Source organism: Tympanuchus pallidicinctus, unplaced genomic scaffold, assembly GCF_026119805.1.
Source record: "Tympanuchus pallidicinctus isolate F22 unplaced genomic scaffold, pur_lepc_1.0 scaffold3, whole genome shotgun sequence".
NCBI classification, from domain to species: domain Eukaryota; kingdom Metazoa; phylum Chordata; class Aves; order Galliformes; family Phasianidae; genus Tympanuchus; species Tympanuchus pallidicinctus.
In genome coordinates, this window is record NW_026294747.1 from 89,991,939 (window position 1) to 90,280,296 (window position 288,358).

Sequence of the window (288,358 nt, forward strand, 5' to 3'; positions counted from 1 at the left end):
AGGAATGTGTTTATCCTTGTGTCTGAGGTGTGAGCAGCAGTAGAACTGTGTGCATAGTCCTAGACAGGAGCTATCTGTCTTGCAATTTAGCAGTATCTTTCCTTGTCTGACAAAATAAATCTGTCCTTCTATCCTTGGTACCTTTCCTTTTCCACCAGCCCTCTCCATCATGTCATTTTTGTTCTTAATCCTGTATTTATTTTTTATTTTTTTTTCCCTCAAAGACCACTCAAGAACCTTCTCTCCCTCTGACAATTTTTTTGGCAAACACCACTGTTGTCCTGTTGCATATCCAGGCTGGTATTGTGCCAGAAGCTTGCACTAGGTTTTGTATGCCTTACTTATCTATCATGTCACTTGATGTCACATGACACTGTATGTCACTTATCTGTCATCTCCCTAATCTGCCTAGCCCTCTTTTAACATATCTGTAGACTCTGGTCCCTCTTTCCTGGCTCTTGTATTTCCCAGCCAGAATTCTCCTGGTTAAGCTACCTTTGGAATGCTTTTGAATACCTCTGAGATGCAAAGTTTTCCTCTCAGGTGCCTGATGCTGCAGTGCTCATGTGAAAGCATCTCACCTCTGCTGCACATTTCATGAATTGCTGCAAATACTTGTAGAGATCTCAATTCTGTCTTTCATTTGTCTCGTGGCAAGAGCTCAAGGAAAACAGACTTTTGTCCCACCAACTCTCTTTTTCACAAGAGGCTCAACTGGCTCCAGTTTACTCATTCAGAGCGGGAAGATTACAGACTTTGTATGTCGGTAAAGCAGATGTGTGGCCAGAAGTTAGTTGAAAAATAAAGGAGAAAAACCAAAAAGGAATGCCCACCAGCCTGGCACACAACAAGGAATTATCCCAGGAGACAGTGAAGAACGTAAGCAGCCGTTCCTTCTACCATACCAAAACTACTCTTCAATAGAGTTCCTGTGCCAAATTGTCAGAAGATATCTGCTCTATCCCCAAAGTTACAAAGCAAGGGTAGGGTGAAACAGGCAGCACAGATTTGCTCTGGCTGCAGTGACCGTGCATGGGGTGTGCTTGCTGAGTAATGTGACCCATTGTAGCTATACAGCTTTTTTCCACAGCACTGCTAATCCACTCCTGGAAGGCATCGAAACGCACCAAATAAGTAAAGAAGGCTTGCATCTGAAGTCCTTGGGTTGCTTTTGTTTGTATAAACAAGTCCAAACTACAGACTTTGGAGAACCCTGCCTTTACGTATGTGTTTGTGTAGCTGCTGCCTCAGTAAGCATCCATAGATTTGGAAATAGTTGAATTCCAAATAGTAACATTCATCACTAGTACTAAATGTAAATTTCCTGCTGTTGATTTGTCAGTTCCATCCAGCTTCAGGGGAATGAGAGGACCCAGCTGTGAGTCTAGCTCCCAGGCTTACTGCAGTTGAGGGCCAGCTTGTGAATGTCAGCTGGTTACGTGTGATGAATGCGTGAATCTAACACCCAAACCACTGGAGAAGCAGGGAGTGAAGAAATCACTAAGCTTCCACTTCACACAGACAAGGACATGCAACTTTGATATTGACTTGGAAATAGTTAAAGAGAACTCCAAGGTTTTCAAGACAGTGTTTTCCTTTAAGGATAGAAACTAAACAAATTTGCCATTTAAGATTCTGGATTTGACAGTCCAGTACTGGTTTAATACATGCCAGACAGTGTTTTATAACATTTATCTTCCTCCCCCTGATTGCTGACTATTACTCATTATTCCAAGTATTCTTGGATTTCAGTATTTATCTAAAATGCAATCGGATGGAAAAAATGTTGTATTTTTTCCATATTATTTAAGGCAGAAAATACCAAAGTACATGAAAGTTTGCTATTTTCAGCAAGTATATTTGCAGAGACGTGATATGGATCTCTGCAGAATCTAGCACCCAGATGCTATTCAGTTGGAAAAGAAGTCCATAAAGCTATTGAAAAACAATTTCAGTGCAAGCTGGGCTATAGTGTCCTTCCTACTGATGCAAGCTTATTTAGCTCAGGTTGCCAGCAAGTAGGAGAGACGGAAACCTCCTGTGGGGCAGAAGGGATTAGCAGAGAGATCCCAACACTCATTGCCCTTTTCCCTTTATAAGTTTTATGCTATTGCAGAGGGAAGACTTGATGTATTTGTCATTGCAGCCAGAGTTTCTACTTAATTTGCTGGGCTCTGGGTGAGGCCCAGGCACTCCTTGTGTTATTCTTTCTCTTTTAGCTTTTGCACACAGTATTGCACACTTCAAGGCCAGAGCTCGGATTGTCCTCTTTGTTATTCTCCTGTTGAGAATAGGATCCACATTCTCTTTCTACTTTGGTTCCATTCGCTTTTTCCTTTTAATACATATAACAGGGGGAAAAAAATGTCACAACTTCAAGGCCCAGTAATTGCTGATATTGAATACTTTGATTCTTTCAGGACTATGAAGGGCACTGAATATATCTGGAAGGCTGTGGACAGATGCCTATGTATGTCATTTAGAAGGGAAAATAAATGATGTTCAAACCTTGTAAAATGTACCTAGCCAGCTATGTTTCCTGCCAGCATAGGTGACATTTTCCATTGTGTAAACTCCTTGAAGATGCTAACACTTCATTTGAGTGCACATGATATTGGGAAAGGTTCCATTATGGCAGTAACAAGCACAACCCTAAAAACATGTACAAGTCCAGTTACAGACATTAAGCTTGTTAGCAAACAGTTATTGCCTACAGATGGATTGGATGAACAGAGAGACAACGCTCCTCACAGACACTTGAAAGTCAGACTTCTGGCTTCCAGCCAAAGAGCTGCTCCAGAGCCTTTCTCCTCCCATGCTCAGGCAGTCTCCCAGTTGTCAGAACAGGCACTGGTTCCGCCAGCTTGTGCCTATTGATGGTATGCATGCCTGCACCTCAGTAAATGGTTAATGTACCTATCTAATGTGGTAGCTCTTAGATATACGTAGGTAAGAATTTCACTAGAGAGTTGAAAGCATGCCTGTTGCTGGTGTGTGAATTGATTGCATTTTGCATCAGGCGTTTTCTAAACAGAAAAGCTATTCATTCTAGCTGCCAGGTTTCAGTGGGGAAAAGCTAAGCAGATTCAGTTCTGCTGATGTACACAATAGCAATACCTTCTTTTTCTGTATCACAGCCATTAGTGTCAGGGTCTGAATTTTAAAACAATTCAGGTGTGTGCAAATATGGGTTATTTCCCATTTTCCCCGCTGGCAGCAGACCTTATTTGACAGAAAAATACATCTTCACAGACATTGTACACCGGACTCAACACAAAAGCCAGTAAGTTCACACAGGTGGTTTTGTTATGTTTTATCTTGTATTATTTTGTGCCAAAGGCTAGTGCCTCTGCTAACAGGCAGAAGCGATGTCCAGGAAACAAAATCTTCACCTTAATATAGAATAGCTTTATAGTTCCAGGCAGCTGCCTCAGACCAGATGCAGAGCTGTTGAAATCAATGGAAAAAAATCATCCTTTGGGTTTAACAGACTGAGTCAGATGCCTCACCTAATGGCTCAAAATGTTGAGTAGCAGGAATTTCCATTGGATCTCAAGGCATTCATAAGAATGCAGGCAGAAGCTGTGAGGGCAACACCTGCCCCTACTATTTGTCCCAGTGATAACTGAGGCAAGAGAGGCTTCCTAGTCCAGTGCTTGATGCATCATCTCATACATGCTGTTGTTTCCAAAGGTTTGCTGCTAAGGAATAAGTTTCTGTGAATAAAGAAGGTTTGACAACAATAAAGCAATGAAAGCTTTCATTTGAACTCAGAGGTGATTGCTGCAAAGGAGAATGAAAGTATTTATGGCATTATTGTCAATCTGACATGAATGACCAACGAAGTAAAATAGAGGAAAAACAAACCTCCCACACAGTGTGCCATGGGCAAATGCAGATATAGAGGTGACTAGGAAAAGGCAGGGAAGGAAATTTACCAGCCAGCAGCCCAGGTGCAGCCAGTTCATCACTGCCACCTCAGTGCAGCCAGTTGCTGATCATACAGTAGCGGCTCTCCATTAATTCAGTTAACAGTATCCTCAACTCTGACAGGGATAGGCGGCTGACTTCCCACTTTATTGCCTCCAGAAGAGATCTGGGAGAGGGAATGGAACTGTTTATGTACATTCATTGTCACACTAGTTAGTGTAATAGAATGGGAACTCAGAGTTCTGTCTTGGCTGTTAGAAGTTATACAGGCAAAAGACTCCTTGAGACGTGTTTGAAGAAGATGAAGTTAAATCATGTTACCTAATGGGGAGCAGGTGATATAGGAATGTGAGAACTAAAATAAGAAGTAGCTGAATTCAGGAAAACCCACCTCACTGAACGAAAAGCTCACAGTGAATTAAATGGGCTGTTTATCTAATCTCAAAGAGCTGGGGTAATGTGTTATGGTAAACATTTCCTTTGCAAGGAGAAAATGAAAAGAATAATATTTACTCTTCAAAGTGGATCTCATACAGGTTATGGAGTTATAGTTCAGTGTTGGGCTAAAGTATTAAAGGCTCACTTCTTAGGCATTTGGGGGACTGTTCTAGGCTGGAATCAAACAGTCATAATGATAGAGGAAGGAAAGCAAGCAAGCATATAGACCTCCCATGCAGTGGTTTTAGCAAGCCAAAATGAAGTCACTTCCTAGTGGTAGGAAAAGTGTTTGTTTTCTAAGGCATAAAATACTGCAGTGTTAAAATAACGGGAGGATGTGGGGGTGCAATTAATTTAAAGCCTTGAAGCACTGTCAGTAAAATCTTTTTCAGTGAGGCTGCAAAGAAACTTGAGAATCAGAGGTGAAAGGTAAAGTTCTGTCATGAATTAAAAACTAGCCAAGAGAGCCTACAAAGAGACAGAATAAATTACAAGTCCTTAAAATGGAAAAAGGTTAATAGCAGGATGCTCCAAGGACCCCAGCTGGAGCCAGCGTTTGGTATATTATTCAGAGTCTGGGAGAATGAATGGTCTGCTAGTAAAATTTGCTTGTGCTACGCATTGTTTGGGTTTGGAACAGTTTGAGAATTATGATGGATACCAGATGGATCTAATAAAGCTACTATAAATGTTTGGAAGCAATATAACTGTAAAGGAAATGCCAACAGAGAAAGTTTAAGATATTGCTTTTTGGAAGAAAAATAGGCTGCAGCACATGTATGCAGTGGGCTCTGAGTGAATTTTCCAAGGAAAGCTGTAAGGAACAGGCAGCAAGGTTATACCAAAAACACCTGTAAAATTGCCAGTGTGACTGCTGTTATTTTGAAACTATTTGCCAGTGTTAATTGTCTGTGTCAAATTGTTTCCTCCAGAAAAAAAAAAATATATATATATATATATATATATATACATATATATATATATTTGAAGGTCAAATTAAAAAAAAAAAAAAAAAAAAAAAGTGAAACTGTAACTGGAGAATTTGAAATGATGCAGGTGAACCGGTTCACTTTCCTTCCTGGGGAGGGAGGTGCATATTGGAGGGCTTCATTTACTTACAGCAATAAATAAATATGTGGATAGATAGATAGATAGATGGATAGATAGATAGTCTGGCAATTATTCCTAAGATGACTTTACCTGATCCACATGTTTGTTTAGTTGTATGCCAAAAAAAGTTTGATTCCTTTCTGCTATGCAAGAAAATATTTTAGATGAGTGGTTAGGGCTCCCACATCACTGGTGAGTGTTTTCTCACAGAAGAAGCAGGGACAGTAATGTTGGAGGGTTGCAGTATATTTTCTTCTACCTTCCTTCTAAGCAAAGACTATTTGAGGCTCAATGGAATATTTGTGCCAAATGAACCTATGCTTTTAGGATTTTAATTTGGTGAGCAGAAGGTAGGTTTCATTCTTCGTTGGAACCTATTTTTATTTAAATTATCCAGTTTAGCCGTCAAATCGATTTGTGGTGCCCAAGATGCAAATGCATTTGCTGACAGCTCATCCAAGACGTCTGCCAAGTGCTCAGCAGATGTCAAATAATAAGTAAAGCATTAAAATTTGTAACAACAGAATGAAAGGTATTGAAGAAAACAATATGATACCATGCAGTGTTCCTCTGGGGATTCCTCTGTCAGGTCACAAAAGGCTACTATAGAGAAAGTGATTTGCAAAAACATCTCATGCTGCTTTGCTTTGCGGTATTTTGCACTCCCATTCCCTCATTTTATCAGCCTCTTTTCTTCAGTCCTTCACCTGACTCATGTATACCACAAGCACAACCCCAGATATTCCCATTACTATTTTCCCTCTGTTTTTCCCCCCACCTTCTCAGGTTGCCATCCTTCAGTTGTGTATGTATTTCAGATAGAGAAGATCTTAAATTTGAAAAGTACCTTGCTTAGCAGGTACTTGCTAAAATGTGTGCTTGCAATTCTTAATATCTTACAAGAAAAACAAACCAGGCATAGCCAGCTGGCTCTTTCACAAATCATGACTGTCACCATAAAAGTTCCCCTGTTCCAGTGAAAGATGTATATTCAGTGTTCATTCTCCCGAGGAAGAAAAGGATGAAGAGTGACACAGACAGTGTGTGAATGAGGGGGGAGAATGATGTGTGCTTTTGGGATTCTGTGTTCCCAAGTAGTTGAGGGAGGAGATGCCCAGAAAGGTGGCTGTCATTTTTATCCAGCAAATGTAGGCTGAATGGCAATGACATCTTCAAAGTGCCAGCTGAGAAGATCTGAGTCATTCAGGTGAGGTTTCTGAATATAAATGGCAAAAAAAAGTTCAGAGTGAGATACTCCTGGGGGAAAGAGAAGACAGTATTTCATGAGTAGCAGAACTACTGAAGCTTAATCTCTTACAGATTTGTTTCTCTACCTGATTCCTACAAAGCCCCCTTCAATAACCCTACCCTTCCCCTTATCTTTCCATATATCCTACCTTCTCCTACAGTAATCTCACCTCACTCTGAGTGCTATAATTAGCTGGGAAGGGGCCAAATGTGCTGTAGCTGTATTAGATACACCTCTGCACCCGATCAATTAGTAGCACAGACTAATTGGCCAAGCTGCTCTCACCCAAAAGAGCAAAGAATGGCTGATTTTTTCTGCATGATGAAAGAAATAATAGACTCTTTCGATCTAACCACATGTGCTTAGATGATTTGCAGGAACACAGCAAATTTGCCAAATCTGGCTGAAATCAGTGTGCAGGTTCATAGTTATTAGAACCAAATTGATAGATGGGTGAACAAACAAATTGGCTGAGTGGGCATGGTTTCCTTAAGAAAATGAACTAAAAATAGTTTTCTCTTTTGAATGCCCAAAATGTGGGGCTCTTTTCCCAGTGAATAGATGTAAATAATTTTCTGCCATTATAAGAGAAATAAAGCTTAGCTATCTGATCCAGATGAAATAACTCCGTAAATGGAAATTAGCTCCTAGAAAAAAAAAAAGAACAAAGAGGCAAAATAGTCTCTAAGCTGGGTGAAGCAATACGAGCACAGAACAGTATATTTCTGGTAAAATGCTGCCATCCTAGCCACCAGATCAAGTAATTCTCATCTGTTTAAGTTCGTACACAATGCAGGCAAGAGCGTTTTAGTTGCTATTAACCCATCCAAAACCAAAGCAACGGCAATCTCTTCCTGGTTATCCAGGGCAGAAGTAACTGTGAGCATGGTAGCTGTGCTGTCATTGCAGAAACTGCCATGCAGGCTCCATGTGAGCCAGCCTGAATGGGAAGGCAATGTATCTGTGATTTCATGAGATACATTCTAGGCTTTATTGCATTAAGGTCACCTGGGTTTGCAGAACCTTGTACTGCCAAGTTGTTCGCTATATCTGTTTGTGTGAGCTGATGCCAAGTTTTGTAAGTTTCATGGTACTTCTGAAAGCCTAGAGGTTATTATCCTAATTCTTTTCACTTAGTAGTAGCCCACCAGTTTCTTGGAGTATCACAGAAATGTTGTTGCTGTTGCCTTTTGCTTTACAACTTCAGAAAATCTGAAGTCTTATAAAAACATAACATTGAACTATAAAAGGGTGACACAGTTACCTTGATAATAGAAACAGTATGGCAAATGCTATCCCTGGAAGTAGGTAACTGAACTAGATTTAATCTCTGGTTGACACTAACTCCTAATTAAGCATATTGCCAAGTAAAAAATACCTCCATTCACCAAGCAAGTGGGTAAGAACTTCATGGTGAACTGCGAGTGACTCTGACACAAGTGCTGTATGAGCATAGTCTGTTTTCTTGCATGACAGCAGCTCTTTCAAGGCCACAGGCTTGATAAAGACTATTCACATTTGCAGAACACCCACACTAGACAGATCAAAAGCCAAGAACAGGAGAAAGTGTTAAACACCACACTTTTGGTAAGTTTTCTGCTAAAATGGGCTGGCTGTTACTGACTTCTGCTTTTAATTTGCACAGATCACTGCACTAAGAGATCTGCTACTGAGATTCATGCACACACACACGTAGATGCATGCACACACACACTCTTCAGATCTGGGACTCCGCCACTTGCTTACTGCAGCTGTCAGGGAGCTGTTCCCTTGCTAGGAAATGCTATTTTTTGCCAGCCTAAAATCTCAAGTGTCTGTGAAAGATTGTGTCTGCCTCTCAGGTCACTGCTGATGAGGGAACCAATACAAAAAAAAAAAAAAAAAAAAAAAAAGCAACAGCAATTGGGACTAAAGGGAAAAATAACTTACTCCACTGGCAATAAAGCAAATTAAGCCTGATGCCACACAAATATATTTTCATTGTCCTGAGCACTAATCTGTACACATAACCCAACTCTCAGCTGTTTCTTCTAATATTGCCCATATGCTCCCAATCTTTGCCCTAAATCCTTCACCCCTTGAACTCCTCTTACAGTCCTTTCGTCTGTTCATACAACATCCAAAGCTCTACTTATGTTCCCTGCTTACAGCCTGCAGGCTTCTGCCCCCATCCAGTCAGCTGACAGACCTTCACACTTCTGAGATCTCTGCCCAAACATTGCTCTTGGCTGACACTGGCTAACAGATGCACAGCTCTAGAAGACTTCATTTCCTGAATATATGAAAGTGAAAAAAGAACCAAACCGAACAAAAAACAACAAAACAAGCCAAACTACACAAACAAATAAACACCAGAAAGAAAAAAAAAATTAAACACACTGTATTCTCCCTTCTTCTCTAATAGGAATAAACCACTGAGAAGAGCGTGCAAACTTAGCAGCCTTAAACACTGGACAGTGAGAACCTATGGAAGTGAGAACCTGTAGAAGGGTTGGAGGTGCATGGTGCTCCAAATAAAAAAAAAATATATCACCCCAAGTGTAGGGAAAATATTCTCAGGCTCAGCTCTTTTTTTCTTCTTAACAAGGCCATAGTGTCACTTATGCCAAGGGTTTGTCTGAGGCAGAACTGAGTGGGACAGTATTCCTGCTGCCCCCCTGGAACCCAGAGTGTGATGGTGGCTCCTCTGCAGCAACAGCACCACTCCTCAGCAGGAGAGGTGCAGGGTGACATCCAAAGCATTACTCATTCCCTTCTGCCTGCAGATAAGTGATGCCGGCAGTCCTTAATGCACTCCCCGGGCACTGAGTCCAAATGGCCCCTTGTGGCTGAAGCACCATGCAAGTTCTCAGTCTCAATTCTGATTCTTCCCAACCCAGCCTCCCCCAAATTGCAGGTATTGTCTGAAATGTCACAGGCACCTCAACCTTATCACCAATAAACAATTTTAAGCAACTTCTTGTCCTTAGCAGTGTTCTCGTGGTCTCTGCATGAACGGCAGCAATACCAGTGGCTGATGGATTGCTCATTGCAGGGAACTTCAGCAAATAAGTAATCATGTTAACATACTTCATTCAGTAGTAATAATAATAATAATGAGCTTTTTACATAAACACCTGGGTCACTTGTGTGGCTAAATATACAATGGATAGAAATTTCTTTCTTTACAACAATGTCCTAATAATAGTCCTTAATACTTTAGCAGAGTTCTGCACAAATATTTGTGTCCTGCAGATTCCAGGACAGGAGTCATGTAAGTGTGAAACTCAGCTGTCAGCTCCGAAAACCAAGTACTGGTCTCAGTCTCAGCTGTCAGACATATGTCAGGGAATGGAACAGCACACAAAACATCCTTGCTGGAAGAGACTGCTATCCCTACTGCTAACATCATGGAGGAAGAAAGGGCAATAAGGATGATTCTTGCTTATAATAGTTCCCATGTAGGTATGTGAGTACCTTCTAAACATAACCTAAATCAAACAACAACAACAACAAACCACGAAACAACAATTTGTTTCCAATTCAACATCAGAAGCATACAGCATTTTAAATTAGCCTGAGAAACGAGAAAGGACATAGTAAGATGTACTTCTCTCCTTTGATGCTCTATAAGCTGCAAAGTCATGATATTTACATGCTGTATCAAGCAGATTGAAGAGCTGCTGTCAGCCAATAGCAGGAAATAAATGAAAGGGTGCAAGAATATTTTTGGAGAGTCACAAAGAGAAAAGGCTTTGGCAGACTTCTGACTGATAAACATCACAGCAGTTGTGAAGTCTTTCTAAGGATATGCTGGCTGTCATAAAATTCTCAAATAAAGATCAGTACAAATAACTGGATTTAATGTCCTGGTTTCCTTAAGCAGCACCAAACAAGTCAATAAGCTCTTGCTTCAAGACACATTTCTAGCACAGATACTACACTACAAATCTGGATAACAAAGATCTGCTTTTCTCCTTCTAGTGCTAACAAAATTATTACTGGAAAAGATTTTAGGTGCTTGGTTGTTTATTGAGCACTGTCCATGATCTGGAAGATGCCAAAGAAGGCCAACCAATTTACAAGAACTAGAAATCTACTTGTGAGAAACTAATCAGAAGCTGTGCCGTGGGAGGATGGTGATTTCAAGTTAGCGATGACTGGCAGGATGGGAATACAACTTCTAACAGCACCTTGAATTTGGAACTCATATCCCAGATTTTTTAAGGAAATGTAGGCATTTTTGAAGAGACTATTCCAGAATCTAACTGAGGATACGAAACAGCTGTGCTAGTAAGAAGAGGAGAAAATCCAAGGATTTTTTACCATATTTTTCTCTCTTCACTACCCGATGACACAAATTACAAGTCATGAATTGTCAATCTGAGTAATCATACCTCCATGTCACTCGGATCACTCCAATGGGGAAAAGTCTCTTCACTTACCTCCTGTATATATCCACACTCCAGCTGTCACCGAGGCCCTGGTTCTGTTCTGCTGTAAGCCCCTATGAGTTGCAGCCAGAAGTGCAACTGAAGAAACCTCAGTTTCTGAAACTGTTGTTGCCAGTAGAGCTCCACTGAACGGACAGCTTACAAGGATACATTTCTCCTTATTCTATGCATTTTTAATCATTCTATAGCCTGTCACCTAATGTGAGAGTTCAACCTATTGTAGCTCTTGCAAGCTAATGGAGATGAGCCAATTTTTGCCACTCAGAGTCCTGGCTCTGTTTTTGGATTCCTGTCCTCCCACTTGTTCTGTATTGTTCCACAAAAACACCTCATGCTTAGGTTATTTATTTTCAGATGTGAAACTTTTCTAATTACAGTGAGAGAGTAGATGGATGTGACTGTTCTATGTGAAATAATCTAATTTTAACATCATCTGCATTATTTCTGAAAAAGTCATCGACTCTGAATAAAGAAGGCAGTGAACGAAAGAGTGAAGTATTGGCATGTGCAGCAATTTCAAGGCACAAAGTAGTCCTGATAAATCAGGAATGTGAGTCAAATGTTTCAGAAATTTTGAAGATTTGGGCAAATTGTTTTCTGATGCTGCATGGAAAAAAAAATAAAAAGAAAACAAAAACTCCCTCCAGGCTTCTTGCTAATACAGTTTAGCATTATTTGTTTCCTTATGTAGCTTGCAGCCTACAAACTTTGCAAAGAGAGTCAAGAGTTGATGAGAGGGATGAGTCAGTGACTTAGGAAAGGAAAGAGGATTTTAGACACGTGGGGTAGCAGGTGTGATGCAGCAGTCCTTTGCTGTAGGACACTGCAAACATGCAAAACAAAAGAGACTTAGGGTTTGTCTGCAAGGGGTTGCTCGGTAAGTTAAGACAATTCACCTTGCCATGGGAAGCCAAGTGTAGTAGAGCCCCAAATGGATGTTTTCATTAAGGATTAAAGTGGTCCTGATGTGACTAAAGAGGTCCTTAATCCTGAGGGTCTTAGTCCATGGTGAAAGAGTGCCCTAAATTGAACCAAACACATTTTGCAGGATGAAATTTTCAACATACAAGTTTCTCCCTTGTTAAGTTATGCCAGCTGATTTCATGCTTCTGTTTGACTCACCATAGCACTGCTGATTTTCCCCTTGAAACACAGCCTTAATTTAAGTAAAGATCATTTAGAGTGACAGGACAGAAGGAGTCTTGGGCAAATTACAGCCACATGCTGCACTGGAAGTACTGGAGGTCACATAATATCACTCAGAGAACAGGTAAAAGCAGAGCAGAAACACTGACCAAATATGCCCTGAGATAAAAATTCCAAGGCAGAAGCCTAGAGCAGCACACAAACTACTGTTCTTAGGGTAAACCGCCTCTGCTGACATAGGGATCACCCTCTGTTTTAGCTGGGGTGACATTTTCCAGCCAGGGCAGATTTGCCTTCTTTCAAGAAATTGCCCCATGTTCTCTGGGGTGGAAAGTGGGGAATAGAAGGTAGGTAGGATTTTCCAGAGACACTGTATATACACATCCATAGCTCTGGGTTAGTTATAAAGTGGTTATGAATATGGTGCTTTGGGAAGGAAATCAGTGTTATGATCACTTCCCTCTCTCATGATGCAAAATACACTATGGTACTTACAGATGGAGAGAATTACATTTCTCCTGACTTCCCCCCATAAATCCATCTCTGCAAGGCCTAAGAAGATAAACCCCAAAGAAGACAGTACAAACTGATCTCCAGGGCATATCCAGCTTTCAGCCTTCTGCACTTGGCTTCAGGACGGGATGTCAGCATCAGATGCATCAGCAGTGCAGAGCAGTACCCGTCTGCTGGAGCTTAGCCATGGCTGGAGTTCATTTTACATGGCTCCAGCAGCTGTTCCAGGCTACTAGCTTCCTTATGGACAGCCAGAAAATGAAAGTTGACATAAATAAAGGAAGAAAATATCAATCCATTGTGGCTTCCACACTGGCAGCAGGGAGAGTATGGAGATTGCTCCTGACACCTGCTTCACTCTTGTTTTAAACTTCACCATTGATGAAGATACAGAAACTTGTATTTCTAATGAGGAAAGCTGAAACTCAGACTCTTCTAGAAATCATACAGTTTGCATCAGTCTTTGAATATTTTGATATGCTTACCTAGTCTCATAACGTGTACTTACTTGCAGTTTGAGATTGAGTACAGTCTACTTCTGCTATCAGTTGCAGCAAATGTTTTCTCCTTCTGGCTTCTACATGACCTGAAGTGTGTGGGAGATATTTCCATCCCAGCTTCACTCATGCTGAAGAATTAGGCCCCAGGCTCTGCAGATCAGCTGCCTCCTCCAGCAGATACAGGCGTAAGAATTCCAACAGAGTTCTCTTCTGCCTACATAATGGCTCATAAGCGAAGAATGTTCCCATGGCCAGAGCTGGGCTAATGTCAGAGATGAATGTGTGGGGCTTGAGCAGTCAGCTTTCTGTGTGACAGTAAATAAAGGCAGTTTGGAGTGATGGGTCCAACCAGATCTGCTCAGTGCTAGGACAGGAGCAGGTTGGTTACAGGTGGGGGAATGCAGCATCTGCTGATAGTCTCAATGTATAGTGCAGCTTGTCAGACACAAAAGCAGACTGCAGGGGCTATTTTGGATCTTGACTCTCTTTCACGCTGTGGGATGTCAGTGGACAGATCTAAGCATACAGGAAAGGAGAACCTGCTTCCTCTATGCTACAGTGTGCTGGGCAGCAATAAGGCCCAGTACATTGGAAAGGACAGGTAAGAAATTTGTATAAGAATTTGAAATAAGAAACACGCACAATTGTGACTGTAAGAAACAGAGGGGATACAAATCTGATTTTCCCTGCATCAAGATGGATCATGCTGGCCTGACAGCATTGAGACAGGAATGCTTCTTGTTGCACTTCTCTGATCAGGGAAGAGTTTGTTGAAGAGAAGAGCAGACAGCATGACCTTTCACTTTAGCTGTTGAGAAATCAGTTATCTTTCTGCAAAGACAAAGCAAAGTACATCCAGCAGAGAGAAAGCACCTTTGCAGCTAGGTTAAATCCACAGCCTGCAGAACTAAGTGAGATGGTATTAGCATTCAGCCTCTTTAAAGCTTTGTAATCCAGGTGTCATGGAGGAAACAGTCTTACTTGCTCAAGAAGAGGGAGAGGGAGAAGTAAGAATAACAGAAATGAAAATGGAATGTAAGGAAGGACAATGCAGAAAGGACAGGCTGGAGAAAGAACGGTAAGTTTCAGGTATAAACTAAATCCAGTGACATGATGTTGTCTCCTTTCTTTATCTTAGCAGAATTAGGATTAATAGAAGCTCATTACTCAGGAAAAAGTAGATGAGAGCCCTGTTACATTACAGTACATTTCAGGAAAAGGTAAAACTAGGGTAATGCTTGTCCAACTAAATTCTGAGTGCCAACTTGGACTTCTAGCATCAGTACCAAACAGTAAACTCAAAGGGTGCTAGCTAGAATGGTTGATCCCCTCACTGATTTTCTTCAATATTAAGGCCTGATTTTGAATTTTTAGCAGGAGTCAATTTGATATCTTGTTGGATTTGTTTGCCAAACATTATTTTAACATAGGCTGTAGGCAGCATATTCTTTACAGATTAAATTTTGTGGGCTTTTCTGCCCTTAGCTTTTTCTGACTTACATAAAAAAAGATCACAGAGTAAGCAGAGATTGACTTTTGCTGTATGAGACCCCTTGCAGTATAGTCCACAGACAGAACACCAGCTATGTCCTTGTCAAGAGCATCCTGCCCAGAGCGCGGTGCAAAGCTGCCCTAAGGAGGGCTGAATCTTGGTCAGGATCTCGCAACAAACAACAGCAAGAATAAATCATGGCCATTTTCATTTTAGTTGTCCTTTAAGAAGCAAATGTCCAGAACATTTGCATTGTGTTCTTCAAAGGACATTACTGAAGGTTAAGCAGCACTATGTACATTCTGGTCATTGAGTTTAGGAGACACGGGGAAGAAGATATCGCTGTCTTCTCAACTGCCCACTATACCTCTGCGTCTAGGCATTAATTACTGTTGTCTAGATAGAAGTGATTTACCTCAAAATAAATTACATGGTCTGTGATCAGCAAGATACTGTTCAGTTTTAGATTTGATTTTTGAGTTTATTTCTGCACTTCAATACTTGCAGTATCATTACCGTACAGTGCCAAAAAGGATTTCTTGTCATTTGGCTAGAAGAAAGTGAGTGTTCCCGAGGAAACAGCTTCATTACTGCATTTATGGATAGCACATCCAACACGCAGCCCTTGTGTTGTGTAGATCATACCTCATGCATAGTTAGATATACACTATTGCTCATTTAGGCTATTCTTACTTGCCCATAGCTCTAATAAGCTAAGCATTAACAATGATTTATGGAGCTGCACTCAGGATGGAATTTGGCACAATACTCTTTTTCTCTCAGGACAGGCAAAGCCTTGCATAACAAAAAAGATTTTCAGCCATCACTGAGAAGGTTTATATTCTATCTCACCACATTAGGCCTATCTAATCCTGAAAGCTTTCTGAACAACATGTGGAGGTGCAGTGGATCTTCTACCAATGTCCTTCTAATGTAGCTTTTAGGAGAACTTAATGCAGCATGATGACAAGAGTGGAGCAAACTCAATAGCACAGCATTGCAGCACAGACTATGATGCCTACAGAGTTCCCCAGGCATTCCCTGACACACTGCTCTGCCCCAGGCCTGCTCTGCTGCTTCACTTGGAATGAAGGAACAGAGCCCTGCTGTGCTCAGGATGGAGGAAGAACCGAATCAATACCATATTGGTGCTGCAGGGCAGCCACTGCCACCCACCAGCCTGGCCTCTCATGGAGAAGCTTGGTTGAGAAACAAAGGTGTGAAGATCTCCTGATCTCACTGTGAGTGATAAAGTCCTTTAGAGCTGCTGAGGCCACTGTGCATGAATTGCTAATTGGCAGACTTAGCTAGGAACATGCAGGCAAGGGGGCAGGAAGGAAAGAAGAGAATGGAGAAGGGAAGAAAGAAGAAAAAGGAAAGAAGGAAGGAAAAGAAGTGAGGAAGGGAGGAAGCGAGGAGGGGAGGAAGGAAGGGAGGAAGGAAAAGGAAGGAAGGAAAAGGAAGGAACAAAGAAAGGAAGGAAGAGAGGGAAAAGGGGAACGGGGAAAGGAGGGAAGGCAAAGGCAAAAAGGCAAAGGAAAACTTCTTTACTAATTTTGCATGAATCAGAATCTAGAGGACTGTCCTAACCCAGCACACTTTCACCCAGGTCATCAACCTTGACCTTACAAACACAGTCATGCCACAAGAGGCTTATGAAGGTTAGAACAAATGTTACATAGAGTGGTGTTTGCAGACCATCTCCACTAAATACAGCTTAACAACAGCATTGTCTAGTGTAACATGGATATTAAGTGCAAGAGTGACTCACTGAAAACTGCTGACTGTATTCAAACAAACAGTCTAGGGAAGGAAGCACACCATTACCCATTCACTCATGGGGCAATATGCTGGGTAGGCCAAATGTCCTACTCCTGCTATGATTCTTCCTTTCTTCTTTGACTGTTTTATGACTGGGTGAATTTTTTGTTGCCTTTCTCACACTTTTTCAAGAAGTCTGGTCTTTTCAAATTTCATTTACTTTCCCCACTCCCCTTTCCTAAAATCTTCTGCTTTTGTTCTCGATATCCCTTCAGTTCTGTCTCTCAATAGATGTTGTCAGGTCTGCCTCTCAAATTTCTGTATGATCACTTCAACATCTGTTCTTCCCTCTCACTACCTCATCCTTTTCTCCTTTTCTTCCTGAGGAACGGACTCTTGAGGACATGCTTTCTCCATGAAATCTCTTAGCCTTCCCTTCACCACTTTCTTGTTTCCCTTGCTCCTTTCCTCCCTTCAGTTTTCACCCTTTTATTCCAGTGTCTTTGCATTTCTCCATCAAGAAGGCACTGGATAAGCAGCTTACCCATAACCTTCCTGTTGCCTCCACAATTTGTACTGACTCTTCCCCCCATGGTGTATACACATGGTATTGTTTAATGGCCATTATTACTGAAAGCACTGGTAGAAAATCAAATGTGGGTAACAAGGTGAATATTTGAGACACAAACATACATCTTCAGTTTCTGCTGTTAACTGATACAGTACTCTGTCCTCTGACTAGGTCTTGCTGATTTATTGTCGCCACTCCTTTCACTGCAATAGCAGAAGGACAGGCTTGCTCTTATCTTGACTCCCGGCATTATTTATTTTCCTGTTTTCTTCTCATATTTCTTTAAACTTCATCTTTCATCCGTTTTAGTATGGCAGTGACAGTGCTCATCTCCCTTACAGATGAGACCTCTGCCTCTGTTAGGATGTGGTGGCAGCAAGTGACACTTGTGCAACTTCTCTAACTGCCTAGGAAAGGTCTGCTTTCCATCATCTGCTCCAGATCCAGGCATGGCAAAGGAAGCTCCTTGCAGATCTGCAGTGCCTTGGGCACTTCAGCTGCTGAGAGGTACTCCTGGGTTTCAGATCCTCTGGGTTCTCTATGTCACAGTGAGATGTGCTTTGTCTGCGGCCACTCAGCCCCAGGCAGGACACAGGGGCAGCCAATCGGCCCTCCCTCTCCTCTCACAGTCCCTAAAAGCACAGGGAAGGCTTGTGCAGATGGTTATCTTCCCTTTCTGTCTGCAGGTGGCCTATCTGTATGTTTTCTTGTCCAAAGATCTGTTCCCAAAAATGTACAATTGAGGAGAGAGTTGGCAGGGACACCAAACCAGTTACCTCTAGTGCTTCTCTGCAGGATTTGAGTTCCAATTTCTGCACCACTTCAAGCTTAATGGACCTCATGTCTTTGCCACCTCTGCTTCAAAGATGCACTTTATGCAGCCAAATTCTTTCCTCTCTGCTTTTGCATCAGCATACATTTACATTATGCCTTACATTTATGCCTAGTATGTATCACTGTAGAAGATAAGAGAATCAAGTCTTACAACTTGATGTAAGCATGAAGTCCCCACAGATGCAATAGCATTCTTACCCACTTTGATTTTTTTTTCTATAAGTAAAAGGTAATTGGAAAAGCCTAATTGAAATTGATCCTTATTTTCTGAAACATTGAATGATGCTGTCTTCAATAAAAATTGTAGCAATTATTCATGTAACAATCACAAGGCTGAAGAGCAAAAAAATATCAACACAGCTAAGAAATATGATTGCTATTGTTTTGCTGTCTAGAAAACAATAATAGTCTTAGAGAGCAGTGTTATTCAGTTATTTAGTTCAGTAGTATTATTCACTTAGGTGGCTTGCATGGGATCTGTCTCACTGTTCCTGGAAAGGATAATGTCACAAAAGCTGAATCTCATGGTAAAAGCAGCTATGACAACTACTTAGGAGAGGACTCCGCTGTCCAGATGGAAATAAGAAATCTTCACTAAATCCAATCTGTGGTATAAAGATGAGGATAGAGAAGAACCAGAAGGACACAATCCAATCCCATCGTTTCCAAACTGAGCCATCCCTAAGCAAAGCTTATAAAAGCCACAAAGGAAGAAAATTTAGAATCTGTTTTTTTTTTCTACAGTGAAGTAAAAATAAAAGAACAAAAGACAATTTTTTTAGAAAGATGCTGGGCAACAAAATTAGCTTGGAGACTTATGATCTTGGCTGTGGTTTTAATTATATATGAACATCAGTAAATACTAAATGTTCTGGAAAATTCCTTTTTAAAATTCAAAAAAATATGAACGCAATAACAATTCTTCATATTGTTTTAAAGAGCATTGCTGTAGTCTCAAGTGCTTTTAGACCTGCGCCCTAAACGAGCTGTTGGTGCATGTTAGTTTAAATATTCAAAAAGTTGTTGTCATTTAATGAAATACAAGCCAAAGTAGAGCCTGCCTTCCCGTAAATGCTAACTTTTAATGCTGTTAATGAAGTCATGTTCTGCTAATGCATTCAATAATTCTCTTGGAGCAGGAACCATAGCTTTCTGGATTTCAGTCTATAGCTGTGGTGTCATCCTTTTTGATACTCATAGCTGCTCCTAAGTTGCAGAGTAGCCATTAAGCTTAACAGCAAAGACAGGAAAGACAGTAAAGCTGTATGCTGGAGATGATTACGAAAGCCTTTATTACTTGAATGCTTAGAAATGGGGAAGCGCTGCAAGCTCTAAATCCCACAAAAGCTGATTATTTTCCACTTGAGCTTCACATACATTGATAAAATGATGCATATGAAAAGTAAAAATGGAGCTGCAAAAACAGGATTTCTGAAAACATAGTCCTGAGCTGGGTATCTTGATCCAACATCCTATTTATCAGTTCTGATCTACCAGGAGTCATTACTTTAAGTCACTACTTTAAAAATATATATTAAAAAAAATCAGTGCAGCAAGCCTGAAGTTATTATCATAGTAACTTACATCGTGCAGGTTTTTATTCACTAGTACAAACACTGAGGCAGCAATAGAATATAACTGTATTTGAGATAGCAGTCAGTGAGCAAATAGCAGAGCCATACAAAGACAAGATTTCATCCAGAGAAAGTAGACAAACCACTGTTTCAGAAGGAGCTGGAGGAAGAAGTCTGTTACCCATTCACAGTAGACAAGTTCTTTCTGAATTGACTGTTTAATGTTGGATAAAGGAAGGATGAAGCACTGATCTCTCTAGAACAGAAAGCTGGGATTCCAGGTAAAGAATGTCTTTCAACAAAGTTTAGTTATTAAATTAGATTTTCTGGCTATCAGAGACTCAAGACAACAGCAGTGAAATGTTAACTTCTTCGTAAGTATTGCACTACCTCTGCTATGTCTTCCCTAAAACAGAATTCAAACAAGGAATAGAAATATTGATGTCTGAGTGTTTCCAAGGCAAACTTTGAAACTATAAGGAAAATAACCTTGAAAAGGATGTACGAGGAAGTAGCTATAAAAGTTAAAAAACTAAATGCTAAGCCTTCAGGCCTGACATGCATACAGCAGCTTTGCAAGCCCATATTGAGGTGCCCTGATCTACACCCAGCCATGATGCCTGATGCCATGATCTACACCCAGCTTTCCCAGCCAATCCAATGCTTGGGAAGATAGCTCTCATTTTGGTCTTGGTAACAGGGAACTAACACTAACCAAGGTCAACTTGGAGTAAATCTTTACCACTGAAGTGTGAGTATAGCAGCCATGTTTGAGATATGTCTACACGGACACAAAAATTTCCAGTTGGCATCTAACATTTTTTAGGATTTCTTAAGACTGACAAGAAATAAACAGCTGAGAACACAACTTTAACATACTTTGTATAAACTTTGTGAAATTACTGGCATTTGCATTTTCCATGATTAAACATATATTGGCAGGTTCACAGTTTCATATATCCAGTAAAGCATAAGGAAACACACAGTATTTTTTTTTAATTGACCAAAATGCATTAAATACTTACAAATTACTTGTATTACTATGTAGTTGCTGCTAAGCCTGGGAAGATAGAACTCCACCCACTTCCAAATATTAAACAAACACATCATATTTGTCTGCAGTTAGAAAGTTAAAAGTATTTAATTTTACAGTTGAAAGTGGACACCATCCTGGGAGAAATGAAATCTCCTATTTATCAAATGAAATCCCTGCACCTCTTGAAAAGAAAACTTCACAGACTGGCACAAGACTGCACAGACTCAGCCTCATTCCACCTACTGAATAAGTATTACTGGAAAAGATGGGCTGAAGCAACAAAACACCAGGCTTTCCTTTAACAGGTGACTTCACAAAAAGGAAGAATGTTTCCTCCTCTGTGGATGGAAAGTAACTGCACGAACAAGTCATGGGAAACAGAAACTCCCACCATTTGTACTGTGAGCACAGTTATGGAAAAGTGCATTATACAGTGTCAGAGCTCATGAACACTCTTCCCTCTTCCACACTGGTGTGTGTGAGAGAGACAAGGGCCTTGGTTAAATCAAAATAATAATAATAAAAAAAGAACAAGCTGTAGTGTTCATGCAGGAGCTCTGCTAAAAATAGCTTGAAACAAGCATTTGCTAGCTGCTAGCTAGGTTTAGCAATCAGTACAGCAATATATTTGTTTTTCTGTGGACATGTAACTCTCATATTATAGAATTTCACTGTGCTAGAATAAAGCTTTTGCTTAGATTTCTGCATCTGCTTTACTGAAAGTTAGGAAATATGTATTAGAAACCTTTTGATTTTGAAAGCTGTCATAAATCACATGCTTGATATTTGCTACTATTTTCAGTGAACTTATAAGCTCTAGAATGACATGTCCAGAAATGAAGAGAAAGCGAGTCTTTGATATGTGCCAAGAAGCAGAACTTCCGCAGTAAAGTAATAAGAATTTATTACCTAATAATTACCAATAGTTGAAGTCCCTGAGTCACTTTCCAGTAAGATAAATGGGAAGAAATACAAATTCCTTGTCATTATATTATCATATTTTTCTCCCACAATGAAGGGACTGCTGGAGACATGGAGACATTTGTTCTTACAAAAAGACAAAACAAAAAAAATTCACCCAATCTACCATAAAAACCACTCAAATCACTTCTCAAACTTGGATGATGTTACAGAATATAATGAGCCCAATTATTCCAGTAAAACAAACGAGTGATTGGATTGCCCAAGAGAGACCTGGAGAAATCAAAGACTAGGCAGGAGAAATCATTGCTCCAGAGAACGTCCCATATTGCTCTTAAGAGTAACAACCAAAATCTGTAACCTAGAAACCTAAAACTAGATAGAAAGGAAATTGTAATGCAGTAGAAAGAAAATCACGCCAGCAGGAATATCAGTGGAAACTCTCTTCTTCCTTTTGGAAGGAGCCAACGTGCCCAAGAGCTGGTAGAATTCCTGCTCAGCCAAGCAGAAGAGATGCAGTGAGAGGAGACAGAGGGGCAGTGGAGATGCTAATGCTAACGAGCAGTGGGAAGATCAAAATCAAAGATTGCTCTGGGTGGCAAAACATCTCCCAGCATACCAGCCCAAACTGGAAACGCTTCCAGGCATAACCCTCACATCACAATGCACCAATTGGTAACAGCTTCAGCTAAGGTGGTTGTGGCCATTTTTCCTTCTGGGAATACCAAAGTGCTGTACACAGCACTGATTTACACTAAGAAATCCTTTTCTAAGAAGGGCTTTTTAATTCTCCCCCAGCAAGCAATCTACCATACACCCATCTCTTCTCTATTCCTGAACAGACAGAATCAAAATGTTTCTCTCTTCCCCGTTCAGAGGGAAATTGGAGAAGGGAGAAACCATTGTGTCAAGTTATTATGCCTAAGCATGTAAGCTTGGAATGTATCTGCTTGTGTTCTCAGACTCTGAAAAGGAAGAAAGCTTACAAATGCATACCCATCCATCTATTGCTTGGTCTCAGGAGAGCTGGAGAAGATAGAACAAAAAATGCATCCTATTTCTAGGTATCTACTTGTGAAGTATGCATCTTTCCTTCATTTTTCTTTTCCAGAATGATTACAGAGTCTTAATGACAGATATGAACAAAGAGATATTTACAGTCGCTGTGAATTTTGATTGATAGGAGAAAAGTAAAAGCAACTTATTTACTAAGCTAAGAAGTTTCTCAAAATCTTGTAATAAAGAAGTTGGAAATCATTTCCTGAGACCAAAACAGAAATGTGGCTAACCTGATCAACCACAGCTTTGGGATACTTGGTCTAGGAAAAGAAAAATAACTGATTAAGTCAGCTGAGAAGCAGACCTCACTGTAGCCAGTGCAAATTCACTGGGCTTTGTGGCTTTTTAGCTTTGTTTGTTGATTACAGGACTTTGAAGTGATTTCTGTACAGGCACAGAGCAGCTCAGAGAATTAGCTTCCATAAATAACAAGAATTGAAAAAGCCTGCGATGTAAATATAATTTAGGCCATACTCCCCTCCACATCAATGCTTAAAAAAAAAAAAAAAAAAAAATTCTAGCTAAGAAACAGAGGTTTTTTTAGTGCTGATTCTACTGTTTCCAATGTTCTTGAGTCCTTCTTTGTTGCCCTTTTACCTATATTTTGCTAACAATAGCTAGTGCAGATTACTGCCTTGTACTTTTCAGGTAGGATTTGAAACTTGAAGTTACATCATCAACTGCAGTGTAACTCAAGCACGTTGCGTAAGTGGAGACATTGGGCTCCGGTGTTGCAGAAGAAGGATCAGAGCTTGCAGCCCTGCAAAATATCATTTGATACGTGGACTGAGTAAATATCACACCATGCCTCAGCTGGCTGATTTGCTAACGTGGAACATATTACACTAAAATAAGTGACAGCAAAATATAGACTGCTGGAGACAGGTAACCTCATCTGGGTGATTTCACCAGCTGAAGCAAAATTAAATGCAACCAGCCAAAGGAAAATTTACTGAACACAGGGAGTTGCCAAACTTTCAGTTGCAGGTAGGTGAGTTTATTTCTTACTGTTTCTAGGCTTCCACTGCTTCTCCTTTCAGACTGGAGTACCTGGCACTACTAATTAGGCTAAAGCACAGGCACAGTGCTAATCCTGATAAATGCTGAACATGTAATGAGAATATGTAATATCTCATCCTTTACTAACCTTGTTTCATTTCCACTTTGTTTCCCCTTTCTTTCCTTCATTTGTGTCATCTTGATTTCTATCCCATGACCCTGTTCTGTTGTTGAAGATTTCTTCTATCCTTGACAGATTTTCTGATATGGAAGAATCTCTCAACTGCAAAACCCAACCTTTGGATTGTTCTATGAACCTTTGCTTTGTTCTACAGAGAGTTGTTTCAGATGTGTCATCAGCATGCTGGTGTACAAAGATGTGTCATCTTTCTGAGAACTCAGAGTGGCAGCACATACACACACAAACTAAAATTTTAATGTCTGCTCACACGTCTTCTAATAGGCACTGAAATACAAGCTTAGACCTAATACAAGATTTGAACACCCACAAAGGCTCAAGGCCTTGAGTATTGCAAAGCTGCCCTTTTTTTTTTATTATTATTATTATTTTTTTAGAAAATAGCGGGAGATGGGATTCCCAACTAGCACTCATATTCAACATTTTGAATTGTAATCAGTATGATTTGACATGAAAAATAACATGATCTTGAAGCTGCAAGTGCCTTATATTTAGGTATGTGCCAGAAAAGCAACTCAGATGGTTGACCACCCAGCTATGTATGCTAGCTAATTAAGGTTCACACTCAAGATTTGAAGTGTCTGTTTCCCTAGGACCTTAAATTGCAACAATGCCAGTATATACTCATATTATATGACATCTCATGGTTTTCTGAGCAGTTGGAGCCTACCATCAAAAATTATTTATGTATTAAAAACAGGACAAAGCTTATTTTTAACAAAGATTGATGTGTTCCTACCTAAATGCTAGTGAAGAAACTACTAAAATCTGTATATCCATTTCAGGCATGATTCTTTAAAGACAATATCGGGGGGAGCTCCACAGCAGGAACAAAGCCAAAGTATGCATTGGAGGTCCCCACTTTTGATTAAGAATCTCTTAACAGTCAGAAAGTAACATTATCCCTTCTAACTGAAAGAATCTTTTACAATATGAATACGTTGAAATTTAATATAAGCTACCTCGAACTTGAGTTAGCCTGATGAAATATGAAACACGTATCAGGCTTAAGAATTCAGAAGACACTTCCATGCATTCAGCTGTATTAATAATCTCCAGCACTTTTTGCTGAGCACTTCCAGTAAAAGTGCTTTTTGTACAAATGAATGTTGCCTTTCAAACAGTCCAAGGCTCGTTCAAAATTGCTTTCAAGTACCTGTTACTAATTTCTTCTGCTTTTTAGTACATTGGCTCCCTCTTCTGTTCATTTGGTGTAAACAACAAAGTGATCAGTTAGTTACAGATGTCAGCACCTAATGCGATTGCTTTTTGGAAACAAGTTCCAAAAGCTTACAAGAAAAGGCTATTTCCAGGTATCCTAATGAAGGATGCAATCACTCTTCAATACATAAGAACACCTGGATCAAAAAGAGTGATATACACAGAGTAATCAACTAAAATGCAATTGCGTGAAGGGTTGTTAAAAACCAAACCCTCCAATGAATTTAAAAAAAATCATATTTTAAATGATGAAAAAGACAATTAAATTAGCATTTCCAAGTTTAATGATTTTTCAGAAACAGGAAAAAAGTCCACTATAGAATTAAGAGACACTGAAATTAAAGAGTTCATTTGAGCACTGAAGTACCTGCAGTTCAGCCAAAACAGAAGATAATATATCTATATATATATGTATATATATATATAATATATATAAGAATAAATTATAGAATTAGCATGAAATAAGAAAAGACCTAGTAGGTAAACTAACTAATGAATACTTCTAAACGAGAAACAGAATTCAACATTAGTGACTATGGCAAAAGTCTGTAGAATTGAAAATGCGGTACCTTTCCTTTAAAAATAGCACTGGGAAAATCTTCAGGCTTAATATCAATAGAAGGTAAGCTGACAACATAATTGGAATTAAAATGTCAGAGTCCCATAAGGAACATGTTACAGCATGGAGAAGTCTGATTTCCATTTCCTTCTGCTTTCTGAGCAACAAATCAGCAGTAGAATGAAAAACGCAAGAAAAGCTGTCAGGGAAAGGCTGGTTCCAGTCAGCGTAAGCACATGGCTGCAATGTTGAGGTGACAACAATGGTATTTTTTAAATTTACCATAGGTAGTGCATTCTTCTTATTTGTCTGGAAGCACTACGTATCAGGTAAAGTGGACCCAAATTATTGCTCAGCTCTCACGTTGCAGCTCACCTTAAATAAGACCTGACATCTAAAAGCCATGTAAAACTCTACCTGCTTGTTAGCCCTAATGAAAACTGAGAGTTAAAGAAGATCAGCAAAAGTCAATGGAAGAACAACTAAAAACCATCAGACATTAAAAGAAATTGTCATCAGTCACAGCTGACCGAGGACACAAGCGGTAAATTTCTGTAGGGTACCATAAAGATGAAAACATTCTTCTGTTCAACAGCTTTTGGGTGCTTAAGACCCACTGGCAGTATGGCGACTTGAGGGCAGCACAGTCTAACATACAAAAGTATGTTTCAAGACCTGGATGACCAGGAGGAAGGAAACACATCGAGAAAGTGGGTGATTCTGATGGTAAGAGAGCAGGGGTTCACACTGCCTCATCAAACAAACACTGGCCCACAGCAGAAAGCTGCAGCGAAAACTGTTAATGAGATATAGAATGCCTTGAGTATTGATTTCTGATCTCCACTGCCAAGTTTATTTTTATACATGTTTAAAATTAAATGCATAAATAATCTGGAAAGCACATAACTTCTTCGCTGCTCCAAGGTATGTGTTTTGAACACTGTGCTACAGGTAGGTCCCATTACTTGTTTTTTTTTTTCCAGTTCTGCTTTTGCATAAAGACAGCACCAAAAGAAGCAGAGAACATTTTCGTTGTAGCACGTGTTCGCCTTGATGTTTAAAACAGTATTCTAGGAATTCAGGGATGTCAGTTGGCATCCTGTCACCAATACAAACGTGTAATCCAAGTCTCTCACCTCTGGTGAAACCTCTAATCAGAAACTAATTATTTGAAAGGCAACCATTATATTTTCTGTTTCAGAGCAAAATAATTGTGGGAAAAATAATCCATGCAAGTACTTACACGCAAGCAGTGAATCACGAGCAGATGGATGTAGCCATCTCAGTCCCAATTCAGACGTGACTGCTGGAAAAGGACAAGACTGCATACAGGTTCTCTTGCTAGCACTGGGCTGCTCTCCTCTCAGAATAACCTGGTTTTCAGGGTATCAGTTTTAAACTGTTCTACTCATCCTACATGCAGCAACATAAAGAATTTGGTTGGTTTAGGTCCTGGAAGAGTTTTCTGAATGCATTTTAAAGGCAAATGACCCAGCTTAATTGAAGTAAATGTGTGCACTTTAATGACCTTTGATATATATGATAAGACTAGAATATCTGATAATTCCTTTACAAGTTCAATCTCCTTGCCTCCCCATAAGAGAAGCCTAACATATCACATTTGTTTTGGACAACTGATACTATATTTTATAACAAAAATTAAAAAAACCTTCAGCCAAAGTGTCTGTCTACAATGGTGTGAGTTGCTACAAATGCAGATTCCCCAAATGCAGCTGTTTGCAGTGAGATCACGTGAATCTCACTCTAAGATGGAGCTTCTGTATCATTAAATTTACCAGGATGCATAACTAATAACTTCCATGATTTCAAAATTCTCCTGTTTCATTCTGGTTTTGAAAAATAATACTTTGAAAAGGTGTACATTTGATGGCATAGTCCCATTAAAATCCCATCTTTATGGATTGTGCAATGTTTGGTGCCTCGATTCCTTAATTCGTAACTATAATTTACTGAAATTCCACATGTTTTTAGACTGAAAACATTGCACTTGCTGCTTCATAAAACATAAGCTTTCTGTTCAGTAACACTTGAAACCAAAGAACAAAATACTGACTATACAGTCAATTCCTTCCCTACTCCCACTCCCTCCCAAAAACAAAACAAAAAGCCAACCAAGAAACCAACCAAAAAGTACCACCCAGGTACTTGCATTCATACCAGCCTCAATAAGTGACAGTTTTACATTTTTCCACTTCAGTATTCCTACCTTGCTGAGCCCTTGCAGCAATGCTGTGGTAGCACATTTGCCCAATGGTGTCAAGTAGAATGGAAGCTAACTATTTACTACAACAAATCTCGTGAACTGTTGCTATCCAGCACTGTATGCATAGAAAAATGACATTTTAACAGTGAGGTCTTTTCTCCAAAATATAAATAAGGATGTATCACCAAGCTAGATTGAAAAAGTTCAGTTTTCTCCCCTTCCAACAGTATGCATTAGCATGAACTTCACTCCTGTAAAAAGGCTGTAAGATACGGATAAAAGCAACTAAGTGTTCTACTACCTTAGGACAAAGGATCATTCTGCCTTTTCCTGGAGTTTTTTTCTGATGGGACATAATCTCATTTGTGCAGACTTAAATGCCGTCTAACTGCAAAATCCTCCTCAGAATATGTTTCTTCTTCACCCTTAGCAGAAAAGAACAACAGCTTGATAAAATCTAAGTGTTGCAGTTTCATAAAGGTGCCAAAGGAACAGTTCCACAGTTCTCTTTTATAATCCATCTTAAAAAGACTGTAGAGCTGGGTAAGGTTATGTTCTGCATCTAGGGCTGTTCTATCAGGGTTCTGACAACGAAAAACCAACAAGTTCTGCATAGCCATAGAGGTGCAATAAAAACATCACTTCCAAAGACTGTGCAGTGTCTAACAGCTGCAGCTTGAAGGTATATCTGAAGTTCTGTTGGTTTTTTGTTTGTTCAACATGCTTAATATCAAGTCTTCCTTCCTATTTGCATGAAACACTACTTGCACATTCAGTTTGAAAAAAAATTAAGAAAAAAAAAAATCACAAAACATCACAAAGCAGCCACCCAGATTTCTCAGCGGTCTTTCTTCCACTTATTGTGAACAACAGCTCCTTCCAACTGAGTTGCTAAACATTCTGTTCTGACATAACTTGAGAATTCCACCAACTTTACAGCACAGCTTCAAGATATTTTGAGTTTCCAGTTTTATCCAATTAAAGAAGCACAGCAAAGGCAACACTGGAAGAAGAGCCTAGTTTTGCTGGTTCTAGTTCAAAATGCTTTCTAACTGTGCCACATTTCAAGTGCTTTTCACACCAGCATTCCCACCACACTATTAGTGTTTACTTTTTTCAAGCTGAGCTTTTGCTTGTCCTTTAGTGACATAAAGCCTGTACGACCCCACCATTTCCGTTTCAGACACATACAGCAAATAAGACTTTGAATTCTTTTAATTTACAAGATCGATCACTTTTAGTTGTGCCTTACTGTTGATACACAGTAAATACATTCATCTGAACAATTTGCTTAGTCTGAAAAAAAGAAAAAGCAATTAAAACACTAACAAACTACTTAACACTGTTGATGACACAGTCAGGCACAGAAGACCATTTCCTAATAGCTTACCAGTGCATTTATTGCTGTGCGTCTCAATCAGCAGTTGTGTGTAACAGTAGATTTTAGGTTAATGCTACTGCTGAAATAAGATTTATCAACTCTCAGCTCAGCCTTTTGTAGTTACCTTTCCAGAAGAAACGTTTCTTCTTTCATTCACTATAATACAAATATTTCTTCTCTGGAGATCTACTCAACACAGAGTTTCAATAACATTCAAAAAGATGTTAAAAATGACACTGGAGAACTCTATTCTACTGGTGCATGCAACTGTGAAAGTCCAGATAAATCAAGTAACATGTTTCTCCTAGACTGAAGGATCTGGGCACAAGTGTAATTTAACAAGTAGCACTTGAGATGCATTCTTACCCCAAGCTTTAGATAGATTAATATGCACCACAACACCTACAACTGATCAGTTCAGAAAAATATTTTTAAGTCTTTGTTTACTTTTAAATCTTTACAGAAGACTTATGGTGGAAGATGCCACGACCCACTCTGCTTTTTTCTCCTTTTTTTTTTTTTTTTTTTTTTTTAAACCTTGAAGAGTTGGGTTATCAAAGCTATTACACTTTTGACAGTTACTTCTTAGATACTTTTTTTTGTTGTTGTTTTAAACAATGAAGAGGCAGGAATTTTTTTTTTTTTTTTAATTTCATGATTAAGGACAACTGAACATTATACTCATTTAAATCAACCCAGTTACATAGCTTCCATAAGTTAACGGCTGCCAAGTGTGTTCATCAGTAACCCACCATGAGTGACATTATGTGATGGGCAAAACTGATTTTAAGGTTAGACATGGTATACATAAAAATAGAAAGTTTAAAAACCAATCTTGTCACAGACATTTCCATTGCCATCTCCTTTGTGAAATAAATAAGGCAGCAGATAACTTTTATTTTGAAGTGGCATCTTTGAGATATGCTATTAAGTCTACTCTCTCAGACTTCTTCTTGATACCCGCGAAAATCATCTTTGTTCCTGGGATGTACTTCTTTGGATTTTCCAAATACTCCATCAGAGTATCCTCACCCCAAGTGATACCTGGCAAAAAAATGAAAAAATAAGAAAAAACAAGTGACTTGAAAGTGAAATGAACACATTTTTTTTTCCTGGTCATTCACTTTATTTTGCTTTCTGCAGGTTTCAGTACTTCTGACTATCATCAAGAACCACCAGTAGCTCAGGGGAGCTGTTTTACATTTACCTTTGTTCTTATTAGCATCTGTGTAAGAGAAGCCCTGAGCTTGTCCTGTTTTTCGTCCAAACAGGCCATGGAGATTGGGTCCAGTCTTGTGCTTGCCTCCTTTTTCAACTGTATGGCACTGGGAACATTTCTGGACAAAAATCTTCTTGCCCTTCTCAATATCTCCCATTGTCAGTACTAGACCAGGAACACATACAGAGGTCAAAATCACAATATCAAGGTCAACTACTCATCAGAAACATTAAAAAGGTTCACATTGGTTTACAAATCTGCAGCTACAGTCCATCAATCTGGTAACACTCCTGAATGCCTTCCAGCCACAAGTTACAGCTCTGAAGATTTGCATAGAACCATTAGACTATGTAAAAGGTACTAGGGTCATAGACTTTATGCCTGAAGAATAGGAAAAAAAAAAACCAACAAAACCATGCCTCAGCTCCAGTATGCCCCAGAGCATTTAAGAAGCACAGCAGTGACTTTTGAAGTGCAAATTGAGCACAAGTTCTAGGTATAGCTTGAGCATCAACAACCGCGGGCATCTCAGTCACCAACAGCCTCGCGTAAAGGACAGAACCGCTCCCGTTCCCACTCCCGCAGGGCAGCACGCCGCCTCGGAAGCGCCGAGAGCGGCACCACCGCACAGCGCCCAACTGCTGGCCCAGCCCGGGATGACCTTGAGGCGAGAGGCGCGCGCGGAGCGGTCACCTCACGATGGGACGCGGGCCGGCCCAGCAGCTTCGCCCACAGCGAGGCCCCGCGCACCTCCCCGGGCCCCCCAGGATGCGGCGCCCCGCAAGGCGCTAGGCCCGGCCGTGACCTTCCGCTGCCAGCTGAGGCCGCGCCTCCGGGATCCTCGCGAGCCGCCGTCCAGGCAGGCGGCAGAACCGCCCGGCCCCGTCCCTCATCACACCTTTCCCGCCTAACGGTCCCGCCAGGCCGCGTAGTGGCACCAGACTCGGACACCGCCACTTGGAGGTCAGAGCCTGATCGCCCGCAGGCCTCGCCTGACGCCGCCCGCACCTGCCTAGCCTGCCGCTCCGCTTACGCTGCGCCCACGGCGGTGACTACGAGTCCAGCCGTCCCACACCGTCCGACTTCTACGCCCAAGGACACGCCGGACTCCGCTCTATGTAAGCCGGTGTCGCTGCAGCCAAACCGCGCCGACACCCCACCCGCCCACTCTGGCTCGGTAGGCAATCAAATGCAGCCAGCTGGACTTCTGATTGGTTACAGCACCTGTCCTTCAGGGATGACGTCACGACGCTTGCGAGTAGCGGGGTAGGTTGCGACCGCGAGCGCCGAGCTCCCTCTCCTACTACTTCCGGCGGAAAACGACTAGCGGAACTCCTCTACGTAAAGCAGACGCGAAGCGCGGGACGCCTGCAACGCATGCGCAAAACGGAAGGTGAGACAAGTGTTGCGCGGTTCTCCGATCACGCTCTGACCTCAGCTGGTGGTGGCGTGGCCGTGGGTGGGGCCCGGGCCGTTACCGTGACCGTGACGTCAGCCCCTCTCGGCTGCTTTCGGGTGGGGGGAGAGAGTGGGAAGCGAGAGTGTGAGGGGAGAGTTGGGCTTCCGTGAGGACGCCGCACTGTTTTGGGCGAGTTCTGTGTGGTTCCCGAAGGGAGTAAAGGGTGGAGGAAGCTTCACAGTTGGTGAAAGTGATGCTAAGGTATTTCCTCACGTGGTGGACGTGCAGTATCTGCCTGCTGTGAAGCGTTAACGATTAACGCCGTCGCCAACTGTAAAGTTACTAAAATAAAGCTATTTTGCTTATGATATGTTGTTAAATGTATGTCAGTGAGGTCCAAGGGAGCTGACTGAAAGGGTCACCTTGACTTCTGCCGTTGCTGAATTCCAATCTCAAATCAAGATTCCCAGAACTATGACTGGAAGATTAAAAACTAAAGACATTGTGTTTAGTTTGGTGTTTGGTTGTTTTTTTAATAAGGCCTGTGTGTCTGCAATGCTTCTTGGCATTGGGTGTATGTAATGGGATCCTGAGGCTCATGGTAAGCCTTCCATCACAGAGCAGGAGGTGCCTTTTAAGCTGCCTTAAGAACTGACAGGAGTGTAAACTCTTAAGCTTCTTTAAGCACTCAATGAGGGCTGATGCAGGCTGTTTGGAAGACTTGGTGAGCACTGGTGCCTGCTGACATCCACTCAAAAGGTCTGTTCTTCGCTGCAGGCAGACTTGAAGGATGTGTGATTCACCATTTTGATTGGGTTTTGGTGTCTAAATGTGTATACTCTGTACTAAGCATTGTGTCTTGAGCCTTCTTGAGCCTCACAGTTACCGCTTCTGATCCAGGTGGAAGGACACTGTAGCAATGTTCATTCCTTTTCTGAGGGAGTCATAGACCCATCTGAGCTGAAAGGGACTCTTAAAGGCCATCCAGACCAGCTCGAGGGCAGTGAACAGGGACATCTGCAGCTAGGTCAGGTGCTCAAAGCCCTGTCCTACCTGACCATGAATGTCTCCAGGGATAGGGCACCCACCACCTCTCTGGGCATAAAAATATAGTAGTTCAGTAGAATCACAGAGTTGCAAGGTTGGGAAGGACCTACAGGATCATCTTAATCCAGCCTCCGTCCTCTCGTCACCATTACTGCCACAAGCTACTAAACCATATCTTGTAGCTCCTCATCCAGATGCCTCTTGAACACTGCCAGGGACAGCAACTCCATCACCTCCCTGGGCAGGCCATTCCAGTGCCTGGCCACTCTCTGAGAGAAGAAGGTTTTCCTTACATCTAATCTAAATCTCCCCTGGCAAACTTGTGGCCATTTCCTCGGGTCTTGGCTAAACCTCTCCTCATCGCAACCTCCCTTCAGGTAGTTGTAGAATGCAATAAGGTCTCCCCTGAGCCTGAGCCTCCTCTTCTCCAGACTAAGCAATCCCAGCTCCGTCAGCCACTCCTCATAAGGCTTGTGCTCCAGACTCCTCACCAATTTCACTGCCCTTCTCTGGACACACTCCAGGGCCTCAATGTCTTGCTTGTAGTGAGGGGCCAAAAACTGAACATAGTACTTGAGGTGTAGCCTCACCAGAGCTGAGTACCGGGGCAAAGTAGATGTATTTTCACTAGTAAGGACTGGCATGTCAGAGGGGGAGAACCTGATTTGTTTAAGCCTACTTTGCTTTAACTGAGTGTGAGCTTGTGTGTGACAGTGGGAAGAACTAGTGTGCTATGCAGCGGAAGGTGCAAGAAGGGGGTGGTGGTTCAAGGTGCCCAGTGTTTTGTTTTTGGAAACATTCTGCAGTAGAACAGATTAGTAATGAAATGTTACCCTTCTGTGCTAGACAGGATTTGTAGTGTATAATTTGCATGGATCCTGCATAAGTCTTATGACTTCCTCAATAGCACAGAATAGGTGGAATTTCTGGAGGCTGTGCAGAAGGCAAAGTCAGGGCTTTTGTGTCTTTATGTGTTTGCATTGCAGAAGTAAACTGAAATTACTCAACACATTTTCACTGCACTGTTATTTTTCTAGATGTAATAAAATTAATTGGGATATTTACTTTCATGGTTTGCCTGGAACAACTGTGTTTTAAGCTTTCAGTTATTCACAGTGGTTGTACATTAAACAACTTCATCTTTTTATTAACTCAGATTATTTCAAACTGGAATTATTATTTTGCAGCTTATTTATGCTTATTGCAATGTAATTTTGTTCTGAAAGAAGAGAAAATAAAACAAATATATACCAAAGCACAGCTTAGAGGAAACATAAAACATCCAACCAGTTCTCTTCAGAGGTACACTGCAGATGAAAGAGGAAAGATCACCTTCTTGGGACTAGGCTGGAATTCAGGAGATCATGATTTATTTCTCAGTTTTGTGATATATATCTTGTGTTGTCTTGAAAAAATATCCTTTTTCAAATAAAAATGTGTTATTAAAACGAATATCTGGATTGCACTCAATGTATATTTTTCCATTATTGAAAAGATAAAAGCTTTTGTCAAGATAAAAAGGATTATAGAATCATCAATCCTTAGGGTTGGAAGGGACCTTTAAAGGCCATTTTGGTCCCTCACAGTGAGCAGGGACACCACAGCTAGATCAGGTTGCTCAGGTCCTGATCCAGCCTTGTCTTGAAACTCTCCAGGGATGGGGCATCCACCACCTCTCTGGGCACCTTGTGCCAGTGCCTCACTACCCTCAGTATAGAAGACTTTTTCCTTATATATTACTCTAATCTCCCGTTTTTAAGCTTGAAACCATTTCCCCTTGTTCTATCACTACAAACGCTGCTGAAGAGTCTGTCCCCTTCTTCCCTGTAGCTCCTCTTCAGATACTGAAAGGCCACTATCATGTCATCTTGGAGCCTTCTCTTCTGAAGGCTGAACAGCCCCAGCTTTTTCAGCCTGTTCTCATAGGGGAGGTGTTCCATCCCTTGGATCAGTTTTGTGGCCCTTGTCTGGACATGCTCCAACAGATCTATGTTTCTCTTGTACTAAGAGCTCCACATCTGAACACAGTACTCCAGGTGAGGTCTCACCAGCACAGAGCAGACAGATATGATCTCCTCTCTCACCCTGCTGGCCATGCCCATTTGATACAGCCCAGTTGGCCATCTGGGCTGCAAAGTCACATTGCTGGCTCATGTCCAGATGCCATCCACCATTACCCTCAGGTCTTTTTTCGGTAGGCTGCACTCAATCCTTTCATCACCCAGCTTGTATTGGTATTGGTAGCGGGAGTTGCTTTGGCCCAGGTACAAGACCTTGCAGTTGGGTTTGTTGAACATCATGAGGTTCACCTGGGCCCACTGCTCGAGCCTGTCTAGGTCTCTCTGGATGGCATCCTGTCCCTCTGGTGTGTCAGCCACGCCTCACAGTTTGGTGTCATCTGCAAACTTGCCGAGGATGCACTGGACCCCACTGTCATTGTCACTGATGAAGATATTAAAGAGTAAAGATATTAAAAAGAATTGTTGCTGTATTATCATATACCTAAGCTATGAAGATAAATTTTGGGTATGTACGTAAAAGTATTTTATGTACCCAAGGGTACAAAGTAGCTATTGAAGGATTTGATCTCAGCAGATAAAGCAGAACTTAAATCTCTTTTTGTATCTACTCTTCTTATTTTGTGAATTTTGTAGAGCTGTTGATACAGCTGTGAGGCACTAAGGGAGAGAGAAAGGCTATCCTGCTATGAGAAGTTTCAGGTGTACAAAGGACTGAAAGTTTAATCTTAGTCTCATGCTGTTGTGGAGTCTGATACAGTTTACTGGAAAGCTACAGTTAAAAGAAGAATAAAATATCCTTGAGCGTTGTCTGATAATCTGATTCCTTCTGGTAAGCAGGCCCTGTGTCCAGCACAGGAGCCTGCCAATTAGCAGATAAATAGCTATAAGAGCTATACATTTAGTCTAGCATACTGCAATCTGTCATTATCTTGAACCCTTTGACCCTTATTCTGGGCACCAAAATGAAGTGTTGTGATTTAACCCTGGTAGACAGCCAAGCAACACAGCTGCTCATTCACTTTCAGAAAGGCAATAGTGAAAAAACTCATGGGTTGAGACAAATACTATTTAATAGGTCAAACAAAAGCTGCACAAGCAAGCAAAGCAAAATTAATTCACTATTTTCCACCAATAGGCAGATGTTCAGCCATTTCCATGAGAGCAGAACTTCATCACATATAGTGGTTTCTTGGGAAGACACAGCACAAGTCTGAATATACCCCTTTCCTCCTTTTCCCCCAAGCTGTTATTGCTGAACATGATGACACATGGTGTGGAATATTCCCTTGGTCCATTAGGGGTAGCTGTGCTGGCCGTGTCCCCTCCCATCAACTTGCACACTGCCAGCTTGCTCACTTGCAGAAATGTCCTTGATTCTGTCTAAGCACTACACAGAAACAGCTAAAACACTGGCACATTGTCAACACCATTCTCATCACAAATCCAAAGCATAGCACCATACAAGGCACTATGAAGAAAATAAACTCCATGTTTGCCACAAGCAGCACAAAAGAATAGGCAGGTTGTATTGAAGTGCTTCTTTATTTGTTACTATTTTTAAAATACCAATGAATGTGTCAGTTATGGAAATAAAAAGCATTGAAACCATAGAATTCATGTCTCCTTCCCTTATTAATGTTATCTCTGAGGTCTTTTGTCTCTCCGTTGATAGAATCATGAAAACATTTTTGTGCTGCTGTCTTTGAGAAGGAATGCTGCAGCTCCAGCAGCACTGTTTGGTGCTGAGCAACCTCAGAGCCAGGGACCCACTCTGGCAGTGCCACCTCTCCTAGTCTGTCCTCTGGTCTCCATGCAGGCTGACTTGCTTCTTGGTTCCAGAGCTTGTGCAATACAATTTTGCTTTCCTCCCTGTTTCCATCCTGCGGCAAGACCGTCTTACTAAGTGGGTTTGCCCATATTGTATGTTGGTCCAAATGTTTGGGCTTTAAATCTTCACAGGAAAGAGAATGCGCAGACTCTGGAAGGGACTGAAGTTCCGGCCTTCCTGAAAACTGCCCCTGGTACAGTGCTTCCGCTTGCTTTCTATTAATGATTTTCTGAAATCTGCTTATTGGCAGCCCTGCATCCAGATAGTGGTTCTTCTGGTGGGATACCTGAGGTGGTTTGGCCCGCTCGTGGCAGCAGTGCTGTTCCTGCAGAACAGATTCACAGGGATGTCGGCCTTGCAGTAAACGCGCCGTGTGCCCTCCAAGCGGCCTCACTTGTGAGGGACTAGACATGAATGTTTCTTTCTAAGGGAAGAAGGAACAGAATTAACACTGTAATCTGAGCATTTTAGCAGCAATTGGTGCAACTGCTGTCTGTGACTAGCAAAATTATTTCAGTCTGTCTTTCCCGCCCCACACTGTGGGACATACGGGAAGCGTGATGCCTGTAACATGGGGGCTTGCTGTAACATGGGGGCCTGCTGTGAGTGCCACAGCACTCTTGGCCACTTCTTCATTCTGACAGTATGCAAAACACATGCTGGCAAAGGGAAGCAGCCCAAGCATTTGTAACGGCCCTGCTGCTTAGGTGGGTTGGAGTTGGTCTTTTTGCTTTGGAAAAGACAAAATATTCTGCTTTAACACCCCTTAACCCCTTTAACAAAGGGTTATAAAGGTCTTGTGCCTTCATCTCTGTTTCTCTATAAGCAATTGTCTTCCAATTTTTGGTTTTGTAAGTAGTTCCGTAACATGAACAGTGACTTGCAGTAGCACATTTTTAACTTTCTGGGGGAAGTGTTGGTAGTGGGACTGAGGATTGTTGGCTGGCAGGCAGCTTTTTAGCTCTCTCAACCACAGTTTGACCCACTGCTTGAATACTGTTACCGTGTATTCGTCATTTATTGTGTTGAAGCTTCAGACAGTAACGAACTCAAAGCCACATTGTATAACAGAACACCTTTGTGTCATGTTCCCAGGGAGTGGACATCAGCAGTTTCCATGCTGAACATTCTGAGTGTTTGATATTTAGTGTATGCATCTTTGAAATAGGATAATGTTTTTTAGATAAATCAGCATGGCACAAGGTAGGTTTCTACCAATCACACTTTGGAAGACAGAGGGCAATAAAACTGCTCTGTTTTGAATTGATGTACGCTGCGACTTTGGATTTTCATTTCCAGAGATGAGCTATTGAAATGGTTCTTTGAAGTGTTCATAGTCACAAAGCAAAACATTTGTTTCTTCATCATGTTAGAGAAAAAGGCAGACGGTGTTTCCATTTCAGATGCAGTGATTCAGTTATCAACAACTTGTAAATACCCTTTTGAAGAAGATTTCATTTCTTTGATTTAAATATGTATATATATATATATATATATATATATATATATATATAAAATCCAGTAGTAAAAAGCATGACAGTTTGGGGTATTTCTACCCAGGGCCATTTTTGGACTATAAGTAAAAAAAAAAAAAAAAAAAAAAAAAAAAGACTGCATTTGACTTCTTTACTTCTTGTGTAACTGTGCAGTCATATCTGCAGGCATTACAGGCAGAGAAGTCTGAAACTGCAAGTGCTGTAAAACCAGCAATACTGTGAAAGTGTGAGCAGGAACCTGTTCTACCTGTAGACTTGCTTGGTCAGTTCCAATCAATTACACCTGTGTATGTACTGGACATGACAGTGTGCAGGTGTCACTGACAGGTCTTAAGCCATTACAGGTAAGGATGCATTAGCAAGAAGCAGCTCAACTTGATTTACTACTCCTGTGTATCATGTCATGCTTTGTATGCAGTGTCTTTTTACTTTCCCACAGGTCACACTAAATACAAACACTGTTGAAGGTAATAAGGATAGAGTTTTCCAGTTGAGCTTGTATATTCTTTAGAGTAAGTATTTGCATTAAAATGCAATTTGGTAATATTACGGATGCACCATTAGGGAAGAAGGGCAAACCACTCACATAAATGAAGGAGGATGAATCACAGAACCTCTTCCAGACTTAAACTGGTATAATTAACAAGGACACAACAGTCTGCAATGGTAGTAGGTCACTTACCAAATAAAGCAACGGGCAATAAAGTCATTAAGCTGATGAGTTCAGTGCAGCTGTGCTGATTAACACCAGCTTAATGTCTAGCAAGTGTATTTCAGTTTTTGCAAGACCGCACCATTTAGAGAGCTGCCAACTCCTTTTATGTAGGCTGTTACTTGTATTTCCCAGGCAAAAAGCCTTTTGAGTTGGTAGCAACTTTATATGATAAGATAAAAAATAAGCAGATGATCGCAATAACCCGACACCAGCACCCCAAGCCCTGAACAAGTCACTAACCTGTCACAAATGTTCTAACAAGCAGCTATGTCAGGAAGGATTTTGTATACTGAACTTTTGCCTTTCTTTTAGAATGAGTCTTGCCTTGCATTTAAGTGGTGTGAAAGGGAACGCTTTGTTCTTACAGTTGGATCTGGTAATACTCTTGTCAATATTAATAGTGGGGAAAGCATCTGATTCTTAGTAAATGCTGTACTTACAAGTTCCACATCTGTACTGAGTTCTCCAGTTAATCTGCCAACTGCTTTCATGTAGTAATCATCCAGGATAAGGGGATTCATAGGACCTCTTCCTTAATGGAGACATATTTTACTGTCATGCATTTTTTATTAGTTAGGAAAATGAGAATTAGTGCTCAGTCTCTCTGAAAAACATCAGATCATTTACAGTTTATGTGACCTTGGTTGCTAAATTACAAAAAGTGAGTATCTTTGAGAGAACTAGGGGATAACATCTTGTGGCCTTTAATTGCTATCCCGAGTAAATTAGCAACAACAACAAAATGCTTACCTGTGAAGTTTCGATTGTATGTTGTGATCCACTGAGCTCTTTCAATGTTTTGTAGTATATTGGTTGTTCTTGAAGAGACCTTATGTTCTAACTCTCTAAAAGTGGAATTAGGGGCCACAATTTTTGATGGATTTGGATAGTATATTTGATCCTTTTCTTCAGAGAATTTAGGAAGCTAAAGGATAAGAAGAAATAGGTAAGCTATATGCCAAAAGTGTGGATAAAATGTTTTAAAGCTTTAAAGCATCCCACCCGCCCCAACATAATCTGTTTAGAAATTCTAAAGCAAATCTTTTTTCCAGTATTATGACTGAAGTGGGAACATTTAACAGACACATGACTCAGCTGAATTCTGTTCAAAGAACTTGGAATCAACTTCTCTTCAACTCACACGAAGGCAGAACATTGCAAGCTGTATGAGCTTTATTTTGTAGTCACAATAACAGCCTGCCTGAAAATGGACTGCCACTTTGAACTTCCCCTTTTGCATCCCTAAGACTGTGTCTACAAAGACCTTGTCTACAGCTTTCGTTGTTTACCACTACCTTTTCCTACATTCTTCATGACTTTGATCTGTCAACAAACTTCAGGCTACATCCCTCTAGGAAGAGAACCACTGTTTAACTGGGCTGAAGAATAGTAGAATCACAATCATTCACAAAGAATTTCACTCTTCTGTTTCACGGATCAGGATAGTCCCCATCATTATAGCTGAGAAAAGCAAGGTTGGAGTCCATTCAAAAAAAGACGTCTGTTTCCTTCAGGATATGAAAATAGAGTCTGTATAACACCCTGCCAGTATTACAGGACTTTTGTAAAGGTATGGAGGAACAAAAACTACTGCTCAGACCTATTTCTCTTATGGACTGCAAAGTGTAATCTTATTCTCTGATCCAAAGGCTCCCCCCACCTCCTGCAACCCTGAATGCATCATCATCAGCTACTATTAGATCTTGTTCTTATCTCCAAAGCTGTAATGCTAGGTTCTGTAAAGCTAGAACCTAGGAGAATTAGTCAACACTTGAAGGACTTCAGTCACAAGACAACCAGCTAGCTGCTGATCTTTATATGTTGCTGAGGTGGGTGAAAGCCTTGCGCTCTTCCTCATTGTGATGCTCAGTTAATGACCTGAAAGTATTTGGAACAGTGCAGTATCTCCCTATGTAACATTTTTTCCTCCCTGAAGGATATATGGCAATTTGATTTAAAAGGGGAAAAAAAAAAGACATTCTTCTCTTTGCTCTATGAATGACATACTTGCAAGCATGCATGCTGTCTTCTACAGCACAAAGCCTCCTTCAAGGAATCAAAGGGAATGCTGACAACTTCATGCCTGTATGGGTTACCTGCAATGGTAACCATTGGTCAGAATGACAGATGGATCTGCATTTTAATCTGTAGATGTTTGGTCACACTGTAGACAGTTGTGCTGATTGCAGATGTTTTTTCTGGAGCCACCTCTAATGTCTTTTCTACCTTGATAGAGAGACTTCATGGATTTGCAGACAGAACTCATCTTCACTTTTCTGTAGCAGGGTTAGATCAGCTCATGTATTTAATCAGCTGTCTTTCTGGAAGTTATCAAACTCTCACTTGCATTCTGATGTAAGAGAAAGTCATATCAAATGGGGGGAACAGCAAATGAAATTAAAGTGTTTCTTAGGTGCCAGCAGTACCTGTTCCCTTAGCTAGTAATTCTGAACCTACTTAGCTTTTCTGGAAATAGATCTTGGCCTCCAATGATCCTCCTGTTGTGCAAAAATAGACTTTGTTAAGTCCACCCCCACATGTGCAATTAGCATTTCTAAAACTGAACAATGATCAGTGAAAAGTGACTAATGAAAGCCACTCCTGGCATTAATATTCTATGGAGAAATTTTTGATTTGAATAAATAAGCATGGCTCTGCCCCTCTCTCCCCCCCCAACCCCCCCAAAAAAAAGGTATACACAGTAATATATGTAAGTGTACAGTTCTGGGAATGGCAGTTCCCAGTTCAGTTCAGTGTACAGTTCAATGACTGGGAATGGCAACTAATTAATGCAAATTGACCTGTTACTTAACATTATCAGCCTTTACTGTATAGAAAAGCTTCTTATCCATGCCAGTGTGTGCTGCTTCTGTTTCACACAGCTATTGCCAAAACCATTCCGGAGAGCCATAGAACAGAGAGGTGGTGGCTTTCTTCTGTCCCATCTTTCCCCTGAGTCTGTGTGGTCAACAGCTGTCAAGTATTGCTGATTGGTTCATTCAAGCAGTCTGGGAAGTCATCCGAAAGAAAGTACCTGTCAAAGTCCTGATGTAGTAGGCTGCCCCCAGAAAAAAACAAACAAACAAACAAAAAAAACCCCAGCAGAACAAGAGCAAGGTTATCTTTCCCTTTTCATCCAATGTATTATTTAAACCACTTTCAGGACAAAATGCTGGCACAACATGATGGCTTACACTGTGTTCCTTAAAAAAGAAGTTACTTTGGCATTCTAGTCTTCATTGTATCATTTCTGTAGCAATAAAAGATTTTAATCATTTAGTACATTTTATTGTCCTCAGCCAAGATATGGCACAGGCATGGCTTTGCCCAGAAATTGCTAGTTTTTGAAGCCTCTGATAGATTTTTTCCATCTGTTTCCATCTGCTGTTCCCTCAGACCGTGAAGAACTATTTACCTACCAAAAGCCATCAGATATGCTGGATGATACGTCTTGCTTTCATGGAGATTAACATTAATTTTAATGGTTCTGTTAGCTTCTGAGGCTACAAGGTCTTTACATGAAACAGAGGTTAACTCATCACTCTCAGAGCTGAGGTATTCCCCAGCTGAGACTGCATCAGCACACAAGAAGCTCAACTTGACCACCTGTGTTCTCAGATCCTGGCTCCATTAAGCTTCATTAGAAAAGAGTCATGAGACTTAAACAGAATTCTAAATAAGATTCTTGAATATGTGATCAACCGACACAGAACCGTCTTACCTCTGGTACTCCTTAGAACAACCACATCAAAAGCCTTGCAGGAGATATCAGAATGAAAAGGCTGGCAACAGCTTGCATCAGTTCCAGTGTCTCGATCCTCAGGTGATCTGAAGTCCGGGAACACGGCATACCTAGAGATGTGTGTCTGGTAGGGATGAGAGGTGGGAAACGGCAGGCTCAGAGGTCTTGAATTGGTTTCAGTTGGCAGGAGAAGAACAGAAAGAAAGAATTCTTATTTCACATTTCACAGAGTTTTAGCATGAAATATAGCAGCTTGCAAGAACTAGGAGAGAAGTAAAAAAGCAGAGGTGACATCTTTGTTCTCTAATCCCCCCTTGCTTGTACCCTATAATGATTTCACAGCGATCATTCCCTTGCCTTGCTCCTATGTTGTCTGCTGTTATAGAAGAGAGCCATTCAATCTGTTTTTGCAACTTGCCGAACTGGGTACATGGACTACCATCACTCCTCAGCCCAAAGTACAGTTGTCCAATGCTGAAGTGTAGTATCTACTGTTTTCAGCAGTTTCTTTCTGATGCTTAAAGACGGAACCCAGTCAACTGGGATACCTCTGTCAGACCCCAAATGCAAATAAAAATATTTGCTTCTTTCACCATAGCCTTCTTATTAGCTACAGTTATCTACAAATAAATTTCTCAGACATAACAATTCTCGTGAGTCTATCACAAACAATATTGAATATCATAAAATTTGGGAATTTACTTTGGTCTCAATGGGATGCAGGGCAGGACTGCTCTGCAGAGACAGGTGCCCACTAGGAAAATTTTAAATGACTGAAGAACTTGTGAGAATAAAAGGATTTCCTGCAAGCTCCAAAAGGTGAAAGGGTTAAGTAAAGCAAGGTTTTCCAGAGGAGCAGTGTGAAGAGAAGTGGGGGAGTAACAAGTGAAGAACACCCAACACAACAGAAGCAATCTCATCTGCCATTCACAGGTGCAACCTCGACTGAGAAATTTTGACCTTAGAAGGGAACAGGGAAGGATTTCAGATGCAATTGCAGTATGTAAAGCAAACGTTCATGCCACTCGTTCACACAGAGCTGTAAAAGAGGCCAAGATACAAAGCAGAAGAAAGAGAGCACAAAACTCAGTGAATTCAATTCTTTACACTTCCATGCTGTACAGGAGACTATTGTACCTCTAGACATGGTTAACTGTGGGTGTGGTTTCCTGTGGCAGTAACTCTGTTCTCAGTGCTTGGGGTTTTATTCAGCCCTTCATGTGTAATTACTCTAAGTAAACCTGGGGCTCGGTAAAAAAGAGCTCCAGTGGTAGTGCTTTGATACTGGAAGATATCTGTCCTGAAGAAGATGAGAGGGACTGACATAAATTAATATTTACAGAAGGATTTCTTGTTATTAATGGACCAGGTATCCTGGTTGCTATTGATGTAAAACCGGGACACTTTGTTCCATTGCTAGATCTGCAGCTAAGCTCTGTGGCTCTGGTAGCCAACTATTTATTAGCATTAAAAAATCAAATACAAACAGTGGTTCTTGCAAATCTTGCTTTTAATATAGTGTTGCACGAAGAACATTCCCATTAGTCGCTTGAAGAAGGTAGAAATGAGAAGTATCTTTTCTATTGCCTATATCTTTCCTTAGCAAGAAAAGAACCACAGCTTTTGTTTATAATCAGTCATACCAAGTCATATTTACTTTTATGTGGCTTAAGGGAAGGGAATGTGAACTTCTGATTCTCACAGAGCTGAAATTGAAATTAATAGTAACTGAGTTTGTGTGTATGAAGTCAAAATTCATATATAAGCAGGCACTTATTTATGGTAGTAAGAAAGATGAAGCTGAGCTGGAGAGTTTTATGGGATTCTGAGAATCAAGACTTCACAGAGTTCCCATGCTGCTGTGGCTGTTCTTTTCAGCTTTCAGTTTTTCATGATAGACTAGTCAAAAAGTATTTTAAATCCTGAAATAACAGGAATCTTCTGAGGAAAATGAAAGCTGTACTTTATTCCAGTAGGAGAGACTAGTACCCCATTTGGATTCTTCTAAGCCCTACCACAGCTGCATGCAGCAGCTCACTGAGAGCAAATGCCATCTCCCAGTTGCTGCTGAAAGCAAAGACCTGATCTCAGATGGGAGCAAAATTCATTGCCCAGACTATGTATCATGAAGTAACAAATTGTCTTATAAAGTTGAGCTCTTTGTAGGCTTCTCTCTCACGAATTCACTTTATACATACCTTAGACCTTTAAATGTTCGTGGTAGATGCTCTCAAACTCTTTACATCACATCAGGTAAAAAGGCCATGAACAGCACAGCCAAGAAAACCCAATTAGACCATAGGCTAGTCAGCAAGATAGGTATTGTTAGGAGAGTGGGTGTGCCTGGCAAACACAGCTAACCTGCTGAACACATCGCTAAATGCTTCATTTGAAAGGGAGCTTGTTGAGTAGCTTTCCTGCCAAGGGACTTTCACTGCACAATTATGGCAGAAAGGCCTTTTTATTTCATTAAGGAAGAGACAAGGTACAGAATAGCTGAAATATACTTACTTAGCCAAACTGCTTGGTGGCTTACAAAGTCTGTGTAAAAAAAGAAAAATAATGGGTTAGTTGAAATGACTCATGTTCATTTGCACCTTCCACATTTTATCTGGATCTGTGCAAACAATATATATTAAAGACAGAACTATGTGTAAGCAGTGCATACAATATTCTTACTGATATAACTTATTCCATGATGAATGCCTGGTATTGCTGGGAGTTAGAAATGGTGCCTGGAACAAGTGGTCTGAAAAATGTCTTTTTAAAAGAAGTGAGGAAAAAAAACTGCGTAATATATTTACACTCCTGCATAATAAATCCTTTATTAACTAACGACCGAAAGCAGTATCAGTAAAACCAAATCGGTAATGCAAATCAGAAAACTTATCCTTTTATATTTGCAGGGAAGGCACTTATTAATTCCATACTGATAAACTACTTATATTTTACCTTGGAGACTTTATTTTATGCTTCAAATAATTTTTTAAAATCTAATTAAAGGAAAACATTAAATTTTAAGGGCAAGAATTTAATCACTGAGTCTAGCGAGGAGTCTTTTGGTGATTGTACCAAGCCAGAAAAATGGCTAAGATTAAAAAAATAATTAATTTGCTTAATAGTACTGTTTGATATAACACAAACATAGGAAAATGTCTGAAAGAACATTACCTAACAGATCAACTAGTAAAAAATAAAAATGGTTCACCTGAAGCTCAAAAATTGGCCAAACCCCCTCATGTTTCTCAGTGGAGATGTCTTGGACTCATTCCCAAGCAGGAGGTGATAGCTTCATCCCTGATCTAATCTCCATAAAAAGAGATGTTGCACAGGAACAAAGAGGAAACGCACTATTGCCTAAAGATGTTAAATACAGACCCTTGCTCAGTTTTCCCCCTCTCTGTAATGGTTATTGTGAAAATAAACTTCCAAGTGCCGTATCAGTTTTATTCATGTGTTATTCTGATGCAGTGTGCAGCATTCCTGCTGCACTGCAAAATCTGTTCTGGGATTCTGTGGGACTGACCATGATGTATTATGTCTCAGAAATTACCATACCAGCATAACTCACACCTCAGCTAAGTTGAATGAAAGATCTGCTTTCCTTTTCATGTGTGATCAGCACACACAGCAGCACTTTCACAAAGTGTTGGATTTTGAAAACCATTCGTATACTGTTATAATGACCTGTCTTGGTACATGAAAGCCTGCAAAAATAGCCACCCTTACAGAAAAGCAATCCTTAGAGGTTTCCACAAATAATTAGTTTTCCATTTCTACAATTAGAACAAAATTGTTTGGTGCTTTAGGCATGGAGGAAAATTGTTAGCTTTTATTCTCCATTCATGTTATGTTACGGTGTGAATTGTTACGTTCTTCGTTGCATTCACTGTGTAAGGAGAATAAATCTGCTGTGGGCTTCATCATTGCACAAATATTTAAATACCTTTGTAGAACACTTCATTGTAATATCTGAACATAAAGCAGAACAATAAAATAAGGATAGCTGCAATTCCATGTGTACCGTGATGTAGAGAAGCTTTGTTGTAGCATCAAGGAAGGCTTGATGCACATTCAAAGGTGGGAAATATTTTAGAGTGTTCCTTATATTTTTAATTTTTGAACTGGATTATCAGATCTGGAACCACTCATCCTGAATGGTGATATAGAAAGGTGGAGCTCCAACAGGAAAGGAAGAATGTTATAGTAATTCTTCCAGACTTGAGTCTGAGAGGCTTCCACTTGACTTCTAGTAGACCAAAATCCACCGGTGTTGCGCAAGATGTTGTTGTCCCCTAAAGTGTTATCTGTTCCTGTATGTTCAGTCCACAGTCTGTGTGTGTGTGCGTGTGTGTTCCTAAGGTTCTTAGCAATGGCTCAAGGCTGTTTTTCAAGGCCTTTCCGGGCATTTGATGTAAACTTGAGGACTCCGAACACCTTTAGGTGGAAGGAGGCAGCTACTGTTCTTCATTACACTTGTCTGTGAGGACACAGGAGCTAATGCACTCGCAACAAATACATCTATACCAAGTGATTCATTCTAATACAAAACTGTACAAGGATCTGCAGTGTGCGAACTTAAGGCAAAGGCAGAGTTCTCTCATGAAATTGTACAGAGTTACTGCAGATGCCTGGTAATTCATTTCCCACAAAAGACATTAATGGCTCAGAGGAGCCCTCACAGGGCTATAAGGTAAATAAACTGTATATTAACAGCTCCCAGGTAGACCTGCAGAGCAGCACTCAGTGAGCATTTTTCAGGAAACATTCCATATGGCTGTCACTGCTTAATAGTCTCTGACAGTAGAAAGACTGTTTGCTCTGAAAGACCTTGAACTTTGAACATAGTAGAATTGTTTGGCATATGTTTCATTTTTCATTTTAAAGGATGTATTAAGTCTTTAAAAGACAGAGAGAATATAACCTTAAAGGAAAAAAAACTGCTCTAACTAGGGCAAAGTGTAAACTGTAACATATTCTTAGAGATCTGGCATGTTTCAGATGAAGATGTGGGCTCAAAATAGTGGAGAAAGTACATCAGTGCTAATGATCAAATAAGGTTGTATCCAAGGTTATGCACATTCCAGTATGCATGGGGGCAGAGTCTAATGCATGCTTATTTACCAGCTCCTTCCTCATTATGTAGACAGCACGAGGCTGTACAGTCAGAGCAGTCCCTGATTACTTTCTCTGAAGGAAGCAAATGCCCAGAAATGTGCCATGGTCTCTGTCTTAGCCTGAATATGTGGATGATCCACTGTGGTGAGGAACTGGCATGAGGACATCTCTTGCTGTGAAGTGAACAAATTCCTGAGTCCCTGGGCATCATTTACCAACGTGTGCTTCAGACTGGCCAGCCTTGGAAATACTGAAAACACTCCCACCTTACCCAGAGGACAATTTTTAATTGTTCTCTGTAACCTACCAGTGCTTCTGCTGTTTCAGGGACACCAATACAGATGTCACGTAGCAAGACCAGCAGGTCATCATTGGCTCATTGTTTCCTGGTATTATTCCATTGCAGTTGATGGGAGTTTTCTTGGGGACACGTCAGGAAATAAAACCGAAACAACTGCCTGACTATGCAACATAAGAGAAGCAGAAACGTGTGGAAGTGATTGGTGTTAAAGAGTGGGTGATCCTGGTTCAGCATCAATTGTACATCTCAAACTTGAGATGTGTGCACAGCATGTATATGGACTGAGCTCTGCTAACTTTCTACAAAATCAGTTGGTTTCAAAAAAAGCTTTTAAAGTACTCCATTATGTCACAGAAGTGCATTGGCCAGTTCTTGCTATTTGGTTCCTAGGTGACGTGTAGGAAGAAGTGTGCAGGAAAGCTTGCTGCTTCCTTGTGGCTGTAATCAAATTATGCAAAAGCAGCACAGCTGATATAGTTAATGTGCACAGTGCTGGCGAAAGGCCGTAGTCTGTCCCAATAAAAAGCAGTGCACTCCTGTGGTAACCGAGTTCACCTCTTCTTGTCCTGTAATGGGGCAATAAAAAGAGGAGCTTGCAGACAGCAGCGAGCTACAAGGGCAGGGTGGCAGCTTTCCTTGTGTAGCTCTGTGGCCTGTTCACAGTAAGCTCTCCTGCTTTTCTGGAGTGTTTTAAGTCTACACAAAATGGGCAGCAGGTAACTCGTGTGCAGGGAGGCTAAACAGGGTCAAACAATACCCCTCACAGCCTTGGAAAGATAACTGAGAAAAATCATTGCAGAATTATTTTCAGGTTTCTGTTATGCTCACCTACTAACATCGATGTGAGAGGTGTAACATTTTTCATTATCTGCTTTTGATAAGTTTACATTTAATTTTTAAATTAGTTTAATCTAAAATTGCAGTTGTTTGATCAAATTTATATGTTTTGCTGGTGCCATCAAGTGGCAAAATGTTGTATTGCAGAAGTCCAGCTCCATATCTACTATGTGTCTATATATACACACGGCGTCATGGTTACTGCAGTTAATTCAGTTTAATCTGAATTCCAGCTAGCAGAAAGGCTGGTATTTTTGAGTGTTACAGGTTGATAAATATGGCCAACATGTAAAACAAATTCAGAGACCCTTGTTGAAGAGAGCTAAAAAGAAGGGGCCCAATGCTGCCTTCTCAATTTCTGTTCCAGCTGCTCTCCTTGTTACGAGCTAGTCCCTTTTTACAGAATGTGTCCTTTTAGTTTTCATGTCTTACATGTGTATTTCATATCACATGTGTATATCAGCAGAGTGGAATGAATATTCAATTTGCTGTTATGTACACTAAATTCACAAGCTGAGTAGCACAGTTTAAACTTACAGATCATCATTCATACGCACATCACTTTTTTTCAGCAGGGTGACATCATAGTACTGCTCAATAGGAAGGCCTCTGTGAAAAGAGAAAATGTAAATGCAAAATGCTTATTCCCTATATTCTTCTAAATATCCGAAACAACTGATCTGGATTTGTCTAAATTCCTCAGAGAATATCAAAACTCATAGATGCTACCTGTTTAGAAATCCTCTGATGGATTCAAAATCCAAGTACTGCAGGCATAGATTTTGAGTGGTGTTGAGCACCTATGCTTGACTCTGAAGTTCTGAGAATCTGAGTATTTCCAGCTCTGAAAGCTTGGCTCTTACAGCCCCTGACCATGTACCCCAACACTCAGTAGGAGCTGTGGGATCTGGTTTCACACTGATGTATTCTGAACCCCTTGAAGAAGAAGCAAAGATACACTGTGTGTCTATCTCAAAGAGAAACAGAATTTCAGCTGTGAGAGCGTTGAATCATATATTGTATCAAGAAACTGTTCTTCCTTCTAGTTAGAGGCTTTTTAGAGGTCTAGACAGGGTTATCTAGGATACAAGTGGGCTTAAAGATGGTAAGGGACAATGACCCTAACTTACAGTTGGGTTACCAGGTAGTGCTGAAGGCCTGACTCAAGTAAAGACCAGCTGGTTATTTTAAATTTGCTAGCAGGTACACTGGGTTAGTAGGGCCAGAGCTGGGATTGGAATTTGGCTGACAAGGTGATGAATTACATTTGAGGCTGGGCCCCTTGGAGTGCCTGTTTACATTTTTTCCCAGACAGATGCAATAGTCAGCTTATCTGACTTATCAACAGAGATTTCTGGGCTAAGGCTAAGCTGAGGTCAGGAAGAGAGAAAGGAAGAGCTAGACTCAAGTTCCATTTGGGACCAAAGAGACTGTGAGTATGTGTAGGTGTGGTGTCAACAGGGCCCTGTGTCTAAGCTGAAGTGTAGGCAGAAAGCACTGGGTTGGGGTTTGATCTGGTAGGGAAGAGTGGGGTTTATGACTTGGTGTGGAAAGTGCTATTATGTGTTTTCATTTTCTGTCAGCCCTAAGCTAGTAGGCTTTTTATGTGCCAGGTGAAGTCCAAAGTCCAGAAGCCAATGAGTAGTCCAATGAGTCTAGAAGCCACAACCCATAGGTACTACTATAATCTCCACTGAAACCTCTGTGCAAAAATCAGGTTTCCTGTTCTGCCCTTGAGTCAAGGACAGGGCCTGGACAGAGCAAGGCCAGAGGAGGCAGAACTCAGAACTCAGAGGCCCTGAACTCGTCTGATCCTGGGTCATGGCAGCACAGAGGGGATGCTACACTGCTGAATGGGGTCTGACTGCATCATGATGGGTGAATGGCAGCCTTCAGTCTAAGCTGTATCGTTTAGCACCAAAAGAGCAAAGTGTGCTAAGAGTTTGAGAAGGAACCTTGAGTCAGAAAACAAACCCCAGAGCTCAACCCCTCAGCTCTTGTCTAATGAAGACAGATCACTTTCTGAAAAAGCTGTGCATCTACTTGTCATTTTTTATGCCTCTGGGATTTGTGGATGCTGAACTTTAGTGTAAATTAGGCCACTAGACACTTTTAATGTCAGGAAGGATGTCTGGGACAGCAGTCAAGAGTAAATCATTATCAACAGATGGGCAAAACAAAACAAAGGAATTATGGAAATGTGGAATTCTAAGTTTTTCAGCACAATACTCTGCAGAGATAATGTGGGTGCCAGTATATTCACACATCAGTATTTCAGGCTTTGTGAAAAAGGTGAAAATTTAAAACGCTTTTTTTCTGAAATTCTCATATTTTCTCATATGTTTCAGTCTACATTGCTCTCTAAACCGTTAAGTGTCCATTCTTGTTAAAATCCCTTTATTTCAACATTGTGACTGTGAAAAGTATTTGTTGAGCTTACCTTGGGCAAGGGAATACATCACTACCAAAATGACGATGTCCTCTCACAAGTGTGCATGGTGATCTGTGGTCTTTTGGCAATACAGGCAGAACAATTCCTCCATGCTCCCTTTCTGTTCCCCCAGAAAGCTTGCAGTGATGAAGGGATTCCCTGAACTCTTCATATCTGAAGGAAAGAACACCCCAAAATAATCCTTTTACAGAAGCAATGGTGATGGTTGCTCCAACAATAAAAATGTGGCTTTATTTTCTTGGTTCTGAGTTACTCAGTCTTATTTTGGGTGATGAACTGGCACTAGAAGTACAGTGGTGACTGGCAATTGTCAATAAAGGTTGAATCAAGTCTATTATGTTTTGATCAGTAAGAGAAAGAAAGAAGCTGATACATGCAGCATGTACATCTCACAAAACCTTAGCTTCCAGCATGTAGATTCCTACACTGTCCCATGAGTAAGCACTACAGAGTGGCATATGGACAGTGAACATATACAGGGACACAGATGGAAGCTTTAACATCTAATTCCCACTGATTTCAGAACTTGCCGTTTGTGCTTTTGAGAGTCTTACATCTCAGTCCCTAGAGAGGGGTGAGTGAAGCATTTGGATATGGTTGCAGACAGGAAACATTTGTTGCCTGTGGGGTAGCCACTGCTCTGCTACCACAACACAGGACATGGTGAATCAGGATGTGGTGAACCATACAGATATTGCAACTTCCTCCCAGCCAGCTTGAACTTCTCTACCATGTGCTCCAAAGTATGGCACGGATAAAGGTGCATGGGTACAATTTCTGATGGAGCAGGGTATATCAGCTAAAGAAGCAGAGATCTTATTAATCCTTGGGAATATTGATCATTAATTTGGAATCAGATGGGGCGAATGTTTGGATTAAATTATACCTGGGAGAAGCACCACTCTACATGTACTGGCTGGATTCAGGCTTACAGTGTTTTTCAGGTGTTTCTCCTAAGTGTGACTAGTCTTATATTGATTCAAAGGTAGAATAATAACCTCGAGTCTGCATGTTTTAAAATATAAAGAGAAATCGACGCATTATTATGTGGCTGTATTTCAACAAGCTTTACAATCCTGACTTTTGTTGTGAGTTTTGACTTTTAAGAAGGAAAAAAGAAATAGCTACAAAAACAAGCAAACAAACAAACTTGTCCAAGTGCATTTAGATCCCAACATTTTCCTGGCAGAATCCTGTGTATTGAAACAGATCTGAGGTAACTGTAGGGGAAAGATGGTAACATATGAGATATGGACACTGCTGCTGTTGTGTGGTGATTTGTTCTCTGTAATCTGGCAGAGCAGTGCCATCCTGTCATTTGGTTTCATCCTTGGATGTTAGCACCATGCTGCTGCCACCCAGTGCTGCTCCTTTGTGCCAGGGAAGGTTCAGGTTGGACATCAGGAAAAAGTCCTTCTCAGAAAGAGTGGTGATGCATTGGAATAGGCTGCCCAAGGAGGTGGTGGAGTCACTGTCCCTGGAGGTGTTTGAGAACAGTACAGATGTGGCACTGAGGAACATGGTCAGTGGGCATGGTGGGGATGGGTTGGTGTTTGGATTAGATGACTTTAGCGGTCTTTTCCAACCTTAATGATTCTGTGATTCTATGATTCTGCCATTATGCACGGGACAATGCATTTGTGTTGTAGTATGAACCAAAATAAAAAGCTGATGTTCTGAGGATTATCAGAAAGCTTAAATTTCTGAAGGAACTTCAGCATCCATTTCTTACATTGTTCCTAAACCTTCCTTTTCACTTCCTCGGAGTAGTCAGGCAGACGCTGTCCCATCTGCATGGCTGTGGTATTTGTATTCATTAAACCACTCTCATTGGAAACACTAATAAATCATCCCTGTTGGCTGCTATCTCTAGGTTGCTAATTAGCATAACAGCCATTTTATGTAAGCAGTAGGATGAAGCACTGCGCATACAGATCCCCGAGTCTGATGCTCATTCAGCCCAAACAAGGCTCTGTTAAGCTTAAAATGTCTCCAAGTCTCATTCTCATAAAGAAATATTTATAGTTGATATTGATCCAGTGATATTAAAGATTTTGAGGACATAGAGAAACAGTGTTTCTGCCCAGAAAATATCAATTGGAACTTCAGATGGATTGACTTTTATAGAAGATACTGTGAACAAAGTACTGCTCATTCAGCATCTCAGCAATATATCCAATGACTTAATACAGGTTTTCTGTTTCTGAAATCCATGATTCTAGATGTATTCTGAATGCTGCCAGACAACTTACAGCTTTCTAGCTCTTTTGTTCTGGCAGAAGAAAGAAAAAGAAGTTAATGTTCTGGTATCAAAATATCTGTTTGCAGGCACCTTTTTATTTTAGAAAGGTTGCATTTTTGCCTTCAAATTTCTTGTTGTTGTATGAAGCACAAACCAAAGTGTATGAATAAAGTGTTGCGAGCCTGTAAAGCCAGTAACTGATTTGATCAGCACATGAAGCCAACACAACTGAAAGTGTGTTGCCAACAGCTTCCAGATCTGTGGAAAGTATTTTCTTAGAGCAATAGAATTGGACTCAATTCTGTGTGAGCTTACATAGGATCCATTGGCACAGGCCTTTTAATTTGCATCAGGAGTGCACTTCTGACATGATTCTTGTGATGGTCTCTATTTTGCAGTGCCTTGGCTTGGAGACATGAAGTGGGTTCATTCTGGATGAAATTAACTGGAAGATGTGCTACAGGAATGCAGCAGGAGTATAATGCAGAGCTCAGTCCCTGGAATTGTACTAGAGGTAATCTAAACTAAACAGCACCTGAAATTCAATTTTCTCAGAGCATAAAAAATAGTAGAAGTCAGCAGCAATAGTAAAACAGAACTCTGTATGTTACATGAAAACTCAGAACTAAATATTCTAACAACAAAGATAAAATCTCGTGTCAAAGAACACTGACTTGAATCTAACCCTTGAATTTGTTGCCTATCTAAAAAAATAGAAATGCAGATCCCAGAATAATTTTGGCATTAGTACTGAGCACCATGAAGATCCAGATTGCCAGAAATTTAAAAGCTCTGGGCATTCTGCCACATGCTGACCCCCAGCTAACAGTTTAACTAGCCCATAAAATAATATAATAATGCAGTGGTTCCAAAAACTTTCTTATTACATGTTAATAACTACCAAAGCAAACTGCAGGCTTCCTGTCGTTAAATGTTTATCTTAAAGTTTATCTCAGTAATTCTAGGTCAATCTGTAATCTAGAAAAAAAGTTCAAAATAGGACTAGATCAAAGAAGAATACGATAAACGTTGGTGATCCATTTGTGAAATACGCTCCTTATGTATTTTTTTTTCCCAAATTGGAAATACAATATACATGTCATTTTTATTCTTCATGAAAATTATTTCAAGAGATATTTGAGCCTTAAAACCACAACATAATATATTTTCAGTTATAATCACGTTTCCCAGAGAACTGACAGACCATAGCATTAGGCTATAATGGAAAGAAAAGAATATGCCAGAAAAATACAACCCTTAGAAAAATACTTTTTAGTAACAGCAATTGGGTATCAAATACTTCTAATGGAATCATTTTTCTGTGTGAATTTTGTTCTTACCTGTCTTGCAAGACAGTTGGAGGTGAAGGAATTTGAAGTGGAGTCAGTACCTCATTGGACTGAAAGGTTCTCGATAAGATTGTTTTCCCTCCTGTTTCTCTGTGGTAGCGGAGCAGGTCATGCAACATCATCATTTTTCATATCTGATGTTCTAGGGGAGGATAGAGGGATAAAGTACCAAATAATCAGAGGTTTTGCCTGTGCATACAGGTGCTAAATAAGGAACATACATGAGTTCTGCATATTTTGGTTAAGTGTAGACTGGAAGTGACTGTAGCTTTTACTCCAGCTGTTGGTCATTTCCACTCGGTTATAGAACAAACCAAAACTGAGAGGCAGAATTAAAAAATGTGATGCAGTTGCTTTGTGTTATTGGTGAACAGGAGCTAGAAAACACTTTCAAGTAATGGCTGAAGGAAGTTTGGAGTTGCACTCAGGATGTCTCACTTGTGATCATTTGGATTCAGTGTAAAGTTCCAGTACCACTCTGGGAAAGGGGATACTGTTCCTTTAAAATTTCTCATAGGAATTTTTTTCCTAGTTGTCACAATTGTCATTCTACCAGTGTGCTGAGAGGAAGTACTTTAGTGCTCCTGTCACCTGTATTTCAACACTGGTGACAAAGGCACATAATCTAGTGAGCTCTGTGTGAGGAGAGGTAGGTAGTATACCAAGTCAGCATAAGCATGCTGTCAGGTTCAGACAGCATTCTGCTGTCTAGGACCTCATGCAGGTGTTTGTATCTGAACAGGCTGCCTCTGTTCAGAGCTACTCTGGTGTGCAAGAGAAAAGTATTGGGAGAAAAGTATTGAGCTTTTTACTTGTTAAAGCTCTGGTTGACAGCATTGGGAGTCTTCTGTCAAATAACATCAGCAACTTCTTAGATGAAGTGTATGAAGAAGCACTGCTGTTACCTCCTCCTCCAACAGGAGCCAGCAGAACATTCCCTTGTATCTGTGCTTTTTATGGAAGAATTCTACATTTTCCAGATTTTCTCTATGTCAAACCCAGGGCAGGTATATAATAGATTTTAGTAGAAGTTTATAGATACAAAAGGAACTTTGCTCTCCACAAGTGGTGGTAAGGCTCCTTTTGATTAATGACTAATGGCTCGTTGCATTTAGAATGTCGAGATGCCCTTGTTTTATCGCCTCACATTTTGACTTACATCTTTAACTTTCTTCTGTACTGCTTTCGGATACAGAACTTCTAATGGCAAGAGGAGTCTGAGGGTAGTATCAGGAAGAAAGAAACAGTTTATGTTCGTCTCACTGGTACATGTTTGCAATCCTGACTTTGGCAAAGGTTTGACAAGTTTGATATTTTCATTAAACTCTCTTCAGGCATGCGTCAGTGAAATGCAAAGGATTTCACCAAAACAGGAAAATAATTTGTAAATATTTGAAACATTACTATTCTAGGATGTTCAGGCATTTAGGCCAGTTGTATCACAAGAAAAAAAGCTGCTATAATATATTAAAAAAAAAAAAATGAAATGAATTGTGTTTTGTTGGCAGTTTCTAAAGCGTTGTGTGGTCTGCTGTGGTATCTACATGAGCAGTATAGGAATCTCACACAGTTGACTCAAATTCAAGTACTACTGCCTTGCAAAGAGAAAAACGTTCAGAGCTGCTGACTCACAATTGACATTACAATTAAAGAAATAGAAGCCGTATTTACCTTTCAATGTAACTACTGTGGTTCTGCTCTATGATGTAGTTCCTCTCCATCCAGCTTTCCTACTCTTTCTGGGAAATATGTTCCTGGCTGACTGAATTTCAACTGAGCTCTTTTGCTCTTTAATGTTGCGCATATGGGGAAGTGCCTCAGTTCTCATCTTCTTTGGATTGTCCCCCTCTATTCTGCTTTTGTGAAGCCCTGTCTGGAATATTGCATCCAGGCCTGGGGCCCCCAGCTAAGGAAAGATATGGAGCTGTTGCAGTGCGTCCGGAGGAGGGCTGCAAAAATGATTGGAGGGCTGGAGCACCTGCCTTATGAAGAAAGCCTGAGGGAGTTGGACTTATTCAGCCTGGAGAAGAGCAGGCTTCAGGTAGACCTCACTGTACTTGGAAGGAACTTGTAAACAGTAGGGAGACCAACATTTTACACAGTCTGATAGATAAGGGAGAATGATTTTAAGCTAAAAGAAAGGAGATTTAGATTAGGTGGTAGGGAGAAGTCTTTTAGTCAGAGGGTGGTGAGGCCCTGGCACAGCTGCCCAGAGAAACTGTGGATGCCCCATCCCTGGAGGAGTTCAAGACCAGGTTGAATGGGGCTCTGGACAGCCTGAGCTGGTGGGTGGCAGCCCAAGCATGTCTGTCTGTATTCAGAAGAAAAGCTTAGATGGAAATTACATAGAGCAAAAGCACAGGCTAAGCCTACCTTCTTGTTCGGTGTGACACAGTGTGTGTATGCTTTGTCCTGTGTTCTAGTAGTGTTTGACATCACTATGAGAGAATAGTGGGGATCTTCTGGAGTGATGCCTGCAGTAAGGCACCTGGTGATGTTAGCAGCTGGGTGCCTACAGCATGAAGGGATAGGAGATGTCACAGCACACTTGGGAGCATGGGTCTGAGATACAAGTAGCTGATGATAGGTTTTACCTCTCCTGAATGAAGTATAAGTACAGCCACAAACCAAGCCAAAATACATTTCACTAAGAAAATTTGACCATATTGGATATAATTGGGAAGGACTGAATAAAACTGTAGGGATGTTACTAAATTCTTCTAAAACTGGCTGAGCCTAAACATTTCACACGAGGCAAGCAGCATGGCATCACGTCATTTATGAGTTGTGACATATTATTTCCATTCCCAGAGACACCAATATCCTTTGTTTGTGTCTTTTGTGGGATTTTCACATCGTCTTTCAAAATAGGCACCAAAAGGAATATGGATTCTGGTTAGTTGGTTTGCTGGTTGTTTCTGCGTGCCTGTGCTTGACTGACATGGTGATAGATTTTGATCTGTTTTACTTTCTTCTGCTGACCTTTTCTTTTCTCTCAATCTGTTTTTTGTTTGAGTTGAATTACTGTCAAAATAAATGGATGTGTTTGAAGAGAGTGTTTTTGTTCTGTTTCTTTCACCAAGCAGGGTAAAATTAGCTGGAGATCCTACTTTCCATGGAAAAGTGGTGGGAAAAAAAAGTTGGAAGCAAGTCATTTGGCAAGTGATGATACATAAACAGGTTTTCTGAATACCAATTAAATGGACTGTTGTGTTATCAGCCAGTGGAGCTGGTATTGGTTTATTATGGTTTTGGAACACTGGTTTGTTTTTAACGTGGATAGCTTGGCCATCACATTAAAGGGAACTGCACATTAATGTCTTTGCTATATACAAGTGTGATAGCTCTATCAGTAATTCCCAGAGTTCACAAGTTCAATATATTCCAAAAAATAATATTTTTAATGTTTCTTTCTCATGCTTCAACTTAGTCTAGACCAGAATGTATGGAAAGGCTTGGAAGTATCTTTTCCTTCATTAATTTCATAAATTACTCAACTGTTGAAAAAACTCTATTATTTCCTTCCAAATATGTCACGTGAGATTTAGAGTTGTGGTTTTAAGATACCACAGGAATGACATTCATTATTTGTTTTTATGGAGGGTGTGCTGGGGGTAAAATATCTTAGATCATCACTTGTACCCTCTGAATCTTCACACAGAAGACATCTCCCCGCATGTAAACCTGTCACTGCCTGCTGAGAAGTTGGTTCTACCTCTGCTATATAATCATCTCCCACCTGTGTCTGCAAGTTAGTGAGTTTCTTTGGGAAACAACTGCCTGGGAGGACTAAGGTTCATAAGGCCTCTTTTTATTGCCCCTTACTGGGCTACAGGAATTGTTCTGTGCTCATGTGATGAAAGAATTAGAGAAAGATGGATGTCATAAGATCACAGAATCTTATCACAGATCACAAAATGGTTGAGGTTGGCAGGGACCTCTGCTAAGTTCTTTTGCCCAAATCCTGCTCAAGCAGTGTCACCTAGAGCAGGCTGTCCAGGACCATGTCCAGGCATTTGTATCTGCAATAAGAGAAATTCCAGAACCTGTCTAGGCAGCCTATGCCAGCACTCAGTCATACTCACAGTAAGTGTCCTGATGTTCAGAGTCTCCTGTTTTCCAGTTTGTGCCCGTTGCCTTCGGTTCTGCTACTGGGCTCCACTTGAGAAGAGATTCCCTTCAGAGTACTGAATACACTGATGAAATTCCCCATGAATCTTCTCTAGGCTAAGCAGTCCCAGCTCAGCCTTTCCTCTCAGGAGAGATGACTTGCTGTCAGCATTCTTTCTTATGTAGTTCATGTTAGCTATTGGCCTTCTTTGTGTTATGTTCAACAGGAGGTCCATGATGGCCCTCATGCCTTCATCTGCAAAGCTGCTTTCCAGCTGGATAACCCCCAGCAATTAATGATACTTGGGATTTTTCATTCCCAGGTGCAGGACTTCGTCCTTCTTGTTAAACTACTTGAGGTTCCTGCCAACCCATCTTGTGTCCTCAAGAATGTGGAGAATAAATTTGTCACAATCAGATCTATTTCTGAAACACTGTGGAAATCAGAAAGGAAAAGTTGAAATGAGGTGACATTAAGAAATATATGATTGCTTATAATTCTTCTCAGGTTATTCAGGAGACCAAAAAGAAGTAGAGCTCAACCCAATTCTAAAAATGACAGCTACAAGGCTGAGAACTTTACTAAGCTAGACAGTTATGCATAACAAGTATGTTCTATATTAAGTTCCTTTCAGTTCCTTCTGCTTTTATCAGTATGAGGCTCTTTTTGAGGTATTGCCCACATTTTTTGCTTCTTTCACCAGTAGCCAATTGACTGCTTGCTCCCGTTACCCTACAAACTGGCAGAGGTGTCCCCATGTTGGGGGCAGCTTTGGGGAAAGTGTGAACAAAAGCGATCCCTCTTCCTGGAGCAAAGCAAGGAAGGAGCTTTGTAACAGGGCTGTTTATAAACTGGTGGTAGTCTACCTTGTTAAGCAGAGTATTCAGCTCCTAAGGCATAAAGTCACTTACTAGTTCTGACACACAGATAAAATCGCTGTTTGTGTTTTGCATATTCGTGTTCTCAGATCAGAACAGTTTCAAACTTTTCAGTAACTAATACAGAAAGGATGAAGATTTGCAGAGACAGTACCAGTTCCTTTGCACATGGAGTACATGGAATATGATAGGATTGTAGAATCGTCTCAATTAGAAGGGACCCTTAAAGGCCATCTAGTCTAACTCCCCTGTAATGAACAGGGACACCTACAGCTGCGTCAGTGTGCTCAGAGCTCCGTCCAGCTCCCGGCTGCTCGGTCAGGCTCTCACGGCGACCACCAGCAGTCTGTAATGCAATGCGTTTTTCAGTGTTCTTTCTGCCCTCAAGTGGCCACACGGCGGTGCTGCAGATTTGCCACGATGTGATTTTCAAACACTTGCTTTGCACTTCATTAATCCTAATGTCTGGCTTTTACTTTACAAAAGCATGAAGTATTTACTTATGTAATTTAGCTGAGCATTAGACTATCTAAACTGTCAAATTCATTACATACAATTTTCTTAGTTTTATATGATAACACAGAATGCAAAGATGTGACTTGCATGTTAGGAGGAACAGGAGGAGCAGGTAAGAACAATTTCTTTTTAGTCACTAAGGTCATTTCAGTTCAAGGATCTATGCCTCACTTTTGTCTGCATGATACACACTGCATCATTGCATACAGCAGCTCCTTCACTTCTGTGACTCTTCAGTTATAAAAACCCCACTCAAAGTTTCTTTGTTAAATCAGTCAATAAATGAACTGATTCCAGTGAAGTTCCTTTACAAGAACAGAATAGATTATTCAAGTTGTCAAGTTGTCAATGTCAAGTATGTCAAGTTAACACTAACAAGATGAGAGTATTTTGCTGTTATAATAACATATTTATTAGGAAACTATAACAACAACAAAAGCCACTATTTTCTATATTTACTTCAGACTTCCCCGTACCTGCTTTTCCACAGTCAGTCCAAGTTACCATACCCCAATCACTCTGACATCTGGAGAAATTAGAAAAATTCCCTTTGAGGGCTATTGCACCAGCACAGACTGCGCTGCTGTTGTGCCCGTTTCAACATGCACCACCTGCACTTGGCATGAGAGGGAAATAAGACCCAGAAAGCATTTACCAATAGTTGTAAATCTGAGATGGGGGTGGACTCTGCAGTCCTCCAGACAACCCTTGGAGGTTCTAAACTCATGTGCAGTATAAATATGTGCAGGCACGTAAGGAAATGTCTTCCTGGATGGAACTCGGGGAAGCAAGGAGCAGTGGCTGAGCTGGTGTGGGAAGTGGGGGAACCCTACCTGCTCTTTTCACATACAACTGACATTTCTACTTCAAGAGCTATTCAGAACCAGCTGCATTCACGTTTCTCTGTTTCAAGCCATATGTGATCCCAGTATAACAGCACAATAGGTACTCCAGTGTGCATTCCCTGGCATTTAATTTCCTTGTAGGCATCTAGATTAAATTGCTGCCTTCTCCTTCCTGGCTGCCAAAAACATCAGCTGCAGAATCCAAACGTACTATTTTGTTTGAGATGCCTCTTGAAAGGAAACTTGCAGCTTGGTGCTGGTCCATAGAGGCAAGTGGGTTAAACACTCAAAGACGATCTTGGGACCCAGCATATACTTTTATTTTAAACTTGAGCCTCTCTCTTCAACAGCAGGGTTCAGAGAGAGTTTATCCCCATTTTTTTACAAATAAACTTCTCCATATTGGTCCCATAATGTAATTAATTCTCAACACTTTTATTACTTCAAGATACAGATGTTCTTTATGTACTCACAGAGTTGAGCAGCAAAGAGAAGCAGCTGATTTTACAAAGTTCCTCTCTGTTCTCCCTCACAAATCCATGCAAATAGCCCAGCTAATTCCTGCTGGGAGTGAACAGTACATGAGGGTCATCGGAAAATGCTGCCTCTGTTCAGCACCTACCCAAATTGTAAATCTATTTGTTTTCAACTGAAAAAAAAATGGTATAAAAGCCCCTCAGAGATGTAAGATGACCTACTGCACACTTTGATTCTCAGTGATGCGAAGTAATTTAGTATATTCTCTTTGATGTGAGGCAGGATGGATTTAGAGACTAAAGGTCAAAACCCAAGCAGAGTTTTGAATTAGGATATGCCTCTGCTTTTGAACTACTGATCATCTATCACTTAGTACATGTGCAGCTGTGATATTTGCAAATTCAGATGTGATAAGTTAATATACCCTACAATATATGTATTTTGCTGTTAATGCCTGTGCATCTAAGCTATGTTACAGAGTGTGTGGTTTAGATTCTGTTTCTAATATTTAACCATTTCTTCATTCATTATATCTGAGATGTCAAATATATTTGAGGAAAGAGTGAAAGCGTGTTTTACAATAGGTAGAATGTGAAGCTGTAATGGAAAAGATTGAGATGTATCTTGTTTGGTTATTGATTATCTCTAGCAATTTACGTAAGATTGGCCCTCAAGGTTTGTCTGAACTGTAGGTCCTCCTTCTACTATTTTGCAGAACAACTCCTTCTATGTTTTTACACAAGTAGGATCAGCCTTCTGAAGCAATTAGTATCTCCATCTTTCAGTACTTCTCCATCACTTTCTGTAAGGGAGGGTTTTATCAGCTAAACAAGGTAAAACTTCTTACGAGTTTACCCAGACCCCTGCCCAACAGCAGCATGCACTGAAAGTACAGTGTTTAAGCTCAGAGTCCACCAAAGGGTATGACATCAAAACTGGATACATGACTAGTTTGAGTTTCCAACTCAGGCAACAGCTCATTCAGAGATGCTCTTAGCTTGTGTTCAAAACCAGAACTGCCTTAGTGGCAAAGGCAAAGGTTCCTCTGAACCAAGCACCCTGTCTCCAGTAGAAACCTGTGGCACATATTGGGAGTGCACAGCGTTCCTTGGTGATGAAATCCATCATTTGCATATTGTCTGTTAAAGATCTTCTGTTAGGTTAAGCTAAAGCCTCTCATTCAACATGTTTTTCATTCCATCTGTTCTTGTGTTACCAGAAATAAAAACTAATTTTCTGTTCTTCTTCTATGTGTAAGTTATGATTTTCTATCTTCTTATTATTTCCTCTATTGATAATTTCTTTTGCCCTCTGAGAATTATTAGTCTTCATAGATTTTCCTGTAATTCTTTGACCATAGGACTAAACTTCTGGCTTCATAGAATCCACATGCATAGGCCCTCCCCCTCTACTCTATCCTGGTTAGATGCATCTGGAATACAGTTCTGGGCTCCTCAGTTCAAGAAAGACAGGAATCTTCCAGAGAAAATTACAGCAGAGGGCCACGAAGGTGATTAGGGTCCTGGAGCATCTCCTGTATGAGGAAAGGCTGAGAGACCTGGAACTGTTCAGCCTGGGGAAGAGAAGACTGAGAGGGGAATCTTATCAATGCTTATAAATGTCTAAAGAGCAGGCATCAAGTGATAGGGCCACGTTCTTTTCAGTGGCGTGTAGTGATGGGACAAAGGCCAATGGGCATGAATTGGAACGTATGGAAGTTCCATAAAAACATGTGGAAGAACTTCTTTACCGTGAGAGCAACAGAGCACTGGAACAGACTGCCCAGAGGGCGTGTGAGGTCTCCTCTCGAGATATTCAAAGCACACCTAGATACTTTCCTGTGTAATCTGCTGTAAGGAGCCTGCTTTAGCTAGGGGATGGACTAGATGATCTCCAAAGGTCCCTTCCAACCCCCCTGATTTTGTGTGATTCCATGAAAAGAAGAAGAAATATATTGTACACTGTCCATTTGAGATAGAGCACACATAATCCTCCTGCAAGCCTCTTTTCCCCCTTACTGATGGTGAAGATTTTTTTTTTCATATATATTCTGAGGCCCCTTTACTTCTTATGTCCTCAGGTGAGCTGCACAAGTGTGTACTGGATATCTATGGATGTCCAGGCTTCTTTGCTGGACATAATTCAGTGGGTGTCACTAATGAAAACATTTTCAACTCCTGCTAATAGTTACTCTTCAAAAGGAGGCAATTTTTAAAATGTCTTATTGGAAACTTCTAGTGGCTTGTCACTTTGGAAGCACTTGGACCAAGACCATCACACTTACCATCTTTTGCAATTGCAAAAGCATCAGAAGCAAACATAAAATTGAAAAATTGCCTGTGTTAAACTCAATCTTCCTCTTTCCTTTAGATTGTCACTAGTGATTACAGGGCAGTGCAAGCTGAGCCAGTTGAAAACAAAACACTGGGTATTTTGTAGGGTTTTTCCATCCTTACCATTTCCTGATGGCTAATACAGGCACTGGAGATATGGCGGAGTATTACAGTCATAGGGTGGAGAGCAGAAGCACTGATCCTTTTGCCAAGAGCCTGCAGTCAGAGCAGTGCCAACTGACCACGCACCTGCATGCCAGATGCTTAACATAAGGACAGAAATGGTCTCCGTTCCACTGACCAGCTTTGGCTGACTCCCTGGGTCTTTAGAAGTGTGAGAGGCTGATTTCCTGCCCCCGTGAAGGAAAACTGACAGACAAATGGGAATTTTCAAATGCCAGATGCCCAAGCCTTCAGCTCCTTCTAAGGGTAAAACAACACTGTCTCTTTACATTCCACTAAATCTGTCCGAATGATGTATTGTGATCAACCACATGATGAGCCCTCAGACTTTTAAATTAATCAGTAGATTGTCAGCTGTCCTCTCTATGAGCTGAAGTCAGAATCTAAAATAAGCCTGGTTTTGTTTTTGCATGGGGCTTTAATAACAGACATAAATATTACGTGTATGGCAGGGAAGGCTGGGAGCTCCTGAATCCTACTAGAATTTGTGCTGGTGAGCCTTGATAGTCTGTCACTTGATTTACTTTAGTCCTTTCCTTGCTTTTGCTCAATTCATGAATAATATCTATATACAGATAATAAATAATCCAGTGAGTAATAGCTGTAGCAGTCTATGTTGCCCGTTGTGCCCCTTCTCTTCTTGTTGCACTATCCAATGATTGTTTTCTTGGCTCATGTGCTCCCAAACCAAACAGAAAATTTGCACAGCATAGCATAATTCCTCCTTTATGTACTTTTCACCTAGCTCTTCCTCTGCTGAGGGAAAATAAATCAACAGCCATCTCCTGTGTCCGTGCTGTGGAGCTTGCAGTAAGAGGGTAACCTAATTGTACTTGGTGCTGGGCCATTGTTTGGGCTTCTGCTTTCCTCCCCCATCAGCCATCATTAATGCCAGTTGATGTGTACCCCTTCCCAATTGTGAAGCTTGGTGATATGTGTCTTAAAAAAGCAGCTCCTATTGCTGCTCAGAGATTCTCACAAATCTTATTTTCTCTTGGTTCACATGATCTGCAGTGGGGTTTGCAGGACCAGAACACAATTCGAAGTTCAGGGAATTTCCTTCTGCTGTTCATTTGACCATAAATCACTAAAAATTCCACAGTATTCCTGATTACAGAAAGAACAATATCCTGTTCTGGTGACAGGCAACGACAAAACTACTTCATAGGCTGGGATTTGGACTTTCCCCCATACAAACAATGTGTTGACCAATATCCTTCACCATCGTCTTAGCAGCAGTGCTCAAGAGCTGTGTTACCAGCACTTATTAGGTAAAGCGTTTTCTGAAACTCAGAGATAGATAGGTTTGGGACTGTGCTTTCAAAATATTGAGTCCCATCACAATATTTTTTGATGTCCGTTTCTCTTTGGTGTTTCAGTGTGAGTGAGCAGACAGATTGGACATTCTGAGGACTTTAGTTTTACTAATTCAGATTGAATTATGAGGGCTGCTCTGAAAGTAATGCCTCCTATTTTATTATATTGGCCCACAGTTTCAGAGGCAGATTGTGGTATGGCAGTAGAGGTTGATCCTTCCCACCAGTATTCCTTAACGTTGTGTAGCCATGAGACAGTTGGCAGCAGAGGGGCAGTCTGACAGAATGATGTCTGACATGGAAGTGTGTATGAAGCAAAGGAGTGGAACTGAATTCCTCTGTGTGGAAAAAATGGCACCCACTGACATACACTGATGCATGCTGAACATTTATGGAGACCAAATAGTGGGTGTGAGCACAGTGAGGTGGTGGGTGGTGCGTTTCAGCAGTGGTGACAGCAATGTGAAAGACAAGCCATGTTCTGTCGGCCCTGCACAGCTGTCATACCATAGAAAGAAGAGACTCTTGGTCATCTCATCCATGCAAATTGTCAAATTATGATCAGGAAACTGTGTATGGAGCTGAATATTGGCTTCAAAGCATTGAAAATGATAGAGGTAAGGTTGGAATATCACAAAGTTTGCACCAGGTGGGTCCCATGCATGCTCACACAGGAATAGAAAGAGCCCTATATGAGAGTTTGTCAGGTCCTATTGAACCAATACAAGGCTGAAGGTGACAGTTTCCTGGATCATACTGTTACTGGTGATGAGATGTGGTGTCACTACTACAAGACACAAGAGTCAGAACAGCAGTCCATGGAGCAGTGACGTTAATTCCCCACCAAAGAAAAATCAGCCTTCAGTGGGTAAAGAGATTTGCACTGTTTTTTTGGGATAGGAAGAGGATGTTCCTTCTGGATTTCTGGATTCCAGGGAAACTGTTAACTCTGACCATTACATCTCAGCTCTGTCTGAGTGGAAGATTTGTACTGTCAGAGTCAGGCTAGAAAAGATGACAGCCTTTCTCTTGCAGCATCATTACACCAGTCCCCTTCCCAGTTTGAAGGCTGTGGAGCATGTTGCCAGTCTTGGCTGGATTGTCTTACCACACCTGCCATATAATTTGGACTTGGCACGTTCTGTTTGGGCCAATGAAGATGGACTGTGTGGGCAACATTTTCCTAGCAGTGATGTTATTTGTCATAGTAGCTGTGAAATAGTGGGTCACCTGTGCTTTTGCAAACTTTTCTGAGCACGGCATGCAGACTCTTATTCATTGCTTGCAAAAATGCGTAGCTAATGGTGATGCCTATGTTAAAAAATAGTCTTTTGTAGCTGAGAATTTGTTCTATCAAGTAGTATTATTGTACTCTTTACATCCATTGTAATTTGCATAGAAATAAATAGGAGATGTTACTTTCAGAGTGACACATGTAGATTCACCAGACACAGGTTGGTTAATTAGCATTGTCTTTCAGGCAGCCTCATTGACTTTGTAGAGGAATGGCATCTCAGACTCTGTCCCAACTACGAATTTATCTCACAAAAAAAAAAAAAATCAATTTGATTGTGATTTCTTCATTTTTTGAGGTTACTGTAAAGATATGAGTAATGTAGAGATATCAAGTTACTGTTATTCAGCATAAAATACCAAGATACAGGAGAAGTAATAAATTCAACAGTCAGATATCCAACCCCTGAGAAATCGGAGATAACTAGACAGTAACAAAGAGCAGAACTCTCAGATCACTGATTGATAGGGCCATAAAGAACTTAGCGCCTCAGTGAGGCTCAGCCAGAGCTTTGTAACTGACTGTCACAGATCTCATAATAACCATGGGAAAGAGCAAACTTAAGATGGGATATTTGAGAGGGCTTGTGGGATAACATAAAACTTAATATGGGATATTATAAAGGGATGTAGGAAAGTGCTAAACTTATTTGGGGATGTTTAGAGGAAGGCCTAAGACAGTCAAAAGAAGGGATCAAGATAGTTGAGAGTAACAACCATGGGAAAATGAAGAAGACTGGGATTAAAGGAAGTCCATTGCATCCAGATAATCTGCTGATGCTATGTTTGTCTGGTCATGCCTTGTGCCTGTTATCTTGCTCTGTCTTCTTGTTAATTAATAACTCTGTGCTTTCCTATGTGAGTGTGCTCTCTGTTTTGTGTGCTTATCACCCACTGAAAAATTTCAAGCTAAGCTAGCTTGAAGAAGTAAGTAGAGCATTCTGCGTGCCAGCAACTCGAGATGGAAATTGGGTATCAATTGGATCCATGGGTCTGAGAAAAGAATGACTGTCAAGGCACCAGTTAATGGAACAACCCATTTGTCCATGTGTGTGTGTGTGCTCACACAACCTTAATTTGAATTTAAGGCTGGATTAGCTGCTGAGCAGGATAAGAGATGTGGGAGCTGTTCATAGGTCAGGAGGCTGGAGGGAGCAGGGCTGTGTGTCAGCTGCTTAGAGGGACCACAAGTCACAAACAGCTGTTAGAGGGACCTGTTCACATGTGTCTGGGAGGAAAATCTGCTAGCAAGCTCTGCATCTGACTGGCCTATGAGTGAGAAGAGGATCAGGCCATTTTATGCTTGTGTGTGTCCTGTTCGTGCTTATGCTGTTCCTTTAAATGTATTGTTATTGTCTGTTGGCAGTTAGCTGTGGCTGTATAGCGTGTATGTATGTGTTGTGTGTTTTTAGAAATGCCCAGTGCCACCATTGGCTGCATCTGCCATCAGGATAGCGAGACCTCTGGGGACTGGAAAGAATAATCCCATAGATTTGGGTATAGTCCATCACAGCAGGATTCCAGTAAACAGGCAGAAATTCCCCTTTTTTTCAAAACTTACTGGAAATTTACTGACATTTTGGAGGAAGCCTGAACTTACAACATTACATTTAGAAGGGAATGTTTTTAATAAGAAATATGAAATATAAGTATGAGCATACAATGGAATAGCCCCTTCTGCTCGTGTATCCAGTAGCAGTAATGTTCAGATTAACAGAAGAACTAGGACTCCCACAGGGCAAATCTTGTAGGATGTTAGGGAAGACATTATCTCACATATAAAGGAAGATAATTGCACTACAGCATGACTTTGGTTAGATGCTATTCCTCATGGGTGTCCAAGATTTTTTTTCTGAGCAGTGGCCTTTCAGATTTATATCTAACATGACTCATAAACCAGAGGAAAAGTGCTTTCTCTACATTTTACTTGATTTTCTTCACCTACATATGACACAAAGATACCAGTGATTTTGGTTCTACTTCTGTTTGTTAGTCACACAGTAGGCTTCTTTTTATTTGTATCATGCTTCTTTATTTGCACTGTTTCTTTTAAATTTGCTCAAAATGCTTTCAATTCTACAGCTATTGTTTTTAAATTAGTTTTTACAGCCAATAGGGTATCAGTCACACAGAAATCACACAGAAGTAAATAGAATTTGTACTACACCACTACTGAAGTAAACTGGTACAACACTCTCTACAGTTATCATTGCCTTATACGTCAATGGTTTGTACAGAATACACACATTATAACATAATATTAATATAGTACAGGTTTGTATTTCAGTTCTCATATACACTCCCTTCTCAAGATCTTTAGTAGTGAATACACCCTGCATCTTTTCTGAGTCTTTCCATTTCCATCTTCATAACTTGATAACTTGAATGTGATTGAGAGAATTCACATCCCTAAAAAATCAGAAAAATAACACCAAATCTGTTATAGTCAGGTGAGACAGTGAGAAAGGAATAAAAGCAATCCAATTAAATAGGAAGGAACATTGTCTTCTGAAATATCAATAATCTATTCTGTTTGAACTTCCAATTTATGCCTATGTCAGAATTAAGTTGGGGTAGTTGGTTTGAAAGTAAGTAGATGGTTCAGATTTAAAACAGCAGATATGAAAAGAACTGCTATTGAGGAAATGTTATTTAAGAACTATTTTAAATTTTTCTTACAAATGGACAGAAAATATTTTTTCTATCCTAAAAAAAATTTTGTGTCATCAAAAAGATTTCTCATTTGGTACTGGAATAAAAAATCAAAATCTCAATCATTGCCTCAGTCTGGAAAAAATAGGTTTGGATGATGAAAAGAACTATTTTTTTCTGACCATTTCAACATGCTGCAATTAAGTAACTTCTGAATTTTGACATTTCTGCTACACTAATTTGCATACAGTTAGAAAACAAAGTAATTTTTAAATAACTTTATAGCGCTGAAATGGGATATTTGAATGTTTGTTTTACACCAAAGCTTTAAACTTTCTAGAATGAAAACTGATCTAAGATAATGTTGCTAGACCTAACCTTTTCATAAAAGCTTTTTTGGGTTTGATTACTTGACATCTTCTCATCAGCAAAGATTTCATGAAGAGATTCTCCACTAGATCTTGCAGAGGCCTTTTGATTTCATAAACTGCAAACTATGGCAATTTGGCCTCATATAGAAATGCTTAGGGAATATGCCTGAGGAAGACTGACTATGTTTGATCATCTCTATGCTATGATTTAATATACATTTTAATACATGGCTTGAACATTTGCTAAGTGTTACCTGGTTCAGAGTCCTGGATGCCTTGAGATAGACTGATGGGCACTGACTTCCCAAATCTCTGTGGCAGATTTAGAAGGGAATGAATAGAACTTCTAGCAAGTGGAGATCTCCCAAGCCTGTATGATGAATTTGGAGCACGCCTAGATAGGCTCTCTCCAAAAGCTCTTCCAAATCTCAGAGGCAAATAAGCACTCGGCCTAATGCTTCTTTCTTCTGGATTGCTTCTTCCAAACCTGAGAGGTAAATTAGCAACTGAATTTGGCACTTTGTTTACTGTAGGTGTGTTTACTTTAATGAAATTTTTTGATCCCCAGTCTTTCATTTCTTCAAAATTCAGACTCCTCTGCTTTTCCTCCAAGATACTGTCTTTAATCTAAAGGAAAAAAAAAAGAAAAAAAAAAGTCATTCCAGCTACCAATCAGACAAAGTACTTATTTTCATATCTCCTTACAAAGCTGCTAGATAACACATTCTTTTCTATTATCCAATGCTTTTAGCTGTATTTGCTGAACTCCATTCTAGTGTGGATTGATTCATTTGAAGCTGTTGTGCACCTTTTTAGTCCACTGGCCTCAAAACACATCTTCGTATCATCTTCCACAACTATTCAAATGGAGTCAATTGAAAACATTTCTGTTTGTTAGTATTGGTAACTCTGCCCTCAGCTTTGTGTGGACAGGAATAATTATTAGGTCCACGTTTGCTAATATCACTGCTTGAAGTTGTCTGTGGGGAAGATGCTGATTGTAGTTATGACTTGATACCAATAGGAGGATGGACCAAAACATCTGAAAGTGTACCTTGTTTCTTGCTAGGCATTAGGTGGGTGCTTTTGACCCAACATCCTCATGAGCTAACAAAACAAATGGAAAGTATTTGAGTCAATTCCTTGTAAATGCTCTTCTGGCGTTGCAGCCTAGAAGCTGTGCTGAGCTTTAAGTTACTTTGATCCTCCATTAATACAAAAGACACAATGATTGCTTGTGGGCTGTCAGAGCCAAGAAACACAAAATGTAATTTTTGTGGCTATGGTAAGGAGCTGACCTCAGTATGTTACACATTTTATGATGTCAAATGCAGCTGCTACCTGAAAAATCACTATACTAATGTGACCCTTGGCTATTTATTAGTGTTTCTTCCCTGGGTGCATTGAAAATCACTCCTACTAATTAATTTTTTTTTTTTTTTTGTCACAAAAACAGTTTTCTCTTCCTTAGCAGAGAAAATATGATATTTTACTTCAGCTGAAGACATGAATTCTACTAATCCTAATTTCAATTTCCTATCTATGTTTTGTGGCTTCCCCAGCTACTGGGAGAGAAGGAGAATGAACCATTCTAGTTCATATTCTATGATTAAAATGTTAAACAAATGATGTCTCTGATTGCACTTGTGCACCTGAAGTATATCAAAGAGAGATCTAAAGACCAGGAGATTTCACTAAAGTAATTAAAGGTGTATTTTGGCTTGAAGTATCTTTATTACACTAATGATGATGAGACAAAAAGAAAGGTTGGTTCTTATTTCCCAGGGAGTATTTGCAGGATAGACAAGAAAAAATGTGCATAGATGAACTGTGCAAATTTGATCTGGCATGTACTGAGATATAATAAATGTGCAACCCTGTGAAGATATTTTTATAGCCAATTTCCAGAATAGAATTTTAAGTCTATTAACTACACTAGATTTATAATGGTCTCTGTTTATCATTATTCTTTGAATATTACAAGCATGCCTTTATTAATTTTGGATTAATAATGCATTTGTTACATTATGTGCATGAAATACGTGACAGGAATGTTAACTAAGGCCCCACTGTGTAAGTAAGAAACATGTCAGAAGAAGTCTCTCCTATCGCAAGGCTGGATTGCAAGAAAATTGATACATGCATTGATTTACACGGTTTGTGTATGAGAGCAACCAAATTTCCTAAAAATTCTCTCTGCAAGACTTTTTTATACCGCACTGTGTAGTTCCATACTCTGTGAAATGAAGTTAGAGAGCCTTTATCAATAAATTCAGTGCTCAGGATTTGACCCACAGTTCCCCCAAATGCTACCTTAGTAATACAAATCTTACCTCATAATATTTATCATCAGTGTCTTCTCTGCTCTCCAGGCTGGATTTCATTAGCTCATCTAGGCACATAGCATGTGGTGTTAGAAACACCACTGTACCCAAAGTAAGTAGAATAAACTTCGGGGTTGAAATGACTTCCATTTCTCTCTAATGAAGCTTAGTTAGAAAGCTCAGAATCTCTACAGAAAAGTAAGCTGTCATCATTTTATATGATCAGAAAACAAAAAGATGCTGTTTCCTATGACATCAATCTCAAAAGCCTCAGTTCTTAATATTAATTAGGGAAGTAATTTGAATGTGTTTGAAGAATGTTGGGAATTTCTTTTGTGAACCTTTTTAATCAACATAGCTTCTTGTTAGCTGACTTTACAAATATTTTCTTCTAATGAAATGTATCTTAATTAACTAAATTTGAAAGCCACAATACAACAGCCACAATGCATTGCAACTATTGGTATACGAAACCACCGTACTTTTTCTTTTGTATCAATGTTCTCAGATGCACTAAGGAAGCTTCTTCCATGTATGTAAATGCTTTAGTAGTCCTTTTGGATCACACAATGATTTTTTTTGGATGCATGCAACTGAAGACATTTGACCCATTGAAATCAAGTGCTGTGTGTTGCGGTTGCTGATAGGATCATAAGAGGTATTTTTCATCAGTGAGATCTATTGACGTACATAGTGTCTATACTCTAAATGTAAATGTTAATTTGCACTCAGACTGAAACAGGAACATGTTTTTTAAATCCTGCTCATCACTTACATTTTTAGACATTTCAAAAGTTGTGTTAGTTTTTATGTTCTTAAGGCCAAATTTCCAACAGCAATTTTTAAAAAGGCTTCTGCCACTTTGTTGCATGTGATGACAGCACTGTGCTTGCTCTGTCCTGGAAGGTGATTCAGGTTGCATATTAAACATGACCTTTGGGCACACACTGAATTGATTGCTAGGTAGGCCAGTGAGCCAAGCTGCCACATATTGTGGCATATGGCATTTCACAATATGAAAGCGTAGTGTTGTGTTCTGCCACTTGTTATATTTAAATTATGAAAAAGATTGCCTAAATCTCTTATGTTAATACTTAAAATCAGCTGCATAAGGAGAAATCTGCTCGTGGTAGATATTCAGACTGGTAGATTGGACTCTAGACAAGTTAATAGTATTTACTGCACTGCAGGTCTGATGCATTTGTAAATAAACTCATTTTAGAATTAAGATGGCTGCTTGTATGGGTTTAAAGCTGTGTGGCACACGTGGAGTCATTTCTGCTTCAGTTTCTCTGAAATGAAGATCCTGGAGGTTTTAAACTGCTTTGTATTTGAGTTAAAAAATCTCCCTCAGGACTTATGAGTACCACAAGTCACATGCAGGAAACTGCTCTGACAGACTCATAGAGTCATTTGAATTGGAAGAGGCCCTTAAAGATCATCTATTTCAACACCCCTGCAATGAACGGGGACACCTATGGCTGGATCAGATTGCTAAGAGCTCCGTGCAACCTGACCTTGCATGTCTCCAGGGATGGAGCTTCCTCTGCTTCTCTGGGCAACTTGTTCCAGTACCTCACCAACCCCACTGTAAAAAAACTTCTTCCTTATGCCCAATCTAATTTTCCCCTGTTCTAGTTTGAAACCATTTCCCTTTTACCTTGAAACTATTTCCCAGTTCCTGTAACTACATAAGAGGAAACACTAAACATAAGTTTTGTAATTACGTTTTGTAATTACGTTCTAGTGAAGCATTTGGCATGTCACCCTGAAGGAGCAGTAGACTAAACAGGCTGTGTGTCTCATCTTACCTGGTAATTCCTGAGAAGTACTGCTCTTCTAGCCTAGCTTCAGTGCCAGCCCACCTGCTGCTGCTCCTTGCTCTTGTTCCAGATAAATGGTGTAACTGCATCAGAGGGGTGCTGAATGCCTTCCCTTGAGTTCTCTGAATTATGGATTCAAGCTCAGGAATCAGGTGTAATTCTGTCCCTGAGTTAAGGACCACTAGATTTTCAGACACTAAGGCATTCATTTGCTGTGTCATCCATTCCTCCAGCAGGGCTGAGACTGTAGGGTCAAACAGGTAGGAGGCTTGGGAGCACAGCTGGGTGAGGTGAGCCATGTGTGGGGACCTGTCCACGTGTCTTGCTACCAGTATCTAAGGTGAATCTGTCAGATACAGTGTGTAGGGATGCGTTCCCTTTCTCAGACAGAGAAATCCTATTCAGTGCTGGAAGTGGAAAAGTTGTAGTTTCTCTCAGGTGGAGATAGTGAGGAAGATTCTGCACATTTTTTATGTGACAGGAGAGCATCAAAGTGATAAATTATATGAGAATGGTATTAGAGAGCTAATTAGGAGTCCTTGTGAGAAAAGAATACATTTTAATTAGTCACTGCCTTTTGTATGCAGCTTTCCCTTGTTGCTATAGACATTATTTGCATTCATTTTCTCTTTGTTCCTTTGCTGTGTGTTTGCTTTCTGGCCCTGCCTGACAGCAGAAAAGGCTGAGTTCAAAGATCTGAGTCTTCCTTCAGAAAACTGTTGGAAAAAATGAAATGTTATGGGAAAATAAGCACAGTTCTGTACCGAGGCAATGCTTCGGTACCTCTGAGCCTGTTGTACAAGATGTGGTTTTGGAGTGGGATGTGGTGGATGGACAAGGGAAAAGATACTTGAGCAGTAAAGATTGATGACGCATAGTTGTTGGTATTTATTTACATACACAACCTCTTACAGGAAGTAAAAAGGCATCACCTTCCCTCAGAATAGGTGAATTCTTTTGTTTGGAAAATAATAAATATTCTTGGGGTGGAGTGGAGATTTGGCAGTACTAGAAGCCAGGCCAAATTCTTTGGAAAACAAAGGGGTTAAAAGGAGGACCTTAAAAGAAACCTGTGTCCTCTTGGTGCTGAGGCAGGTTGGGGCAGCAGTAGCCTCTTTTCACTGAGGACTGAGTGTGAGTTTCTGACCCTCTGGAGCCTCATGTCATGCGGCTTCCATCTGTGAGAACAGACGGATTTTCCAAATTCCTTTTCTTTATGCTAACAATAAAAACAATAATGAATGCAATTCCTGTGCTAATATCTATGGAACGTGTTTTGATTTTCCTTTAAGTTACTGCTGGATTATGAACTTCTCCTGATCAGTGGCTTTTCAATTAGCTATGTGGAAAGTTTTGACCTCTAATGAAATGGAATTTGCAAGATCGAAAAACTCTCCTGCACTGTTTGGCATAAACACAAATTCTGTTTTCCCTAGACAGAATACAAAAAATTATTGCTATTTTCAAAGGTGTATTAGTTTTTCCTGGCATTCAGTTTGTCTCCTACGTGTATTGATTTTCTAAGACAATGAACAATGAAGTTTTCGGGTATTTTGCATGCCAGGCAGAGTTGTACATACCCTGTACTTTCTCATGAGTTAATTTTCCTCTGATGGCACTATGGCAGGAACTCTTCGGAAATTTCAAGTCAAGCAGTTATAAAGAGTGATCATTATCTTTCCTGTGGTAGGACTCCTCAGACCCAAGAGCTGAAGTACAAGAATGTGACTGCAAATTCTGTTGTGTTTTGACCATCTTCAGTAGTGATACAAGCTGGCCAAGGCAACTCGGAATGTAGGGAGCATCCTGCGGTGACTTATTAAAATGATCTATTGTGGGAGGGAAGACATACTCATTGGTGGCACAGTGCTGGGGAAGAGGGCTACCCATACCTGAACTGCTCCAGCATGATCCTGACAAAGTTCAGATTAAGGTGTATGGGGGCCTTTAAGTACTGTTAAAAACAACTTTAGTGTTCCTAGCCTCTTGTCCCAGACTTGTTTTGTCTTGCTGTCTTACATCACTCATCAGCCAAGCTATACAGAGGACTTGACCATAACTGAACTCATGCTCTGAAAATTCCCCAGACAGTTAAATAGGAATGAGCCCACCCAACTGCATGTGAAGTAAGCTTCACAGAGCCAATTTTAAGAGTTTTCTTGCAAATGTATGTTAGAAACAAAGACAAGGAAGTGCTTGCTTCTTCTCTCCATTTATTGTAGGTAGGCATAGGTAAGAGCATTAATTTTAACTTACTGTACAACAGTGAGGTCGATCTGGTTTGTGATGAGTAACTACAATAACTTGATGTATATCTACTTTAAAATTTTGACCTTAAAATGTAACTAGTAGTAATGGCTGAGTAGCTCAATTTCATAAACAACTCAAGGTACAGTAAATTATTTGATTCCAATTCCAACAAGTTTTAATATAGTTCTTTCTGTTTCTTATAATAATATAGCAATAAACCCTTATCTATTATTAACAACATATTTTGTGAAAATTGCATGTTATATGACTCATGCCACCAATAAGCATCTGCACATTTCCATAATGATAAATCATTCCTAATATATTCATTTTGCCTTTATGTATTATATGACCTATTCTATGTCTCATTTTGAAGTAAGAAGATTTAAAAATGTATAGTTTTTTTCACTGGCAAGCAATTCCATCTGTTTTTCAACCTCTCCTATGGAATGCAATACTGAGCTGCCATTGCTATGTTGTGCTCCAGTTTTGATATGCAATTCAAGATGCATTTGCCTATAATATATATGGATCTGAGCATATTCATACCTTCACTGCAGTCAGTACCCCAACACTGTAAATGTGTGTAGGCCTAGTTTCCCTGTCATACTGAGAATAAATACTTAAGTGATCAGTAGAACCAGTGAAGCTTGGTTTTACCATGATCAAAGAGTAAATGCCAGTGTGGATTCCATGAAGTATGTTACAGACTAGCCTTACTGCAGGATCCTTGCATGAGCAACATGTCTGTCCTCTCTTGCCTTTTTGTTATCAAGACAGAATTTCAGTGACACTTCAACCATGCCAAATTCAACTGAACTTTCCTTGCAGATTTGAAAGTTATAACGGGTCACTGACAGACACACATTTCTGTGCAGAAAAACAGATCTGCCTCATTTCATTAGGAAACCAGTACTAAATCAGGAAAGGCTCTGGTGAAATACCACAGGTATAAAGCCTCAAAATCTGTTCAATTACTGTGGGCATGGTGAGAGTTTCTATCTTTATTAATGAGACATCATATCAGCTTTGGTGATTTTGAAAGGAAATTGGGAAATTTACTCTTCTATGAAGGCACTCTTCTTTCTGTGGGATGGATTGGCAAGGAAAAAAACCCACCACTTGGTGAAACTACTTCCCCTGAATCACACCTTTGCTTTTAAACCAGATGTTCAAGTAGCTCTTGAGCTTTCCTATTAGCTGGGCAGAAGTAGACAAAAGACAAATGCATGCAAACATCAAGGCCTAAATAATCTTATTGTAAAGCTAGCCCTTATGAATCAGTCTGCAGTGTCCAAAGATATTGCTGCCTTCATCAGCTAAATCCAGAATGTATCTATATAACTTCACATTTTAATGCTGTTTCTTTTTTCCCTTGAGTTTTTGGAGCAGCAGAACAGCATGGGAGACAGAAGACAGTAAGAGGCTTAAGTTATTATGGTAACAGTCTGAAAACGACTTAATCTTCCTGTTAAAAAAGATGTGATCAATAATTTAATGTTAGACAGGTTCTTCAATTATACATTCGTGTTTGTAATGAAATAAACATGTTTTCAATAGCATTTGGGATATAAATGCATTCTTCTTTTTTACTAACAGCTCTGTAGAGTTTAATACTGTACTTACCAATCTAATACAGTGTGTAGCAGCTCTAGCCCATTCTCGTAATTAAAAATTAAACCTCTTTACCATACATTATTAAAAGTGCTTTGGTTGGCTGCAAATCAAAAAAGACTTCATAAAGTCTTATAAGAGAAGAAAGAAAAATCTGATTAAATCTACGGTCAACAGGCAGTGATGGAAAGTACACAAGAAAAAAGCAAAAAACCATATTATATTTTTTGTCTTCAAAACTCTTTCACATCTTTAAAATCATCACTAGCATCACTTTAATGCAAGTTAACTGTTAAACGAAGGACTTCTAACAGATTCATTATTCCAAGTTTCCCCTTTTGTTTTTCAGTTCAGAACTTGTATTTGTTGTAGATACTGATGTCTTTTTCCCCGTTCTTCCCTTTTTCAGAATGACTTTTTTTTTTAGAAATATGGTGCTCGTCTAATGGCTTCCCTGCGTCTGCTATAAAAACACTGAAGAGCATGAAGATTGCACAGTTTGTTAGCTGAGTGTGGTTTGCAAGGTCTGATTTTCAATTTAGAATAAAGATGTAGGCAATTTAGAAGAAGAAAAATAAATAAATAAAGGAAAACACCTTGTTTCCAGTAGTTAGAAAGAGTCTGCATGCATTTTACTGACAAAGCTGGAGAAGGAAGAAGGGCCAGCTGTTTTTTGAGGCCAAGCTTCTCTCTCTTTCTTCATGTCACTTGTCAAAGGGAAGTGGAAGAGAAAAATCTGTTCTTTTTATCCTTGCTTTTTCTTTGACAGTGATGTTAGACAGTATCCTGGAACAGGAAATAGGATTTCAGTGGGAAGTACTGAACTTTGCAAGTAATGGTGAAGGAGATGACTGTGTCATCAGTTAACCATGAGCTGAGCATTAGCCATGAGGTTGGCAACATCTCTTTACACTGTGAAAAAATGATGGGGAATGCCACTCTCCTCCAGTACTTTCCCTCTCGATTCTTCTTTCAAATGGTCCAGGCAGACCTGTTCATCTGAGATACGGAGGACAGATCTTTGTGAAGGTCTGATACATTGATCTCTGTATGAACTAAGGTTCACTAAGTTTCTAATAGGAAGACTGCAAGTAATGAGGTTCCGTTGGGCGCTGGAGCTCATGTACTGTCAGTTCTGTAGCATTTCCAAACCATTTCACAAAGTGCCCAAATTTATGAGTAAAAAACATTTATTGATCCTGATTGGAGTCACCAGTAGTGCCCAATATTCCTGTCATAGGCTGAGAATGGTCTGAGGTCACATTTTAATTCTTGATATATTGGCTTGGATCTCAGATAAATACATTCTTAGAGGAAGCACTCTTCCTCAAAATCCTTATCAAATTCCAAGTCAGCTTATCACCACTCAGTTCTCCAAATCTTTCTTAGAGACAGTCTGATCTACCTGTAGATGTCTCTGTTCATTGCAGGGGAGTTGGGCTATATGGCCTTTAAGAGTCCCTTCCAACTCTAATGATTTTATGATTCTCTGAAAATCAGGAAGTTTTAGCTGAGGTAGCAAAGGAGCGATAATGGCAGGTGCTGCATGGTAGGGGAAATGCTTGGAGAGGGGAGAACTGCCTATGATGCCTGTGGATGAATCAGAGCAAGAGGCAGAAGCAGAAAGAACAGGAACTGAACTGTAAACTTGGAGAGCCTGTGCAGGGCATCTATCCAAAAAACAGATTCTCGCTTTATAAAGTGTAAGAACTGAGTAAATTTTGAGTTATATGGCTATAATTCCATTGCTGGATTGTGGTGACTGTATAAGGCCACTTGAGTTTTGCTATTATAGTTTACGACATCACTTCAATCCCTGGGTGGATTTACAGCACTGTAATTTTTTACAGTCATGAGCTGTTTATTTTTCTATTTGCAGCAGTGCATCACTAGAGATACTGATAACACTCACCTAATTCTATCATATAGTTCTCTACATTCTTGCATGGGTTTTTTTTGTTTTTTTGGTTTTTTTTTTTTGCAGAAAAAATTGAAGTCATTCTTTAGGATCAGTGTACTCCTAAAAGGGGGGAAGCTGCATCATCTGCCTCTCTTTGTCTGTGTAAAGACTGTTTAATTTAGCAACTGTTTGTCCAGACACAGGAAGGCATAATGACTTCCAATCTCACACGGCGGTAGGACAAACAGCTGTAAGACTCCCACACTCATGTATTTCTTTTTCTTCCCCCCTGCTGCACATTAATTTCTCAATTAAGGTTCATCTCACTCGCCTCTTGCACAGGATGCCACCATAATAGAAGGCTGAGGGGCGGCCAGCGTGGTGCATTTCATGCAGAAACATGCAGGGCTTGGTCTTGATACCACACTGCTGCAACCCCATGGATTTGGGTTCAGAACAGATGGACTTAACAGTTAATTTGATTAGTTGTGTGTATGGCAGGGAGGTAATCACAGTGAAAGGGGAGGAACACGGTAGGTAGCTAATTTAAGTGTCATGCTCTGTGCTGCTGCAGTGTCACAGCCGTGTTCTGCTCCGCAGGTAATTGTGCCAATTATTTAGTGCAAATAGATAACTTGTGTCTAACAGTGAGCTCAACGGGACATCCACCCATTGTACCTTGAGAGTGGGACAGCACAAACTTGGCAGTGCTGGGCAGCTATTTGGGAGAGTTAAAAAGATTTGAATGGAGAGGTGGGGGATGCCCAGAAGCCATTGATTGTGATGGAAGTAGTTGACCTTGGCATTTAGAAAACTCAGTGTCCCTGCTTACATCTTTCGGTATGACTTGCAATGATATCACTGCAGGTCATAAAGTTTGTCTGCGGCTAAAAGGAGCAGAACCTCTGTCTCCACAGGCAAACTGATTGGTGTGTATTGGACAAGTCTGCAGGACGGTGGTTTTAGATGAACACAAATTATCAGAATGGACTTCTGTTAGGAATACCAAGTTATCTTCAGTTCTACTCCAGAAAATTATCACTGCCGAGGCACAGGATCTGCCACATGTGGGAGATTTTTTTTGTTTCCCTTTGTTTTGAGCAATGAGACACTAAATTTGAACCATGATAATCATTTAGTTTTGTTTTCATTATGGGATGTGAAGAAATACACAAATAAATCCATCTTGATATAGCCCTGCTTTGCAAAGACATCCAACATCAGACTTTTGCTTAGAAAAAACAACCATGCATCCCCATGCTTGAGATTAAATCTACAATCTACTGATTTTGATCATAATTCATATTTTCAGGATGTAGTTTTAATTGAATACCTGTAAGCTAAGATGGCTAGACATTAACAGATGGATTTTAGCTCGTGCCCTTCTAAACACTGTTAAATACAATACATATTGCAGTCTCAAATGAGTCAGTTTTTGTCAGAATTTTGTGTGCTCTATCCTAGGTAAGCTTATGGTAGTACCTAAAACAGCACAGAGTTTTCTAGATTATAGTTATGTACAGACCTTCAATGTTGGTAAAATATCTTAATTATGATATCAAGCAGTAAAGTATCTAAATTAGGATACAATTTGGTTATCATTCTTTTAGTGCACACAGTGCTGTACACTGGAACAACGATAACAAAAAAAAAACAGCTTTAAAGGATTTATTCAGCATTCTCTCTATTTAACCACATGGGGGCATGAGATGTTTATTTAAGAGAACTTTAGACAGAGGATTGGGAGATAAAAATTGGTAGCAAATCATACTGGTAAACATACAAGAATTGTCACTTGCTCATTAGCTTTCTGTTTGCAATTAAAAATAAATAGTAATTGTGGTAAATGTCCTTAAACTAAGATATATCTTAAAAAACCAACCAAATATACAAAATACCAATGTCAATAAGAAAGATTATGAAATCAGGTTTTAAACATTCCCATTAGTTAACTTGGCCTTTAAGTATATTTTTATGATACTATTTTGAATTCTAGTGGCTCTGTAAACAAAATCAGAAATCCTCCATATAACCCTACACATCTGACTTAAATAACCTGGACGTTTAAATTAAATGAAAAGGAGGCTGCTCTGATATATAGTGACCTAGATCTGGAGTAAATCCATTTCATTAATTGGTTAGAAGACAATAATTTTTGTTCACTTGCAAGATTAGTAATATGCTCTATACATTTAGGCCCAGATCCAACGAAGCACATAAAGTCATAGTTAATGATGTTAAATACTTGAGTAGTTTTCCTTGAACATATGTCGTAAGCTGAGTACATCTTGAAGTACATTCCAGCACAAGGAAAGTGACACAATCAAACCTTTAATTAGTTTTAAAATGGAATTCAAAATGCAATGCAATTCTTTGCACTTTACGCTGAAAAAAATGCATGCTATAAGACTCTCTTGGGATAGAGATGACTAAACCTATTTATCCACTTTGGTTTCCAAAAGGAATGAATGCTCATTGTTTTCTGATGTAGTTTTACTCAAATTTATAAAATTATATTGGTCAGACAACTGGTTTATCTAAAGCAGAATATTTACATGAATATTTTCAAGTCTGTTATTTTATGGACTTTTTTATTTATAAGATAATTTGTGCATTTTAGTGGTGTTTAAGAGAACACTGTGGTGTTTACGTCTGCTTCTGTAATGATAAATCAAAGCAAAATGAACAGCATTAACACCATATAAACCAGAGTTCACAGTACCTGAAAGTTTGTTTCTTTTTAAAACAAACCAACCATCAGGATTTTGTACTGCACGTTTCCGATTCTTATATTTAACACCTACTTGCTTCGAAGGAGCCATATGTTTAGGTCTTTTATTTGGAGATACTGTTTGCTTTCCTCACTGCAGTTCTTAGTGTGTGTCTCTGATGTACCGGTCTCCATCAAGCAAGACTGTGTGCAGGTGAATTCTAACAGGGAACGCTGTCCTCCTGTTCCCTGCAGAAAGAGTAACCAGAAAAAAGCTCTTCTGAGTTCAAACCATACATCATCAAAGCTTGGAGTACTTTGGTATAAAATCATCTTTGTTGAAAATATATTTTTGCAAGGAGACAAAATAATGCTTAGATTCACAGCAGGTAGAGACAAAATTATTCCTGAACATAATGTAGCTAGTATAGCACAGTGAAATTGATTCCTGAAATAGCAGACTACAGCTGTTGAATATACTCTCTTAAGCTACAAAACCTTATTTCAATGCCTTGTTTTAGATCCTTCTTGATTGCTTCAACATTTTCTCTTGACACCTTGCATTTTTAAGTGTTCTGTGAAAGCTTACCTGAAAATCCTGCCCAATGAATGCGGAAATAACCAAGACTGTTGTTTGTCTCGCATAAATAAAGAAATGCATGTGTTCCCTGATTGTGTTGTTACTCAGAATTAAAGCAGACACTGAGACAAGCAAGCATAGGATCAGTCCATGTTACAGCCTTACTCTAGCAAAATGCCCACTGACACCAAGAAAGCAGCCTTTGTCCCCAAAGTAAAGTCTTTAGTATGTCTGACTGTGTTTATATTCCCTAATATGCCTGTTCCTTGCTAGCAATGAAGCATTTGCATGTTTCAATCTCTAAAGCTATCAGTTGATCTATAGGCTTTCTGAAATGAATGGGGCAGTGAACATGGTGTCAGATACTCTTTTCCGGTAAGTTTTTCTGATCCACTAATGCATCAAATATATCTGAATTTACTGTTCACATAACATTTTATGGAACATTGTTAAGCCAATTTGGCTGATAACTACTGTAACCTTTTTAGTAAATTACAGCACACGGAGGTCATTATTCATGGATGTGGTTTGCTGTAACATATACTATACAATGATGCCATGACATCCTTCAAACATGAAGGAAGAGAAGGCAGTTTGTTGGTTTGGGGTTTTTTTTTTTTTTTTTTTTTTGTTGGTTGGTTGGTTTCAAAGATTTCTTCTTCATAAGCAGAGAATTAATTAGAGAGAATGATTTAATATTGCTCTGCCTCAAAAGCAATGCAATCTTGGGAAAGGATCAGATTGTCCCCCTAAATTGGCTACCACTGTCCTGACTTCGTATTGTTTTAAAATGAAACATCTGATACATTCTCCAGCTGGGATGTTATTTTGTTTCTCTTGACAAAGTGATTCAAAATTCACTGGAAAATAAGCTGAATGGGAGAGGGATGTTCTTTTTTTCCCCATAGACATGTGGAGCTTTCTTTCAAAGCTGATGTGATCTTTCATCTGGACAAGAAAGGCTTTGATCCAAGCTCTAAGATTCCCCTATCTCCCAGTTAATTGGTGTTAGTGAGGTAGGTTTGACAGTCCCTAACGCAGTCTCTTGAATGCCTTACTCTGTTAAGACCTGCCTTTTGTGGCTCTGTCATCTCAAAGACATCAGCTTTCTCTCACTTGACTTCTGGCCTGGTGGTGATGGTTACAGGTTTTATTTGCTTTCATTATTTTCTCTTGTAAAGCCATTGAATGCCAACAAAGAAAAAACACTTTCTAAACCAAGAAAAACCAGGCTTTGGGTTTCACAAAAAATCATAATAAGAGAGAGGGGAAGGAGGATTGCATTAAAAAAGCAGTTTTTCATGTTTTAAGATCTTGACTGCATTTTAGTGTGGTCATGTCTGCTTTCCTGTAATACATTTATTAAATGAAACAATAAAAGCAAGCTCCTACCACATCACTTATACACTGTGTTGTTACTATTCTCTAAAAAAAAAAAAAACACTCATTTTTTAATCACAATTTTAGTGTGAATTATTTAAACAAGATCTGTGCCCTTTTTACATGATAGGACAAAGGAGAAGAAATGAAATCTTACCTTCCCCCCTGTTTAGCCATCCGTTTTCCAAAGAAACTAATTGCACTTTTTCTCAGGCAATGTAAAAACAGCAATTACTGAGACAAACTTAGTTATTAACAATGTGCATTTATCTCTAAAAACATGTTCCTTTCATTTAGAACTACAGAAAAAAATCTGTGCCTAGAAGGCTATGATTTTTTTTCCTACAATAGTGTCTAATCTTATATATTATGCCTTTGCTTTAATCCTGTCCACTTCTATGCTATTCCAACTACAACAAAGCTACAACTTCATCAGACAGTGCAATTGTTTTGCTTTCCTGTGTATGACTAGGAATCAGCATCTCACATAGGAGAAAAGGTTGCTTAAGTAATTGATCCAATACGATTCCATCAGAAGATACACCATCATGTTTTTGAGCACTGACAATTTGCCAGCTTGTCTTTAAGGTACAAGAAAGAGTATGAACTGGAATGAGTATGAGTACAGAACAACTCTTTCCATTTAGGTACTATACTGAGCTGTTGTATCGCTTTGGTTGCTGGCAGACAGTTCCCCAAACCAACAGCTATTAACCAATTCCATTACAGAAAAGAGTCTTTGTCTCCACATTAACTCAACAGAGCAGAACTACATTTTGGAAAGAGTGTAGCATGTTAGTACCTGTTTATTGTCTGTGAAGCTGGGGGATAAACTTAGTCATGGCCCTGACATCTGATCAAGAGAGAGTATTTGAATTTCAATGTTGAAAATATCAGTGATGAAAGTAGAGATTCCCATCTAGGAGACAAAAAAAGCCCAACAACACAGCAATAGTCATTATTAGCTGGTATGTTTGAACTGTGTGACAGCAATAACTCTGAAGATGTTATTGATCTTAGCAGCTAGTGGTTTCATATTGATTAGAAACTGATATACTTCTGACACACACATATCCATTTTTCTCAGAAAATACCTCATCTTTTTTCTCTAGGTTCATCTCTGTAGCGAAGATGTCTGGAGCAAAGAGTTCAGTGAGATACTATTAGGTTCTGCATCACACAGATTTTTTTTTTAGCATTTCTTCTTCCAAAAAGCTGACGAAAAGTAGTACTTTTGAACTGCAGTAAACATATCTGCAGTGTATTAGGTTTGATTGTATGTAGGAAGTTCAACTTCAGGAGGAAAGAAAGAAAAATCAAATGAGGCTGTAAAAATAGTTTTCCAAGATTGAAAAATAAAATACTGTAAACAATAAGAGAAGGCAGGATGTAAATGAAGGTACTGAATGACTGATGATTGCTATTCAGGTACAAGACAAAAGAGTGTTAAAATAGCCCATTTTCTGCTTATCCAAGAAGTACTTAAGGATCAAACTTCTTCTCACAAATAATGCTGACATGCCTGAATTTAAACACCCAGTGTTTCGTGGATATTGAGTTTGTTTAACAGTGGTTCATTTGCAGGTTTGAGGAGATGGGGGCAGGCATATATGTGCTGTGGTAAATGCTTTAATGAGGAGGTCAATTACCCAGTGCTGGGTTGATGGTCCTGACGGAGCTCAGAGCGTTTAGCCTACTCTGGGCTGACCTGTTCTATGCACACATGAGCTTCTCCTCCAATGGAATGGAGCATCTAATCTCTTTTTACATGAGATTTGCAGTTTTGTAGATGCCATTTTCTAGGTGACATTTTCATGCCAAGGGCTTCCTGGCTTTTTGAAACAATCTCAGACTCCTATTTTTGCCGGTTAAGTATGAAGAAATGAAGGACTTGGGGATCATTGATCCAGTTCTGTGACTGTTAATCACTATTCTGGAGTATGAAGAAGAAAACATACAAAATTAAGTTTGTTAAGCAGCCACTGTTTAGTGACTGCCCGTGGCTTTGAATTGGGTATTTTTGGTGGTTGGATTATTTCTAAGGGGTGCAATAGCTTGTCTTTGGAACAATAGTTTTTAATTTTTTTTTCATTGACTGACTTCTTCAGGAAAGTATAACAAATGTAGTTATCACATTCTGGCATCCTGAGACAAGTTTCAGGCTGTTTCCATATTACTATTGGAATCTGAGACCAGTGGAGATTTGGGACAGTTGTTGAGTTACATACATAAGCTCAAAATCTCCTACATGAGCTTAGAGTTTTTCACGTGTTTAAGTACATAGGATTGATTCAAAGTGACTTTGATGAAATAACCAGGCTTTATACATTAGACATGAAAGCCATTTCAATAAATTCCAGTTCATATTTAGGTCTGGCATTTTCAGGATCTACTCTTAGCTCATTTCCTTTCAACAAAATTGGAACTGTGCTTTACCAACTTTTCAAGAATTTCCAGAGAAATACCTTTAGAGAAAAGAAGTCTGACTGAAGAATGTACTTGCTTTCTTTACTTATTTACAGTTTCAGAAACAAAACTGGACAGCTTTTCACTTTTAACCTCTTTAGGGCTGAATGTGTGAGAAAGTTCAGTTACATTTGGAGAAGTTTCAATTTACGCACTGCTATCATTTTTGACTGGCATAAACATTATCTCATTAGGGTATCAAGGAAGACTGACATGTACAGGGGAATAGCATCTATTGTTTATTTTTACTATATATTGGGATAATCTGTGAATCCCTAGTGGAGCTGTAACTCTGCACATGCTGATTAGAAGCATTAAGGAAATTAACATTAAGCTCTATTAATGGCTTAAGGGAATCTGACTAAACAAACACTGAGCAATAAATGGGAGTCTCAGACTGCATGACTTTCCTTGTAACTACTCTAATTAATTGCTACAAAAGATTAATTTTATAATACTGCATGAATATCACAGGGAAATGGCTTAATGATTTAAGTGTTATGTGTCTCCCTGGGAGATGCAGGTTCAGTTCTTCAGGAGGCTATTGTCAGCCTTCCAAAATAGAATAGCCACAATTAATTTCTTGTATTTTTGGCTGCTCTCTGATAGTTTTGTGTCCTTCCTATATTGTGGCACCCAAACTGCACCCAGTGCTGGATGTGAGGTTGCACAGCACAGAGCAGGGCGGGACAACCCTCCTCTCACCAAGTGCTGGGCATGGGGCACCTCAGGGCACAGTTGGCCCTTTGGGCTGCCAGGGCACACTGCTGGCTCACATTCTACTTACCCCCCAGTTCCCTTTCCATGGGGCTGCTCTCCAACCACTCGCCCCACAGTTTATACATTACTCTGTGCAAGTGTAATTAGCTGCAATTAATTGCACTGGCTTCTGAATCAGGATGTGACAGAAGGATAATTTAGTGTGCTTGGAATTTCAGCAGAGCAGGATCCTAGCTAGGTTAATAAAGGGTTTTCTTTGTGAAATATGCTAGACAGATGAATGTAGACTCCCTTTGCATAACCTCTCTTTTGGTCAGTAGTTCAATTCTGCCCAAGAGGAGCCCAGAAATGTAATATAGCCTGGATCATAAAAAGACTTTGAACCCAGAAAGCACTTTCTTCTTGGACTGAATTAACAGAGTTCAGTGACACCTTTTTTTTTATGCTGCTCTGCTACTGCATATAAACCAGGACCTACAGGAGTCCAAACTGGAACTTTGAAGTTAGACAAGAGAGCAGTCATCTGGGAACTCAGACAGAACGGGACTCATAACAGGTAATATTATCTACTTCAAATTTAGTTATCCACCTGAGGTAGTTGAGTTGACTCTCTTTGTAACCTAGAGAGAAAAATGTCACTTTTCAGTACAATTTCTCTGACTTTGAGACTTGTACTTTAGGACAAGGAATCTGACACCCACACTCTCTCAATAATACCCCTGATTTTGGTGATATGAATTCCTACTCCAATACTGCAATCAGTCTGGTGTTTTCATAGCTACCAGTATAGTATGCCAGTGCCATAGCTAAGTCCTGTTGCATTTACATGCATGGTTTTAGTGACATCAATTTAAGACAACATGATTTTGATTAGCTTCAGTAAAGGCAATGAATCCAAGTCACATTATTTTGTGTTTACAAAGCCACATGCACAGGAAGTGCTGTGATAGCTCAGCTGATATGTAACACCCTAACTGCATATCTGAGCCCAAGGGTTATCATTCAGTCTTGCTAATCACCTCAGTGAAGAACTGTCAAGCAGAACAATGTCCCTCTACTTGTAGATCTTGGCTGGAGCTTTTCTTATTTGATGGCTGGTCTGGTCTTTCCTCTCCAAAAACTTGTGAATTGAATCCAATAATTATTCTTGGTTTATTTTGACAAGTGTTTCAATTGCTTCCTCCTCACAGAATATTTATCTACATGAGCCAAGTTGAAGGCTTATATTTGAAAGAAAATGAATGGTAAAATAAGACTTTGCATTCAGAATTAGGCACCTAACCAGCTGACCTGATTTTCAAAAATGCCAATTGCCCAGAAAAGGCTTCAAGTTCTAAAGACCATTAAAAGAATCTTAGCTTTATAACTGTTATTACAACGATAACTTATGATATGTATTAACGTAGCATGCTGGAATGGACAAAGACTCATTGTGCAAGGCACTGTATTGCTATGGAGAAGAAAGTTACATGGATTAAAATTCCAACTGTCTTTTCCTTGGTGGAAACAAACACAAAATACACCCACCTAACACTGGTAACCCCTCTTTGGAAAATGTCTGTCAACTATTCAGATATCCTACTTTCTAAATGAGTCAGTCAAAGCCTTTGATGGGCAGAGGAGAACCAAGAAGCTCTGTCCTGTCCACCCCGTCATTTCTGAGATCCCTCTGAACACCAGTTAGGGATCCTCTCTGTTGCTCTCCAGCCCTGGGCATGTCTCAGTCACACAGTATGATCCCAGCTATCTTTCATCAGGCAGCACTAATAGCTTTGGCTGACGTGACTGGTCCTTTTCTTTGTGGCTGTTTCTGTGCCTTTCACATCTGATCAAAAATGTTTACAAAGGTGCAGTCAGTGGATGAAGGTGGTGGGAGCAGAAGAAATCCAATTTTGTTTGGAAACGTTTTCAGAGCTTAATTAGTAAGGAGGGGGGTAGAAAGGGGGAATGAACAGGTGGTGTATTATTCTGCCAGGAATCTTCAAAAACAAGGGAGTGCACATTGTTAGTTTGCTGCTGAATGAAAAATGAGAAGTTCAACAGTACCTGGATACCTAAGAACAAGTGAGATGTGGAGTTAGGATCAGATTAATGCACACATACATACTCAGAAATCTGCATAGGAAAAAAATAAATTCTCTTTTTTGCCCAGAGGGGGACAGATCACAGCTCTGCATCTGAGATTTACATGGATTCATATTCATTACATTAGCAGTAGCCACATTTAGCAGCGATTCCCAAAGGAGCAGAAAAATGATGGCCTAGAAGAAAGCTGCCACATTTCAAACTCTCCAGCTGTGCCTTGCCACTATTACTACATTCCACTGCCAAATGCAGTAATTTATGAATTTGTCTTTTTTATCTGCAAAAAATGTTAATTTACAGAATAAAAAGAAGAATAGGAAAGGACTAACATGGTTAGGAAAGGAATGTCTGTATTTCCTTTTAACTGCTTTGTAACTATTTCTTAGATGCTGTAAATGTTATTTGTGCTCACAAGATCATCATTATTTTGCATTATATGCTTAAAAGAAAGCAGGGGTGCCAGCAGAAAGCGCATCTCTGATTACAAAAGAGTCATTTTAAAGAGATGGTAGCCCAGCAAGACTACAGCAGAGTTTGAATAAATAGAGAATGAATTATGAATGGTAATGATTTTTTTGTTTTGCTTTGTTTATTTAAGTACTGTGTGCCATGAAAGAATAATAGGTATTGCAGTTGTCTCAGAAAAGCTGTTATGTGTTATAATGGACAGAACTTTCCATATGCATCTGTTTCAGTGAGGCAGAGTATGACCCATACATTTTCTGTGTGAAATTACTCAAGGATAATCATCGTAAGCTTTCTGATGGCAAAAGGGAAATTATTCCTAATTAAATAGTTTTCTCTTCCTCAGCATTGCTGCTGAGAGTATCATGCTGAGCTACCTACAGTATCACTAAAAGAATTGACTCTTGCAGGCTGAAAAGCGTGTTCTAATAGTGTCCCTAATGCTCTGATTCTGTTTTACAGTGTTTTTATTTTCAAACGAAGAGAAACAGAGTGTATACATTTGTGAATTTTATAGGATTTCTTAACACTGGAGACTGTAAACAGAGCTTCCCGTAGAAGCTTCTGTACCTCATAAGACACTGGCTTAGAGTTCAGAAGCAGTTCTGCCAAGGCTTTCTTATGTTACTGTTTAATAAGTCAATTCAGAACTATCACAGAGATGCAGGATAAACCCCTTCTAATTCAAAGAGGCTGGCTACACTGGTGTTGAAAGGAATGAAGATCCTTCTCATAGAGCAGTGAGAGCAGTTTGCATCCACAAATGTCTTCCAATGGGTCAGTGCGTAGAGCTGTAAAAAACCCTCATGCGCTCCTTTGTGAACAGGCATCTATAATTTTGACTAAGCCTGATGTCTCCTTTCTGGTGCTCAATGATTCCTAATTTTATGGGCTTCTTAATTATGCAGATTTTCCATTTTAAAGGTTTTTTTTTCTTAATTTTCCATTTCCTGTTTTTATAATGTCTCAAGACATGTCAAGAGACATAAGGATTGTCTTTTCAATGTCTCATTGTGAGACACATGTGAGGCTGGTGGTGTAGCCTGCCTCACAGAGCTCAGTCAGTACTGAGTTATCTAAATTCCGCCTAGGTTTCCTGGCCAGTGATGATATGAAGAAAATAGTAGTGACTTTGTGTCCTACCTCAACAGGTCATTTAAATATCTTGTTGATTGCTCTTGTGGAGCATTTCTCTTTAATTCACTTTGAGGTTTCTTCCGCTCACTTTATGTCATGCCTTTTCTTTTCTCCTATAGAGAATGCTGAAAATAACTATCTTCCAAGTTCATTCACTGCTAGTATTTAGGGACTGTGAACAAAAGTCTTCTTTTGCTTACAGACCTTTCATCATGCCCCTGATTTCAGTCAAGGTATGTAGGATTTACACCAGTGTAAAAGAAATCAACACATGACCCATGACAGAGGCTGCTTATCAGTCTTTTCTCTAGGCTGTGTAAATTAATTTTTCTTGAGTCTCCTCTTGGCAGCATAAATTATGAGGCAAAAGCCTGTAATTCACTGCTAGGTGAGCAGCAGTAACTCCCCCTCTACCACTTTCCTGCCAAAATTATGGGAGAATAGCTGGTGATCTCAGCTCATATTTGCATGGCATGAACAAGAACGAGTCAGAAGAATGATGGCTCAGATGGCACAAAAGACCTGGACCCAATGTTCCACTTCCTTGCATCCAACAGGGGGAAAATGCATGGGAGAACAAAGAAGCACTGATATGCACTTTTGTTTCTTTTTCCATTTTTAACATGAAAAGAGCAGTATATTAATGTCATATAGAAATAGTGTGCTGATGAGCACACAAAATATTGAGCTGGAGGTTCTTAGTTACTGAATTTGCATCACCAAGGTTTCCTTCTTTCTTCTTTGATTCAAGAGCTCCACGTAAATATTAACTATAGCTATCAAGAGGCAGAATAAAGTTTCAAGAGACCCGGCTATTGGCTATTGTCCCTTTAAATCACTTAAATATTTCTACTACAGTGTGTTCTAAAGGTTATGCCTTTAAAGAGTGCTGTCTGATGGAAGCCTAAAAAACCACACATATTGCTGCTCCTTTTGGTCCAAGGGCTACATGGGCAGCTCTTGGGCATGCCCATGGGCAGCTGCCCCAGAATTTGCCCGTAACTTCCTCTGGCTGCTCACCAATAAAGGATCAGCCATTCCCTCAAGAGAGCTGAAGTGGCTCAGCTGTCAAAGAGCAGATCTTGAGAGACAAGAAGCCCTGTAAACCCTTTCTCCATCTCACAGCATCAATGTCACTGTGTAGGCTGTACAATCAGATGGTAAAAGCAAAGAAGCCTGCAGATGACTGTGTTGGCTGACATACTGCCTGTTGTGTTGAAGTCAGACCAACCCAGCTGGCTGAAAATGCTCCTGGCTTCTAGCACAAATCTAGTAATTTCTTGCATTATGCAGGTGGAGGTTGCAGCAGCTTGGATTTTCCTGTTGTTTTGGCAGCCACACAGCTCTAATGCTAATGTATCACCACACTTTTGAAATACATTTAGCTTTTTTATTGGCTTCCCTAATGTAAAAATATTATTATAATCCCCATCTTATTTGGCAACAAGTGAAGGTTTTCTGTTGAAGTTCAGCCCTTACTCTCTGCTGATCTGTGAGAGTGAGTTACTACCTTGTAAGTGACTCACAGGTATTTATTACCCTGTGTATAAAGGTCAGGTTTTAATGTTCTGCATGATATATGCACATGGCTCAAGATCAGGCAGTCTTGAACGATAGATCTTAAATTATGATCCAGTGGAAGAGGAAAGAAATGAGAAATCGCAACTTTTGTTAAACAAGCCTCAAAAAGCACTTGCACATTTGTGAACTGGTGGTGGAAGCTGGCCAGCCTCAGAGGCCGGTTTACAGAGACATGGTCTAGTGCCTCAAGGAGCCCAGCTTGGGTCTCTTGTTTGGCCTTCCTGAAAAGATAACTCTGTGACAGATCCTGGGTCCTGGTTTAGAAGGATGTGTACATGGCAGAAGGCCAACAGAGGCACGTCCCTGCTGTCTGCTTCCTGCCTTCCTTCCCACAGAGGCAAACAGTGGTTGAAAGAGGTGTGTGAGGAATGGGGCTCTCAAATCGCAGAGGCAGGACTGGAGCAGGAAAAAATCTCCTGGTGCTCCACAAGGCTAGCAGTCCCTGTGAGGAGTTCTGCTAATAGTGTAATACAAAACAGTCCAGGACATTGTAGGGGAAAAAAGGGTGGGAGCTGGCCCAAGGCTGCCTCCTTTCCTCTCCTTCTGAACTGCTCTAAGATTTAATTCCATACAGTTGAGGATTCAGCTCTGGGCTTTATATTTTCAATGTTTTTTGCAGAGTACCTAGTTCAGCCTCAAAAGGCCATAAAAATACTTGAGGAATTTTATGTGGCTTTATGTCTGATGAGGAGGATGACTGAAATTCAGGGCTTCTTGCTGCTGCCCAGATGTTGGAGAAAATCAGCTCATAACTTGCTCAGTAAGCTGTAGTTTTGGGTGTCAGCAATAACATGCTGTGACTTTGTTCCGAAATGACAGACCCAAGAGCTGTGGGTTACATATAGCTGTTATGTATTTGGCTATGTGAAAAAAAATAGAGAGTTGGAGGGAAATGTTATCTGCAAACTGTTTTAACCTAAAGTTCTCTGTGTTCTCTCATGTCTTTTACTTCCTGAGAATGGGATTATTTATTCCAGGACTCTGACATGCATAGTACTGAAGTGTATAATGGATCTAAGACTGGGCAACATTTTTTTAATTTGGGAATTGAATCTTGAGCACAAAACTGTGTGATGGTGATTTTAAAGATGTTCAGCTCTTCATGTAGATTTCTGCTATTGCACTTTCTCTGTCCCCTTAGTGCTGAGATTAGCCCAATTTGTAATTCCGTGAAGGAGAGTAGGATTTCTACTGCTGGCAAAGTGTGCTCTATAATAAATAAATAAACCAACGTGGAATTGGAGTTGAGCTGAAAAATTCCAAGACCTTTTATTCTTATTTAAAAAAAAAAAAATTCTAGTTACTCTGAAATGTATATGGAAATATGTCTTTCATACTGGAGAAGGAAATTACAGTGATGATGATGGTTTTTCAGACAGAGAAATGTTAACTGCTTATTGGAAAAAGGAAGCATCATGTCTTGTTCATTTTGAATACATTTTACAGATGTGCCCCATGTTGATTTTAGTCTCAAATATTATTATTTACATTTGATTTATGATTGTGAAACTTCTGAAGCCGTAAAGAAATCAGAACTGAAAATTTGTAGAAAGTAATTTCTTAGTGGTTCTTAAGTATAATTTGTAAAATCAGGTGGAAATTAAATATGTCATAAAAATGACTGTTTTACACTGTTAGCTTAGTTACATTTTTATCCCTATGACTCCTGTATACATATATTCAAAATCAGTGTCATCATCTAAATTCACATTTCTTGTATCAGACAACTGTCTAGCTGATGTAGACCATACTCCCTATTTCAGCTAGTGAATAACTGTTTTAGATCATTTGTTGTGCATTCTAGCAATCAGATGAATCTAAACTTATAAAAAATGATGTATTTTCTTTTCATGTGGAAAAACAAACAAAATGAAACCATCATCTGACATTCCTTGCAAACTGTCCTTGCTAAAGCTGCACACTTCTCTTGCATTTCCTGTCAAAATGTTGGTGAAAGATTAACATTTTTTTTAGACCTAATTGCTTTCTTTCTTCTAGATTACAAGTGAATAGATAAACCTCATTCCCTTACAGTAGCAACTTTATTGCCCTGATCTGATGGTCCTGGTTAAAAACCAATTAGAGCTACACTGACAGCTCTATTTAATCTATTTAATCTCCAAAAATTAGTGCACACATGCTCTGCCTAGAGTTGAGGAAGGTCAGAAAGCCCCACGTAGCTAATATTTCTGTGTTTTTGAGCGGTGTGGTGTAGTCTGGCTGGTGTTTATACAGCCTTGGGCCAGCACTGTACTGTATGGGCACTGCTGGGGCACATCCAGGAAAAAAAGGAGGGCCAGTAGATGATAAGTGAAAGAAACAGAAAAGAATTTTAAAGCCAGCCCCATGCTGATTCATGCTGCCTCTAAGCATTCTTGACTCTAACATTCAGATAGTTCCTTAGTGAACTCTGGGACTTCTTAAGACTGGTGCTGTAGATGAGGTTATAGCAAGGGCAGGCTGAGAACAGCACCAAATACAAGGAAATATGCAGTGGAAGCACCTGGGCCAGTAGGTCAGACTGCTGCCTCCTAAGAGAAACTACAGCAGCAGAGGAGGGAAGGAAGTAAGAGTGATGATGGTAGGTAGTTTCTGGTTGCGAACTCCAGACCATAATACCTTTTCAAACCAGGTATGTCTTTCTTTGCTTCCTATTCCCAGGGAAGCTATAAAAGCAGCTCTGCAGCACTTGCAGTTATGTTTACAGAGAAAATATCGCACACCAAATAAAGTCATTGCTTGGCCCAGGGCACTGGGGGTTAGAGGATAATGCTCCTCTGCCTCTGCTGCCAACCGTAGTCTGGTTGCAGAACCTGCGTTATTATTTATTCATTGACACTGAAGTGTTTCTCTGCAATGTGAAACAGTTAATGGAGATAATGCTGAAAGCAAATAGCTTTCCCCACTTGCTAGTATACCTACGCAGCATCATTCGATCGTATTTATAGAACTTGTTCATTGCAATCTAGTATGTAAAACAGAGAAGTGCTTGAGCTAGTTGGGTGTAATGCTGAGTGGAATCATCAGAAATACCTTCTCTTATTATTATTCATAGGAACAGAAAACAAAGAAAATATCAAAATCTTTCAAAAATAATCACAACTCTTTTATATAAACCTACAGGAATCTTTTTTTGTTCTCTTTGTCTCAGTTTTTGAGGACTCTTGCATTATCTGAGAAATTAAATCCCAAGCCTTAGCTGTGTTCTCATTTTATTAGTCATGTAGTGATAATCTCACAAGGATCTTAATGAGTACAGGAGGAAAAAAACCATCAGCTAAATGGGGGAACTGAGAATGTTCCAGCCTGGTGCCATTACACAGGTCTTAGGGTTTTTTTTTTTGTGCCTGTTCCATAATAGGATGTTTTGCACATTCTTCTCTCAGCAGGTTTTGAACATGAACTTGCATTACTATTCTTACAAAATAATAAACAGCTTTGGGCTATAAAATCTCACAGATTGTTTTCCACAGGAGGGATTTGCATGCTGACTCATTCCTACTATATTTATAACCTATCGCCAAACCACCGCAACTGCAGGATTTCTAATAAAGCTATGGAAATTACATGCCTTGCAATAGGAGTTGAATACATTTACATTGGTAGTATTTTAACATTTCAAAATTTATGGCAGATTACCTTGTTTGTGCATGTCTGGACTTTAATGGTTATTTTTTATAGCAGAAAATAGTAGTTTATGGTGGTATTCCCAGTAGAAGTATTTTATGAATCCGCCATATGGAGTATTACATAAAACTAAACTTGTATCAGTGGTGATTTTATGTAAAGTGAGGCAGTGAATGTTATAAAGAACTAGTGATTACAAAAAATCTTGGAAAATGTGTTTTTTGGATTTTTTTTCTCCCAGTGACTTTTACCTTGTGTTACTAGCAGGACTGCTATTCACTGCTTTTATAAAAAAGAAAAAATCTGCAACGTCTGAGGCAAATAATGGGCATCAAACTTTTACTGAAGGTGACATTCCCTTCCCTACCTGCTCTTTAAGGCATGCTTCATGGAGTTGTGATGTTTGGCATAACAGGTACACGTCATGCTTTACAGAATCATAGAATTGTTTCAGTTGGAAGAGACCTTTGAAGGTCATCTGGTCCAAATCCTCCGCAGTGAACAGGGACACCTACAACCAGATCAAGTTACTCAGAGCCCTGTCTAGCCTGGCCTTGCAGGAAAAGACTAAGAAAATCTGGAATGTCTTTCACTTTTCTCAAAAACAAAACAAAACAAACAAACAAACAAAAAAAAAAAAAAAAAAAAACAAACAAAAAACAAACAAACCAACCCATCTCTACCAGTCCATATATTGTAATCAGAACTACTTTCTGCAGCACTGCTGTATTGTTTTTTACATGTGCCCTTATACAGAGGGAAGGAACAGATTTCTTCTAACAAAAGTTGCAGACAGGAAAAGTATCACAGTAATAAAACTTAAGGAAAGCAGGGCTATTTTCATGAAAATATGTGTTTGCATAAGTATTGACCCTGGGAGGCTGCTCAAGACCTTTAAAAGAACACCTTATGGACTTCAGAGTCATTCAGCAAGGAAGCTGAAGTGAGCCATGGAAAGAAGATAACCGTTGACACCAAAAGAGCAACAGATGGTGCATCCATGGAACAGTTGTCACCAACAGTAGCCTGGAGTGTTCTGCAGGCTGAAACATGTCTGCCTCATTAATTCACTCTTGCGCTGTGAATGCCTATGGACATCAATATATACTAGTTTTATCAGGCTGTAAGGTTCACAGAGGAGATGTTAAGAAGATGGGAAGAGGATAGGAAGAACGAGCTGTAGGTATCTAATCCTACTTCTTTTGTTGATTCCAGCCCTAGCAGAAGCTGCTGGGGAGTTCAAAGCTGCTTTTACTCTCAAGGCATGGAGCATTAGGGATGGTGATCTGGGTAAGTACTGCTTGTCTGCACTTTTCTACTCCTTGCATGGAGGCTTGTTTGTTGCACCAAAATGGTATAAGAATGAAGGCATAAGGTCAGCTCTCATAACTGGGATGCTTTTACTGGGAGACATCCACATCTAAAGGGATCTGAGAGTTTTCTTAGAAGTAGAAAATGGCCAAATCTTGAAGAACAGTCTAGCTCTTATGACTAGAAAACTCAGGCTGTTACATTTGTGTGTAGGCATATCCTGGGAGGCTGTCAACTTCTGAACAATTTTGAGGTCAAATAGAGCCATTTCATCATCTTCTTTGCCATTTCTTTAGTAGCAAGGATCTTTTGTAGCTCATAAAGCTTTCTGCATATATCATGGAAAGGATGCTGTCCCAGCTCTTTTCTTGGGGACAAATTCTCTTCTGACATGCAGGCTCAGAGATGCAGAGATGATCCTTCCTGTTCCCACCAAGAGGGGCTGCCTCTTGGCCTTTCTAGTTGTCTGAATTGCACTCTCTTCACTTTTTCATTAGCTGATGTATCATAGTCTTACAGCTGTCTTCTCTCAATCTAAATTGCACACTAATACTGTACATTATTGATTAAATGAGTCTACAAATGTCTTTTTAATACTGTATGGGTTGATCAGTCTTCTCAGTTAATGTGCAGTACCTCCAGTGGGCTTTAAAACCTAGTGAAGCAGCTTTTTACCAGGTCTAGCTGGGAAAGAAAAAACTGAGTGAGCAGCCATGCTCTCATGCACTCCAAGGTATGTGCCTTTGCAGAGGGGCATTAGCCACATTTTCACTTGCTATGCTAAAAAGCTTTCTGTGATTGTAGGTTTGGATTTTCATAATTACAATTGCTAATCTGAAATTATATTTGAAACAAAAATAATTCATGGGTAATATTTGGTATATATTCTGGTGGCAAAACTGCAATAGCAGAGCTAGTTTAACAACTAATTTGTTTTTTCCTGTGATCTTTTCAGAAAGGAGGTTTCAAAGCTTTCTGATACTTTTTTTTTTTTTTTTTAAATATATAAAGGACTGATACAATTACCTTTCCCAGGTATGACACTTGATGGTAAAAGTAACAGTGCGTAGGTAGCTCCATAAGGAAGCTCCATAAGGCTTCTTATTTATGTTCACAGAATCAACAACTGATCCAAAGAGGACAGCAAACACTATTTGATAGAACAAATTCTTAGCTACAAAATACTATTTTTCAACACAGTCACCACCATTAGCTATGCATTCTCACAGCGATGAACAAGTGCCTGTGTGCCAGTGGCGACCCACTGAAACACACCACCTCTGCTTCACTGTGTTCACATCCACTGCTTGTTCTCCATCAACTTTCAGCAAGTATAGATGTATGTCAATAGATGCCATTTTTTCCAGATTGAGGAATTCAATTCCACACCTTTCCTTCATATACATTTCCATGTTAGATGCCGTTCTGTCAGACTACCCCTCTGCTGCCATCTGTTGCACAGCAACATGTAATGGGATATTGGTGGGAAGGTTCAACCTCTACACCATACTAGCAACATTCACCTCGGACCTCGTGGGCCAATATAGTAAGAGGCATTACTTTTGGAGCAGCCATAGCATTTTGATTTTTACAAGTGATTCTTTGCATTACACAAGCGGCACTCAGGTGAACAAACAAACAAAAAACCCTCTAAACAAACAGGGTCTTTATGGGTACATTTAGTCAACACAGCTTTGAGAAGCAGTTAGGTAGATTGTTTTCAGTGTTTAAACAGGAATTGCAGTTGGGGATGGCAGCCAGTGTCTGCTGGTTGGAAATCACTTTTTGGTGCTTTCCTTTGGGATGCTGGACATGGTTTTGTGGTGTTAAGAAAACACTGGAGAAAAGAATAGTGAGAAAGAGAAAAAGCTTCAAGACAGAGCATGTGGATCTCATTTAAACAAGATGGTAGCAGCTGTGGACAGGGGGGAGTTGGGCAGTGGCAAGAATCATGTTGAGAAGGTGGCTGCTTGCTGTCCTCATTTGCAGGTGACAGGCAGCTCCAGAATGTTCTGACTGTAGAGAGAGAAGATTTTACTTTCAGCTACTCTCAGGTAATCAAACATTTAGCTCCTTGTCAGATTCTTTGTGCCGTACATTAGCAGTGAAAGAGTGATGCTGCCACTCGCTTCCTTGATGATTCAGCAAGAAGCACAACATGATAGCCTTTCTAACAAGACAGTTACTCAGACATATCACTCAGAGGCTGCACTCTAACCACACACTGGTTCAGTATTAATGCTCTGCATATTGTGCTTAATAGAATTTTAAATTATTTTGATTAAAGTGTCAAGGGATGAGGATTTAAGATTGATCAATGCTGCTTGCTTCTGCCATGCCAGTTGTTGACCAGCCACTTCTAGAATGTTATTACACAGAAGGCTCAAGTGATACAACATGCAGACATGAAAATTATGAGGGAATATTTTCCCTAATTTTATACTGGTAGACTGAGAGGGTAAGAAGAAAGCAAGGACATAGGAATTTTGTGGATAGTAACTGACTTCAGGTCCTAGTTCTGTGGAAGCTGGTGGGGCCTTAACCATAGCCTTCCGTTCAGTGGTGGTTCAACCACGGGTGAGCAATGGCAAAAACAAACAAAAAACAAATAAAAAAACAAATGTACAGAAAGCCTTTACTTCTTTGAGCAAAGACTGTAAACTTTAATTTATGCCTTGTCTGCCTCTGGAGACAGGTATTTGGAGAAGAGTCAGGATGAATCTTACCAACGTATGTAAATACCTCAAAGGAGAGTGCAGAGAGAGTCAGGCTCCTTTCAGTGCTGCCCAGAGCCAGGACAAGATGCACTGGACACAAACTTGGAACACAGAAAGTTCTGTCTTAAAACTAGGGAATGCTCCATAGCTGTGAATTTGAAGGAGCACTGGCACAGGCTGCTCATAGGCTGTGGAATCTCCTGTTTGGAGATCTTCAAAAGCAGCCTAGATGTGAGCCTAGGTGGCCTGATCTGAGTGGCGCTGCTTGAGCAGGGGTTGGACCAGATGACAAATAGTCCCTTCCAATCCCAACCAATCTGTGATTGAGGGATTCTGTGATTTTGTGTTTCTGAGATTCTGTGGAGTTGATCAGCACTAAGTTTTTGCTTCCAAACTCAGATGATAGGAGCAGAATTGTTCTGTCATGGCAGTAAGGAAGGAGTCGCATATTGCTTCTGTCCCCCAAAAAATACTTTAGCACACACATAACTGCAAATAAATCCACTGAAATTAATGTATAAGAAAGCATACAATTTTTAAATAAATACAAGTGCTTCTGGATATCAGAGTTGGACCTGAGAGTACATAATGCTCAAACCATTGTCTCAGAGAGAGTATTTGTTAATGTTTTGAGCTGTATCAAATAGCCTGGAGTCTGAATCTCTTGCTAAGACACTTCCTGGTTCTCAGACTTAAGAGTCATTAGAAGTGCTAATCATTCATAGCATGCTGCTGTGTATGATGGGCCTGTCTTTAGCTTTGATTTTCAGTTTCATTTACATTAAAAACTGGGAGGAAAAAAGGGGTCAGGGAGATAAGGAATTAACTCTGAGAAATTTAGAGGTACATAGTAGGAATGCTAAGATTATAACAACACAGATAGCTGCCCTGGAATGGGTTTGTCAGTTTGGACTCATCAGTAGTGGGGCACAAGATAAATGGAACAGAGAGAATTAGGGATTGGCAAGGAATAGGAAGTAACAATTTTTTGGAAGATGTGGCCTGTGAAACCATAATCTCTTTCATTACTATCGAAGGTGAAGCAGTGTTCTTCTCTACTTCATCTCTAAAATAAAAGAACAGTCTGTACAGATCTTATTATGATATTCCTTTAATAGATAGTTGCTTAAAATCTCAGTAGAGTTTGCATCCATATCTGTAAATGATCCAATTGCATTTATGGAAGAATCCCGTGGCAGACTAATTGCTATGGTCCAGCTACACTTTCCCTTAGCAATCCAAAATGACCATAAACTCACCTAAACTGGTTCATTAAGTCAGGTCTACAGCCAGTCTGAGTGACCGCACTGGTGAAGCCACCTCTTTCACTGGATAGCACACTGTTTAAACAAGTACTTTAATTAAATGAAAAAATTGCTGTGATTTAAAGTTGTTTTTTACTTGATGTATCCTAGAGAACTATAGTTATTAAAGTAGCTACTGAATAGATTATTCCAAAAGTAGCACATTTTTTGATTGCTCTTCTGTTCTGCAATTAAGCAGGACGTATAACAATAGTCAAAGACCATTTACCTAAAATGGGATTCATTTGGCTTGATGATAGCCAAGCCATTTATTATTTGATGAGTAAATCTCAGAATAAAATCAGAACAAAAGCTGATGTTATGAAAATTGTTTAGTAGATTAAAGAATATGGAAGCTAAAAATGAAGAAACATAATGAAAGTCTTCCTTGATGGTTCTCAGGTGTAAGTCGATGCCATCAACTCTGTTGCCTTGTGCAAAAGAGAGAGAGAACAGGGAAAGAGCATTTATGTGCCGCTGTTCTGAGTCTGATGTGCTGGAGGCATCTGATATATAAGGCTCATCCTGTTTCTAGCGTGGATGTCCAGGACCAGAGCCATTTGCAATGAATATACAAATAGACAAATGAATATACAGAACCATTAACGTATTAAATAATCATGTGTATGTTTAACTGTAAAGTACATGACTAATATTTTTGATTCCAGGGGCAGCAGGGCATGCATCTTGTGCAGGTACTTAATAATTCTGTTGAACAGAGACCACAGAACATTATTTACCTTCACGGGTAGACGAGTTAGACGGCATAATTGCATGTGGGTTATCATTCTTATGTGGAGAGCAGGAGACTGGGCTGTGGTCATGCTGCCCTCCTCATGTGCTGCTGCTGTATTCCCTGCATGGCTATATGTCACTTATGGTCTGTTTGGGCCACATGTAGGAAAGAACCTTCAGGAAACATACAATGACACTTGTGAATTGACAAAGAGGGCCTGACCCTGGGAATGAGAAAAGCTTGAGTAAACAGAAATCAGAGAACAAAAGGAATTCAGAGTTGAGGGGTGCTGCAGGTAGAAGAAGTAATGAAGGTTTTGTGCTGTATTTCACAGTAAGAAGCAACTCCCATCCCTGTGCAGGTGTCAAGGTGCAGTGAGCACCAGGTCAGGGCTGAAGCTGTCAACATTGCGGCTGCTGGTCAATGTACCCTGTTGCAATGTACCTCGCTGCAAGGCCATGTACCCTGTGGCAGCTGCTACTGAATGTGCTCAAATATCCACTAAACCAAGGCAGGCCTGCAAGTCTCAGGCTGAATCAGTGAGCACAGTGTGTCATTCACAGACCTTGGCTCCTGGCACAACCAGGGAGCTGATGCTGCAAAGGCAAACAACTTTGCAAGAAAAAAAGCTATATTGTAATTTACAGAGTAACCTTTACACCACGCGGAAAAGGATTTTCATAAGACAAAGACATGGATCTCATTGTGAAACTTTCTATTCCTTTTATTTCTGTCCTCATTTAAATGAGTTAGGGGGACCCGCTTGCAGCCAACCAAATTAGCTAAAAGCTATTCACATAAAGATGGAGATTTTAACAAAATCAAATCGATATATATTATCTCATAGGAACAGTTGTCCAAAGTCAATTTCCAGGTTAATAGCTGTTATTGCCATTTTCGAGTAAAGCAATTAAAAGTAGTATTCCTGATACCGTGAATCAGCAGCAAAGTGTGATAAGGAGGCTCGCACTACACTGGATTGTCAGTTTATTTTGTTCAGTGCCTTTAGTCAGACATTTTCTAGCACAAAGTATTTAACTAAAGGTGGAAAAAGTCTGCCCATCATTTGTTTTTTTTACCTCTCTGAAGTAAAAATGTGAATTTTTTATTGAATTCTGGACTAATAACCTCTTGTCATTAATTTGTGGAATGTATAAAATGTATTTTCTAAGTGAACTTTGTCAGTTTATCTGAACTGAAAAGTAGAGATAAAACACAACAGAGCTTTTGTGGTAGATGTTAAAAGCTCTCAATGGAGCACGTGTAATATCTTAAACCATAATCTCTTCCACAGAAACTTTCTGTGGAAACTCCCAGAATATCTCCACTTTTTTGCTGTAAGATCTACACCATACAGGCAAAAAAATTTGAATCTAGGAGAAAAACTATCATTTCTCAAGGGGACTTACCATAATATATGAATGAGAAAACATTACTTCCTCCTGTAAAATGGCATGACTATAACATGTGTCCTGCTCCAATTAGAAACTATCTTTTTTAAATTATCATCATGTCAGCCTACACTTGTGAAAACGATTTTGATATATCTGGGGCACATTTAAAAGCAAAGGAGACAACCAGCGATAGCGTTTATAAGCAGGAATTAACTTTTCAGAAAGGATCATTTTATCTCTTTGAAAAGACTAAGAGTTAAGCAAATCCCCCTCATTCATTCCACTTTGGTGGATAAATGCAGATGCGTTTCACAACAGCAGAACAACTACACACAGTTAGTTTGAGGGACTAGAGTCATGTTAAATTCCTGACTTGGCATTCTTTCTGTTTAGTGAAATCTTCTCCACGTTTGCTTTTTCTCTAAAGTGAATGTTCCAGCAGAAGAGCTTGTAGTTGTCACTGTGTTGGCTAAGCTGTACTGAACAGAGTAATTTGATTTTGGCTGCAGTCAGCCATCAGTCATGGGCCATGCAGGGAATCCTGACCTGGGAGTGGGCCTTGAGGTGATGAGATCCTGATGTTTCTGTGTCTTTGTGAATCTACAGCATAGATCTGGAGTACGGCAAGAAGGACTCTGCTCCTAGCATTCCTGTTTGCAAACCTCTGAGACAGTCTTTGGATTTATGGGAGACATTGCTGCAACATTCCCCATGCCAGCAAACCTTTTCATCCCTGAGAAAACACCTGTGGCTCATGTTTAATCCTTAAGACCTGTGAAAGTTTTGACACGTGCCTAAATAATGCTTCACTTTGAAAAGTATAAAAAATGACCCCCTGGTGCAGCCTTCCCAGCCAGTCATGTATTCACCATAAATAAGGAAGCCGCTAAGGTTTCTCAGCTTCAGTCATTCCAGGATGTAAAACCCTTGGTTCATCTTCTGGGATCTGATTCAAAGACAAGTACACCAATCCTTAGGGATGCTGGGTGCAGCCCGTGCCAAGCAAACATAACAGACTAAGCACTTCTGATTTTAAGCACGTTTCCTTGCTCAGTGGTACTGGTGAGGGATATAAGAGATATATCCCAGTCCCAGTACAGTTGTGTCTGGAGTTCACAGAATACTTTTGGGCTGTGCTGCATGCAAGTAGATGACATTACTTCGTTCCCGAAGGCCAGCCTAAGACCTGTGCTCTTCTCAGATCGCATCAAACTTTTTTTAGGAGTAGAAATTAGAAGTTTGTCTTTGGGTTTTCCTTGCCAGATAATCTGGATGATGCTGAATGGAACGCAGACTGTCGTCTGCTGTGCACAGAGCCTCAAAATCAGGAGGAACACAGGAGAACTCTCTGTCCACAAGTGACATTTTGTCTTTCAGATTACAGTTTTTAATTAAAATGAGCATTTTTTGGCCTGCGTATTGGCAGCAATAGGACTGCTGAAACGTGACATCATTTATGGCTGCAGCAGTAAGGAGTTCACTGTCCATGATCGTAAAACAGATTACAGTCTTGATTTGATATTGATTTAGCAGTCAGCATAACTTTGCTCCATAATATCAAACAAAATATGGCAGGCTGAATGAAACATTAACACAGTTCTTCTTCAGATACCTCTTCCAACTCTTACAGTCTGTGGTGCCCTGTAGAGAACAAGGCTGTGACCCCCTCTGCTGCGCTGCGCTTGCACATAGCTATCCCCATCGCTGCCTTTTGCCCTTAACAAGGACTAAGGTTGTTTCTGGCCGAAGTCTTCTGTTACAGAAGTTGCAAAGATTTGTGAATCCATTCTTCATCTGCAGACACGCTGCTGTTTTCTAGTCTTGTGCTCGACCCTTCCTGCCCAGCCATGACAGTTCTGATGGCTTTAGTCTATTCTCTCAAGTCTCAGTTATTTCCTTCTTTTTGACACAAATGATATAAGGCATGACCTCTGACTCATTTTGTCTCCTGCTCCCACATTTTTGGTAGTCATTAAGGAGATATTAACTTTTGCAGCTCTGCTTTTCCACTCAATGAGCTACACTCAGAGGCTCATATCATTGTCTCTTTGAATGGCAGATTCTTGCTCTTGGATTTGAATTTCATCTCCTCTTTTAATTCCTGATTTTAGCCATAATTCTTCCACTATCTTTTGTCCATTTGTTTGAAAAGTGGCCCAAACTCTGCAATAATGGTTGTTCTTTGAAATGTTAGGAGACATGTGGTCTTTTCAGGAAAACAGCTTATCCCATGAGAACTCATAAAATTGCACCTTTAATTGAAAGGATGCAGCAGTTTGGAAAATTAGTATTCGTGCTGTATCCTTGCTATCATTTCCTTTTGTCTACCAGAGTGAAATGAGATTAATTTAATCAGCTATGTCAGATTCAGGCCTGCTTGGAGTGCTGACTTTTTGAGCACAATAACTACTTTTATTTGGGACGACATTCTGAGAGTGGCTTGTAGGTGAGGGATGTATAAACTCCACTTTGGGCCTCAGCTTCATCTTATTCTCTTTTTAAAGCCAGAAGTGGAAGCAGCCATTTTGTCATACTTTACTGCCTCATATCTAATAGATCTTGGAAGTAAAGCTGACTTTAAGTAAGAGCTTTGTGATCAATTTTCACTGGTCTGAGAGGAAAATGTGGAAATGGCAAAAAAAAAAAAAAAAAAAAAAACAACCAACAACAACCAAACCCACAACAATATAACTAAAGACAGACAGAAACTACTGGATTGTAAAATTATTTATAGGTTGATTTTCACCATTGTTAAGACTACAGAAAAATCCCAGTTGCTAATATCAATGCAGGAGCTACAGCCCACACTCAGATGAATTTCCAGTGTTTGCTACCTGTGTCCTAAGATGCTTGCCTCTTCACCCCTGGCATGTGTTCGTGTCCAGCCCACAGTCACATTTCATTCCCAAATTTCATCCCAGACAGGTTATAAATCCATTTATATGAACAAAATGCTTCTGTGTTTATATCCTGATGCCCAGAAGTGATACCTTATCCCTACTCCTCATAACAATCCAGACGTCCTTTGATTGCTTCATATCATCTACATAGTCCCCAACTGGTGAATGAGTTTAATTTTGGCCTATGATTGCCAATATGTGATTTGGGAAGGCATAGTCCAATACTGATGTTTCCATCCTCTCAGAGTGATGACAGCTCATGATTTACATGCAGCAATATGATTCTGAGGGATCTCAAAACTGGTGAAAATAAAGGTTTAATGATTGAATTATATATTCTCTTTCTGTGGTGGAAAATAATATAAGACAACTGACTCGACCAGACAGATTACATAAGCCCAAGTTAAGTGGTAGAATAAAAATGAATGATATTCCTCCTTGGCTTAAATACAGCACTAAGTAGTATGCCCTTGAATTCAGCATAAAGCAATTTCCTCCTCCTTGGTAACAGCTAGGGGGCATTCTGAATGCAAATAGAGTCAGCTTTGCATTTTTAATATTTCTTATATACATAATTCACTGCCTCAGTTTAGAAACGTTATTGCTACCTCTTCTGTGCATTTAAATTATTTTGTACCTCTGAACTTTCATATTAAGTTTAATGTCAGCTCTTAAAATGTATTTTATGCAGGCGAGCTTGAGCTTACAGCTCTTGAAATTCACAGATTGCACAAATATGCATCCAGGCACAAGTACACTGTACCAGTTAACCTGAATCGTTCCACTGAGACATGGGGATTTTTACTAACTACTGACATGGTTATGCCAAAGCACTGAAAATCAATAGATAACAAATGGGAGCAGACCAAGTGCAATCAGTATTAACATCACATTTGTGTGAGGTCTACTCCACATATGTAACCCATGGGCATCATGAAAATTCTAGCTGATCAATAGGAAACAATGCTTTTTCTAAGTAGAGAAAATAATTACAGATGGAAGAAGATATCCACAGTGGGAGGAAGTCCATCCCTATGCTAAGTAGGATTAATTAACACACTGCACAAAGCCAGGAAGATGCATTATAAGTGTGAGATGGTTCAGAGCAAGCTTTAATTCACTGCATGTTACAGAAGAGAGTAGTGGTCCAGGTAATCTCCTGTGGCCACAAATGCTCATGAGATAATTTTCACACTGGAGGAGATGAAGACAAAGATATACAGAAGATTTACAGCATCTTGCTTTATTCATCAAACTTCCTCAATCACAGGCTGACATTGTCAACTGCTTCAAATCAAGGATCCCAGAAAGATGGCAGGATGAGGGCATTGCTCAGCTCAGTTCTAACTGCCCATGATGGCACAGCTCTATCAATCTTTTCCATGCTTCATGCAGGAAATAGAGCCAGGAACACTGTCCTTGTTGATCTCACCTTTTTTGCAGCCTCTCAGAGCGGGCGGGCAGGAATCAGTTGTGCTCCTTCTGTGGAGAGACACACCTTTCCTTCATGACAGCCTGTGATGGAAGAAAATGGGATCATCTCACCTCCTGCTCCACTTCATGTGTTTCCCCAGAAGTCTCTCCTACAAGTGGAAAATCCAACTCAGATTGAGTCAGCAGCAGTGTCTGGAGTGCAGACAAATGTCAGCATGACTGGTGCTCATTCATAAACCTTGCATTATCCAGGAGAGGTTATAAGCAAAATATATGGTCAAGTTCTCTGCTGGTTTGAGTCTACTGACTTTCTCAAAGCAAATTCAATTTGGAAACAAAATCAGGACCCCTGCCTACTGCTTCACAATCAGTAATAGACATCCTGCTGCCAACTCTAACTTCCCTCAATTTACACCAGCATAAGCCTATTGGCATTGATGGAAAATCCACCCCTAACTCGCACCGATCTTCTGCACTTCAAATGGGAAGCTGGAGCTCTGCAAAGTCAAGGGCTGTAACGGAGGTAACATTCATGGGAATGCCAGCAAGAACTTGAAAGTATTTCCTTGCTGCAGATGAGGACCATGTGCTGAGGCTGGTGGCTGCTGTTACTGAAAAGGAGCCTGTTTCTGTGCTGCTTGTGCACTGGCAGTCAGCAGCTTGGAACCCAATCCTGTACATTTTTGGCAAAATGGCTGGTGAAATCCATCCCCAGTTTGATTTCTCTCCTCTCAGCCAAAGTAATTGCTACTGATAAAGTTACAGTGGGAAATAAATGAACTCAGAGTTTACACTAATGTTATTGGTGGCACTGGTGGGACTGTGAGCTGCTCTAACTCAATTTCCAGACAAACAAAGCTATGCTCATTTTGATCACCGCCAGCGCTCCTTAGGCTACGCACGGTATTTAGTGCAGGACAAACAAGGTAGAGCAGCTAACTCTGTAATTGCAGAGGCCGTTTCCCAAATGAATACCTGCCTTCAGCCTTAATGTTTTGGCTTGCTGGACAAACACAATAAGAAAAAGATTCAATTTGGATTGAATCAGTTGTTCCTAATATTACTTTACTTTAAATGAAATAAATCTCCTCTTTCAACCTTTGCCTTAATTAAATGGATTCACTTAACACAAAATACCCTAGCGGAGATATAAAACCAAAGACTGAACCAACAAATAAAATAGAAGTGGTTTTTTTGGGGTCCTTGTGAAAGAAGGCCTTCAGCTAGATTCAAGCTGTAGTCCAGTAGCCCAGTGGTTGGAACAGTGACCTGTATTTGGCAATCTACATTCTGATCTTCTCCTCACTCGGAAGGTAGAGTTCTCTGTCCTCAAGAAAAGCTGTGCCACCTGCATGGCTATAGAGCATGGAAGTATGGCCACACGTTGTTCTATAGGGGCATGGTGACTGTCTCTAGTTTATGCTACTCTACTTTTAATAAATTCTGTTTTTAAAAACAGAATCCATTTATTTCATCTTTGTCTTAGTTTCAGCTGTAATGGAATTGTTTTCTTCAGACAACTTCAGGCAACCGATTATCTCACCTGTCAACACAGCCAGTTGTTTGCTATTACATTTGGAGGAATAGGAACCACATCTTCCAGCATATGCACTCCCTAAAAGCAAAATTTCTCAGCTGAAGATTCTTATCAAACTTTGGAGAAATCACTCAGCTTGGTTTTTTTTGTTGGTAAAATGCATTCAGTTTTTGAGACTTTTGGGAATAAATTACCAGTATGGACAGAAGTCCATGCAAACTTTAGGGTAAGTAACATTGCCTTTTTGTTCCTGAGTAGTCTTTTTTGGTAAAACAGGGTGCAAGGTAGCACAAGTACCTTGTTGTACTAACAGGCACTGAGTTGAGCCAAAAGCTAGTCATACAAAATAAAAAAAAAATACAAAAGCTAGGAATCTTGACAGATGTTAGTCCCCACCTGCCCATGTATTCTCATCTCCCTCTGCTCTAGAAAAAGTAGGAATTCTTCAGAGTGACCTAAAGCACTGGCTCTCTTCTTATTTATTTCTCACTTCTGCTGTCATTCATTACACTAAAGGTTGTTCTTTTAATAAAGCACGGTGAGTAAAGAGAAATAACTTTTACCTTCTGTTCTAATTGATGAATGATGTGTGAACTAATCAGAATGCTTTGCTATAGCCACCATTAAAGCAACAGAAGTATGTGGCTCAGGAGAGATTTGTTAAATAACTTCAACCTTTAAATGTAGAGAATAAATGGGTGGTGACATCATTATACCTTGACAAATAGAAATTATATCATTCTCTTTTTTTCATTACTGATGGATGATTTATTTCTATGGCTTCCGTTTCCATAAGATCCACTCATTGTCTCTAAAGTTAAAGCCTTTAAAAAGTGCAGTATGCAACTGAAGAGGCTATGACATTTTGCACATCAGCTGCAGTGTGTTGTGTTCAGAGCTGTTCTCCCGCAAGGTACTTCTAATAGAACAATACCATGATGTGCAGTATGGTAAAACAGAAGGAAACATTTGCAGTTTATACTTGGGCTTATTTTTCCATCAGCCACAAAAACAGTGTGTAACAAGCCATAGGGCACTCAGTGTAATTGTACTGCACCTCTATTTCAGCTGCTGGAGGTTTTTTATCTTTGCGACAAACTTGATGCCTTAGAATTGAGAGAGGGCTGTTCTGTACTGCAGAGCTGGGTCATAATAAACAGGCAAATGTTTATTTCATCCATAAATAGGCAAATGTTTATTTTCTCTTCCGTATTTCCCCAGTATATTCTGGGGTCCTGGCTTGTTTGATTGCACTTCTCATATAGCCAGTGAGATGGACCAGAATTTCCCTGAAAATTGCAGTTATTACTGAAGATTGCATTTCTTCTACTTTTACTGTAGCTTACAAATCAGAAACTAAAGTATGCGACTGTTTGGATATATTCTCTCCACAACAGATTAAAATGACAGAATAAATCTTGGAAGTTTGTGGAAGAGCTTTGTATGAATTATAACCAGAGATGAAAACGAGGTGAGCTTTGCTTGGCTGTGACCTAAATGAGGGAATTAAGCTGATGCTGTGTCAGGGCAAAGTTTGCAAAATAAAATAGGAGTCACTAGCATGTACTACAGAAGAATAGAGAGCAGATTAAAGGTGACATTTCTGCCAGAAAGCTTTTGCATGTGCCAGGGAAAACAAGAGATCAAGGTTACTTAGAAAAGAAAGAACCAAGAAGACAAAGTTCACATAGAAGATCTCATGGGTGCTGGCAGGGCTTTCCCCGTGGCCACAGCTGGTACACTGTGGGCTGAATAATTGCTTGTGCTCTTACCCCAGGGAGAGAGATGCAAGATATGGCCAAGACATGATGACAAGTACTCTGATTTATCTGGTGCCTGGCAGGAGCTCTGCAGTCAACCCTTTCCTATACAAGAAACTCTTAAAAAAGAGTCCCTGAACACTTAATCTGATCCTCAGAAAAGCTGTTAAGCTAGTCCCCGCATGCAGTCCATTCTGAAAGGATACATGGCCCAGCAAAAGCTGGAGGCTGTCACTGCTAATGATGCCTGCAGCCACTATGTTCCTCCTGCAAGGAGCTGGTAATTGGGGAAAAAAAAAAAAATGGCAAGGACTCAGCTCCAGGTAGGCTCTGCTGAAAATTAATTTAAGTTTCTATGTATGTCTATGTGTGGATTTAGGAGTCAAATCTTAGTATTACTCTTGCTGTCAATCAGCTGCCTTAAAAATGGTAAATTATCCTAAGTGTAAGAGAAGGAATGGAGGGACAATTTAATATAAATATATAAAATTTAAGTGCTGCCACTAAATCAAACAACCTACAACAAAATTCACTTTGGGAAAAATCTGTGTGTAGCTTCTACAAAAGCAATGATTTTGCTTCAGAAACAACTGTGAAGAAAATCACCGTGTTTTCACAAGAGAACTGATGTTCATTCAGATCCCTTCTGGACCTAAAGAATCTATGAATCTAGGAAATCATGCCTCATTTCACAATCTAAGTCGTTAGAAACACACTTCAATTATTAAAGTAATCACATTTCTTGGAAATATGGCTGCTGTCTGCTTAGACGATCTGTGTTTTATTGAAATTCATGAAAAGAACAGCATTTGTTACCAGAAGTCTTCTTTTGTGTTGTTTTCACAGACTCATTAGGACTCCAAAATACACAAAACTGCTCAGTGTTATGATGTAAAAATGATGTAAATGAATACACCAAAGAATTGCATGATCTCCTCCCTCCCCTCTTTTCTCTGTAAAAGCAAAGAAGGCATGGAACCCTCCCAAACAGGCAGAGGTGCATCAGGAAACTGCAGTTATTTTATACACCTGAATAACTGTTCTATTACATCCTATTATGTTTTGCTGTGAATGTCAGAGAGGTGCCCTAAGAATCAGGAACTACTTAAAGAGATACTATGCAGTTCCTACTTGCTAGAAACCTGTCTTTACAATAGAAAACATAGGCAGGCTTAATTTTGTCTCTTTCAGTGTCCCTTCCAAGGAAGGGGAGAGCAGTTCAGCTTGAATTTCTTAATGGTGCTGTGAAACACAACCAATTAAGCACATCTGATGAGCCACCTGGTGAGCTCTACTGTGGGGCTGTAGAACAGGATTTACCTTCCTGCTCTGGAGGCTGAGGTAGAGAATCAGCACAAAACTCTTCTTTACAGAGATACTTCTGGGTAAATAATAAACTGAGTCAGAGGATGAATAAAGGAAACTTTTTTTTTTTTTTTTTTTTTTTTTTTTTAATGCTGAATGAATATAAGGTAGGACTGAAGTAAATGAAAACATTTCCTTGAGAAAGTGAACTCAGTAGAAACTTCTGGTTTTGATGAGCTGTCTCTCTGAAGAACTGGATGTGCTTTAACAGTATCGTTTCTGATTTATCTGCTGTTGCCAGATAAATTTTTCTTCAAGGGGGGAGAGTAGAATTCTCTTTATTTAATGTACCATGTCTGGAATGTGGACTAGATTCAGCTACATGTCGCTTATAATTATTTATGTAACTTATTAATCACCAGGCTGTCACTCAGTGTTTATAAAATACAAAAGAACACTTGGAGCCTGAAAAATTACATTTTTCCTCCCCTATACCTCCCCAAAGGACCCTTTGCACTTCTGAGGAGACCTCCATTTAAATGAAAATCTGTTGCCCAGTCTGAGCAGCAAGGAACTCTGTAATGATAATTTAAAGAACATGCTTGTGCTTGGGAATTGGAGGATTTGCTTTAAGGTGCTGTTAAAGCTTTACTTTCAACTTTTCTGGAAAATGCTCTTGGCTCATCGTTAAGGTGTTGTTTTTTTTTTCTGGATGGTTCATGGATAGTGTCCCCGTCGTGCCTGCTCAGCAACTTAATTTTCCCAACACTTAATACTTGTAAAACCACAGCAACCTCCAAGATCACTACCTGTGGACTGTGCCTGCTTGAAACTGGCCAGTGCCTTCAAGAAATTGTTAGAGTGCCCATAAACAGACACATGTGGAGCTCTACACCCTGCTTTCCAAGCCTTGTTCCTCTTGTAGCTCTATGATGAGTAAATCAAGTGTGGTTTTGCACAATTTGCTTTTGAGCTCTTGTGCAGGATAGCTCACAGCCTGTCTTTCAGGAGAAGGTACCAGTTCACAGAAAACAGTCTCGGGGCTTGTAAATAGTACATAGAAGAGCAATGACTCCATTCAGCTGAATTACATTTAAGATTTGATTATGAATGGCATCTTTGAGGCAGGCCATTTATCATTTGGCATTCTACGTGGGTCTCAGTGTCTTGAAGCTTCATAAAGGCAATTTATTAAACAGCTTCAGCCACATCGGGAGGTGACCCAGTGAGCTGGTGAAATCCACTATCTGGTGCCCACCTCACGGGCTGTGGTACCAGCAAGGTGCTTATCCTCTTGATGCCTCAGCACAGCCTGCAGTTGTTTTACTGGTTTTTATCTGCCTTCTTACCCGTTTGGTAGGCTGACGAGCAGCATGTTTTCAGTCTTTGCATGAAAGGCTCCACATTAATCCATGCCATGATCTGCTTTGTTTGCTTCCACCATTAAAATTACTTGTTTCCCCCAAAGATCTGCCATCTGTCACTCTTCACCTTTTACATTTTTTATGCTCTATAGCTGAGCAAACACGAGTGCCTGGGTAATCCTATTTCCCATTATCTGTGCGTGGAAGTGCCCTGAGGTCAAGGCGATGGTGAAGGCTCACTCTTGCCTGGGTTCCCTGGGACACGAGGGCTCTCCCTGCAGGCTTGTCCAATTGTGGTTGCTAAAAGCACTTTGGGTTTTTCATTGTAGTTGTTGCCCAATCTTAAGAAAACTACTTTAATTTGGATTATTTCCCAGGAAGCAGCATAAAATTGAAGGTGGGATGGGCAAGGAGATGAGGCATTAAATGAGGGAATGTGGGTGGCTAAAGGGAATGGCTCTGTGCTCTCAGCAAGGGTAGTGATACTGAGGTGTCATTGGGCACCTTGGCACTTGACAGAAGGCCAACCCTTTTGTGATGGCTGGGACACAAGCCACTGAGTCACCAGTTGCAAATGATTTTTGTGTTTTCATAATCCTTGTGAGTAATATCCTGTCAAAGTCTCATCAAAAGTTATTAGTCTCTCCATAAACTGATACATCAATATATAAACTTGCCTTGTAATTAATTTTATGAGCTATGCCCCTGGCACCACAGAGTTCTTATTTCATTTTGGGAGCATAATTGATTAGGCTTCCTGTAGCTATAATGTAGACCAAGGATGTTGCCACCAAACAAGGAGCAATCTGTGACAGCTCATTTGCAGAGAGCTATCTACTTTTTCCAATGTTGAACATACAGAAGGCAGTGTAAAATATTTTGTATTGCTACTGCAGTGCTCTGCTTGGAATTAAAAGAAAGACAAAACAGGGTAATTAAACAGACAAATTACTAAGGTAAATTTGTATATATTTGTACAGCAGCTTTTATTCTCCACTGTAAAGGTTTTTCTTCTCCACTGAATTCCTTTGATAATGTTTGCCTCACTATAGCATCAGATGACATTCCCGTTCGGGCAATTAGATTTGGCATTGCTAACATTTCCCTGTTACAATTGCATCAGATACTTTCCTCTGCTTTCCGTAGCTGCAGTGGCACAATTAAATCTCTTTCTCTGATCTCCCTTTTAGCAATTACAGAGCCCATCTTTATGCCAATGCTTTAGTAATAGGATTTCCCTTCTCTGTCCCTGTTTAATATTTGAGTGAACGTTACCTGAGAGAAATATGTTGGACATGCAGGCTGTATTAGTTTAATTTATGGCTAGCATGAAAGAGGCAATATTTCCTGTAGATAAGGTCAAAAGGGCTTTGTTTTCTATTAATTAAAAATAAGCTCTTACAGGATGATGCGTGTAAGTAATAAAGACATAACGTGCATTTGTGTGGCCATAAAGAAAAGGAGTGGGATTATTCACAGAGCAGTGATCGTAGCTGGAGCCTCGTTCTGACCCTGGCAACAAAGCAAACAAGGGGCAAATATGGATTATTTTATTCCTTCCTGCTTATGCCAGCTGGAGAAGTGAGCTGAGTGCCCAAGGGATGCAAATCCTGAGTTGTCCAGCCCCTGGAAGCTTATAGACACAAGGATGAGACTAAGAGTGTCTGATGCTTGCAGCTGCAGGGAAAGCTCTATGTGGCTGAATGTGGTAGGAGTTCTGTCTAGAGCAAAAAGAAAGCAAAACCTCAGAAAGCTGTTTAAAAATGAAACTAAGAATTTCAGAGGAAGAGTCAGAAGAAATGAGAAATGCTTCCCTCCAAAGCAGCAACAGAATGATAAATTACTTTTGCCTTTCTGAAGCCAAGCTAGAAAACCTCTGTTCACCTCTATTATCTACTTCTGGTCTCTGAAGATGCATTACCATATTAATTCATTGCATTATACAATCTGAGCAACTAAATGAGTTTACCTTATGCCCTCTTAATAGTATTTTCTCTTAATGCTAGCTTTAAGTGATACATTTTAGGGGATACTTGAAGTAGGATGCATCAAGAAAATTTATTTAAATTCAATTTTGCTTACAAATTATGACTTATCTCTTCTTGATGAACCAAGTATGGAAAAACCACATAGCCTCTCCATGGGGGAAACCTCTCGGCACTGAGACTGCTGCTACCTCACATGTAATGTGGGGTTTTACTGAGGCAAAAAGCAGCAGGAGGCAAGAGGAACTGTTCCTGTCAAAGGCATCTGTGGCATCGTGGGCTGAAAAACATTCCTGATGGATCAGGATGGTTCCAGTCTGCTGGAACACAGGGCGTGTGCTATGGTGCTGTGCTGCATATTGTACCCATTGCGTGGTTCAGGGTGTGTGTGCATTTGGCTGCATTGTTTGTTACTTGGGCTTTTGTGTTGTTGTGGGTTTTTTTTTAATGTTCAACTATTTGCTATTTACAACGGCTGACAGAAGTAGCATTAACTTGCTGCCAGCTGGAGATCAGTTCCTATCTGACCTCTTGATACATACTAAACACCTTGTGACTTCAGAGGGAATTTCATCTCATCTTTGTGGCACTAACATAAATTAGTAAATAGAAAGTATCTTCATTTGACATGTTCCAATGTAAGTACATGATCAGCAGAGTCTCATGTTGAGTAATTTTAAGTTAATAGGTTTATCCCTGTGCTAGGTATGCTATTCATTTAAACTGACCTTACTTTATTTGAATTATTGCTCAGATTTGCACAAGTACAAATGACCTAATCTTCCAAAATACATTTTCTGATCGACATAAGCAAACATTCTGAAGAAGCAATTATGTAAAAGAAATGGTTTTAGGCAACAAATGGCTCTATAAGTAAATGAATGCATCCTAAAAAAGTGTGACACTTCTATACTTAAAAAAAAAAAAAAAAGTTAAAATCAATGAAATGTGATGTTTCTGAAAATAAGAGCTCAAGACTACTCTGAGAAATGGAATACAGTGAAAACAAAGGCTGTTCCAGCCTTCTGCTGGTGCATAGCCCGTATACACACATTTGACCAGTGTCACCTCTGACTTTCCAGGTCTGCAACATCAGCGAGAAACTATATGGAAAACCTGCCCATTTTTTTTATCTACAACCTGTAGGAGGTAAGGTTTTTTAACAAGTTGAAAGGTCTTTCTTTAAAGCAAAAGCACTGCAGAAGTTTGCCATGCTACTCACCTTTGTGTCTTTTCTATTTTGTCCTTTGTCGATACCCAGGGATTGTATTATTTATGTAGGTTTAAACACTTTTCCCTAAATACAAGAAGAATGTGGGGAAATAGATGTTCCTCTTCTGATACATTTTTTACATGTATCTACTCATGCTATCTGTGGAAAAATGTAATTGATAACTGTTAGAAAGATATTACAAAGCCACGTACTATCAATTGTGTCAATGGGTACGGGAAGAAAAGCAGTAGATGAAGCTTGGTGCTGGAGAAATCAGTATAGACAAATGATTTTCTCACAGTGATCAAATCTTAGACTGAAGATAATAGGTAGCTACACAGTTGTGCATTGGTATGAACAGAGTATCAAGACAAGGAAGAAGAAGGGTGAAAACACAAATGTTGCTTGAGATAAAAAGAGGAAATTATATTGCTAAAGAGAGAGGAAGAGCAGTATGACAGCAGTCAAAGCACTGTGAGAAGAAGACAAAGAAATGCAGTAATAGAGAATGTATGACATAAGGAAGATGAAAGGCACTGCTTACAGCTACAGTTATCGCATGATCCTTGGTGTGATGCTGGCTTCCCATAAGGTAATACATGGCACATGGCTAAGATAAGCTGACACAGCTCCGTCTAGAAGTACTCATAAATGTTTTCTCTCTTGTTTTCCTTCCTCATAGGAATGGGTATGGTCTACCAGGAAGGTACATCTTCCCAAATCTGTGGGCATTTTTTTTTTATGCTTAGAAACAACGAGAGTGCCTTTTTACACACACCTTGTTATTAGTCCAACATCTCCAAGTTAGCATAACTTATATGATAAAAGACTTCAGGAACATAGACTGTTTTCACCTAAATCGTGCTATAGCTGCTACAAAGGGAATGCAAAAGGAGGTGTCCAGGACAAGAGCATCTTTTATGCTGTGATAATGAAAGGCATGTGGCTGTGAGGAGCATAGCACAGTGCCAGCTGGCAGTGCACTTGATCTTTATTGGTGGCATCAGTCCCCAGGAACAGGAGAGATGTGTTTGTCCTATCTCCAGGTGGCTGCCTACACAGTGTGGGCAGAAGAAGGGCTTTGCTGATGTAAATTGATACTTTGCTTATGTTGCTCATGGCAATGCCTTTTTAACTGGTGCGCAAGATGAGAAGAAGAAATGTGGTGTCTCTGGAGAAACAAGTGTCTTTTAGATGCACAAATTAAGCAGTTATTTACAAATCCCTTGCTGGCACTGGGGAGGGAGGTGTCGCTGGGCACAGCAGAGGCAGCACATTAGGCAAATGTTTCAGCTTTGTCTCTAAGATACACGCTGCCCTTTCTAAAATGAATATGTTTGTACCTTAGAGAAAAAAGGAATCAAAGCGGTAATACTTACGGGAGGCACACAACATGAAGTGCTGTTTTGTATACTTGCTCATTTCCTCAGACTTCTGGGTTTCTCAAATATGTCTCCTATGCATATTTTGGACCATGGAGATGTTTCCATGGTGACAAATAGATGCTATGTTTATTTATTGGGCAGCAGAGAATGACAATGTCGGCAAATGACATTTCTTTCCATTCCTTTTCTTTTTCTTTCTTTTTTTTTTTTTTTTCCATCTTTCCAAGGGAGATTTGGTTTAGCTAATGAAGCTGGCAAGCAGAAGCAGCAGCAGTTTTTCAGATATCATTCAGCTCCACTTTGAGTACATGAGACAAAAGTAGAGAGCAGTTACTGTGGCAGTGTGATTCTCCAATGATCCCTCCAAAGCCTTTCTCTATTCTGCATGCACAGAATTTGTGGTGAGTGGGCATTGCCTGCAGTGTCAGGGAGATTTCATGGGAAAGGATGTAAATATTTCTTGCATTAAGTGCATGGCTTTTTTATCAGTCCTCCCTCACATCTGTTCCTGTCAATATTGTCCATAATAATGATCTTTTAGGTAAAGCTCTTCTAGCCCATACTGTTCTGGGAACAAAACAAAAGAAAAACCACAAACAAACAAAACCAAAAACCAACCAAGCAACAACAACAAAAAAAGCCCTTCATATTTGCAATAGCCTGTGAAGAGGAGGAAAGAGAGATTTTTAGGAGGAGGCTTCTGTGAGAAGAAGCTTCTGGCTGCCACCTACCAGGTCAGGCTGCCCAGGACCCCATGTAACCTGGTCTTGAACACCTCCAGGGATGGGGCATCACAACTCCTCTTTTAGGAGGAAATTCATTACTCAGAGCAGCGAGGTGCTGGCATAGAATTTCCTCCTAAAATCTAATGTAAATTTCCTCTTGCTGAAGGAGTGAGATTTTTATAGTCCATCTTTCCTCCCTCCTAATGTATGTGTTTGTGCTGGAGCTGCCCAGTATCTGGCTGTGCCTGGAAAAACAGAGGAGCCAGCAAGACAAGCAGTTTCATGCAATATTAACAAGCAGAAGAAAGAAGCTGATGATACTCATCAGTGGCAGACTAGATCTAAGTTCGAATGTTTGACTTGAACTTTTGAAAGTAAGTAAACTCCTCCGGCTTTGCTTTTCCTTCCCTAACAGTTCTGAAATTTTGCCACTTGAGCTTTCATTGAATGGGGAACTGCATACATTGTCCATGCACGTGTGGCTTGATGCTAAGAAAACACACATCAAAATGGCGCTGTTGTTTTTCTCAGACATGTCTGATCTTCTCAGCAGGAGAATCTGGTCTCCAGTCAAAAGATATGCAGATCTACACCCATCCATATATAGTCAGCACATTCCTGGAGTTTTTTATAGTCTTGCGTAAATGTACAAGGACTGCTCCAAAAGTAATGCCTCCAATTTCATTATGTTGGCCCACGAGGTCAGAGGTGGATGTTGCTTGTATGGCATAGAGGTTGAACCTTCCCACCAATATTCCATTACGTGTTGTTGCAGCAGAGAGAGGGGTAGTCTGACAGAATGGCATCTGACATGGACACGTGTATGAAGCAAGGGAATGGAACTGAATTCTTCCTTGTGGAAAAAATGGCACCCACTGACATTCACTGACACTTGCTGAATGTTTGTGGAGGCAAAACAGTGAATGTGAGCAGAGTGAGGCGGTGGTGGTGCATTTCAGCAGTGGTGACAGTGATGAGAAAGGCAAGCTTCATTCTGTTGGCCATGCAGATATTTATAAGCATGGCATGCAAATTCTTGTTGACCACTGTCAAAAATGCACAGTTAATGGTAGTGACTATGCTGAAAAATAGTGTTTTGTAGCTGAGAATTTGCTTTATTGACTGGTATTATTGTGCTCTTTGTATCTATTATAGTTTCCATGGAAATAAATAGGAGGCATTACTTTTGGATATTTCTACAAAATGCCTTTCTGTAAATAATTATCAATTCAGGACTTTGTTTGAACTTGGAGATGTTTAATTCTTGCAAGTGTTTTTTTCTGCTTTTTGGTGTTTTTTTTTTCCTCCAAATGTTTTGTATTGTGTGTCTGTGCTCATTTCCTGAGCAGCCCATCTGTGCATTGGACCTAGGACCCTGGATCTGGATTTTCTGTCTCCACTCACACTTGCAGAAAGCTAACCCAGAAAATGTTAAGTACAAACAGAAGTCCGTTCGTAGGCCATAGCAAAGACACAAAAGAATATGTTCTCTCCTTTAATATACTGTAACCCTAATCTTGCACTAATTCTTACTGCCAGCAATTTAATTACAGGGATTTGATACTTACATCTTGAAAATATTTTTGGAGGGCTTTTCTCCCCCTTTTTGACTGTTGGATCAGGCCCACTAAAGCTGGCATATGCCTACAATCACAGGAATGAAAAAGGAAATACTCTATGCTGCATGGAATAAGAAAGATGTGGAGTTCTATCCACATCAGCTCCTTCCAAATTGTGTTTGTGTGCTTCAGCAGGTCTTCAGACTAATGTCAGATGGATCCCTTGGGTGGTTATTACATTGCCACTGCTATGGGATTAGAAGGGTCTGTGCAGTTGCCTTTGGCTGTGAGGCAAAAAGCCTTGTGGCATGGTGTCAAGAAAAGGAGGAAAGAATAACAAGGAGACAAATGAAACAACTTGGCCAGCCAGAAGATGTGACATTGGAGCCAAGCCAGCGCTATGACACAACATGGGCTGTGAAAGGTCCCTGGGCAGCTGGCACGCTGCTCACTGTGGGACGTGGGTGTGCAGCAGGGATGTCTGCATCATCCTCCATTTCCCAAGCCCTGGCTGCTCTCATTTAAGGTGGGGACATGGGGCACTGGGCCCAAGTAAACTGGGAGCTAAAGTGGGAAAGGAAAATCATGCAAAAAATTTATGGGGACATTTGAGTTTGAATGACTGACAAGTTCTACGGTATCAGAACTTTTGTTGCATTTGAAGGAAAAAGTGGGTACTTGGTTTTGGTCTTGAGAAGAGGCCCCGAAGAGGAGGCTGACTACTCTTGGTGTGTAAACTGGTAGGGGGAGCTCTGGTGCATCCCTGCTCTCTGTGAAAGGTAGATCTACCAAACAGGGAAGCTTCAGAGAGCACTACTTGCTGTTGTACTCTTCAGCTTCTCCTTGTCACAAAATCCTTTGCCTCTTGGAGCTCAGGGACTTTCTAGAAACAACATATTCTCATACTTGTTGTTTTTTAAGTCTGATCCCTTGGAAGTCTTTCAGTCAAACGCAGTGGTCAGTGGTTCCAGGTCACAGTGCCTTTTATATGGCTTTAAGCAAGAAATTCCTAATGATATGTTTACACCTCAGGCATTCCTCTGAGGTTGCCTTCACAAGGAATCTGCTCTCGGAGCTCATTTGTTCTGATCATTAGCTCACATTGCTTTTCTTGCTGAAAAAGGGAGAAAATGTCTGCAAATCCAGGTTCTGTGGGCTACATATAAAGGTGGATAAAAGCGTGTTTTGAAAAACAGGTCCGCTCACTTCTCCCACAGTGGAAAATCATTCATCTGCCAGTGTTTGGTAGTCTCAGCTACATCAGATGCAGGAGAGGCCAGCTTCAAGAAAAAGAGAAAGTAGGGAAATAAGGCAGAGGTGCCTCAACTGGAGAGAAGAGCAGGAGGCAGTCTGAGATGGGCTGGCATCAGAAAGACCACAGAGAACCATGAAATGGACCTCAGCATTGGACAGTGGCATGGTCTGATAGAAGTTAGGATAATACAAAAACATATATTTCATAAATAACTAGACTGGATATCTACAAAAACATCTCTTCCTGTCTTAGGAACCACCTCACTTCTACCGTTGTGAAGGCTTTTGTTTTGCGGCATAAGATATCACTGACTGTCAGAATTGTTCAGGAAAGCCAATTGCCCTTCCTAAAATGCCTACATTCACCTCTCTGTGACTGAGCTGCTGCGTTTCTTGATGAATTAATAACATGTTTTCAAATCCTGGCCATTTGTCCAGACAAGAAAAGTCTAAGCTAAATATATAGAGTTCTAAATCTTCTCGCAAGGGCACATGAGAAGGGAAAAAATCTTTCTATAGCATATGAGTTTTCTTTCACTACCTTCTCCTTTTCCTTTGCATATATTCCTCCAGGCAAAAGATAAGTCTTCTCTGTGAAAGTAAGATCTTTCCCTTAGTATATTCCCAGATTCAAATTTGATCAGACTGATTCTTAAGAAGCTCAAAAGAAGATACAAATGGCTGCTTCAGGTTAAAAATGGCCTTTTATCCTGTGAAACACGTCTAAAAGGGTCTGTCTGTCCCTTTACTCACATCCTTACTCTGTGAACCCCATATTCTTACAGTGCTTGATCTTCATAGGGAGAAACAGGAGTTTCAAGGTTCAAGATCCTTGGGCAGACTGAAGTTCATCTTTCCAGTGGGCTGATGATAAAGATCATTTAAAAACCATCTGCTTGAATAGAATTTAAGTGCTGTCAGACACTTGCCTTTTACATAGCGGAAAAGGTGGTGCTGAAGGTCCAGAGGGATTACATGGTTTCTTGGTCTCTTTATAATAGGCTTTCAGTAATGCATACTTTTGGTACAGCCAGACTGCAAGTCGGTGCAATATACATGATGTACAGCTATCACTTGTAACTGGAATTGCTCTTTAACATTAGCAATCTTTCTGAAAACATTTGCACAGCAACTGCTAGCAGAGAAACCCAAAAGGAAGGGTTAAAATGAACAAAACTTGTATTACACACGATCAGTCAAATACAGTGGCATCTGTCAAACAACTTCAAATTCACAAGTTTTTTAAAAAATACGTTTCCAAGAGTTCCTCCAGTCTCCAGCACAGAGCAGAGTGCTGAGGCAGTCACTTAAAATTCTGCTAAATCATTCTGCAGCTTTCTAACCAGTGCTAATAGCTTTTAGGCTGGCGCACAACCTCATGCCAATAGGAAGCCTTGCACAGGCTTTTAAGTCTTTTATGTGTGTGGGTAAGCAAGAGAGAGCACCACAGATTTAATTTAGTGCCCTTGGTGGCTTTCAGTAGAACGTGTATTAATCACTTGTGACTTCTGTTTTGTGGGGCGGGAGTTTGTCTGGAGTAAGGGAAAATCAAATAAAACTCATAAAGTTGAAAGTTGCCTTGATTTCATTTGCTGATTTTAAGCAGCAAATTGTTTCTTACCCATCCTTGCATGATAATTGGTAAATGTACTGAAATGGGTTGTTTGAGTTTCAATGGACTCTCTGGGCAATCACATAATAACCAGAGTTCTAAATGTGCCCTATAGGTACAATTGCTAATTGCACTGCTCTGATAATTTCTGTATGGCAGAAACACATTATATTTCAAACTTGGCATCTTGCAACAAGGAGGCAGGGCTATCTTCAGCTGCGTCTGGCACAGGGTCTCGGAGCAGAGGAAAAGCTGTAGCACAGCCCTGAAAACACAAGCCATCAGCCCAGCTGCAGGGAGTAAGAAATGCGAGTAAATTACATGAGATGAATGAGGCTCAATAGGTCTGCGGGCAACATTACTCTGCAGATGAGAGTCACTTCATCTAACATTAAGCTTTGAATGCTACACTTTAATTTAGTTGAGTAGCAGCTTTCTGTTGCCCAGAGAGAGAGGGGCCCTTGGGGGGCAATTTATCCTATGCAGTGTTAATGACTTGCACTTCCAGAGCACAAATCGTCTCTCATCTGTAGGTGAGATAACTCACCTTCTGCAGGTGCTTATGAGAGCAGACAGAAAGACCCTGGCTTTGACTTGCACACTGAACATCTGGGAGATTTCAAGTAGGATCAGAGGCGTCCTTCTGAGAGCTGCCTTTGACCGAAGGAGCTCTAGGACTTTTAACGCAGGCAGACAGTACTGTGTTGGGAGCAGCTCTGCAAAAAAATAAAATAAAATAAAAAATAAAAAAGGAAAAATAATCAACTGCCCACAGCTGCTCCTCTCCCACATAGCTGCTGTTGCCATGACAGCAATCATCCCTGATGGAGGATGCTCTGGAAGGTCTCGTGCTCTTCCTTCTCCTCCTCCTTCTTCTCCTTCTCTTCTTCCTTCTCCTTGTCCAGGGAAACCCTCCAGGGACATTTTGCAGAGTGGGGGCATTTGTTTTATGGTTCTCCCCTTTCAGATGTGAAGAACAAGTTTTCTATTCCACTTAATGTGTGACTGTCAAAGACTGTCAGGCTTTGCCCATTTTTCTGTCTTCATTGGATAGTGGCAGTGGCTATGACATGTATGTATAATTCTCTCAGTTATTCCTCACAGCCACACTGATTCTTCCCTGTTTGAACTGCTAAGACATACTGTTGAATTTGGGAGCCCCAACAACTCTCAAACCCTGGCAAACACACAATGGAAATGTGCTGGTGGTGTTTTGTTTGCAAAATTCAGAGTATGTGGGATGATGAAACCTGTGGACCAAGCAACCTATTCCTTGTTCAGTAATAAGCAAGTCAAAACAAAGTATTTCAAAGCTATTTCTGCAGTTCACTTCTTTTCTCACTGCATTTCTTTCCTAACTAGAAGAAGGTGTGAAACAGACCTAGGTCCAAGCTAACAGTAGATACCGAAGTGGTTGTGGTGGCAGGAAATTGTCCCACTGTGGGTATTGTCTTATTCCTTTTTCCTCTGTGTGATTCTCATGTGTAGGAGATAATACAGGAATGGTCTGAAAGTCACGATGGCAGATGTACAACAACAGAAGCTTTCTTGGCATCCTGTTTGGTATATTTTTTCTCTCTCTTCCCATAGAAAATTCTAGTTTTGATGTTGACAGAATTAGAGAATTTAACACTATAAATGTAGGTTAGGTTTAACAGTGGAAACATATTTTGAGAGGTATTTTGCTGCTTGTATCCAGACTAAATTTAGACTGTCCATTCTCTGGAAAATTCAGTCAATAAATAAACAAATAAAAGAAACAAAAACAAATCCCCAAAACTTCAGAAATTCCACTTAGAAGGGATATATGTATATATATGTATATATATATATATTTTTTAATGAAACAATTATAAAGACATAAAAATGTCTCACTTGAAGGCTTTCATAAGGAAGCATCACTGGGGATGTTCATTTCAAGCTCTGATACCCACAAGTCACTTCTTCCCAGTAGTTCCTGCTGCAGGACACTGTTCTGCCCTCGCACCTCAGTGAGTCCTAGCGCAGGATCTGTAGCCATGAGAGCTTTTGAGCTCACAATCCCTGTCTGGGAAACCTGAAGTTTTTTTCAGTCAGTGATTTTGATGACTCCAAGCTTCACAGAGAAAACGGAGAGGGAGAAACAGCAAGAAAGCAGACGGTGCTCTGCTGGAGCCCCTGCAAGGTGAGTGAAAATCACCATCCCTTTTGCTGAAAGGGCCATTTTGAATGAAAAATTGTTCTGTCAGGTGTTGTTTTTTTTTCTGCCCAGCTCTTTTCTGTGAGTTTTTAGTGCCGTTTCTCTATGCTCCTGCTCTTCCCTGTGGGCTGGCATGCTGCCTACCTAGCGAGTCCTGGTCTTATGCCTGGTGGACCCAATGTATTGCAGATATGCAAGGAGGTGTCACCTCGAGGGAGAGGAAGCAAGCAGACAAGTGCTTTCTAATGGGGTGTGGGAACTGGGGTTGAGGGATGTTCATCCTGCAGTGCCCAGGAGGCGCTGTGCAAGCATTTCCTGGTAAAATGGCTAATGGATAGGAAGATTGCTCACAGGTTTTTTTGGATGAATGAAAGATTTTCATTCCTGGAGTAATTTTTGGAGGGTAAAATCCACCTTTTTCTTAAGGAAAGGCAGATGGTTTTCATTAATAATCTCATAGAGCCGAGAACTGGATTGTCAAAAAAAGTAAGAGTTTGGGTTAAAATTATGTTAAAATGATCATGTAGAGAAGGACCAAATACCTTTGTAGGCAGTGAATCTTTAAAGCAAACCTTCATATTTGCTGCAGTCAAGGTTGTAACTCAATAATATTGTCTTCCATAGAGGCTTGGTAGGATTTAGATGTAATCTGTGCTAGGATTTCTGCCTCCAGTTTCAAACAGCGTTAAACTATATTGTTGCAGGCCATATTTGGCACTCCATTAGTGTTGCTACATCAATATAGTAAAAAAACTGTCTGCAAATAAGTAGTCATTTAAATAGGAATCTCGGAGGTGTTCAGAGATATCTTTAGCCAGAAACAATTATTGCTGCTGATGATAGTGTCATCTTTACAAGGAAAGAGAGACTGCACCATGAAATGCCTGAGATCACATTGTACTGTGCTGCAGTTCTTTTAATAGGGTTTGAGTTCTGCTGTCCTGAAATCCTCTTGGCACATCCAGTCTGTGCTGTTCTGTACGTGCTGTGTGCTGTTTGGAGGAGATTTTATCCCTCAAATGGAAAGAATGGTAATTTTGTGTTTTTGTGATACTGTAGGGGCCCGAATGGCACCAGTATATCACCTCTGTCACAAAGGAACAGTTGCTTGACTCTTAAAGGAATTATTTTGAATGCTTCTAATGTACTCTGTGTTCTGTGAATGGGTGGTGTTGCAAAGCATAATTAAAGCTAAAAAGATATACAATCCTAAAACACATGGTCTCTCACATTGGTTACAACACCAGTGTTATTGCAGTGCACTTGAGAAAAATCAACAGCATTATTAAAAATATGCTGATCACAGGAACTGCTAACCTGCATGACAGGCTAAGTATGAATTAAATTCATTCATTTTACAAATTGGCCGTTTTATAATATTAAAATGAGAATGAGATTAGCTGAATTAAAAAAACACCCCATTTCAAGAGATGTTTATAATTCTGAAGCAGAAGGGCTGGTGACATTATCATTATTATTAGAGCACTTCCTGCAGTAGTTCTGCTTTGGAGGGGAGAAGGGGGAGAAGCAGTCTAGCACATTGTAGGTAGTTAAGAAATTTCCTGCTACTTTATTGGCCATCTTGAGCTGCAAATTTAGATCTGTCTGGGGAAAAAGACTGAACTAAGTCAGTTCAGCAGGGAATCCATAAAAAAAGGAAAGAATTTTAGTAGGCTAGCAAAAAGGAAAATCATCACCTCAAAGGAAAGAATCCTGCTCATAAAGTCTCAGCTAAAGCAGGAGAGCTCATGCACAAGTGTGGAAGCAGAGGAAGTCTCAGAAGAATTATCCAACAGTGAAGGCAATAAGTATATGAGGTATTAAGCATACTCTTCTGGATCAGACTTTCAAGCAGTTGTAGTTTGAAAAAATAATTGAAATAACATGGCTTATAAAAATTAGCCAACCTGGTTGTGAACACAATTTTAAGACCTAACTGATTTATTTTATTTGCTTAATCTCCTTGTATTAATTGGTTGGTAATGGTCTGCTAAAGAAAAAATAAGCCACTTGATGAGAATAAAGTATATTTTCAACCTGTGAACTGTAAGACGTCATTTAGTCACTAAGACCAAGTCAACCTAGGCAGCTTACACTGGAGTATTGATCATTCAGTTATCTGAGACCAAAGCCTACACCAAGGGGAATAATAGCATTACTCTGCAAAGCAAGTAAACCTGTTGCAGGGAATAGCCAGATAGCTTGGAAAGGGCAATGGGAATAGGAGATCAGGCTGTGAAGGGAAAAATGGGGGGTTAGTGCAATTGTTTAATTTCTCACCCCAGACATCTCTCTCTGATTATGCTGAACAACACTGGATGTGGCAAAAGTTCTCTTCTGATCTCCTGAACTGTGATTTAGGTTTTAGACATTGCCATTAATTATTGAAACTCAGAAGGCTGCAAAAACATCTTGATTCATTGGCAAACTGACAAACATATGGTGTGTTTTGCAAACCTCTAGGTTTCTGTTCAGAGGAGGAGAACATTAATTGCATACAAATCCTACTGGGAGTTCTGAAACCAGCCATCGTTAACATTGTTAGACATCGTCTCTGGGAAGCTCAGTGCATTTTAAAATCTGAGTGAAAAATTAACAGCTTTTTAGAACTTTTCAGAAGGAAAGTGATGAAGCATAATAAACTAAAAAGCAGAACATCAAAGTCTCTGGTGTTCTTCAGTATCTAGTGTTGGTACATCAGCAGCTTTGCTTGTTGATGGCTAATCTGGTTGGCAAGTTGGTATTTATCAGCACATGGAAATTGGCATAAGAACCTGTTGTTCCATGTTGCTCATGGCCTCCAACCAGTTCCACTTGGGCCATTTGATTGCCACGCTGCCATCTGAAATCCTACGAAAGTCAAGACTTCAGATCTAGATTCCGTGAGCACAGAGCTTAATCAACATTGGCAATGGGCCTTTGATAAAGGAGATTGTGCTGTCGTTATTGGTACAACCCAGAAAGCTTCGCCAGCAAATGCTGCAGTGCATCACATGAAAAATACAACACCCTCTTTTTCATTTAGATTGTAACATGGCTGTTCTCTCTTTCTCTACTCTCTGCACTGTTTAAAGCTGGGCACCAAATTTATGCCACACAGTCCAGCAGTACCCTGGGACCTACTGTTGCTGTCATTATGGTCATTTCAGTGTTTGCTAGAACCAGAGATACATGAAGAACCATATGATTTAAGGATCTAAGGATTTAAGGCCCTTTTGACCAACATGGTAACTCTTCTACTCAGCCTCTTCAGATTTTCTGAGTCACAAGAGCATACTCTAATTGCCTGCTAACCTGATGAAAAAGTCTGCTGTCCAGCTTTTTAGACTAAGGATGGTATAGATATGGCTACACAGTAGACAGGAAGGGACAAGTTCATACAGGTTGATGTGAAGATTTCTGTTTTGACTAAGGGTTGTAGCATCCTTGTTCCTGATGACTTACCCAGTGGACTCACTGTACTTGTAGTGCAGAGACTGGTAGAGCACTCACTAGAGGCAAAAACTTTCAGGAAGGTTATTCTGTTGTGATGTGACTTCAAAATCTGGAGTGATGGAATCTATGAGTTCCCTGTCTCAAAGGAAGGTCTGGCTGAGATGGTCCACGTGTTTGTCTTGTAGTCCCAGGGTGCAGAGCAGAAAGCAGCACTGTGTAAGAATTCTCTAGGACACACCACAGAAAAATCCCAGGCCATTCTGTGACAGAGGGCTGGAAAAGGACCTGTGTGCTTCACCAGGTCATTTCTCCACATCAATGAGTGGCATTTCTTTCCCACTCTGAAATGCCTTCAGCAATTCCTCTCTTTCAAAAGGGTTAAATTCCATGCCATTTAGCTATTTGTGCATTCCCCTAACAATTTCCTTGCTGTGGGCTATCACTGTTCTCTTCAAGCCTCATATTTCAGTGCCAGTGGTCAAACTCCAGAAGAAAAGCAAATCTCAGCATAGTTATGTGTGCATAGTTATGTGTGCGCCCTCGAGAGCACTGTTCTGCAGAAGTCTTTGAAGCTGAGACTGTTGGGTGGATTTCCTTTCTTTCATCTTCCATCTCACATTCTTTATATGTGTAAAATAGTTTAAAACCGAGCCCCAGTGTGCTTATAAAATGCCAGGTCATTGATAATTGTAGTGCTCATTTGCTGTGGTCAATTTAGTACTAATAAGCTGAAACTGTTCTGCAGGGATTCTTCTACATGGAACATAAACTCCTTTTCCCTCACTTAAGAACACTTTCCTATAAAATGAATGCAACCTAATAGTTTTCCTCCCCATTTTAGTAATCAGTCTCAGCCTGTATCAGTGCTATTTCTCCCATCAGCTTTCCCTATAAGTTCTCTTTTAAGGCATCAAATCAATGATTACATGGTGTGCAGTCTATTGAACAGTCCATCTTGGGAACCCAGCATGTAATACAGTCTCTAATACCTCAGTGCCATAGCAAAAGCAGAATTTACTGCAATAGGCTAAATTCAATGCACAGACTTTTCCTTCGTTCTTTCCTTCATTCCTTCCTTCCTTGCTTTCCTTGCTTTCCTTCCTTCCTTGCTTTCCTTGCTTTCCTTCCTTCCTTGCTTTCCTCCTTCCTTGTTTCCCTTCTCCCTTCTTCCTTTCTCTTTCTTCCCCCCCCCCCCCCCCGCCCCCCCTCCTTCTGTCTTTCTTTCTGTCTTTCTTTTCATCCACATATTTTGACATCTTCTTGAGTGCCTCTCAAAAATGCTGAGTCTGCACGTGGGCTTCCTGAATGTGCAACTGCAGTAGCAACAGTGAAAAGGAAGTTTCTCACCCTCCTAAACTCGTTACTCACTCAGCTCTGAGGACTGCTATCTGTATATATTAATCAACATTGGTCACTGCATTTCTTTCCCTTTTTCCTTGTCCTTATATCCAGTTGATTTTCTTGAATTCATTCTCCTTTGTCTTTGCTGGCTCTTTTCTGTTTTTGCTATCCCTGTTGTTTTCTGATTCTTCATATTGCAGTAAATCATTCTTCCTTCTACTGTACTCTCAATCACTTTCAAGAATACCCTCTACACTTATTCCCTTACCTACTTGGGGTTTTACTGAAATCTGTAATAAAATACCTGAAGAGAACTGTAAACAAAACCCAGACACATAATTTAGAGCAACTCATTCCCTATCACTGTAGCACCCTGTTTACACAAGCATTACTCTTCTGAGCAAGTTGCCTACCTATACAACTTTCTACATGCTGTTGGTACTGTATGTAATTTCACCAACTGCTGTCCATATCTCCCTAATGATATATTGTGCATTACGTGAAGTCACAGCTCAGTGGGTCTAGAGCCTCTGGTTTGGTGGAATTATTATTAATAATCCAGTGAAAAGCTTTCCCGCAATGAAGTTACCTTGTCTGATCTCTCTTTTACAATGTAAGTGGAGTCTCTTGTCTACTTATATTCCACAAAGAGAACTATATCATTCTCTGATAAAATGACTCTAGCAATTTTTTCCCCAATAAATTGACTGCGTGACATCATTAACTTCCTGCACGTTCCGTGTGGCCATAAATAACCACCACTTACACATGGAAAATGGCAGAAGAGCCATTTTTCTGATGAGCCAGGCACTGTTACAAAATGAAAAGGAAAAAAAAAAAAAAGACTTATTAATTTTACATTAATTAAACCAGTATTTTAACAATAACATCATCGTCCCCCTGTTTTCCTCCACAGTAAATAGATTCCCTCATTGTGATAAACTGCCCGGCCTTTGGTCTCATAGCTTATCCACTTGGGAGCTGACTTATTGCTTCATAAAACAGAGGGATGATTATATAATCACTTAATTAAATGTTGTACTCAGTCACTGCCGAGCTATTCCTGAAATGCATTTGGCATCTGGGCTTGCTAGACAAATTTAAACATTGGAAGAATTATATTTTTCAGATGTGCTTCTTTAAAGATTATTATTTCCAGTGTTCCTTTGTCTGTGTGGTCTGGTTGCTTTCCACGTGTCAAGCTCAATCCTAATCACAAAGGAGATGAAATGCTCTTTGTGTTCCTATCTGACTTGCAGATTGCTGTTAGATTCTTGCTGTTACCATTTTGGAACTGTTTTTCTTGTTTCTGTCTGCAAAGCACTCAGAGGGAAAGAGCCCTCATTCATTTATTTGGCAACTCTGTTCTGATTCGGGACCTTACCAAAGACTACTGAATTACTGTTACGAGCTGTGCATTGTGCATGGGAAGGAAAAACCTGGCAATTACCAAAGCCCTTGGTGAATCCCCTCCTGCAAGCAATGCCTGGAGAAGTGCTGGACTTCTCCCTTAGCAACAACAAATACCAATGCTAGCATGCATTTGTGAAATATGGTCCAGCTGGTGTAGGTCCCCACGCTGCAGAGGGCATCACATATCCCTGAGAGGTCCTGCAGCCTCTGAGCCTCACCCTGATAGACTGCATGGGTTTCACCATGGGGCTCACCCAGGGCAAGTGAAATGCTGACTGTGAGACTATGCATCTAAATTACATGAACATAGACCAGGAAGACATGACAGGCACATTTGGGAGGCCAGAAAAATGAAGATGCTTGCACACAAAACTTCTAATTTTCCTCATTTCATTCATTCTGTCCCACATCTCCCTGTTCCTAAGAGCAGTGGGAACCAAGCACGCTCCAGAAAGTCAGAATATTTTTTTGTTGGTGGTGGTCCTTTACAAGGTGTCTGTTTCTTCTCTCCTACCAGGAGGGAGAAGCAGCTCAACTTGTAAGGCTTTCCACTGCCCTTTTCCAGCTTTGGTGTTGCCTCATGATCCAGCCTGTGAGTTGAGCTGCAGAAACCAGGGAACTCTTTTCATCATCACAATCTCACTTCAGTAAATGTAACTGCAGGGTCCAACTCAGTTTCCTGCCAGCTCTGATAGAACTCTCACTGTTAATGTCTGTGAGAGCAAGATCAGATCAGTGCAAGGAAACAAGACAGAAAGTGGAGGCTTTCTTCAACATCAATCATTTTGCTGGCATAGAAAGAAAACACAGGAATCTTTGCTCTCTCTGTTCCCACTGCTTTTAGGAACAGGGAGACCTTGGACAGAAGGACACTAAAATCATTTATTCTGATATGAAACCTGAACTTCCTTGCAGGTGCTCATTTTCCTTGACAATAGGCAGGTACAGCAATGGAAACTCAGTGATTTCATTGCTGAATTAGACTCAGTATTCCTCTCTATTTCTTTACTCAAAGAATTTTTCAGGGCTGCAAGACTGTGGCTGAGAGGATGAACCATCTTTTCATTAACCTGAATCAGTCATGTTTTGGATCAGTATTGAATATTTTCAAAAATCATTTCCCCTTAATCTTCTTTAATTGTTTCCTTAGGATTAACTACTTTCTATTCTGTCTCGCTTTCCTCTGTGGGAAGATCTATGATGAGCAGTGTGTCTTCTCCTATTATGCATTTGCTTGCAATATAAATTACTTTTCAATCAGATCTTTGCATTTCTAACATCTTCTGTACTGCAGCAGGTGCTTTCCCTAGTGGTTACTTATGTGGACTCTAATGGCATGTCATCTGTCTATGCAGCCACTTCTCTGCCAAATATGTAATAGAGGAATTTTCTACTCGCAGCTTTCAACAGATTTGGTTCTTTAAAGTCTGATGTTTTTTATGTATTTTTTCATAGCTCATTTCACTGGGCTTAGATAAACTAAATAAGGAAGGTTTAAAAAGTCCTTCTGGAAGCCCCATCCTCAAGTTACATCTCTTCCTTTTCTTCAATGTAGCTTCATGAGAGGGTTAGAAACTACTTTTCTTTTGCTTCCTTTTCCTCTTTCTTTGTTTTATTTGAATTATTTTGATAGATTGAGTGGCAGGAGATTTAAAAAAAACAAAACTGATTTATTTATTTATTTATTTATTTATTCATTCATTCATTTATTTATTTGTTTTCACACAACAAATTCTTACAACTGTAAAACTCTGACCTGTGGTTCTGGAGCCCAGGAGTGAAGACAGGTCCCCCTGCCCTGGGTCCTGAGCTCTGCAAGCCTCTGCAGCCCACTCATTTGGGAAGGGTCTTGGGCTGGATGGTCCTTTAGGATGTTTACTCAATAAAAGCCAGGCACAGGGACTGCTCTCCTCTGAAAGAAAGCAGGAGCAATACTGCGGGCATTGCTATCCAAGGGGAATGAGTTCTGCATCCACTCATTGACTTAGTTTCATTGATTTTGGTCCTTCAGTTACTTGCTGGTCTTTCAGTTAGTCAAAGTGAGCCAATCATTTTGACGGCGCTGAGGTCACTCTGCACTGATTTATTTGTATGACCAGAGGCAATGGGACAACTGCTTCTGATCCTGAAGAGTGCTTCATAAGACAACAACAACAAAAAAAACTACAAACAATCAAACAACAAACCAAAGAGAACCCCAAACCAACAGAAGTTTCTAGGGAGAGTGGCTGTAAGGTTGGAGGAAGAACAGAAGTAACAAAATAACAGAACCACATGTGTCTATATATTCCCATATAGGAACATATATATTTCCATTGTGTTCCCATTTTGTTTGTAGCTGTGCTACTGTGATGCCACCAATAACTGCAGCCCTCTTTCACCTTTTCATTCTGATGCTGAATCTCCTGTTCTGACAAGTAAGACACTTCTAAAATAGATTTGAGCTCTACAGGGTGGCAAAACAGAAAGAAAATGTTCCAGTTCTTCCTAACACTAGGAAGCTGCTGCTCTCCCTGTATAGACCACAGAGGTCTGAGGCTGCTCATTCAGATAGGGGTCTGTAGGCTCTGGGCTCTAGCTTTTGCCCAAAGTAATCTATAATGTGGAAAGAGTATGCATCCATGGGATGCTCTGACCTGCCCAAGCATTTGCCTTGTGCATGGGGAGCAACCCCTGGTCACTGGCTGTACAGCTGTCCAATGCCAAGCATTACAAAGGGCAGGTGGGACTGAGATAAGCCACCTGTACATCTGCAGGGAAAGGATGTGGGGAAAAAAAAAGTCTTAGGGGGCTTAATATGAGCTGCAATTGCACAAATATGGGAGTGACTGGGAAGGGAAAAACTGCAGTGGGGCAAGGCTTGGTTTTGATTATCCTCTTCTGTTGCCAGGCTGATTTCTGCTGGGTTGAATTTCCCACTGCTTGAAATTTATGCTTCCAAGCTGCATTTTTACTGGACACCAGGGTGTAAAGAACTGGGCTGAGGCTCTCAACAATAAAAATGAGAGATAGATGTAAAGACACTGGCTTTATTTATTCTTTCACCAAAGCCTTAGGCTGTTCTGCTCCAAATCTGCTTTTTTTTTTTTTTTTTTTTTTTTTTCATACTCACGTATTTAATGGAAGTACATGAATACAGTATGTATCAGAAAAAAAACCTAATTAGCTGGCTCCTCTCTTCCGCTTCACTGTTACCTCTTGGGACAGCGACTTCTATAGGTTTTGAAAGGCTGTAACACAACACAGTACAACGGGATGCTTGTAAAGCAAAGATTCCTCTTGGTTCAGAGGCAAAAGTTCAGGGCCAGAAGGACCCGCTTTGTGTTACCATTTACATGCTTTTACAGCTTTATCTCGTAATTACTGTTGTTTTTTCTTTTTTTTTCAAATACGTGGCAGCAGCTATAAAACAAACAGAAACCAAGAAACAAAGAAACAAAACAAAGAATCAAAAACCCCATAACCAAACAACCCCAACCCTCCAGCCCCTTACCATCCCCACCAAAAAACAAAACAAAGCAAAAAAACAACCCAAAACAAAACAAAACCAATGAAACAAAGCAAAATAAAACCACAGAGGTATATAAATTCAGTGTACCAGAGAAAGAAAGGCAATTCCAACATACCCCAGGTGGTGGAGCTACTCCATTGCCGGTGAGAGCACAGTGCTGCTTAAGTTTTACCTGATGAGCTCTGCAGAAAAGAATCATTGTCACCAGAGAAAGTCCCCTTTGCCATCACACCCCATATCTACTCTTTCCAGGCTGAAGAGCGTAAATCAGTGCGCATTACTTTCCATGTGTCTTCTCCAGGCAAAATTTTGGACTCTTCAGTGTATGCTGTCTTTCTTCCAGAAAAAAATACAACTTGTCTTTGCTTCTGCTTTTTCCCATAGCTCCTTAGTGAGTTATATGCAGGACAAAGTGCATTTGGTTCTGCTAATGACAACATCAATACTGCATCAGAACTTTCCTTGATAGCAATTGTAAATATTTTTTGTGCAAAGGGATTGCCATAATTTGGCTTTTCTTTATAATACACATGAGATCTGTGAAAATACGTATTTTGAGTTGTGGTTTTAAGCACTCCATATTAGGATGTCTTCTAAGGGAAAACTTTTCTCAAAATAATTTAATTTCTGTCTGTAATAGTAGGAAACAAGGAAAAGAAAATGTCAAGTTGGTTACTGTCACTGTTACCTTCCTCAGTTTTAGTCTTTCAGAGAGCCCAGCTGCTGGTGTCTGCTTGTAAAGGTGCAACAGAAAAAAAGAAGGAAAAATGTCTTCTCAGTAAGGGTGGTGAGGCTTTTGACCGGGCTGCCCACAGAGGTGGTGTGGTCATCCTCCCTGGGGCTGCTCAAGGACAGATACGGCACTGAGGGACATGGTCAGTGGGCATGGTGGGGATGGGTTGATGGACTGGATGATTTTAGTGGTCTTTTCCAACTGTAACAATTCTGTAATTTTACAGAGGCATATGACAGTGAGCTGCAGGCTCACTTCCCATCATCAGCTAATGGGAGACACTCTTGGTGAACCAAAGAGAGATTAAATGCTTCAGACAGCATAGGTGGAGGCAGGCCTTCCACGTGGTCCAAAGGTCATGCAGAGCTGGATGCAGGCTGTTTTGTACCATATCACATCCCAGAAGACCTGCGAGATATCACATCACTGCAGCTCTTCTCTGGGGCAGCCAGAAAACTCTGGGGTACCTGCCTACCTCCTTGTTAGCTGTTACTAGGATTTATACTGTCATCTGGGGAATGAGCTCAGATGACTCTGGGGATTGGATATGGGATGTTAACTTTTCATCTTCAAGTCACCTCACAGCTGCTGGATGGGACTACAGCGTGTGTGACATGGTCTAAGGAGGAGGCACAGTCCCATACTACATGCCCATGTACATACCAGTGAACTCTGTGCAATTAGTACTAATTGACCCTCCCTTTGGAAACCACTGTTGAGCAGCCTAAGTGGCCACATACATAGACCTGAATTGCTGTACATCTCTCTTAATAAAACTTGGGTATTTGGCTTGAAAAATCCATTTTGGAGCCTTGGTTTGAAAAGGTTAAGCACGCCCTGCAGCCAATTTCATGCCTTCCTTAAGTGTCAACATTTGGCTGGTCAAATAATTGGGCAAAAAAAGACTGGATAATTTCCAGTGAGTTTATAGGACAGATGCTCTGAAAGCCTTCTACCTCCCCCATCAGGCTGCCCTGCCATGTGTATAAAAATGAGCAGATATAAGTGCTAATTAAAAAAATACACCAAAGAAACAAGATAAAACAAGCTCCATCCTCTTATGCTAGTTATCTGGACTGCAATATAGAACCTTAAAAATACCATTCCTTGAAGTGTACTCTCTGTGCTTACTGAGTACATTCTGCCCAGCTCAGGATCCCAAGGCTTCCCTAGCCTCTCCATCCCATAAAAACACATTTTTTTTCAAAGGCATCTGAATAAGGTGGTTCAGCATTCTGAAAAAAATGGTATTCTCTTTCACAGTTAATTTTGTGGTTGCTGAAGGTAAGGAGAAAACAGACTTTGAAATCCACTACTGAAACACAACAGGCACCCCACTATGCTCTCTCACCCCAGTACATTGCATCAGGTAAATTATTTTGGGCATCATTTTGTTGATCAGCCTCACTTGGCACTCACCTGCAGCCTGAGCAAATGCCCACTGCTGTCCATAGCATTCAGAAAACTCTTCCATGAAGGCTATGGTGTGTCCTGGCCCCGGCTCCCCTTCGAGAGAGGCAAAATGGACCTCACTCCTTGGAGTGAACCAGGCTGGATTCGATAGTGCCTGGGCTCAAACTACTGCATCTTTCATTGGGTTTACTCTGGGTTACATTGGGTTGCCAGTCAGGAACTCCAGAGTCCTGTGGTTTATCTGCAACTCCTTCAGCTCCTGACAGCATGCCTTGGGCAGATCACTTCAGTTCACAGCGCCTTTAATCCCTCTCCTTTTTCACACCAAGGTCAGGCATAGCAGCTGATGGCCTTTTGCTCTGAGGGCCCGTTCCTTACAGCGTACGACTGAAGTGCCTGACAGATCTATATGCCGCTATCACAGAGTTCTGGCTACTGTTTTATGTACACTTATTTATATATATTTATTACTATTTCATTTAATGTTTGTTCAGCTTCTGTTACATTTCTTTTCAAGGCAAATTGAAATATATTTGAAATTATTACCATTAGTACCCGTGACCAAGAAGGCAGTGTTACATACTGACATAGTTATGAAATTTCCTCAGTTCATATGAGGTGAAGGTTAATTTTAGACTGCAGGAAAAGTACCAGAGCCCTTAAAACAGTATGGAAGAATGTTACCAGATGAAAAATTGTAAATTTAAACCATGATTTCAGTCATGTCTTTCTGGACTACTTTAATACTAGATTTTTTTTTCTTGCCTGCAAGCCTGCCAGAGGATTTCACAGCAATCACACTCACTTCCAAGGAAGTCATTCTTTCTTAGCTTAGCAATAAGGGCTGTTTCTCAAGGTTTGTGAAGATACTGTGCATAAGGAAAAGAGACCTGATCCTAAAAAAAAAAAAAAAGAAAAAAACATCCATTTTGTTGTTTTTAAAATAGTGGTATAACTGCTGATAAACCATCATGTTATCATGTTGGTATGAACACAATGTGCTGTGTTGTTTTGACACTTCTGGACGTGTTTCTTCATTCCCTCTGAGCTTTGTTATGTCACTGTCAAAATAGCTGCTGGTAGCAAATTTTATGACTTGTATGGCAAAGGCTGCAGTGCCACGGAGATGAACAAAGGATGGATCAAATCAAAGACAATCCATCTTCCCTCCTCAGGACTGCACTCACCCTTCCTTCTCTCCTTGGCAAACTCTGAGGCTCTGTGGCAGAGCATTGCACTGCTGCAGGAACCACAGCCACACTAATGCTGAGCTGGATGCCTTTATACACTGTTCATCCTTGTGAGGGTACTCTTGATGCAGCTGTGATTCACTGGATCTAATTTAGCAGGGTCAGTGTACAGGAAATTGTGAAAAATAAAGCTAGCTTTACGCTTTATGTTTTATCTTTGTTTTTTGAGTGAGCTCCCACTGATTTAAAAAGAATCGGTGGATGTTCACTGTTTTTGAAACCAGGTTGCAGACTCATCTGCATGCATTGCCTAGTCACAGAGACCAAACAATATGATTTTTTTTTATCACTCCTGCACAAATGATCATCAACCCATATTTTCCTGCAATATTTAGGATTTCTTTTAAGCAATACCCACTGCATTGATTCAGGACAGACCCCAGGCACTTTTCTCACGCAAGGTAGACTCCCATAGTCTCCCCTTGGAACAGCAGCAGTGCTGTAGCCTCCTAAAAGTAGCTGTGCCTTTCCTTAAGCTGGCATGTAGGTTAGGAGGACTGTCATCTTTCCCAGCTGCTTTAGCCTATCACGGGGGACAGGGCATGCTTTTTGGGATAAGGCATAAAGAAAAGCAAAAGATAGGTATAACTGGGAGGTCAGCCATGCAAACGTATCTTTTGTCGTGAGTTGTATAGTGGAATACTCTGCATGCTGTTTCATTGTTGTGTTTGTCTTCTTGAGTTGAAAGAACTTAAAGTATAGAGATAGAGAAAAGCTGGAAGTGGCCAAGGACATTCATGCAAATGCTCAGCTGGTGGAAAGTGCTTAAGACCAGTCAGCAAAAAGTCCTTGTGTCCTGCAAGGCTTTTCTGCCTCTCCTCAATTTACACGTATCAACAAACAGCCTATGCATGAAAGCAAACCAAGTATATCTAGGGGATAATGATAGTCACATTAGCCATCATCAGTGAACGTGTGCATTTGTGAGCAGCTAACCAAAACCTTAATGCCTCCTAATGCCTGGATACTTGCCTAGACTGCAGCAAGTCACATCCTACAAAAGGCAGCTTAGCAAAGGAGGAAGGACTCCACTTCCCTCCACTTTTCAGCCCATGACAGATTTAAACCATGGAGTTATCTAGTTCCTTTTCTCTCCTTTCTTCCCACTCTGCTCTGCCAAAATGCAATTAGGCAGAGATTCTGCAGGCAGAGGCTACTACTTGCCAGAGAACACATTTGAGGCTGCTTCAGGAGTGAAGACTCTAACAAGGATTTAAAGGGCAACATGTTGCATTAACAAAGGTTAGGTGCTTTGTGTCTGTCATTTTGCATGCACTCAGCTGTTCCCAGGGTGGCTTGAGCTTTGGCAGTTGTTGCCTGCATTATTTCATCAAATGAAATTTGTTTGTGGGGAGGAAAGCAAGGATTTTGGTGCAGCATTGGCTCTGTTGCCCATGCTCAGGCTGGTGGGAGCTGTGCAGGCAGCAGCTATGAGCGCTTGGCGGAGCTGGGCGCTCCCATCCTGGCGGTCACCTTCATGGTAATGGATGGAAAAAAACAGCTGTCACTGCACTGGCAGGACGTAATGAACTCCAAGAGGCATCATGGAGTGTCTGTGGTTTTCAGTAACCGTACCTTCAGTAGTTACTGAGTCCTGAGTAAAACATCAGGAAGATCAAAGACAAGGCTGCATCTCAAATGATGTTGAGAATATCCTGAGAACACAAAACTCACTGATTTCATTTCTGCAGTCCCAAAGAAGTGCTTGCAGGCTCAAGTTATGACAATGTTTGGTCAGTTGAAAATGTATGTGGACAAATGACAAGCAAAAAAATCACACATTGGAACTAGCTGTTCATTTCCTCACATGGAGTACTGATCCTGTTCATGAGGAAGGAAAATCTAATGTGCATCCTGATCTCAAAGGCAGCAGGCTTTGCATCAGCAGTGGCTGTGAAGGTCAGCTCTGGTACAGACCAGATTGCTCTGGGCAGGGAGAAGGGATGGAGTGTACTAGAGTGTAGTATTGTTGGATCCTCTTAAAAATCACATTCACTTTGGTTTGGACTGTGGTGGAAAAATATTAGCAGAAATACAAAACTTCTCAGTAAAACAAAATTGAAGTGTGAGTTGAAGAAGACCATTTTGTTCACCTCTTTCTACTGCAGGTTTCTAGTTTAGGATTCCTGTGCATTACTGTAAATACAAATAATTTATGTGTTCCTATAACACAGAAACAGAGGCATGTTCAGTTTTCTTGGAACATGAACATTTAACATGAACACAAATCCAATTTGCACTTGTACCAAAGAAAATCTGAACTAATAGTCTAGAAGTGTGAAAAGAAATTAAGACCTGACCTATTTAACTCACAGACATTTTCGTGGTGTTATATGACCTGGTGCACGTCTTAAACATTTTTAATATTAAATATTTATACAAACAATAAAAAAATATATGCCGTTCCTTTGTCAAGGCTGTAAGTTCATGATGAATAGAGAATCTTTATTTTCAGTGTACAGGTCAATTGCTGGCTGCCTGCATGCAGGTAGCAAATATGTTCTTGCTAGTTGTTCAGTTAAAATCTAAGAAATGTGAAGAATTTATTGGAATCACCTTTCTACTGCTGGTGGCATCTCTAGTCCCTTGACTTTTTGACCTATTTAGCACTTAACTTTTATCCATCCCAATTTCCATTCCTTATATGCCAATTTTAAGAGTATCTGCAAATACGGATCAGATAGATTGAATTTCTCTTCTATAGTACCCAATTGAAAAATACCATAGAAAGCTGAGGAATGGCCATTGATTTTATAGGGAAGTAAATCTTGTGCAATTTAAGGTAAAGCTCGTGTGAGAGGGAAACAATTTTGCAACCTTAGATGTACAAAAGCACTTACAGCTACAGACTACAAACATCTAAGTCTTTTTCTGAAGAGCCATTTTAGATCTGGGTCCTCAAAAGTATTTAGGCCACCAAAACATTTTGAGAATGTGGAACCTTTCTGAAGGCAAATGGGTTGCCCACAGGGGAAAATGCTATTTAATACACAGATGCAATTATCTACTTACTTGTGGGTTAGCCTTCATCCTTTAGCAAGGTGACAGATCCTTGCCAAATGAAGGTGATTTAACATGTACATAGAAAACATAAATTTTGGCTACTTTTTTCCTCCTTTCAGCATAGCTCTGCCCAAGCTGACTTACCTAGGATACTGTAGGAACACAGTGCCACGTGCTGTTTGTACAACGGCATCATATGCACAGTGACATGATATGAAACTTCTCACAACTTTTTTACTTTCGACCAGTTCTCTGTCTGTTAACGCTGCTTGCAAATTCACTTGCCTGGAAAATCAGTGGAGCTATTTGAGGTGAAGTTTTGCTTCTTCTGTAACACTGAAATAGTCTAATGGTTGTATCCCAGGCCATTTCACAAATAACTGTATGAAAGTGCCTCTGTGGAGGTAAGCAGAAAGAGAATTGTATAAATCAGAACTAAAATAGATGTAAAGAGCATCTGAGCTCCCCCCATTCCCACCACAGTTCTGAATTAACATTTTCCCCTACAAGTGCTTTAGAGCTGAAGTGGATCTGTAAAGATGGGGCATGAGTTTCAATTAATATCCATTCCCTCATGAGCAGAGGTCTCTATGCAGAGCTTTTCCATCAGTAATAGTGTGGGCAGAGTCAAGAGCAGATCAGAGCATGGGAGATTCTTTCAGAGATGTCTCTGCATTTGGATTCCTCACCATTCTCATGAGAGCATATTCTGCTCTCAGTTCCTTCTGTGGGGATCTACAGAACTTATTTGGAAATTAAGGCAACATCTGTGATTTACAATCAGACCAGGTTGTGGTCCATGCACGCTCTGTTACCAACACCTTCCTTTGAATTGCCGAAAGAGAGGCATTCTACTCTGATTCCAATGTTAATCCTTCACTAGTTTTTTCACTAGTCTGTATTACTTCAGTGACAGCAAAAGTTGTGGTTTTGGTCAGTTTTGACATTGCCCAGGGCTGCACAAGGGCCCATTCTGTTGAGCAGCAGAGCATTACTGCCCAGCTAGCCAGAGAGTGCCTCACTGCTCTAAAAGTGGGAAGTGGCACTCAGTCCAGCTGCTGTTGACTCAGGTTCCAGAGAAACAGCACAGAAGGCTTCTGCTTTGGTAATTCAGCCTAGCACCTCTACATGCTTATCCCCTCTATGCGAGCCAAGGCTTCCTCTTCAGTGAAGAATCAGGGGATTTGACAAGTTAGTCCAAAATAGTCCCTTAAGCCAAAGCAAAACTCACATTTCTCTGAAAATCAAGTGCTAAATCTGTTTTCTCCCAGCCTTGGTCAGGCAGTCTCAGCCCAGGACAGTTGATGCTGTTCCCATCACATAACAGATCTGTACCTTCTTTTTCACTCTGCTCTGTGCCCACCCTGTTTATCTCTTCTGAACTGCATATTGTTTCCACTTTAACAGCTCCTGCCAGCTGTTTTCTTTTGGTACCTTTTATTGCAGATAGAATTTCAAGGGCTTCCAGGGGAAGTTGCTGAAAGCACTGCAGCTCTCGGACTCACTTCAAAGTAACTTTCATCATTTTTCATGCACTGTTTTTAGGACTCCTCTTCTGTTCTTTCCCCAAAACAGATTCTCTCAAAGATCACACTGGGAGATAGCACTATTTATGGCACTTCAGCAGGAGACATCATGTTTTTTGTCTGATTTGGACATATCCACTGTCCTGTAAAGGTTAACAACAGAGAGATTTCCTCCCCCTCTCACTTGTATTTATTGTTGGTGGGATTTTTTTTCCAGAGGAATGGATAGGAGGGAAGGTTACTGCTGGAATTTAGCCACCAGAAGCCTGAGGGTCAACTTTAATTTAGTCGAACCTCCCATCATTAAAAAGATTGCAGCTTCTGCACTGGACCAGACAGACCTATCTGTGGGAGGCCCTGGCTTCACACCAGTGCTAATTGTGGCTGAATTATTCTTACAGGCTGTGAGGTTTTGCTGCTGAACTTAGAGGAGTGATAACCCATCAGTTTCGCAATTATCTCTGGCTGGAGAGCAGGAGGGAAAAGAAAATTCCTGCCTGATCAATGGAGAGCAGTCCACTGTCATCATCATGCTGATTTTGCCTAGGGTAGGCCTGCTGCCCTGAGGAGCTGGAGGCTGTGTCCTGAAGTGGGGCGGGTGGAAAGAGGACAGTGTCTTGAAAATGAAGGGTTGAATGGCTATGTTGGGTGGGAGAGGCTAGAATAAATGAACAAAAACACAATAAATAGCAAAAACATTATATACAGACCTGTGTATTTAAATCTTTCTGCTTGATAGATGTTCAAAATCCACCTGGACAAGGCCCTGACTTTGAGCAGGAGGTTGGACTAGGTGGTCTTCAGCAGTCTGATCTGTTTTCTATCTGATCTGTAAGCCACAGATACTCCAGTATTACAAAAGAGGCTAGATCTGGCTTGGTAAGCTTGTGAGAGTTCTCACCATATTACCATCTGCACAGGACAGAAAGTGGCAATGGTAGGGAACAGTGAAATAGTGAACAGCAAACAGTGTGGAGCCCTCCCTTCCACTTTTACGTCCAGATCTGAATAAGGAGTCATTGGCCATTCCCTCAGTCCTTGCGTCGTGATTCTTAAATAAATAAGTGGGAAGCGACCTCCATTTGTCCCTGCTTCTCCACTATTCAAAGAATGAGCTTAACAATTACAGAACATCTTGATATTATAGCTACCAAATGTTCCTGAATGATATTGCCCGCACACCTAGGTGGAAGGCTGCCAAACACATCGTAGGTATGTTTTTTTCTTTTAGCATGTAAGACTGAAGGTCATATTCAAGTTAGTTGCTGGACTTGTGCCTTTGGGACACTCTCTTTAGGTTATGTGAAAAACAAAAACCTTTTCCTGAATTACAGCTGCAAAGAAAGGGATGGAAACTTTGAGCTGAGTTTGAGATGGTTTCCAAGCTGTTTGCTAGCATGGGAAGGTGGGGTTGTGATGTGATAAAGGAGATGAATATGAAAGGAAGTCCAGCCTGCTCTGTGGGTTTGGAGTTTCTGCACTGCATTTAAAGCTTGATATGGAGTTATTCTGTGCCTCCTGCTAGCTCTCTCTCTGGAGTAGCTATTATACTATTTGGGAATACAGTTTTACAGCCTGCTTTGTAAAGTACATAAAAGTTTTCACCTCTAAGTGTCAAACACAGTTTTTTTTTTATCATTAATAAAATGATGAAATCCACATTATTCTGTATTTTTCCTCTTAGTATAAACTCAGAGCAACCCACGTTTTACTGTTTGCCAGTCTGAAACAATCTGCTTCAGAAGAACCTCTGGCAGAAAATAACCACATTTTCTTGCTATATAATCCCCACATACACTAGAGGATACAGATTACTGCAACACTCTTCTTGCATAAATAAACAGTTGCGGGCAAAATATTACACAAAAGTTGATGAAATTCTCAGAAACTATAAGCACATATTATGAATAATGAGGCTTCTCCCAAGGGAAGGCAACAGGAGTATCATACTGGCAAATCTATCACATCATTGGAGTATGACAATTCTAAGAAAGACATATTCTAGGATACACCAGTATATTAAAAGAGGAAGCCTATGGCGATTGTAGAGACTCCAAGAGCTTGTAGCCTAAGGCTTACTGTGATTGCAAGGAAAAATGATCTTGTCTTCAATTTCTCAAGATACAAACCAAATGCTTTACAAATTGGTCACATTCCATTTAGCTCATATTAATCTACATCATGTTGCCTGGGGCATCAAAAACAGGTTTTTGTTATATTTTTCTTTTTTCCTTTTAGACTAGATCTCTTTTTTTTGTTGTTATGAAATATGCTGAAAGCTGTACAAGAGACAGTCCCAAATGTGCTCCTCATTACCAGTATACTCTGTACAGTAATGTCTATGCAGTCGTGCTAGTATGTTTTGCTTCAAGTTCATGTAAATCAGGCTTCTAGCTTAGATAATTTCAACTGTATTAGCACTGTAAGAGCTTTGGTCAATAGAAGAAATGCATTGGAGAGTCCAGCATTGCTTTTTCTGACTCAGAAGATATAGAGATCCCTTAAATTTAACAACAAGCTCATTAACTGCCATGTGTAGAGACAGTTTATCATGAATTTCCAGCAATCATAATGTAGATCATGCAACATGCAATTATTCAGCCTCCAAAGAGCAATCTTTTGGACTGGAAGGTAAGCACTTTTCCTCTAAATAGCTTCTCTGTGAAACACTGTGAAGCATTCACTGAAAGTTGGATTAAATATTTCAGACTAATAAGAAAGTTTTTAAGTCATTTTAGGATTAACCTGCCATATTTTGTATGCTTGGGGGAAAAAAAATCGTGCTCTCCTTCATGCCAGGGAAAATAGAGAGATCCTCCTAACCTTGCCTTTTGGACAGTAAAATACCTGACACAATGAGCTTAGCTCTGTATTGAGGAAAGCATTTCTTCTTGCTGTACCAGCTGGGATTTCTCTTTGGTGCAATCAGAGAAGCAAGATCTCCCTGTCAGAGGCCCTCCTCTCAAGGCCTGGGCAAGTCAAAGATAGTCCTGGTACTCTCCTTTCTTACCAACCCTTTCCAAACCTCTTCAACTTGATGATATTCAATCAGGTTTCTCGATTCTATAGAAAATGACTTCTGGTGGAGGAGCCAGCATGGGAGCGCCTCTGCTGTTGGTCAGACATCCCCTTTGGAGGATCCCAGGGGACATGAGTGGCTTTCCTAAGGTGCTGTGAAACACATTCATCTGAATAACCCCTTAGAAATGGATAGGCTCTGATTCGGCCTTTAAGGTGAGTGCTGACGTGCCCTCAGGCTTTTCACACCACCAACAGCTCCATTTGTCCCTCTGGAGGGCTTGGTGGCTTACACCTGTCTCAGCATGGAGGGAAGCAGGGAGGTGTGTGAGGACCCAGTGCTCCTGGGACAGCCCAGGAGGGGCAGACATACCCCCTGACTTTGTGAGCATTATTATATTTTTTCCATAATGCATCCTGAGACAAAAATTGACCAAAGGACATGCCAAGTGGTAGCTGAAATCATGTATGGAGTCAGCACACACCCTTTTACAAGCCCTGTCCTGACTGAATCCCCAGTCATCTCCCTGAACACTGGATGGAACATGAGGGAAGAACCAGGCTTGTCCTGTGCGTGCTCAGCCCCTCAGTGTGACAAGACATATTTGCTTTAAACCCAAGCAAAACTTTCACTTGCTCACTGCTTCTTGATAAAACCGTACATGAAACAGTCATCACCACAGATATGAACAGATGCAGATAGGAAAATGGAAACAGCAGCAAACATTATGCGCCTCCCAGAGCGGTGCTCCTGTCGCTGCCCGTGTCACATCTGTGTTTTTGAAGGGAAATGTCATAACATCACTAATCAATAAGAAGAGTGACAGGACCATTTGTCACAAGCCAGCCAGCACTGCAGCTGTTGTAGCCATCCTCTCCCTTGGCTGTTCAATGGGGAGCTGAGGGAAGGTCTGCTTGGTAACGGGCTGTGCAGCCACTGGGCCAAGCGAGTGGGCAGAAGGCCTGGCAGGAAGTATAGAGTTTCCAACAATGGGATGTAAAAGACACCAGACTCCCGGCACGGGAGAGGGGGTGCTGGGTGTCGGAGGAGCCTGTTGACCTTTAATCCTCAGACCGCTGTTGCATATGCATCATGTTTGAACTGCAGATGTTCCTCGCTGCTCTGCCGGTCAGAGTGACGAGCCGCTGATCTTATGGTGGAGGAGGCAGGGCTCGGGGGGAAGTTAATGAAGACTTTATACTGTGGGCTGCAATTAAAATGCCCTGGCAGTGTGAGCATGGGGGGGGTCTCTCGGCTGCTGCAGCTGCTCTGCCGGCAGTAATGGCTGAGGGTAATGGCCTCCACAATGAGTGCAGTCATGCATGCCGGGGGGCTGCTGGCAGAGGTGACAAAACTGAGCTGCCCTTTCCCACCCATCAAAATAATTCTTAAATTAGGAAATTTATCTTAATCTGATGGTGTATCTGTAGGTCGCGCTGCCACAGATAATGCTTCACCACTTTCCTCTAGACAGTAAATCGAAAAAGAATAAATATCATTGTGTCCAGGAAGAGGGAAATACACCTTTTGCAAACCACAGCATGCTATTTCACAGGCAGAATTTGTGCATTGAAATGATCCTTGAAAGCAAAGAAAGCTGCCCACAGCAAACAGAGATCTACTTCTCTATACTCTATAGCAGCCAATTAAAATAGAATCCACAAATCACTTACGGTATCTGTACTCAACTGCCAGAATGCCTAGAGGCTTATAATGAGATAGACTCAAGCTCAGAGTCTGGAGTTTTCTCCATCAAGATACAAAAATAATATTGATCCGTCAGTGGTTCTTGAGTTCAACAGCAAATGCTCGTTTTGTTTGTTAACTAACAGTAAGGACCAGAGTCCAGTGCCCCCTTAGCAGCAGTTGATGCCACCTGGAAGTCATGTCCTAATGTTCAGATCCTGTTGCTTAAGCTGAGCAAGTTACAGGCAAAATCTTTTTTTGCAATGAATTTTCTTCTCAGTGAGGAGTGCCCTTTTTCTCTTATTCACAGTGCTTTGAAAAAATAAATTGTCATCTCTGGCAGTATTTTGTTTCCAGAACTTCTTGTCCCAAAACAAAGCATTCCCAAAAGGTTGAAGTAGCCCATGTGAACATTTCTGGCATGGAATATTTTCAGTTTTTGTTTGGAAATAATTTTTCCCACATGCAATTCATTGTCGTTATTCTCACACAAAAGCACATCAACACGTTTTCAAAGGACAAACTTGGACCAGAACGCTCTGATTTCATAACAGCAGAAAGTTTTGATTGACCCCAAATAACATTTTATCAGACCTCCATTTCACACAGAATTTCACTTGCAAACAAATGTTTCCATTTTGTTCAGAAACTGGGAAAAACCTTTTACTTCATGGAGAGGTTTGGCTTGGCTTGATCTTACCAAGTTCACCCTGCATCTGATTCTCCACTCTGATGTCCCAGCTCTGGACAAGGCTCTGGCACTGCCCACCTCAACAGCCATCATCTCATTGCACAGCCTTACTCTTGCAAAACGACGTGTTGGTCTGCTGGACCTCACAGCCACCACGAAGGGCAAATTCATTAATGCTGGGAGGTCTGATCAGAATGCATCAAGTACCACACAAATTGTCAGGCTTGGATAGTTTGTCAAATTATTTGTCATTTCTCATCTTTTTAAACATCTGCAGGTCTTCGAGCATTTGAATTCTGGTCTGGTGGACCAAGAAGTGGTCATACTGTAAGAAAGGAAATTTTGAAAAAGAGAAATAGGTCAGTAAGGTTGAATTCATTTTAAGGAGTGATATAGTTTCCATAACAATATATCTATCTCCTGTAATTTACAGTCCAGACTCCCATAATGCTCTTGTATCCCTTTTTCTTTCTGTGGTTCCAGTTCACTGAAGAATTTGAGCACGTGCTTGGATTGACAGGACAAATGGTGTTATTGTGCGCATTTATTGTAAACCTATTATTTATCGGTTAGAATTCTTTTTTAACAGAATACTACCGACTATAAAGTTTAATTGACCTTTTCACCAATAAATACATCACTGCTGGTTTCTGTGGGGATTCTGCTTTTATCTGCCAATGAAAATCTGAAGGAAATCTCTTTACTACACCCCTTCCTCTTTTCTTTCCTCATCTTCTTGACCTCTCCCCATGAAACAGGATCCTGGAAAGAAAATACATACAGAGATGGAATGAATGCCTCTGTATCTGTGTAAATCAAGGGTTACATCAGTTAAAGAAATGGGGTTATGTTGGTTTAAATTGGCCACATGGTAAATTCTACCTCCCAAAGTCCTGACATGAGTGGAAATGGGATTTTATTCTGGGGTTTGGTCCCCATCTCATTTGCACTGGGCTTTGATGGCATGCTCCTGCTTCAAGCTATTAGAGAATGCAGCAGGATCAGGATCAATATATTTGAAACTGAGAAATATAAACCAAAAACCATCAGTCATGGAAACATTTGATGGTAAAAAAGAGTATGCTTTGCAGATTTACATTTTTTTACAAGAAATATGTGATTAACAGACATTGGAGTCCAGAAGAGTATTAATGAGAGTTTTGAAGGGCCAGCCAGCTGCACTTAAGCAGAACGGGCTGATGTGGCTCATGACTGTTCTTGAATGGCATGCTTCCTCTCAGCTTGCTTGTCTCCCTGATTTAAGGCTATCACCTGGCAGACTTACATTTCCCCTCCAAGCCCTTCAAGCCAAAACCATTAAAGAGCTGAAAGAGAAAACTTGGTTTGGATATCTGAACCCTTCTGTTTAGTTAGTTCTGGAAGTAAGTCCAGAGGGAGGGACTTTATGGGAGGGAGTACTGATCTGCCAGAGGGGAGAAAGGCACTACAGTGGGACCTGGATAGACTGGATCAATGGGCCAAGGTAAACTGTGTGAGTTTCAATAGGGCCGAGCGTCAGGTCCTGCATTTCGGTCACAACAGCCCCAGGCAACCCTACATGCTTGGGGAGGAGCGGCTGAAAGCTGCCTGATTGAGAGAGACCTTGGTGTACTGATGGACAGTCAGTTGAAAATGAGCCAGCACTGTGCCCAGGTGGCCCAGAAGGCCAATAGCATCCTGGCTTGTATCAGGAATGGTGTAATGAGCAAGATTAGGGAAATCATCCTGCCCCTGTACTCCGCATTGGTGTGGCCTCACCTCAAGCACTGTGTTCAGTTTTGGGCACCTCAGTACAGAAAGGACACTGAGGTGCTGGAGCAGGTCCAAAGAAGGGCAACAAGGCTTGTGAAGGGCTTGGAGAATATGCCCTGCAAGGAGAGACTGAAGGAACTGGGGCTGTTCAGTCTGGGGAAGAGGAGGCTGAGGGGAGACCTTATTGCTTTCTTCCAGTACCTGAAAGGCAATTACAGTTGAGAGGAGGTTGGTCTCTTCTCACTGGTGACAGGTGGCAGGATGAGGAGAAGTGGCCTTAAGATGCGCAGAGTAAGTCTGGATATCAGGAAACATTTCTTTACAGAAGGGGTTGTTCAGCACTGGAATAGGCTCCCCAGGAAGGGGGATCCAGGAGTCACCATTCCTGGATGTGTTTAAAAACCATTTGGATGTGGTGCTCAGGGACGTGATTTAGTGGTGGGATGTTAGAGTCAGGGTAGTATGGTTAGGTTGCGGTTGGACTCAATGATCTTTAAGATCTTTTCCAACTTGAGCAATTCTATGATTCTATGATAAGCCCACCCAAACAGAGAAAAACAAGCCTCCTTTTCACACCAGGAGTTCATTAAGGAAAGAAGTATAAAAATCTACAGCTAAGACAATGTATTTCCACTATATTTATCTATTTAAACTTCACTTAACTAGGCATCTCTGAGGTTTTCTAAGGATTTGTGCTTAGGAAAGGACTTTTTAAGGGTGGTTGAGTAGGTAGAAGAAGTAAGCAAAAGCCTCTGTCATGCCACCGTTATATCATATGCCCTTTTGGATAGAATTCATGATAATTTTGCACTGCCATGCATCTGCCACTGTTCTGATTGCTTGAGAGGTAGTAAACTATCATATGTATCATGTATGCAGATCAAAGACACAAGTAGCATGAGAAAAGCCAAAATGGACAGTGAAATTTCACTTTTTTTTTAATAATGATCACCACCCCAAGCAAATAGGAGCAGAACCATCATTTCCCATTTGCTTGTCCTATTCAGTAGGAGCAATTAAAATTAAAACCAAATTCCCTAAAAGTGAATCAGGTGGTGCGCTGCCCTCAGTGAAAGAAGCCTGTTCTAGTTGTTAATATACTTCCATCAGAACAACGTATCCTTTATGCACTGTGGGGTTGCTACATCACCTGAGATCAGAAGAGCTTCTTCAAAAGTGGCATTTTGGGGAGATGAAAGAGAGATTCCCTCTTGCAACAAACCTTGCCTATAACAGTGACTGCTCCTTCAGAAGCCCATGGCTTTTCAGCAGCCAGACAGAAGATACTCCTTGGCAGTACAGTCTGAAAGAAAGGCAAGTTAATATGACAAGCCCTTCCAGAGCTACAAACAGAATTATTCCCTTTTAAGCTGTAGCTGTGATCCAGTTTCAGAGTGCTGGTATCAGTGTCAGATGAACAGGCAGATCTCATAGCTACACTGGTTTTACTGGAGATACCTAGCCGTGATGAGCACTGAGCAGACAAGGAAGATGGACCTGTAACCCATTTAGCCCTGCATACAGCAACTGTTTCCATGACAGATTTCATACTGTGTTTTACCATCCAATTAATGGTGTCATAGCAAGCAAAAATAGGCAGTAATGGGCTGACTGCCCTGGAACGGTTAGAGTCTTCATCTAAGGGGAAATACAGCAATATTTCTTCAGAACATTTATTGGAACATCTTTTCTCTGTCTCTCCTATGGACTGGGAATAATTAATACTAAATGTTGCTACTGCATACTTAAGCAGGTTTGACTAAGCTTGGAAACACCTTTCCTTAGGCAATACTGCAGAGCAAGTACCTGATCTTAGCCCAGACATAGAAAATCTTGCACACCCTTTTCCCTACAAACTTAAGTGATACCATCCTGGTTTCTTTTCTGAGCACCTGGCAGGCCTCTTGCTCTTGCAGAACAAAAATAACAAATTTATTTCTCTGCCAGAAGTGACTTGCTGGCTAATGTGCCTTAACACAGACATGCTATATTCTTTTACACTACAGTCCGGGTGGAGGTGGCTGCGACTCTCTTCAGATTAAGGCTGTCACCTTTCATCATATTAACTTTAATGCACCAAGGTATTCCTAGGACAACTTATTCTCTTCTTTAGCATCTTATTAGCTATGAAAAGAGGTTCTGCTAAGTGGTGATGACAACATAGGAAAGCTTTTTCACATACTAGAGGAGCTGAATTAGAGGAGTGCTTCAGGATTGTACAGTAAGGTGTGCAGCTGCCTGTCCTTGAGCCATGAAGGCAGGGAAGCAATTGCTTTAGCTTTAAGCATGCAAATATTAGAGTGAGACTATGCAAGTTGGTAAGTTTTAATCACAGAATCATGGAATGGCTTAGGTTGGAAGGGACCTTTAAGATCATCTATTTCCAAGCCTCTGCTACAGGTAGAGACACCTCCCTCTAGACCAGCTTGCTCAAAGCCCCATCCAGCCTGTCCTGAATGTATGTGAAGATTTTCTGGATCTTAGAACTTGTTATGAAAAAGAAATTCTCTGTGATTTCCTTTTCTTTCAGGCTACTTACCAAAATCTCAGTTCATTAAACAACTCCTTGCTGTTCTGGCAAGTGACATGATGTACAGTACAAGCCTCACAGTCTTGAATCCATGTCTTACTTGGAATTAGTTTTATTTTCATGCTCAGCTCCACTTCATCTTCAGAGATTCGTTCTTTTTGTTTGCTCCTTTGTTTTTCTATGCTTCTCCTTTCTTAGAAGCAGCTCTGAGACTTGCAGAAACAATGTGCACAACCAGCAGAGTTCCTGTAATATTCAGGTCTTCCACTTTGCCACAGCAGAATTTTGCAAAATAGCCTACAAAACTTTATATTTTTCCTTTTTATTTTATTTTACAGTAATGAGAAGAAGAGATGAAGATGTTCAAAGACCAAGTAGCTTCTAGGATCAACCTGTTCTGACAAGTCAGCTAGTTTGGAAGTAATCAAACCAGCAAAATCATGCAATTAACTTCATTGAGACTGTGCCTTAACTCACCACTTTATCTCATTGATGTTGCACTAAAACATAAAAGACATTTTACTGTCCTCACACCTGCCTTTCATAGATGGGCACAGTTATTGTGACACAGTATCTTGCAGCCATGCTATGGATAGATACAGATTGCAAGAGGATAACTACAGCTTTCCCTTGTCCCATTGACGTGACCTGGCAGTCTTAAGGATGGCACTGATTTTCTTTGTGTTCAGGCCCTGTCCTGTGAAGCTTTCCAATGTCAGCTTGAATGACCTGATACATCATCTTTACCAGGTTGCCCTGACTAGTGATGGCAGCCAGTCTCCTCAGGCAAGTTATGGCTCTGTGCCTCTATCCCAAACGTTTCTGAATCAGGCAGGCACATAGTGATCTACAAAATGTTTGTGCCAGTGTGGGCTTTCAGTGGGATGATAATGTCGTGGACAAGATACTATGAGATGAGAACTGAGATAATTGCATTTAAAATTAAACACATGCCAAAACATGGGCCACAGTATTTTCAGTCTTGTTACAGAGGGAATAAAGCCTGAAATCTGAGAACGACTGGGAATCTTGAGTGCCAGTGCAGGACAATTCCTGTGCTTGTGATCTCTGTTTTCTGAACTCTACTGCTTTCTTAGGGCTTAATCTGTGCCAGGGAAATCTCTAGACGCAGACAAGGTGAACATGTGAATACCTACTTGGCATGGGCACACTCCCCTGGCTTGCAGAGGGAGAACAAGCTTATCTTCTCTTTATGGTGAAGGGATGCTAACTCTATACCTGCAGACATGCAGGTGGAAGAGTCTAGAGTCTACTTACTGTGTCCAACACAATAAGTAGGTATTTTCAACGAATATAAATATTGAGGTATTTCTTCGATGTTGGTAACTCTTTCCTTGACTACCAATGTACGTAACTCAACAGCTGAAGTGATAAGATGCTTGACATTCCATGTAGGCAATTTCAAGTCTAAATTTAAGGGGTATTATCCCTCTTATCGCAGAGGAAAATGGAATTTGAGAAGCTCTTAGCTATGGGTTGCATTTTCTGGCATCTATCTACTCTATCTTGACTCCTGGTATTTTCAACAGATGTAGGAAATGAACAAAAAATACAAGAATAAAAGAAGTCTGCTGCACTTCACTAACTTCAGCTACCAACTAGCACATGTCATGTTGTTCTGGTTATATCTGTAAGAGGTACTCCTGGGGGCAACATGGAGAGATCATCACTCTGGAAGGGTAATTGATGTGCTTTCAGGTTGTATCACAGGCACACTGTGCCATAGGTTGCATCTGCTACCTTATGGCAGTAGGCAACAACATCTCCAGAACCACCTTCCCTATCATGGCGTAGTCTAACAGCTGAGATCAGGCTCACCATTTTGGCAGATTTTTGAGATGTACTTGTGAGCAGTCTTCTTGCCTTCCATCTCCAGAAGATCCTTCAGACAAAACAACCTAATCTCAATTAACTTGAAAGCAACTTTTTCAACCAATCTCTAATCTTCCATGAGCACCATAATATTGCTACAAAGCTCAGAAAAATATCTCCCCCAGCTCTCTGAAATGGGTTTTGGAATAAATAGTTTGCTTAAACTGTTTTATGCTTTTTCTGGCAGATTCAGCTCAACTATGAGTCCAGACAGAGATATCAGACTAATCACTAGCTCCTGGGAACAGAAACCTTCTTCCTTTTCCAAATACACCAGTCCATATTTGCCTACCAGCCATTTCTCTTGCACAGGATTCTCAGCTAGAAATAATTGGCAGCTTGCACAGCTTCTGTTGCCGGAGCTTTTAACCCTCAGCTTTCCTGATCAATCTTTGGAAAGTGTTCATCTCACTGCCATTCCAAGTGATGTTTAACATCAGCAAATGAATATTTTAATTCCAGAGAAAGGCAAGAGTGGATTGGATTTCATTTTTCCACACGTGGATTCAGTTCAATTTGGATTTCATTTTTCCACATGTTCACAGTTACATGACCTGACCATGAGCTTCAGAAGAGATATTAGAATTCCAAGACTCCGGCAGGCCTTGATCAATTTACTTTACAAAGGACTAATCCAATTGAGCTCCACAGCAGAGAAAACATGGAAATATATACTGCCAGTGAACAGGATAGCAATAACATAACATTTATCTTGCTAGCAGAAATATTGCCAGTGCTGCTGATAGGCAAAAAAATCAATATAGTATAATGTATGGGCACTGTATTATCCTGCTTTACGTAGTAGCTGTGTCACTGATCTATCTCTTCCCCATCAGAAATGAATGGTTAAAAGGGCATGGAAGGGGAGGAGCATGTTGGAAGGATTCGAATGTGCTTTTCTTCTGCACTCTAGGTCTGTGGGTTTACTCTAATCAGACTCAGCCTATACGTTCCATATGCCTTAGACTAATCAGTGTGGACATGATCACCCTGCTGATAATCCTGTTCTTTGGGCATTTTTTTCTACTCTGGAGGAACAGGCTCTGTTATTCCACCCCAACATTCCATCTCTGGCTGGTCTTTCAGATACTGAAGTATTTCATCTTTGAATGTAAACCACTTGGGATGGTGCTTTATTTGACTTGTAAGTGATCACAGAAAGTACAAATTCATAAGCTAGTAACAGTAGGTGTTTTGTTCTCTGTCTTGGTATTACTTGCTTTACTTGCACACCAACATGTACAGCCAGTAGGTCACATTCAGTTAGTGAGGTGAGCATCATATTAAGACAAATTTAACTTTTCAGCTTGGCACCTCTTTAGAGCTGGATCAGGTAGAAGTGACTTTCAAGAGAAGCCCAGAGCAAAGTTCAATGCAGACATATGTCTGCAACCATAGCAAAATGTTTCTATCACTGTATGCTCCAAAGAGTAAAGCACACAGAAGAATCAATCTGTGGCAAGCTTCACCAATGGGGCCAGATGCTGCTGCTGTAGTGTACTTAACATTGCTGTGGGGTCTTGCAGGACTAATTACAGTTCTCCGTACTGCACAGCATGGAGCTCACATGCAGGACACGTATGCTATCCTTACAACTTCCTATGGATTGGACCTAAAGAAATGTCAGGTATGAGCTCAGAGGGCCAGGGAGGTGAGGTCTACCCTTGCATCAGGAGCAATGCAACGAGCTCATCTGTGAGCCCATACAGGCCAGAAGAGAGCAATTTCCTACTGCATTCTGGCAGCGAAATTACTCAGCATTTTCTGCCCTCTTGCTAATTAAAGCACATCTTTATGCACTTTCACTTATATTTTCAGAAGATTTAATGTGGGAGAACTGACTTATTTAGTCTGCTTCATCATTAACATCACCACTATTATTCTTGTAGCTTGGAGTTGCTAAGGGAAACAGCCCTTTGCCCCCTCTTTTCTCACACCTGAGTTGTTATGGGAAACAAAGCTTAATGTATGAAATACAGACTATGTCCTTCTGAAATGTGATGATAAAACTAATCCCAAAATGGAAAAATATACAAATACAGTATTAAAACAATAGTAAGTCAGGTCTGCAGAGCAGAGATAGTACCAGTGCTCGCTTAAATTGGAAAAGAATTCCTTAGGTTCAATTAGCAAAACATAGTAGGCAAAGAAAAAAATATTCATGATTTTACAGATGTGTTTTACAAAGTGTGTTTTTGTTCCTAAGGTTTCTGGATAAAGTTCAAGATCACAGTTTAGATAAACTGCCCCTACGTTCCCACAAGGCACAATTCCTTTTTCCCTTGAGAGAAACAAAAAGTCAACAGAAGACACTATTGACATTATCTGGGCACATTAGATCAGTGCCCAGGTCTAGCCAGGCTTTGGAAAAGGAAAGCATGCAGCAACACTGCCTTAAAGATCCCTATTTAAAAAATTAAAGCATAACAGGATGAGAATAAAGGTTATACTATGAAAGTATTTAAATGGAGAGAAATGAATCAAACATCTGATGGCAAAATGCTGATGAAAATAAAGATAATCATGGAAGGATGATTAGATGCCACAAAAAAAAAAAAATAATAATAATAATAAAAATTACACAGCAATATGAAAAAGAAAAGTAATTCTTATTTGATTAATTCAGGCTTTTACCATATCTTCTAGATTTGTTGAAATATTTCAGTACACTTCAAATCCCCCGGTACTCATTGTCTTCAGTGCTTGATGAAAATTGAAAACACCATATAAACCAATGATGTTTACTTGTTATTTTCTGTTTCTTATAACACTCCATGATGATAAGTTGTACAATCAGGATATTTCATCTGATTTTTTTTTTTCCTGTCAGTACAATGAGCACATTTCAAATTGAGTTTGGTATTCACTTCCTGATTTTTTTGGAAGTCATACAAAGACAATATCTACATTGTCATCTCATTTCATTCCTTGAGGAGAATGTATTTTGTTTGCACCAACAGAGATCTCCCACTAAGGTACAATAGAGAAGAACATTGTCCTACTGTGATTAAAGCTATGTTCAGGGCAGCAGTTCCATTTGGCAAAGGATTTTGAGACTTTGACCTTTATCTTCCGCTCAAATTGCAATTGCCTCCTCCCCCTCCCCTTAATGCATGAGTTGTCTTTGAAATAAGAGAAAAGCAAAACAAAACAGTGTTTTCAGGCAGATCAATAATGTTCTTTTGTTGTTGTTGTTGTTGTTTTAAATGGCCTTGAAACTTACTTAGTGCTGGAGGAGACTTTTGAGTGACCATGTGTAGGGAAGCACTGGCTGGTAAAACCAAGCTATTTCCCAGATGGATGTTGCCAGGAGAGGATGGCTTTGCTTGCCTGCTTCCCCAGCAGTTGGTAGGCATAGCTGCTGGTACACGGAAGCTTCAGAGTACCACAGAGTTCTGCACTCCTCAGCACCCTTCAAAGCAAGACAGGAGGCTTGGGTGTGCTCAAAGAAACCCTGGGAAGGCAGGCTTTGAAGCTGAGTGTCTGGACACTGTTACCTCCCTGGCTTGTGCTAGAGCTATTGGGACTTCTGGGCTCTTTGCATGATACCATCCTCCAGACTGAAGTGAGAAGGAACAAGGCGCGTGCAAGCCCTGGAAGCTGAGCAAGTCAATCAGATGCCTCTGGGAATGTGCTCTCTGTGTGCACTCCTCAAGTATGTGTAACAAAATGGTTATTTTATATCTAAATGAGATCCTGTCTGATTTTCCCTGGGTAAACTCAATGAGTGCATCCTTCATGCTGAAAGAGATTCCCTTCTCACTCCAAAATGTCTGTATTTATCATGAAGGAGACATTCTGAATTTTAAATAGTGATACTTATAATATAAATTTGGTTTAAAAAAAAAACACTTTTTTTTTTTTCCAAATTGAGACATCAAAAAGCCTGGTGTAAAATATTGAAAACGTAGTGTAAAAAATATTTCCCATTTCTCTTCCAAAACCTTATTTTTGCCAAAGTGTTTGATGAAACTTCATGTCTTCGGTGAGTGATGGCCTGCCAAGATGTTGGGGTCCAGCTTTAGCTACAGCTATGTCAGCCACTGCCACGCTGGAACTTAAGAAGGGTTGAGTTGGGCTAAATGCCATGGGTGGAAAATCCCACAGATTTCCTTTTCTTTCAAAGGATTCATCTGGCTGGTGACCGGAAAATGGAACTCACCCTGTATCCAAGTCCAGAGGTTTCATTTACCTCTGCAGAATCTTGCAAATGTCTTTGGAGCCGTGTGGGTTTAGTCAGTCTGGCAAGACAGCTCACTCTGGCCCTTCCCCAGGAAAGTGTTTAAGCACATGCCTAACAAGAGTGTGTGATGGGTCCCACTGAGGGCTGCACGGGATGTTTCTGCAGTGCCTGGTTCTACAGAGCACATCTGGGGAACACATTCAGCCGCGTGAACTGTTACAAGCAGCACAGGTAGGGCCGCAGCTCAGTCTTGGTTGGGGTTGTGTCTAATGATGTACGTGCATATCATCAAGCATAATGGGGCCACGACCTGCCCTAATAGCTGCACACGCACATACGGAGCCTGCATAAGAAGAACGTTGTTTGAGCTGCGATGCAGAAGTGCACAGGGATGACTTGTGGCCCATCTGAGCTGGAGTTACTTAATCCACTGCCAGAGGGCAGAGGAGTTGCGATGTAATGGGGTAATTTATCTTCAGGCAGGGCAACTGAAGGGCTAATACTAGCAGTCGTCCTTCCTTAAGGAAGCTGAGAAAGGGCTTTCTTTGCCCTTTTTTGCTAAGAACTCGAAACCATTTGTGAATTTTGCCACCTTTTGTCCAGAAGAATGTCAAATCAGTAAATCCCTTATAAGCTTTTTCAACCTCAGATTACCAGGTAGACACAGACTGCATCTGGCAATGAACTCTTCTCTTTGAATATGATTATGATCTTTGAATAAAAAACTACATTTTTACAATGTCCCCAGCAGGAGCACATGGTCAACAAGGATAAAACCAAAGATCAAGTCAAAGTTATCCAAAGACCTAAAAATAATGAACATCAACTTCACAACTCATTCTTCCTTCAAAGAGTCTTTGGAATGAAAGTGTGTTTTAAGGTCATAACGATATCCCTTGTGTAGCACTAAGAACCCAATAATAGCCTCAAATGTACTGCATTACGTTTGGTCTTCATTTTGGTGGGAAAAGACAACCTGAAATGCCTCTAAACCAGAATAAAAAGTCATGCTTTTTGCAATTTTATAAAAGCTTTGTGGTGTGATGGACGTGAATAATTTTTGACAAAGAATGAAGACCTGCTATCCTAAACAGCTATTGTGGCACAGATGTTACCCTCAGCATATACACTGTTGCGCAGCTGCAACTTGGAGCCTCCTTACTGGTAAAGCTGCGATGCAGGGAACAGTATAAAAATATTACAGGCTCAGTTTTTTTTTTATAACTTGCCTTTGAGAGGAAACACAGGTGCTCCTGACTCTCCCAGGATACAGCCCATTTTGTTTTAGCATTCAGTATACTGCTTGTTGAGTTAGGGATGTCATCTTGGCTGTTCAAAAGGAATGTCAACAGCGTTTGTGAGAAATGCCCTATTAGTTTACTGTGTCCCAGCCCCAGCTGCTTGGAATTGGCTGGAGACATTTCTAGCTTTTGAAATTAATAATTTGAAAGTGATGCTCTCCCTGGCAGTAATGACTGCATTCTGTCTTCAGAAGTAAAAGAAACTGTTCAAAACAGCAGTTGCTCCATCACAGTAGGTCTCATTATGTGATATAGTAATGCACAAGCACAAGTACTAGTGTCATGGACGCAATTTTATAACTACTTAACTGCAGAAGTAATGATACAGCAGAAGGTGGGAGTGAACATTAGCAGCGATCTTTATTCTATTCTGTGTTCTCAGGTCACATCAGATTTTCTCTTTGTTCTGCATTTGCGGCAATGTGCTACTTTAAATCCCAAGAGCAGAAATCAGAGCAGCTACTTTCATGTGCATAAATGTGGAATTTTTGTATTTTTGACAAGGACAAGTTTCTGAAATAACGTTATGGCATCCCTACAAAAATGTTGTAAACTCAAACCAGATTCAAGCCTTTGGTAAAGCCTTTTTCAGAGAAAGACTTGAGGGTTGATGGGTTGGGGTCTTTTTTGCTTTTTTGTTTGTTTGTTTGTTCACTGTTTCTTTTTAATTGCTTAAAATTAGAAGGTAATATTGGAAAGCATTTCGCATTTAAGTAGTTCCATGTGCAGATACATAATTCCTTACCAATGCACCGTATAAAATACAGCATTTTATAATGAGATGTGTGCAAGTGCAGAAGCAAAAGGAAAGACATTTGCAGGGGTTATGGGAAGAAGACCTGAAAGGCTCACATGGAATTTCAGATCCACATCAAACACTGCAAGCAATAGAGAGTCCTCTATGCATATTTCACAAACAGCCAGTGGCTCCAGTTTTCCAGCACCCTGGGTTACATTTAAATCCAAAGGCATAACACTCTCACTGTTTAAATAGATGATCAATCAGAAAGGCCATTCTTGGGTTCACTTACACTCCACATAGCCATGGTCAACCATTCAGTACCTTTGACCCGACCTTTGAACAGAAAAACGCAAAGGCAGCAGCAGCCGGGGTTGGAAAGAAAAGCACCCAACAAAAAGGCAGCGAAACATTTTCATAACAATAGAAGCTGTTTCATAAAATGCTGACGCCAAGCCAGATGCAGAGGTTTGCCTGCCGCAAGATGAAACTGCTCACAGAGTTAGCAAAATTCAAGGGAAGTTTTAATATGCAGCAGCTGCTGAAAGCGAAATCTTGCAGGGGTTAACTCGCAGCCATGAAAAAATTATGAGGTTAATGACTCTGGCATGCAATAGAAACTGTCTTTCTGCTGTGATTATGCTAGGATATTGCCTTTGCCATTTTTAAAGGCAGTGTTCTTGATCTGAAATTGAAAATACCATATACATACAGCACAGAAATATGGTGGTAATTCAATCGGTCGCATACAGGCCAGCGTTTCTTAAATCAGAGCTTTGAAATGAATGTGTCTCTCAGATCTGGCATGTGTTTGTTATTTGTGTGGGTTTCTAGAGGTATTGTGATTAAAATACCTATTTGCCAATTGCCTCATTTGTCTTGGTTTATCAGATTACAAGATTAAATTACACTCTTCCGAGCTTTAAGGGAGTCTCGATGTAATTCACTTTTTCTCTCTCCATCTTTTTCACTGAGATTACATTAATTTCTAATTTTGTGAATAAACTTTAAATTTCTTTCAGGGGAAAGTAATCAAGCTGGTGAGGTGATCTCAAATGAAATATCCAGGAAATTATATGGTAGATGTTTTCAGTCATGGGGCTCTTTGTTTGAATTTGGAAATGAATATAACTTTTCGTATGTATGATTTTAGGCATTTATTAATTCTGCAAACAGGTAAACTAGAAGAGTTTATTGACAATTGGGTTCCATGATTGCACCTATATTGTAAGAAGGAATTGAGCAAAAAGTTTGATAAGGCGCATTGCTTGCAATGCTGAAGAATTCATTTGTATTTCTGAGCCCATTTCCTGGGAAACATGATGATACACTTGTGATTACACGTAAGTGGTTTGTACAACTTGAATCTCCTCCCCAAAATGAAAATATAGTGAAATACAAAAGAAAATGCTGCATGTAGGAATTGAAGACTGTGGTGTTCAAATACAGTGGTGAAAGAAGTAGCTTAACATAAATCTTCCCGAAGTCATCTTCAGTGAGCTCTCAGCTGTGCGCATGTCACATGTTGTTGCATTTTGGAAAGGATTATTTACTTCTGGCAACATATGGGCTCTACTTTTATTGTATTTTTTATTTTATTTTTATTTTATTTTTAGTTTTTAGACATGTGGATCTCTATGTTTGGCAAGTTATACTCTGGGAACTAATCTGCAAGCTATTCAGTTCACACTCATAATGAGATACCATTGCCATTTTACCACCAGCCTCCAAGAGGCATGCCCATTCATAAATACAAGCTTGTGCAAATATCTCTGCCTATATACATGTGATGGGGCAATCCCAGCTAGCAGCCAATTTTGATTATTCGTTCCGTTCTTGAACAAGCAGATAAATCAGTGGCAGAGATGTGATGCATGTTAATTCCTCTCTGTCTGCTCAGTTTTCCCACTGCCTCTTGCCTCAGCCTTTGGCCCTTCTTTGGGTGCCACAGGGACAGGGAGGAGGCAAGGAGCTGCTGCCACACCAGTTCCTCTTTCCCAAGAACATCTTCCTGGATCATCTCAATGAGAATGAAGTGGGGACAAAGACAGGCATCCCATGTACCTATTCTCTCCTTTCCACATCAGCACCCTATTGAGGATTCTCTTGCCGAACTCTTGCTGGAGAGAAGCCAGGGTGGAGCTCATATGCTTGCTCCAAGGGGATGAAGTGCGTTTACCCCATCACCTCCCCTTTCCCCAGGGTATCCCCCACCATCAGGAACTGCCAGTGTAGAAGTGACAAATGACCCTGAGCATCCTTGGGAGTACACCCCAGGGCACAGGGTGCCAGCCTGGGCACAGAGGCAGGAGCAATATCCTGGCAGACTGGCAAACAGCAGGGCAGCACGCCTTTGCTTTGTGCTCACAAAGCCTCTGGCAGCTCTGTCCAAACAATCCCGTTTGACAAAAAAGTGCAAACAACATTACGCACAGGAGGTCTTAAAAAATGCCTTTCATTTCCAGAAGGGGAAAGATTTGGGGTCTGGGCTGCGATGAATTAGCACACTGACCTTTTATCTTGAGAGGCCACTGGTGTTTGAAGACAGCCTCATTTTTGAATGAAATTGCTTTGGGTGGTCTTTGTCTGCTTAGGAAAGAAAATTTTTGTTGTGCTGAAAATAAGGGCATGAGAGTACACAGACATAAACAGCAAATTCAATCTCTCCTCAGAGTGAGAGAGGGGGCCTTAGGCCAAAACAGAGGTGCATTAATGAGCTTACATTAGCCAAAGGAAATGACTAAGTACCTGTGAGTTATTTCGGTATTAACTGTGATTGTCGTGTATGGCTCTATTGATTTAAAGTAATAGAAAATGCACAGCACGATAAAGTAAGGTATTAATATCCTTTATCAGCCAAAAGTAATTTTCAGGCATGAATATATTGAGAGTGTATGAGATTGAAACTCATTGACAAACTCTGAGAGAATTACTCTCATTATTGGCAATTTGAAGTAAAAATGGGAATAATGATACAGTTTATATCCATTTGCACAGCTCCTCCCACCAGAAACTTTTCTGTACTACAGATTTGTACCATGTAGGAAAAAGAGGAACTCTGTAGCGAATCCCAAGCCTTCCTTTTCTCGTATCCATCTCTCTAGAAGAAAAGAGTATTTTGGAAATTCAGGGACACGGTGCAGGTCATTGCACAACACAGACTAACCCTGCTGCCAGGTTTTGGGAAGTCCTTGTGTTTTGGTGCCCCCTCTTCCCACAAAGTAGAGCACTATGTCTGATCACATTTACTCTCTGGTACCATATGCCACTCGGAAAACAAATTTTAGAAAGTCGGAGCAGTGCAGCAACCTTGCTGGCTCCCCACCCTGCTTTGACATATGCAGGAGAAGATTTAAAGCTGTCAGGTTGTTGGATGGTTGCCATGGGATTTCAAAGGAGGGGAGAGAAATCCCCCCGGCATGATGCAGATGAACAGCGTGCTGCAGTGGCTGGCTGACCTTTTCTCAGGGTAGCCCTATGAGAAAGCACCCCTGAAGATCTTGGTTAATATTATTACATTTAAGCCTTATTTACCTTGACATTTCATGCAAGCTAGATGAGGAACTCAGCATATGATGTTAGTCTAAATCAACATGCAGACAAACACCTGAACTGCTGTCTGAACAGCCAGGCTGACCAGGGCGAGTGCAACTCATCCCCCCAGGGCAAATACACAATGCAATTCATGTGGGAGCCCTACATGCGTGCCCTTGCCATGTCTGCTTTCCATTTGGCTAAACGCACATGAAGCTGTCACCGGTGCTCCCGCTTTGGTTGACCTCTGTGCTATTTGAACTATTTGTCTTGCCGGTTGGAAATTTTCTGAGCAAAATAGCCTAATTGGCCTTGATTAACAAGCATCTGGTGTGAGTACAAATGGTTATTTGAGCAATAATGAGAAAGAACATGGGGAAGCGAGTTGGCGGCCTAATTTCTTGCAATTGTTCCATTCCCCATCCCCAGCTGCTGAAATGCTTTTTCTGGCAAGGTGGGAAAGGCGTTTCACTGCAAGCAGCCAGGAACTCTGCCTTAAACCAAATCCCTGCCATTCTTCTCCATTGCTTGCCATGCATACAGGGCTCTCTGGCACAGCAGTTCATGGGATGCACAGCATGAGGGCATGTGAAACTGGACTACATCTTTTGCAGCCACACATTGATCAGAGAAAATGTTACATATTGCAGAAACTGCATTAGTTTCCCCTTTATCTTTGTACCTAATCTTAAGCCTGTGAAATGCCTGTTCATAAATAATGCCTAAAACATATGTGCCTCAGATGATTACTGTTTGGGATTTAGAACTGTACAAGTAAATAAGCTTTCTGAAGCTCCCTGCTACAAATAACTCAGTGTAGGTTCCGAAATTTATTTCTTATTTTCTTTAACTGGGCGGGCTATTTCACATTCCCTCAGAGGAGAAATAGCTCTCCTTTCTCACATATGTCTGTATATAGAGAGATATTTTCTGACTTTTCCAGTGGCATGATTGTACATAAGAGCTGCATAAGTTATTTGGAACATGTGGAAAGAAAAGCCTTTGTACTTTAAAGCTTAAGCTTTAAACTTGTATAATATCATCAGCAGGTAGGACGTAGAAGGAGTGTAATGCATTTGTAATAAATGTGGTATATGTATCCAGCTAGTGTATGCATACATGTATAAAGCTGTTCACCTTTGCCAGAAAATGTGATCATGGCGTGAAGAGACTCCTACGGAGAACAGATTTCATCATTAAAACACTACTATAGTGTAGAACAGCAGTATGGCCATATAGGTGTTAGCTAGCTCCTTTATCCCTCCTGTCAGCAATGGAAGCACGGAAAAAAAACCTGAAAAATCTATAGCGTTTTTTCCAGTGGGGCTCAGAAAAACCTGAGGTCTTTTTTGGAAATGTTAGGATGAGTATGATTTGATTTCTTGTTGAAAACCAAAATTCAAAACTTTAAAACTTGTCACTGATGAGGAAAAATGAAGTTTCTCTGAGCTGTCAGCATTTCGGGGCTGAAGTGTGTCTCCTAAGCAGCACCGATCTCAGTGTTCTCTCTCACAGGCTCATACCTCTCATTATGGACCAACAGACCCATCACAGGCCCGAATTACATTTCTGTAGCTGTACAGGTTTCCTTTTTTATTCTACTTTTCATCCAGCCTGGGCTTTCGCTATACACATTTGTAATATTGTTAGTAAACAATAGTGACAATTAATTTGCTGCTAATAAACAATATTACAATAAATATTTTGCATTTCTGATAGGCATACTTAAAAGTGCAGACAGTATCTCCCCTAGAGCTTGCGGTGCTGTATGAGAGATACTACTACAATGGAGAGATACCCAAGTCCGAGCTTCTGCAAGTACTGTATATCACCCTCACAATACTAAGAATATATTGATTTTATCATAATCGCTTTGAAAAGGAAAAGAAAAAAAACCATATCCAAAACAAGTCATTCTTCAAATATCCAACGAACCCTGAGTTTAAAAGTTCAGGCTCAGTATGTTGACAATAACTTTACAACAGGGCAGTGGGGATCAAGTCAGCGTACTGCTGTGTCCAGTGACATGCATTTCTTTAGGTACGTGTTTTTAAAAGCATGTGCAGAAGTTGATCTGTACTGAATTCCATTCACTGGAACTAAGAACAGATTTTCATTCTAAATTGTGCAAAATAAAGGTCAACTCAGCTGCATGGAATAAGCACAGATATATGCTACTCATACAGATGGTAGCAGTCAGTGCATGTCTTTGTTGAAGGAATTTCTAATTGCTGCTTTTCAGGCATGAGGAATGGTGACTGGTTTCTCCCACAGAGCAGGTAAACGCAGAGTCTACCACTGTGTCTTTCAGCACCCAATGCCATCTGATGCAGTATGTGCTTGCCCAGAGTGCCCCATCTGCAACATCCACCTTGGTACAGGGCAGCAGTTGCTCTGTGTTGGTAAGCCAACATGATAGGAGCTTTGTAAAGAGTGCTAAGGCTCTTGTTTTCTATGCTACAGCATTATAAATCTCTTAGCTCTACTGCTGCTTTGGCGCTCTATGGAGGAAGCTGACAAGTAGCAGTTACAGTGCCATGTGATGATAACCTCATGTATAAAAGTGCCGTGATAACATTTAGTCATGATAGGCCTACAAGAGACAAAAATGTGCTTCTGTGTTTGAGAGATTGCCAGCTGGGGAAGGCAGAACTGTCAAGATAAAATGTCTAAGAAATGAGGTGTTTAAAAGAGAGTATGGGATATCCATCTTTCACTAAGATACATTAGAAAGCCATTAAAGAAGAGGTAAAGAAGTTTATAGTAGAATTTGCTGGAGACAGAAACGTGTAAAGCCCTACCATTTAAGTCTGATAATTGACAGAGCAGCACATCTGCAGCAGCTGAAAGATGCCTTTCTAAACAGCAATTCACTAAAGGGATGGAGAGGCTGGGAATTGAGCTAAATGGATCACTTCAGGAGCAAGCAGTTTGGGCCCTTTCAATTCACTCTGCTTCTTGCCAGTCAAAAAGGAGCATTAAAGCTTTTCAGAGTGAAAACTGTGTCTCTATTTTTTTTGTTTTCTCAAAAGGCCTGGGGAGATATTATGAAGGGTGTTTTGCAGTTGGTTCAGAAACTAGAGGAGTCCATCAGCTTTCAGCCCATAACTGCAAAGACACAAAATATTTTTGTTTTTTTTTGTATATGCAAAACTTTCTGAGCTTCCTTCTCCCTCCCCAAGGATATGATATGTCAGTTAATTAACTTACATATACATATGTGCATATGTGTAATTCAATATTCTGAGTGCAAGGTTTTATTTAGATAGCAGAGAAACACATACAGATAAGAGAGCTTTGCCCTTCCAGCCCAAATCTGTCCTTTTTCTCTTCGTTCTTGTGTATTTAGCTTCGGAAGTGAAAATTCATTAGTATCAAATATTCTCCTTTTAGCCTATGGATTTGTAAGAATCACTTTTCTCCTCTAACCTTGAGTCCCAAATATAATGTAGCCTTAGATCTCCTGGAAAATTTGAAAATACAAGAAACAAAGTGTAAAAAAAAATGCTACTAGTGATAAAAATCTATTGCCTTTCATTAGGGAATATCTTTATTCCTGTTGTGACCCTACTTTAGTGGTGTCAACAGCAAAGTCCAGGGGATTCAAAGGAAGATGAGGCTTGCATTCTTCCTGAATCCAAAATTATCTCCTATCTGATCAAATACAAACATTCTGCCTAAACTGCAAGGCTGTGTGTTCACTTTGACTGTGGGAGAGTAGATATTTTGAATTTTTAGCTACATAAAGGATGAAATAGACCCTAAATTTCTTTAATAGCAGGAACACATGTATATATTCAAGTCTCATTCTGGTCATCACCATTGAATTTTGCCACTACATAGCTTAAAAACTAAAAAATTAAAATTAAAAATGAACACCTGAGCTATCCATTCTCTCGCTATTAAAAGTTCATAGGCCTAAAACGCAGGGAACTATCTGTAATGGATATTACCCAACATTAAGAAACCAGATTCAGGGTTTACAGAGCTGACCTTGTTCATCCATGCCTAAAATACAGTGAAATCTGACAGCACAATGAAATTTATTTTTATATTCATTTATTCTTATGAGTTAATTATTTTTCCAGCATTAACTTCCTATCACATTCCTTTTTCTTTTGGCACCAGCTGGAGCTGTGATTAAGAAATTATTCTTATCTATCAATATCCTTTCTGATTACAAGGAAATGATACACCATTTTTATACCTGACCTTGTGATTTTCATTTTGTTCTAGATTTTGAGGAGACTCAACTATGTGATGACTGTGCATGCTCCAAATTCTGTGCTTGTTCATGCGAGTTGTTCATGCCCCCAATTCTGTGCTGAAGTGTCACTTGGCTGATGGTTTTACATTCATTTAATTCTTTATTTTGTCATCAGAGTGCGCACTGGGACAAATCTTCTTGTGAAGGCTCTCTGAAAGCTGTTCTCTGCAGCATGTCCAGCAAAAGGAGCGTGGCATGCTATGTGCAGTCTTAAGCACTGGGAGAAATTTTAAAGGAAGAAGCTTTCACTAGCACTCTTAAGAAAATTATGCTTACTCTCTAAAGAGCAAGGCCAAGTCCAGATGCAGCCAGGATAAGCAGTTGCTTGGCTTGGGGTGGAAATGAGCCCACATCTTGCTGCCTTCTCCTCTGCCTATGCCAGAGGGACAGAAGCCAGGCTGGTGGCCCTGCCAAGAATGGGTTTAGGATGTGTGAGGAAGCAGCCACCGCTGGCACGAAGGACAGGAGGTAGGGGACTGAGCATCTCCTGGCACCCTGGCAATGCCGGCTGTGCCTCCTGTCCCAGCCAGTGGCAATTGCAGGAAGTCTCCTTCTGAAAAGCTTGTGCTGGGCATCTGGCCCAGATGTGTTTGTACTCCTCCCCTTCCTTCTATGTTGGCAGCAGAGGCACGCATTTAAATTTGGCATGGCTAGGAAGTCTTGAACCATCTGCATGATGGTAGCTGAAATCTGGTCCAGGTTGGATGAGGCCCTGGGCAACTAGTGCCTAATTTAGTGGTTGGCAACCCTGCCTGTGGCCAGGCTGTTGGAACTAGCTGATCTTTGAGGCCCCTTCCAACCCAAGCTTTTCTAGGATTCTATGATTCCATGATTCTCTGCTGAATGAATTGTGGAACAAAAAAGCCAACAGTGAGAGATCCTAAAGTGAAGGATTGCACATATGAATTTCACAAAGGAGCCCTTGGCTTTGGGGCCCTTAGACAGGAAGAAATCAATGTAATTTGGATGGCTTCCACCCCAGCAGCAACAGAAGAAATCTTCTCAGTGCAGTCTGCTTAACCTGGACAAGAGAGCACTAAATTAAGAACAAAAGGGGAGAACAAAAAGAGGCTCAAATGAACATTCATTTAGCACAAAAATAAATATGTCAAGAGAAAATTAATCAAGACATCTAGGGATATCGAGAGTATAAATCCCTTGATAGCTTGTACGCTAATGCCAGGGGTCGAGGTAATAACAGAAGGAACGGGAAATGATCTTTTATGAGAGTATATTCAACTTCAAGTTGGCCTCAGTGAAACCAGGGGGGGAATTTTACTTGATCAGAATTTTAAAGTCATCTGTTACAATCTGTTTAGAAAGAGTCAGATTGTGAAAAATAGCATTACATGTTCTGAATCACTGGCAACTCAGCAACATAGGAGCTTCAGTGTCTTCAGTTAAGTGTCTTGAGATATAAAATGAAAGATGAACTGTAAATTGCAAAATGTTATGAATATTATATACTACCAGAAAACAGAGACTAGCTCCTTAAGCTTTCATTAATATCATGTTCTGAGGAACAAGGTATTATAACAGGAGGCAACATTCTGAGAGTCGTAGACTGAAGGCTTCTCACTGTCAATGTTATGGCAGCTTTAGAAATTGTATAAAAAATCTCATCTGGGGAGAAGAAAAGGAATTGATCACTGAACTTGTATGGAATCAATCTTATTTGATTTTGTATATAAAACAGTATCTAATCTACATGTGTCTTATCTAAACTAGACAACTCAACCTCTTTTGCTATTAGAGGATTGAGCCAGATATCTCCAAGAGATGATTTAACCCATCCTAAAAGAGGTATGTCAGCTGCTTGGGGTGAATTCCTTCTGGATGACCGGCTCTCTTAAACAAACTACTGGCAGAGCCCTCCAACTGGCTGAAGGCAACCAGCCCTCATAAAGCAAAATCTGGAGGGATGAATCCCATTCAAACAGAACCAAGTGCCTGAGTGTGCCTATTCCTAGCAGAGACTTTGCTAGAATTTGGTTTAAATGCTGCTATGCTGATATCATAGCAAATAACTGGGGGGAAAATAAAAAGAAAACCAATACTGTTAGATCATTTTACTTCTTTCTTTTAGCTGACAGGGAAATCCCCTTATCAAGGGGTTGACAGATGACAGTTACAGTAGTGGGAAAAGGAGAGCTCCAAGATGGTTATACTGTATTTAGATCCCTTCCTGATAATCCAGATGAGACTCCCCAGGCTCTGTCCTAAAGAAACAGCTAACATTCAGTCACAGCAAGCTATTGAATGGATGCTTAATTTTCCACTCTCTTTCATCTTCATATGTTTAATTATTTGCCATTCCACTAGTCTGCTTTATTTTTGCTTTATTTAAAAGAAACAGGAAACAAACATAAAAGTGCATATGTAATTGTATAAAAGGAAAAAAAAATGGGATTCAGCTCATATAAACTTCTGCTTATTTTGAATATTGAAATAACAGAGAACTTTTATAGTTGGAGCAACAGATCTGCATGTCCTCCTAACCTCAACACCCCAAAAAAGATTGTGAAGAGATTGTGAGGGAAAATTCAAACGCGCACCTGGTCCCACACTTATCTGATGAGCCAAACCAAGGCACACTTGTCTTTCCATCTGGACTTTCATCTCAACTTTCATCTGGACATTTCAATTTCCCTTTGAAGTTGAGGCTGCGTCTTTTGATTTGTTGTGTTTGAATGGAGATTGCCACTGTTGTATCAAATGATTTCAGGGAGGGAACAGCACAGCACTTGGGCTTACCATCAGTTCAATAATAGCAACATCACTCACGTATAACTTTGTTTTGCTGGCTGGTATTAAGAAAAATGGTTGCTTGCAGAATGATGCACCGATCTGTCAAATATACACATACATGCCCTTTGGACTGAAAATGATTTTGTTTTATAGCACCAATTCGATGATACAAAGTTCATAAATTTGTATTAGGAATGCGATTTCATCATTCTGATCCTGTGGTGTGAAATCGCAAGAGGAAAGAACCCAATTACTCAAAAAAAAGAAAAAAAAGAAAAAAAAACCACGCTGGAAGTTTTGCGTAAAAATCAATGGCAGGATATGACCCATAGTTTGAAAACTTTAAGCATATAAAAAGGACTTAAATCTTTATGATGAAGATTACGTCTCTGGGCTCTAAAATAATAGCAAGTATTAACTGCACCATCTCAACAGTTTTATGAGACAATAATCTGGTTCTGAAGTGGATAAACTATGAGGCTGAAGACTGGGTAGTTTATCTCAATGAGAGACCTGGAATATTGCCCACTAAAACAGAAGGATTGGTAGCATTATCAGCTGACTGTAATAAGTAAAATATATCAAACTAAAATTTTAAGTAATTCAACAGCAGAGGCCGTAGGAAAAGCAGCTATAATCATTGGAGTAGCCAGAAGGGTGGGTTTCTGGTTTTGGACTCCGGGCTGCAAGACCATTACATTTGTACACATCCAGTAGGAAAGAGGCCACGCTACGAGAGCTGATTAATTTGGGTCTGTTAAATGACCCAAGTTCGTCTTAACCTGCAGAAAATATTGGGGTGTTTGTGATAGATATACTTCATGTAAATAGAGGATTAGAGGCCACGAAAGGAAAAAAAGTAAACGATACCTATGTGGCTAATTTTCTTTGTCACGCTGTAGACAACATGCTCCTTTTTTCCCTCTGGTAACCCCTCCGCACCCCCCCACCTTGAGTCCTGGAGCAAGCGAGATTCAATCACTGAAATGATTTCAACAGAAATTCCCAAGGAAAGGGAAACCTTAAAAATGAGTTTGAGGTAGCAAGTGGTTATGCTCTGTGTGCTAAATCTCTTATATTTCTCTTTCGTGGCTTGAAAATATAGCAGATATTAAAAAAAAAAAAAAAAAAAAAGGACTGCAGAAATGGTGGAACAAAACTTCTTGAATGTGAACTTCATTTGACTGTTTACTTCCTGCTAGTTTTTACCTTTGTGTCTATTTGCCTGTAGACATGTTCTTTACATGAAGAATGTAGTAAAAATAATTTTAATGAAAAGGAGCAGTAAAGTTCCTGAGAATGCAAGGCATGCAGCAATAATCAGATACAACAAAACCACAAAACCTTCTGAAGGTGTTAGAAGGGCAGTGATTTTTCTTTTCAAGATGTTGAAACAAACTAGTCTTATTTTACTGCAGCAAGAGAAGAACATCTAAAATAGATTAATGTTGTCCTTCAATTCAAAGATAATGGTGAGGCACTGAAATGAAAGTGGACAGGACCTCATTCTGCCCATGCTATGTCACTCGTGCTACAGAGTCCATTCTTGCCTCCATTTAACGGGAGAAAAGATATTTTCACTGTGTCATTTGCTGAAGTTAATAAACTTGTGAATGGCCAGGAATCAGGATCCCACTCTGCAACGCTGGCATGTTCTGGAAGAGCATCTGTGCCACCAGAGGTCCCAGGCACAATCCTGTAGAACTCATTTTTCTCTCCCCTGCAAAGACCTGAACTTACACTCACATTTTATTGCTTGTTATCCAAAGATAGGCATGGAGGAATATTTAGAGCAAGCTGCCTTCTCTCTAAGCAGAGAAGCTCTGCCATGTCTATCATGTCCACCATGTCTATTGGTGGTGCATGGAGAAGACAGGTAGGCAGCAGTGGCAGGGCCACTTCCCACTGCACTGCAAAGAGCCCCCAGGGCAAAAGGGGACACCGACTTCCACTATTAATGGCATCATTCATGCGCAAGTAGAGAAACAAGGCATGGAGCAGCAGTACAGCTCTCTTTTGCCTTGCCTGCTAATTGGCTTCAGTGATGGATTAAATGCTTATCATTAGGAAAAAAAACCGAAGAGGGCCTCACTGTTTTCTGTGATGCTTCATTCCAGGTAACTTATTACCAGGAGCACCTGCTGGCAAAGACAATCCTTGGCATGAACATGGATAATTAAGCCCGATACCAACCTACCTCGTTATGAGTTTGTTAGGGTACTTATTACTTTCTCCATTAATATCGATGGGAGTCCCATCTGCACGTGGGATTGAGTCTACTGCTTGGCAAATTTCCAGTCAAGTTAAACTTCAGAACTTGTCTTCAGGCTGATATGGAACAACACATTCGATAATGACCAGTTTCAGCTTCAGGGTGAAGCTGAAGTTGTACAGCTGCATTCCTGGCATCCAAAGAACAGCTCACATGTGCAAAATATATTAGCTGCAATAATAAGAGCTACTCACATTAAAGCATCCTGAAAGCCTTATAGGAAATCCTTCCTCTAATGTTAGCAAGATGATTTATATATGTATCTGCAACATGTCCCTAAGTTCTCTTTTCAGGAATCAAAGTGTACTAAAGTTTCACATTCCCAAGCTCCTTTTATTTCAACATGAAAGTGATTAAAGATGTTTATCTGAGCTGGAGAACCTTAAGACTGTACCGCTTTCATTGTAGGAACGATTAAATCGATCCCAGAGGGACTTCAGTCACATAAGAGAAGTATTTGAAAACTCTCCATTAACCCACTTGCCATTTTCTTAACAAGAGCTCCTAATGCATAAACAAATAGCATAAGTGTGACAGGAAATACAATGAAAGAACAAGATTTGCTAGAGGGATTGCTTTCCTGGTATCAGTGACTGTTTGGGACTTTATAAGGAAACTTATTTTCCAGCTTCTTATGATAAAGAGCAGGTATTCAGATTATTAGCTTTAATATGAAACATGATTTGGTGGAATATAAAGACACTGGTTTGGCACACAGAAGCTGAATTTATGGTACTTACTATACTAATAGTAATATACTAATTTTGATCATTAGAGTTAAAAAGCCAAATCTTACCTGCTGACCAAGGAGGAAAAGACATGGCTCTATTTCACAGGAATTAAAGCTTTCTGTACTGGATTTACAAAGAAAATTTGTATTAACAAGTAAAATGGTTGGAATTACAGGTTCTAAGCTTTATTTTGGAAATCTATGTGCCAAAGATCCCTCTTCATAGCACAAAAGCTATCTTAGGGCATACCACTCTGGGATCCAACAGCCAATGGTGTGATTGCCTGTTCCTCCTTTCTTCTCTTGTTTCCAGGGTGTAGGGAGGGATGCAAATATCAAGTTGAAACCCATGTACTGTGATAAAATGGACGATAGAAAGAGACTGGCAATAAGCTGGCAGGCAAAGAACCAGAAGAGGATGTATTGCTGAGAGAGAGCAGCAGCCCTGGGACTGCTGCAGCTCAAATGTTTGATTTGTAATCACTCCACTGCCTGAGTGTCAAAATCATTTGGCCCTCTAGGGTTTATAGAGTGATAAACAACTCTGTTTTGTCATTTCATGCCAAATTCATTCTATTTCCACAGTGGAGGCTATAACTAATAAGTAGTTAAAGGAGGCGGAGATGCTCTCTTGTTTCTAGAGTTGGCAGGAGGAGTAATTTGGAGAGCAGCTAGCTCAGCTGGGTGGGAGGGTGCACTGTGACCTCCCCAGCTGCAAAGACAGCACTACTAATGGGCCCTCTGGGAAGCCCTCTGGTTGTGAGATTTCACCTGGAAACCAGAGCTCTGCAGAGAGGTGAAGCTTAACTGGATTAAAGAAAAAGACAGCGAAGCTTTCTTCATCACACAGCTCTTACCAGGAACCTGTAAAATGAGAAATGGAAGGTAAGGATTGGATGATATGGATTTACCTGAAAGCAGGTTGAAGAGGTGCAATAAATTGAAAGTCATTGCAACAAGCTGGAACTCAAGCCAAACTGTTAGAGCAGGGTTTCCGTTGACTAATTCCCATTGACTTCAATTCAGATCTACTTCTAGAGGGGTTAGAGGCCTGTTTGTGTAAATCCCACCTGTGACCCATTTGCAGGGTGGAAAGGCAGTTTACTGGTTCACCCTGCCTTGATGCAGCTCCAACATAGTGACTGACTCTGGAAAGCTGGCCTCACACAATCATCTCTTTTCATAAGTGCCACTGAATACTGGTGCCTGGTGAGGGGAAGAAGCTGTGACCTCTGGGTCCAAGCTGCCACTGCCCACTGATCTTCATCAAGGTCTTGCCAGTATTATAAGTGTGGAAGTTTCTATTTTCTCAAGTAGGAATATGTTTTGTTCATCAGGTTTCTTCAAAGCTTTTACAGCTGTAATTTGGATGCTAACTAATTTCACTGCCATGTGTGAAATGTTATGTTTGGAAAATAATGGCATGTGACTCATCTGTTATTGTATTGGTCTTAACTATTTAGGATGGAAGGTGTTGACTGCTTTTTATCACAGGATAAGAAATTTTGCTACTGTTAAGTGTAGTGTGATACTGCTACTTACCAATTACAGGGAATTGAGTAATTCTTATATTCACTGGACACCCTTTTAGCTCCTTTTTATAAAACATTACAACTAATCAGTTAGTAGGTGAAACTCCAAAGGATCACAGGCTTTGAACAAGTGCAACTCACTTGCATTTCAGGGACGGCAAGATTTGTCCTAACACAACCAGCAGTAAATGAAATCACCTCCCCATCCAATGCACTCACTGCGTTGGTAATAAAGACAAATACATTTGATCAGATTCCCAGCTGGATCAATAGCAATTTGTGCAGTTGGGTGATCTTGCCCACGTTACTACTGTGAGCTGCATTTCCATGGGGATTACTGCCTAGCTTCCCTTAAGCATGTATGGGTTTTTGTGCCCAAAATCTGCTTCTTCATGTGTGCAGGTGACAAAACTACATGCTCAAAAATGGACCGCCAAAAAATGATTCTCAAGGACTAAGAAGATATGATTCCCCACACATCACTACAGTTAGAGACATTTGAACCACAGAAAGTGAAATCACTCCTGACCTCAGAGGAAAGAATATCTCTGTACTAGCGTGTTAGCTTGCAATGCAAATTCAGGCTGGGGCTCCAAATCCCCGATTACACGCATTGCCTGCGGGCTGGTAATTACCCATCCTCTACCCACGAGCGAACATGTTAGCTTCCTGGCAGGAAGAGGACAGCACTGGTTCACATTTGAGCCTTGCCTTTACAGGCAGAATGGCCACAATTGCCATGATTGCAAATTTGAGCACAGCTTCTTAGAGGAATGTGGATGTGAATCCAGAGTCCAAAATTTGGCTTACCAACAGCTCTTTGTTCCCAGGCTCCTGTGCACACCAGAAACCCTTCCCATTAGCTTTAGTGTTAGTGGTGGGTAAAATAAAAGGAAACACCAGCGACCCAAACCCCTGTCAGATGGATGATGGAGATCATAGGAAGTACAGGGACTTTCCCTTTATTTAAATTTTCACTGGTTATTTTGCTGATTGGAGTGGGGAAGGGAGGGGGGGGGCTTAGGAAGGAGCAAAAGGAAGTCTGAAGTCTAAAATCTTAATAAACACATTGTAGTTGTCATATTATTTGTTTAGCTGGAAAAAAAATCTCAGGAAAACATATAGAAGAAAGTTCTGGTACAGATCTACACATTTGCCAAAACAAAATAGCTGAAAAGTTCTTACAAGGACTTCATATTTTGTAATTCACAGAGTAAAATGGATTTTTAAAAAACAGGAATTGAGGATGCTGCTCAGGTGTACATTACTCCACTCCTGTATCAGTTATGTGTATTGTGATTTGGCTGGCACAATAGGAAATGCATAAATGAATTTTTAAAAATCCCTCAAAGTCTCTCTTCTTCTGAGCATACACACCATGCTCATGTAAAGGGGAATGGCACTTTAGAGGTGACCACTTACAAGGGCTCTATGGCCATTTCAGTACACTGAGCTTGCCCTTAAGCACATTCCGTGCCAAATTCCAGAGCAGGAACAGTCTCCCCAAGCAAAGCTGCCCAAATGCTTCCTCACAGTGTGTCCCAACATCAGATGTCATTAGCTATCAATGAGAGTAAACTAAACTGGAGATACATCTGAGATGTTGGGCTGGTTCACTTAGGTTGAATATTTGGAAAAATTTCTTCTTAGAAAGAGTGATGACTTATTAGAACAGGCTGCTCAGAGAGGTGGAGGAGTCACCACTCCTGGAGGTGTTCAAGAAACATGTAGAAGTGGCAATGAGGGACATGGGGACATGGGTTGGTGGGCATGGTGCGGATGGATTGACAGTTGGACTAGATCTTCGTTGTGGTCTTTTCCAACCTTAATGACTTTATGATTCTGTGATTTTTGATGTTAGTATTGTGTGGGTTGTCTTTGCATTCAGTTCCTCTGATGTAATATTGAAGCTTCATTTGAGCTTCTGCTTTTCTCCTTCTGCATATTTGTTTACTGCTAGTGCACAGAGTGATTTGAAACCTAGCAAAAGCTTAGCAAAACTTGGTGTTTCAAAGATCTTCCCAGATATCTACAAAAGCAACAATTCTCCAGAGTTTCAACTGGCTGATATTTTTTTCTCTTACAGTATCAATAAAATTTCATAATTAATTTTGAAGGAAATATTTATTATTAATTTTTCAATAGAGGAAATTGCTATAGAGAGAAACCAAGGGATTTCTGCTGTCACCTACAGGTCACAGTCCAAACCGAAAATATTTGTGCTTTCTCCAGATGTTTTTGTTGCCTGCCCTTCCTTGCATTCCCAAAGCAATTGCTTTTCTTTCCAGCTGGGTATTTTGAAGACTGTCATCATTTGTTAATCTAAAAAAACTGAAATAACTGGCCCCTGTCACCAACGCTGTCACCGGCATTTTGATGTTTCAATATTGTATGCTGCAGATGATTGTCCATAAGAGACAGCTGTCGTTTCACCATACACTGAATGCAAGCTACTCCAAGGACATCCTTACAAAATGACGCTTAGCTGAAATTGTTCCCAAGCGATGCCCCAAACACCTTTAAAGATTTGCCTTGAAACTTTTCCAGAGTCCAGCTTTTCCCAAGCTTCCCATTAAAGTCTTTACCTGAAAGGGATGAAATTGCTCTGCCTATGTTCTGGCTGATACAGTATACAGATCAGTGTTTACATCTCTTCTTGCGCTGAGTCTAATTTATAATTTAACATTGTTGAGACCAGGCTGACAATGTAAACATGGTATATTGATGACCTGCAAAAAAGAGAAGCTGTCTTCTATGCCAAGTCCCTGTGGCTCTGTTTATGTTGGAAATGCATTATTAAAGAATGTGTGTGGTCAAGCTGTAACCTTTCTAGTATTGAAGTATTCATTTACTTTGGGTCATTTCTTTGTTTCTACTCACATAGTCTCCTAATCCAACAGCTGATCAAGTTTCAGCCTTTTGCTTCAGCTTGGCCAATTAAGATAGCATCATACACAGTGTGACAGCTCTGTGAACCTTGTGCAGTGTGCCTTGTACTTGACAACTGAATTAGGCTAATTCTGGGAACAAATATGCTACGCAGGTAGTGCTGAGCAATTCATTATCAAAGCAGTACTTTCTTGTCCTTCCAGCCTCTGTAGAACATGACAACTGAATGTTGGTCACACTTCTAGGTAGAACTTTGAGATGAAGGAAATTAAGATGTGACTTCAGTCTTGGCCAGTTTGTCTGCTTCTCTGTACTCGGTCCTGGATTGCCTGACTTTCTGAGATGCCGTGGCAGTTGGTGAGCTCAGTAAGCCTGGGCGAAAGCTGTAGTAGTCTCTGACCACTAAATATGCATAGGGGGTTTTCTAAGTAAGCTCTTTCATTTTGCTATCTTTAGAAGATAGGTGTAGGGTATGATAACTCAAAGCAAATGCTCAGGGAAAAGAAGATGCTGTGCTATTAGCATTAAAAACTGAGCTCTGACTGTGAGGAACAGCAACCTAAAAGCCTTTAGCAACACTGTGCCATAACTAGACTGGTGAAGACATGTTATCCATCCTGCTTTGGGAAAACTGCAAAATGAACCTCCCTGCAGAACAGGCAGAGCACTCATTGATTCCTGAAAAAGTTTGAAAGGTCCCATCTGAGTCTCCTCTTCTTTATCCATGCCACCCAGGAGGCCTTCCACCCTTTCAAGGGATTGATAACTCTGCAGTGCTGATGGTACTTGATGATGGCTTCTGTCCTACACTCAACATTATGTAATTCAGTATTTTGATGCACTCATCTTGCAGTATAAAGGGATGTTATACAAAGGAAGCCCACAGCATGCCAAGAGACAGGGAGTGAGGAGTGCCCTGGTACACAGAAGCAGAGTCCTGTGTTTCATTTTTTCACATTGCACATCCTCCATTTCATCAACTGTGCAACAAACAGACTTCAGCTAATAACCCTGATTCAGAGAAACTGAACATATTTTAAAGCTTTTTTGTTTTTTAAGAAATGTCTACACATCAACAGATTTTACCTGTGATGTAAATAGAACTAGAAGGAGTGATCATTGCCAGTTTTGCAATGGTGTTTGCAAGCAAGAACAGAAATGTAGGCGATTAATGCAAAAACACTTTTTTTGTGTGTGAATGCAAACAGCAAATATATTCCACTCTACTGACAAAATGATAGCAGAGCAACAGTGAACTAGCCTTAGCAGTGTCTATCTGGGTTTCCAGGCATCTAAAGCATCAACTCTTTCCACAGTAAGGATATCTTTCTGGTGAGGCTGCAATGTAACTGTGTCCTGTTTTTGTTGTTGTTTACTCTGTGTGACATCTATTGACTCAAATGAGCCAATTTTTATTCCTTTGTAGACACGAGAGTGAATTTAGCACAGTGTGTTATCACAGAGCTCCTCACAGACAGTGCTGACAAATAGCTGTGTGGACAACCCATTCAGGCTGTAGTACTATCCATCAGCAATGACAGTAGCTGGCAAACCAGTGCTGTTTATATCAATTTGTTATTTTCTAGGAAGTAACCCAGCTTCATTATTATTGGGGGAGATAAAACGAAGATGAGAGGCCAAGACCCTCATTTGGTTCTTAATGCACTCCCATTGCTTTGATGTATTACAGAGAACAAAATTGACCAATGTGGTAGCGCATTACACAGGGAAAAACATACACTAAAATAACATATTTTCTTTACCTTTAGTTCAGTGACAACTCAGAGCGCTCTAGAAAGGATCCTGGGCCAGATGTTAAAAACAGACCCTCCCTACTTGGTCCTGCAAAAGAAACTGGGATTCATGATGCACCACAGTCTGTAGATGGAGAAAATTCTGTAAGATTTAATGTCTTAAAAACAAGAGTATTGTTTTAAGACTCCTTGTGAGCCAAAGCCATTTTACTGGCTTTGCACAGTACTGCATCACAGTACTTCTCTAGGACATTCTTCCAGGCTTTCTGTGATACTTGAGCAACAAATCCTCCCCATGTCTTGCACAGTAGCTGAAAACCACAATTATTATAGATTCACCCTCAACTTTGAGGATTTGTTAGTGAGGTAATCTATGAAAATCTTCCTTCCTGAAATGTGAGGAGGAAGTTCACATGCAGGAAGGTTGTTTCCTTCTGTAAACAGTTTTGTTGAGATAAGAAATGCTCCTCTCCAGATGATATACTGTGAGCACCCATGAAAAAAGACAGAAAAGAAAGATTCTATCTCCAGAATTTATTTAGGGAAAGCAAATGGTGGCTGGCTAGCACTGATGCTTAGCACTTGATAGACAGGATAGAGAGGCAATAAAACTTCCATCACTGTAGCATTAAGGCTGTCAGTACATCAGGACTTGTTAGGCAGAAGTTGATATCCCTATCTTGGAATACTGGGCTTGGAGTCCTTGCAGATGGAATTCAGTTTATCTAACTTTAGACATGGAAAGAAGTGGCACAATATTCAGAAACATAGGCTATGATTCCTCTGTTCTGTTTCAGATGTCCAACTTAGGATGCATTTACTCTGATGAATCCCAGCCCATCTTATTTTATCTGCAGTCAAGCCAGGAATGTTACCCATATTATTTTATCTGCAGCCAAGCCAGTCATGTTACCCATCTTTCCATTTGGGAGTCAGACCTAGCATTCAGCTTGACTGATACTATAAATAACGTCACCTTGTCACTAATGGCAGAAACTATGTGGAGCCTTGAATTTGTGTCCAATCCCAAAGTGACCCTCCATGGCAGAGGAAGGTCCTAAAACTCTTGATTCACTACTGACTCAGAGCAGGAAGAGCTGCCTACTAAATTACAAACATTGCTCCCTCGTGGCTTGAATGTTTCTTGAAACCTTATGTTTGTGCTGGGGGTGACTTGGTACCTGTTTATTTGTATGAGATGTGGTTAGATAGCAGCAAACATGCACAGGTGCTGCTGCTTCTCTCAGCTGTAATTAGACAGCTCACCTAATGTGGGGACAGAAACATCCTTTGAGCTGTAAAATATTTGTCCTTCATTACCTGTCACCCTCTGACTTTTAGTTAAAGTGATGCTCCTTTTCCTGGAACATGCACGTGGTTAGGGTTAATATCATAATCCTGCCTGACAGCCACTCGAAAGCTCCTCTGTGTTGATTAGGTTTTGGCAGCTGAACAGAGCTGCCACTGCATTTTCTTTTGATACTGACTGGTGATAGGTTTGACAAGAAGTTAAAAAGAAAATAAAACTCTCTAAAAAACAAAACCCAATTAGCTCTTTTGTTACTCTGGTGAAGTGGAACAGATACTTCAGCTGCTGGTGGTGGTACAGGCAGAAACCTGCTCCTCGTACCCTGCTGCCCTCAGAGGACAGATGGATGAATGGTAGCGGCTGGCTTAAAGATGTCTTCATCTGTTCCATTAGGAAGGGAAACAGAGTTTTGGCACCAGCTTTTAAAGAAAATAGAAGGTGCTAAATTCACTAAACTTTATTGGTTTGAATGTATAATAATGATAGTTTAATGGCAGGAGAGAGGCAGATAATTAGAAGTGAGCAGCTTTGATTGCCCTTGTACGTCATTCCAGATAGCTTCTCAGGGCTCCCGAATCGTTGTTTGCTTTGTCTGAAGCTGAAATCCCACAAGGTCTGAATGTAACCAGCTGTCTCGCTAACTAACTGCCAGCACTTTCCCTGAATGCAAGCTATCAGCTTCCACAACATCAGCCTCCTCCCCTGAGCTCTTCCTCACTGTCTCTCCCTGCGTGATTGCTTTTATCTATTGCTTGCAGAGCTTCTTCTAATCATATTGCTTCTTGCCTCCACGGGTCAAACACAAGACCATTGCTACCTACACAAATGGGGAAGACTGTCACCTCTGCTACACTGATAAGCATTTGGCAGGCAGGACACTGCGAAGCAGGAGAGCAAACAGCCAGCAATCTGCAAACACCATAAATATGTTACATTCTCAGCAGGAAGATGGGCACTATATGTACCAAGAGGCCTTTGTTTAATGAGCTGTCAGAAAGCAGGCATGAAATTATGTTTGAAAACATGTGCAAGCTGAAGAGACAGAGCTTGGGCACTGAAAAACCTCTTTTGGCTGTTTGGAACACCTTATCAGTTTGAGAACTGTCATGCGACGAGAGCTATCGCTAGCAACATAATAGTGTTTGAAAGCTACTGATTTTTCTCTCTCAGTTCCGTTTTGTGACAGAAATTAGTAAGAAAAAAACTCAACATTTCTTTCTGCATAATTTTTTTTTCTCCTGAAAGTGTAGCCAGGAACCCCAAAGTAAGCACAAAGATGGGAGATAAATCAAAATCATCATAAATTGTAAAGGACTAACTGTGGAAGTCAAGAATATCATTAATCTGAGATTGTGTTCATGTTACACCAATGCACCTCCCACCACTCATTGTTCTTGATCATATGCACACAAAAGCACTACAGAGCAGGTTACTGCTATGTGTGATGGCAGCACTAAGATGACATGGGGTCGAGGCAACAGCCTGCAATCCAGTGGCTGTCAACAGCAGTAAAACTCTGTGAAAAATATGATTGTTGCAGTATATTATCTGTGCTAGAGTCACTTTAGGTAGGTGTAATAGGCTCTGCAGCAACATCAGGCTTCCACTGCAGCTAAATCATGCAGAACAAGTTGATAAAGGTTTAGAATAAATCCACAAGTATCCTTTGGGGCCACAAAGCCCTTTCTTTCCAAGACAACTGGAGTAGTTTTCATCATGCCTGGGTGTCTGTTTTCTTTATTTTTAAGAAAGCTTTTTGCAGCTCAAGCATTTGTGGTTCGCTCCTGTGCTGAAACGGAACACTGAGCTGGATCACTGTAAACTGGGGAGGTACTCATCCCAAAGCTGGCTTCTTTTTCTTTTCTTTCTTATCAAGAGTGTGGATCAAAATCCAAGGCTTTTTGGTTAGATCAAGTGGAGCCCAAATTCAATTTGCTCCTGCTCTTCCAAAATTCAGAAGAAAAATTAGTTTTGGGAAAACAAGCAAACCAATCAAGAAATGGATTATCAATTCTATGTGGATCCTACCAATTTTTGCCACAGCATGAACAAATCAGATCAGATCCCCAGCAGTGTAATATGACTAGTGTTAAAAGGCACATGAAATGGAGAGAGAAGTAAAGCTTGTAAACTGTACTTCTAGGAGTTCTGAAAAGGAAAATGTGATGCTCAGCAGAGAGGGTATTTTACAGAAAAAATTGATTCCTTTTTAAGTTGGACTATTCATTAATTAAAACTGAAAATAAAATCAGATGTTGGCCAACAAGCAAGGAAATAAATATTTCTGCCATTAAATATGTCCCTGAACTGTCATATTACTTGTAGTTTGGTGAGACCCTTGTATGCGTGCAGCATTTCACTACATGTCTGTGTCCCATGTTCTGCCTACCCCATCTCACTGAGCGTTCCCATTATGCCATAGAAGATGTGGTCTTGCAGGAAGCATATTCTGAAAGGATAATACAGATGTAAACCCCCTGTAGTTCACATATCACCAGCCTGAGTAGTTCCAGATAGGAGGATTCAAGCCATAAATCTCTGGTTTGGGATTTTTCCCATAACAGTCAAGTATTTATATGGGGAAATGTTTAATGTTTTTCAAGCTGCTTTTCCAACGTTTGTGTTTTGCCAGTGTAAAGCAGATGAGGACAGTAGACGCAACAGATAAACTTGTTTCCTCTGCTTTCCATTTGCTGATCTGAAATAGGTCAATTTCTGCAAACGTGTTTCATTTTATCCTCACTAATATGCTTCAAGCTTAAGCAGTTTTTGATTATATTAAAATCATAATAGCATGGATACTATAGAAACCAAAAGTATCCTGTTAATTCGTACAAGAAACTGTTTTATCTCATTTTGAATGGATTATATGTTACACACAGGAAATACTTTTATTCTGTGGCCTTCTCAATGATGCAAACATTCATGAAAGACCACAGGATTTCTTTCCCTCTCCTGAGAGAGTGTCTGGTTTCCAAGAGGTTATGTGCTATTTGAATTGGAGTTCGGTACTGAACTGCAAGGAGATGGACAAACAACTCTCAAGATGAAGGAAAACTGAAACCTTTCCATTGCAGAATTTTTGAAATTGAAGCATTTTACTTAGGTTCATGAGTTGCTCTTTTTCTAGTGTATTTTCTATCTTGCTGACTTTGCTACTGTGTTTGATATAATATACATATAAAATTTTGCTTAGTTTTGGCATTTCTTTTTTTCTACCCTTCATACCTCATTTTGCAGAGCGTTAAAAGGAAAAATGAAACTGTGATTTGCTACAGATTTCCCTTCTGACCCTCACTGAGGGATCACTGCAAGTTGTGCATTTTCCACGCTTTCCTACTGTTCACTTCTTCGCATATCCAAGCCTCTGCAAGGCAAGGAGCAAGAAGACTGGCCATGAAAAACAAACAAACAAACAAACAAATAAAAAACAACAAAACAGAGGAAGAATGAGGAAAAGATCAAGAATTTTAGAGATTATATAATATGATATGGCAGAGATCAACAATGGCCAGTTTTATGTGCTGCAGGATTGTCCATAACCTCACCTGAACATTATCAAAAATGTCCAAATGGGACTTGTTTAGACTTCTCCCACTTAAGAAGGGAAGCCCCAAGCTTCAGTCAAAGGAAAAAATGTACATTCCTATGAGGGCACTGAGCAGTGCTCTAAGACTTGAAATTCCACTTAAGCCTACTTGCTTTGTCAGTGGAAAGGTTGGGTGCCTTTGAAGGCTTCTGAAGAGCAGTTAAGAGCCATGAAAAAAGCAATGCAGGAGCCAAGAGCACAAGGACTTCAGATGAAGTTTCCAGTCTGGCTGTGAGCTTTTAACCACCACCACCCAGAGCAGGGCCAGAGTCCCACTCCTGCCCTTGTCAGCAAAGCAGGACATGGCTCTGCAGAACAGACAGTGCAGTAGAAACAACTGCTGTGAGCCTCGGCTGGGAGGGACTGAGCATTTTCCCCATCCTGCTTTGGCAGAATTGGCCAGGGTTCGAGGCATCTTTCATTTCCCAGCTCTGTTTTTGTTGCAGAAGACACAGCTTCTTTCTATTTTTCTAGACTGGCCGATCCCAGCATGCACCAAATCCATGAAGGGAAATAGGAAATGATTTTCTTAGTCCCTGAATTGACCCGTGGGTCTGACAATCCTGCTAGACTCGGCAGTTTCTCTGCTGGTTTGAAGAGAGCGTGTTTATGCACCTGGGATCATGCAGCTTGAATTATTCTTTTAAACATTTTCATAGAGAGTGGCAGTGTAACAGAAATCACTAAACAAAATGTACATTGTGTGTGACAGTTAGCAACGGGCCGGTTCACAGATTGTTAAGGGCTATTGAAAGTCATGCTTGTGTTTTTCTTCTTTAACATTTTTCAAGGACAATTTGATTGCATTTCCCAGAAAGGTTAATATAAACAATCTGCTCCCTTCATTTTTATGAGAAGCGTTTAAAAGTAAAACGTCCTGCTGTTATTTCGCTATTGCCTGTGTTATTGATGGCTGAGGATTCCCAAATAAGTTCTGAAATTTTGCAGCTTTGCACATTTCTGGGAGAATTACTCAAAAGTCCACTGTCTCATTCCCCATCCACAGCTGCCCTGAGAAAGATAAAACTTTCTTCAACGTCTCTTTAAGCCTAAAAGGCAGGATTCATCCCTTGGACTTCAGCCTCATAAAGATTAGGTATCTATTCTGAACCAGTTATTTAATGCCCTCCACAATCAGAAGAGGAGAAGCAAGTCTAGGTGCCAGCTTGGCTCATCTTCTATAGGTGCCAGTCTTTGACATAAGTGACTTACTTTGTGGAAGCAGTTTTCTTTCTCCACCAAAAACAAAGTCAGTCCAAACAACTCACTCAGATTGTGTCATGTCTGTCCTTCCCCTGGTGTGCTCTCTGGCTCTGCCCCACAGATTGTGTTGTTAGGACCTCTTCTGCTGTCAATGTCTGTCAGGGTAACCAGCTGCCTCCAATGCTTACAGAAGTACTCTGCACCTAACAAACGCGGAAATACTGCCTCAAAGAGTAACTTCTGAATGTACTTATGAGTATTCTTGGGCCAAATTTGCAATTCCACTGTAAGTCTACAATCACAGGTAGGTATTCCATCTTATTTCTGGATGACCTGTCATGGTAATATTTATTTTCAGTTTATTTGAGTGCTTTGAGTATAGGGTTGGACTAGCAAGGGACTTATACAGGTCCCTTCCACCCTAAACTTATGTATGATTGTCTCTATAATTTTCACAAAACCAATATGTTACCTAACAGTCATTCAGAGTGTTGTCCAAGTCAAATGTTATGTTGATTTTGTTCCCTCCTCTCTCCAACCTCCACGTACAAAATTGAAAGCAGAGATAAAATGAACAAAACTGGAACAAAACACTTGACCTCTCCTTGGTCAAGTGTTAAGCCTCTCCAATGCCTTCCCACCAGTACAAAAAGTGGACCTCTTGCATCAGATTGCCATCGGTTCTAAGGGCAATATCAGCAGTTAAAACTTCTGGTACTGAGGTCAGCAATGAACCTCCCATCAACATGAGCTGTGCAAGGCTCTGGGGAAGATTTTTGTTCACATGTTCACCTGTTCACCATAGCACTACTCACCTTTTCTGCTGCAGTGTTTGCTGAGGTGCCCTTAGTTGCAGGAAGGAGCTGCATACCATCTTGGCATTCCTGAGCACTGCAAAATATGCCTTAGCATGAAAGGTGCACACCATGCATTTTAGAAAAACAAAAAATTATCCAAATGCAACATAAGCTTTTAGATTTCGGTTAAATCTAGATAGATGTGATTCATAAGGTGTAGCTGAGAGCAAGTCAGGACCTTCCCTTCTCAAGGCAGACAGGTCCCGATTGTGCTCTCAGACCCACATGTGCATTTCCCATTTTCTGCCCCTCATTGGCTGCACAGCCACTCTTTGACAACACAGAAACAGGGCTGACAACACAGAAACAGGGCTCCTCTGCTTGTATGTTAGCAGATCTCTGCCTCCTGCCAGCCAAGTCTTCCCAGAAAGCTGCTTCCATAGCTTTTCTTAGGCATTTTCTTTGTTATCCTACTATTTGTTTTTCTGCAGATGTATTACTATTGCAAAACCTATTCTTTACACTCACCCAGATACACAGAACACTTTTGTTCAGATTTGCTGGGGCACAACTGATCTCAATGCTGTGATCACCAATGCATAAAAAAACACATTGCCAGTTTTCATTAGATTCTTGCTGGCTGCAGATGCTCAAATACAAATGGTCACTTTATATTAAAAATTACACTGTGCACAGAACTGTGCGTGCGTATATGTGTATTTAAAAGTGACCTTATTTCAAGAAAGAACAGTTGAAAAGAAAAACACAAAAAAAGGCAAAACCACCAACTTGCCACCACTGTGTTAAAGCAGCATTTAATATACACTTCCAAAAAGACAAACAGAAGATGTGATAAAGGTTCAAACCCCAAAATCCAGAGTGTGAAACTAAGGAGGCAGCCAGCACCAGTGGGTCAGCAGTGCCACACCACAGACAAACCTTTTCTCAGATGCCAAGTGATGCCACAGCTGGCACGAGGCAGCAGTAGGTGTGAGTACTTCCATCAGACCCGGCTTAGAGGTAGTTCCCATTAAAATCTCTCAGTGCCAGTCATTCAGGCCCTAAAATGTGCACAAGTGACTAATGGTTTCCAATGCCTCCAGTGCTCCAGCATGTGGCTGGATATCTGAAGAGAGGTGTGGGTGGTCTCTAAAAGTTAATCTCTTATAAGAAGCGAACCCAAAATTAACAGTTGTTTTCCAGCATTTCCAGTATTGATGTAGCCTTTAAGCAGAGAAGCTGAAGATCTTCCTTCATGCTGAAAACATGACAGCCCCTGTACTGGTGAGAAACTCAAATTTATCTTGGTAACACTCCCTATATAAGGAACATTTTCCAGAGTCTCTCATTCACTGCATAAAAGCCCACTACAAGACAGCTAACATATCTAAAATATACTCCCTGCTCTCCAAGACGTACTCACAAATCATCTGGTTTAAAAGAGCCCTCTCCAAGTGTGCTTCACAAAGTTTTCCATTTGCCCTCCCAGGCAGCTTAGCAACGTCGCTGGCGATAAATAATGTTGCAAAGGAAATTCTGTGTCAACTAGGAGGGTTACAGAAAAAACCCACTATAGAAAATGTACAAAAAGTATAATTTATTGCCCCCCCAGCATCTGCTTTTATCTGTATCCTTTTGAGAGCAAATTAACAAGTCTTGCGTATCTCCATATGTTTCTTTCTGAGGAGCATCACGGCTGTGAAGGTGCGTGTTTGTTTGGTCTGTAATAACAAACACGTATGTTTGTTATACACTGGAGAATGTGAGGATTAAATGTTGATGATGCTTTTATAATATGATAAATCACCAGAAGAAAAAAGAAATATTTTAAAAGCCATAAGGATTTTTTCATCTTTTGTCTACAGAAAGCAGCCCAAATCCTAGTGTTTCATGTGTACTTTTCAGGTAATAAAAGCAGCTGCTTTCAAAATGTGAATAAACCCCATATGCTTACTAAAACCACCCTTCGAAGGCCAGCAAGTAATTCACATTATTTTTTAAAAATTGGAATTCTTTTTCTTTTTCAGCTCCAGAAACAGAATGAAAGAAGTGACCTTTATTTGAATAAACATTCTTTTCAACTTGTCGATAGCTAATGTATGTTTATATACATACATACATACATACATACATACATATATATATATAAAAAAAAAAGATGTAGGCAACTCAGTTAGAAATCCACTTAAATCTTTGAACTATGTTCTCAATAAACATAGGGAATATTAAAATCTGATCTGTATTATGTGTGCACAAAAGCAGTGTTGAAAAAACATATATTTCCTTCCAAATTAATGGTGAATAAATTTAAGCCAAAGAAAATTCCCAGTGCAGTTATTTTTTTTCTAAAAATATCTTTGCCTTAACTTTAAAATCTAATGTTGACATAATTCCTAGACTAACAAGGGAAAGCAATATTAATGTACTCAAGCAGCATTTTGCATTCAATTCAATGTCAGTGTTCAAAGTATTGTTGAAACGTGGCTGTAGATGATTCTGATCTTACTGCAGAAGAAAATACAGATCTGTATATAAAACCATGGGCGGTATGGGCCAGAACCCTACATCAGAGCAGCTGGGAAAGCCAATGTGTTGTGCTGAATCACACCAATTAGAAGTCCACATCCGAAACTGGATTGTCGAGAGATTGTTTACTTGAGCCAGGCACAGCAACTGTTGCAGAGATAACATTTGTCCAGTTGCAATGGGGCCTTTAATCATCTGAGACTGCTCATGATGCTTCGTTAATGGTCATCCTTTTTGGTTCATTTAGGCACTTAAGCATTTTTCTGTAGAACTACTGACATATGAAAATAATATGCAGTGGTAATGTCACTCCAAATGAATCAGAAAGCAATGTTAAGACCTTTGAAATGATGGGACAGTCTTAGAAATTGAAATTATTATTTGTAAATATAACTTCTGCCTACATTAAAAATGAGAACCTTGCAGCCATTCAGACAAAGAGCTTCCGCAGGATGATGCTCTGGCACATGTGGCTGAACTTTGCCCCTCTTTCACAGTCAGACATTTTGTACAAATTTGCCCTAAATCTGCCCCATTTATCAAGCCTTTGCAAAACCTTGCTGGACCCACTTTGGTCATAGACTTGTGGGATTTGGCTCTGTCTGTGCACAGCCCAGCCAATAGCTGAGATGTTGCATGATGCTGCCCAGCCCAGCTGCCCCCTGTTTCACACTGTTGTTGTAGCCTCCTTGTCCCAGGAATATAGAATCATAGAATCATTGAGGTGGAAAAGATCACTAAAATCATTTTGTCCAATCACCAATACACCCCACTAAATATGTCCCTCATTGCCACATCTCCACATTTCTTGAACACCTCCAGGGACAGGGACTCCACCATCTCCCCAGGCAGCCTGTGCCAGTGCCCAAACACTCTTGCTGAGAAGAAATTTTTCCTAACAACCTCAGTCTCCCCTACTGCAGCTTAAAGTCATTATCTCTTGTCCTATTGCTGTTACTTGGGAGAAGAGGCCAACCCCCACCTTGCTGCAACCTCCTTTCAGGCAGTTGTAGAGAGAGTAAGGTCTCCCCTGAGCCTCCTCTTCTGTGGGTTAAATATATCTATATGAGGATCCTCCAGCACACAGCAGGGAACAGGACATTTTTACACACATTTGGAAGATGTTAGATGGTTTGGGAGGACTGACAACACCTGAGCACATAGGTATATGGTTTTCACACCAGCATTGTGTTGTGAAAAGTTGTCCCACACAGAACCGCACAAGGGACTTTCCAGCAACAGTGCCCTTTTCCCCAGCTCTCCTTTTCCTTGTGATACTGAGACACCCAGGGCAGCAACAGACTCTTTACACCCAGCCGACTTCAAAACAGTTTCTATCTCAGATTACCAGAGTCTGCAGAATTCAGCTGTTTTGAGAGCAGTCAGAGGTCACTGCAAATCAGCAGTCTTTGAAAAGTAACCTGTCAAGGCATCCACTTCTCATGGCTTACCACATCTATCTAAACATATCTATACACAAAATGGATGACGTCTCCTGCTGCCCTTTCAAATGGTTTAGTGTAAGACCTCTCTGTTTTCTCAGCCTTTGTACTGCTCTGATACAGAGGGCAGCCAGCAGTTCCAATTATAAGCGCAGGGAAAAAAGAGTGGGTAGATCTTCCAGATGGCTTTGAAGAGGCATCAATCTGTTAGGGATTTGCAAGACCCCATACAAATAGTTAGATAAGCCAAGGCTGTACATTAAGGCCAAAACCTCAGCATTACATCAAACCCAACCATTTTTTTCATGATATTAGTTACCACAGCAGTTTGGCCAACTGGAAAGGTGAAAGTGTAAACTCAACAAAACCCAAGGACGATGCCAGTAAGTTTTCTTACTTTCCCATTATTTCTATTCCCATTATTTCTATTCTACATGCACTTCTTCAAACTTCATCACGCCCTACCACTACTCAGAAGAGCGTATCAGTACACGTCTGCTCTACCTGGCAGAAAGGTAGAGCACAAACCAGTGTGCTCCAGTGTTGCATGCAGTGGTAGAACATAGAACAGCCTTCTATTGGCTCCATGCTCTCTAGTCCAGCTGGTCCTCTCCTGGCACTGGAGTTTGTCGGTCATACCCTTAGCTTACTAAGAATTCAACAGCATCATGCACCAACATATTCTCATCACAGCACAGAGAAGCTAGGGCTTAATTCCCATGTGCATCATAAGTGATTTCCAGTGTTCCTGCTTTGCTTGTTGGGAAGAGACACTGACATCTCAGTGGCAACCCATCCAACCATCACTATTCCTACATCCATAGGAGAAAGCCTTCAGCTCACCAAAAGCATGGACACTTAGTACCTGCCAATACAGTTCAAACACAAACAGAAAACATCAGAATGGGAGGGAAGAGTTTGCAAAGTGCAGTATTTCCAAGCACTGGCAACATCTGACGCTTTAGGGAGCAGCTAGCAGACAGCAGTGGCAGCTGCACAAGCAGTAGGAGCCTAAGAGGCCCTGCTTGCCCCCAGGTTGCCCTCGGGAAGCTGAGGGAAAGAGGAGGCTGATGCCGTGCTCCTGCCACAGCAAGATTATTTCCCCCATCCATGCAGGCTGCTGCAGCCACCAGGGAGTTCCTGCTCCAGCAGTGAGGGCAAGGGGTGAAGGGGGCTCGTTGCTTTTGCAAACACGGTTAACAAAATGTTGATATTATGCTTAGCCGTTGTCTCCTTGTCACTTGCAGTTTTAGGTCTGGATGTTAAAAATGCCAATAAAAAGAGATGATGAATTCTGGTGTTACAGTCTTATTCATTTTCAAGGCACTGTCTGGGCTCGTGGGACTGCGGCTGTGTCCAGAAAGGGGAAAGAGAGAGCTTTAAGTTTTAGACAAAGTGGGTTTCTTTCACTGAATGAATACTGGCAGCTTGTATCATTTGAGACATCCCAACGTATCCAATCCACCTTGGAGAAGATCACAAGTCTCCCATAGGTCTTGTGCTGTATCTGCCAGTCCCATGTGCATATTTCAGTTACCACGGGGCATTTCAAATGACATCAGGCATCTGTGCTTCAGTAGAACGGCCAAGCTCACCATGTCCTCCTCTTGTCCACTAGCTATCACTTGATGGTAGAGTGGTTGTGTAGGCACAGGAAAGCTCACAGGGAAAAACTTAGTGATTTAACTGAAAATTACAAATGGAAATGGATTATTCCCCTGGGAAGCTTGCATTATAGCATTATATCACCTTGTATTAGAGCTTGCATATGAAAGGTTGTTCTCTATAGGTGAGAAAAGTTGTCACCTATCAGCACACTGAAAGATGGGCATCTCCCTCAGGATATTCCAATAAAGATAAAATATTTCTTTCTTCTCAGTGATGCTTTTGCAAAAAAAAAATGAGGATTCAGATTGTAAGAATGAAAACAGAAGGCCTCCTTTTAGACAAGAACAAAGAGTGCATACTGTTGATGGCAGAGTAGTTTAAAACCAATGAAAAGGAAATTATAAATAAATACTCTATTACAGAAAAATATTTTCTGAGTAATCAAATTAAACCTAAAATAAAATCCTTATTTTTGGCCCTTCAGGAAGTGCCATGTAGATCCCATTAAAGCCACTTCTACGTTCTTTAAGAAAAAAAATGGAGGAAATGTGTGAACTTTTACATACATATGCCTTAAGCAAAGAAATAGCCATGTTTAAAAACAGAATTACTTTATCTAAGGAATTAAGGACTCCATATGAAACCTCATCACAGACAATTATTTCTTGACATTATCAGGGTTTAGATACACTCTTGACAGGCTATTTTCATTACAGACCAACAGTGTCTACATGTGAATTAAAGAAACCTGCCTAAATGTACCTAGTGGGCTGCTCCACTGGGCTTTGGGACTTGTGTATGGAGACCAACAACACATGCTCTTGTGTTGTTACACAAAAGACTGTATCTGTTTTTATTTTTGAACATTATATCCACTTTTTTCTGTCTTCTTGCCTAATCATTTGTCTGTGAGAAGGAAGATAGAATTATGAAGATAGAAATAACAGGGCAAAAGTTATGTCCCATGTGATTCAAGAAGTCAGACTCAGAGATCTTGTGGCTCCTCCTGGCACTCCAATCTGCAGTCTTTTCTGACTGGCACCATCAATTCTGTTGCTAGAGAAGCCTCGGGGCCCAGACAATTGGCTCATATTTCATACTATCCTGCACTAATTGGCAATTATGAAGGTATGTGTCAGTCTCTGTTAGATCATCTGTTTTAGGACAACTTTAGAGTAAACCTAGCTGTACGGATGCCACCAGGCCACAGGCTTACAATCGAAACTGAAAGTGAAGACAACTTTATGTCACTATGCCTTGTTGACAGTGACGGCTCCCAGTTCTGTGGATGAGAATTTCCTCCTATGAGTCACCTTCCATTACATATCGAAGATACAAATGTTTATATGTATCTGTCCATGATTCAGCCCAAAGGAAAAGCCGTGATGTGTTCTGATAGCTTATTGTCAAACCAAAATTATGGATATCATGTTTTGCAGGCACTAAATGATGCTAAATAGAAACCAAAGAGTAAGAAGCAGAGTATTATGTAATAATCCTTGCTCATTCATGGTTCTCCACTGGTTCTCTATTGACATATTTACTCCACTCCACAAGAAGTAACAGTTCTCAGGGGAATATTTACCACACAGGAAATCTCACCAGATTGAGAGCAGGAGCAATGGCCAACCTTGTGCCCTCACAAGCTATTGTGTAAGGTCCCTGTCACCAAACATGAGAGGAGCAGGACATTTTAGCTATTCTGTTTCACGTAAGGAATATGGAGGGCATGATATTAAATTACAGCAGCACACAGTCTGCCCACCAACACACATGGGTAGCTATTCTAGCCAGAATCAGAATAACAGAAAACACAAGGGTGATATAAACAAAGAAATAATACTGATCAGTCAATGAATTTTGGTATAAAGTGTGTAAAAACACTTCCTCACCACTGCATATGTTTTCAGTACTCTAAAGTAAAGGCCAAAAGGGTAGCAATAAAAACACCCTCGGGTACTAAGAAATTGGCTCATAAAGTAACTACAATAACAATGTCAATTATTAGGTTTACAATACAAGATAATATAAATGGGCTATATTCCCTAAACTAGCAAAATATGGGGAATCAATCTCAATAAAAAGAACTGTTAGGGTAAGCTATTTGGGAAGGAGATACAAGCCATTCCTGGCTTAGAAATGTTAGCCTGCTCTTCTCAGTGGTGATTAATATCTTCTGCTACCAGATGACACTGAACTTTGCAGTGAATGAGGTTTGGAGGCAGGTATTTGGAGCACCTGTCTGTAAACTCCAGTAGCATTATGACTTCTGTACAGGATAAATGCACAAATCTCTCTATTTCTGCAAGAAGAGATACTCTGCTAGAACAGAAATTAAGCATATTTACAAGATGGGGAGTTATGACAGAATCATGACTAGACATTTCTGAAAGTAGTGTCGTGCTCCGAAAGCTGATCCCCAAGTCCATGCTGTATTGTTGGCAACAAAGTTGTTATTACAGCACGGAGAATTCTGTTGGTTTGTTGATTTTATTTTTTTTTTCATTGCCTAATCTTTTCCCTTTGGGAAAATTAAAAGTGTTTTTTTGTTGTTCTTTTAATTTATGATGGGGCTAATGGAGTTGTAGGGAACTTAGTTTCACTACAGGTCTGCAGGTGAACTCATCGCTGATCCGTGCTCATCTGGGCTACTATGGTACCTCAGAAGGTCGATCACACAAATGTGTTACCCCTTACTCACCTCCCTGCCCAGACTCACTCACATGGCTGTGACCCCCTTTCTGTCAGACCTGTTGTAGAGCAGCTTGGAGAACAGTTAACCAGAGCAGAGCATGAGACACAAATATGCACAGGGAATCAGGCTGATAGATGACACAAGTCACCACATCTCTTATTCATTATGACACACTGAAAAGTCTATAAGCTTCTGCTTGAGTTCGCATCCCAGCTATGATTTTATAATCACTTCAGGGTGATGTCATGGGTAAAAAATGCATGATTGAGTGAAATTAAATTGAAGGCTAGACTGTTCCTTGCAGCATTACTACATTACTAGAGAGTGAGAGGGCACATAGGGAGCTTTTTTTTTAGCACTTGTGGCATCTCTATTTCTCAAGACAGAGAGGCCAGTTTTTCCATTACATCCCACTGTGCTGTCCTTTCAAGGCATTAAAACATACCAAGCACGTCCCCCTGGCCCTGCCTGATGTGCTTCTTCCTGCCTCCCAAAGTCCTTGGAACAGAGATTCATTAGCCAACAGCCCAGCACTGCATAGGAATGGTCACCATGGCTCGACTCAGATAGTTCATTGCCCAGTGCAGCTATTAAAAACCAATTTGTTAAACTGTAAGAACAGAAAACTACTTAAACATGTCAATTGTTCTAATTTTTCAGGGTGAGAAGTGGGGTTACATTTTGAAGAAGGAAGTAAGGCACATAAGAAGGCTTGATTTTAACCAGATGGCATTTCAGTCTCAGGTAATTATAATGATCAAGATAGCACATTTCTGAGGCACCTCAAGGACAATTTCAGTTTCAAGCACAACCAAATTATGAGGAAACAGAAGGTTATACTCATGGCAGGTGAGATTCTCAACTCTTTTGTGCCATTATTAAGATCGCTAAATGTAATGCTATGCTGACTTGAGAAAACTGTAACAATGACGATTATTATTTAAGAACATGACCCTAATCACATTAAAATAAAATAATAATAATATCATTAACGAAGAGTAACTTCTGAAGAGCAATTTTCATTCAGAACCAATTTTAATGTTCCAGACAGAAGTCCATCCTAATCACACTGAGAGCTAATACATTACTGTTTGACTTGAGGCAAAGGCATATCAATTCTTGACAGCTTCTGCAGATGCTCTGTCCTTTTGCAAAAATGCCCTTCAGTCTTTGGACAGGATGGTCTGCAAAATGGTTTCATGTCACATCTATTAGGTGAAGTATACATTGCCCCAGTGGAAAATGCAGTCATACTCCACAGTGATGTAGTTCCCCTTTTATGGATGGAATGTATCGCTAAATGGATCCAAAGCATACAATGGCTTGAGGGAGTGCTCTTTATGAGGCAGAAGCTTCCCAATTTCTGTGTTGCATTTTAAAACTCTGCAGACATTTTGCCAAGAGGATCTGGCAGAATGTGTGGGTTTGTGGCTTTGTTGTGTTTATTATTTCAGCCACTTAGAGCAAAGCTGAGCAGTGTCACCAATGTGTCCCCATAAGAAGAAAAGTTTGATCAGGCCGACACTCTCTTATGTGCTATTTTCATGAACTAGCAGTCTAGAAAAAGCACATAGAGAAAAAAGGCAAAATTTTGGCTTGTTTTCATGCAGCAATCCCAGCAAACTGCAAGGTGCCGGGCAGTGCTCTCCAGAGGATCATGGCTTGCTTGCCCTGTCCTCGCTTTTGGCTCTTGGCCACGCTCAAAGGGATGCTATCAGGTGTGGTGACCTTCAGTGCATCGTTGCAACCACTCCTACATCCTGATTGGGATGAAGTTTGTTCAGAGCACACCAGTAAGTACTGGCCCATGAAGTCGCAGTGTGTCTGTGCATCTCAGCTCCAAACGTCACATAAACTAACAAGATTGAGAGGTGAAGGGGTTTCTCCTCTCTCTCCTTCTCTGCCAGCTTGTCCCTTCATCTTCCTTTTCTTTCATGCAATAGCATCTCAGAGTATTTTTACTTCTATGAGTAAAATGGGGAATAGTGCAGGGATTCTTTTGTTCAGATCTGTGAGTGCTCAACTCCAGAGAGGGCCACGAAGATGATCAGGGGACTGGAGCACCTCCCCTGTGAAGACAGGCTGAGGGAGTTGGGCTAGTTCAGCCTAGAGAAAAGAAGGCTACAGGATGACCTCATTGCAGCATTTCAATACATAAAGGGAGATTACAAAGAGGAGGGCAATCAACTCTTTGAAAGGGTTGATAACTGCAGGACTAGGGGAAATGGTTTTAAGTTGAGGGACGGGAAACTTAGGTTGGATGTCAGGGGGAAATTCTTTACAGAGAGATTGGTGAGGTGCTGGAACAGGTTGCCCAGAGAGGTTGTGGATGCCCCATCCCTGGAGGTGTTCAAGGCCAGGTTGGATGGGGCCCTGCGCAGCCTGGTCTAGTATTAAATGGGGAGGTTGGTGGCCCTGCCTGTGGCAGGGGGGTTGGAGCTTCATGACCCTTGAGGTCCCTTCCAACCCCGGCCATTCTGTGATTCTGTGAACTATTTTAGCAATGAACCTCACACAGCATAATTAGTACAAACGTCAGCACATCTTCATAGCACTGATCCTAGAAAACAACTTTTCATTGAAAGAAAAGTAACAATTAATTTTTAAAAGAACACTCTTTAAAGATATTAGAGCAACTGCTGAGATGAGGCAGTAGTTTGGCTTCATCTTTTATGTTGCACAGGCAATAAATTATTCTTTCTACTTTGGAACTCAGATTTATCTGTTAAATATCAATTCAAGTCACACACCACCCAAAGGCTCTTAAACATAGCAAATATTTAAAATTTAAGTCACATTCCACAAGCTAGATTATATTGTTTTTATGCCAAACATAAACTAAAAAAGATCAGAATGCCCTGAGTGAAAAAAAAGTTATAAAATGCAATGAGGATTCTAAAGCTGTATGATAAATTTACAAAGAAAGATAAAGGCTCAAAGGGCAAACACATCTTGCCAATATAGTATCCAAGTTAAACCAGACACTGAGAGGGTAACTTACCATTAGAAATCCCTGAGGCAGTTCTATTTACCAGGGAAGGGGTAAGAAAAATTAGTATTAATTGGGTTTATTTAGTTTGGTCATTGGCCACAAAGTTCAGATAAAGTGCATTTCCCAGCCAACTTTTGCACATGTAAAATTTCAGCAAGTCAGATGTAATTTATATGTTTTGTCACTTCAACACAAAAAAGAAAGTAATACAAAGCCTTACAAAGGAGCTTCTTTTGGCCATGTTAGATGCTTTCCTTGTGCAAATATACTTGTAAGAAATATTTTTGTAACAATCCTGCTGTTGGCCATCCAAGATAAAAAGTGCAGACATGGTACTCTAACTCCCCCTCTATGTAACTAAAGCATTTGAGAAAATCAAATCCTCCAGAGGCTTTAGTGCAGCAGAGTTTAATTTCTTCTCACTGCATTATTTTTTAAATCATCCATGGTTCCTGGGGAATGAAGGTTGAAAGGTGAAGTGGAATCCTGTGACACTTACTGAGGCTTCCTTTGGACTCATGAGTTGTTGCTGGGCTTTTCATGTGGCTTATCAAATAAAGCTGGACTGGATCACATGAGAGACATTCAGGATCATGACAAAACTGTGGGATAAAAGCTTGACTGTGATGAGACAGTGAGTTCCAGGTATGATGCAATGGATAGGTGCTCATGTTCCACATGATCTGGACACAGCATGTAGGTCTCTGTAGCACTATTGTCTGATGCATTAGTAGCCTTTCTAATGAAAGACGGGTATTTTCTCTCGCAGACTTGTGCAGAGCCCCAGACTACTTATAAGCTCTGTTCTGCCAAGAGGATACAGCTTTGGGGGAGCTGCTTATTTTTACTGAAATTTTCAGAACATATAGAGCAGTGATTCACTGTGAAACTTTCTTCCCTTTTCTTTAAATTGGCTTCTTGACATTTTTATGGAATAGAATTTATTTGGCACTTCTAAAAAAAATTTAGAAACATCTCAGTGCTGGTGCCCTCATTACACAGCACTGCACGTTATCTCCTGACTTCATTTTTCCATGTCTGTTCTTGAAGTGCAGTACCACTGGAAAGATAAACTCATGACCAAAAAGGCTCTTAAGGGGTGAAAAAGCCCCAGAGAACAAACTGCTGTTTGGTGTCTGAGAGCACTCTTGAAAAAGCCTTGGCAAGAAGCTTGCTCGAAGAGCAAGAGAAGAGCAGGTCAAGCTGGAGGAACACTCGAGCAGTAGTGGAATGCATTGAGTGAAGTTAAATCTCTGGCAAGATGGGCTTCAGATGCAGTACATTCCCCTCTGACAGCTTCTTTGCCTGTCACCTACTGCAGGAATCTTTTTCCTGTGCTTTTTCCTGAAAAGGAACAACCCAGCTGCCTTATTTACTCAGTGAACACATTTGGCATCCGAAGAGCTTGGACGACAAAGTTTTGCTAGCTGCATTTGCTCAGGCAAGAACATTTGGCTGTCATCCCCCCCTCCTTTCATGGCCTTCTGCTAGGCTGTTTGTTGATCTGGCCATCAACATTGTTATGTTTCAGATGGCTGGAACCATGACTCACAATTTCCTCTCCAGAGGGGGAAAAATGGAAAACAAAACCCAGCAAGCTCACTGTTCTTGTACTTGATTTGCAAGCACCAAGATGCCTTTTCCCAGGAAAAAAACACGTATCGTTCTCATATGGGTCTTGAGGAGCTGGTCATTACTCAGAAAGTTGCTGGATAACATCATGGTAGCTGGCGATGCCTGGCAACACCGCTGGTGGCCTCAGCTATCTTCTAGCCTCCAATGATGTCCTTAGCTGAAATTAGCTGATGAAAGTGGTTTGCAAGAAGTTTTCTGCCAAAAGCTCACCTAAGTTTTACAACATGAAGCAACTGTTGGGTCAAAACTACGGCACAGATTACAACTAAGATGACTCTTGCTGAAGCAGCTGGCTGAGGACACAGTGGAAATCACTGCCTGTGGTAGCTGCCTGCTTTCCCAAGGCCTTCACTAAAAGACTGGTTTACAGCAGCATTATGCTACACTGGCACTGCAACCTCGTTCCTCTTCCCACTGAACCAGGTGCAGAAGGAACAGATTGAGTCAGCATAGCCATCTAAGGGAAATGCCAAAGAGAAAAGGCTTTGCCTAAGTTAAGAAGAACGAGAGGGCCTGCTGAGAGCTCAGGTGAACCCAGGTGCATCCCATCTGCAAATAACAAGGATGGCATGGGAAATGGGTACTCTAGTAGCTTAGCCTCCCCTTTGACTAGAACATTGCAATGTATGGCAGCGTCAGCCTGGCACCTGCTGACCGCACACATTCAACAAGATATATACGCTTTTTACTAAACAGAGTAAATGAAAACTATTGGACTATCCATGTGCTTCCAGCTAGGCATAATTTCCTCAAATGCAATGCTCACTACAAATATACTCTACAATAGGAAAGAAAAGATCTGGACCAATATAAAACCAGGAGGCAAACTGCTGCATGCTAATCCTAGCCTTCATGTTTCCTCTTCCCTACTAAAACATTATTGAAAGCATAGGGTTTGGTAAGTCATCTGTGACCTACACATTGCTCAGTATTTCACTCTGAAATCATGTTTACAAAATGAGCATGAAGGGGAAAAAAGAAAAAAAAACAAAAAAAACCCAAAAAACAGAGAAATAAAGGGAGAGAAATTCTACAACCTCCTGCATTCATGCAAATTTTTGCCATCATCTCCAAAGCGGTTGTTGAACAGAGATTTAAGTTGCTAGTAAATGGGCTTAGACAAAAATTGAGGATCATCAGTCCCACCTTTGGACAGTGTTCTGTAGGCTTCTGTGGTAGTCCAGAGATTTCAGGAGAAATGCCTGAAAAGTTGAAGAGGGAAACCACAATCTCTTTAGTGAGCCTTTGAATGAGCCAGTAGAAGGATTTATTACTCCACCGTATAGGCTGCTTGTAAGTACTTCATCTTTCTCTGTGTCTGTTTATTTGTCTCTTTTACTGTCCCTAATGAACAATCCCAGTGCTATCAAGTCTAAATTACAGACACTTTATGTTTCTAACATTCGTTCTGCTGATCTCCCTTCTTTTCTGCTACTTTTGACTGCTGAGATGCATTTGACCTGCTGTTGGGAGGAGATACAGCTGCTAACTGCATTCTACACTCCAACTGCTTCCGCTGATTGGTACAACTAGCATCAGTGAAATTAGCACTCATATCAAGCTGGCGTTACATCTTTCAGAAAAGGGACTATAAACAGTGGAAATTTTGGAGTTTTGCAATTAATTGAATATCCACCACCTAGGTTTTTCCATGCTGCTTTTGAAATTAGCCAGAAATGTTAGGCATTATATGGCATAATTTCTCAGGCAGATGGAAAATTGCTTATAGACGCGTTTGTTGCAGCTCTGCAGGCAAGTATACTCTTCAGTATACAGCCAGGATTTCTGGCTCTCAAAAGCTCATACCTATGTCATCTTTGTACAAAGGCAGGGAAGAGGGATCTGAGAAAGCGCGTTCCTTGAGCTTCCCTGCATGCTCAAAACTGATGGGAACATTACTGTGACAAGAGACACTTAGTGGAGCCAGCAGTAAACTATCTACAAGTTTCTTCAAAGTCAGCAGGACCCTGCAGGGCAGTGTCTGTCACTTTCTGCATCACGGCTGTCTTGCTTCTCTCAGTTTTATGGGTTTTAATCCATTTCCATCACTTACCCTATTTTATGGTTGTAACTGATAAGATAAATTAGGCTCTTATTTGGAAGTGTCAGAGTTTAGAGAGCACACGGCTGTCAACTGGAGCACAGTACTCTGAAGGCTTGTCCACTTCACGACCTCATGCAGCATAAAACAGAAATTAAAATTATTTTAGGACAAGAAAACACACATGCATCCCCCTCAGACATTCCTCCGGGAGCTTTTGTGAGATCAGAGTGATTATTTTCTGCTCAGCATCCCGCTCCCCACTGTGCTCACTTGCTGTGCCCTGAGTGCATATGTGCAGGCACACGGAAATGTGGTAAGGGGCAGGTAATTAGCCTTTCTGGAGGGGACATGACTTTCTCCTGAGAGCAGAATGAGAGAGGTCGGAGGGCTGGAGGCAAGCAGATGTGAGCGATCGAGGAGGGAAGCTTGCAGACAGGACACAAGGTTCTGGTTCATCTGAGGTGTGCTTAGAGTAAAGGGGAGCACAGTACCAAAATTCCAGAGGTAGATCAACCAAGCTTTCATCAACAGAGAACTTTCCAGATCAGCTAGATCATCTCAAGGTATCAGTGGGATGGGATTTCTGTTGTTTCTGCCATTCCACTCTGCTCATGCCCATACCAAATGTGGCCCTCCCAGGACGTTTTGTCAGGACTTAGGAGTTCAGGAGCTTGAATGAGGTGAAGGATAATTGGGCACTTCCAGGGCAAAGCAAGAGCCAACTCAGAGTCATTCCAAAAGCACTCAGCCCACGCTGCAGCCTTGTCATGCAGAGACAGTCCTGAATGACAATGTTTTTTTTTTCCCCAAGCCCGTTCACCCATTCCTAATTAAAACGATAAGCTGAGGACAGTAGCTCTCTTTATTACATGACCATTCCTTTCCCTTTTCTCCCACAGGGTTAGTGCTTGTGCTGACTGTTGAAAAATCAGTCATTAACAGCCAGGAAATGACTTTGCCATCAATCAGAATATTGCTCAGCCATGTTTCAGCCATTTTCCCTTTCTCTGCGTAATTATTCTCATCCTCTGCTGATTACAGTTTATAATAGCTATAATTCTCTCAAAATCAATCATTACTTGACTTAACCATGGGATTACCAGTAGAAACATGAAGGAACACAGATATACTGGACTGTTTTTTAATTATTTAACAACACATAAGCTTTTAGGTAGATCGTACTTAACATTCCTCTCGGCAGTATTAAGCAGCAATTATTTTATTTTAATTTTGTTTTAAATCATGAAGTGTTTGATTACAAGGCTATTCCAGCTGTGCCAGGTGTTTTGATGACATGTTACAAGCATGTTATTTGGAGGTGAAATCTCAGCAGTTGTCCTAAATTAAACTGCTGTAAAAGGACAAATATCTCTTGTTTGCCAGCACAGACACGGCAGTCAAAGTACAACCCAAGGACCTGATTTTTACATTAGGATTATAGGTTAACACTGTTAAATCAAAAGTTGGCTTGCTCTTATGAAAGGCAAATTTTGAGTACACCATATTAAAAGCAACACTTGGATTTAAAAATCACATTTTTTCCTTAACAGAGTGGAAAGTTGTAGTCTACCACACACAATCATGTTCCTCCTACAGCTGAACAATGGCTTTCTGTTATTTCACTTGCACCACGAGTTAACTTGACACCACTTTGCCTCTAAAAATTTTCTCTCATCCACATATTCAGTTAGTTTCCTTTACTGATTATGTGGGTCTCTCATGCAGAAAAAGGAAGTATTTTAAAATTGGAGGAAATAATTATACGAAATAACCGAAAGTGGAATCTGTATTGAAGAGCAGATGTAGAGTCTCACTTGACTTTTAAGTTAAAATTAATATTTTAATTATTAATTACATTTTATATGTAATTTAAAATAGACCCTTTTTTAAAAATTTGGGTAAGGAAAAGTAATTTTTGAGATTATTGCATTTGATTGGGACAGGGAACTAAGCTAAATGCTTTGAGTGTTTTGAGCCTCCTCAAGGAAACCACTTCCCCATAGAAAAGTAACAAGTTCTGTGATCCTATAATTCCACATTCATTTTTATTTAAAACCTATTCAGATATCTTTTGTGAAAAATTTACATACCAGCTTCCACATGTAATGCCCATCTCACACATCTGGTTCCTCTTTGTTTACCAGCATACAGTGAACGGTAAATTATTGTTAATTTTGACCTATGGAACATGGAATCTACAAGTTCTGCTTTCAAGGGCCAAGTGGGGAGAAAACTCGCAGTCATTAACATGCAGATATGACATATACATAAATTATGCCCCACACAGCTATCTTTACTAAAGAAATTAACTTCATTGGTGCATCAAAATAGAGCAAATACATCACTGGAGATAGTTTGCCCGTTTCACATAGCAGAAAATTCCAATATGAAATAGCTAGGTACATTGGTATCAATGTTCCCCTGTATTGCATTAGATTGGTGTATAGTGTTTGTAGCAGATTTGGAACGTGTATTAAATGAAAAAAAAAAAAAGTGTGAGGTCTTGCAGCCGAGGTTGCATTTATCCACCCTTTATAACTGCATGCTCTTGCATTTCACTAAAATCCCCGACTCCTGTCAACTGCATCAGATACGGGTGCAGTATGGAAAGGTATGTCTGAAAAGATTTTGTCAAAAAAAAAGATTAAAGGACCATTTCTCTTCAGCAGATAGCATGAACGCAGGCTGAGCCTTGAGGCAAAAAAGTCTCTTGAACTGTACAGGCCAGCCACAAAGCCGAGTAAAATTCATTTTTATCACTGTGGTCCAAAATGTGGACCAGTCTTGTAGGTTTCCTACTGGTGACTCTCAGAGCAGGAGAGAGTGGTGTCCAGCAATCCCTGCCTCTTGCAAGGAGCTCTGACACAACCCAGGGGTCTCTCGGTCATGTGAGAAATGGTTCATAGGCTCAGGGCCCCAGGGGCCATTATTTCAAAATAGCGCAGCTATCGTGTAGCCACACAGAGCACCTCCTGCTGTATCTGTGCCTTTCAAGAAACAAAGCTGTGTTGTGAACTATTGGCAATGTTAATAGCTTTCTTCCCTCTAGAGATTTGCTCCTGCTTTGGCCCCAAATATTTCAAAATAGCTGAAGCTGGCAGTAAGAGCCATGGGAAGAAAAAAGTGATGCATGTTAATTTCTGGTTTAGACATGATGGGAATTTCATTCTCTTCATTAAAATTCTCCAGAGACAAAGAGATGTTCCTCTGATTCATGAACTATACCTTGTAATGCTCCTCTGTGAGATATTGTATATGCAGCCTGATGTCTTTAAGCAGTTTTGCTGTCCTCTCCTTCAAAATACTCCAGTTATCACCCTCCTGATACATAAAACATTCTCTTTCTAATTGTATGATTGCATGTTTATTTGGGAATTTCTGAGCTTGTTTTTCATGTCCTATAACAAGAATAAAGTTATTAAAAATGACAAGGCCATGTTTACTCAAAGTTCAAATGGAGAGAAAAAGGGAAAGGTTTGCAGAGGATCCTGCCAGTGGTAAACAGAAAAATTAAAGGCAAAGGCAAAGCTGAATTCAGAATGACTTCGGAGCAGACTGAGGGACACAGAAGAGTAGAACAAATAATCTGATCTAGTCCTAAAGAAATGCTTGAGGAGGACAGACAGAAGGGTTGTATTGCTGGGTAACCAGATGAGTTGTTAAATGCCTATTAAAAATACCCCATCTATGGAAAGATATGATGTTTTGCCACTCAGAAACTAGCTATATATGTTTGTGCTATTTTTGCTTAGACAAAGAGTGGAAAACTTGTGTTTAAAATAAGTAAAAATAAAATCCTCATTACATAGCCCTGTGTGGTCTCTCCTTAACCTGCTTAATCAACTTAGACCATAGTAACTGCTTTCCAAACATGAAAACAGAGCTCTTAGTTATCCAGATATGGAGGAGACAAAGGCATTGAGGATTCAGAAAAACAAGTTCAAGAGATTAATATTCCTTTCTACTCTCCAAAGAATATTTTTATTCTGCTGTGATTTCAAAGATAAATATGGTAGACAAACATGGAGCACTTTTTCCACTGAGGAACCATTTCGGGAGCACTGCATTCCTTCAGCCATGAAATTCACGTCTCAGAATGGGAACAGAAAAACACTGGCATGGCATGAGGCAGGAATCAGAACAGATGAAAATCAGGAACAAAGTCATTTTTTGCTGAAAAGGTAGCATGCTACAAGGGAAAGCAGATGACCTACTGACTAATTTCTTCATGTTGCCGATCTGAAAACCAAACAACAGTCATCCAAGCAAAATAAGGCAACTGAAAGTCCACGTGGAATGAACATTGACACAAAGGTGCTTCACAGCACACCAATGCAAAGGATGCTTAAAATCCTACAAGAGATACTGGGTAAATCGAACAGATGTGACAGTAAATGAGAGTGCCATAAGGACAGCTCTCAAGTGTACATGAGAGAAACTTAAGTTCAGATTTCATTTGTTTGATCAATTACCAACTATTTTAAAACAGATAGCCAGTAGATGACCAAAGTTCTGCTGATCGTTTCTGATGATCATTCGCATGTTTGTACTTAAAGGAGCATGTTCCATAACACCAACTCTGCTGCTGTGAGTATAGCGTCATGCCCACCCTCCCAGTCTTTCCAGGGAAAGGGATCAGCTGAAGAAACCATATATGTACTTAGAAGCCACCAAGAGTCTTCCAAAGAGCAGTATGGAGACTTATATTTGACCATACATTCACTAGGAAAGGAGCATGCAGTTTGTGGAACAGCAGGACGAGTGTGATCAGTAATATTAAGTTTGCACCACACAGAACTGATAAATATAGACTCAGTTTCATTGCTATGTTTAAGGAAGAGCAATGCTCATCAGATTAGGGCTTCAGCATTGTTCAAATCAGCGTGCAATCACAGCCCCATAATAACTTCATTGATTCATCGTGTAAAGCATCACCAGGGAATTTCTCTCCCCATTTTCTGGCTTGCTACAAGACATTGTTCCAGCTAGGTGAGTGACTTAATGCAAAGAATAACTGAATACACCTCTCAGTTCACCACTCTCTTTCACCACCTTCACTGTCACTGTATACTCTGTATTTTTTAAACGATACACATTACACTGAGACTTAAAATGCCACAGTGAACCTTGCTTTGATGAACTCCATCAATACCAGGAGAAAACTGACTCCTTTAGCCTCTCCAGAATGAGATGCCATGCTGAGAACCTGAGAAGACAAGCCGAGGAGCCTGGTTATCAGTGTACTGAGCTGTCATCATACAGAATGGTATCACTGAATGATGGGGAAAGCCTGTGAAAACAGATAGAGTTTCTTTAAAAACCCAACCTAAAGAAAATATAAATCAGTGGTAGCAATCACACCACATTATTTCTCAAGTCACCTATTTAAAATCACTTTTTTTTTTTTTCCACCTACCCCAGGGTGCCACATATGTTTTCAAGTCTAGCCATAGATTGAGGGTGTTTTTGTGCCAAGTATTACAGACCACACAGAAGAAGCTGCAATTAATGGCATCTCAGTGTTCTGCATTGCTGATCTACTTAACAATCCATTTTCTAGGACATTTTAAAAGTTGTTTAGCCGGCTGCCAAAAATGAGGATCATTAAAAATAGATTCGCAGCTGTTCAGGAAAGCTGAGATATAATTTTGTCTTCATTATGCCTTATTGCAGATGTTATTGATTTAGTCTCACTGCATTTCGGTGGGCAATATCAATTCACGTTGCCTTTGACTTTGGAAACTGGGAATTCCATTTATTCTTATTTTTAGTGCTCACAGTACAGAAGAAGGAAAAATAATCACAGAGTAAATTTAGGAGAGAGCCTCTTTCTGCAGCAGCATCATTGTGCAGGTGATTGGAACTGATAAGCTTGTCAAAGCATTCCAAGACAGTGAGCCTGAGATTGCAGCAGTGTGTACAAAGCATGCCCCGAAACTAAACATGAATCTTATATGAGAATGGCCTACAGCTTTAGGTCCAATAGTACAGAACAGAGACAAAGAGAAGTGTGAATGTGATCATATTCTATATTCATATGTCTGCATGATGCTCGATACTACACTATATATTCATTTCTTTATTATTTCATTATCCTCATTAAAATCTGGCACTGTTCAGAATAATAATTTACAGTGAAATATCCCTAAGTGTACAGTATCTTGGAGAAAGATCATTTTCTTCTCCAAGGAATATTTATTTAGTGAGAGTTTTCACATGCAGCTGCAGAAATTGGGTCTGTAGGCATATAAGTGAATGTATTTGTTTTGTATGTATGTATAGGCAGGAAAAAATGCTGTTCCTTGTGGCATGTATGAAGATTCAAGTCACACTTGACCAGTTTATGCAGAAACAGAAAACTACATTTCCTGGTATTCGTTCACTAATGGGGGAAGCCTTCAAAAGCCTCCATGAGAAACGGCATAAACAATTCATGGAAGATCATGTAGAATGCATATGTAATAAGTGCTACAGCCAATGAGTAAAAAGAAAAATAGCAATAATAGCATACGTATTGAATTTTATATTAAATAAACCTCTCAGTCACTCATTCTGAACAAGCATCGCACATACAGTGTTCTGACTGCATAACACTGTTAATGTTGTCCTTTCAGATAGAGAACAACCTACAAACAACCTTCTTGTCCAAAAAGTTACACTGAACAGTTGTGCCTCTTACCACCCTCACACTGACTTGGGTGAGACCTTCTCACTCAGCCAGGCTTTAATGCTTTGTAGCTGTTTTCAATGGAGTGAAAGACAACTATTTCTGCATCCTTCGTCCCTGTTGTGCTGAAGAGGACCTACACACGACCAGCGTGTGGGTTGCGAAAGCAGCTGTGGCATTGTTAGCCAGCATTCTCTTCCCACATACAGTACTACCCCAGGATGAATGAACCCACCACAGACTATTGTCACCCATGGCATTTCTAAGTGGCTCTTTGTCTGCTTCCATGGCTTAATCCAGCAGGCTTCCAATGCTGGAATTAACACTGCACATTTCTGATTTTCATCTTAGGAGCACTAATCTCCAAAGCCATAGTATGGGACTATCTTGCTGCTTCGCTTGAGTACATATAGTTCTGCAGGGAAGGAAAGGAAAAGACATTTTGTGGCAAAGAACACCTGGTTTTGGTAATACCACAAAATGTCATTTTTCTCCAGAACTGCTGAGAACGCTTAACATTTTGCAATCTCCAGAAGGACTGGGAAATGTAAATCCCACACTTGTATTGGCAAGCCTTCAACTATAGTGGATCTGTGTGCATGGGTAACTGCACACAAATGTAAGTAAAGGAATTCACAGATTGTCTCAGAATGTCTTAAGAGGAAACCAACTCGTAACAGACCACACTCGTAACAGACTCACATCCACAGAAGGACCTCTCTACAAAAGGACTTTACACACTGAACCTGAAGGAGAGCATCTCATCCAGCTGAGTAGCATACACATACTGAGTTTAAAGCATCTGAGCTATGAAGGGGAAAAAACAATTCATGTGCTTAGATTAACGTGCTTTGCCACTACAAGGTTTGACCATCAGTCTGCATTAGGGGTATGTATGGCTTCAGGTGATGCAGTGAGCTGACGTAACTCACTCTGGCCAAAAGAAAACTGTACTTTTCTTTCTTCACTGCCCCCGGTCTTGAAAGACACTCCCATCACTTGCCATGCACTGACACTGATGCTCAGGGGACCAAAATCTGCACAACAGAGGGATGGAATGACACAGTCAGGGAAAGAAGAAAAAGCAGTTGGAATTAATAGAAATGCAGAAGGGTTTCTTCTCTTCCACTGGATTTGGCTGTCCTTTGAACTGATGCCAATGTATGACTATCACCAAAGAGAAACAGAGAGAACTAAATATAGGTGTATCAGCACCCTATATACCAAAATGTTTTCAACTAAATATATGAAATCTGAGCAAAACCTCACATCTTTACAGAAGAAACTGCTGTGTTTCAGCCAAGGCATATAAATACATAACAGAGAAGAGATGTATAGTTATACAGTGTTTGAAGGAGCATAAATCCTTTCGGGCAGCCTGCTTCTCTGTACTTTGGCAAGAAACCTCATCTGGCCCATAGAAGTGGACATGTTCCTTGCTTGTTGGCTTACACAAAAAGGATCAAACCAATAGTAAAAAACACAAGCTGTTACTGCCTAAACTCATAGTTCTAGGTCACAACAACATGCCTGTGCTGCAGATCAGTGGGTCGCGCCCTGTTGGTCCTTGCTCTGTGTCACCATTCTAAGTATCAACAGACAGTAGTAGAGGGCTGTACTCATCACTCCTAGCTCTGGATTTCATCTGTAAGTCCATGTGCGTTGGCCATCTCGACCTATTATTTTCTGCTTTCTTGCTTTGTCTCTCACAATTACTCTAAGCCTGTAAACACCATTGGTGATAATGCAGTTTGGGCTGCAGCCATTGTCACCAGTAGGTCTTTTTCTGGTGTGGGAAGCATAGACACACCATATAGGTAGGAGGAGACTTTGAATTTTAGACAACTGCAAAGTGCAGGTGTGTACAGATAAACATGGACCTTGCAGATCCTTGCACACCTAGTGGAAGAAAACTCATTTTAAAGCACATCTAGTTTGTTCAGAGAAGTAGTTTAAGATCAAGACAATAATAACCTATAATTCACTGACAATACTGACTACATCTTCAACTACTGAAATGGGAGCCCTGTGTCTGGATGTGGAGTTCAGTATGATGATCCCTACCACGTCATCAGTTCTGAAATTGCTTAGCACTTCTAAAAAAAGCAATTCAACTTCTGTTCTCCTCCCTCAGCAGATAGGATTCATCTGCTGCTGCATTTGCAGCTGATGATAATTCCAGTCCAAAAGTACTCTGAATTTTACTGTCTCCAGTACCCTATTGAGTTCGATGTCTGATTTGACTGTCTAGAACTACCTTTGAGAAAGGCTTTTAGGTAGGCTGATAGATTACATCTTTCATTGCATAGAAGATTTGTGAAGGCTCAGTAGAGACAACGGGCAATGTTATTTCCTCCCACTGGAGGCTAATGTCAGGTGGTGACACCAGTGCACTTGGCCATGCCTTATTCAAGCTGCTTATTGTAGCAAGGCACATTTCACTTATGGCCGAAGGTGAACTGGCAAAAATGTTTCCATCAAAGAGGTATAGGGAATGGATCATTCTCTGCCTGGGTATTTCTCCTTTCTGTATACATGTAATGTCTGCTTACAAATCCCATAGGCTGGTGGCTTGATAACAGTGATACTGCTTCCCTAGTGCCACTCTCTACCTCCTACTGCTCCATGGAGTTGCAATGTTTTATGATATATGCCTGGCTTATGATACTTTTATGCTTTCAGATACCCACCTGGGGCCTCTGGCTATTTCCACTGCGTAGCTGCTGCTTCGTAGCACTGCGGTACTCTGCTGCTGCACGTGCAGAGCATCTGGACATTTCCACAGTGTGACACACTTCCTGAGGAAGCCTCTGTATCTCAGAGGGAGAACAGAGCATAGCAGAGCTTGCCAGAGCCCAGAGGAGCTGGACTCAACCTCTTCTGCTGTGTGCAGCCTATGGTTAGTCTCACATCCCTTAGCAGCAGCCATGGAACAGTATCACAATCCCAGTTTCCCTCTTACTTGGCTTCCTTTACTCCTGTGATGTGAGCTTCATCTATGAAAGACACCTGATGTGTCCTGCTTGTGCCCAGGACCAGCCATGGCTACAGCAGGACTAGATGTGACCATCAGGGAATGTTTTCATTGTGCTCTGTGAATTAGGATGAGTCCACCCATCCTGTCAGAGATGCTGGCACTGCAATGAATGTCGGGCAGCGCTCTCCATGTCTGCATACCTGAAGTCACAGTGCTCTTCCTCCCTAGTGGCTGGCTGTCTTCCACAGCCACAGCTACTACGTTATTTCTAGGAAGAGCTGCAATGGCACATAGGATGGTTCTGTTTCTCAGCATTTTCTCTGTTCAGAGGACCAAACTCCACCTGTGCCCCTTATTCAGAGGACCATTTAGACCTCTGCACTCATGAACCTCCCAGAATATGTCTTCATTCAGAAATTTCAGGGTCTGCTTCAGGCTCTACTGCTATCTGGGCCGCGCCCCTCATCCCGCCACAGCTTTATCTACAGTGATTTCCCTTCCTCACTTGCAAAAGTATTCGCTTGTCACATTTCATACAATGAGAGCAACGCTTAATTCCCGGCACTCCCGCCGTAATCAGAGCGGCGACACCTGCCTCACACGGGACGGCCAGGCGGGAGGCGGCGGCGGGGCGGTGCTGCCACCTGGTGGCTGATGCCGAGCACCTGGCTGCGACGATGGGAACAACGCCCCCCAGTGGCGGCGCGGAGCAGCATGGCACGGCCCGGCACAGGGTGGCGCGGCGCGCAGCTCCGTATTTTTCGCTTCCCTTCTGCTTTACGTCTCCCTTTGCGTTTTTCGCCTGCAGAGCTACGTGGGAAGAGCAGTAACGGCTGCAGGAGGCCCAGCCACGCCGCAGCCCTGGAACAGTTCACTGCTTTTCCCTTAGTTACATTCAGATAAAGCATCTGCTTTGAAACAAAGTGTTATCTCTAGCTGAAATTCTGTTAGGAAACAGCTTACCTCAAAAGCTGGCAAGCAGTGACAACCCCTACTAATATGTATTACAGCACCAGTGTTAACATTGCCCAGTAAATCAGCATGGGCCAGATAGAACTACTGAGGATAATAGTAACTGATTAGGAGTTACGCATAAAAAAATTAAGTCTGGCTCAAGCCCCGGGACAACTGATGTTCCAAGCCCTTTATTGTTTTTGCAAATGTGATCCCAGTAATTTCATCAGCATGGGAAGAAATCTCCATTTGGTTCCCCTCCCCACCAGGAGGCTTCTTCTTAGGCTGGAATTAATAAATAAATCATAAACCTCACCTTCTCCTTTCCTCCTTGCCCCCCAGATCCCTCAGCCTTTGGGGATAGCATTTATCAAGTGAGGGTCTCAAAACACTTTACGAAGGTGGGCAGGTAAATTATGACCTCCCTTGCCTGCAGACAAAATTACAGATCTAGCAGAGAGTCTCTTCGGAGACTGGAGGAGTGGAATTTGTTCTCCTGAGCATTCCATGGGGAAGCAGTGTTTCCATTGTGCAGGAAGGAAATGGAGGATGGGAGTGACTTAACCAGGATCACAGTGGCATCCCATGGCTGGGCTGGAAATTGATATCTGGCCACCAAGGTAAGATAGATAAGGAAAAACAGTAAAGAAAACCCAAGAAGTTATAGTTTTTAGCTATAGAAAAGCACTGGATTCCTTGGGTACTTCTTCAAATAGAACAGGATTCCGCCTCTTTCCAAAAATATCAGTTGAAAATGTTGATATTCTTCTGTCACTTGAAAGAGACTTGTGGACAGGACTTGCTCTCTTGTGAAAACCACATAAGGAAAACAAAACCAGCCCCAATTTTGCCTGGCAAGAGAAGCATGGATCCAGATCTCAAGCAGACAGCACATGGAATGTTGTGTAGACAGTCATATCTTTACAATTTCCTGCATGTTTAGGCCTGGTCAGCAAAAGTACAGATGACCTTACCCATATGTGTGGCTGACTGCACTAGGGTGGGTTGAATGGAAGTCCCTGAAGAATGCTGGCCACCATAGAGCAATAGAGCGCAACAACAGATCCAGCCCTCACCTCTCTGACATTAAACCCCACACAACTGAAGTGCTCTGCATGTGCAGCTGAAGGCAGAAAAGTCCTTCCCTAACCCATCGTAGCAGGCAACGGGACCTTCTGCAGATTTCTCTTGTTGCTTCACTATTTTATAGAATCACAAAATCATTAAGGTTGGAAAAGACCACCAAGATCATCTACTCCAACTATCACCACATCACCACTAAGCCCAACAAACCAGGGCCCTCACAAAGGCCATTGTATGAAGACCACTGTACAAATGCCATTGCTGGCTGGTTGCATGTGTGGGCAGTAGAGATGGCATAAGGCTCCTCTAGGAGCCTGGAGGCAGTGGCAACTCCAGCAGAGCTGGAGAGCTGTTGCTAGCTGGGACAAGTGTCAGCTACTGCAGAGGAGCACAGGACAGCTGCCAGATGGGACAACCTGTCACCAAGGACATTGTGAAAGGCAGTAAAGAGACTCTTCCTTACAAACTACAGCACATTTTTAAAAGTTCTGGCTACTCCAGCTGCTGCAGCTGGGAGGGACCTTGCCCTTGATCAAACTCATGATATGCAGTTCTCTGGTCACCGTGGTGGTGCCTCACAAATCCCCATTCTGTTCCCCTTTGTCTCCAGCTTACTGATTTGGAAAGGCTTTCGCAAGCTTGCTTCTTTCTTTCTTTCCTCTTTTTCTTTTTTTTTGAAAATAAAAAGCATCTGCCCACTCATCACAGATTGGATCTTCTTGTAAGTCAGAGACCCTGCAAGCTGCTCACACAAACATTTACAGGGACACAAAGATGAAAGGATCCGCATCTGGCCGACTCAGCAGCCTGTTGTTTAAACAGCAGCACATGATTCATACTCTTCAGTTACAAAATAATAACATGCTTTTAATTTACACAGAATGAACCCAGAAAACTATAATTAGAAAAAGAGTTTCTGGAACTGCAACAAGAAAATATTAATACCGTGCAAAAAGTGATCCAAAACCTCCAGTCCCATAGAGCTGTGCTGTCTAAAGCATTGCGATATCCAGTTTTTCTCTCTTAATCCAATAGAACAGCATCTCTGGAGCAATCCTTTGTGAGTGTTTAGCCTCACTGACCATAAATCTTAGCCATTTGACACCCAAGTTATTAAATTATATTTGTGTTGTATCATAACACAATGCTTAGCCATATATCATGCCCCCAAGGATAGCCACGGATCCAGCAAATGGTCAAACAAAGCTTCTCTTTCCAGAGCCTCTTTAAAACTGAATCTCTCTGATGTGCAGGCAGTGCTTGATTTTGCTTAGTAGACTGTGTTACACATGCATATTGTCCAGGTTATTAAAATATGGTCACATTTACAAGGAGAGACAAATCGCCAGCACTAGCACAAAGTCATTTCTTATTACAATTCTTAATTGGGATTTCAGAGAGGTCATCCATATTATGTCATAGGTAATAAAATTTTGGGGACTGAGCAGAAGTGAGAAAAATAATCTTACCACTGAATTATTTAAGGTTTAAATTCCACTGCATGGTCCTTGGAGGATCTTCAGAAGCAATCTCTTCCCCAGCATGCACAAAGCGATGCCTCATTCAAACACCATGTGGACGCTGCCTAACAGCTCGTATTCGTCAGCTGTATGCTAAGGACCAGCTGTGGTTGCCAGTACTTTCTGCCTGCTGATTGACCTTCCCCGGGGTGCAGCACTCACCAGGTGGAAGTCAGAAAATTCACCCCAAGAAGTGCAGTGCCCCTTATGGTGAATTATGAAGTTGGTCATTTGCTTTTTGGCATTAAAGGTGAGTAAAACCATCACATCTTGTCTCAAAGCATGTTACTTCTCATGGTTGGTCCCAGTTGGTCTCACACCTTGTGCTTCAATTGTGGCTAAGGATTGTGCAGGGCTAAAAGTCCTCATGGTCTCGCTGGCCCTTCCACATTTACTTCTGGCTGTGGTGCCAGTATGTGTGTGGCCACAGATGTTTTAAATTGCAGTAGTACCTCCAGAGAAGCCTTAGCAAAAAGTTCCTGCCAAGTGTCCTTCTGCCCTCATGAAAAACTAGCACGGATGACTCATGACACCCAACAGGGGAGAACCACACCTAACAGTTCTGACATCATTTTCTCATTGCTCCAGCTTTTTGCATGCAAATTTCTTGCAAAGTAATTTCTCTAACAACTTCAATATCTGTACTAATGTAGTAACAGAGCCTTCTCCATTACTATAATGTCTTTCTAGTCATCAGTTCTTAGGGTTTATTATGTGAAAATTAGAAATACATTATTATCAGAAAAGCTATTCTCTCAACTGTGCAGACATTTACAACCTGACATAATCTCTTAAAATCTGAATTGTTTGCAATGAAATAGACTTTTTTTTTCTTCATGAAGATATCAGAGAATTTCAATTTCAGCTAATTCTTCCAATTCTAATGAGTTTCCTTCTCTAAGGAACTGGCAATGTTCTTTATGCTATAATAGTTCCAGGAACAATTGGAAACTGCTTAGATAATAGCATTAACTTTTTAGATCAATATCACTTTCGTAATGGGATACTTTGCCAGATCTAGGTACTGAACTATTCCCCTCTTTTTTTCCATTTTTTTTTCCTTTCCTTTCTTTCTTTTATCTCATTTTATTTTTTCTTATCATCTTCTTCCTTTTCCTTTTTCTTTTGAAGATTTTTGAAGATTTCCCAGAAAAGTTCTTGTACACTGGGAAATCTTGATACAATTATGCACACCAAGAAATGACAAGCATAAAGTTCATTGACAGAATCCATGGTATGACACATAGACAATTCTATTGTTGCTGCATTGTAGGTAAAATTCCCAAACAGAGGATCACTTCTTTCATGCATTTTGAATACTTTATTTTGTGTGTTGTAAGGAGTACATACTCAGTGAATTTGATTACAGGTAACTATGTCTTATGGGCCCACTGAAGACATCTCCTTCTGTTCTTGTTAATCAGTTCATAAACTTAGACTGATTTTGTTTGTGTAGATTCAAGCTTGCATTGACAAAATATGCAATTTTACTGACAAGTTAGATGAATGAACTGTATTAACCCCAAGAAGATAAACCTCATCTCAAGCAGAAATCACGTGTCCAGTCCAAAACTTGTATCAGTCACTAGAAATAATTCTTGGACTTCAGCAGCCTTCAGATCTGGTCCAAGGCTTACAGCTGCTGACATGAAGCTTACACTTCTTGTCTTGAGACATTTCTGAACCGACTTCTCATTCTCGACATCAACTCATAACATTTTTTTCTACGGAATGCTATGATCCTTGTTATTTAAAGATTTTTGTGGCTCTGAAGAACATCTCAGTAGGATACTGCAGCTTGCCACCTTCCATTTTAACCGTCTGCCATACTTGTCCTGTGCAAAACTGCTGAAAGTCTACCTGTATTTGAAAGTTCTATAGATTCCTTTGAATTTTGGAATTGCTAACAGAACCGCTGTGAAACTAGGGGATAACCTGCATGGTTTTCATACATCTCTTTTCTTAGGTGAAGGAAGAGCATGGGTAGCTCTCTCTCTGTGCCTCCCATACCCATTTTTCTGAGCTGTAAAAAGTAGTTCTGAGGGAAATGTCTGCAGTCTTCTGCAAAGCTGTTTGTGATTTATTAGTCCTGTGTGGGGCAGGATCCTACCTTCTTCTGTATGTTAGCTTTTGTTGTTGTTGTTGCTAACGTCTTCAAACAAGATTCCATCTCTCTATCTGGTTCTAGTAGTGCCCCAGCTGTGAACATTTGAGTGCTATAAATTAGCTGTTGAGCAATCTGAAGAGTGTGTCTCATTGTATGCCCTACCACTGCAGCATGTGTTCTGACTGGTTCTCACTGCTCCTGCAGCCTGGGATCAGCGGTCACCTTACACCAAACAGCACTGTAGTTCCAGTGATGCTTCTTCTGTGCCACTTGACAGCCACTTTGTCATCATTCTTCCATTATTCATCTGCTCTCAAGGCTGACATACGGTTCCTATTTGCAATCATCACCTTTAAGGCATGAGAGAGCAAAAATTACCTGCTTGAAAGTCTAAGTTCCCTGCAAATTGCACTTTCAACCAAAAAGCACTAGACAAAAGTAGCAAGCGTGTCCTAACTGAGCTAATTTTCGGATCAGGTTTTTTTCAGTACAGTGTCCAAGAGGGCTTGTGCCTACATCTACATAAAGGAGACTGGGGACTGTTGGGTTTGTCACTGTACCAAGAGTCACAAACAACGAAGAACTGTGGCTCCTTCTCCTCTCCCAGTACAGCATGTTCCCTGTCTGCAAGGCTGAGGGGGTGGAGAGGCCTGTCCAGTTTACTGCGCCATCTGCTAAGTTCAGCCAAATCGCTTAATCTTAACCAATTTCAAAGGGAATGAGGTCAAAACTTCAGAGGTGACCTCAACTTTCATAAAATATTTGCTGTCTCAGATGTTATGAAGAAAAGGTTGTTACAGAGGAGAGAGGATGACTTGCCAGGATTCTTCCTGACACTGAAATGCACTTCCTTCTCCCTCTACAAATACCAGAATGCTCATCACTCCTCTGTTCCTGGCAGCAGCAACGAACCATCCCTTGTGACCTCCCCAGCTCCCTCAGTGCTACAGTGCTGTGAGGAACCCCAAATCTCTGTGTGGTATACGTACAGTCTGTCCCACACTTCATCTCATGAGTCTCCAAGACACATCTCTGTACACTCACACAATTTCCACCTCCTCCCAGTCCTCTTCATGGCCAGACATCCTACAAAAACCTGGGACTCCCTTTAGATGTCCCACTTAAACCTCTATGTGGTGAAACACAGTTGGAATCTGTATAGGGCTATGCCTCATGCAGGTATTCCCTGCTCAGAACTCCTCCAGTCATAAATTGCAAAGGTCATTAACTGGTCCCCAAACACCACCTCCTCTTTTCCTGCAAGTTAGATGCTTGCTTTTTCCAAAGAGAAAAAAAAAAAGCTCTGTAATTAAATGATGCATAAAGCTTGGTTTTTACACATGCAATGTACTGAGAAAATCCTTGACTTTATCATTTGTCCAGAACTCTTCAGATTTGTCATGCAGTAGAAATGCGAACGCAGAGCATTCCAGAGCAGATTTTTCTGGTATCCACTCACCACGAGTAAGCACAAAGACATTTAGAGCATGGGGACAGCAGCTTTTGAAAATGGAGTGTGTTGCTAGAATTATCTTTTTTCCTAGCATCCTCACCTGGATCCTGTTTGTCAGCTATGGCTTCTTCCCAGTGTTGATTTGCCCCATCTGGGAGCTGGGAAAGAGCAGTATCCCCATCTGCTGCACAGCATGTGAAGAGCAGGACCCAGCCAACAAGAGTTGCATGTAGATGCTGAGATGGAAGAAGACAGCAGCCAAGTGAGGGCTTTGAAGGGGAAGAAACATTTGATCACACAGACCTCTAACCTCCCCTTAGGAAGAGAATATGGGAAATATTTTTATGTTCCTATTGTCTTGGAGGGAGGATAGTGCCTAAGAATCATGTCGATCAAAGACAATCAGTAACACAATTACAGTTGTGCGCCACTTGTGTGGGAGCGAAACAACACATGATATTTTAGCACCAGATCCTACCTTGAAACACAGCTGAGGAGGACAAAGGATCAGCAGAAAACCTGGGGATGCACAAAGCTGGTTTTCTGTAACCTCTTCACTATCCTACTTACATACAGGCTGGTTCAAACCTGGATGTTGATCAGCCGAGATTCTTTGCCCTTAAAGCTTTGTTCCTTATATACCAGAAATGATGGAAACACATCAGATTCCTGACAATTTGTTCATTTTTTCCATAGCCTAATAAAAGGTACTCCATTTTCACATGAGCTTTACTTCACTCTGAAACTGAAGTAATGTTGCTCTTTTATTTAATCCATTCTTATGTCCTGGAATCACTGTTTTATGGTGGTGTGGGCTTCAAGAACTCCATCAGAGGAATGATCTTTTTGGATGGAGCCCTACATATGCAAGCAGGGTTTTTTTCAGGAGTTGTTATTCCTTGGCCTTTCTTGAACTTGTTTAGGGTATTTTAAAGACAGTTTGAATGTCATGCAAGCTGTATTAAAAGAGAACTGAGGGAGACTCAGCATTTCAATTTAGATGAGAGTGTGTTTTCAGGTATGTGGAAACAGGTCTGTTGCCATGTTAAATTTGGGAGAAGTGGTGTCTTACAAAAGAAATCAAAGCTTTGTTGAAGTGAAGAGACATGGTGGAGTCCAACAAAAAGGTCAAAGCTTGCTTTGTCTGCTTTGTCTGCTTTTTGACCAAAGTCTGCTGCTGAACAAGACTTTTCCAGTTTGCACGGTTTTTACTTTTTACTGGGACATCTCAGCTCCCACAGCAGTGGAGGGGAACAAAAATGATGGGATTTGCATCAAGCCCCGTAAGTCCAAGTTAAAAGACAGTCAAGAGAACTGCCACCACCAAGATCCTCTGATGTTCAGTGCAACAACAGAAAAGAACCGAAGAGTACTATTCCCACAGGGAGACTGGGCTCTTTTCCTGTGGCACACCCCATCTTTCTCAGACAGGCTCTCATGAATGCCATACAACATCAACAGGAATACAAAGCCCATTGACTCCATCCCCTCTGGCACAGAGCCTTGTGCCAGGCCCCCCACTGTTGCTCTGATTGTGCAGAGTGCAGAAGAGTGAGATCACTCTGTTGCATTTTGAGGAATGGCCTGCAGATGGGAACAATCAGATAAAGCCAGTCACCATTACAGAGGAGGAAAAAATTCAAATAAATTCTTTAGTGAAACATAGGAACAAAGAAAGATCTTTCTTCTTGGTGCTGTCCAGCCACTGCTTCAAATCTTTGCCTGAAAGTACGAAGCAATGCTTGGCCCACCTGTGTGAGTAAGCAATCACAGCAGTCCATGTGGAGGACAGGCTGAGAGAGGCACATCCTTCTACCAGTACAAGAATGCCTGGGGCCAATCTGAGAGACAACCTCAGATCTTTCCTGGAAGCCAGTATGTGTGCCTGATAGGTCAGTGAGGCACAATAAGCCTTCCGACCACCATGGCTAATTTTGGTCAAGGAAGCAAAAGAGAAGCAGAAAGAGGTTTGGAAGAGCAAAGATTTATTGTGGTGCTTTGGAGGACAAGAGTAAGACCAGTGTCATGAAGGCACTCATAAAGGCAGGCAGGAGGCTTCCAGGTTCCCACCAGGAAAGCATGGCATGGAAGCACAGCGGCAGTAAGAAAGGGAGACAGAGAAGACTCTAAGTTCTTTTTGAGGTCTTCTGCATCAACCCTGGGAAGCCCACACCCACTGATTTTATGAAGTTGTAAAGCAACCTTGGTGTAAATCAAGATGTCAGTGCCAGTACTGTAAGCTCTTTGAAATACACCATTTTGTCTGATGTTTTGACAGCCCCAATCCCAGCAAAGTCTTGCCACACAACAGGGTCTCTTCTACAAAATTTACAAAATGGTCTGGTTATTCTTAGCAAGATAATCACTACTGCTGACAATTCCAGTGCTACTCAAGATGGAATAAAAAGTGGGACCAGTGACTTCTATTTACTTCTATGGAGTAAAGTTCATTTCTATCCACAATTTCTTTTCTTAAATGCAACTTCATTTAAAAGAGGGTGATTTTGATTACTCTTTGAGGGCTGTTATGCTGTCTGCCCCTGATGCCTGAAGAAGTTTTTGTGCTGCTATAGCGAGAGGAAATCCATCTCTTCCCTTCTTCTTGTCAAGGAGAGCAGCTCACCACTCTGAAAGATTTTGAAGTCATGTTTCCTCCCTAGACAAACTCAGAAACAGTCATTCAGAGAGCATCTCAAGCATGCACTTCTACACCAAACCACAGTGCTTAAATAGCAAACAAGAGTCTCCAGTCTCAAATCCCAAAACAATTTAAGTTGCAATTGGCTATGCATAAAGTCTTAAAGAAAAGCAATGCAAAGGTTGGAAGTGGGCTCAAAGGTTCTTGCATGAGTTTCTTTTCAGTAAATGGCAGTTTCCTTGCAGGAGAGGTTAGTATCATCATCATTATCATCATCATCACTTTAGTGTGACAAAAAAAATATAAGTGACTTCAGTGATCTAATCTGAGATGTCCTGAGAACAATGTTTATTCATTAGGAAATATAGCAACAAACAATATCTAGTGATCTAAAGAAGCAACTTGAAAAGGAAAAAAAAAAAAAAAAAAGGATCTGGAATTTGGAATAGTTCCTGTGACACTTTGTTCTGGTACTAATTTCCTGACAGCACTCATCACAGATAGTCCCTGTTCCCTGCCAAGAACTAGCAACACTACCTGTGCCTTTGCAGATGGTTTGATGTGTATATATCTTTTTGGAAGCACACAATTTGTTTTTTGCCTGAAATGTATTTGCCAGAAACTTTCAACTGTCAAAACAACCCCTTTCCTAGCTCATGATCTCACAGCAGTGTACCCATTAGGCTTCTGTCCAGCCCAGAAAGACCATGGTGACATGCATTGCTGAGCACTGGACTGTGTTCTCATGATGAAGCGCTAAGTTGAAGTTGGCTTGAGAGGAGAGACAGTCAGCTTGGAATAAGACCTGGGAGAGGTTAGTTTTGGAAATGCTTATAGCAGCAGTTTGTGTAAAATAGTGCAAAGATTGGGCTCACTGGGTCACAATTTGGCAGCTGGAGGAGGAGGACAGTAAAGAATGTGGAGCTTTTATTTGTCCTTTTTACATACACCTGTGAAATAAGTGAGATAGTTACTGACTGGAGTCTTCCTCTTGGGAGGGAAAGAGGACAACAGTAAGAAAGCTGTACATTCTTAATCTGGTACATTTGTGTTAAAAGACATACATTATCCAGCTTCAGCTCCCATGGAGGGAACAAATCCTGTCAGAATAGCATTGCAGTATGAAGAAGTGGGACAGCACCATCACCGGGACGTATTCATGGCATCTGGTGAGCAGGTCCCATCCTCAGAGCTGTGTGTGCCTGTGGAATAGAGGAGAGTGGAAGCATAAGCTATCTGGGGAAGGATTTTTTGCAAAAGCCGATCGTAACAGTCCATGCCATTCCATTCCCACCATCAGCTTCATACCCACTGGGACTTTTTGTTAGAAAGATTGAAAAAAAAAAATTCTGTTAAATCTGGAACAAATTTTAGAGGAGGCTCCATTTGGATTGGTCTCTCTGTTGAAAAGTGTTTTTTGGGATCGGGAAGGAAAAGAAAATGTTTTGAAATGGTCGAAGTATCCCATGACTGTGATTTCTGAACAATAAATTAATTCTCTGGTTAAATTCATTCTTTGGGTAATGTATGCTAGTGAAAAAGGGTGTATCTTTGAAAATATCAACATTAAAATTGATGATTCAGAAGTAACCGAACATAGGTTTTGTTAACCTATGTTAATGAACAGAATATCTTTTCTTTCTATACATTACAGATTTCTTCTTTCTCATTTCAACTCTTAGTTCTGATTTAGGAAGGGCAGAGAAAAATGTCAGAGTGCCTGTGAATATTTTCACAAGGACTCAGGAGAACTTTTTCCCACGCCACTCTAAAATCAAACCCTCCAGATGCCAACAGATTACTGATTAGACTTTCCTGCCCTTGACTTGGGATCATCGTGTTGCAGAGCACTTGGGGACAGAGCAAAAGTCACCTCTCATCATGCTGTTAATGATGTTTTTCCACAGATTGTGAAAACACATTCCCAAGAAATGCCTTAAATGAGTGACTCCAGAAATGTTGTCAGTAACCTCTGATTCTCAATCCCTGTGACTTATATCTTCAGATATCATGAAACTGGCTTTAAAGCTGCACAAATGATGATTCTGTTGTCAAGCTTTTCATTAGACCCATTTAGTTCTTTTTACATGAAAGCCAAGTGTCTCTTGGAGGACAATTGGCAGAATTTAAATGGTCAGTGCAGGTAGCAATGCAAAGGCAGCTTGCAACTGAGACTGGGGGGATTGGGTCTCTGCATGAATTTCTCTTTGGCAGTAGCCATTGCTTAGGATACTTAGGGTGCAATACTTCTCTGTGAGGCAGTGGTTCTTTCCTACATCCAATCTCACTTATTTTGAGAAGTGTGATGAACAAGTTTTCTAGCTGAATAGGTATGATGTCAGGGAAAATGTGGAGCTAGGGTGAATATCAAGCCAATTAGTCGTGCTGGGTTTTATCCTGAGTGTGGAAGAAAAATCATTCAGCTGTAATCACTCCATGGGTAAAAAAAAAGAAAAAAAAGTGGGGAAAGAGACAAACTTGGGACCTCTGCACCTCTGCCTTGCCTCAGCTGTTTTGTCTACACTTATGAGAGGCATGGATGCTAATGGGATCTCTGGCAATTTTAGTGGAGTTCCCCATAAAAACTCTAGGTCAGACCATCATTCTCTCTTACAAGAAAGCTGGCTTATAGCAGTGACAAATAAATCTCACAGGTATTTAACTAGCACCCAAATCCTTTTCTTCTTCCCAGGACATGCTGCCAGCCTGTGGCCTTCTGCAAGGCGGTCTCAGGGCCAGCAGTGTAAAGGATGAGTTAGAACTTCCTCTCACTGTCATCACAAGCCCAGAGAAGAAATGCTAACAGCCTCCTGAGTACTGCGGTGGAAGGCAGCTGGCACAGAAAGTGTGGAACCACAAGAAAAGGTGAAACCAGAGCTTTTGCAACAGGAGACATTGGCAATTTGCTGAAGTTTGTTGTGATTGGTTTTGACTTAGGCTCCTTTGTCTCTTCAGCTTTTATGGAGAGATAAGGAAAAGAACAAAAATGTAGCAAATGCTGTTTAAAAACAGCTACGATTTGCTATAATGGTGCATGGCCTCTCAACTTCATTTTTAATTAATTTCCAAATCCAGGAAATCCATTCATCACAATTCTGGAATGCTGGAAAACTCACTGAGGAACTACAAAGGGCAGGTAAAGCAAAAGCATTTAAAATAGTTGCAGATGAGCTGATAAGAGGCTCAAAGAAACAGTTAAATTTGTGTGCAGATAACTTAACCACAGTATCTGGAATGTATAAACATAGCACTTTTTTTTTTTTTTCCTGGCCTTAAAATTTGATCCAAGTCTGGGAGTTAAAAAGTCCCATTTTGTGTAATCAGGTTCTGGTTGAACATGATTGCTGAATTATTTTAAATTGAAGACACATGTCTGGATGTTGAGTTCTGTATATTATTCCAGGATGGTGTCCATTAGGTCTTATCCACAGGGGCTATCTTCATTCCTTATGCATCAGGATTAGCAAATGATGAATCATGAATATGGAGACAGTGAAAAGAATGTGGTACTAGTTAAAGGGTGATTTTGGAAATTATCTTCCATGCATTATTCAAAACTTTTCAGTCTCTCCTGCACAGAGTCCCTAAGGCTGTTTCAAAGTGTTATTTTAAAGCACACTTGTACAAGGCATTTGCATTCTTTCATTTTGAATCTTAAGTTTAACAATGAACCAACATTTGCCTTAACCCCTTGTCAGTCCTAAAGCATTCTCAAGAGCATGAGTTGCTCATGTAATGGTTGCATTGCCATATGCTGTCCTTCTATAATAGATCTGCCCCTGACCTCTGTGTTTTTACATTGCTTCTTTTACTGGCAGATGGACCATTACATAAATTGAAACATATTTTCATGGATACTCCCAGTGGTGAGAGAGTACTGTCTCATTAGCTCCATGGGGAAAGCAGTCTAAACCCAAAGCTGAGTAGCTCACCTATCCATATGGTGGGTGAAAAGAGGTGTCCTTACAGCATATGCTACAGGCACTGGTGTCTCCTGAACTGCTAGAAGATGAAAGTTCTGAGGAATGGCAAGGAGATGATGAACAAAGAGTTTGTCTTTTTTCTGTCTGGGCTGTCCAAATGCTTGTGTAGCTTTGAAAGACTGCGCTGGATGCTCTTTGGGTGCCCTGCAACCGTGTACCACAAGTCAATCACCATAGAGTGCTCTGCCCTTATCTTTTCCCCACAGAGCTCCTGCAGGGAAGGTCTCTGAAAGTCTTTATTCACCAGATTTCTTTTCTTTAATTAAATGGATCTTCTTGTTTGTTATGTTTGTTTGTTTCAAATCAAAATAAAATCGACAAAAAGAAGACTTAGAAACATTCACATGTTTCTGTTTTCACATGTTCGCAACAGCTGTAATGGGAATTTTATCCATCCTTTAATCAAAACTGTTGGAGAAATTACACCACCCAACTTCTTCGCAAAGGAAAACACTCTTGTCAGTGTGTGGACGACTTGATGACAGAGTCAACAGTGATTCTGATATAACATTTCATGAAAACTGAAAGACATCCCAAAAGCCTGCAAGGAGGAAGCGGCCACAAAATATGAATACCTATGGCCTGTTCAAAATGCATTCCTCAGTTTTCAGCCTGGGAAGTGACAGAGTTCATTGTGCAGATGGTCTCTGATTCCATCACAATGGTATCTCCATACACCACCTCTCTCCCTCCCTCTTAGGCAGGGCGAATCTGCTGGGCTTTAAATCTTTCTCAGCCAGGAGGAATTCTGAAAGGAGGAAAACAGCTGGGAAACACATATCCATGCCTCCTGCAAAGGTATGTGCCTTATGTATTACTGCGAGGCGCAACATCATTTTCCAAAAATCTCTCACTCTCTTAAATAACACACAGCGTATTGTTCTGAGCGTAGCTAAGGTGGAGCTGGCAGCTGACGTGTCTGAGGTCATTCGATAAATGTGTGTAATGAAGTAGTCATGGCTAATATGTGTTATAAGCTTAATATGAACCTGAAAATCCCACAGAGGAGATATAATATCTTTTAAAAAATGATACTACAGTAATGATTCTAAATCTTGCAGCTTACAATACTGTTTAACTGTTTTGAGTCATTATCATGATATTATTTTAGGGCTTTTCACTGCAGTAGATAGTTACATTAAAATTGCATTTAAATAGATAGTTGCCAGACTTTGCTGACGCTTTACAAAGAACCACACAGCAGACACTTGTGAAAGAACTTCCTCTTGCCACGTACAAATGGGTAATTTACAATATGGCTGGAGATGACAGCTTTAATTAAATTTCTTTTGAGGAGCTCATTCTGACAGCAAACCTGTGCTGGAAGGAGTGACACTCACTTGAATACTTAGGATGAGAATCCAGAAACAGTCTTTTTAGTTCTGTGTATCTAAAAGCGAGTAAATATCATCTTATCTGTGCAAGTCAGGAAAACGAGGCTCAAAGGTGTGATGTCTCTTGTACTTCACTAATGGCCTTACAACTGCAGTACTGAGCAGTACTATATCATTAAAAAAAAAAAAAAAAAGACAAAACCAAAACAAGTTCTCAAAACAGCACAAAAATTTGCTTAAACAATAGAGGTTATTTCAATAGGTAAACAGGGAGGAAAAAAAATACAGTTTATTACATTAGGCTCCCACATTAATAGTTTCATATCGATCATAGAAGGTGAGTAACATGAGGGCGTAAAAGCACTGACTGAATCAAAAGTAGGTTTAGGGCAATTTCAATTTCACTGTCTAGAATTTGAATGTGAGACAAATAAATGAACAGGAATGTCAATCGGCAGGACTGTAATGCAGTTTCATTAACAAGACCGTACAAAGTCTCTTCATGTCAGCTTGAAACAAGCAGCTCTGTCCATCAGCAAGAAGGAAACCATTGGCATTCAGCCATGTGTGATCCTTCCTGCCACAAAACAAATCCCCATGTTTCTTAGATATGAATAAGCAAGAGAAGGAGTGTTACATTTATATGTGCATGTACATGCATGCACACTTGAGTATATGTACATATGCATATTGTATACATACATATACAGTTATATAGTACAACTACATAGACGCATATACAAATATACTGTGCAGTTCTGTGGTCTAACTCAGCTACACTCTGAAACTGCTTTGTTTGGAAAACTATTCCCACACATCCATCTACACCAACATGTTTACAGTGAAATAATATCCACAGCATTAAAATGTTGAATATTGTCTCTTTGAAGCAAATTTGCTGTTTGCTATGCTATATCTCATGCAATATTGTAGAATGGAACAAATCTTCTTTTCTTATAAATATCAAAACCCGTAAGACCTAGTAATGGGATGGAACAGCAAATTCATTTTACTTTTAGTACTGCACTTGCATCCATGTATCTCAGCAAAGACAGAAGAAAATCCTCTCAATACCAGGTGCATCCTTCTGCCATCTTAATGTTTTCTATTTTGTATTTATGCTTCCTATACATTTTCAGTGAGCAAGCCAGTCTGTCCTCGATTCTGCACATCAGATGAGCAGGCACAAGAAGATTTTTCAGGATGGCTAGGCTGTTCTCACTATAACATCCTGTTCTGACAGTTTGCAGTGGTTCTGGTCCCTTGGGATACCTGAGTCCAGTGTGGACTTGAAGGTGATGTCTGGGAGAGAGTGCTAGTCATGAAACACCACTGCCTGTACTACTCAATGATCAGTGCTGTTCCCACCAATTAGCACTTTCACAAAATAACTTGTAGGCACAGGACTTCTTAAGAGCAGTCACTCTTTTCCAAAAGGAAAAGGTGTTCACTTTTCATCCCAGTTCTCAGTGCAGGGACTGCTGCTAAGCACATTAAAGCCTGCAGTGTGCGCTACTCCCTGCAGCACATTGCTCTTCTTTTTCTTTGGATCTCAATGTATCCCCTCACCACAGGTCAGAAAATGTGGAAAAGCAATTTCAAGAGGCACTGTCAGCTAATAGTTTTCAAACGTATAGTTTCATTAGGGTTTGGGATATTTCACATGGCTTTGCACTAGTAGAGCTAAAAATGTACAGTTGTGCCTTAGATATCGTCTTGCTGTGATAAGTCCCTCTGTGAAGAAGGAATAAGCTCTAATTACAGGAAGAAAGGTTTCCTAGGATTCCTTTTCTTATGTATATTTCTGCTGTTCAGGAGAATAATGAGTTTGCTAATTATCTCAGTAAAACCTACTGAGCTTCCAGCATCTCGTCATTAGTGAGATTTCTCCTGCTTTATAGGCTGACCTGTTTGGTGCTCCTGCCCTTTTGGTGGGAAGGAAAGGCAAATACCTTCACAAGTGATGCAGGATGGCAGAAAGATGAGGAAGGAGGCAGAGGAATGACGGAGGAAATCAATAAGCAAAATAGCATATATAGACCTCCAGGAAGTTTTATAAATATCTTTTGTGCCCTACTCATATCTATTAGTGAAGGCACAAGCTTCTTGTACTAAAAAGCTTCATCCTGACCAACATATTGCCTGCTCTTTAAGAAACTCTCACACTTTATGTAGCACAGCAGTGTGAGAAGTCATATCCCAAGGTTATTCTGTGCAACAGAAATACTTCTCATTATCTGTCTGACTTTCACTGAGCTCTACAGGAGAAGGACAGTGAGAATAAATTGCTTTGAATCCAGTAGCGATCTCCTGCCTATGCTCTGGCAGATGGCTGTGGCAGCACGTCTGCCTGTGGGTTTCCTGCCTTAAGTTTGGGAAATATTTCTAGTCCTACATTTTGGGAATTCAGGTGCTTTTCAGACTAAGCAGAGCTAACTCCTGAGAATGTATGTGTGTGTTTTGTCCAAAGACTAAATTCATTTAGTTAGCACTGCATAATCCTCCAGAAATCCAGATAGGATCTGGCTTTGTGCATGCGAAAGTTCTTTTCTTTCAAAAACTGTAGGAAATCTGAGAATTTATTGTTTTATTTTTCTCACACCACAGAAGCAGAAGTTCCAATCAGTAAGTTCAGGTTTATAATGGAACTTTTTGCCTTTGCAGATACAACAGCAAATCTTCCAACCCATAGCTGGCATAGCTATGCTGGGGAAGGAAGCAAGGGAGGGAGGGAGGGAGGGAGGGAAGGAGAGAGGAAGGAAGGAAGGAAGGAAGGGAGGAAGGGAGGAAGGGAGGAAGGAAGGGAGGAAGGGAGGAAGGGAGGAAGGGAGAGAGGGAGGAAGGGAGAGAGAGAGGAAGGAAGGAAGGAAGGAAGGAAGGAAGGAAGGAAGGAAGGAAGGAAGGAAGGAAGGAAGGAAGGAAGGAAGGAAGGAAGGAAGGAAGGAAGGAAGGAAGGAAGGAAGGAAGGAAGGAAGGAAGGAAGGAAGGAAGGAAGGAAGGAAGGAAGGAAGGAAGGAAGGAAGGAAGGAAGGAAGGAAGGAAGGAAGGGAGGGAGAAGCCAAGCAATGTTGTTGTAAGCAACAAAACCAGCAAAAGGCTCCTTTTGCCAGTGTAAATTAAGTCATCCCAAGAGGTGGTCTAAATATGCAAGCAGAAAAACTCCTGTTGCCAGTATAAGCTGTATTTCCACAGGGGGCTTTGCTGCTTTTGCTGGCAAAGCTTTTCTAGTGTAAACCAGAGTTGCTGATACTGCCTTGTAAGCACAACTGATAAAAAATAACGTGTAATTATCATTCTTTTTGCCTATCTGCAAGGGTCATTCGCAGCCCTCAGCTGGACGCTGGCAAGTGACATAAACATGGGTCGGGATCTGGAGCACAGTGAGACTGAGGGGCAGAGCATTGTGAAAGAGCAGGAAAATCTCAAAATGAGAGTAAAATGGTAAACGAGTGATCATTTTTCAAATTGTTAACCAGTCTGCCAGGTGCTGCTTAACAGGATTTGTGTTGTCAAGCCCATTCATAAACGTATTGGTGCTGTAACTTTATCAGTGTAACTAAAATAATGCAGATCCATGGGTAATATGGTTACTCCTCTAAGAGAACACTGCAGATGCTTTCAGATGACAGGAAGGTTTTCTTTGACTTGCTGAAATGATAGAACTCAATCAACCATAAATCTGTAATTTTTATTTTACCAATTTATTTATATATATATATACTGACATATTTTATAAATTATGTATCATACAGATGGGATCTGATTCTCTAACTTTTGGGAAGAATCTTGTGTAGACTGACTGTGTAAAAAGAGCCACAGGAGTTTAAAAAAAAAAAAAAAAAAAAAATACAGTCTTGGTCCCAGATATAGGCCAGTGTGTAGTGGTGATTTCACATGGTGTCACTGCAAGAAGCTGTTGTGAATATTATGGTATTAATAGTGTCTAGATAGCATTTAATACTTAAAAAGATGGTTCCTTCACCTAGGACTCAGGATAGCACATTCTGCTTCTTGAGAGGTGTCACCAAATGGCAGCATGCATGAGCAAATACTTAGCAACCTGCTTTGCTTCTGAGAAAAATACCAGGTAAAGCTAAAGCTTGTATTTTCTTTTGGACATAACAAATGAAAGAGCACCCTCACTCTCAATGAGCTCAGCTAGAATGTACTGGTGAGTCGAGCTGGGACAGAATCCAGTCCAGTGATACTGAGGAAGAGGAGAACATCATGAAAGCACAGGAACAAAGATGCAGGCTGCAGGCTCCTCATATACCAAAAAAGAAAGAGGTGGCAGCATCATGCACGTCTCTTTGTTGGCATAACGAGCAAAGAGAGGTGAGTGGTGTCTGCATCAGGTGATAATATTCACTAGCAACCAATAAATTTACCATATTTCAGTTTCCATGCAGAAAATGATTAATTGTGATGATGCCTAGCAATTATATAACATGTTGCCTCTTCTGAGGCTTACACATACGATAAGCAGGTGTGAGTAATTTGCCATTGTAGTGGGTGTCTGTAGCTAAAGCTGTTCTTTACTGTTTGAGCTGAAATGCGTTTTCTGCATACATTAAGCAGTGCAGCGCTAATCCCATCTCCCTTTTTAATTCAGGTTTGGTTGATGATCTGTGAGAATCTGCACATTTGAGATTCAGAGTGTGAAAGCCAGGAATTGTGGGCCAGGGGCTGGTGGTCTCTGGTATTCTCTGAAAAATGCCATTGCTATGGCTCTGCATCTTGGACTCTGCCTTATGTTTCCCAAAGCACTGCAGCACACACACATCAGGCTTCTTGGACCTCCTGTCTGGAGAAGCTGTGAAGACAGACACTCAGCACAACTATTTTTTGTGATGCTTAGGAAAATTCTCCAATGCAGAGGTAGTTTTGCCATACTGTGCTGTCTGCACTTCTTTTCACTGGGATTCAAGATGGAAGAAGTTGTTTCTGAGGTACAGCTACAAGTTTTTTCTTCATGATAGAACAATCTGCCCCCAGAGACTAGAACACCAATCCACAGATTCTTGGAAAATACCCACCCCGCCTCTCAAAACTCTCATGGAGTGAGAGAATTAAACCCAGAAGGGAAAGAAAAATCAAATATGTCCCTATTGCTTCTGAATTTAAAATATGAGAAATGCTGTCTCAAATATGGGGCAAATATGCCAGAGTTGAGGGTTGGTGTTTTATAGGTCTCTAGCTTACTGCCCATTACCTGCAGATTGTGCCCGTAATTAATGGTGGGTAGCATAGGCAGAAAATAAATATGAAAGATATTTCAGTCCAGTACAATTAAAAGCCTTACTACCGTGTAATCACACTTCCAAGGAGACATAGAATCTCCAGAGACCACATAAGGGTGTCAAACAGACTAATGCAAGGAGACAGCTCAAGGGTTTGAACCACCTCCTGTGTTTCTCTCCTCCACTGAGTGCCATTTCTGTGCAGCTTTACTTGCATGAATGCATGCTATTAGGAAAAAACTCCATGAGAACACTTCCTCTCTCTTATGTATGTTGTTGTGTAGAACAACACCATGCCCGTGGTATACACCTGCATTTACCATTAGTTGCTGTCTTCATAATAAATTATTGAAGGCATATTTCCTTTAATGTTTACCTAAAGAGGGAACAGCTAAGAGAAGCTGCATGCACTGAATTCAAGAAGGGGATATTTCTTTCCTACTATAAACAGAACTGATTATAAAACCAGAACACAAACTGAGCTCCTTGCCCTTTGGTTTTGTATGAGGTTACATTTCTTTGCGAGACACTAATTTCTTCAGTTTTTTACTGCATTCCAACCCAGGGAGATATAAACCAAAGCAAACAAAGTACCCCCCAAAGGATTCTCTCCTCCTAAAGCAGGGCTTCTATTTTTAATTCTCCACAGCTTTTAAAACATTTGAATGGGAAGCTTCCATCAGTCTTCAGTGGAAAAAAATTCCTGCTGGTCTCTCAGGATATCCACTCCAGATAATCTCAACTGGCAACTCGATATAAGACCGATATCTCTTCTCAGAGGGGTTCCTTGCTTTGCATTTCAGCACATTCTGCCTTTGCAAAGTAACTCTTTAAACAGTCATACTTTCCTCTTTCCAATATGAAATAGGAAAAAGAAGAAGAGGCTAAAAAAGAAAAGGAAAAAAGATGACCTTCTTGCTTGTTGGCAGTGATTTTTTCACACTTTACTGGTAATCTTCTACAAAGTTGTCTCTCAGAAACACACTGCACTAACATTATTCTGGCTGAGCAGAAATGTACACAGGTGTGCTGTAAGGAGGTCTCACCTCACCACCGTCTTTTCTCATCACTTTTCCAGGAGCCCTTGCTTGCAACATCACCAATAGACTGAACCCTTCTCCTAGCTGATGCTAATGGGACTCTGTGGGAAGCAGGAAAGCTCTTACACCCATCACAAGTATGAGACAAAAGAATATTGCAAGAAACTGAAAAAATACTCCATATTTCCAACACTAAAGGAACAGAGTGGTAACAACTACAGATCATATCTACATTGTGCCTCAAGAATTTCAAGGAAAGCTCTTTTAAGAAGCTTAAAGTCTTGCCATTTATCTGTACTTCAAGGCAGGAACTTTCTCCCCATGCTCCCCAAGGAAGGAACCAATTGCTTATCATGAGTGAAAGTGTAACTGAAATGTGATAGCCAAAAAACAAAGAAATCTCTAATAAGTTAGAAATTCTTTCTTAAATTTACGGAGTGCAGTCTGCTTGGAGTCTGGCTTAATCTGTCACCATAAATACATCTATTGAGGGAATTTTCCATGAGGTTATCAGACAGCAAAATTCTACAAGTCACATCCTTGCTCACCATGTGATGCTTCTGGAAGGTTCAACCTGGTTAACATTTATGGTACAATCACCAGTGACTTCTTGATTCCCTAAAGGCAATCCAAGAAAAAAAGAAGGAAAAAAAAAAAGCCCCAGAGCTCCTGGAGATGCACTATCATCATAAATTCAACCCAAAGTGAAAACTCAAAAAATGGATGTCTGTGTATAAACACGGAAAATAAAGTAAATTACGAGATACACTTCCCAAGTGTTTTGAGCTGCAAGGTATCCTCACATGCATAAAAGCCCATATTCACACTTGCCTGCACCAAAAGAGCTTGCATGCTTACCTGGGACTTTGGACTGTGAGTGTTATTATCAAGGGGCAAATTTCAGATAAATCATAATCATAACTGTGTTTTTGCTCTATGGAATGATCTCTGAGTGATTATCACCACCATTTACCTCCCTGTAGCAACAGTTGTTTCCTATTGCTGGACAAAGAGAGCACGGAGACATGTGGGAAGATTGTGTAGGATGTGGCAGCTGTTGACAAAAACTTAACTTTTTAGAGGCCGCCTATCTACCTTGAAATATGTTCAGTGCCAAAAGGCAGATAAGGGGTTAAGAGATTTCTCCCACCTTATCTCTCACATGTTCTTATCTGCCTAGCAGACCACAATAAATCAGTGGACCTCTTCTTCCATCTGGCTTACTCCAAATTCCTTGCTTCCACATGATCTGGGAAGGTTTTCCTGACCTTTCACGACTTCTGTGATATTGCACAGAACATGGGCTTGGAAGAAGTGTGTGAGGGAAATTTGGCAGACATAAAACATGCCTGCAACTGGGCGAAGTGTTCAGGGAGGCATCACTCCCAGGATCTCCCTTGGGATTTGCAACCTGTGCTCTTTCTTTCACAAGGTGGCAATCTACAGGTTAGAGTCACAGTGGATCCACTGCACAAAGGGTGGCCAGTCGCCACAGGGCCTGAACACTGCCTTGCACATTCCCAAAGTCCATTGAATGTCACTGTATGATTATCAAGAAACATGAAAGAGCTGTATAAAAGATATCTGACATGCTGGCCAGCTTCAGCAATGAAGCAGATGAAAGTCCCATCCCTGGAGACATTCAAAGTCAGTCTGGATGGGGCGCTGAGCAACCTGATTAGGCTGTAGGTGTCCCTGTTTATTGCGCTGGAGCTGGTCTGGATGGCATTTAAGGGTCCCTTTCAACTTAAACAGTTCTATGAATTGTCTACCACATTACAATTAGCCCTTCACATAGAGAAGTTAGAGGTTTTATGAAAAAAAGACAGAATTATTACTCTGATTTCCCAGTGTTTTCACTCTAATCTTTCTGCCCCATCTTTACCTCCCATTATCAGCACCAAGTCCCAACTCAGGCCACCACTCAACATCCCAATACTTCTCCTAAGAAATTTACAAAGGTTCATATAATGAATTTGCCTGCAGCAGCAAGTTTGTGCAAGACTGTTTTTCTTCAATATACATAAGTTCAAAAATGCTTTTTTTGTTTGTTTGTTCATATACTAACAACTGCCATGTTGCAATAGAAACATTTTTTGCTTAGCCACATGGTGGTATAGTCCCAAGTGTTTGGGTTAGTGTGCATCCACTGTACACCCAGTGAATGTGCATGTGTTTGCCTTCATGGTATACTAAGAATTAAGTACAATGCAGGTGTACGCACTAATAAAAATCACGAGACAAGTAATTTGGTGGTGTAACTGTGCTGGCATTACTCAGGTAACTGCAGCAATGAATCTAGCCCCACATCTCTGTTTCATACATATTAAAATTAAAAAATAAAAATAAAAAAAAATAAAAAATGATGGTTTTCAGGGCAGATGTCTTTCACATCAGTGAAAAGTAGAAGGAAGAGTTATCTCTCATTAGCTAAGGAAAAAAAAAACCCAGCCCTTTACCTACATATGGTATTTAATACATACCTCTAATGGAATGAGCTTCATAATTTATTCTGGGGTTTACCTTTTCATGAACTCTGTCTTGTTCCTGCCCATGAAAGATTTTCTGGTGCTTAAAAGATATTAAAAGCACATCATCCCCATCTCCCTCCTCTCATTTTTGTGTATTCACACGTTGATATATTTTGCTGGTGCACATGGCACAACAGCAGCAATAATGTCGTTTGCTTCTGCTCTGCTTTTTGTCTCAGGGTCTTCTGCCAAGAGTTATAAAGTGAAGAACCTAAAGTTGGGTATTTTATATTCACACTGAGGCCCTTAAATTATGGCTTGAGTTTCAGAGGTGCTGACTTTAAGCAGAACTGGAGGTTTGCAATACCAGTGCTCAGGATACTTAACACCAGGAGAAAGGTTTCACACACTTGTGTCCTACCACAACCCATGCACACCTCTTGGCTGTGGCTACTGATGCAGGGACCAGCAAAGGCAGACTGCAGAGATGAGTCTCTGTAAGCTGTAAGCTGTGGTATTTGTGGTGCTGGAAAAACGGAGGAGATCCACCAATCAAAGCAGATCCACAGCAACACATTTAGGGCTTGACCACTCTGAAATACGATACATCAAATCTGGGATTTCCAGTGGCTTCCAAAATATCTGCCTGCTGCTCAGGCACTGCTTTCCAGCTAAACCTTTTCTGTACAGCAATTTCTTCTGCTGACCTGCTTGAAATGTGTTACCCTGCTTCCACCTTCTTTTAGACTCATATCTTCTTAACCTCCCACTGACAAAGCCAGGCTGAGCAAGGCCTTGCCCCGGCAGTGTTGGCTGCCCTTCTGGTGTGCTCCATGCAGGGGATGTCCTATGGAGTGGGAATGGGAACAGTGCGGGAAGTGGGACACAGGCTCACGCCTGAAAGGAACGGGTGTCTGCAACCTGCTGGGGTTTATTTTTGTTTTCTTAACTAAAACAGCTCTGTTGGTATAAAACGTGGTAAACCAGGCCTGAATCTTCTACGAAAGCTGACATAGACCTATTTTATTCAGCCATCCTCCTCATGTTACAGTTAGTGGGAATAGCATGTGATTTTCAAAAGGCAAACTTTTGCCCGACTATTCTTGTGTATACTTTTCCCTCAAATTTCTACATTCTGTGGCATTCATTTGCTTCATTATTGTTAAATGATTTATATCGTCTAATAGCAATTTGTCCTGTTTACTCAAAGCTCTCAGCAAAGGAAAATGGAAAAATGCACACACTGGGAGAAAACCCTGTGTTGGTTATCTCATTGCACAAATATTGTTTTCTTAGGAAAGTATGGTCCTGATAGAGTCTATTATTCTGCCAACCTTCTCTCCCAATTTTTCTGTTCCCCTTTTCATCTCACTTTTTCCTTGCTCTATGCTCTGAGTATTTTATTGAGAAAACAAACATACTTGCACAGCCTTCGCAGTCCAAATACTGGAGAGGACTGTTGCATTGCCAGAGGACACATTCATGTATATAAACTTCAGAGTGTGTGTAGTTTATTTTTTGTGTAATTGATTTTGTAGTAGAAAGAAGCCATGGCATGAACTAACAGGATAATGTTTTTGATCAGTTTCCAATGCTTAATTACAAGTCTGCTATAACTAATTTCCTTCATGCACTCGCAGCTGCTATACTTTTGTCACTGGTTTATTTTTCTTTGAAAATCTGAAAGGCATCGAGCCTTTCTCGGAGAGTTGTCTGCCCTGATTGACTCATGCAGACACCTCATTACCACAGTCATTTTGCAAAGTTGTGTAGCTGTTTGGAACCTCGCATTCAAGTTTTTTTTTTTCTTTTTAATTAAAAAAAAAAAAATGCTGCTTTGAAATGCTACAGAATATCTGGCTCATTAGAGCATCAGACCAATTGGCTTAGTAATACAAAAAGCCTTATGGGAAGAGCAGCAGAATTTACAGGATTGGCTGCACTGCTCATTTGTAAAAGCTTGATATTTTGAAAGAAAGCACTAGATGATGAGATATTTGGTGTTGTTTTTCTTTTCTTTTCTTTTCTTTTTTTATTTTTTGAAAACAATCAATGAAACTTCACATTTAACAGTGTATTTTAATAGCTAATTTTACCTGGTGAATTCATAGTACATTTCCACAAAATATATATCTATTTATCTTTTATAAAAATAAAAGATAAAGTGGTTCTGTATGTCATTAACAGCTATGCTAATACGTTGCAAGCAGTGAAGTGTGGTACTATCGGGTGCCTTTGGGTTCCTCTCCAATGGCAGAGCAATGCAGAACTCAACACACCTGCATACTGTGAGTTGTCCATTGAGAGTCAGACTCAGTAAATGCTGAACCCACAGCAGGATTGGGCAGAATGTGACCCAGTGATGTTTCTATTTGTTTCTAACATCATCCCGTCTTCTGTTCCAGCATATGGTGTCCCATTCCTTATTTATTCAGTTGAAACTGAATCTGGGCTTGTTCTTCTCTGGATTGCAGTGTTTGACTCTCATTGTCAACCACTCCTTAGTAAATCTTGCACTTCAAGCACTTGAAATAATAGAGTAAAATGAAGAAAAGTAAGGCTGCCTGATGGGTTTAAGAGCCACCAATTCTTACTTTACAAAAGGCAGCTAAGCCAGAGATGGGTGGGTAATGTATATCTCTAGCTTCTAATGTTAACAAAGACAACATTTTATATCAATGATTACATGCAAATGCAAATGTATGTAGATTATTTACTTGGATAAGAAATTTCATATATCCATCTCTGCACTCCTCCTCCTCCTCCCCCTCTCTTTTCACGCAGGAAGAGATACTATTGTTATTCTAGTCATCTTTCTCTTGATTTTATTATCTAAGAGCTCCATAAAAATGACAAGAAAATGGATTTTTCAGATAACAGTCTCCTGTTCCCAGTGTAATTTCACGTTGAGCTACAGATACTGACAACATCAGATAGTTTATACATCTCTCCTTTAATTGTATAGTGCAGCCCCATTTTCGGAGGAGTGCTCACTGCTACATAATTAAGAAAGTGTTTAAAGCATTGATGTATTGTAGAATGCTGGATCCAGAAAGGATGAGGTGTGTGAGACTGTGCTGTGGCCAGCCTGGTCCTCACTGGGTGTGTAAGGGGTCAAAAACAGGTGTGAAGGGGTGATGAAGGTCAGCCACGCCACCAGGCCAGCAGGCACTGTGCCTGCATGAGAAGACTGCAGCCAGGAGGGGCCCAACATGCACCTTTCACGGGGGTCTTGCAGATTTCAACTGGGGCTGGGGGTTTTGGCCAGGGTTTCACCCTACTGGCCTGATCTAGACCAGAACTAGCTGAAATGAGATAAAAGCCAAAAGTGCTGGGTGCATCCATCTCACGGCCCCAGGCGGGGCTAGAATCTCAGGGAAACAGATAAATCGCCCTCATTATCTCAGTGCCCCAACTATGTCATTTTTTAACGGGATAAAAATGCAGCTCCTACTAAACAAAAAAATGTGTTGTTATATAAGTATCTCCCTTCAAAACACAGCAACAAAGCAAGCACACAGCCCTCCTGCACCGTCTGTGCAATAGGATTGCAATATTTCACTGCTACATAGGCAGATTCAAATACCTCACACTCTATGGGTTTCTCTCCCCAGGGTAGCACTGAAAATCCCAGTGCCAATCACAGAGCTCAATGAGAACTGAAGCATAGCTTTGCCCTGTGGCCCGATGAGGGGCTGCAGAGATGGGGACCAGGCTGGGAAATGGGGTGGTTAGGGACACTCACTGTGTGTGCCAGGTGCTGCTGGACCCTGGTGGAGGGAGAAACAGGAAGAGATGTCCAGCTCAGTGATAACTAAGAAGCATTGCTCCACTGAGGAGAAAGTTTCTGAAATAATTAATATTTAGAATGATTTGGGGTAATACTTAACAGATGTGGACAGAATGTCCTTCATTAAAATAAGTTACTCTTATAATTTAAATGACATTCCTGCTATCACTATCTGCAAATTCAAAAAGCTTATTTTAGCTTAGGGATAAAAGAAGCTGAAGCAATGGGTAGTACAGCCATTTTTCCACTTTTTTTTTTTTTTTTTTTTTCCCAACAGCTACTTCTCATCTCTCAGAACTATTCATTTTATTAAGAAATTCTGCAGTCTGAAGCCAATTTATAGGAAGCCCAAAGCTGTGTGTTACAGTCATTTTCATAAGGACTATTTATTTTTTTAGCAGCTCTAAAGAAAGAAAGAAAGAAAGAAAGAAAGAAAGAAAGAAAGAAAGAAAGAAAGAAAGAAAGAAAGAAAGAAAGAAACAAAGAAAGAAAGAAAGAAAGAAAGAAGTACCAGTCTGTTCCATATGCAAAGCAAAGGATTAACCAGGAGAGGAACACTAATAAATTTCTTTCCTTCAGGAAAGAGTCAGCAGGGTTGGGGCTTCAATTTGATTTAACCTAACGTTGTTGCCCATCACTTCAAAAGACACTGCACCCCCTCTAGCTGGTATCATGAGGAATGTTGTTTGCAGGGAGAATCACGTGCAGAATCCTATCTGCAAACTGGCACGCATAATTACTCCATGTTTTCTCCAGAAGGGATTACCCCGCAGTAATAATAATGTCAAAAATAAGCCCCAAAGAATAATACTTCAGACAAGTGCCGCCGTCCGACAAATCCACTGGATAATTATGTTATTTTTCCTCTCTGAAAGCTCTCACTCATCTCTGCATCGTCTGTGAAGACCTCCTCCAAGGGGAGCACCAGCTTGCTGCCACGATGGCACATACATCACGATGGCAAATACATCACAGCGCAGTGGCAAAGTCATCCTGCCTGGCTCCTGACGCGGAGCTGTGTTCGGACCTTGCCCCGAGCAAAAGATGCCACCTCTAATATATGGAACTGTCACAAATTTGTTTTTTGTCATAAATGAAGCATGGGGCTGTGCTTTAATTTTCCTCACTGCCCTCTGTCAGGTAATAACCATAAATATTGTCCTGAATCATTAAGTCACAAACTGAAATGTGATCCTGCCCAGTTCCCAATCAGACAGCCATCTGGAAGATGAAAGAAGTCTATTTTCATTGCAGAATGATCCAGACTCTAATTTGTAGTAACAGTCTTAACAGGCTGTTTCAGAGACATTAACCAGAGACTGGTGGTGGTTACCCAAGGTGGGGGCACTGGAGGCGCTGCCTTTAGCACGCATCGTGGGTAGAACACTGCTCAGTGCAGTGGGCTCACAGCGTCTGTGGCTTTTATTCTAATGCTGTGTTTCTAAACAGGCACAGGTTATGGATCCAGGGTGGCTGGAAATATACTGTCGTAAAAAATGCTACGTTTGTGAGAGAGAGAAAATAGTACTTTCACAGAGCCAGCAGTGGTACTGCAGGCTGTATAAATACCTCCTATCTTAGGGTTAATTTCATGCTGAAAGTAAATATCTATATATAAAAATGTATTTATATGTATAAACGTATGTTGCTTCAAAGGTAATGCCTCCTATTTATTTATGGGGAAACTAAACAGATACAAAGAGCACAACAATCGTAGTTGATATTGTTCTATCAACTAAATAATTCTAAATTCTCAGGTACAAAACACTATTTTCAATGTAGTCATCACCATTAGCAATGCACTTTCACCAGCAGTAACTAAGAGCCTGCATGCTGCACTCATAAAAATCTGCATTCGTGGAGGTGACTTACTGCCACTGTCACCACTGCTTAGATGCACTAACCATCACTTCAGTGTGCTCACACCCACTGCTTGGTCACCATAAACATTCAGCAGGCACTGGTGAATGTCAATGGGTGCAATTTTTCCTCATTAAGGAATTCAGTGACACACCTTTGCTTCATATGCACTTCCATGTCGGACACCATTCTGTCAGACTGCCCTTCTGCTGCTCTCTGTTGCACAGCAACTAAAAGAAACAGAATACTGTCAGGAAAGCTTAGCCTCTAATGCCATACCACCAATATCCACCTCTAAAGCTGTGGACCAACATTATAAAACAGGAGGCATTACTTTTGGAGTAGCCATTGTATACCCTACTGTTTTCTGGCTAATGAAAAGAAAGAAAAAAACAAAAACAAAAACAAAAACAAAGCATTTTCATCATTGAAGAGCACTTTTCTTGTGACAGAAAAATACTTTTTCCTCTGTTAACAGCCCAACTATGTGATTACATGGTTGAGAAAGAGCATTGCCATCTGGGAGCATCTCACCAGGTACCTGATATCACTGCTCCTATCAATCCACGCTGCCTTCCTGTGTATGCCAGTCTGTGACTAATGTTAGTAAGGTTAAAATTCAGCCCAAATTAGGAGGCTTCAGAATGCACTATTAAAAATCTTAATTAACAGACTTAATTCTGAAAGACAGGTAGCGTTGTCATAATTCTCTCTGCATTTGCTTCTGAAGAGAGATTTAGAGATGTCTCTCTCACTCTTAAATGGCGCTGAAAGCACAGCATTAGTCTGTCCTTGTTCCTAAGTCCTTGCTCTTGCAGGTCTGCCAATTAAAGATGGATGCAGAGGCATAGAAATGCAAGTGCATCTGACAGCAGGCATTTCTTAAGCATAGGTTCAGAGGGGTAAGTGTTTGGCTGAGCCTCCTATTTGCCTTGATGTTTTATCACCCTGGATTATGTTTCCTTTAAAGCTAACTGAAAGCATTTGCTATAACAGAGGTGTGTATATGAACGATCTTAGCCCAGAGATTTGGAAATGACCACATGTGGGTCTCTTGTAGGTAGAGATAACTGAATTAGCATCCTTCTGAATAAGCTCTTCTATATTTCTAAAACACTGTGAGTTATAAGTGGTGTAGAGAGAAGATAAGGAGCAAAATAAATGCTGTTGATCCGCGTCGCTGCACTGCAGATGTAGAACAAAGCAGGTAGGACTGAAGTGTGTCTTGCAGTATATGCATGTACGGGTGTCCCACACATTCCCAATCAGATACTGAATTATCAGTGTTTTCTTCTAAGCTCCAAAGCGGGAAGATAAATGACCCCCTGGATGCATTTGGCCCATGCCTCACTGTGTGAGACTCGTCACAGCTGTTATTCCCACCCCAGCAGGGCATCAGTGCTGCTCAGAACTGCATGTAGCAAATGGAAACCTTCATTCTGCCTGCTGATACATGAACTGACAAAACAGACGCATAGTGGGAGAAAGGAAATTCCCTATCGAGTTCCCACTTTCCACACCAGAAATTGATAGACAAGTGAAATCCTGGATGCCTTGGCACCATGTGTGTTGTTCATCTTAACCTTCACTGGGAAGTGAGGAGGTCTGTGGAAAAGCCAGACTTGGACCCATATTTTTGTGACCAAAGGACTATTTTCCCTTTCCTACTGCAAATTAAACATGCCTCAGCAGCAACTACCAAAAAACAGCAGGAGCACAAAGCACTGAAAGCTTTGCTCAGTATTGCATCTCCCAAAATATATAAAGCAAGCTTTTTCTTCATTGCTTTTTAAAATGTGAAGGCATATGTATTATACTACTGCAGCGTAACGAACAGCAAATAAAATCACAGGCATGACCTGGCATATCATACTACGTCCAGTAAAAAATTTCTGTCATAGCCCTTTGAAATTGTTACTGAGTTTCTATTTTGCTTTTTTTTTTTTTTTTTAAGTCACATAATTTGGACAAAGCACAGTTGTGATAATAGGGAGCGTGCTGGTCTTTCTACATTCCACGGCTGTAATAATGAAGCCATTAAATTACTAGGTCAGAGGCCCCAATTCGCAAAGAAATAATACCAGTTTATTATTTCTAATCTTATTAAGTTAGAAAATTGTCTCGAGATGTAACGTCAACCTGTAATGGCTGAAGTATTGATTATATTAACCCAATGCTCATGGATAATTCAAAGAGCTTGATTTCATCTAATTTCTGTAATTTTTAAAACAGTCCAGCCCAATTTCTTTATGGCGAACTAATCTATAATTATTTCTATAAATAATGAAAATGCATTATAAGATTTGCTAGGAGTAAGCCAATAAAATATGTTGTGTGACAGCTAACAGAGTGAGGTTATAATCCTTTTCTTCTTTATCGTTCTTGAGTCATGAATCTTTTTTTTTTCTATCTCTCTCTCTTTTTAATCTTATTGTCTCTTTTGAAAATACAAAAACATGTTTTTCAGTAATATCTACAGTCTTGCTTTACATCTTAACTGAAATGGATGGTTCCTGTGTTGATATTTTCTGGATAAATATAACAAATAATATCATTTCACCTCTTCCAAATTTGAATCTGCCCCAGTTTTGTACAATAGCTACACTGCCAAGGAAGATGGTGTGTGCATAAGTGATGTGCTATATTTGCAAACTGAATGTGATCCTATTTAGCCCAATGGGAATCTTTCCATTATTTCACCGAAGTTTGGATCAAGCCCTAAGGGTGCTGGTTGACTTTAAATATACATTTTCTAGAGTTGTTTTTATCCTTCTCACTGACCTCACTCTGCACTACTTCCCAAGTTCTCATCCATGAACTCTATCTTAAGAGAAGCTGTATTTAGGTATTGCTCTGTGCCTGCTTTTCTGCCTCCATCCCAGCGGCTTTCCTATCAAAGCACTACATGCATTAAGAAAATTAATGTGACTTAAGTCACTGAACCAACCTGAAGGCTAGTTCACTCAAAAATATTTCGTATACGGATATTTATTAGCCCAGAAGACATGTGTGGGCAGAGCATGTTATTTAGTGACCTGTAATGCCCAAATAATGATCACAATAAATCAGTACTCATTACTATGTAAGGGAGGTCTGGATCTAGTGACTCAATAGGTAATGAGGTCTAATTTAGTGCCATGGTATTATTTTACAGAGTATTTGGGGCAGGGGGTGGTGGAAGGGAAGCCAGGGCTGAAAGGAGTCTGATTACCTCAGATTTTTTGGATGATGATGAGCCTCTAACTTTGGCTAGTTGCTTCAGTAGAGTGTTAGAGGTCAGGCCTTTAATTGCTATTGGCTGCATCTGACTACATTAAGCGAATAAATATTTAAGGTCTGGACCTCTAACACTGGGTTAAATGGAGCGAGTCTGGGACTAAAATCACTGTAATGGAATTCAGGGAAGAAAAGAGCATTAAGGTGGAAGATAAGGAAAGGAAGTCCTTTCCCAGGGGAGATCCCTGAGGTCTCCCTTCTCCCCACAAGCCATTGAGGAAGCTGGGAGTACCAGAGGTAGACTTCTTTATGCACATTCCAGGGGTAAACCAGATCTCACATATATACATCTTTTTCAATTTGCTTTCTTACTGACTTTTGATTTCAAGCCATATCTGGATCTTCGGTGCATATCATCAGCTAGAATTAGTAGTAGGTACTGGGTGGTGAACTGGCCATTGTCAGGTCTCTAGGTGCAGAGTTTTAAAAGTTGTTGTAACTTTTGAAGCAGTCTCAAGTGATCCCTGCTGTGAGAACTTGTAACCTGGACACTCAACTTGAGCTGTGAATCTCTGAATTTCAGGGAAAATGTGGGACTTTCATAGGCATGTAAAGCTCCAGACCCCATGAGCCAGGCACTGGTCTCAGCCCATCTCACGATAACTATTCAGGGAAATAATCGTAGAATCATGGAATCGTTTGAGTTGGAAGGGAGCTCTAAAGGTCATCTGGCCCAACTCCCCTGCAGTGAACAGGGATATCTGATATTCAGGCAAATAATGGAATATTCTTTAGCATGAGTGAAGCCAAGCTGTCATCCACAGAAATGCATACTCCTTCTGGTGGAAAAGAGACTGTGCCAGCTCATCTCCAAGCTTCTGCTCACAAACTGCATACCTGTTATGTCTGGATGTTAGGGAGTGATGAGGCCCATGGGAGGCATCAGTACAAATCCTGCCTGGAAGATTCAAGTGGAAACTAAAACTTTTTCTACACTCTAATAGCAAAAGAAGCAAAGAAAATCTCAGAAATGAATCTAAATCGCAGCTTTCCTTCCTTTTCCAGCCAGACAGAATGAGAAGCGGGGAATCTTTCAATCCTCTCTGCTTCAAGACAGACACTCATTAGATGGCTTTGAAGAGATGCAACAGAAAATCCCCATCTATCTCAAAAGTGTTGAAAGGAATGTGAGAAATTAGAAAGGAGAAAAGAAGCAAGAGAAAAATGAAAGTCCTAAAAGTAAAATGATGTGTGAAAAAAGGAGAGCAAAAAGCAGCAGTTTTGTAGCAGAAATGAACACGTGAGGAAGAATATAACATTCTGCACATTTCAGAGCAGGAGTAAGCCATTTCTCTGTAGTCAACATCATTTTAAATGGGAAGGAGAACAGACAGAGCTTGGGCTACAGGACTATGAGCTATCCTAATGTGACTCCTACACAAGTTAACTGTGCAGTGCGTAAGGCAGACTCCAAACATTGAGCTTTTCAAGCCCTGCCCGAGGACCATTGCTACAGTTACTTTTAAATCCTCTAAGAAAGAACTGCTTCTTAGCAACTGCCCTCCAGTTTCCTAATAAAATGGCACTTGTGCAATGACACACAATGCCAGTCTCCTTTGTTTTAGTTTCTTCCCATCCTTCTCCCTCCACAGACTTAGTCACTGATTTTAACCAAATTTGACAGAGCAGTAGGAGCCTTAAATACATGAAATTCCACAAATTCTATTAGATGCTCAGCCAGAAGAGAGATTCCAGTAGTGCCCATGCTGTCAGAATGGCTGCCAAGTGAACTCAGCCAAACAAACTCAGTAGATATCAGTAAACACACAGAGAGAGAGCTGGAACAAAAGAGCTGCTATTAATTCCCCAATCATGAGATAAGCCTCACCGTTCATTAGATGGCAAAGATTCCAAATATACACCACAAAGCCACTGGAAAGTAGATTAGATGGATCTTTCTACTCAGAGTTATTTGATAGCACGTTATATTCATGTGCGTAATCCAGTGAGGTCCTCAGGTACCTGAGGTCTGGAGGATAGTCAATGCCACTCCAGTCTTCAAAAAGGGCAAAAAGGATGATTAGGGAAACTGCAGGCTTCATCTCTGACAACTTGTTCTGGATACCATCTTCAAGCTCTTGGAAGATAAGAAGGCTATCAGAAGTAGTCAACATGGATTCACTAAGGGGAAATCTTGACCAATCTGGTAGCCTTCTACAATGTCATCACAAGCAGAGTAGATGGCAGGAGAACAGAGTGTAGTGCTAGGACAAGGAGCAGAGGTCAAAAACTGGAACACAGGAAGTTCCACACAAATATGCAGAACTTCTTTACAGTGAGGATGACAAAGCTCTGGAACAGGTTGCTCAGAGAGGTTGAGGAGCCTCCTTTTTTGGAGACATTCAGGACATATCTGGACGCCCACCTGCATGATCTACTGTAGGAAACCTGCTTTAGCAGGGAGATTGGATTCAATGATCTCTAGATATCCCTTCCAACCCTTGTAACTCTGCGATTCTGCATTATCTGAACACTGGTAGCTCTTGAAGGCTGCAGATTATAGGAATGGCTATGTGTCTGATAATACTGCACTATTTTTTGCATGCTTTACCTCATGTTTTTGTTTTGAAATAAAAAGAGGCTCCTTTGTTCTAGATGTGAGCATAGGCTGAAATGAAATACCCAGGAGTCTGGATATCTCTTCAACTTGTCCAGTCAGCACCAATTTCTTATCGTCTGGAGGCCTTTGACACAGCAATCCATTATTTCTTGGTTTAATTCTTTATGCACGGCTTTTCATATTGATTACCTAACATCATTAGTTTTGGTCATTTCATGCAAGAGACAATGGAAAGATCAATTTTAACCATATGAACTAGAAGAACTTGCTTTTAAAGCATCCAGGGACTGGAATCGTTTATCTTCTGCTCTCTGAATCATAAATCTTTTACAAGTGCAGCATCAGATTCATTGTTTGCTACAGACGCATGGGATGTAGTTGGGGATCATTGTAAAAGTGTCCTACATTGCACTGTGGGGCTGTATCCATAAGGCATATTAATGCACAGTACTGTCGTGAAAATCATCATGAGTTGCTGCAAAGAGCATGTTCTTCACAAGAGCTGTGCAAATCATTGATTTTTATAAATTTGGTGTCTGAACCAGAGAGAGAGGATTTGTTCCTTTTAGATCTGGCATGAAACTAATCAGAAAAACTCTTTTGCACTCAAGAAAGTATTTTGTTTCAGATTTTTTTAGTAAAACTAAATAGAATTTGGAAGGGAGAGAGACTTAGCTTCACAAAGGAATTTCAGTAACATTTGTAGAACTGGGCAGAAAGTAGGATGTAGTCCATTTACAGGCAATAAATGTGCAGGTAACTGTGGGTAAATCTCTCAATGCTGAATACAGGAATGCGCTATTCAGCTTGTTCAGAACCTAGAAGAGTACATGCTGAGCTACAGTATCTCTCATAATCACATTCATTAAAGTTATGTAATTTTTTAAGATAACTTACACAAAACAAGCAGAGACGTTTTAAGCCATGAACTCTCATATCTTGAACAGAGGGATGGAAAAAAAAGATATATCTAAGCATTGCTCAGAGCGTGTACTGAAGCTTTCCAAGCAACTTGGAAAGTTTACTTGTGCGACCTGGTGTAGGGAACCTGCTTTGGCAGGGGGGTTGGACTTGATGATCTCTGGAGGTCCCTTCCAACTCCTACAATTTTGTTATTCAGTGATTCTGTGTAACTTCAAATCATTCATCATTCTTGTGTAACCAACTAGCAGTGTCCAAAACTCTCAGTGCAAGAGAGGAGTAGGACAAGCTGTCATCAGAAAGTTCAAGTCTCTATGATGTGAGCAAATTCCACAGTGATGCTACTCGTATTAGGGCTTGTCATTGGGACAGGTGTGGTCTCACTCAAGGCAGCCAGACTAATAAAGGGCATTTATGTACTGATTACCTCTGATCAGGGTCAGTAGTGCTGCACAGAAAACATGAGGAAAGGTATTTTTGTTGTTTCTCACCTAATAGTCATATGCGCATATCTGTACACATACAAGTGTTCTGACCTCTTGGTGGCATCTAATCCAGTTTTGCATTCTCAAAAGATCCGAGTCAGATGACTTCAGAGTAGCATACAAAATTGAACTTTCGAATAGTTAGTCAAACTAATGGATGAATTGAACTTTAATGGTATTTCATATTTAGTAAGAATCTAAAATATGCTGGGCTTTTTTTTTCAATCTAATTGAAAAAGAGTTGTTTAAAAAAATAATAGACAAGAGTTTTTATCCTTCCACAGACTTTAACTCTTCTGTTTGGAGGCTTTGGGGAATTTGCTTTCATTGATATTCAGACTGTAAAGTGTGGAGGAAAATAACTGAAAAATAGCATTCCTTATAATGCCCAGCAGGACTGATCTCCTTCAAAGTATTCGAAGTAATGGTGTGACCCTGCCAATAGTTTGAAGTAATGCCATTTTGATAATTCTACCAATCTTACAAAGAACCTATGAAAAATTTGTAGGATTTTTGATATTCTAGCCAATGTTCAGCTGATGTGATTCAATGGGGCTTTGGATTTCCTTCAAGACATCTAATGCTTAGTCAAAACACTAAAGACCTAGGAGGCAGTGAGAATACAATGTGGATACAGTGGTATTAAAAATAAAAGGAAAGCCTCAAAGGTCTTCTTTTATCATGGACTACGATACTTAAGAGTGTAACTTGCCTCTGGCAGTACGTATTTCATTTCTTTTTTTTTAAAACCCTCTAAGGCTAACCTAAAGAGTTAAGTGCAATACCAAAAAAAAGGACAACCAAGAATACAGGCTGAGATTGTCCAACCAAGTCTCTTTGTGAAGACAGTGGGTAGTATGGGAAAGCTGCACATGCAACAGTTGCGTGGGATGAAATAATGGAGAAGCTAGAAGAGGATAGATAACATGGCATTTCATGACCGGAGACGCACCAGCAATTGCATGAGCAGCCAGAGGAACCCTCCACAGCAATGGCCTGTAGCAAGGGATTTTGCGTGGGAAATACCGCAGTGTTTTTCACTCTCAGGAGACTCAGGTCTTTTTGTAGAATTAATGGTGGTGGTAGACAATACCTCATTCATCCCTGGTAGCAGAGTAATCACAAGATGGAGGTTTGGTCAAACAGCTATATATATGGTCAAACAGCTATATATATGGGAAAACCCTGTGCAATCTATACTTGAAACAGACAACAAACTTCCTAGCTCTCAGGGAGAACATTTCATTCCAGCATGACTCAGATTGATACATGAGAGTACAAAATATCACTGATGTCTTGGAAGGGATTTGATATTTCTGCTTGATCCTAACATTGCTTTTGTTTATGGACACTATTTCTAAAGCAATCTTATCTTGCATGACTTTTATGGAAATGAAAACGAATATTAGGCTATCTCTTTTATAGTGCAGAGGGTGACATGGATTTGATTTACAAACTTTGTAAATTAAATCTTTACAAATTTTGCTCTGATGCATAGCCCTTAGTGTTTCCCAATGAAATTCTCAAAGGAAATGAGACATTTCTGAGCTTGTGTGTATGAGCAGGGAATTCATGTCATGCTTACCTACCTGCACCTCTAAGGTTTGTGTTTCTTTGAGCATCAGAGTTTTAGCTTGGAAAACATTCCCCCAGGAACAAATCAGTTCCTCTGTGTTAAGTTACCCCGTAATTCTTACATGTCAGACTGTTTACCTTATAGCCTCATCTTGAAAAAATGGAAGAAGAGATACTTGGGCTTGCTATGGAATATTTCACATGTTGTTGTTGCAGTGGATGTTGAAAATACAGTAAGACTGATCACAGCCACATCCCTGGAAGATGTGGAAAGAGATGGAGCACATTCTGTATAGTGCCATGGTATAGAACCTCCCAGGTGCCAGGTTTTTTTCCAGATATAGACATACATACTTCATCTCAGGGAAGTCCTGAGAAGTGCAATATATTCTAATTGCTGTACAGAGCAATTAGCTTAGCTCCTGCTGAGCAGAAGGGAAGCTTTTGAGGTGAGCTTTGTGCCTCTCAGAGTCCAAAGGATTTCCGGGGAAGTCCATTCGCATATTAGCCCACCTATCTAACTGTCAGCACATTTGAAGAAGTGTCCAGAAACCTTGTGTGCAGTCATAATACTGATCTACAATTAGGCATGCAGCAACAGAGAAGTCCATTACGGAAAAAAGTAATACTTTTACCTCTAAGTAAAAATCATTACTTTCCATGCATCCTTTCAAAAAAGAAAAGAAAGAAAATCTTTATTTTTACAGAGAAATTTTGCCAACTTCCTAGCAAAAGCACCTTTCCAGAAGAAAATGGCAGATACCCTGCTGTGAAAAAAAAAATCCCTTTGGTTCTCCACAAGCAATTTAAAGAGAAATGTTGAAATAATTGTTTAGATGTTACTTTTAATTAACTTTTAATTAACGAAAAACCGTTGAAGTTATATTTTCCATCTGTGCTACCAGAGGTGAGAATCAGTAGCTACACATCTTCTGAGGCTATCTGAGGAGTTGGATGGGGATTGTCTGACCTGTAGATGTTGCTCCCATCTCAAGAGCAATTCTGACTGCTACCAAGGCAATGATGACAGCCAACTGTTCACAGTTTGCTGCTGGGAGGTACTGCAGCATTAGCCATGCAGTTCTGTGAGCTTTTTAGTCTCCCTGAGAGGGTGTATGGATGATGGTTCCTCTCTATACCTCACACCCATCAACCAAGCTGGTTGTTGGGCATGGTAGCATCTGTTCCAGGCATGCTACCATCATCCAATGGGGAGTCTGTCCAAGGAATCTTCTTGGGAAATCCATACCTTCTGGATACAGATCTGATGCTGCCTAACAGCTTGCTAATGTCAGGTGTTAGCTGCTTTGCAGCAACATGAGACCACTGCGGTAGCTGCAAACACCAAAGTTCAGGCATGGGGATGAATCTGGAAATCTACCTGCAGCAGGAGGTGGGATCTCTGACTTGGCCACACCTTGCATGCTGTGTTCACTTTTAGGCCCCTCACTACATTGAGGTCCCGGGGCGTATCTAAGGAGGAATAACAAAGCTTATGAAGGGTCTAGAGCACAAGTCTTATGAGGAGCAACTGAAGGTACTGGGGCAGTTTCGTGTGGAGAAGAGGAGGCTCAGGGGAGACCTTATTGCTCTCTATATTGACCTGAAAGGAGACTGTAGCAAAGCAGGGATTGACCTCTTCTCCCAGGTCATTCATAGGACAAGATGTAATGGCCTCAAGTTGCACCAAGGGAGATTCTGGTTGGATATTAGGAAAAATTTCTTCTCTGACAGTGGTGATGTGTTGGAACAGGCTGATCAGGGAGGTAGTGGGGTCACTGACTCTGAAAGTGTTCAAGAGTAGATGTGGCACTGAGGGACATGGTTAGTGGGCAGGGTGGGCATGAGCCAACAGTTGGACTAGATGGTCTTATTGGAATTGTCCAATCTCAATGATTCTATGATTCTGTGAAAACTGTCATCATTGTTGCTTGCTAATGGCACCAGGGCTGAACTTTATAATGCACCACTCTACGTAGCTGTTAAGCCCTTTCAGTAGTGCTTGGAGGCTGGAAAATTGTTACTAATCTTCTCCACTGTTTCACATAGAAAGATACCCTATCTTCATGGTACCTGGCATTTGCTGTGGCTAAGCTGAGGCTAGGGGAGCCAATGCCTGCATTCTTGCAGGAGCCAGGAGCACGCTGGCCAGCTGCTCGGACGGATCCAGCTCAAAGTGGAACCTCAGAGCTTCATCTCTGAAAGGCAGGATGGTGTCTGAAGAGAACTACTTGATTTCTCCAACATCAATGCTGCCTAGGGTGAAATGTCCATGGCTCCTGATTTATAGTCTCTGGATTCACTTCTATGGGGTGGACAAGGCCAGTGTGTCTGCAGGCACACTGACACTTGTGTTTCTGTGTGGATGCTGGCGGGTGGCTTGGGACAAAGGGAGAGGCTGACTGTCAGAGCTGCTTGAGTGTTCATAAAGCTGGGATCAAGGAGGAAAATAGTCCTCCAGACAGGAATCCTGGAATTAACTGAAGAAAGTTTCAGGTCTGATTACGAAAAGCACAGGAGGTGAGGGTTTCTGGTTGCTGTTAGCATGCAGCAAATTGAGGTATTGTAGTTTTATCTGTTACTAGAAAAGCCCTCTACTTAAAAAAAAAAAAAATGTAGGAGCCCCACCGTCTCATTTTTAACAAGGACCAGCTGAAAAATGAAGGCAAGCAGCACACAGACCATCTTATGTCTGCCAATTCATTTCCTGGCCTTGAAGGAAAAAAAAAATGAGAGAGAGAAAAAAAATCCTCTTGCTTCCTCTCATGCAGGCCAAACATGGCAAAGCACCAGGGGAATTCTGAATGGAATCAATTGCACTTGTTACTAACTGAGTTTTCTTTTATTCTTATATTACCAAGGCCTGGATATTCAGCTGCAAGCAATTATAATGAAGAGTTACTGAGTAATGGTTTCCAGATTGCTCCATGATGGGGCATTAATTGAAAGGGACAATTTAAGAGCCTAGGCCATGTAAATGCATTTCTTATTCTGTCAGATCGAGAAATTTCTGCGTAGAAAGAGGCTGAAATGCTCAGAACTGATAAAGACTTAATAGTAGCCACTTAAGTGAACATTTGGAAAAGGGATTTTACATTTAAGGGATCAAGAATAATTAAAATAAAGTAGAGAGTCGGGGTTTTATTGGGAGTCGGAAAGTACGTGTTATCAGCAGCCTGGTAATTTCTCTTGGAGGTACACAGCTATTGGGGGTGGGGGGAAGATGACAATGGGGTTTGGCTTGTTATCTCACTGCCTGATCTCACATCAGTCCTTGATACTCCAGAATGAAAGACCCTATTCAGTCTCAAAGAATCAAAGGCAAAACTCCCCATAAAGTCAGCAGGATGAGTTCAGGAGAATAACGTTGTGCTGCTAGATATCCGGCCTTTTCTAAATGCTGGCTAAGAGAAAGCACTTCCATACTGAGGAGCTGGTTCCTGATAGAGCCATTGGCTTCATGTGTAACAGAGCATAAACAAGATGTTTAATTCTGCCACAGACAAGCAAACACAGAAGAAAAATATCCCTTGGAATACACTACAGTAACCCAGGGTTGTTTGTTTCAGTAAAGGGATGAAGCCCTGGAATTTGCAAGCTGTCCAAAAGATAATATTTTCAGTGTGATATAACCAGTGTTTCACAGACTTCATATAAATATTTTTCTGCACATATCTATGAAATTATACCTTTCATTTTTTTTCTTCAATCAATATTTGATTGTCTTGGTAATTGCTATAAAAACACAAATGAAAAATACATATCAACCTGGGTTAATAAGTCTTCCCATTATATTCATGAATTCATATGAAACCAAAAAATAAATACTAAGCAGGAGAAAAGTTTCCTGTCCTGCAACATTGAACCATATATATGAATAATTCTGGAAAGAAGGAGAAGGAAGGGAGTTTATACCTTGGACTTCTGTCATTATTTTGCTTGAACAGATGGAGGCTCAGGCACTTGCGATTAATTCACTGAAATGAAGATGGACACCACTGAAATGGTGGCCAGTCATTTGCTCGGTCCTTTGTGGGGAACAGCCCCCCTGAAGCAAGGCACAGCCTGCCAGAGAGCCATTACTGAGATGCCTAGAGTTGAAAATATAAACACCTTCAGAGTGGGTGGTCAGCTCAGGTCAGGCGTAGGGTTGATTCACAGGCATTAAATTAATCTGTAAAAAGGGGATATTGCTGGGATGCAGACTGGGGAGGGCTAGCAGGGTGTGTGCCAGTTATTGGCCTCTTACAAATGAGAAGGCCAGGCAGGAGTCTGCGTTTCACCATCTGACACAAGAGCAAACTGAAAATGAGGGCAGGAGTGAAATAACAGTCCTGCTCCGCAGCGTGGCAAAATCTTCTGGACTTCCCTGGAGATCCTCCTCCCAAAGTATTCCTCCTCACCATGGTCTCATGCCATAGTTGGTGTCCTCCTTCCTGACTATAGGAACAGGCATGGCTCAGGGTTTTTTTCCCACCTCAGGGCCTCCAGTACTTCCTTGCCTTCTCCCAGCTCCTTTTTGAACCTCAGGAGGGCAAAATCCTCTCGTGCCTGTTCTGCCATGGAGCCCTGAGCAAGCAGTGGGAGATGGACACAACAGCCCTATGAGAGGGCAGTGAGACAGACAGAAACTCCGTGCATACTGTCCCCTGATGCCTCCAGCTCTGTGCACCAGGGCAAGCTCTGTGGACACCCTGGTGACAGGTTGCTGCGTATTTGGCCTCTTTGGCATCTCTGCCTTTTCTTATGGCAGTGACAGTCTCTGGTGCAGTTGGGTGGAGGAGATCCTTGCTGAGAAACCTCAGGAGATATCAGAGCGTGTCTGTCACTGCAGGATGGAATCAGGGTGGCCTTCCTGGGGGCCAGCAGAAAGAGGCAATACATCTTCATGCAGTTAATACCTGGAGAAGAAAAGCTGTGTGGTGTTACTTCACTGAAGCCATGGGAAAGGCTACTGCAGAATAGGAAATTTAGGAAAGGCTTTCCCTATTCTCTGCTAAAAAAAAATACATGTTTATGTTCAGTAGAAGGGCTTCTCTTCAAATCAGTGCAATTTGCTACAACCTACAACCAGTCAGAAATCCATCCAGCAACCCCCCACACACATGGGAAATAAATGAAAATATTTTTTTCTGCATAATTATTATCAAAAGCAGAGAAAAACCCATTATTTTGGCATAAATAACATTATCATTAAAAATAGCCTGTGGAAGGCTCAGGGCTTGGGTGGGGGGCAGCTGTTATTGTTTATCAGTTTAGATTTCCCCCAAAGTCCAACCCGGCTTTGAAATGTAACACGTCATTAAGGAATTTGTAGTTACAAAGTACAGACACTTGCTCCTGACAGTGAGCATGGCCACTTCTGTCAACAGAGTGAAACCATAACCACTCTCTCTACCTTGCGCCTACTCCAAAACAGCAAAAATCCTGATTAACAGCCAGGATAAATATGGCAGCCAACCAAAACACTATCCAACACGAAGTTTGGTCAAGCTATAAAACTGCCAGCAAATAACCCAGAAGCAAAGCTTGACGCTGAATTTTAAGTTTAGAATAATAGTCTAATCCCAAGAAATATGAATCTGATAACCACTAAGGAAGGAGTCTGGGATTTTCATTAGTAGTTGTATGGTGGGGGTGTGCTGCTGGTGGGAGGTGGGATGCAGAACAGCACGGTGCTGAAATGTGGAAGGGGCAGGATGGTTCAAATCCTAGGGAGGAAAAGGGAGGGGGGAAGAGTGTTTGTTTTTAAAGGCAGTTTTACATTAAGTCACACAAGTGGTAGAAAGACTCACTGTTCATGCAAGTCCTTGGCTGGTCCGCTTCGATGCAGCATAAAAGTTCTTCTGTTTGCACTGCAGGAGCGGGTGTGTGCTCAGCACACAGAAGTTAATGGGCTGTACACAAAGTCATTTTTCTTTCAACTCCTCAATTTTTTAAAACTTTTGTTTTAAGGAAAACCCATGGCCCCGTCACATAACGGAAAGTTGAATGCCTCAATGTAAATCAAATAATTAGAAGGATATTTCCTTTGCTTGATAAATTGATAAATTTACTTTAAAAAAAGAAGAAGAAAAAAAAAAGGAGAAAAGAAACAAAAATTTGGAGGTGGTTTACTTGTTTTTTTTGGCTCCAAGGATCGATGGGTTGCTGCATAGCTGGCCCTCATGTGTCTTGACTTTGTGACACCCAGGTTTTAGACATGCTTATCCTTTCTGAAAAATAATAGTAGTAATAACAGCAGTGGCAGGTTTAACCACAAGCAGACGGGATGTTGCCTCATGGCCACTTCTCAATAATGAGCACAGGTTATTTTGGTTGCTATTTTCTCTGCGATAGGCTTGAAAGCACTTATACATAACTCCTGGCACCAGCCCAACATCCTAAATGGCATTTCAAGTGTAGCCAAACACAAACTGCTCATCTAGACAGGATTAATTCCTTCACTGTCTACCTGCTGCATGCAGGCATATGGACGTGTAAATGGAAGTGCATCTGCAAATCTTTTGGCTGTTCATAATGTCCTAGCAATAGAGGGGCTGCGATTGCTTTCTGCGATTTGTGCAGTGAACCAGAGAAGTCCTCTCTTCTTTGTGATGCACAGCATCGTGCCAGACTGTTTATGCACAATTTCCTAAAGCCCTAAAACAGCTCTGGTGTTTAGAAGCCAGCAAAATCTGCTCTTAGTGGAAAGAAGCTGACAAATCTTTTTATTAAGATTCTTTAGCTATATTTTGAGAGTTTATTTTAAAACAAAATTCTTTCACACCTAGTTAGTGAGACTTTTTCTTGAGTAAAATGTGGAAAATAGTAATTTCATGTATGAAGGAAGAAAATAAATTTGTGTTCTTTTTTTATGTGTGTGTGGCTTATATTTTATGTACTTTTTAGACCTCACTGTGTGCTTGGGAAGAGGAAACCAGGACCTAAGAAGTTATGTTTGTCAGATAACACACTGCCTGCAGTTGTGCAGCTCCCTGGTGTTTTTGTGCAGCTCGGACAACTATCAGCTCTCTCTCTGCAGAAATCCTCAAAGAAGGCTATCAACAAATACCCAGATTACTAAGGAAGCCATTGTTTGATAGCTCAGTGCTGGCTAACCATATTGGCAAAGTCTCAATTTGCTGTACTTGCACTGTAAGTACAGGAGTACCTTGCATAAGGGGCAAGTGGTCCTCAGCGGTGAAAACCACACAGGCTGCTAGAACTTGATTTGTTGGGTATAATCTGAAAATCAGAGCTCTCTTAGTAGTCTCTCAAGATACTCACTTGTGCTAAACCTTTCAATCTTTATGGAAAATTTAGAGAAACCTATTGCATTTTCAAAGCTATCTAATAGAATTTAACAATGTCACACTACAGACCATTCCATATCAGTTTACAGATTCTACTCATCCTCCTCTAAATGCCAGAGTATTTTTCTCTAAAGGAGTATACAATGATTTCTATGTCAGTACAGCTTCCTAGAAGGACATTTCACAGCTTTACAGATGTTACAGAAATTTACGCTCCAAAAGATGCTACTGCAGTTCTGCTGACAAAAACCTGGCGCAGGAGCCACAGTCTTCACAGAGAAAATGGGAAATGGAAGAAAAAGTAGAATATATCCTAGGAGGCTGGTTGTCTCCAGGGTTTCATCTGGCAGCACACTTTACCTCCAGCCAGATACTGGGAGCCATGTCATAGCATTATGCTACTTTATTTTCCTATCAACCTCTGCTCACAAGCCCATGGATACTTTGCAGAAACAATGTCTTCCCTGAAACATCTGGATCCCAACAAAGCAGAGTTGTGACAGATACACCACTGACCTTGGCAGCGATAGAGATGTGAGTGTGTTTGTGTCAGAGGATTGAAGATGATTGATGCAGTAAATCACTTCTCATTATCCCAAAACAGAAAGAAAGAAGACTTCAGATGAATGTTCTGTTCCTTTATATCAAGAGAGAAAAGATATCAGCATGAAAGTACTGTCTGTATCAGTGACCAATGCAAGTAAAATAAAAAATATGGGAGAAATTGGTATGTCTATCTAGTTATGCTTTGGCATTGGTTACTGAGGCAGCAGAGTCAGGCACTGGGCATGGTTCATGCAGCAGGTGCCTGTGGGCAAGCTTTGGATCTTCCTCAGTAAGTTCTGAATGTCTTCAAGATGCAGGTGTTCATCATCACCACTCTGCAAGTGTAAATCCAAGGATTTGCAGAAATCTTCTGGTATGTCTCTGATCACATGAGGCTTTCTCACACCCCCATCTGTTTAGCTGTGTAGTTTGGTCTGGGTAAATTTATTCCTTATTGTTTCAGGAAAAAATAGTTCACAAAATATCTCCATTAGTATATATAATTGCAGGCAGCAAGGGTACTAAATAAATTCACAGTGGACAAGCAACTTTCTTGGGAAGCAACTGTGGATAACAGTCATTCCACTCCACTCCCTGAAAACCTGACACTGGGCTGGCTACCTATGTAATATAAACCAAAGCAGCTGCAAAACACAGACTGAGTAGGATGTGATCTGCTGAACTTGCTGGAAACAGTGACAACTGACTGAAGGTAATCTTATAGGGGAAGCTGCCACCCCATGTGTACCCACAGACACAGGCTGTCCTGGGACCAACTCTTGAAAAAGTTGCCCCATCTGAAATTCCCATCAGACCTCTGTGACAACAGGGTTTGCAAAGGCTGTTAATATGGTCTTTCTTTGACCATGATAAGTCAAGAATTTGAATGCATTCATATGTTTGCTCTCTAATACATTCACATTTCTGCTCAGCTGCAAGAATGAGGACTGCATTCATCCAAGCTCTGTGGTGCCTTTCCACAACATACAGCATTTCTGCCTTTCTGCTGCTGCAAGCACAGCATGGTCAGAGAGAAGTGGGTGCAGAATTTAAATCCATCAACTAGTGATACCCACGACAGCCTGTGCAGAGCTTCCTACAACGTCTTAGTGGTAGTTACCTGTGTTTCAAGCTTCTTTTTTTCTGGTTTCATTCCCCTCAGAGTCATCCCTGAATCACTGACCAGAAGATATTCAGCTGCCATTGGTTCCAACTGCTAGATGCAGGAAAAGACATACAGACATTTAGTCTACATATGTCAGTAAATCCGCCTGCCCTAGCCAACAGTATTGATGTTTCACTCATTGATCAAAACCAATAGTGCATTGGGATCCTTCCCTTCTGAGACAGTATCTCCTTTCTATCTTGCCTCCATTTTCTATTTTCATTTTAAAAACCTCATCTCAGAGTCTCTTCTCCTGTTAAACACCTGTGTATGTTGATGAGACTTATTTTTTTTGCAGAATTATTCCTGCACTTCGCCATATCTTGACAAAGCCCCAGCAGCATTATATATACCCCACCACTCTTTTGGTTGAAGTAATTTCATCCCTCAAATTGTAGGAGAGATAAGTCAGGCCTCAGTGTTACACATACATTTCAGAAGCTCCTCTTAGTGTAGTGCATTTAAACTTTTGCCCTACAAAAATCTCTCCTACGATTAAGTTTTGCATTACAAACCTTCCATCAGACAGACCAAATTCAATCATGTATTTTAGTAGCTGATGACACAACCTGAGTAATATACATTTCTAATGTGAAAATAATGCAATAAAATCAAATAATAATAAAATGCTTTTTACTGTACTTTATTATTCCTCCTATGGAGAGGAGTAGATTAGAGCTTTCCTTGCCTTATTCTGCACCAAAACTGCTGGTTGATATTATCAATCTTCCACTATCCAATACTTTCTATAGTTTTAAACTATGAAAGTTTTTTCAGCAGCTGAGCTAGTGTTGACACAGTGAAAGTGTATGAAGAGAGAAAAACCATGGGCAAGGATGTTAGCAAAATGACTCCATACAAAATCCCAGATGTCTGTCACTGGATTCAGATCTTTACTGATGCATGAATGCACGCAAGACCCAGGTGAGGCAGATAGTACAAAGTATGCGTAGATCAGAATCAGCACAGATCCACAGCTGTTAGTGTGCCTTAGATCAGCCTGTTTCTTTCTGTTAGGGAAAAATAATAGCTATTATAATAAGACTGACCTATTTGGTTTGTTCTAAGTAGCACAATATCTATTACACAGAATGCAATCTGGGTATGTCCATACATCATCTTCCTTTGGAAGATGCCTGTACAAGCTTTAGATTTATATTTTAGAGAATCATAAGTAACATTAGAAACTTCTCAAATGCAGGCATTCCTATGCTTTCTCTTGCTGTTAAAATCGGTGGTGGCCCTTCCAAACTGAGATTTCCCTTATGGAAATTTCATTTAGGGAAGGATTACCACACCCAGACTCTGCAGGCCTCTCCTTATCTCATAAGATCTGATTTTTGGGTGGTCCTGTGCAGAGCCAGGAGTTGGACTCAATGAGTCCTTATGGGTTTCTTCCAACATTCTATGATTCTATGAACTGTGAACTTCACAGAAGACTCACCATGCTGCGCTTATAGATCACCTCACTCTGAGCATTAAACCCAGAGAGCACCAGAGACTCTTTTGCTCCTGTTTATCCAGTCTGCTCAACTGACACAAAATTTGCTGGGTATACTTTGCAGTCTTTACATGCCAACAGAGCACTTCTAATTCTGGCTCCAGTCCAAACCCAGTGATACTTATCTGATACTTTGCATGGAGTCATCATATTTTCTTCCTCACACGCACTTTTCATTTCTGCAGCTTTAACAAACCTCTTCATTAGATTAGGTATTTGGAGAGCTTTTTCTTTCAAACCTTGGAGCCTGCAGGTTGCCTGATGAGTGCTTTATGCTTGACAGCACCTTTAAAAATTTGACAGCTTCAGCTTACAGGGACGCAGCACTAAACCACTGAACTCTTGGCTCTGTTCATTTCAAGATCATTTAATCAAGCCCAGCAAAAACATCTGAGAAATAAATTTACAAGGAGACAGATACAAGGCAAGCAATTCACATTCTGCAGCTTATTTACTAGTTAGCCCTGAACAGTAGTCAGTCTCCTTCTACCTAAACCCTAATAAGGTTGTTTTCCCTCCCTCCCATCAAAAACCTAGCACTCTGACCTTAATGCAAAGTGATGGATTAATGTTACACATGCTGTTCTTAAACCTCAGACACCCTCTGCTATGACAGCAGGATTAGAAGGGAAAGTATGGGCTGAAGGCACCCAGTGGATTCAGTGATTTAATTGTCTGAGCTTCTGGCGTGCAGGATTACCTTTGGCATAAATAATGTATTTTTCCCATCAAAAGAAGTCTGTTTGAAATTACTTCTGCTTTCTGAAGAATTCTTGCTCCTACGGAAGAATATTTTTGGTCATTTTTGTTTTTTAAGGTAGTTTCTCCACGACAAGGGTATTTGTTTATCTTAATGCTCCCAAAACATGAATCCGGAGCTCTTTGCTGCAGTCACTTTCCGCATCTTGTTTTGGAGATGTCTTGATCAATTAGTGCAATGTCACAGTTACATGTAGTTATTGTATCTCCAGCTGCAAGCTGTTAATAATAAACTTACCCAGAGGATAAACCTGCCATATGGTTGATGGTCAAGCAAGGCTAAAATATGCATTAGGAAAAAAATGCAACTGTCAACATGAAGCTGGATATGGCTGATTGGATTTGATGTGGGCATCTGACAGCAATGTTTCTTTTAGCAACATTCTGTATTGCAGGTCAGGAATCTGCCTACTGTGGAATATTTGTCATAGGAAAACGAGAAGAGAGAAGAAAAGCAGAAAAACATTTGTGAAATGAAGAATACTGAGTAGGTTAGTGGTGGTTGATTTTTTTCCAAGGAGGGAAGGAGGAGTGGATGAGGTTGGATTGTAGGAATGATTTGCTACAGAAGGCCTTATTAAACTGTGGTGTTTTTTTCACAATCAGGGAAAATCAGCTACGTATGACAAGAAAACAAAATGTTTTTTTTTTTTTCTTTCTTGTAAATAGATAGAATTTTGATTAACACATAAAACATGAGCTATAGAAGAAAATAGCCAAAGCCTATACAGCAATAAGTATGTTCTCAGCTTACAATATCTTTGTGCTAGGGAATGTATCAGCATTAGTTTATTTTTTTATAAATCCTGACTTCTAGCCATTCAGTGAGTGGCACTGGCATGATTTCTTGCCTCACTGATAACACCATTGCAGAGAATACTTCCTTTAGCTTTATAAAAGTGGAAGGTACCACAGCTGGGTTTGTTGAATAAGACAAGTCAAAGAACAGCGTGAAAGTAAAAGCAAGTCTTCCTCTTCAGAAAGGGCCTGAAAGTCTTTCCCTCTCGCCTCAGCAAAGGTCACCTCCCAATAACTGCTGTTCATTTATGAATTTGAGAACGTGCCGCTTCCTTGACTACTATTGTCACTTTTATCAATGGAAGCAGAAACCAACTTAATTGCTATTCTAAGAGCAGTCATGCAGTGCAGACATTATTAAAAGTCCCAGAGTCCTGTTTATATGTGGCAGGGCTTGATTTGATTAGTAGGTAATTAGAAGCACACTGTTAATTATGCAATATAAAAGGGATAGTTGAGAGTCACAGTTCCTGGGAGAATTCTCCACTACGTGGGAAAGCATTATTTTTATTGGGCTTTGCTGTCAAGGCCTTGTTCCCTCAAACAATTCTGCCCATGCTTAGTTCTAGCACTTGATGAGAGGTCTCCCTGACTTTTATGAGTTACTCCTTACTTTGTTAGCAGAAGCCTTCTGCTTACATCCTTGGAAGGACTATCTCTCAAGTGCCAAAAAAATCATTCCCAATTTCCAGTTTTTCCTCCAAAATTTGTCATTTTCTCACGGAGATCACCTTTCCATTCTATGGCACACATAGCAAATAAGGACAAGCCTTCCTTGTAGTTTGGAGTCATCAGAGCATTGTGGGGTATATCACGACATAAAAGGAGTATTTCAGTGCAAACCTCATAACTTCAGTACTTGGCCTAAATCTGGTGATGCTGAAACACTTCACTTCTAAATATGCCTTCCTGCTTCAATAGAGAGATGTTCTTTGTCCACTCAGTGCCAAATGATGTTCAAGCTGGGCCAGCTGTTCTACATGTCTTCTGGGATGAGGGTGTCTATTCCAAAATGGTTTATGTTTTTCATCACAAACTTACTGTGAGAAAGTATTCTACAAAAGCATAAACTGTGTTTTTTGGGGACTCAGAAGTAACTTGAATGGAAATGATAAATCCAGTTTAATCCAGGGCATTTCTTTTCACAGTTTTAAAAATGTAAAGGAAAAATTAAGAACGTGAATTTAAACAGATTTCAAGCCCATATACTCTCAACTATTTTTTGGGCTATTCCCAGAGGTCCTACATTGTAGAATGTTTTTTTTTCCATCAAGCTAAATTTGTATTGTAGTATAAACATTGGCACGGCATGTTCACTTGGCAAAGATTCTGATGAATAAGATAAGCAATCACCTTAAAGGCCTTCAAGTTCAAAAAGATGAAATCTGTTCAGTAGTTGGGAAAAAAAGTTTTTTGGATGTAGTGAGAAGTACAAAGTCAAGAGCAAAGGAAGAAGACCAAGAGAATAGTGAGACTTACAGTGACGATAGAGGAGTAGAATATGGAGAGAGAAAGTTTTACGTGATCTGAACATACCTGAAACCAATATAACCCTAGGAACAGGGAATTAGTTCTAATATATGACATAAATTTTAAATTGCTGTATTCAACAGAAGAAACATACTTAACTCTGATCACAGACAGTGAAGTAAATGTGCCAGTTCTTGGTAGCATATTTATGAGCCACCGTTTACATTACCAGCTCAGTATATATACTCAGTAACTCACTTGTAAACCATCACATGCTTATTGTTACTCCATATTTGTTCACAAATTCATCCTAACTGTTTTGTCTGAGGGGAGAGTGTGTCTATAACACATCTGGATCTTCACAATAGCCCTAATTTAGGTGTTATGCACATACATATTCTGCAGCGTTCTGGGCCACCCATCTATTAAATGTCCTGCCACTTGACTGTTTTACATGATGTCAGCTCGTGATCTGGCTTTTTTTACTCTGTTACCAAATCCCGACTTCTTAAAACATTAAATAAAATGTTTCTTTCAGGGTTAATTATTTTGGAGCATGACAGAAACCAGTGCCCATAAAGTTTGTTGACATAAAAAGAGTAGATGTGAAAATAAAAATGTATGCATGACTACACTGAGCTCCTGAGCTAATGCACTGAGTTTCAGATCTTGACAGAAACTTGGCCTCCATCAGTCTTGACTCTGTTTAAGTGACAGGATGGCTGGCAGCACTCACCAGTGCTTGCAGGATGTACTAATATTTACAAGCAAAAGAAGGTCTCTGGCTTTGTTGAAATAACACCACTTTCTTAATTTGACTGCTGCTCCAGAGCAGACCTTAACAAACAGCTACCAAGGGAGGAGGTAAAGGACCGAGCTTTCATCAAATGGTAATGTTTATCTTAAACTGAAAAAGTCACAATTATGTTAAACAGATATCTGCGGGCAAAGTATAAATAATGATATCATTCTTCTGGAATATCATACTCAGAATGACAATGAAAATAGTAAGGAGTTCCAAAAGCAAAATGCAAAAAGGGGGAAAAAAATGTATTGGACAAGATTTTTTCACATTAACAATCGAAAAAGGCTTGCAAATTTCCTGTTCCATCCCAAAATGTACAATGCTCATGTTGTGTGCATGGGGTGAGGCAGAAATGTATCTGGCATTTCCTTTCAATGAGTTCTCAAGGCAGTAGTTGACTGCATAGCATAAATTAGGTTACAACTTTGGTTCCAAAGGCACCTGAAGTTTCAGAGCAATTTCAATTCACATTTCCGCTTTATCTTTGACATAAGCAGGATTAATGTAATCACTTTACATTGATAACATTTCCATTCCTCTGAAAGGATGACAGTTTTGCGTGGTGAAGTGGTGTGGGATTTAGTCTGATGTACTACAACTTGCTTGTCCATATACCTCTTTACTGGAAGGGTTAGTAATACATACAATAAATGTAAATTACCTGTAGTACATGTTGCTGCATACAGAGATTATCAGCAGTGTTTGCATGGCCTCCATCAATACAGTGATTCACAATTTGTAAAGTAATTTCTCTCTTTGTAGCCCTTCAGAGTAAAGAAATAAAAGGAAATATCTATCAATAGAAAAGAAACAGAGACTGGGGAGGATCTCATGGGTTTGCTCAAGTTCATTTAGTAAAACAGTAACATGTACTGATACATCTCATTTATAAGCCAATACATACAATACCCCAAAGAACATCTGGATTAAAATAAGCTCTGTAGAAACTAAAAGGACATTGCTTCTAATGCTGATAGGCCAGTTTAGTTTTGTACTCCTTCCCACGCAAATGCAAAGGACAGTTTTACAGAGAGCATTTGATTTGGATCCACACTAAGATGGAAAAATCTGTGAACTTGTACTTTTGCATGGATATGTGCCAACAGAAAATAAGAGTGGAATAACAAACCAACAAAAGCCCTACTCACAGTATATGCAAGGCTCCAGCACACAGTGTATAACTGGAAATGTGTACTGCTAAATACAATAATCAAATATGTCTTCTGCTGTCATTTTTAGCAAAATAGCTAGAAACACCTATTACTTTTCTATGCAGGGGAATTGGAGGGAGGGAGAGGCGCAGTCTAAGTAAGGGAAGCAGGCATTTTTGTACTACAGATCACTGTCCCATACACTCACAGTAGATTTCCAGGGTAACATTTTCAGCCACAATCAGGCACCAAGGCTGTTCTTAGCTATGTGTAGCCAGAAGGTTTCATCTTTTATCCCACCATTCAGCATTGTCTTGGAAAGGATGTGACTTCAGGTATTCAAGTGCCCCCCTGGGTGCTGCCAACTATCAGTTATTGACATATCATCCTTCAGGTGGAGGTAGTTTTAGATGCCAACTCTTCAGCATCATATAACATGGGACTCTACCCTTTGCTACATACATTTTGCACTAATTTGCACTAATTATCTGTTTATCTCCTTGTTCACGTAAAAGTTTTCAGAAACTGTAAATCTAATTATTATCATCATCCCAGCTTAATCCCCAAACAGTAAACTTTCTTTTTTCTTCTGGTAATTGGTAATGGCTTCAGTGCAAAATGCCATGAAATTTTGAAATCTGTTAAACTACTGCCAGGGAAGTCTTGGATGTTCCAGAGCAGAGAGAGTTTGCAACAATTATAGTAAATGAGTGAAAAAAACAACACAGATGCTGTACACAAAGACAAAACCATGACTGCAGCAAAATATCATCTTGTATGTTGGCCAAGCTTAGTCAGCAGAACTTCTGGAAAACAGAAGTTTTTCAAGCAAGAAGGCTTGAAGTTAGGTGTATAAGTGCCCCAGCTTTGAAGATGTAATTTGGAACAATTAGAAGAGTATGAACTTCAAAGAGGTTTGTGACTCATTCATTTCCAGGACCTGGACCACCATTTTGGCTGACTTTTTGAGTGCATTGTCACTCACACATCTCCTTAACACAGAACAGCTTTTCCATTTTTGAAACTGCTCAATTTTCCTCCTTATCTCCTGAATGGAAATGAGAGTCCTGAATGACAGCTGGAGACAGCAATTTTCAGTGAACATTAAAGATCTTGCAACACTGTAAGAGTAATAACCCTTTTGAGATTTCCTCATGTTTTCTTACTGCTAGTTTTAAGCAGGTTTTTTATCGTGCATCTCATTTGGGGTCACCATAGCGAGCTTTTGTTGCTTTCCAGGAGAGTCTTGGCAGAAGATATTAAGGCACGAATTAAAGAGGGCTTTAGCACCTGGGCTTTGGCAGTCTTTTTCTCTACTTCTAGATCTTTCCATCATAGAATTACAGCAGCTGTAGCTGTGAGAAATAGTCAGTTTTTCCCTTCTGCTTTATGTAATGCAATTCCAAATCAAAGCCTGTGTCACTACGAAGCATCTACAGTTCCTGTGAAATTCAGTGTAGAAAGACAGTCTCAGCATTTCTTAATTTTTCATGGTACTACTAGCCCAACTCTGCATTGGAACCAAACAAAGCCCTTCATATTTGTATGGCTTCTTTCTAAGTTATGACTAAGAGAATGATTAGGAAGTTATAAGCTAATTCAAGTGGTCCCACACATTCCAGTTTTGAATCTTGACTATTTCTGTGAAATAAAGAAGGAAGAATTATGTACATGTAAATCTCAGCCAGTAAACTGTGTGACTGGTATCAAGCATTCCAGCAGCCCTGCTTTTCAAATACAAAACACTGCAGAAAATAATGTTGCCACCATCAAAGTTCAGGGGCTCTTCCTTATAAAATATCTTTTCACTATCTGCAATTATGTACCGAAGTACCATCTCAGTTAACCACTACTGTTATTAACCATAAAGAAACTGATGTGGTTCCTTGTAGGCTACCCTAAAGGGACAGTTGTTTTCATATTCTGTGCACTGAGGCATGAAATTATAGCAAAGTTATAGCAACTTTCAACCCAGAGCACCTCCTACATGCCATGAGCATCTATGTGTCTTTGTAGAAATGGCACTGTGGTGGCTGCAGGACAATTTGAGTAGTTGTCCACTCTAAGATCAAGCCATAAATATCCCCCTTCAAACTCTAATAAACCTGTGATGGAAAGTGTTAGGGTTGGTCTGCAAAATCTAAAGAACATGGTTTTAAGCATTCTTTTAAGATTTTCTGAAGTCTATATTGTAACAAAGAGATGTTTTTTCTCTATGCTTGTACAAACATTATTTTAAAGGTCCAACCATTGAATTGCAAAAATGATTTAGTTTTGAGTGATCAAAATACATCATCCTACACTGTAAAAAAATGCTGAATACCAGCTACAATGCCGATTATAGTAGTAATGCTTCTTGTAAGGTTTGACAATCCAGATTTGCTTCTGTAAATGTCCTGAAGTTAAGGTCAGTGCACAAAAGAGCTGTAACTCACTGGCGTGCAATAGCAGTGGACGCGATATGGTAATCCTGCGGGAGCAGCAGAAGGCAGCAGCAGTGAGATTGCTCTTAAAATCATGAATATGGGCTGTAGCTCACAAGATGCTTCTCTACATATGAATCTAGCTTCTGATCAATGTGTTACCAAACAAAACAAACAAACAAACAAGCGTGATTTGAAACAAGAAACTAACCTCTTTTCTCCCTCAAAGCATTTCCGAGTAAACTCAAATAAAGCTATAACTCCTCACACTTGTCTTCCTGAAAAAAAATTGAAAATCTTTCACTGGAGACTTTTTCTTGTACATTCATAATAACCTACTTCCAGCAATTCCCATACCAGCCTTAACATCATACAGATGTTGTATCCTGTCTATTCATTAGTATCAGTGTTGTACTTGCAACACATTTAGAAATACACTGCATATTTGACAATAGGACTTGTTTTACTCTCATTTTATTGGCATAATTTGACAAAAGACTTGGATTTTTATCTGATTAAAAATGACACTTATCTTTAAGCTTGTGCAGAGGTAAAGATTTTTCTTTTTCCTGAAGATGTTAGATAGAAATACAGAAACTCTAATAATATGTTTTGTTGAATTACTCTTCTATTTTCAGGCCACAATTACTTCCTTACTTTTATCTATTTGATGCCCATCTCCAGGATGTCTCCATACTCATTTCATGTGTCATTTCATGACAAATTTGATATTTCAGTAAGGAAGAGAAAGTTCCACACTTTTTTTATGGCCCCTCACCTGAGATATAAAATCAATCATCTGAAAAAAATTGCATGAAGGAGCAATATTTTGCAACAGCCTTTCCTAAAAGTGGTCATGTTTGTGCTTTCTCATGCTTTGCAGGGAATTAATTTGGAAAATTTGCAGCCACCACAAAGAAATCTCTTCTCACAGCATTCAGACTTTGCTGTCAAGTGCAACAAGCCCATGCGGCTGAGTGGGTTCTCCTTCACTCGGTCGTAAGGAGTCCCATCTGCCTTGCCTTAAAGCTGACAGGAGGGTTTCTGTGCCTTGTCATATGCCAGATTCATTGCAGGATTGAGAATTTCAGGGAAAGGCTTCAGCAGAAAGAACATTCATTTTGGTATGACAGGAGAAGCAGTAAGACTCTAGAGTGATCTTTGTGTTTTTAAGGAAGAACAAGGAATATAAAATGCTGTTCAAGTGAATTATCTCCTTAGGAAGAAGGCACAGTAGGTATCATCAACTTTAGCATCATTAAATGAGGAGGGTATCTTCAGTTCCCTTTTAGCAGTTGGGATACCTTTTCCTAAAAGTTCACTTTTTGCTCAAGATGTCCAGTGCTACTTTGAGAAGTGTCAGAGTGGTTAAAAAAAGGGACCATTTATCCAAGTCATCAGTCTCGTTCTGTTTTAAAGAATATATTAAAAAGAAGGAAAAGAAAGAAAAAAAGGAATGAAACAGAGATTAGAAAGAAGGTTCTTGCCAAGGCATCTTTGATACTTAATAATATCTTCCCCAGAGAGACATGATAAAGGAATTTACTAAATGAACCCCACTCCTCAGTTCTTTGAAGAAAAAAAAGAGAAACATTTTTGCATAGAACTAGAAGTCAGATTTTGCCTAGTTTATTTACAGATTATCTTCCCAAAACATGCCAAAATATGGAGGTGGAGAGGATTTCCAATAGGTGGCTGGGAGGGAGGTTTAGATCAGAAGGCATCCTGAGCTTCTGTCTCCATCAAACGTCTATGTAGATTTGTAACTGAGCATGGGGAAAAAAGGTGTTCACTATTGCTTTCTCCTGCCACAGAGCTCTTTGGTCAGCCTTGGCTTCACAGTCCTTACTTATTTACAGATTAATTACTGCTAACAAATGTTAACAAAAGAGATAGATAAATGCTTATTGGCATCTTTGTGTCACCATTAGTCACTTGATATTAAAGCTTTACCAGCAACTTCTTTGTCCCTGTAGAGGAAAACTAGAAGGGAGAACTACACAGGGTCCTGGCATGAGAGAGCATGGCCACAGCACTGGTTAAGATCTCCTGCTCCAGCTGGAAGGCTGCTTAATTTAACAGCAGGCATCTGGAGGAAACCTAAACAAGGGAAATGTTAATTATTCCTTAACTTCATAGTACAAACTGAGGTGAAAACAATCACAGTCATTCAAATTCAGCAGCAAGCAGTTTAATTCCAGGATTTGGATATTTTATGAAGGAATCTCTTTTAACAGCTTGAAACTTACACCAATAAACACAAAGTGTGGCTGTAGGAATGAAACAAAAGGGAAGTCACAAGGCAGCAGCCCTGCTTGTGGATGGCAGCCAGGGGTCCTACATTGACCAGCATACATCTTGTGTTGGGAATGAAGGCTGCCCATGCCCCTGTTCATATGTTTCCTAAACCATAATATTCTCCTAATAAATGCAAAGGAAGATGATTAACTGAATATAGGCAAACTGTGCCTGTTAAAAACTTCAACTGTATGCAATACTTTCATTTTTGTTCTGCCTGCAGAACCACGTCTTGCCAGCAAATTTTCTCATAACAAAAGCCAGTCCCCTAATGCTTTTTTCACCTCTTCTTGCTTCACTTTGTAGTTTCTAAAACCCTCACTGTGCCAGCACTATATTCAGCTAAAGCAAGGATGAGTGGGAGCATCCACTTCATCTTCTCAGCCCACACTGGGCACACAGAGGGCAGCCAGGGGCAAGGATATGGGTGCGAATTGGGAGAGCTGCAAAATGCCACCAGCCACCCAAGGGCTGCACCTCAGCTGGGTGAAGTCTTAGAGAGTGTAACAGAGAGCTCTTTCTTCCCTAGAACAGTCATGCTGCTACATCTGCATAGAATCATGGAATCATATCATGGAATGGCTTGGGTTGGAAGGACCTTAAACGTCGTCTAATTCCAACCCCCCAGCCATGGGCAGGGCTGCCACTAACCAGATGAGGCTGCCCAGGACCCCATGCAACCTCTCTAATGCCTCCAGGGGTGGGGCATCCACAGCTTCTCCGGGTAGCCCTGTGCCAGTCCAAATATCTAACCTAAATTTCCCCTCTTTCAACTTTAAGCCATAGCCCCTAGTCCAATCACTGTTAGACTGTGTAAAAAGTCAGTTCATCTCCTGCTTATAAGTTCCCTTTTGGTATTGGAAGGCCACAATCAGGTCTCCTTGGAGCCTTCTCCAGACTAAACAAGGCTGGCTCCTTCAGCCTGTTTTCTTAAGAGAGGCACTCCAGCCCTATGATCATCCCTAGTGGCCATTCTCTGCACATGCTCCAAGAGCTCTACATCTTTCTTGTGCTGGTAGCCCCAGGCCTGGATGCAGTATTCCAGATGGGGACTCACAGAGGCAGAGCAGAGGAGGACAATCACCTCCACCCTTCCTGCTGGCCATCCTTCCTTTGATGAAGCCCAGGATACTGTTGGCCTTCTGGCCTTCTGGGCTGCAAGTGAATATTTTGGAGAGTAGACAAAGGCTTCCTGGGTTTTCATGCAGCACTGACCACCACAAGAGCCTACGCTTCACTGAATTTTATACCACTGCAAACAGATAAACAAGAAATATAGTTACAAGTGCCCCTAAGTAAGCATCATTCAACACAGACATCCTTTCCATTTGTGTCTCAGCTCTATCTACATCTTCATTTCGAAGTTCAAGGTAGGAATAAAACAAGAGTTCAGAGCTGAGGAAAGCAGGCCTGCCCAAGGACTTCTCAGCAGACCTATTGGGCAAATTGGCACCCATCATCTTGTATTGGCAGTAAAATGTGTTATTCTTTGTGCCAGCAGGGAACACCACAGGCAGAGTGGGCTGTCAATTCTAGCATCACAAATTGTGTCATGGCAAAACAGCCCATCAGTTGTCAGCAGGCTCAAAGGAAAGGGAGTGTTCAAGAGACTGAGAACCTCAACAATTTCTCCAGGCTGGGTTTTGCTTTTGCCTTCATAACCAGATTATTTATTTTAGGGAACAGGAAAAGGATTGAGGTTGCATGCCAAAATTTATGTTTTCTTTAAGAAGCAGAAAATTGTTGCTGTCCTTCTGGTTATTTAGCCTGCCTGGTAAATTCCATTAAATCATAGAAGGATTAATCAAGAATCAGTGTCTTCCCTGACATTTATGGAAATTCCGGCCATCCCATTGCAGCCCCTCACTTCCCATCTGCTGGCAGCCCACTGCCTGCACTCCAGGTTCTCACTGTGCCCATCCTTATAAGACCCTTTGCAGTACCACAGCAGTATCACAGCATTTTCCTCTCTCAGAGGGCAAAAAGGGGCCAGCCTAAATTTGGCAAGCAATAACTTTTAAGGCTAAATAAAACCTGCAGAGTTCTACTGCCTAGAAGCCATGGGAACTGCAGCACTGTGAGCCACCTAGTAAATATATGTGAGCTGTCAGAGTCAATGAGTGGTAAGATATGGGTGAACTCTGTGCAGATGGATGAACCATACCTTTTAATGCATGCCTACTAAAATGTGAAAACTGGTTTATTTCTGGAGTCTGCCCATGCTATTGGCTGTGTCAAAGAAAGCGCATAAAATGTTGACACCATAAATCCTGACAAATCCACAGGATAATCTGCTCATGCACCTAACCAAATAGTGCTTAGAAAAATACTGCTACCAAAGTCCATCTGGAATGATAGGCTTTATGCTCTTATGGATGGAAACATCAAAAATGGTGGTCTTGAGACAACAAGAGATCAACAAACCCAAAAGACAGAGCAGATCATGATGTATTGCACACCATTGCATACCAAGCCTTCTTATATGTCAATACAGAATTAGCATATTTTCACCCTTTCTGTTGCCTGTGAAGCAGCCTTTTCCCTGCATCAGGGTGTTTTACTTTAATGGATGATGCATTATGTTATAGAGAGCCTCAAATTCTGATGCTGTAGCATGATATTGGCTACAAATATACAAATATTCACATAAGGAGAATTTAAAATACATTTAAGTACTTGTAATTCCAAGGCACTTCTGTTTATGATTGAATCCTCACTCAACTGCAGGCGCATCAACCATGGAAGAATTTCTGAAGACGGAACAAATCCATTTTGACATTGGCTATATGAGAGAAAGCCTTTTATTATGGGCACCTAATAATTCCTCCTACAAGACCTCCTTTTCAGTGCCTTATATCCTCAACAAACTAGAGCCAGTTAAGCTGAAATTCTCCATGCCAGATTCACATTCAGATTTATGTTCAGACACATTTTATCCACAAATGTTCAGCCATCCTGCAAAGCCAGCCATTGAAAAGACTTTAGGCTGCAGCATTGAAAACCTCCAAAAATCCTTTCTCAGAGAAGCTGATGTCCACCTAACCTTGGAGCTGTATTAGGAACAGGAAGCAAGGGGCAGAAGAGGAGAGGGAATGATGTGAGGAGTAGCAAGGCAGAGACACAGGGAGGGGAATGCTGTGCACCAGAGCAGGAGGGATTGGGTGGATGGAGCCAGCTGAAATGGATCCAGAGTTCTGGCCACTACATTCCTCTGCTGTCAGCAAGTACCTGTGAAAGCCATTAGCAAAGTGTACTCCATCCAGGCACTTCCAAACCTCAGAGTGACTGAATTTGCAACTTTAATATGCTTTCAGTGTAGCTATGGTGTGCAACACATGCTGACATAGCCCATTGGTACAGACACATATGATGTACAGGCGGACAGACATACGTTTTGTATTTAAAATGTTACAAAAAACAGAAATAGCAGACATAGCTATGTAAAGTATTTACTTATGTGCCTGATCACAAGGACATCACATGGATCAGAATTTGAAAAATAAAATTAAAAAAAAAAAAGTAAAGACAATTGAAATGCCATTATTTCTTTTGCACGCAAAGATGTAATGTTTTTGTACAATATCCCTGCACAGTTATAGGAATCCTACTTGGACAGTAGCTTATCAACCTCCCAGTGGTACGGATTTCAGAATAGGGCTTATAGCCCACAAGTCCAAGAACTATCAACCAAAAACAAAAATACCTGGTTCTGTAGCCCAAATTTCTGTATTTCAAAAGCCAAAAGGATAGGTGGGGCTCATTTTAAAATTATAGTCTTAAGGAAATAAAGGCAGTGGTTGGTAGGTCCAGCCATTCACAGAAAGATGGGCAATGCAGCACCTTTAAAAGCCAAACATATGGCTGAACAAAAATAGTAGTTATCATAGATTCATTGAATGGTAGCAAAGAATCTTCTTAACTTAAAAGATATGTTCTTATAGGCTTGTCTTGCAAAGACAATTTAAACAATTTAAAATCACTCACATTTAAATTTCACTCAAAAATAGGTTTACAGAAAATAAAAATCAACAGAAGGATTTCAGGAGAGCATTTTAAACTAAGCTTGAAAATCTAATTTCATTTGAGTTTAAAAAAAAAAAAAAAGAAAAAGTTAATGTTTTTTGAGCCAATGAATACACACAATGAATAGGAAGTGAAATGGCCATTCAAGCACCTGTAAAGAACAAATAGCAGAGAAAAGCACAAACACAGTTGGCATCAATGTGCAAATAAAATTACTCATAAATGAAAAAAAAAAAAAAAAAACCAACCCTGAATCTGAATGGCATTGGACTGTTTTATAACTAGATATTTGAAATAATAGCAATATCCTGAAAACTCATAATATTTGCCAGGTGAGTCCTGACTCAAAGACATTTTCTGACCTAGATAAACCTCAAGGGTATTTTCTTTTGGGCTAAGAGAAAAGAGTAATCTGTGTGTGTTTGGATGGCCAGGATCACTGAAAGCATCTGGCTTCCCATCAAAACCAGAGAAAGTGCCGGCAGGACAGGAGTGGGGCTGGCTGACCTGGCCTCCCTGGGGGACGGTGGAGTAGGAATCACCAAGATGTCCCACCTTCACAGGGATCTCAGCCAGGTCCAGGAGCTAGGATGCAATGGTGTCTAATGAAGAACCAAGGAATTTAACTTTTAATTCTAACAGAGTCACCAAATATTTTATTTCAACATCACACAACTATTGCATTTTTCTTGAGTTTTCATTCTTCATTCAACTACATTTTCTGACAAATACTAAAAAAAAATTGCTATATGGTATCTGGAATGTGAGTTGGATTGATTAATCACTCCTAGTCCCAATTAAACACCTGTTTTTCCCGATCAGATAGATGAGTCGAATTCAGGGAGGTAAAATTGCAAGCCTGGCTCTCAGAAAGAGCAATGTGCTAAAACAAAGTTCCAATAAACAGGATTATAGCATTTTAGAGCACTTTAAATCTTTCTCTTTAGGTCTCATAACATTTCACTTCAGCAACATACCTAAAAATATTAAAGCCTCTATAAAATTTATTAGCTGGGAACAGAGTATAAATGTATTCCTTCTCTTACTATGTATGACCCTGCTACTCCACTTCTTGTTAATAAACAGTATCCAACCCCATATAAAGCATGTTTGATACATTATTGCATTGTTGATTGTAATTTTTGTCAGCACCTTGGTGACTGACACAGCATAATAGCATGTGTGTTCAGTTCCTATCTGAGAAGTGAGTAGTCAGATCTGTATATGTTCCATTTAATTGCCTCTGTGCCTGGGCTCTATTAAATGGCTTGAGGAAACCTGATCTATTGATGTCTCGTCCCCTATGAAATATATCACTTCCGATGCAAACAGTTGAGCATGTGAACTTAATTCACTCGCCATCGGTTACGCTGGGAGTAAAATGCGGTTGGTAAAAAACAAATGCCAAATAAATATAAATGCAACCAGAGCCGATTCTGTTTAAACTTCAAGAGCACTTTCCTGAGAAACTTTAAATAATAATTCCAATGGAAGAAAAAAATATATATTTTAGAAGTGTGCAAACAAGTAACTCTAGGCTAAAAGTTGAAAACAAGTGGCAGTCCTTCTAAACGGTTTATTTGATTTAATCAGTTGTTGAATCTTCATTTTGAAATATCTAGGGCAGGAAACAGGGATCTTGTCACACCTCATTACTGTCTGACAGGGTCACAGTCCACCAGTGGTCTAGAAGAAGGTGCACAGGGAGCACTTCAGATGCTAAAAAGGATGTTGTGGAAAACAGCTTAAGCCTTACAGAATAGCTTAAAACAATACTGAATAATTTTTGTCAGCTTCTAAAAACAGCACTGAGTAAAAATAGAAACTTCTGCAGAATTGCAAGAATATCTTTAATATTGACCTATAGTGCTGTAATTGCTGTATCTTTATAAACTCATAGTGAAATAAGTGTCGAAGGCTTATTTAAAAATTCATATAGAGAAAGAAGGAAGAAAGACATTTCTTAAGACATTAGAAAGAGAAACTATGGCATCCTCATTATGGCCCTATGAACTCCGCAGTGTGAAATTTGCATCTGCCCTTAAATATTTGCACACCACTGCTTTCTTCCCCACAGCAGAAGCCCACAGTTTGAATTAACCCTTTGGAAGTGTTTATACACTATTCCAAATCTGATATCAAATCTACCAGAGTGTGACTCTGCTTTAATCAATATGTAATGAATGTAATGGCAAAGATCCCATTATTTCTATGGAGTTCTATACAGACTGGCAACAGCAGCCATCAAAAAGTTCTGTTTTAAACTCTGTTCCCTTTTCCAGGAGTGAATGTTTGTCCTTTTCCAACTTCCTATAAAGAAAAAAATAGCACCTACTTTTTAAAGGTATAGCTGGTCACTAGTAGTGATTTCCAAAATGAGTAGTTAGCTACATCTCTATCTTCATGCAATAACAAGTATGGAGAGGAAGCCAAGCCTCCTAAGAAAAGACACACTCCTTGTTTTCCATCATCAGGTCACAGGTTTCCAGAAGACATTCCCCAATGAAACTTGAAAAGTAACCCAAAATTCTCTAGGAAGAAATCTATCATAGAATCTTGGCAGGCTCTCCTGAAATCATGTTGAAGAGAAGTATTTTTAACATCTGGAATATTGAAAATGTTTTATATCAAAACGTTTCAGTTCACTAGAATTACACAACAACAAATCAAGAGCTTTTTGGTGGTCAGAAAAATTACAGGATTTCTTCCCACGATTCAGTTTGAATTGCAGATTCCTTTTAAGAGAAGAAAGTTAATTTGAGTTCAACAGTGGCATATCCGTATGAAGGTTTTATTGTGTATAATAATCTATGCCATCTGCTTTGCCTATTGGAAAATTTGTAAGCAATTGTGAAACTGGTCTTCTTGTGAAATATCTCAGATTCTCCAGTGTAAAAGCACAGAATTAGCCTTTCTGTTGTTTCAGTCCAGATGCAAACATCAAGACATTTGGCAATGGCATTTCCAGAATCACAAAATTGTCATATAAAGCATTAGTCTTCAAAACCCTTAAAGGATCCTATGTCTGCTGGTTTATATATTAGCTTCTAGCTGCAGAGTGACTTTGCATATTCCTCAGAGTGAAGAACTTTTGCCAGAAACTTAGCATTATGAATTAGTTTGTCATGAAACTTTTACTAAGTGTTGCTAATGATCACCATGAGTATACAAAATGCTTTACTGGTTTTTACAGCTCAGCATCTTTATTTCATTCTTATTTCCATTGTATTATCACAGTTATTTCTTACTTCACTCAACTGTTCCTAGTTGTTTCTAGTAACCTGTAATAACTCCGCTCTTTAGAACTACGTCTTAAACAAATGCATAAAGCTGATGTTAGATGAATGAAATTAAAAACAGGGATGTATCAGATATCATTAAAAAAAAATTTCTAGGTCATTCCCTGGGCATTCTATTTAAAAATAATAATAATTTTAAAAAGTGTACTCATCTTAGAAATTATGTACTGCAGCTTAAAAAGGTATGTACTAGAGTTAAAGGAACAGAATGGGGTGATTTCCAGAAAGAAGAGTTATTTAAACACATGCTGCAATTCTTGGCCAAGAGTTAACCTAAGGTGTGGCCATTCATATGACAAGCAGTGAATAATGAGAATAAAAAGATGTTAATATTGAATTAAAAAGGAGCTGAAAGAATCAGCTTTGGAGAGCACTCTTCTGATCCTACTTCAGTTAGCACTCCCTTCTCTATTGCCTGCTCTTTTATCTCAATGCATCCAATGAAAAGACCAGCTTTCCATACCAAGTCTTATCTCCCTGTTACTTGTTGTTGTTTCCTGGTGTTGTTACCTTTTTACCTCACCTAAAGCTCACCTGGTTCTCGTGTCCACAGGAACTGCAGTATCCTTCCAAGCTTTTTAATAAGACTTCTTGTGGGAGCTTTCAAGAGCAGTAATACACGCTTACTTAGGCTCCCCCTAGCCTTTTGTGTACAAGTTCATTCAATTACCTGTGCACAGTCATTGTATGGAGAGCAAAAAGCTCTTTCATCAACTACATAATCTTGCAGATAGGTCAAAGAACGATTCTCTCCAATCTCTTGCACAGACTGCCGTGCAAATGCTCCATTTATCTCCAATAAAGCAACCACAGGAAGTGCTGCTAAGTCTTGACTTCTTTTTTGCAGCTATTTCATTATATTTCACACTGGTCTAAAGTCTTCAGCTCTCAGAGACCATCAGTCAGGACAGAATGGGCCTGTCATAGGGCAGCACCTGCTGGAAGGAATGTGAGCACACCCAGTGAGCAGAACAGAGCATTTTCTATCCTCTGAGAGATACAAAAAATTGACAGAAGAACATGACTGTTTTTTTTCCCTGTGGGAAAGGACTTGGAAGTGCTGGTAGGTGGCAGCTGGACATAAGCCACAATAATGTGCCCTTGCAGCCCAGATAGCCCATTGTATCCTGGGCTGCATCAAAAGCAACGTGGCCAGCAGGGTGAGGGAGGTGGTCCTGCCCCTCTGCTCTGTGCTGGTGAGACCTCACCTGGAGTACTGCGTCCAGATGTGGAGTCCTCAGTACAGAAGAGACATGAATCTGTTGGAGTGCATTCAGAGAAGGACCACAAAAATTATCCAAGGGATAGAACACCTCCCCTATGAAGACAGGCTGAGAGAGCTGGGTCTGTTCAACCTGGAAAAGAGAAGGCTATGGGGAGACCTGATAGTAGCCTCTCAGTATCTAAAGGGAGGCTGTAAGTAATAAGGGGACAGATACTTTAGCAGGATCTGTTGTGACAGGACAAGGGAAATGGTTTCAAACTAAAAGAGGGGAGATTTAGATTGGATATAAGGAAAAAATTCTTTACAACGAGGGTGGTGAGGCACTGGGGCTGTGGCACTCTCAGGTTGCCCAGAGAGGTGGTGGATGCCCCTGGAGACATTCAAGGTCAGGCTGAAATGGCTCTGAGCAGCCTCTAGCTCTAGCGATCTAGCTGAAGGCATCCCTGTTTATTGCAACGGGCTTGGACTGGATGGCCTTCATTGTCCCTTCTTACTCAAAAGATTCTATGATTCTATGATATCAGCCTACTTTGCCAGAAAATCTATCTACTTTGCTCTGATATCATGATGTCCCCCAGCTCTGCCAGCCAGGATGCAGCGCCCCATTTATCTCCTTCTGCAGGACATCTCTCTGCAGGGCTGGCAGGCAGTGTGGCTGTGGGACATAACAGCATGGGGGCATCTTAAGTTTGTCTGTCTTGTCAGAAAGCTTCAGAGATAGGGTCTCTAACTCTTTAATTACCACAAGAGCTATAGCAAATTTTCTTTCTGTATCCTGCCCTTATGATGTTTGATTTTTCTTTCAAGTAGCCAAATTGAGACCTGCATTTCCCTGTATAATTTGTGATCTCTGTAACACCTTTAGGCCTATTCAGAAGCGGTGTTTGTAACGGTCACAGCCTTATTGCAATCTCTGGTTGCACTCTGTTGCCTGCTCGCTCACATGCTATTTCCATGACGTTGGTGGTGTTTTTTTAGCTTTCATTCAGCACTCCCAAGCTGCTAGGAACCTCTGATCCCTTTCATGTTTTCCTTCCAGAAGTACCCATCACCTGGGTAGGCTCTAGGAACATGTAGACCAGCACAAATCTGTTGTGTTTCCCAGTGAGCTGCCATAGGTGCCAAGCACAACCCAGACTGTAGGCAGGGGAAACAGTTTCTTTTGCACACAGAAGGTGCTAAATCTGAACAAAGGTGCTCAGTGTTTCTCCTAAGGAGAGTGCCAAAACCCTGCTGATGCATCACACACAAAAAATATTTACTTTCAGTAAGGTCTCCACTCAGAAGTAATAGAATACGATCCTTTTACACATTTAATTTCTTCCACTGGGTTTATACTAGACAAAGGAATGTGCTCTTTGTGTATCCTGACCAACGCCTGGGGTTTTGCTTGTGCCTGTGAGATCAAAAGCCAACCCATCTCCCCTCCAGAGCAGAAGGGGCTTGTCTTCAGACTTGAGCTGTGGAAAATTCACGTTCCTCAGATCCTCTTTCTAAGTTTCTGCCACCTTTAAATGATAGGCTCCATCTTTCTTCAATGAATGCTGTCTCTGCCTTTCCAGGGAACCATGCTCTTTTTGCCCTCATCAAAAAAACCCATATGTTTTTCCATCTTGACATATCTTACCCTGATACAATTACACATGCTGCTGGTGTCTTTCTATTTGTGATATACTAGGATATTTACCCAACAGACTGCCACTCGCTGTAGAAAAAAACAACTGATCCAGGTCCTGCGTTCTGCTTTGTCTTTCTGGGGGCTTCGCTACTAGCAGAGCACTGAAAGAATGATTGTATCTCTCTTCCTAGAGCCAAGGCAGATCGTGTTCCTGTGTGCCGCTCCAACTAAACAAGAAAACCTTTTGTCCATGCTTGATGGTTCATTCATTTCCTATTACGATACTCAAGGCAGTAACCCTGCTGTCATTTGGTTTCATATGCACACTCCTTGTAAGCTATTGCAAAATGAGGTAATCTCCCCCCTTGTGTGCTTTTTGCTACAGCTTCTGCTACATGCAGACCCATGTGCAGTCCGTGTAAATCTGCTTGAGTTGCTTATGCCTTTCTACTTCAAAACTTCCATCTCACCCAGTTCTCAATTCTCTGCCATCTCATAATGTGCACTCCGTCTGCTCCCCACAAACTTCATGTCAGACCCAGGAGAGGTTTATGTCTGTTACACATGTAATGTCTCTCCAGAGCCTGCAGGGAAGTTTACACAGAGGGGTTGCATGTGCTCAGAGCTCATCGCTGGCATGACATGGACCAGCAGCCAGGTGCCTCCCCAACTGTGACAATGCTGCTGCAGCTTGTCCCCCTCACTGCCTTGGCCTGAGGGAAGTGTGCGAGCAGGGCAAATGGCCCCTGAAGGGATTTAGCAGGGGGACAAGCCAAAAATCCCTTTTGGCTCCACATCTGCTGCGCATCTCACAGCATGTGTGAACAGAGACTGGAGGTGAACAAGGGAGACAGTGGATGTCACTGTAAGCAGAACTCCCCAAAGCCTTCTCTAAGGCTTAGTTTTCAAGGGATGAGCTGCAGTTCTGCTTTAATGCTGAAGAACTCATTACCATTTCTTTTTAGGCAGTGGTCTGGCTGCACTCCTAAGCTCTCCAGTACGCACACTTATAATTTCAGTATTGTCCATTCTACATTTGTTTGATGCCTTACTGCTGTTTGCCCCAATGTATCAACTGAGGAAACCACAATCATATTGAAATACACATTTAAAATCACAGAACAAGACAGCTTCTGAAACGTAAATTCATGGCTTAAAATGAATAAAGAGAAAAATTGCACATAAACTGATATTTACCTAATTTAAAAGAGCTCAGCAACCACCAGCCCTTTTCAGAGGGCCATCATCCAACATAGGTCAGTGAGTTTCAAATGTAGCAGGTGATTTTAATTCCCACAAACAGCACATGTGCATGTACCAAGGAATTTGCTTTTGGCAAAAAGTCTGCTAGCAGGAGGCTTGCCATTAAGGCAACTTGTGCGGTCTGCAATGGGGTACATTCATTAGCCCCCACATTCCTATTGGACATCTCTGAGCAGAAGACGTGTCTGCTGGGCTCCCTACCAACAGCAAATTGGTGTTTCTCAATTCCCACACTCTGTGCGAAAATGCCACCCTCTGGCCTTGTAGAGCATGCCTGCAGGACAGGAGGTGACCTGGCCACATGGGCAGTTGGGATTCAGCAGTGCTGGAGGCACGGCCAGCTGGCCGTCAGCTTTCCAAGTTGTGTCATTCACACCCAACCTGCACAGCCCAGAGAGGCCCCTTTAGATCCACAACTCCTTTAAGCAGCAAGAGATTCATAGAATTATAGAATGGCTTGGGATAGAAGGGACCCCAAGGATCATCAATTTCCAACACCCCTGCCACAGGTAGGGCCACCAAACTCCAGATCTGGTACTAGACCAAATTGCCCAGGGCCTCATCCAACCTGATCCTGAACACCTCTAGGAGGTGCCTGGGGCAGCACAGAGATTGCAGCTGAGGAAGGGTTGGAAGGGAGAGGAAAGAGGAAGGAGTAAATGGAAAACCTGTGGCCAGGAAACAAATCTAAACTTGTGCTAAGTTTCTCCATTGCTTACTGCTGTACCTCTAGGCACCCCTCCATTATCAGTCCCCTTCAGAAAGCAGATGGCAGCTGGAGCAGAAGCTTATGCCTTTGGAGGTTCCTGCCTTCCCTTCACAGGGACAGCTTCCTATGAATGCTTTCAGCCTGTCACGAAATGGGATGTTTGCACAGAGAATTTATTTGCTGAGTTGATTCACCAGCCTTCCAACATTTATAATACAAGATGCAGGAAATGTACTAATGTAACTCTCACTTCTGGCCCCTTAATGGGGTGCACGCTCATCGCAGCTGTAACTGAAGCTGTTTATCCACTCCATAGAAGGATTCACTCAGCCTAAGTTGGAAACAACTCCGTAGTTCATGAATTTCGTGTTTTTCTCTCTAGACTTCAAAAAAAAAAGGTAAGTAAAAACCCATGTCAATATATTTGACACTAAATTTGGAATTTTGTTTTGCCCTTTTACCACACTTTAATTTTCTTTTTAGATACTGATCATTTTTTTTAAGAGAATTAGAAAGCACATGGTAACACTTGGAAACTCGGATTTTTTCTCTCCCATACCGGCATATGGCACTTCTCCATTAAGGTTTCACACCTTTGGCTGACACATTATCTGTTCACTAAGAAAGCAGGTTTATATCAGGTTGTGAAAAATTTCCTACAAAAGAAAAGCCGGTCTATTTTGATAGTTTGCTAAACATCTGGAACTTCTTCATTTTTAAATTCATTAAGACTTTGCACTGCAAGTGGGCTGGAAGCATGAGAAGGATCTGAATGTGAGAGGCCAGGACGCTGAGCATATGCCATAGACAAAGAATTTAGAAAATGTGGCAGCATGGCTGTGATAATAAAGATAAAAGGGAAAATAGAGCTAAGCCATCAACAAATCCAAAATCAACTGCACTCAACAGGAATTTCTATTTTGGCTTTGAAGTGGCATGATCAGGTCGCACAGGTTCACTCTCATCTCCAACACTCTGCGCTCCTGATCATGTTTGTCCAAGGATCATTGTCAGAGTTGGACACCAGGGTGTGAGAGGAGCCTCAGGCACCCTGAGAATGGCTCAGGTGCATCCCTGCAGAAGTGTCCCCAAGGCAGCTAGGAATGGCTCCATGCCACATTGCTTCCTGTGGCAATTTCAGATCAATCCAAACCCACACATTTGGGCCTGGAATTTTGGATCAATCCAAACCCCCTCATAGTTCATTACTCTCAATTAAAGAAGAACAAATAAATTCAGTCTGATTCTGGTCAAACAAAAGGCTGTCTCCGTGCTTTCTCAAATCAATTGTTTCTTCATGGAATAATTATTGTGAAATCATACATTTTAAAAAAAAAAGTTTTGAAAATGTCAGAATAAAATATTATGATTTTCAGTGTTGTCAACTATTAATTTTCTTGACCAAAAAAAAACAGTAATTCAGGCCAGTCTGTACTGACACATGTATTGTTACTTATCTTTTCACAGAATCATAGAAGTGTTTGAGTTGGAAAGGAACCTGAGAGGTTGTCTGGTCCAGCTCCCCTTTTCTAATGGTTAAAACATTTCTCCCTTTCCATCTTTTTATGAAGGGGGCTTTTCTGATTTGTAAGGCCATTTGGCATTTCATACGCTGTTCTCAGGAGCAGCCACAGATTTCTCAGCAGAGGAAGGATCTTCTCTTCACAACTCCCTCACAATGTTTTAAATCCCCAGGCCATGCTGCTGGTGACAAGTTTTATGTCTGCTCACAGGGGCCACTGGCTAATGAGTAAATCCTGCAACTTTAGGATTTGTTTTAATAATTCATTCAACATTCATGTCTCAAAATGAAATGCCGGTAACTACATTTTATATGACAACACTGATCATGCCACAGAGGTTTAGGTAAACACACTATGTGTTTACAAGAGGTGGCTATTTTGTAAAGCCCAGGCACACAGTTGAGTTACAGAGATTTAATGGTCTCTTTGCCATCTGGGTGGAGGTTTCAATGAATTTGCAGATGGATGAATGAATCTGACTGCATTTACCACGGGCTCAAAAGGCTCATGAGGAGCTACAACATCTCAGGCTGGACTTCACAGGCCCTCTAAGACCTGATTAACTTTTCTTTCTGGGTTGGTCATCAGGCTGAACATGACCCAAATCAGTGTAATCACTTGAAAAAGCCATTGGAGAGCCCTGGCTGTTCTGTGACACACAGTTAAGATTTTGTGGAAGTGGTGTCCAGGTGCAATGGCACCAGGTGCCAATATGGCGACAGCTCCAAGTCAAAGCAGAAACATTTTTGCAATGGTACCAAGATCCTCATGTTGTCTGCGTGGCCTGTCCCATTGATATCACTGCCAGCATCACATTCTCAGAGTCACCAGATGATTATTTCTTTTCAAAGAGTGATAATGGGAGACATCTGTAGATAATTCAGTTGGCAAAGCATGAGGTAGCAAATTCTGTTTTGTTGATAGCAAAGAACCGATATATGTACACATTGTTCCTTGTTGATCAAGCTCCTACCAATCCAGAGGAAGATTGGATGCACAAATAGCGCTGAAAATAATGGAAGTGCTCATCACTGTCTTTGCTGCTTTGAGCTTAGAGTTCAGCCTTCAGATATCGCTGCCCAAATCCAGGTGACTTTATTTTGCAATGTATCACTACAGCCATCCATTTATTAGCTTTTCTCAATGTAAATCAGAAAAAAAAAAAAAGAAAAAAAAAAAAGTTTTTTGGTAAGAACTCTGAAACAAATTGCTTCAAGCAAGCAAAAAATGGTCCCAAATCCCATAGAGCAGGTGTACATTTCCATAATGGCTGCAAAATTCAGAAAAGCTGTGGCACTTTGTTGCATGTGTCTTGGAAGGGAATTAGTAATCTCAGTGTTCTTTGTCCTAGTGATTGAAATAAATTACTTGCTTAAATCGCTAAGCATGATGACCCATCTGTTGGCCCATGCATGTTCACATTCTCAGTGGGTTTATTATTCCAAATAATGACTGCCATATGCAACAGTAAACAGATCTTTTAAAATTGACTGAAAGATCCTGTGCTACTTTTGAAGGCAATTTACTAAAGCTATTCATGTTCCCCTCAAGAATCTGCCATTCAACTCAACTTTTAGAAAGTGATCCTGACTGGTTTCTTCTGACAGGGCCATTACATTGCATGGCAGGCAGAGATGAAACTATAGCAGGAGTCTGGGTTGGATCCAATCAGTTCTTCACGAATAGGTGAGATATACAGCTCTGTATGATACAAGCACCGGCCTTGTCCCAGTTTATTCCTTTTTTGTCGCACAAGGTGATCTGTTCTCCAAGAGGGACATTCTGGTTGCAGACAAGCCTGCACCCTGCCTGGAGTAGGGGTGTGCAGGTTCATATGGCTCATGACGCTGGGTGGAACTGAACAAAACTGCACTTAGCATCAAAAACTGCGTGCCTTTACAAATTAAGCTATGTGGTTTTGTGCTACATTTGATCTCCTCCTCTTGTTTTATTATTTTCTATTGTTCTTTCTCTGTTAAATCCTGCTGGTTCTCATGCTCTAACCTTTCCTTATTAGGGAAAGTTAGAAGGCAGGTTTTTTCCCAAACAGCCCTCAGATACATCTACTTAATAGGTGGCAAGATTCCTTTTCATAAGTTCCTTTGCATCTAATTTAGGCCATGCCAGCTTCCTCCACATGCTGAACACACGTTCTTTTTATGCAAGGCCCATAAACCATGTTAAGACCGCAGAGCACCCATGATTTGTTCATGATGTTAGCGGTGACTTACCATGGCCAGATTACAGATGTTAAATTGCTGATGAATGGCCCACATCCAGCACATGGTATTCAGCTGAGGTATTAATCATGTGTGGAAAGATCTTTCTTTTTTCTTCACGTTTCTGTGAATAATGAAACCTCTAGTTCAGTATACTGTATTTTACAAGCTCTCTGAAATGAATTCCTTTCTAAAAGGAGAAGAGGATAACACTATTAACACAGCTGAGTCCTGCACATGACAAGATGACATATTAGGACTTTCTGACTGGTTAAATGAGTACACTTGCTTTTTATTGATTTATATCAATGGGATGGGCCTTTCTTTAAAAAGATCTTTCCCAGGAAACGTTTTCTTGTTTCCCTTCTTTGTTGGAATCAGCTAACCTGTTGCATGTAATACTGACTTGATAGGCAATTGTTCACAAAAGGAGCAGAAATGAAAGACTAAGTGCAAACTTGAATACGAAAAAACACATCTGGAGTCGGAAATAGTGTTTTATCTGGCCAAGCTGCCAGGGGTCTATATACTGTTGAGATACTGAATTAGCATCAAGTGTGGGAGACTTCCACACTATTTTCTAGGTTTTCTTTTCCTCTTGTTTTTATGGAAGTAGTTTCATTAGTAAGAGAATAGCAAGTTGTCCAGGACAGTATATGTTAACAATCTATCCTAAGAGTTCTTAGCATCTTTGTCCATTTTTCTTCTGCTTTAATTCCCAGATGATCCAATGGCCTGTCCCACATGATTTGAAGAAGAGTAATTTTATATGCTTATGTGCATTGAACAGATGTTTTCTTTAGTTACATATTCTGGACTCGTTTTCTGCCAAGTCACGCTGCATTGGTAACGAGGAAGTATGCTGAGGAAAAAAAAAAAAAAAGAAGAAAAGCACACTGTAAAGTCAAGTAAAAAGCCCTGTGAAAACAGAGACACTGCACACCAGAACCAAAACTCCATTTTCCATTGCAGAAACAAAATGTTTTCTTGTAAAAAGATAAGAAAACAAATGGGTAGGTCAACACTATCACTCTGCAGAAAACATATATGTTACAGCCTAACTTGCCGAGGTTCTTAGATTGTGCTGATTTCTGCATTTCCCTGGCTAACGCACACCAGATC

The 288,358-nt window shown here is 40.6% G+C and overlaps 3 protein-coding genes and 2 long non-coding RNA genes across 7 annotated transcripts; 1 reads left to right on the plus strand and 4 right to left on the minus strand.

Moving 5' to 3' along the window:
- Nucleotides 1-28,966: 28,966 nt before the first annotated feature.
- LOC128085762 (cytochrome c) lies at nucleotides 28,967-31,520 on the minus strand. Of its 2 annotated transcripts, none has more exons than XM_052693596.1 (3): nucleotides 31,403-31,520; nucleotides 30,358-30,534; nucleotides 28,967-30,194 (listed from the first exon to the last, which is right to left on the minus strand). In XM_052693596.1, exons 2-3 carry the CDS (start codon nucleotides 30,524-30,526, stop codon nucleotides 30,046-30,048), a joined length of 318 nt encoding a protein of 105 aa, XP_052549556.1. In that variant the 5' UTR covers nucleotides 30,527-30,534; nucleotides 31,403-31,520; the 3' UTR covers nucleotides 28,967-30,045. The 2 variants fall into 2 exon arrangements, with proteins under 2 accessions (XP_052549556.1, XP_052549555.1); XM_052693595.1 differs by having other exon boundaries at nucleotides 31,378-31,513.
- Nucleotides 31,521-31,653: 133 nt separating this feature from the next.
- LOC128085768 (uncharacterized) lies at nucleotides 31,654-226,796 on the plus strand. Of its 2 annotated transcripts, none has more exons than XR_008209082.1 (5): nucleotides 31,654-31,762; nucleotides 53,966-54,081; nucleotides 99,854-99,918; nucleotides 117,383-117,449; nucleotides 225,304-226,796. It is a non-coding gene; the product is annotated as an uncharacterized LOC128085768 (long non-coding RNA). The 2 variants fall into 2 exon arrangements; XR_008209083.1 differs by lacking the exon at nucleotides 225,304-226,796 and adding an exon at nucleotides 185,922-190,447.
- On the minus strand, nucleotides 36,251-55,041 carry CUNH7orf31 (chromosome unknown C7orf31 homolog). The gene is made up of 9 exons (XM_052693564.1): nucleotides 54,908-55,041; nucleotides 51,314-51,478; nucleotides 49,411-49,482; nucleotides 45,129-45,158; nucleotides 42,597-42,781; nucleotides 40,881-40,971; nucleotides 39,626-39,726; nucleotides 39,316-39,407; nucleotides 36,251-37,088 (listed from the first exon to the last, which is right to left on the minus strand). The coding sequence occupies exons 1-9, from the start codon at nucleotides 55,039-55,041 to the stop codon at nucleotides 36,414-36,416; spliced, it is 1,545 nt and encodes a 514-aa protein (XP_052549524.1). The 3' UTR covers nucleotides 36,251-36,413.
- On the minus strand, nucleotides 68,871-72,386 carry NPVF (neuropeptide VF precursor). Its single transcript, XM_052693593.1, has 3 exons — nucleotides 72,225-72,386; nucleotides 70,146-70,518; nucleotides 68,871-69,277 (listed from the first exon to the last, which is right to left on the minus strand). The coding sequence occupies exons 1-3, from the start codon at nucleotides 72,363-72,365 to the stop codon at nucleotides 69,270-69,272; spliced, it is 522 nt and encodes a 173-aa protein (XP_052549553.1). The 5' UTR covers nucleotides 72,366-72,386; the 3' UTR covers nucleotides 68,871-69,269.
- LOC128085766 (uncharacterized) lies at nucleotides 135,449-138,342 on the minus strand. The gene is made up of 3 exons (XR_008209080.1): nucleotides 138,080-138,342; nucleotides 136,043-136,109; nucleotides 135,449-135,818 (listed from the first exon to the last, which is right to left on the minus strand). It is a non-coding gene; the product is annotated as an uncharacterized LOC128085766 (long non-coding RNA).
- Nucleotides 226,797-288,358: the final 61,562 nt, after the last annotated feature.

Bases quoted from the DNA above. Each gene is read 5' to 3' on its own strand.
- LOC128085762 (XM_052693596.1), bottom strand. From the start codon at position 30,526: ATGGGAGATATTGAGAAGGGCAAGAAGATTTTTGTCCAGAAATGTTCC. The intron at 30,195-30,357 runs GTAAATGTAAAA...TTTTTTTGCCAG, and splicing joins AGATGCTAATAAGAACAAAG to GTATCACTTGGGGTGAGGAT.
- CUNH7orf31 (XM_052693564.1), bottom strand. From the start codon at position 55,041: ATGATGATGTTGCATGACCTGCTCCGCTACCACAGAGAAACAGGAGGG. The intron at 40,972-42,596 runs GTAAGACGGTTC...TTACCATTGCAG, and splicing joins TGTTCTAAGGAGTACCAGAG to GTAACCCATACAGGCATGAA. The intron at 37,089-39,315 runs GTAAGTACAGCA...TTCTTCCCTTAG, and splicing joins TCAGTACAGATGTGGAACTT to AAAGAAACATTCATGTCTAG.
- NPVF (XM_052693593.1), bottom strand. From the start codon at position 72,365: ATGGAAGTCATTTCAACCCCGAAGTTTATTCTACTTACTTTGGGTACA. The intron at 70,519-72,224 runs GTAAGATTTGTA...TTTTTCCTTTAG, and splicing joins CTGATGATAAATATTATGAG to ATTAAAGACAGTATCTTGGA.